We start from the raw sequence: 247,772 nt of genomic DNA, 5'->3' as shown, positions 1-247,772 counted from the left end.
GGAAGCAACTGATAAAATTGGATTCAAAAGTTGAATTTTAGTCAGGATGAAGCTTGTTTGTTCATAAATCATATTCATTAATTTGTTTCACTCTTTATTTCTCCTCTGGTCACCCCCCCAAACGGAGCTCTGAGATGGGGGAGGGGGGTTACTTTAGGATTTTACGGGATGAGAAAAGGTCATGAGGAAACAATTAGGTACACTAATGTGTTGATGACAAACTGCAAATCACATTCTGAGCAGCTCTGAACTGATTTCCCTCAGAGGAAGCTGAAGAGAACTGTTGAAAAACAGCTGTTAAACCTCTCTCTCCAGGATTTTCTGGAAATGAACACTGAGTGAAGAACGAGGTCCAACAACTCAGCAAAACAAACATTCCAGCAAGATGCGAGCTGTTCACACGCCTTTAGAGTAACTGAGCTGGAAACTGTAAAATACATGCATTTGCATTGACTTCTAAAGGAAGCTGTTCATCACAGTGCAATCAAAAGACTGAACAAAAGACCGTCCTGACACATGCTGCATTCCACACATGTTGGAAAGTCAGACATTCGAACTTTCCACTAGGAAAAATCCAGTGGAAAGGCCAAGGAGACACTCAGGTCAGATTTCAGTCCAGAATTTTCCAAGATGTAGTTATTGTATCAACATGTTGTCAACATGGTCACTGGAAATGGAAACAGTGTTTACAAAGAATAACATGCTGAAAACCCTCAAAATACACTTGAATTTTATTTTCAGCAACACATTTCTATAAAACTGTTACAGCAGTCATTGTTGTCTGGTGATCCAGTGTGTCTACAGCCACACAAAGGTACAGAAAGGCGGGTGTATAGGCTTTCCCACATTTGTGTAGTTTAAAGTTGTATTTCACTCTTTTTCTTAAACTTCTTTAACTTTTTATTGTTTTTTTATGTTAGTGAATTTGTGAAGCTCCTTTTTACATATGACATCTAGGGTCAGAAAAGCCTGCTGGACACTGCACAGGCTGTGCAGGCACCAGCACTGCACCACCATGCTTCACAAAGACAGACATATGTAGGACCTACACACACACAGACATAAAGGCATGTGCAAAACAGGCGTTGTGGAAATAAGTTTAAAATAGAAACCAGTTTAACCATAATGTAAAACCCAAGGAGTCAGGTGTTTTTATCACATCTCGTACAGTATACATCACTTTACACCAGTATCTGGACAAACAATGACAAAAAAAAAGTTTTTGTAGGTATTCTCAGGTATTCTTAATAGTATTTAAGAATTTGTCTTTTCCTTGAAAATGATTTAAAACTGTTAATGACTCATCACTAAATTTGTGTCCAAAAAATGTTTTCACGCATATGACAGGCTAGAGTATGGAGGGAGAAATCATCCTTTGACCAGAGTGGACTGGAGTGTAGATGAGGTGGAGCATGGGTGGAGCTGAGGTAGCTGAATGAAACAGTTACCTAGAGATTTGCCACCAACAAAATATTAATTTGTCAGACAGTGAGACAGACAGCCACTTAACTCATCGTCCAGAGTGTGTTATTTCAGAGCAGTGGGCTTTTTCATTTTTGCTCTTGGTGAGAATTGTTGGGTATTATAAAGAGTACTGTCTAGATCTGCATTATATGCTTAGTACATGAACTAATACATGAATTAATGTATTAATTTACATGAACTAATGTGTGAATAAATGCATTAGTTAACATGAATAATGCATGGACTAATGCATTAGTTAACATGAACTAATGCATGAATTAATGTAGCCATGTGCTTCACCTTCTCTTATGACTTAACCACCAGCGCAGGTTGTCACAAGGATTCTTTTAAAATTTTTTATGATTCCTCTAATTTATAGTTTCTCATTGAAATTTGTTCTCTCTGTACATTTTAGAAACTTCTGTCTGTTTTATCCTATAACTGATATGCACACTGACTGACAAATAAATGCATGCTCAGCTAGAAGAATCTGAATCAAATGAGGTGTCTCTGACTAATGATTCATATCTTTGTGTTTGTCATCAAATGACATGATGAGTGTTTGAAGAGCCATGAAGAGGTTGTTTATAGTGATGGTGTAGTGAGCAGTGACACCCTGTGTCCCTCTGGGTTAATTTAGTCATCTCTCAGTGTGATGAGTGGCTCAAACAAGCTTGTGTCTGTTCTGAGGCTTCAGTCAGTGATTTCAGAAAGCTGAAGACAAAGAGTGAGCAGCCAATGGGCTTCATGAGAATGTAATGGCATTCATTCAACCCCCCCCAACCCGTCCGCTGCTCAGGAATAATCACCGCTTTGTGCAGCACTGCGGAATCCAGGGTGAAAATGCAAGAGAGAGTCCAAAAAAGCATGGTAACCGCGGCAACCACAGAGGGCCCTTAAAGGGAAGGCATAAAAACACAACCAGTCCTGCAGGCCTGACTTGTTGCAAGCAGAAACCACCTCGGTGGTACCCTCCCACTCCACACATGCTGCTAGGGGCCAGAAACATGTTAGAAAAGTTTTGTGCCAAATACTTGAGATAAATGGTGTTCAGTATCATTTTCATTTCCCAGTGGACTTCTACAGACCGCTGTGCTGCTGCATCTGTGGTGAGATGTATGTTTGAGTTTGGAGATTTATGCTGATGGTGAGAATGACACAGCTGATCGATTTTCTTCAATGATCTAGTAATGGCCCACATTTCAACTTCTCCCATGTCACCATTCTCTTTGAGCTCATCAGCTGATTTTTATTTGGTCTTGGTGTTCAGTTGGATCCTGATCACTGTAGATTCCAGTCACACATGATGAATGCGACCTGTCCTGCAAGTACAGGAACAGTGCAGTCTGTGGAAACACTCTCAGCCCGGAAGGCCTGCCCTTTGTTATCACGAGAGCCCAGCTGCCCCCCTCCTCAAGCTCCACACAACTTGTGGTGAAACATGTCTGACTGGGACCATGAGACACCAGATGTAGACAAATGATTTGAACTGACAGGCTGCTGATCATTCAGAGCTCCGCCCATCTTGGCTGAGAAGCAGGCTGGGGCCCCAGAGCTGTGGTAGAGTAGTTCCACCTGACCCAAGTGCCACAGGGCTTGCAGGTGGCTGATAAATGGCTTTAAAAAAGAGCTAGAGAAGCTTGAGCAGGACAGAGAGAGAGAGAGAGAGAGAGAGAGAGAGAGAGAGAGAGAGAGAGAGAGAGAGAGCATTACAGCCATACAGACCCACAAGTATGACTGGAGACTCCTAGGGCTACATCTTACATGGCACATGGCACAGCTACTATTGTTTTGTTTTTCAACCGATGAAATCATTGTTTTCACTCTCATCGTCTACAGCGTGCAGTTTGCAAATGTAGTCTTCTTGCACCCATCTGTGCACTATGAGTGTGGATGTTTTTTCAGAATTAATGCATTTTGACAGTAAATTTTACCTAAAGGCTGCAGCTGTGAAATCATGAGACATATTAAACAGCAATGAGTAAAACCTAAAAACAGGTGATTATTTTAATGAATAAGTGTTCTTCTTCAACGTGTCCATGTGTTACTGAAGTGCTCATTTTGTATTCAAAATTTAAAGATTTGCTTTTGCAGTATAGACCATCCATCCATCCATTTTCTGTAACCGCTTATTCCCGAAGGGTCGCAGACTGCTGGAGCCTATCCCAGCTGACATTGGGTGAGAGGCGGGGTTCACCCTGGACAAGTCGCCAGTTCATCACAGGACTGACACATAGAGACAAACAACCACTCACACTCACATTCACACCTACAGGCACCAATTAACCTCGCATGCATGTCTTTGGACTGTGAGAGGAAGCTGGAGAACCCGCAGACACGGGGAGAACATGCAAACTTTACACAGAAAGGCCCGAGCTGGTCTGCCCCAACTAGCTGGGGGATTCGAATTCAGGACTTTGTTGCTGTGAGGCGGCAGTGCTAACCGCTGCACCACCGTGCCGCCCCAGTATAGACCAAACACTGCATAATTTGAATGCCCAAAAACTCACTACAGTGGTTTTATTTTTTAGCATTTATTTACAGATGAACTCTCGCTGAGGCAGTCGGAATCTGGCACCTTGCTGCCAGTACCTCCATTTGTGCACCTAGGTCCTGTTCATCATCTGATCTCAGATCTGTCCTGGATAACCACAGACACTGACACAGACAGCCTCAACACCTGACAATGTCTGAGAGACACTAGAATACACATAAAAAAAACAAAAAAAACAAAAAAAAAACACACAATGAACTGAAGCCTGTTTTTTTAGGTGATGTTGGGATTAATTGTGAACTATAAATCATCACATTGTAAAGTGTAAAGTCAATTATTTATTTATTTTTTTAAATAATTATTTGTGAAATACTGTCATATAAATTTAAATCCTATATTATACAGCTGTAGAATTGATGAAAACACAATAATGAGTCATTTTGCACAACAATGTCAAGTGTTCTCATGAGTGTAGATTCTATTATATACCTACGAAGAAGTCTCACATAAGAAAACATTAATGAATGTCAGAATCTTTATGAAGTCTCTTCTTAAGAACGGTTAATAAATGAGGTCCATATTAACCCAGAACTGTGGAGAGCCACCTCAGAAACATCAGAGATGATGCATGTAGAACAGGAAAACATCACTCACAGATGGACATGCACACATACAGTGAATTATTGTACATATTGCACAACTTCAATCTGACTGAACTGTTCTGCAGCAGCTTTTGTTCAGAGATGAACCAGAGTCAGTCTTCAGCTGAGCGCTCTGGTGGAGCTCACAGCCTGTTTGGTAATGCTTGGCTCAGACAACAACAGACCTCACACACACATGCACACACACACTCTATTATAATATTATTATGTCACCACAGACACCATGTCATGTTGTCATCATTTCTCCTTTAACCCTTTACATCAGGCCTGGGCAAAATGTGGCTCGTGGGCCAGATGCAGCCCTCTGAAAGGCTTCACCTGTCCCACAAAGCTAGCATCGAAATATCAAAAAATAAAAATCTAACAAAGACAGTCAATAGCATTTTCTTACCATTAAACAAAACAATATTTTTAAAGGGTTCAGCGCTGTGTTTATTGCTAATGATATTGATAACCATGATAATCATATCAAATTGTTTATTTACTCAGTGTTGTACATTCATGTTGTTTATGTTGTTCTTCTTCTGCTTTTGCTGCTACTGTCTTTGTAACCTGTACTCAGCCTGCATGGTACACTGTAAAACATCAAGTTTTGGACATTGCCAACAAAATATTAGCTCACAATTCATCACATGGTAATTCAGAAAGGGTGACCAACAGTAGTAGAAGAAGAAGTATATAGAACACTTCTGACCATTGCATTATTAGAGATCTGGCCATTATTGGGATCTTATATCATTTGTGTCTGGCCTGATCAGTTTCTCATGTGGCCCCACATGAAAAATAACTGCCCACCCCTGCTTTAAATCATGTGTATCTTTAAGTTTTATGTGTTGAATGTGAAATATTTCCTGATTACTTACAAACAATTTTATCTTTCATATTATGCTGTCACATATAATCATATAATATGTGCTCACAAGCCTTTCTCTCCCACATTTAGAGCAATAAAGTAGACACATTTCAAATTAATCTGCAACTATTTTGATAATTAATTACATCATATCATATTATCATAATGAAAGATGGACAATTAAATTAACCATTTACATTAATCAATGTAAGATTCTTGAACAGAAACTGTAATCATTCTTTTTTTTGTTTGCATCTTCTTCTGAGTGAAGATCTGCTGCTCTTCTCTGTTTTACTGTTCATCACTGTAAACTGGGTATCTTTGGATAACATAACATCTTCACGGGACATGTGAAGATGTTATGATTTAAATTTAACAGTCATTTGTCACTATTTCCAGACAAAACACATAATTGGTTAATTTATGTCCACACAGACAGAACAGTCAGTTTAATGTGAACAGCTCAGCTCAGCTCAGGTCAGAGTTGGTGGTGTGTTGAACCATTATTGTTCCCTGGCCACAAGTCAAAAAGCCTGTTTGGATGTCAGCTGACGCGTTAATTGAATACTATAGTCAGTAAATATCAGACATGCTGCAGTGAATCAAGCTCTGATCATCATTCACCCCCGACACACTGAATAGAATTATTTGTTCAGTCAAGTCAGTTTTATTTATATCACAAGTCACAAATTTACCTTCAGGGGCTTTAAAATGTGTACAATATACAACACCCTCTCTTCTTAGAGAGTTCTCAGATATTTCAGTGAAGTGAAGTTCACAAATACCAAACTGTCATTTATCATCATTTATTCTGCTAGAAATGTGTGTGTAATTTTGTCATTAGCATATGAAGTCTTGACTTTTGACCTTTGACGACCAAAATATTATCTGTTCATCTTTGAGTCCAAGGGAACTTTTGTGCAAAATTTTAAGAAATTCCCTGAAGGTGTTCTTGACATATTCTCTTCACAAGAATGGGATGACCTGAACCCATAATGCCTCTGTCCATAAGAACGTATAAACATAAATATCATAAAAAAGGTTTTTAAAGAATTTCGAATCGCGGAGGCCCAGTCATGAATCTGCATACACACACACGCACACGCACACACACACACACACACACACACACACACACACACACACACACACACACACACACACACACAAATATTAGGCTGATTGTTCCAGTAGTATCTGAGATTAGCTCTGGACAAGATGCAGGTCCATTCACACACACTCACACAGAAGCGATTACATGATCCCCTCCTGACTTACACCTGGCAGGGATAAAATGAAAGAAACCTCAGAAAGAGCAACAGAGGACTTAAACAGTGAGACCAACCCACAGGACAGATAATGGTAACATAGAAGGTAATCAAAAATACACAGCTAACTGTAAGTTAAAGGCAAACAAAAGAGTTTTAGTGCATCTGAGGTTCTCACAGAGCTATGAGTTGAGTGAGGATGTGGTTGAACATGCCTGAACTCTCCATAGTTTACAGAAATCTACTGACATGAGAACAATTTGCTGCAATAAAATTGAGTGATTTGTAGAGCAGTCCTCTGGCTCTTTGAAGACTCAGTGTCCACAGTGTGTGGACCCCGACCAGTGTGTGCTTGTGATGGAGAGTCTCATGATAGAATAATCAATCACATGCGGATTATTTTACATAAGTAAATCAAATCATTATTTAGGTGACAGCATGTTGAACTTGTTGTGATGGGGGTGGTGGGGGGGATCTGAAATACAGAGAAAATACAACTGCCAAACATGTTTTTGTTGTGCTCCTGTTTCCCTCCAGGTGTGCAGCTGTGCTTCCAACACCTGGGCCTCATTCATGACAGTACTTTAGTTTTGTGTGTCTAAAGCAGCAGAGTATTGAAGACATACAGGCTACTTTTAAAATCATATTTGAATTAATATCCAAACCTTTCATCTGCATTTTAGTAGCCAATCAACTCATCTGATCACAAACTGACCAGTGAAAACCAGGACAAACACAAGAAAACACTGTGGCAGCACACATATGGAGTAAGAATGTTAATGATTAATCATTAATCAATAAATTGCCATTAAGAATTTAGCCAGTTAAAAATCTCATCATGGATATTTAATCGATAGTGATTAATTCCTCCCCATCTGACTTTGTTTTGTCTGATGGAGCTTAAAATAAGAAAAAAAAAATAGACAGTGGAAATGAACATGTTTTCATTTGAATAAATTATTAATGATTAATTGATTATTAGCACTATCAACTATCGGTTCAGGAAAATGCACAAAACTTGCAACCTTAGTTTGGAGAGGTGATGGTGACATCAGTAGTTAAAAGTACCTAATATTCTGAGTAGTTTTTGTGATGAATACTTTGTACTTTTACTTATACATTTCTAACATCAGTACTTCTACTTGTACTGGAGCGATATATTAGTAATCACTCAGTACTTTTTTCAGCACTCTTTCCACCAGTGATTAAAGTATATTTACTGAAGTACTGTACTTAAATACAACAAAATTGTACTTTGTACTCCACTGCATTTATCTTACACTCACTAGTTACTATTTATGAATAAAAAACACATGTTGTCATGCACTACTATACTACTAATCTACCAGGTACAAATACAAAATGTCTATAAAAAGTTAAAAGATTGGTTTCACATAGACAAAATACATTAAAATACTTTTATGTGTACTTTGTGTATTTACTTATGTGTAAATTTTGCAATAGTATACCACTTAGATGGCCTATTTTTCATAATGAACACTTTTACTTTTGATACTTAAAGTACATTTTGCTGAGAATACTTCCTCTTTTACTTTAGTAACATTCTGAATTCGTGACTGTTACATGTAAGAGAGTATTTTTGGACTTTAACTTAAAAAGATCTTAAAAGATCTGGGTAGGCTATTGCTGTGACAAAGTATATGTAATAACAGCTGTAGAAAATAGGCTGAAATATTCTGACACTTTAATATTGAGTATATCCTTATGGAATGAACTATTAATATCTTCCATAAGGAACATGTTATCTTCCACTAAAGTGCCTCCTTGATTGGCAGAAGTCTCAGCCTATCACAGTGAGCCATGCTGGTGGAGAGCTTGTCCCACTTCAGCTCCACTCAGGTTTCCCTCTCTTTGTCCAAAGTCTCCAGAACTGACACAATGCCAGAGAGCAGGAAACCACGTTCAGTAGGTCTCTTGAAGAAGCTGCTTCAGCTGTCAGAACATGAATATGGTTATGAACATGGTCACAGTGGATGATGTAAGAGAAAAACCTAACTGATAGATCAACATCAGCAGACTTGCCTGAAGCCTGAAATGTACACATACACACATGTTGCTGTAAAAGTGAACAGTTCAGATTCCAGTTCAGGATAGCAGGAATCTCACAGACAGTGAAGGTAACATTGTTACATAAGTTATGGGACAACACAACTCTTTTTGAATGAATGATGTAAAGAGTATATTCAGAATGAAGTGAGGCCACCTGGTGTTCTCAGAGATGAGACTGACCTCATGTGGATGTACTGTAGAACTACCATTTGTCTTCAAGATGGAAGATGTCTTTCCTGGAGCAAAAAGCTTTTTAAATCAGGAGACTGGCACAAAACCAGTGACTACACACCCATAATTATACTGCCAATACATTAAAGTTACTGAGAAAGTTGGAAACTTATGCTTGCAGAAGCAATTTTGGTTTTCATCATATGCAGATCAAAGCTTGAGATCTGTGCCCAAACCTGACAGGACCCGACAGGTATTTCTCACATATTTCATTATTATTATTATTATTATTATTATTATTATTATTATTATTATTATTATTATTATCATGCCAGCTCCTACTGTTTTGTACATAGAAGGAAGGTTGGTAAACTGGCTTGATTAAAGTCGTAATGCAGCTATACCTACCAGGGAAAATACAGTCTGGGTTTGATAAGGGAGGAGTAGTTGCTGCTGTGTTTGTAGATTTAATAAAATGTTTTATAAAAGTTAATTAAATTACTTTTTTTTTCTTTTTACTAACTAATTAATTACTAACACACTAAAATTAAAAATATCACACAGTAGATGCAGTAAAACACACTTTAAAAATACCACAAATATAACCAGTTGGTCGAACATGGCTGAGAGTGTAAGGACACTCAGGTGCTCAATAGTAAACTTATCAATCAGGTGTGTGTACCTGTCCTTAACAACACACAACACTGATTGACTGTTGTAAACTTTGGGTTAACATTGAGAGGCGGGACAGAGAGTTCAGCCCAACCTCAGCAGATAATTTGGACAGTCTGACATGAGCACAGGTGAAAAAACAACTTTTCTCTAAAATTAGTACAGTGTAGTGTCAGGTTTCACTAACTCAGTGTTATTTTTAATTTTAAGTATACAAGCAATTTTTTCACAGACACACAAATATATCTCCCCTTTGACACTAAAGGGTGTAAGATAATAATTTTTTTATTATTATTTTTGCTGTTGTTTTATTGATTTAAGTTGAGTTTTATATCTATTGACTGCTCCTTTGCCCCTTTTTAGAATTGTACGTGAAATGCTTTGTAATTTTGTCTACATAAATAAAGGTATTATATTTATTATAGAAGATCATTTCATGAACTGTCTTCATGTTACAGGCATTTTGTTTAGAAATCAGGAGACTCACAGTGGATTTGCTCCATATGTGTGGTAACTATGCATAATCTTTAAAGTCTTAAGTTTTAGAAGTGAGAACATTTTGATAATCATTCCTGCAGCATCAGTGAATCACAGTTTTATTTGTGACCCTGCTAGTTTTCACATTAATTGATCCACATGGACACATAAAGTCAACCTGTGGAGCTTTTCCTCCACAGAAATCAGATGCTGTTGATGTCACCACCACCGCTCATGTTCTGTAGCTCCTGCTTTAGCTGCTTTCCTCCAGCAGATGTCACCTAGAGTGGTTGAACTGAACCAATGCACTGAACACTTACCTGCTGATGTAAATGCTCTTTCTGGCTGAGTTCATTTGTCAAAAAATAAGTTGAATCATAATTTAGTTAAACTTCACTTAAAATGTTCTACTGGATTGCGAAAATTTTTTATAACCACTGAAACATGAGCAGGTTTTCTGTTATGCTGTTTCTTACATGATTTACACACATTCAAAATCAGTTGAGCTAGCAGCTGATATGGAAAGAATCACACAGTGGTTTCGTAATCATGTCTTAGTGGCTATTATAAATAGAAAGGATGTGTTTTTTTTTTTTTCCAAAACCAAGGTACAGCCCCCTTTTGAAATTCCCATCAAGGGTGAAAAGATTAATACATAGGTCATGGATACAAATCGTAAGTTTAAGATATCTATCTAAAAGCCAAGCCAAGATACTGGCATCTGTGGTAAGATTCTTTCATGTGTGTCCTATAGTATGACATGATGGACAAAAGACAATTCAATATAATCAGTGGAAAAACAAGACCTTGCTGAAAATTGGTGGCTTTATAATAGAAAGAAAGTAATTTCTACATGGAACTGCTCACAACAAGGTCTGTGAATTATTTTGAGTAACCGGGTCATGATTTCTGGAAACAGACGCTGGTTTTGAATCTTTCGAACATATTCTTTTTTTATTGCTTTGAGCTCCAGAAGCCGAGTGCCTTTAGTTCCATTATATTAGAGAGAACACAGAAATCTCTACAGCCAGTTCTCCAAAACTCAGCAAATCAAATCAAAACTATCTAGATGGGTAAATAGCACAACAGGGCAGAGGAAAATATGAATTTTTGATTCTGGGGTGAACTGTACCTCTAAATGGGCTCCAAGGTTAGATTATTAAAGAAGAAAAGGTACTTTTGAATAAGTACTCCAATACTTTAACTTATGTAAAAGACTGACTGAACTTCCACTTGCATTCAAGTAATACTTGACTGGCAGTATCTATACTTTGACTCAGATAATGAAGTTGTGTACTCCCTCCACCTCTGTCCAGATGTCCAAAACTGTCATTTTAAATCTGACTTGTGTTGTTGACTCATCGGCTACAGCTGAACCACACACAGCTGACCAGTCCCACTGCAGGAGGAGAGCATGACAGTAGAACCTTTAATAAAGACAAAAGATCAGGCAAAAGGTTCATCAGTATTGTTTATCACATACAAGACATACAAATACAATGTTTAGTGAAGTGAGTTCTCTACATTTGACCTGCAACACTTAGAGAAATTAACATATATTTTTTTGATGGTGGCAGAAACCAGAGCACCCAAAGCAACACACACACAAATACGCTCCACACAGAAAGGCTGTGCCTGAACTGGGATTCAAACACACACCCTTCTTGATGTCAACTGACGGCCACCATGCTGTTTCTAGATTTCATTCATTGAGAAATCCAGATTGTGTTAACTTTATTCCAAAGTTTCCCGAAGATGGACTGTATCTTTGTATTGTTTCAAGCTTCTGTCTATCTGTCTGTGTATGTGTGTGTGTGTGTGTGTGTGTGTGTGTGTGCGTGTGCGTGTGCGTGTGCATAGCAAAATAGCCAGTGGGTTGTGGTCTATAATGAACAGAACACAAGACTGACTTTTAAAGAAAGGAAAAGACTAAAATAGAAATGTTGCACTGATTTATTTCTGTTTACTCAAGTAAACATGAAAGTTATATTTGCTCCACTAATATAAACCAGTTTTAAGAAGATTATAAACAGTATACAAAATCTATAATTCACATACACTTTGCCACTGATTCCATTTAAAGTTTGACTCTGAAGACTGATTGGTTTTTCCGTGAGCCCAACATTTGATCTCTAATGAGCCACATCCTGTTTGCATGTGTCCTCTCAGGCTCTTTTCCCAACCTCACTGTTTGGAATGTGACCATGGCTCATGAAGATGAATTTCTGACTTGGTACAATACTGGAATAAACTCTTAAACTCTTAGAAAATCATTTACAGAAGCTGGAACATTTTGACATTTTTCATTCATCAAAATAGTTTGAAAGTAATTTTTTGTCAGTCAGCTAATCGATTAAGAGTAAGTGTCACTTTGACATTTTATAGAAAAAAACAGTCATTCTCAAAGATGTGCGTCGTGACACACAGGTGGGTCACAGGAGATTTTATTTGGGTCCCCTAATAAAGAAAAGACTATGGAAGAAATTATGCAAAATTTAAGATTTCTGTAATCTGATATCTGTAATAGATCATAAAAGATATATTACAGATATCAGATTACAGAAGCATTTAAAATGTGTAGGTTGTTTTACTGATGAGAAGAAAAAACAAGAGCTTGTTAGTTCTGCCAGAATGCATTTTGACTCGTTTATGAAGTAGGCTAAAATGTTCCATACTGTAAAATTGAAAAAGCTGAGAAAATTAAAAATTTCAAGGCAACTTACTTCAATAGATTTTTAAGTTTTGAGTCTAACTGAAATTCTTAAACTTTAAAAAAAACTTTCACCAACTAATAATGTTTTGTTCTTTAGATAAATTTGAATCTTTTACTTTTAGAAACCCCCAAAAATTGCATTTCAAAAATCAAGTCAAGTGGTTGAGGTAAGCTGCATTAAAATTTTGAGTTATCTTAACTATTTTTTAACTTTTTGATGAGAGGAAATAAAAAGACTGAGATGACCCATTAACTCAGCTTACATGCATTTATTTTTTTATTCATTAAGTATTTAATGTGTATTTGCATGTGTCTGTGTTGATGTGGAAATGTCAGTAACAACAGTCAGGAAAGTTGATTAATGCACAAATGATCTCTTCCAACATTTGTTAATAAGGCCTGTTGTGAACTGGGTCATGATGGTTTGTCATTTCTAAAAAGCAGGTCCCCAGAAAAAAAAGTTTGGGAAACACTGGATATTACAACTAATTGTTTAATTGTGAAAATAATCTGCAGATTAATTGATAATGAAAGTAAATTGTTGGTTGCAGCCTTAACTTTACTCTCAAAAGGGCCAATTAAAATGAAAAGAGCTGCATGTGAGGCTCCAGAACCCTGAGTCAATGAAAGAGAACCAAAGTGTACAATGATAGAAACAAAACAAAACCTTCCAGTCTTTAGTCTTGGTGTGAGCCACTGAATCATGTCACCATGGTGAGGTAACATCAGAGATGCTACAAACACTTCATTATGAGAGCTACAACCTGTCCTGTTGGCCTCTGTGGATGTTACATTACAAAGGTTACTGTATTGTAACCTGAGTTCTGTAAGCACAGACTCTGCCATCTACTGGACTCTATTACCCACAGAGTCCACTAGAGGCACATTAAGATCATACTGTACATACAGGTTTAAAATACTTACCTTCAGTATTTCAGTATTCCCTTTATACTTCACATTACTACACATTTAGATCATACACAATATACAATATAATATGCAATAATAATATTTCTTTATGCAGTACAGAACAGTTATAAAGGGCTTCACAGAGAAAAAAATGTGCACAATACGAACAAGGAGAAAGGATTGATCCAAGAATATGATGCAAATCAAACAAGACTTAGAAGGGACAGACAACAGTAGGACCACTTCAGGCAGAAATGCAAGTTAAAAAATAGTTTTTATTAGAGAGATAAAACAAATTACTGAAGTTACAGCTTCCACAGGAATGCTGTTTCAGAGCAAAAGCTCTGTCTTCTTTAGTTTTAAATCTAGAGGGAATTCTGCTGCAGAAGTTGGGGTTGAATGTGGATATATACAGTATGGGAACAAAAGTTCACAATTAGGTGTGTAGTAAAACCTTAAAATCAGTTCTAAAATCAACTGAGGCCAATGCAAAGCTAAATCAAGAGTAAAGTGATCAAAGAATGAATTGATGGAAAATAAGACGACAAATGAAATTCACTCAATAAAAATAGTATAATATAATCAAAATTAAACATATAGGCCTTGAGTTCAATGACCCCTAATAAAACTTTTTCAGATTTTTATGTAATAAATTGAAGAAGTGTTTCCCAAACTTTTTTCAGCTTCTGAGGGGGGACATGGTCATTTTGGAACAACTGAGTTAAAGGATGTTAAAAGATATTAAACAGTAGAATTGTTGTGGGTTTAACTGTATTTACAATTACAGGAACTCAAAATCCATTAGCTAAAGCATTGAGAATAGAATAGAATATGGATAGAAATAGAATAGAATAGAATTAAACACTCTGCACAATGAGTAATTTTACTTTTGAAAATCTTTATGCTGATAATCATGCATGGTGAATAATCAATCATTGATAATATACATTAAAAAAAAACAAAAAACTTTTTTGCTATACTTTATACTAATAGTTTGAATGCAGGACTTTTACTCTGTAGTATTTCTACGTTTACTTAAGTATTGTAAATGACTTGAGAACTAGTTTAACAACTGAACATAACTGACATTGCAGCAAGCAAGAAGGGTGAATGATAAGAACAAAAGGTAAAGACAGACAGCTTAGGTAATGTATATATTCCTCTGTGGCATTTGTATGGCCAGATAACATTATCACAAATCAGACAGCCTATCAGCTGTTTGAAGGTGGATGTACAGCTTGGCTCTAACACTGGTCTGCAGAAATCAGTCATACACCAGCCTATATGGCGAGATGGAGAATAATTAACTGTCTCTATTCTGTGGTCAACTCAACCAGACCACTCCAGTAGACTATAGCATGAAACAAGGACCTCTACAGAAACAAAACATGGAAGTTCAAAGGAGTTAAGTGCTGAGGTTTTTACTTCTTAAGTAAGTTTCCCTGTAATTTCCCCTCATCTCATTTTCTATTTTTAGGCAGGATGCACCATGAGCTATTCTAGCAATTTCCCCTGCTTCCAATATTTGTGCTTGAAGACACACGGCTACATGAGTTTATGACATTTGCGTTTTTACTGTTTGAAAGGAGGTGTTCATGGTATTTTCCCATAGGATATGAATGCAGCATGAGAACCACAATACTGTTTATGCCTGCCAGGAGGCACCATCCCTCCTGCATGTGCCTGCCGTCCCTGACATCACTCTCTGTATATTCATTCCTATGACCATGAAAGGAGGTGGCAGCACAGCGATGGAGGAGGGAGGAGCCTTCCCACACTGAGGGCCACAGTGCAGGGCTCAAAGCAGACACTTTAAACACTCAACTCATACTGTTGACTCAGCACAGAGCAAAGTCCTGCAACTCACACAGCCGTGACACACTGATCAGACCAACTGCCAGACCTCTCACAGGATTTATGAGGGTTGTGAAGTGGGTCAAGGCTAATGTTGGAGTCATAATAACACAATAACTATATAAACATGACATTACATTACAGTGAGGCAGTGTTAAGTTCCCATACTTGCTTCAAATCTTTCTTTTCTTTCATCCCTTACACCCAGTGCCTTCTGGGAAGTCTGTCCAGAGCCCTGATTAAAGCAGCTTTACTGGTTCCAGCTCTCCTGTCAGCTGCTGCCAGCTGGTGATCCAGCCCTTTAGTTTGTGTGTTGCTTGGTGCCAGTCACCAGGTTTCTAAAGAATGCAGCTGTACTGTCAGCAGGTTAGGCTGCCAGCAGTGACTGTGGAGCTGCTTCATGTTTCCCTCCATCTGATGAAAACTGTATCTGCTCTGGACCTGCAGAGAGACGGGGATAATCATTCACAGAAGCATGCACACAAGATTTGTCATATTGAAGCATTTATGTCTTATGAGCCAAATGTAGATGTCAGTGTGAATATGGTGATCAGTGGTGACTACTTTTCAGAACAAGATGACACGTCACGTCACGTCACGTCACGTCACGTCATGTCATGTAAGAAAACATCATGTTTAGATTAGGTTACGTTAGGTTAGGTTACACTATGTTACACATCCAAACTACTTGGTAAGGTTTAGGTAAACGTCATGTTTACATTACATTATGCTACATAAGCCTATGTTAGGCTAGACTTTACTATGCTAAGCTATGTTTGACTATGCTAGGCTATACTACACTACGCTGACCTATGTAATAAACCAAGACTACTTCTTTAGGTTTTGGAAAATAGGTTAGGTTAGGTTAGGTTAGGTTAGGTTACAATACACAACAAAACTACTTGGTTAAGTTGAGGAATATCATATTTGCAACATAAGTATAAGTTACACTATGGTATGCTAGGGTACACTATGCTATGGTAGGCTAGGCTACGTTACTTCATGTTGCATTGGGTTGTGTTGCCTTGTGTTGTGTCACATCACATTATGTTAGGTGGGTTTAGAAGACCACAGTTTGGTTAGATTAGATTAAGTTACGTTATGCACCAAAACTAACTTTAGGAAAATATCAAGTTTGCGTTAAATTACACTACACTCAGCTAGGCTAGACAAGGTTAGGCTACACTAGGCTAGGCTAGACAACATCATGTTGCATCACATCATGTCACGTCATGTCATGTCATGTCATGTCATGTCATGTCATGGCATGGCATGTCATGACACATGTAGGTTAGGTTACAGTAGGTTATTGTTAGGTATTGTAGGGTATTGCCCATCTCTTTATGATCACAGTGTTCACATTTGATGTCTACTTTCAGCAGGATAACACACCATGTTACAAAGCTCAAATCATCTCAAACTGGTTTCTTGAACGTGATGAGTTCACTGTACTCCAGTGGCCTCCACATTCACCAGATCTCAATCCAATAGAGCATCTTTGAGATGTGGTGGAACAGGATATTCACATCATGGACAAATCTAACAAATCTGCAGCAACTGTGTGATGCTATCATGTCAATATGAACCAAAATCTCTGAGGAATGTTTCCAGAACCTTGTTGAATCTATGCCACAAACATTAAGGCAGCTCTAAAGGCTAAAGAGGTCCAACTTGGTATTAGGTGTACCTAATGAAGTGGTCGGTAAGGGTATTCAAACCAAGTTAGTGGAGAGCCACTGTCATGACACTGAAAACTCACTAACCCATTATCTCGCTTCAAAGTACAGTCCTCCAGTCCCACATAGGCCATCCTGTTTAAGGCTTTTATGTATGTGCATAAGCATATCAATTGTCATGAAACAGTACATGTCAAATACATGTATTAGGTTTTTGAGTATATATAATATAATTTTATGTTTGCTAGTGTAAGTAAATAAACAGAGCAGCAGTTTTTTGCTTTTGCCTATATGTTGACATTTTAAAATCATTTTAGAAAGTTTGGTCACCATCTGGATAATAATAATAATGACATGTTTTGCTCCTGCACACTTGAGTGTTCCAAACTTTACAAGCCTCTGCTGGTTGGAATGAGTTCACCATGAGTGTGCCTGCTCAATAATGTTGAACTGATTCTAAATCAGTAGCAACAGTCCAGTCACTTAAATAACAGTGAACTGACTGAGTTCCATTTGTACACTACAGTATGTACACGGAGAGATAAAGTGATGTTATCCACTTTAAGATACTTTAACTGTCAGCACTGCCACGCCTGTGAAGTGTGAAGGAGGTGTGAAGAGACTTATTGACATTGGGTACACCTTGTCACTTTTCACAGACTGGAGAAAATAAGCACGGCATGCTGAGCACAAATCAACCGGTATGACCACTTTCATATCCAAAGAACATTTGAAGCTTGCCAGTGTTGTTGTTGAGTAACATTTTTCCACTGCTCAAACTCAGTGAAACAAAAGGTAACATGTATCCATCAGGCTCTGGCAGTCTTAGCCTGCAACTAAATTTGGGATTTATTCCAGAGGTGATACTTAATGCAAGTCAAAGGCACTTGCAAGCAGTGTTTTACAACAATTATCCATCAAACAGATCCAACAACAAGGAGGGCAACAACAGAAACCACAGTTACTACTGACAACCAGCTCTTTATTAAAAAAAAAGAACAGTGGAGAATTCTTGTTGGATAATCCAACAAAAACCCAGTCCAGGCCCAGTATTTGTAGAGTGAACATTTAGAAGCAGATGGAGTCAGAAGAGGGAAACTCTTAAAGGGATAGTTCACCCCAAAAATGACAGTTCAGTTGTTATCTACTCACCCTCACACTGACTGAAGTTCTGGTTTAGTGTTTTAGTCCACAAAAGACTGCTGGAGTTTCACAGGAAAACAGCATTGTAGAATCTCCCAAGCAATGAAAGTGAATGGTGACCAGTTTTCAAATCTAAAAAACAACTGAGAAAAAACAGAAAATGGCTCCATACTGCCCGTCTGGTTTAATCCAAGTCTCCTGAAGCCCCAGCATATCAAGTTGACTTGAAAGATGTCATTTTACACCACCTTTTTAGCCTGAATCTTCACTCCTTAGTATATGGAGTACATTCACATGCACATACACACTATCTGAACTAGGCGTGTGTGGTGTGACAGTGTGCAGACAGCATGTTGGGGATTTAGGAGACTTGGATTACACCAGATGAGCAGTATGAAGGCATTTTATGTTTTTTTGTCATTTTTTTTATGTTTGAAAATTCACTAGCCATTCACTTCCATTGTTTGGGAGATTCTGCAACACTGTTTTTCTACCCTGACCTAAACCTAAACCTGAAACAAAATTAATATTAGCACCGCGTCTTCTGCTTCTTCTGTCCTGCAACAGCAAACTTCACTCTCTGACCAAACAACACGTAACATTTCATGTGTATCCAAACTGTCCCAGTTTATAAAACAATAGAAAGTCCTTACGAAGATGTTAAATGTTCTTTTTAGAGAAGCTCCAGGTTACAGTCTGTTCATCCTGCCAGTGGAAAAGTTCTAAATGTGGTGTTCAGAAGGTCAGTCAGTCCTCCACAGTTTGAGCATCCCTCCTTTAACTCATTCATGGTTCACAGACCTGGAATCTGTGATCTTGCAGTCACAAAGTGTTCATGTGAACAGACAGTGGTGAGACTTCTCTCCATCTGTTAATCATTGTTAAGCATCAGGCCTGAACTGAAGAGGCTTTCTTTATCAGTATCACTCTGGACATTGGATATCACACTACTGTGATTTGAACTTTAATTCTATTGATACCTGCAGTTTCTGGGACTGTACTTTTCATTGCTGCATCAAAGGTCATTTTTTTTGCTGTCGTATTTGGGAATTCATCCTCCTGCAGCACTAGGACTCTTTCATCTTTACAGCTGAGATGTTGACTCATGGTGTTACAGCTGGACCTTTCATTCCTTCACTGTAACTGTTTTGTGGATCATTTCTGGATGTTTGCTTACTGTTCCTATGCATTCATGAGAACCAACCACATTCACTTTCACATTCACAGCCAATTTCACATTCATCTTGGATGGGGGCTCTGGAGCCACATGCCAGAGAATTTGTTCTTAATGACTTGCCTGACAACAACAAAAAAATGACAACAACAACAAAAAAAGAAGGAAATTTATGACTTAAAAAAAAAAAAATCTTTGTTGTAGGTCCGTGCTGTTCAGAAAGTCAAAAAAGTTTTATTAAGTACTAATTTTTGGGAGATTTACTTTTCTTCTTTAGATAAACTTAAATCTTTCAGAAACCCCCGAATATTATATCTAAAAAATTACTAAGTAAGAGCATTGATGTGAAAGTGAATGATGTTTACAATTTTTATATTTTCAATTATTTTTCTTATTTTTATTTTCAGGCACCAAAAATAATGACAAATCAGGTTTGCAGCTCATTGTGACCAATTTTTGAAAAACATTTCTCTAGATTTCTCAAACTTAAAGACTATCTAAAGAAGAAAAGTAAATCATCCTTATCTAAACAAGTTTATTTCAAAACACCTCTGTTACATGTGGCCTTTTGCTACAGTTGAGTTTCAAATTTGAGAAAGATTTCTCATAAAGCATCAACTGAGCATGAAGGAAAGACAAAGGTCTTACACCGTGGTCCTACAAAAGTAACATGTTTCCAGATGTTTGTATGTGAAGTGGATGTTGTGTATATTTGTGTCCAAATAGAGGAAGCTTAGCTGAAGATGGTTCCTTGAGAAAGACACAGGAGGACTACAATGGCCTCTAGGTGAGCATGAGACAAGACGTTGTGTGTATTCCCAGGGGAAGAGTGTTGACTTTGCATCCTCTACTGGTTTGTTTACTTCCAGTTAGGGCAAGGGTGGGCTGAGAAGATCCAGGCCAAAAAAGATATCTAACTGGACTCATTCAATACCACCATTAATGTTTCCAAATCAAGAAATGGACGATTCTGAGAGAGAGAAAATCACAACTCGACATTAGACTTGAGCCTGAGACTGGACTCCATTACAGCTCTGGTTCAGGGCCTGACTGAATATTTTCAGTCAATGTGTTTACTGTGATAAAAGCATGATAATGGCAAAGTTCTAAATGTCTGAACCAGTTCTGCATCTGGTTCCTCTCAATCCGTCTCAGAACTATTTAAATGACCTCTGAACAACCCAGATAAGGTCTGACTCTGGATCTGCTCCACAGATCATAGCTCAGCTTCTATTGTCTCACAGCTCATTTAGTAATCAAACATCTGGAACATCAGAGCCCGCTATGAAAACTATGCAGATTACAGGAAATGTTGTGAGCAGCTCCCTAAGGGAGGAGTGTGCTGCTGTGAAGCTCAGAGTATCCTGCTGACTGGCTGCTGGGACTGTTTGCAAATATTTAACTAAGTTTAGTAAGTGGAGCCAGGGCCAGTCTGTGGATAATGGGCACTGAATGCTAATAAACAGCAAGAATGAAGGAGTCGTGTTATGCAACACAGCAGTGTTGCTGCCAGAGCCATGTTTGGATGTCTGGATGAAATGTTCCCACAGGATGGGGAGGGAAATTATCAAAATATCCTCCTTAACTCAAAGTGAAATTAGGTGAAATCACAAAGAAAATAACTTCAATTACACAATGAAGTGCAATAAATTTTATTGTTATCTTTGTGTATCTCGACTTATTGTGTTGTGTTCTACTGTTTACACCGATGAATAGACCTTTCTCACAGCAGCCATTTTGACATGAAATAGTAATGTAAACACAGCTGTTACCAATGATGCTCATGTACTTTTGTTTACCCCAATATTTAATGTCAATGTGGCTCCTGTGAAAAAGGTCTACAAACCTCAGTCAGTGAAACCATTTAAATCACTGTTTCCCAACCAGGGGTTCAGGGACCCCTTAAGAGGGTGCCAGAAATCACAGGGAGTCCCCAAGACTTTGTCTGCTCTGAGGTCATCAAAATCGAATTTGTAAATTAACTAAAGTCACAGTTCATACAAAAGTCTGGATACAAAACTATTTAAAAAGACACAGTTCACTTCTTTGTCCTAAATTATAGACTAGTTAGTCGGCCACAACTCTTTGACCTCTTAGGTTCTGTGATGATGAATCATTATTGTTCTTTTGGTAATGAAAAGTGTGTATAAGCTTCTCTGTTGGGTTGTTAAAAGAAAAAAAATGCTAAGCTTATATTGGAAAAGAGACATTTACCAAAGATAAAAGTTCTAAGAATGGACATGATTATAACTGAGGTTGATTTTGGACATTAAATTTAAGATAGGATAATCCTTTAGTATAAAAATAATAAATAATAAATAAATTAGTAATGTAATCAAGAGGAAAATATATGAACATCTGATGCAATTTGACATGTGATTAAGGCTGTGAAAGGGATGCAGTTTGTTTAGGTTTAGGCACAAAAAAATAGTTGGTTAGGTTTAGTATAAAGCCATGTTTGGGGTTATCATGACTACGAAAGTGACATGATGCATGTAATGATGTAGCTTGCAACTTTTAATACCATTTTTAATACAATTTTTTGTTTTGTTTCGGGTGAAAGTCCTGTGCTTGTTTGAGTCATCCATCCAGCCCACCTCCTGCATGTGTACACTTTGTCTCTCTTCATGCTACGTCAACACCTCCATGTGTCTTATATAACTGCATATGGGTTAACACTGAAGATACTTGAAAAGCCTGTTGCTCACAGGTATTGTTCACATTTGTATGAGACGCCAAGGAGTGGTGACATTTCCGTATTTGATGGAGTGATATCGGGCTGGTTGGATTTATTGGCATTTAGAGGTGAAGTTGCAGGCTGCAAACACCTCGCTTCACCCTCCCCTTCCAAACATGAACATGGAGGAGAATGTACATTGGAGTTGAAACTGTAGAAACAGTTCAACATTGTCACACCCCTAATTTACACCAGGCCATGGCAGGGTGCACCAGCTCCCCCTTGGCCTTGGAGGCTGGATGGCAATGGAGATCATCATCAGAGCCTTGAAATGGGTGGTGGGAGGAGCACGACTGCAGAGTGGACAAAAATTACCACCAATACGAGCCTATATGGATGACTTAACAACACTGACAACAACAGTCCCCTGCACCAAGAGATTCCTGGACAAACTTCATCAAAACATTACATGGGCGAGGATGAAGTTAAAGCCCAGCAAGTGCAGAAGCATCTCTATCGTTAAAGGCCAAGTCACAGACCAGAGGTTTTATATCGGTGGAACACCTGTAACAGTTTCAGAAATGCCAGTAAAGAGCTTGGGACGATGTTATGACGCAAAGCTCAAAGACACAGAATGGTTTGAACAGCTAAAAAAGGATACCATCACCTACATGGACTGCGTCAACAAGACCTTGTTGCCAGGAAGACTCAAGTTGTGGTATTTTCAGTTTGGCACACTCCCAAGACTCTTGTGGCCTTTAACTGTGTATGAGAAAAGCTAGAAAGGGTGATAAGCACACAGCTGAAACAGTGGCTTGGAGTTCCACGTTGCCTAAGCTCCATTGGACTGTATGGGAATGGCAAACTGGAATTACCCACCAATCTCAGGTCTTTTGGAAGAATTCAAATGCACCAAAGCAAGACTAGTCATGAACCTTTCTGAATCTGAGGACATAGTCATTCGAACAGCGGCTCCCCAGGTGACAACAGGAAGGAAGTGGACTCCATCAGAATCTATTCAGAGGGCAAAGTTTGCTCTTCACTTCAGAGATGTGGTTGGCCAAGTCCAGCAAGGGAGAGCGGGTCTTGGGCTCATCCCAAAAACTCCTCTGTGGTACAAAGTAACATCAGTGCAGAAAAGACGGCTTGTGGTAGAGGAAGTCAGGAGGCAGGAGGAGGCGGAGCGTCATTCCAAGGCTGTTTCAATGGCTAGGCAGGGGAGATGGACCAACTGGGAGAGCCTGCAGAAGAAAAAGTTCAGCTGGTGTGACATCTGGCAGATGGAGGGAGCGAAGCTGAGTTTTATCATCAGAGCCACGTATGACCTGCTACCTTCCCCCGAAAATCTGAAGCTGTGGTATGGAGAAGATGCTGCTTGTTCCCTATGTCATGCACCAGCAGCCTGAAGCACATTCTGTCAGGGTGCACTACAAGTCTCACCCAAGGATGCTATACTTGGCGGCATAACCAAGTACTCAGAGAGCTGGCATCAACACTGGAACAGAGGCGAACCACCACAAATAACCTCCCACAAACATCAGCAAGAAAGGTCCATTTCCTACGTTTCGTATCAGCAGGCCAACCTCAAGAACACCAGACAACACCAAAGGATGCAAGCATCCTATGGTCTGTTTGAGATTGGAAATTGGAAGTGGGTGTTGACAAAAAGCTTGTGTTTCCCCCAGAAATAGTGGCAACAACACTCCGGCCAGACATGGTCCTGTGTTCTCCAACAGCAAAGATGGTTTACATGGTGGAGCTGACAGTACCATGGGAAGATGGGGTTGAAGAGGCTTACAAGAGAAAAAAAAAACAAATATTCTGACCTGGCTGCTGAAGCATCCCAGAATGGCTGGAAGTCAACCATCTGCCCAGTAGAAGTGGGATGCAGGGGATTTGTTGCAGCATCAGCCATCAGTCTGTTGAGGAAAGTGGGGGTGAGGGGCTGCTCCTTCCAACAGGCTATCAAGACTTTGTCAAATGCTGCCGAAAAAAGCAGCAACTGGCTCTGGATTAAACGGAACAACAACAGCTGGGCAACAAGATAAAGACAGATGGTATGTGGCCAGGTGTTCACCTGGCTCAGGGAGAAGGCCGCCCCTGCCATGCAGAGTCCACCGGGGGACATGGAATGTATGGCGTAGAGGGGGGTGTATCTGGGATGCTGGACACACCATTGAGCCCTCTGGAGACGTTGTGGGCTTCAATCAATGAAACGTTGAGGAAGCAGGGTGCCCACCTGATGACCCCAATGATGTCTATACCCTCTCCTTCACCACTTCACTCTGAGGCTTCCAAGAGGTAACTACTTGCCAGGGATTGAAACACCAAGTCCTATTAGCTTTACTGCATGTGCATGTGAAAGTGGCTCCAAGAATTTACAGTGAAGATTCAGGCTAAAAACATGGTGTAAATAACATTTTTTTGGTCAACATGGCATGTTTGGGGCTATAGGAGACTTGGATTACACCAGACAAGTAGTATGGACACATTTTATGCTTTTTCTTGGTTGTTTTTTGGATCTGAAAACTGGTCACCATCCAGTTCCATTCTTTGGGAGATTCTTCTACACAGCTTTCCTCCAGCAGTGTTTTGCGGACCAAAAAATGAAACCTGACCTTCAATTGGGATCACAGGCATAATTGTGAGGGAGGAGAGATGAGCTGCAGAGAGGAGGGGGGGTCAGAGAGGGAGTATTTGTGTGAAGTACTGAGTGATATAAAACCTTTTTTGATGATGAATGCTGATGTATCTGTACAGTCCTGTGGTTTACACACTGCAGATTAAATACCTTTCTCAGTAACAGACAAACAGGCGCTCCTCTCCTCGATGAAACTGTCACTGCACTGCATCACTGTAAATCATGATGAAGAGTCCAGACACTGCTTCTCCCTCTTCATTTCCTCTGTGTGTGGGTGTGCAGTTTGCCGTCTGCTGTGATCTAAAACACCCTCACTGATGTAAACTGTTGGAGTGAAACTGATGTAAATTATCCAGGCTGCCTTAATACAAAAAATAAAGAATATTGCACAGCATTTAGTCATTATGTAGACTGAGCTGAAAAAAAGGTGAAGACAATATTTTATTAAGGAAATAAACTAATTAATAGTGACCTTTTACTAAAATACTGCTGGGTCTGTGGTGTTGGAATTTTAAATCTGAAGCCTGCAGTGTGCCATAGAAGCTTCAACTGATGTGTTTTAGTGTGCTTTGACCTTCATAGAGGTTGACTTTGTTTAATCCACACGCAGAGATGTGGAGCGCAACAAGGCTGTCTACATGGTACAGAAGTAATATAGTAATTTAAAGAGTAATATAATTACTTACTTTTTATACCAAGTAATATGTAAATAATGATGTAAAAAGCAATTTATTACAATTTCCAAATAACTTGCCCAACACTGATGCTAGGTGCCACTACATACTTCACACTGGTTCTTCGGAGAGGGGCGGGACTTATGACCTGTACAGCATTCAGCCACCAGGGGGCGATGTAGATGTCCATCTTTATATTTGTTGGTTAGTCCTGTGATTGTTGTGATCAAGAAGGAACCAATGTGGCTAAATGTTGAAGCTATAAGCTGCACTTCTGTTCCAAGAAAACTACTGAAGTGAATGGGGGAACCCCTAACAGCTCTCTTGAAATACGTCAATACAGTTGAATTTACAGAAACAGCAAGTGTCATATTTTCCAATGTGTGTCATCTTTTTTTTTTTTTTTTTTTTTAATTATGATTACTTTTCATTCTGAAGCATTCAGGACCAGGCCATTGGCCAAATCAACCTCTGCAAAAGAAAAACAACAACAAAAAAATCAGTCAAATCATTATTTTGACTTATAGTTTTTAAAGTGGATTAGTGATGCAAGAAGTGGTGAGAGCAGTGTCTCAATGTGCACTTATTAGCTTTTTCTGGAGCTTTTACCCATATTAAACAGTTTTCATTACCAGACTAAGCTGTCATGAACAGGGCTGCTGTGATTTCATTCACTGTGTGTTGGCTTAAAGTAAAACATTCTTTGTTGATCTTGGATAAAGTAGTCAGACAAAACACTCCCAGCTCAAGGTCCACTTATTAGCCCTTTGTAAACTTACAATCGATTTCATCAGTCAGCTCTATCTGCTGATGAAGACTGATGTGACAGTTTGATTGTTTATCAAACAATTTGTTGAGAAACTGCCTTTCTCCATTTAAGAAATTACATTACAATTACAATGAGTATTTTAATGCTTCAGTAACTGACTAACTAACATCGCAGTATATTAAAATCCAGGCACTTCAAACTTCAGAAACTCTTGTTTCGCAGTGGGTCAGAGGAGCGAGGATGTGAGGAGGAGATGAGGATTAGGTGGGAGAGGAGAAGAAAGAGGAGTGCGGACAGCCGCGTATCTGCTCCTCCACCTGGCTCAGGTGTGCCAGCGGAGCCCGGCAGCCTCGCAGCTAGACTGGATCTGTTCTCCTCCCCTCTCTACTGCACCATCTCTCTCCCCCGTTCCTCAGCCAGCAGAGTTAATAATGATGATGATGATGATGATGATGATGATGATAATTAATTATAAAATACACTACAATTTCAAGGTGCTTCAGGTTAAAACATAACCAGTTCCATATCTGCATGACATTTGCAGTTCATTTATTGTATTGGTTTTTGCAGGCGTTAATGTAAAATAAAATATTTACACATGAAGCTGTTTTGGAGACGTCCTGCTGTGTCCATATATCGTGTGCTTTCACTCTTCGAAACAGATCTGTGTCCTCACTTTAAAAACCTTTTCTCTTTGTTTCCTCCTGGTAAATCCACCGTCATGCTGCCTCTGCTTGTGCTGCTGGCGCACCTGCCTCTTAAAGGTGATGAGAGCTGACTTTCTGATTGGTTTATTGCATGTTCGGGCTAAACTCACCTGTGAATTAATGAGGGCACTTGGGCACACCTGGTAGCGCAAAGGGCGGGGCAGGGCAAAACACCATTTCCACCCCTGGCACAGGATGGCAAAGGTGGATTTGGACACACCTTGAATAAATTAAATCCATTGCGCCTTCCACTTGTACTTCTTGTACTAGATCTGTGTGAGATAGGGCCCTGTGTCTCAAAAACAAAACTCATGTTTTTTGAAACCCTTTAGGTCTTTTAGGTGTTGCTCATTTTCTGGGTGAAATGTGCTGCTGACTAGGTGCAGGTGTGTGTGTTGGTGACATGCTGTTGTTGGTGACGCCATGACACTGATGAGTCCCATCTCTCACTGCTACAGAGCGTCTGGTCTACAGAGCTTCCAATGAAATGATCGTTCAGATTGTGAGCAGAAGAAAACCATAAATAAAGTAAATAAAATAAAATAAAACAGGTTCAAGAGTATATCCCACGTAGATCTTCTTTTACATGGCTATTGTCATTTCTATCTTAAAATAATAACACATCTCTTTTTTCCAGTATAGTAGTGCAGTGTATGTGGATTTCCAATCTTTAAGTATAAGCTTCTTTAATACAACTGAACAATAAAACATAATCCAACTCTGTGGATACCTCACTGTGTCCTGTATCATATCTTAAATAGTCAAAATATACAGGTTGATGGATTAAACTCTACACCTAGATGTAATCATTTCCAAATTTCACAACATGTTATTAATCCAACAAAACATTCTCCTTATAAAAAAGATGATATTATGTAGGATAACTGCATTCTTTCAGCACTTCTGGAGCACTCCATTAAAACCAATGAATTATTCAAATTGAGGATTTTCTTTGAGGATTTTTTCAATATATTTTTTAGGGTGACAATGAAAACCTTCATTACATCGAGGCTTTGAATGTAAATATGACATGACAAAAATGACATTTAGTACAGCCTAGGATGAACGGTCAGAATGACTGCTATGGCTATTCTAATGGTTAGAACAGAGTAGAATTCCAGTAGTTCCAGTCAGGTTCATTTATGTTAATTGAACTTACTGACTTAAACATTTAGTGAACAACAAAAATAGACCATTTTCAAACTTGGAGTCTGCAACATCTATCCATTAAAACTATGTCTTTTTTGGCATACACATAGCCCCACATTATGTAAATCCCCATAGTGATTATTCAGAAGTTAGTAATGCCATGCAGTGTGCACATGATGTTTACTGATGGTATGAATTAGAGATGACTCATGGTCTGCTGATTAATGTAGTTTTCCAATGATTTTAGAGGTGATTTAATGGTTTTGAAAAGGTGAAACAAGTTGCACACCATGTATTGCACACCTGTGTTCTTTCCATGAATGTGATGGCATTCAGTTGATCATGTTGTAAAGGTTATGGAAATCTTTCAGAAGTCCCGATGAGTTTGTAGTCTGCTGTAGTGATTTTCAGAGAAGTAACAGGGTTTTAATTCAGAGCTGTTATGATAGCAGACTTTCAGTAGATGATTATCATAATGAAGAAATTAATTAATTATAAAACAAATTCATTATAGGGATATTGCAATATCTATAGCAAATTTAGGGGGAAAAATGTTATCAATCAAATTCATCTTAAACTTTGATTATTGTACGTTTTATGTCTTTTTATGGCAAAATACAAGTAGGGAGGTATCATTAACAGGGGTGCAAGTAACTGATTACAATTACTCAAATTACTGTAATTAAGTACTTTTTTGGGGGTACTTGTACTTTTTTTGAGTAGATTTTCAAGTCTGTACTTTTACTTGTACTTAACTATGCATTATACTATGTAATCTACTTACATTTAAAATCATAGTTGATTACTGAGTACAATTTGAATTAATATTTAGACCTTTCATCTGTATTTTAGTAGCCAATAAGATGATCTGATCACAAACAGACCAGTGAAAGCCAGGAGATACAAATGAAAAAGAAAACAAAATGCTGCGGCAGCACACATTTGGAGTTAGGATGTTAATGATTAATGGTTAATTGATTAATTGCAGTTAAGAAGCTGACCTTAAAAATGTGTTCATTGATATTTAATCAATAGTCCAGTCACTGATTTGTCTGGTGGAGCCACTTGTTGGATAAGGAAAATTAAATTTAGACTTAAAATTAGAAAAGAAAAAAAAAAAGAAAAAAGAAAAAGTTTTGTATCTTATAAATTATTAATGATTAATCAGTTATTATTGTTTTCGACTACTGGTTCAGGAAAATGCAATATTTGCAGCCTGAATTTAGAGGGATGACTGTGACATCATGGACATTAAGTAACTAATACTCTGAATACTTTTTGTAAACAAATACTTTGTACTTTTACTGAAGTATATTTCTAACACCAGTACTTTTACCTGTAATTGAGTAATATTTTAAAGTTATGTTTTTGGGCTTTTCTTGCCTTTATTAGATAGGATAGCTGATGAGTAGACAGGAAAGGGCAGTGAAGAGAGAGGGGACGAGCAAAGGGCCACAGGCCGGAGACAAACCAGTGGCCGCTGCAGAGGACCAACAGCCCCAGTACAAGGAGCAGACGCTCTACCAACTGAGCTAAACAGCTGCCCTGTAATCAGTACAGTACTTATACTTGAGTACAGATTTTCAGTACTCTTTCCACCACTGTTATTAACATGATATCAGTATCATTCATTCATTCATTCATTTTCTGTAACCGCTTATTCCGTAAGGGTCGCAGGCTGCTGGAGTCTATCCCAGCTGACATTGGGCGAGAGGTAGGGTACACCCGGGATAAGTCGCCAGTTCATCGCAGGGCTGACACATAGACAGACAACCACTCATTCACACCTACGGGCGATTTAGAGTCGCCAATTAACCTAGCATGCATGTCTTTGGACTGTGGGAGAGAGAACCCGGAGAGAACCCACACAGACACGAGAACATGCAGACTCCGAACAGAAAGGTCCTGCCCCAGCTGGGGATTGATCTCAGGACCTTCTTGCTGTGAGACGGCAGTGCTAACCACTGAACCACTGTGCCACCCTGATATCGATATTAACTTTTTAAAAATATTATCGTCATTGTCATTACATCATAACATCCCTACTTTGATTAAACATGAGCAGCATGTCAGATCGCCACGTTGAAGGAGTAAAGTGAACATCTGAAAGGGGCTTTCCAGCACTTACAGTAATGTGAGTGACTATACTGTGTTACTTCCATTTTTACCCAGAGGAGAGTTCAGGAGGAGTATGATGAATCATTCATGTTCATGACACATTCTTGCAGCTGTCTTGTGTTGACTGCTGTATATGTGGAAGCATACAGCAGTGATAGAGTGGGCATTGAATCAGTGAAGCTCTCAGCTGGGCTGAGATCTCTGCTGTCCTCGAGGAGCTAGAAATAACAAACACATCTTTATTTAAACTTGAGCAGCATTTTTGTTGTCCCAGCTGAGTCCACTGAGACACACAGATAGAGGGAGTTATCTGCTAAAATGATTGATTCATTCCTTCACACAGATTATGGTATTTTATGCCTTTAATGACAGGATAGCTGAATATGTGACAGGAAATAGGGAGAGAGAGTGGGGGAATGACACGTAGCAAAGGGCCATGGGTGAGAGTCAAACCTATGGCCGCTGCAGAGGACTCACAGCCTCGGTACCTGGGGCGCATGCTCTACCAAAAGAGCCATACTCTGACAACATCTTAACCACCATTTGCATCACATTTGATACATGAGTCCCTGAAATCTCTTCAACACCAGTATGACCAATACTTCCACAAAAATCTGTGCAGTCTGAGACATGTCTTCTGCCCTCTGGTGGAGTATCAGTGCGCTGCAGGCAGCAGTTGGCCTCTGAGTGCAAAATCCAACATGGCTGCCTTACATAGTGCAGTGGATCCAAAACTTATTCTGGTATGCCCCCCTTTTGGAAGCTGATAAATGTTCAAGCTCCCCTACCCCAAAATTAAAAAAGAATTGAAAAGGTGAATTTAAGTAAAATAAAGATCAGTGGGATAGAAACAGCAAATCCTTGTTTTTTTGATATTCTCCTACATAAATTATATTCATTCAACTCATTTCACTTTTCATTTCTCCCCTGGTCTTCCACCAACCACGTTGTCCCCCCCAGTGGTGGCTCTGCGCCCCCTTTTGAAAAAATTACTGTCAGAAAGATAACATTTTGTTACTAATACTTCAATAAAAATATTTACTTTAGTGAAACAATCCATAATTACTTGTTGTTTTATACCTTATTTTATAGGAAAATCATGTTAAAATGTATGAGACAGGCAGGTATTTGAGATAATTTATCTGTGAATCCCTGGATCATTATTCTAATCAATTTCATGATGCAATTTGCATTGTTCCACCACAATGACCAATACACTGTAAAACAAACTAATTTAAAACTGAAATGTCATCTTAAGATAAATTTAGAGTGGAAATTAAGATATTAATGTGTTTTCTACATATGCAACCTGCCCTCATTATAATCACTTGTATGTTGTATGTTGTAATGGCTTTTAAATTTCTATGTGCTGTCATAATTGTATGTTATATTGGCCAATTCAGTTTTCATTGTCCGAGTTGTTATGAAAAGGGGAAATAAAAAGGTTCAAACCAAGTGAAATGCGTCAAACTTTCCAAAAGTAATCAATAAGACTTGTTATTGTTTCAAAAATCAAAATTAATGTGATGAATTTTCATAAATCCTGGATGTATCAGATATGATACGAACAAAAGAATATATTTCATTATCATTATTACTTCATGTATAAGGCTTTACAGTGTTATGTCAGGTATCTCATGATTTCTGCTGTATGTATCAAACTGAGATCTGGGTATTTTCTGGGAGAGATACGTGAGGGAGCACAGAGACAATCATGTCCTGAAACAAAGACACTCTCTCCATACCTTATTAACACCACCACACAACCGTAGTAACTAAATATAAAATCTGGTGTTATAACTGGATTAAACTTTCATCTGCAGCTGTTTATTATACTACGTCTCACCCTAAAATAGCAGCTTACAGCTCAGCTGTGTGACAAAATATTTTTAGAATAAAAAGAGGAATCAACAAAGAAAATCAAATCAATCAACAATGTAATAATATAAATATCCCATTATACATTTTGTACAGAAAATCTAGTTTAGTTTTGCTGTTAATGTAATTTACTATTTAATGTATTGTATGGATTCAAGAGTTGTCTGCATTGTGTTGTGATGAAGAAGCCCAGACCATGGTTATCTTTAGGTGATCTCGGTTTATTTCTGACAGCAAGAGGTAAATAATAAAATCCTCTATCAGTTGTGACCATATAAATTGAGCCCCTCTCCCAACAGCAAAAGGGGAGAGGTAAGGTGGGAGACACACCTATATAGGAGGGGGACACCTGAAAGTGAACATAGGGTACAGAAACTGAGTCTCAAAGGTTCCACATATTGACTGTGGAGGCCTAAGCATGTCAAGTTTTAATAACTTAAACAAATTTTATTATACTACTAAATATTACAAATCTACATTTGACTTTGTTACACATGTAACTACTGTATAATTGACTCTGATACATTAATACAATGTACTAGTTCTGCATTTGTATTGATTTATATGTATAATGTATGATTATGGTACATGTGTATGCATACATGTATGCAAGCATATGTGAACATGCATTGACACCTTCAGGTCATTACTATTTATAATAATTGATAGTCAATATAATAATCAAGTTGCTCAGTTTGCAAAGATCAAGATCTTATTATTTTATCTTTTTTTTTACATGCTGGAATGCAGGAAAATCATTATGTTACATCCACACACTGTTTGTTTTTTACCACCAGCTACTTATCTGTCCCCATGATCTGCACAGACAAATCAGCCAGTAAGTGCTGCTTATTCACTAGCCAGTGCAGCTAACCTCTTAGTTTGACTGTGAGTCCATTCGCCACATCAACCTCTGCACATCCTCTCCTGACTACCATGGGATTAAAGGGATAGTTCACCCAAAAATGAAAATTCAGTCTTTACACCCTCATGTCGATTGAAGGTTGAGTTTAGTTATTTAGTCCACAAAACACTGCTGGAGTTTCACAGGAGAACAGTGCCACAGATTCTCCCAAACAATGGAAGTGAATGGTGACCAGTTTTCAAATGTAAAAAACAACAGAATAAAAACATAAAATGCCTCCATACTATACGTCTGGTGTAATCCAAGTGTCCTAAAGCTCCAACATGCGAAGTTGACCAAAATGTTATTACACCATGTTTTTAGCCTGAATCTTCACTGTAGATCCTTAGCCTGGAGCTACGTTCACAAGCACATGCACATTGTCTGAACTGGATGTGTGTGGTGTGACAGGACTTTAGGGGACTTGGATTATGTCAGACAAGCAGTATAGAGACATTTTAAATTTTGTTTCCAGTTGCTTTTTATATTATGCTTTTTATGAGTAGGTAATGACTGAAATAGTGTCGGTTACAGACTGATGGGTAAAAATAGAGAAACACCTGAAGTTGACAGTCAGGTGGGACAGTGTGTTGCTCTTAAGCAGAGAAAGTCAGAGGTCTCACTCTGCCACTATTTTCCAGCACCACAAATAATACCTGCACAGTGACTCCCTTCTTGTTTGGATTAGGCAGAGTGCAGTTTATTCTTATGTAATGTGTTCCTTTTGACAGTTATGTCTTTACAGTATATAGTTTAATACTGCACAGAGACAGAGATTCAGCACCAGGATTTTTGTCTCTGTCCTACTGTGGATGATCAGCATTGGAGCAGCGATGCCCTCCCTGCTCTACAGCTCCCTCGATGATATCCTCAACCAGGGTGAACAGTCCCTGCATAGTGAATTGTAGACTACCCTGTGGAGAAGCATTGGTATCTCTCAAGAGAATATTTTCCTCCTGCTTGCTGTTGCAGTGATGGCTTTCTGCTTCCTCGAATATGGAGGGGAATCACAAGAACAAGATCTCACAGCAAGAACAGAGCAGTTAAGTTAGTCTTCTGTATTGTGGCTGTGTTCTTCATCAGCTGGGTGCTGCACAACGTGGTCATCTTTCTGAGGAACAAAGGGGTTGCAATGTTTCATACCTGTGAAGCAAGTATCCAGCTTGACTATGCATTCTTTGTGTGCAGGCTCATTGCTTTGTCCAACCCTGTCTTGAACCCTGTCTTTTATGCAGTTGTCAATGTGGAGATTAGGAGTCATTTGACATCATTGATTCGTCAAATGTTCAGTCGCGAAAGTCCAGCTGTACAACAACAGATCAGTATGCAACCCCTGCCATGTGGATCAGTGTACTAGTCTTGTACCAAATTCCCCAGTCGGGCATAGTTAGGGCCACCTATAATGCTGTTGGGTCCTTAGGTGTGCTGCAGACACATTGGTCCACCATACTGAGTTGGGTCAAGTTGAGTGAAGGTGTGTGTGCATGAGAGAAGTAAGTTTTGTTAATTTTGTTCAGTTTTTCACTCAATTAATGAGGTGTAGTTCATATATATGCACACTTTATGTTCATATTTTGTGATATTAGTGCAGATAAATGTATGTTATGTTTGTGGACATTGTACCAATTTTTAGCACTAATTAAGCTACTAACAGGCTAGTTCACATGCTTAGCTAAGCCATGCAGCTCTTTATGAGGTCAGATGTTATTTTTGCTGTACCTTTCTTGTTTATATGGCTTCTCTAGAACCCTTTCTGTTTCTTGTGTCATTCACAACACAATTCACTTGCACTGTAGAGAGTGCTTAGTTTGTATTGGGGGAAACATATCTTGATAATAAATGTTCACAGACAGCATAAGTAATATGCACTGTAAAACTATTTCTGTGTACTGAATTTCTGTTCCTGTTCCTCTTGTGAGTCAAAGAAAAAATGATTGCAAGACACAGTATTTTCCTCTGGGATCTTACATTAGGATCAAACCAGCCATGACACCTGTCAACATGTGGACATTGCGACCCATCCACCCATGAATACTCAGGACTAATGGGTCAGACCAAACCCATCTTCTAACATGGTCTCCACTTTGATGTCAGCTATACACCTGTAAAGTTTCACGACTGCATCTTGCAGTCATGATGGTGTTGTGTTGACACTAAAGTGGGTGTCTCCAGGTCCACATTTTGCCATAATGTTGCACTCACACTCACAAGGTGAAAACAATGAGTGCTGTATTTAGAATAAAACTTGAATCCTGAGAAAAGAGTAATTTTAAAATTTCATCCTCACTGCCAGCCCCACATGGGTTAATGACAGGATGGCATTCATCAATAAGAATTTTTTAAACTGGCTTCATGTAGGTCCAAAGTGAACTATGAGCAGGAAAGTCTGTGGGCTGATTTTTCTATCATTTGACAATATGTGGGCTAATGATTGGGCCAGTGTTAGCCAGAGCCCTGCAGGGTTCCAGTTTTACAAACCAGCCCACGCTTGCACCTTTAAAGCTGAGAACCATAACTGATCAGTTACCCACAATTATTTCCAAGTCAAATCTGTACCTGCCCGAAAACATCAATGCCAGCCCTGCAACCCCACCCGCACACGCAATTAACACACACACAATCACTCACTCTTGTGTTATCAACTGTTGCAGTGCCTAGCTTGTGGCTATCAAAAACTAATACATTTTGAAACTTTTTAGATACAACAAAGCCACTGACAATGTTGTTCTCACAGTTTCTGGGGGCACTAAAATCCTCTCAAATGTCCAACTTGGTCTTTGATAAAGTATTGTCCACAATTTGGTGTCCTCTGTTGACTGTTGTTGCTGTTAAGTAGGGGTGGTGAAAAAAATCGATTATTAATCAATCACGATTATGTTATGGACAAGTATGCATTATTTTATTTTGCAAAAATGTTATCCCGCGGTCAACGGAAGTTGAACATCACATGAGCACGCCCAGTTCCAATTCGCAAGTGCGTGCAGCAGCCAGAGCGAGTGAGCCGTACGAGCAGGTGTTTAAAATGGACGAGAAACAACCAGCAACGAGCAACCAACCAACTAGGGCTGCAACGGATTGCAGTTGATCCGTGTCCCGTACGGATCGCCCTCTATGGTTCAGCATGCATGTGATCCACGGACCAGCTGATATACACATCATTTCTCTTTGGCTTTATAGAGCCATCAGAAACTGATCTCAAGTCTGAACTCTGAAGGTTATTTTTGGAGGTTTTTACTGCTATATTCTGCACTTCTGCTGGTGATCCCTCTGTTATGTGTCAGTTTCCACACAAAGACCGCTTTCTTAGTCACATCCGTTGTGTTGTCAGTTCACAGTGGGGCCAGGCTGAAGTGGTATCACAGAAACTCACAATGTTCCCAATGTGAATGTTCAATAAAGATAACACATTCAAAGAGTCACTAGAGTAAATATGACACACCCACTGTAAACTCTTTCTGTGTAGCTGCTATCTCTGTCTGCATCTGAGCCCTTATGGGCTGCCAACCATCTGCCAGCACACATGTGTCTGCTTTACCTCCACATCCTGATGCGTGCAGTGATACAGCCTCAGACAGTATGATGGCAGACAAGCCTCAGCTCAGCTTCTGGCAAAATGTTTCTACTCCTTTGAAAGAAAAGGGAACATGTGCTCACCTTTGACCTAAACTCCAAGAAGCTGTGAGTCACTGAGCTTGGTCAAAGTCCAAATATAATATCCTCTGTGTAAATCAGAATATGAGTTTAGAGTTAGTGTTGGTTGTTTGTTGTATTTGTGAATACTGAGACATTTACAACCTGTAAGTCAGATTTGGGAGGACAGACAGTAATGTCACTGATCAGCGGTGATTCATGTTCCGTGGGTTGCAGCCAGTTCCCATCATGATGTTGTGCATGTTTTGGCAGATGTTAGTGATATTTCTGCTTGGATGCTTCCCACCCTGATGAGTGTGCTGGCCTCAAATGAGGAGGCGGTCTAAACAATAGGCAAAAGGTGTTATTGCTTAAAGTTCCATGACTGAAGAAGGTCCCAAACACACAGGGTCAAAAATTTGTGTGTGTGCTATGTTTTGCTGTGTTATTATTTATTTGCATGTTTCTATTGGTGTGCTGTGCTTTTATTATACCTTGTGTGCTTTTATACGATTTTACCTTGGTTGCCATGGTTTTTTTTGTTTTTTTTAATCGCTTTGCTTGTTTTTTAGTCTGTTTTGAGGTGTGTTCAGTGGACTGAATTGTCATGACCCTGAAAAAGACACGCACATCCTGGGGCATGACCTAATTACTCAATAAGTGACAGACCTGATTATATGCACTTTTATAGAGGCAGAGTGAAGTGGGAAGTCAACATGCGGGTTGCAGCAGATGCTACGCCAAGCAGCCGAGGAAGAGTTGCTGCTTGGGATTGGACTGCTGAACAATCGTTCTTAGTACTTTAACCACCCTGAAGTGCATTTTATTGTTTTTAGTATTTTATTAAGTGTTGATTTTTATAATTTAACAGTAGTGATTGATGGTACCATCAATGTTTATTTTTAATTGTAATAAATAACATTTTAATTGACTTTTATCCTCCTGCTTGGTTTTTAACTCTGCCCCCCTGATCTTATGGTAGAACCTGTGAGCCTGTTCAGGGTCCTAGGCTCTGTAACTTCCTAGATGGCGTTGTCGGTTTTAACTCAATTAAATTTCTAAAATTTTTAAATTGATTTTCAAGCCCACAGCATTTAAGTTGCTGGGCCTGGCCACACATATATCCAAGAATATCTGCTTATTTTTTACTCATTTAAACAAACAACAATCAGCAGCACTTATTCATGTATAGCAATACTGCAAAAGATTCATTCCTGCATTATGTTTGTCTTCGCATAGGGCCTGCAAATCATTAAGTCCACCTCTGAGAAACACCAAGAAACTCAATATGTTCACTTTGACAGCTTATCAGTCATTAGAGAGTTTGTACTCTCTGCAAGTTGACTTTCAAAGCAGACTAAAATCAAACCAGTGGCAGTATGGGTCACATTACAGGTGGGCTTGGTTACAGTATTTATTGTTGGGTCTCAGGGATTTAATTAGTAGTAAGTCTTATGGCTGTTTCAGCTGCTAACAGGCCACAACATACAATGCCTTTAGTTGCTTTAAAAAAAACAAAAGGACGTAAGTCTTACCTAAACCCTTGTTCAGCAGCACCGCTCACTTGACTGGGTGGGTGAGCCAACCTGCTCAGGTCCTCTTCCTGTGTCACCAACCATGCAACCATGCAATGACCTTAATATTGGTTGCAAATAGACACAGACAGAAACTTAACAAAAATTTGGTTAGGGTTATCATTCTTTGTTGTCAACAAATAGAGTCATATTTGCAGTTAAAGCTGCAGTAGGTAGAAAAGCCTAAATAAACAGTTGAATGTTGAGTCTTACCTCCAGTACATGAGGTGGGTTTCATTTTCTCCTTCCTGAGCTGCTCCTGCCAGACGAGCAGCATGTGCATCATGCACGCATGCAACAGTCTATGGAGGTAATCATAAGTGAGCATAGACCGACAGGCATCAGTTGTGTGTGTGTGTTTGTGTCATATCCCTCATCTCTTTACTGTCAGTGTATTAATACATATTATAAGTGTATTTCAAATTCATTTCTCCTCCAGTCAGCAGTCAGCATTGACAGAGAGAACAATTATCTTACACTAAAAAGCACGGTTGGCTCTTGTGTGGTTGCCCCGGCACACAGGTTTTCAAGCAAATGTGAAGATGAATCCACTTTTTCATCCCAGAGTTCTGCTTTGGCTGGTCCGCAATGTCCTTGTGGGTCACTGCTGCAGAGGTTGAGAAGCAGAAGTGAAAATAAATCCGCTTCTTAATCCCAAAAGTTTGAAACAGTCAGCATCAGAGCGACTGCGGTGTTTCTTCCTCCAGAAACTCCACTCTACCACCAACCCTCTCCTGCAGAGCTCCCCGGCTCTGAGCAGCTGTCTGTCAGCTCTATATCTCAGTTCTGCTCGGTCCTCTCAGCCCTCTGCAAAAGCCCTTTGACAGACATGAATGAACACAACTGAAATTAAAGTTAAAAGTAATTGGATGAGTTGACAAACTCCTGGGTTAAGCATGGTGAACAACCAATAGGAACGCCCAGCCTCTGTATTACCTGTGATTGGTTAAGTCTACCGTCACAGGCCAGATTTCTTGAAGCCTAAAAACAGAGCCGAGAGGAGGTGCAGAAGTCTAGTTTTCTTTCAGACCACTTGATTTACAATATGCCGAAAGGTTACTCTATTATGATTAGGGGACCTTCGTCATCATGGATACAATAATAGCAACTGTATTGAGATGGTTATGGCAAGCAACCAATGTTGACTGTCAACAGGAATTGAGAAATAAACAGTGGTCTCCAGATCTCCAGTCTGCAGATTTTATGGCTCATCACTCTACTTCCTCCTTTGTGCCTAGCAAACAAGAGTCATAAATTCTATAGCAACTACAGGGCTCAGACACTAGAACTGTTGTGATGTTATACTGATTTTTTCAGATTGTCTGAAATGACTGATGCTATCAGTTTTTTGGGGGGCAATCCTGTCAAAGATTTAGATGGGTTTATTAACGGAAGTAGGTCTATAATCAGTAACAACAAACACTTTGCATCATAATTTTACTATTCACCTTTTTATGGCAGCCAACTTGGATTGAACACTGGTTGTGGGTGGGGGGTAATGTAATGTTAGATAATGTGATGTGGTGAGGATTGGGGATTAATATTTTTGCCAAATAATCTTATCAGTTTGGCTACTGTTGAAACTCATTGGTCATATTTCAGGCAACTCAATATGTAACAAGGAGAAATGCTGGTTCCAATCCTGACCGCTTTAGTGTATTATCTGTAGGATCAATACTTACTGAAGCAGAAGAATGCCCTTTATTAATCAACATTTTAATGAATATTAAATAAACTGTTCATGCTGCATGCAGCTTGAATTTTGCAACAGCTGCAAGGATGAAATGCCACGTTTATTACCTGTGATCTGTGGTCCTTTCAAATGTCAATGAAAGTCATTAGTCTATGGCAATTTTACAACAATGTTTTTCCTGCTTTGCGTCAGGACTGGAGGTGGAACTTTTGGAGCATAAAATCCAATGCCCCCCATAGATGTCACCTATGCACCTTTGTTATCTCTGTAATGCTTTAGAGCAGACATTCCCAGGGACTGGGCCGTGACACACAGGTGGGTCACAGGAACTTTTATTTGGGTCACCAAATAAATAAAATACTATGGAAGAAATTCAGCAAATTTGCAGTGCACCTTTCTTTTTATAAAGCATTTAAAATGTGTGCATTGTTTTACTGATGAGAGGAAAAAAACAGAGCCCGTTAATTCAGCTTAAATTAACTTTTTTTTTTTCTCATTTATGAAAATGTCCTAAATTGTTTTCCTGAGAAGAGGAAATACAATGCCTGTTAATGCCCTAAATACATTTATTTCTCATTTTAGTATTTAATATATGTGTTTGTTGTCAATATCATGCGTCAAGGCAAGAGAAGGTGATGTGGAAATGAAAATGGTCAGAAATGTTTATTTCTGCACAAATTAACTGTTGTAAAGGTTTATTGACAAACTTATTGTGAGTTTGGTTGTGCTGGTTCATCATTTTTAAAAAGTGGGTACCCCCCCAAAGATAAATACTGCTTTAGACAGTATGTCAGCACTTTACAGTTGATTTACTACATTATCAGTGTTTCTGCATGCATTGTAGTTTGTTTTATTTAGGACATTTGCACCCACACAGATTATTTCTTCCAAACTGACAGTATTATTGGGTTACAGTGTTATTTGTGTACCAGTACAGTACATACCAATACATGCATGCAGGAAAAAGGGAACAAGATGTGAAACACCTCTGTCCCTCTTGTGTTGGTAAGTAGTACATATCTTTTAATAAATCACAGCAAGTTTATAGAATGCTACAGAACTCATTATTCTATCTTTCCCAAAATGTCTAGCTCTGTAATGGTCATACTGTACCCTGTAATATTAGAATAGGCAGCTGGTAGTAAAAATATCTACTGCACAGATTCTTTTGATTCTTACCTCAGATTTTTATTGGTATATGATGTACAGGTAATTACACTGTAAATTGGGAAGAGTTACACTGTATGATTAGTTTAGTTTAGTCTAGTTTAGTTTATTAGATTTATAAAAGGACAATGCTCATTTCCAGCTGTAGTCCTACACATAACAAGTAGATGCAATAAATAAAAGTACAATACAGACTTGAGTAAATAATAAATAATAAACAGAGCAGGAACACACTGCACAGTCTAAAATACAATATGAAATACACAATAACTACCTTATAAAGTGACCAGGTTACCACTGCAGGTGCCTAACATAATAAAAAACAAATACACACAGCATGGTACAAAATATAATATGAAATATGAAATGAACAATTGCTACATTTTTTAAGCGACCAAGTTACCAATGTCTATGTCTTACACAAGCACAATACAAAGTAACACAAGAAAGACAGAATAACTACATTATAAATGTAACATCTCTGTACCCACTGGGCTAACCTCTAACATCTATCTAAGATCAGTGCTGACAAGACTGACTGCTTAAAATCCAGTTTTTAACATCACAGGGGAAACTGTGATAATTTATATTTTTTAGACAGACGGGGAGCTGGTTGATTTCTTTGATGACTTCACACAAAAAGGCTGATAAAGAAACGGAGGAGGAACGCTGCAGACCTTAAAGCTCTCTTCAATAGCTCAGACCGACACTGTACAAAGGTCTTCAGTGGGGGTGGGGGTGGGGCAGCAACATGGGTAATTGTCATGGGCTGCAATCCAAAGCAATACAGTCTTCTCTCTTTCAAATAAGTTTGTCTAATCTGTTAGTTTTTCTTGACAGGCCAGAATAGTGATGTGTTCCCCTGAAATTATGGAAAAAACAATGCAAATATAAAAAGGCTTAAGTTGTTAAACTAAACTTATCCTTCAACATATGTTGGCCTTGTAGTGGTTATTTTGGGGGGGGTTTAGTTATGTAGTTGTTGAACGTGTTGACATGAAATCCTTTTACTATTATTTTTATACATACACAGCAAATTTCTGGAAAGAAGACTCTGGTAGTTAGCAAAAAAGTGTGAAAGTGTTAAATTTGCAGAGTTTATTCAAGCTGAAACTGGACTTTGTAGTGAGGTAAGATTGAGCCTGTTTTTTGCTTTTGCCTTTAACTTAACTATTATAAAATATTTGGTAGGTATAGCGTACATAGCATTTTTCTTGAAGCTGGTAGACTAAGCTATGTGTGTTTGTTTTGAATTTGGTATTGAACGTAGCCAGCTCTGTATTCCCCATATTATTCAGAGTATGCTGCATTTGGACTTTGGCTTTTTGCTCGCTCTGCTGTAAAGAAGATAAAGTTTAGGCAGCCATTTTTTTGTGTTGAACCTTTTAGAACAATATGTTTTCCCTCTCCAAACAAACATGTGCACACTGTTGGTTTGGAAGAACTGGTAGATATTAAAAATGAATTTGAAAAAGTTGTATTAAAATATTAGGTTTACATTAGGTGGCTGAAATAGTTGTCCTTTCCTTTTTAATTAGGTTTTGCAAGACTTCTCACTGATGTTTGGAGAAGAGGTCACATCAAGGTTCCTGCAAAAATGGAACACCAGTTTTAAAGACAAAGTCATCCAGGAGTTTACATCATGTTACACATTGTTGCAGACACAGACACAGACACTGCTGTTATGTTTTTTGTCGCTCTTTTATTTAGTAGTATAGTATTTTATAGTTTTTATTGACTAAATCTAATGCAGTGTGTATGTTACTGACTGTTTTATGTTACTAACTAAAGCTGCACTGTTATGACCTTGAAGGTGGTTTAAATGTAAATGATTAGTTTTTCTAAATAAAAAATCTGTTCTAAATGGTATGTTGTGCAGCAGTCATTTTTACATAAAATATATGAATAATATAGAATTGTTAACTCTAAAAAAGGGTTGAATTAAATATATATCTAAGTGTTCCTCCTAACACTGGTAATGAGTTAATATTTAAATTAACTCAGTTTTAGTGTTACATATACTGTATATCAGATTAGAATTTCAATACCCGAGGAGTAAAGTTTTAACTCACACAAAGGGGTTCAAGATCAACTCAGGAAAATTGTTATTTTTATTCAGCTCTGGAGTCTATGCGATGGTCACGCATGTACACAAGAACTGAGCTTTTTTTTTGACTCACAGGGAGTTTATTCCAAAAGACAAAATTTGCTGTGTACATAGTTTGCTGAGAACAATATTAGCTGTTGTACTGCCCTGACTCCCCAGTGTTTCTCTTAAAAATGAATAATAAATGACTTACAGTCAATTCTTCCGTGTTATCTCTTACTATTTGCTGGTGAAACAAGCTTACTGTTTATCAGCTAAGGTCATCTAAACTCAGACTAGTGAGCTTTTCCCATTATTCTCCAGGTTTGATGGTACACCGTGTCCTCAGCTCATTGTGAATTCCTGTACATGCCTCACCACCATCCTATTCATTATCCCTCAGCAGGAACCAGGGTCTGCTCTGCAGATGCCATGGCACTGCACAGTCATCTCTTTATCAGATCCCATTCCAGCTCTCCTCCCTGTTTTTGGAAACAAGGTGCAAACAGTCGTGTTCCAACAGGTGAACAGCCCACCTCTGATCTCGCAACTACCTGCATACCGACGCACCAAACCAGCTTTTCCAACATTCCTGAGCAAGCTGAGGCATAACAGATGTGGCACTGTGGAGTCGTGGAAATTCACTGCTACAAACTTCAGGTGTTACAGTAACTTACACTGCAGTGTGTGTTTAACAGACGCATGAGTACTAGAGCAACAGTACAAGGCCATTCAGTTCACCTGAGCTATTGTGTTCTTGAGTATGTTCCCAGCACAGTGCTATTGACCTGCTTTTGAATGAATGCCGTACCAGCCTGAGCACAGGGCATACTGTACATACAGGTATTCACCCTGTAAGAACAGCCTGTTTGTAGCATTTCATGGGAACAAATGCTAGCTAATTAAATTGGCAGGAAAACAAGACAGGATGTTTCCAAGGTGTTATTACAGGAAGGCTGTCTACATAAAAATTCATTATTGGTGAGTGATTAATGCCACTCTACATGCTAATACTAGTGAAGCAGTGTTGGTGAAGGCAGATATAGTGGAAGTAGAAATAACAGCAGCAGTGTTTCACAAGTGGAAATTGTACAAAAGCTAACAGGAAAGGGACGTTTGACTAACACATTAGTGCAATAACATCCTGAGCCTGACCTGTCCACTGCTGTTTGGGGGACTATTAATAACCGACACAAACACATTGGATGTGATAAGAAGAAGAGCAACTGGAGGTCTTTAAAGGGACAGTTCACCCTAAAATTAATACTAACTGAGCTGGATGGCGCTCAGCTTGTAGTGCTCAAAGCCCGAAAAAATTAGAAAAACTCAACAGGAAAGTCTCTTTCCCAAAATCAAGATGATCAACTGATATCTACAGAATCTTGTAACTCACAACAAACCATGTATTTATGTAATACGTATTTTTGATTTTGGGGTAAATTGTACTTTAGTTCATTCTTGGCTATTCATATAGGTTTGTGGTTATTTTTAAATCTGGATAGACAAAAATAAACAAATAAGTAAATAAAATAAATAAATTACCTAAAGGTCTAGTTTTTACCACTTGACAGTAACTCTTACTTTAAATGTATACTGTAATGGGGTGGACATAACTAATTACAAACACTTAAGTTACTGTAATTAAGTAGTTTGTTCTGGGTACTTGTACTTCTATGAGTAGATGTTCAAGTCTGTACTTTTACTTGTACATAAGTATTCATTACTCCATGAAATCTACATAGTTACTTTCAAAGCCATACTTGAGTACTGAGTACAAGTTGAATTCATATCCAAAACTTTTATCTGCATTTTTGTAGCCAATCAGATGATCTGATCACAAACTGGCCAGTGAGAACTGGGAGATATGGACAAAAAACTAATCACTGCGGCAGCACAGGTTTAGAGTAAGGATGTTAATGATCAATCATTCGTCAATTAATTGGCATTGATAATTTAACCAATTAAAAGTGTATCCATGAGTATTTAATCTATAGTCTAGAAATGGCAGTAACTGCAGCTCATTTGACATTGTTTTGTTTGTTTGTTTGTTGAAAAATGAAATTAACACGAGGAAAAACTGACAAAATAAAATGAAAGAAAAAAGAAAGAAAATGAGAAAAAAGTGAAAAACATCCTTAATAATTAATCAGTTGTAAGCATTTTCAACTAACGGTTGAGGAAAACAGAGGAAGTTGGAGTAATTTGGACTGAAGATTTGGAGGAACAGAAACCTCTATTGATAATGTATTAAACAGTGACAGTTAAGAGTTACTTATAACCTGAGTAGATTGTGAAAAAAGTACTTTGTACTTTTACTTAAGTATTTTTCCAACAGCAATACTTTTACTCGTATTTTAGTATTGTAACAGTACTTATACTTGAGTCTAGATTTTCAGCATTCTTACCACCACTCTTCTATAATAGTATGAGGTATGGTAATTACTAAAAATATTTGGCAAAGACTGTGGTTGTTAAAAACAAATGGTATCATAGTTGGTACAAAACAGGACATAAATCATGGTCTGCATTGGCAAACTTTGTGTGGCCCACCATCCATTCTGACATCACTCTGTGTTTATACTGAGAGAGGACACTCAGTGTTCACACCACTTCAAGACATTACATGTCATTTAATGTGTTTGAACAAACAACCTGCAGCTGTTTTTTTCTGGTCAAAAACTAATTCAGCAATTAATTACTCTTTGAGGCCAAAATCAGCTGTCTCACATATCAGAAGCTTAAAATATTATATCATATTATATTAAACTTTTTTTTATTATTGCATCTTCCTTTATTCATTTTGTGTCATTATCTTACATACTGCAATATCAGTTTTCGCCAAGATGAATTGATGTAAACTAGATATCAGTGTTGCTGAATGTGTGGCCTGGTTCCTCATAGAGGATCACTTTCTTCCCGTCTGTGTTTAGGTGCTGGGTGGAGGCTGAAATCACACAAAGGAAGCCTGGTCTGTAAACACAGCAAAGAGCCCGACCAGCCCAACAGCCGCAGTGATGTGAAGAAGCCTTCAGTCTGACACCGGGCTTCATGAAATCCCTGCAAATGCCCGCAGATCCCTGGCTCCACTCTGTCACTGTGTGTGTGAGGCTGGGCAAAATGTGCATTAGAGATACTGTATGTGCTTTTCAGGCGTGGCGAGTAACAGATTACACATATTGTGATTATGAAATCTGGATACAGAGAATAGGAAATTGTATTCCATTACAGTTAGAGATTTAAAAAAAAGTTGTAATCAGATTATAGATACATTTAGTTAAAACAGGGATTGTTAGCAGGATTACAATTTTAAAATAAAGAATGATATACTGACATGCACAGTGTACACACAGCTCCCAACTCATTATCATGGCCTCTAAAACACCCAGTCACTCAAATAAATTGCACACAACAAAGGAAGAGACAGCTGGACAAACTAATAAACCTAACTATGAACAAAAAACATTCAGAGCAGCAATGATTAATTTATTATTAATCAATGGTTTAATTAATCTGCATCTACGCTGATAGTCAATTAATCATTTTGAGTCTTTTTTGAGAACAAAAATTATAAATTCTCTGATTTCAGCTTCTTCAGTGTGAAAATTTTCTGGTTTCTTCTCTCCTTTCTGACAGTAAACTGAATATTTTTGAGTTGTGGACAAAAAAAGACATTTGAGAACGTCATCTTCAACATTTTTCACCATTTTTGTCATTTTATGGACAACAAACTAATCGAGAAAATAATTAATTAAATTAATTCAAAGTTAACAAAAATTATTAGTAACTGTATCAGAATGCATTCTTAAAGTAACCGTCCCAACACTGGTGCTATTATAAAGTCTGAAAAACACTTTATAAGCAGGTTGTTGTATATGCTCATATTGATGGTCAGACTGGACTGCGTTATGTTGTGGTGTCCTGATTCTGTCCACCCTCTTCACGTACTCATGTATCTGCATCTAAATATGGGAAAATACAAGTGACAACAAGACAACTGGGTGAGCTGGCAATGTTCCCACAACACACACACAAAATGTCTATAAATGTCATGTAAATATGTGTAACAAAGCTGTGTGGAAACAGAAGTGAATTACCCAAACACTGGATACGTCAATTCCAGTGTAGGAGATATTTGAGTGTACATGTGGCCTCCCACATAGTTCCTCTGCTCAGTGACCTCTGTGGTCATAAACTCCAGCCTGTGTATGCTCTTCATTCACTCATTATCTGTATGCAGGGAATCTAACACCTCAGCACTTCAGCTTCACAGGAACACAGCTGTGATTTGTTTAGCACTGTTGTCTGCAGCCACTCCCTGTGGGCCACAGCCTGGAGAGTCCTGTTCACCGGCACCAGCAGACCTCTGTTCTCTGGAGGCTGATGAATGATAAGGGTGCAGGAAGGTGATTTATTGGTCACAGCTCTGTCAGCCTGTCAAGACAAGCTCCAGTCTTTGCTGCAGTGCTTTCCTTGTAGCATAATTAAAGGAGTATAAACACGGTTTCAGACCAACTACTGGCTTTAGGCATCACCTATCCACCTGGAAGCGGCTGTCACTGTCCCTGTATTGAGTCTCCATATATTACTCTACCATAGATAAGAGTAACAAGACAGAAATGACAGTTGAAAGTGACAGAGAGGAGAACAGATTTAAAGTTTTGATGACATGATTGGCTGATGGAGATTATGGCTAAATCTGGTTGGTTAATTGAAGAGTGAACACCCATGGAAAGCTGATTGAGAATAAGTGAGTAAAGAGAGAGGGGGAGAGAAAAACAGTCAGGGTGATTGAGACATATAGTCTTCCTGATTGATCTTACGCTGAGCTTCAGCAGCAGTGTTTGTCAAGTTTTTACTTATTACTCTAACTAACTCTATCACTAAGTACAAATACTTTGTTACTGTACTACTTAAGTAGAGTTTCAGGTATTTATACTTTACTTGATTATTTATTTTTCTGACAGCCTTTTATTTTCTCTGCTTACATTTTAACACAGATATTTGTGCTATCTACTCCTTACATTTTCAAAAAAAGCTGGTAACTTTAGTTTTACTGCAAGACAAAAACAACATTACAAAATGAAAATTGTGTAACAAGAAATAAGTGCTGTAACAAGACAAAAACAACAAAACAATACATAAGACAAAAATGGGGCAAAAGATATAACAGGATGAAAAGACAGCAATACATAATGATGAAAATGACTGAAAAGAAAGTTTTTACCATTACTACTTTAAAAACTTAGCATAATATTACTTTACTTATTACTTGTTATCAAAAGTAATTAGTGACATTGCATGTTGTACTATTATAGTTTTAGTTTTGTACTTTGTTGGCGGCCTTGTTGCACTCCAAAGTTGACGTGATCCAGTGAACTGTTAACAGCCAGAAAGCTTTTGTTGTCAGCTGTCCAGATGCGGGCTGTGGTAGAAACAAAGTCTCTGAATGTGGCCAAATTAGATTCCATGACTACATATTCTCCCTTGAGGAGCCAAACTGCTGCCTGCCTCTCTCCCTCGTCCTCTGTTGTTTAGCTTTTTGGCTAACAGCTATCATGACCTGCCCTGACCTGCTGCATGTACAAATCATCATAATATAGACTACCTAGGTTAAAAAGTAACTTAGATCAGTAAGTGTAGTATAATTACTGTTTTTGAAATTGTAATCCCTTACATTACTCCGTACTGGGTAAAGTAATAATATTCTAGTAGTATATTACTGAGTAATTCATTACTGCCCAACACTGTTCACTAGACAGAATATTGATACTGGGTAATTCTGCAAAATCATAGATTACGTTTGTTTCATTAATGTTTTAAGTCAGTATTTTTGGAATGATTTCTTTCTTTGTCTCAGTGTTGTTAACTGCATACACAGTTTGCTCTTGGTGCCTATGGTTAGTTTTAGGGTAAGATGGTTTTATACAGATTTATAGATGAGCATTGAATTTCACTCAGTGCCACTACCATCACAACACTACACAGAAGTATCTGATCAGGTCATATTGAGTTTTATGGAGGTGGAAAGTGTGCATGTGCACATGAATGTGGCTCCAAGCTAAGGATCTACAGTGAAGATTCAGGCTAAAAACATGGTGTAAATAACATTTTTTAGTCAACTTGGCAAGTCGGAGACGTTTGAAAACTGGTCAGTACTTCTGCAACAATGTTTTCCTGTGAAGCTCCAGTGTTTTGTGGACTAAAGAACTAAACCTGACCTTCAGTTGGCATGAGGATGATTGGACAATGATTGAATTTTCATTTTTGGTTGAACTATGCCTTTAAACCTAATCAAACTGCAATCGAAATAAATGTGTCTCAGCAAGCTCCGTTTTGAAAATCTGCAGGGGTCTGCAACCTTTACAATCAAAAGACCCATTTTTGGACAGAAAAGGGGGGGGGGGGGGGACTGTCTGGAGCTGCAACTATTAAATGCTCTCTTTTCCCTGAAGACTTTTTTTTGGCAGCCATAGCTTTTGGAGACTGAAGAAGACAAGTCACCATCACAAAAAAAAGACACCAAGCCATAGACACAGTCTTGGATATTTTAGTTGATGAAATATGAACACTTTTTTGAAATTTGGTGTACAACATACTGCAGTAGATTTTGAAGTTTTGTGTCCAACTCAAACTTTTATAAACTTTCTGCTGACCTTTAGTTGAGATAATTAACTATTCTTCCTCAGATAAATTTCTAGTAAAATTTAAAGTTAGAGAAATAAAAAAAAGATTTGGTCACAGTTAACTGTGAACCTGATTTGTTACTATTTTGTTGCTATAAAAATTAAATGGCTTACACTATCATTTTTTTAAATACAACATTTTGGGGTTTCTAAAATGCAAATATTTAAATTTATCTAAAGAAGAAAAGTAAATTATCCATATTATCTATTATCTATTATATCTCAGAACTGAATAATTTGACTTGGGCTCAAAACTGATGTAGTATGTATTTATGTAGTATGTTGTCTTGAAATGTTGAGCTGTCTCTTTTTTTTCATAGACCTACAATAATGAAACATGAAAATTTTAAAAAAAAAATATAATGTTATTCAATTCCACGTCATTTTTTGCCAAAGTCACAGGGAGCCACTGAAGAGGGACTAAAGAGCCACATGTGGGTCTGGAGCCTCAGGTTGCAGACCCCTGATCTAGATGTTATATAATTTTGCTAACTTGACTGCCTTTTTCACATCTAAGTGAGAAAAATGCAACACTGTTAGTCAGTTGACTGGTGGGTCTATCAAACACTTTGGTGTGATATTGGGTTGGCTGTGAATACGTGGTCTTATTTGTGTCCAGGCTGTGTTCTAGCTCAGGAATGTAAGCCCAGTGTTTAGCTCTTATCAGTCATCTGAGATGGCTGATAGCAGGCTCCTTGCAACTGCTGATTGACTCCCTGCACGCCTCAGCTCACACTGCCTCCCTCCACTGTGCAGCTCAAACAGACCATCAGCACAGCTGAAGGATCTTATGGTCCATTTCATACACAGTACACACTGTCTTGTGATGGAGCAAAATCAATAAAGAGATTTAAAGCTGCAGCACCTCTCAGCATGAACTGTTTTACTTGAAGCTGTGTTTCCATTGCAGAATGTTCCCCAGGGACAAGGAACCTTTGGATGAACCCAGTTTGTTCCCACCACAGGATCAGGGTCTAACTAAAGTTAGTGGACAATATTTTACCCCCTCAAAAAAGCACCTGTTTGAGGGGCAGTATTTTCTATAAGTACAGGAACACTGGGGATGGGGCTTGCAGCATTGAACATTTCTAATTAGCATTTTATTTCAGCCACAATTTTTAAAAGTATGCATTTGTAAACACCAGCTTACTTTATTATGCTTTGACATCAACATGGAGTTAAAGAAAAAACAAACAAAAAAACAAAAAAAAAACATATGGCAGACAGGTCAACAACAAAGCCCAGGGCTGTGGGGCATTTGTGCGCAAAAATGATGTGAAAAACAGCTGTTGTTTTTCTGTACACCAGCAGAATATTTGCCTAAAATTAGTGGAACTTTATATCCTGATGGAAACATAGACACAAGCATGCTGAAGGAATCTTTTAGTTCCTCGAAAAGTAGTTCCTGGGAATAAAAGATCCAGGTACTGTGAGGGGAAACATGGCTTAAGTAACTAAGGAACTTAACCCCTATTCTGTCTGCAGGAACCTTGTAGGAAGCTTGGACCACAGGTGGTATTTTATAAATTATTGGTTCTTAACCTGCGGTTCTTTTGTGTTTATAAAAATCAGAATTCTTCATTAATGAGGGAAAAAAGGTCCCTAAGAAGTTCCCTAAAAGACAAAAATTTTAAGAGATTAAAAAAACTGTTATTCATTTCATTATTCATTACTATATTGAGTTTTCTGAATATGAAATAATGAAGTAAATAATAATATACCTAGAATCTTTTCAGTTCTGTTGACTCATTGTAATGAGAGGGGCGAATGAAAATTCTGAGTTGCATTTACTGAAAATATTCAAGTTGGCTTAGTCAATCATTTTAATTTAATGGTAGTCAAAGTGCACATGTAACACTTACTCTAAATATTTCAGCTCTGATAACCTCCAACCTTTGAGTTTATAAACCCAAGAAACTTGTGGCAACTGATTGCTTTGATTGTTTTGAGTAGTGCTTATTTATTTGGATTTACCGTGTATTAAAACTATTTTAAAAAGGTAATTTTTTGTTCTCACTCAAAAATTGTAGGCTAGACCCCTGTGAGCTCTCAAACTGTGTGTAAGCCTACTGTGTCAAAAGAAAAAAAAATAAGCTTACAAGAAAAGAGACATTTACTAAAGACAAAGGTTCTTGGAATGGAAGCCATTGTAATATTATTAATAATATGTAAATGCAATCAGGGGAAGCTCTAAGGAAAAAAGGACTGGAGCCACTGCCCTAAATAGAACCTGATCCAGTTGGGGCTTTAGGAGACTTGGTTTACACCAGATGAGCAGTATGGAGGCATTTTATGTTTTTTTTCCAGTTGTTATTTACATATGAAAACTGGTCACCATTCACTTCCAGTGTTTGAGAGATTCTGCAACACTGTTTTCCTGTGAAACTCCAGCAGTGTTTTGTGGACTGACAAAATAAACCCAGCCCTCAATGAGGGTGAGTAGATAATGACTGAATTGTCATTTTTGGGTGAACTATACCTTTAAACAATGCATTTTTGTTTTTTGAGGTGGAAATCTGAATTAAATTCCTGTGGTTGTTGCAGGAGAATGCCAATCAGAGAAGTCTGATGTGGGCTGACTTGAGATGAACCATTAACTCAACCATAAACATTATAAATGTTTGTACATGTGTCAAACTCTTCCATGTACATATTACTTAACTCTAAAAGCAAATCTGGAATCACTTGCATGCAGTGCTCATCTGTCCACACTCTCTAAGTAAATATACTATAACTAACAGAGCAAGAAAAACAGGAAGCTTTGGATGACGCCCAGTTTCTCGCCTTTGTCTTTAAGACACCCCCCCCAAGACTCAAGGAAAAAACTTCCTTCTCCCTGAACTTGAAACAAACATGAGAAATGAAGATGATTCATGGTTTGAACTGTAAAGAGAACAACAATTCCTTGCTGCAATGGGAGACTTGCAGGAAAACAACATGCTATCAGCTACAGGACATTTTATCAGTGATTAATAATATTTAATCAATGAGTAATGACATACAGTATTGTTTTCCGACACAAAAGTAGTATGATTATCGCTGCCCATCTGACTCCTTAAAAATAAAGATGTCAAGCATTTCATCTTCTCATTTGGACCAATTGCTTTGTTACATTTTGGTTACTATATCAACAAATCACAAATCCCTGCACAATTATTCTTAAGAAGTCAAACTTCCTCCTAAAAGCCAAGAAGAGGAAGGAGAAGAATAAACATGAAAGTGATTATTTTTAAGAAGGGATGCAACAATAAAGACAATGGGAAGAGGGGACCCAAGAGACACCCATAACATCAGAAAAACTGAAACTGAACTGAAAAGAATTGAAACTGAAACTAATAACTAATCACTAATAAAATCACTAATCACTAATCACTAATAACTGGAAGTGAGACTGGAACTAAGTGGATTTAAATGTAACATACACTGATCAGGCATAATATTATGACCACTGACAGGTGAAGTGAATAACACTGATTATCTCTTCATCATGACACCTGTTAGTGGGTGGGATATATTAGGCAGCAAGCGAACATTTTATCCTCAAAGTTGATGTGTTAGAAGAAGGAAAGATGGGCAAGTGTAAGAATTTGAGCGAGTTTGACAAGGGACAAATTATGATGGCTAGAAGACTGCTGGGTCAGAGCATCTCCACAACTGCAGCTCTTGTGGGGTGTTCCTGGTCTGCAGTGGTCAGTATCTATCAAAAGTGGTCCAAGAAAGGACAGTGGTGGACCGGCAACAGGGTCATGCATGTGGGGGAGTGAGGGCTGGCCCATGTGGTCCGATCCAACAGATGAGCTACTGTTGCTGATGAAGTTAAAACGGGTTCTGATAGAAAGGTGTCAGAATACACAGTGCATCACAGTTTGGTGTGTATGGGGCTGCATAGCTGCAGACCAGTCAGGGGGCCCATGCTGAAAGGGGGACCAACACAATATAGGCAGATGGTCATAATGTTATGCCTGATCAATATAAACCCCAAAAAGTGTTTTCTTTGATTCCTAACTTCATACATGCCTCATAAGTCATTTTGTTCCCAGGAACAAGTGCTACGACCGGGTCATGGTCTGGCCTAGCAGGAGAGGCTGAAGGCTGAGATTATTGAGCAAACATATCTCCTGGACTCTTTGCCATAAATGACCTCAGTCTGAAGATCAGGTAACATCTGAATTCCAAACAGGCTTCTGAGAAGTTGTGTGTAAAAATGAATAAAGAGGAAAGAGGATCATTTGGAAATGGGACTTCAAAAAGAGAAAGACGAATGAGCTCCTGACCTCCCTGAACAGGAGTGACAGAGAGACATGAATTACTGAAAGGATCAAAACCAAAAAACTCATTCTTCTACATGTCTAGTCTGTTTGCAGCTAAAATATATAATTTCAAAGAATTGTATTACATAAGAACCAAAAAGCCCAGTTTCAGTTTCAGTTGTTCCTTCACCCACCCACACATCCCTCTCTGTTTTTGACTTCCTCTTATTTGACTTCCTCCTCACTGGGTGCCAAGACAATTTCATTTTTATTTGAACATAATATAATACAATTCAAAACTCTTTGTTAAATATGTTATTCACACTTGACCATCTACAGTTTCATAGTATTTTTTAGTAGTAGTTCTGACAGTCCTCACAGGTTGGTTCTGTGTAGATAACGTCACCTGTGAATGCTTATTTAAATTAAATGTTGAGTTCTTGAATGATGACAGTATTTTAACAGCTTGAAGGCAAAACTGTCACTACTCTGTGATGTGTTCACCTTTTCTGACTAAAAGACAAAATAATGGCAAAAATTCTACCCAGTTAAACTTTTTTTCACCAGAGGACAGGATAATAAATTAACTGTAAAATTAGCTACAGTTTCACTGAGATGTGAAGTGTTGTAATGTGTGCATGCTGTGCATTGTACTATATCATTCTCTGTTTAAAAATGAATTTTTAAAATGTAACCTTGCTTAAAAAATCCACATTTTTTTTACTTTTACTGTTATTTTTAAATGTATCTGTAATCAGATTACCTTTATCTTTTTTTTTTATCTTTTTTTTCTGTAATTGTAATAGAATACAGTTACCTTTTTTGTATCCTGATTATGTAATCCCATTACATGCAGGGGTGTCAAACATGGGTGTCACCGGTAAAGCGTACTCCTGGTTTGAATCCTACCTCACAGGGCGGTCGTTCAAAGTGTCCTGGCTAGGTCACACATCTGCACAACACCACCTTGTCACAGGGGTGCCCCAAGGATCTGTGCTGGGCCAGATCATCCACTCACATGGCTTCTCATATCACTGCTATGCTGATGACTCCCAGCTCTATCTATCATTTCCACCTGGTGACTCAACTGTCTCGGCACAAATTTCAGATGGTCTCTCTGACATATCTGCATGGATGAGAGCCCATCATCTCCAGCTTAACCTCTCAAAAACCAAATTGCTGGTTTTCCCTGCCAAGCCAACCATACATCATAACATCTGCATCAAAATTGACTCCCTATCCCTTACTCCTACCAAAGTAGCAAGAAATCTAGGTGTCATGATTGATGACCAGCTGACCTTTAAGGATCATGTTGCCTCTGTCACCCGGTCCTGCCGCTTTGCTTTATTCAATATCAGGAAGGTCAGACCATACCTAACCCAACAAGCTGCCCAACTGCTAATACAAACCATGGTTATCTCTCGCCTCGACTACTGCAATGCATTTCTAACAGGCCTCCCGGCCTGTGCTGTGAAACCGCTACAGATGATCCAGAATGTGGCGGCGCATCTGGTCTACAATCAGCCCAAAAGGGCACATGTCACCCCTCTGTTCATTGAGCTACATTGGCTACCCCTGGCTGCCCGCATCAAATTCAAATCACTAATGCTAGCCTACAAAGTACTCAAAGGTTCTGCACCTACCTACTTAAATGCTCTCATTAAAGCTCATGTTACCCCTCTGCAACTCCGGTCATCAAAGGAAAGCCGCCTGGCTGTCCCAGCACCTCGCACAAGACAATCCAGACTCTTTTCATGCGTTGTGCCATGCTGGTGGAATGACCTACCAAGCGCTACCAGAGCAGGGGCGTCCCTCTCTGCCTTCAAAAAGCTCCTGAAGACCCAGCTCTTCAGAGAGCATCTCCTGTCCTGATCTAGTGATACTCTTCTAGGGCCTCTTCTATGTAGCTTGATTGTTAATCCTCTTTTTGTAAGTCACTTTGGATAAAGGCGTCTGCTCAATGCATAAATATAAATGTAATGTAAATGTAAGTAACTAATTACAAATACTCAAATTACTGTAATTAAGTAGTTCTTGGGTACTTTTTTGAGTAGATTATCAAATCTGTGCTTTTACTCAGAGTTACAGCGATAGTTCACCCAAAAATGAAAATTCACTCAATATCTACTCACCCGCCCAAGCAGGGGTGACTAGATATTGAGTGAAATTTCATTTTTGGGTGAACTACCACTTTAAATGTGCATTACACTATGTAATCTACTTAGTTACTTTTTAAAATCATAGTTGAGTACTGAGTATAATTTGAATTAATATCCAAACCTTTCATCCTCATTTGAGGACCCAATAAGGTGATCTGATCACAAACAAGCCAATGAAAACCAGGACGTACAAAAAACAAAACAAAACAAAACAAAACAAAACAAGACAACAGCACTCATTAATCATTTAATAATTTTATTTGTTCAATTAAAATGTATTGATGGACATTGAATCAATAATCATGGCTGTAATTTCATCACATGTGACACTGTTTTGTCTGGCGGAGCCATTTGTGGTTTAGACTTAAAATGAAATGAAAATTAGACTTAAAATGAAATGAAAATTAGACTTAAAATGAGACAAAAAAGACTAAAAATAAACCCCAAATTTTGTACATTTTGGAAAATACACAAAATTTCAAAACTCCTATTGATAATAGATTAAACATCAGAAGTTAAAAAGTAACTAATACTCTGAGTAATTTTTGAGATGAATATGTTGTACTTTTATTTGAGTATTTTTCTAGTACTAGTATTTTTACTTGTAATTGAGTGATACTATATTCTAACAATGTAACAGTATTTGTATCTAGGAACAGATTTTCAGTACTCTTTCCACCACTGGTAATCTGTTACTCTCCCAGCCTTTTGCCAGGCGAGATGAAATGACCTTTTAACTCTAGAGACAATGAATCTGATGAGTACATCCAGTTTCTGCTTTTCAGATTTCTATAATTTTCCCTACAATGTAAAATGTTTAGCACAGCACAATGTGATGCACTGTAGCCTGGACACACCGCTGATGATTCTGTGCTGTTTGTGGAATTTAAAGAAAATAAAGCTCAGATGGAAATGGGATCTAACCATAACACAGAGACCTTTTGTTGTGTGTACTAGTGCTCACTTCGTGTCTGTTATTGGCCACTGATGCCTTGATGAACACAGGAAACAGTGAAGTATTAGCACCCGCTGTACCACTGCTCCTCTCCTCTCCAGGAATGGGCCTGGGAAAGTAATTAAGGCAGAAATCCAGCAGGCCGAGCCGATTAACCCTGACTGTCGCATGCTTTGATACAATAGACAGAGAGGCCCGATGATCTCATGCTATTGTATATTTCAATGTAATGCAATGGACCAGAGCGCCGAGTGAAGGCGGCTTAGTATAGTCGATTGTTTGGGTTGGAATACTACCACTAGGAATCACGCAGAGATGGATGTATGTTAGGGAATGTTTGTGAGAGGTGCCTTTGGAACTTGAAGCTTTATTCCTGGTAGTCTGGTTTAATCTACCAAGCATGTCTAGACCACTACGTGCATTAGCTCATCAGTAGAATTTATTGTGGAAAATGGGAAAAGCAGTCCAAGTCAAATTCTGAGGAGTTTTCCTTGAGTTTTTGCTCTCCTTTTTTGATTTTCCATGATCCTCACAGTCATTTTGGTTTAATTTACTGTCATTCTCTTCTGTATAGAAGAGGAGGTCATAAATAAATCATTCATGTCATAAAAAATCTTATCTAATTCCAAAAATGAATCAATGGAGTTGTTGACTATCCTCTGGACTATACTCTGTTCTGTGTGTGTGTGTGTGTACGCTCACAGTGGAAAGAGTTGGTGAAATGGCCGCATTTGCATTCAGTCCTTCCCGTCAGAGGCTTCCTTGGTATTCACACAGTGGCCCAAGCTTCTGCTGGGCCCCTCGCTGCCAGGGAGGGAGGGGGAGGGATAATGGCGGCAGGGGGACAAGGTCTGGCACGGCGCCAGACAGATACATCCCAGCCAGCTCCAAACTAGGAAAAACAAAAGCCACTTTAAAGGACTGTAGCACATAGCAACCAGTGGTTTTACTTGTTTCACTCCATTAACTACATGTGCAGCTTACTTTATGGCTCCTGACTGTTTTATTATACATGTTATAGTGTTTTATGTGTTTTTCACCACTGGTTTCAGTTCATTTTAATGTCAAAATCAACTCACAGAGACTTTTACTGTTGTTAGAGCGGTTGTGAATGTAGACTGTTTTAAAAACTCTGTCTTGTAACAATATCAGTAACATTTCACAATAAGGGTACATTAATTAACATTAGTTAATGCAGTAATAACCACCACTGGATTCATGATAACTATATCTTAGTTTATGTAGTTTAAATAGTTTATAGTAAACACACTAATAAGCATTAACTAACAGTTGTGTTGACTGATATGTCTAGTCATCATTTACTAATGGTATTCATGTTAACCAAGGTGCTAATGTATACATTATCTATAGTTAGTAACAATTAGATAGTAAATACACTAATAAGCATTAACTAATGTGTCTAATACTCATTTACTAATGTATTCATGTTAACTAAGGTATTAATTCATACAGTATTTAATAGTTTGCAGTAAATACAGTAATAAGCAGTATGTTACAGTTAATTAAGATAAGCAAATAACAGTTAATAAATGTCTCTTGATACACAGAGATACATGTTTTTAACTTTACAATAAGGGTCACAAAGAACAATAATAAATGCACAATTATGGTTAAGTAATACCTATAACATACTTTATAACATATAACATGCGCAACATTTTAATAGGTTAGACTATAAGCTAAAGAATGTCCATGAAGATAAAGAGCAGCAAACATCTACATGAAGACGGGTGAATCAGTTTATCTCAACCTTTAGCAAAAATAACCCCTTCAATAAACATTTATAAAAACAGCTTTCTCTGGGTGAAATGGCTCAGCTGTGAACTTCATGACATACATGTTAATTAACACCTTTGTCAACCATTTACTAATATTAGTTGGTACCTTGAAATAATAGATTAATAAAATGATTACTAGATAATTAGTCAACTGTTAAGTAACTATTTGTAAATGCCTATAACTACATTAAGTAATATTAGTTAATGTACTATTGTAAAATGTTACCACAGTGTCTTTGACAATAGTAAAAACAGACTGAAGCAAAGGTTTCCGTTGTTGGACCTCTCTATGATCTCTTCATACCATAGTATCAGCTCATAATCAGTGGAATTTCTGTGTGAGTGTCTGGTATCTCTAAACAAGAGAGTCTATAAATAGGCTTCCATGTTAGCCACTGGATCTGTGCGATGAGTGTCTGTCCTGACTCATGCACCGAGCTGCTGTCTCTGTCAGATCCATACCGATGCTGACACAGTAGTCACATTGAACCAGGCTTCTGTGGGCCACAAAGTACTTCTCTCCACTGTTACGTCATGCTGTAGGTTGTGTGGTCAGCATACTTCTGGAAAACATGTCATCACTCCGTAAAACTATGACTACACCACACACTACTATACAGGTCTGACTGCAGCATGCTAGATAGATAGTTTGACAAATTTTCCAAGCTTTAGAAATAAAATCAGAGGATGAGCTGAATTTGTCACAGAGTTCGCTCATGGGTTTGCTGAGCATTCACTGCTTTGTCATGAAAAACCACACTCATATATACCAAGTTTTAGGCAGTCCAACCATGTAAAGTCAAGTTACAGCAACTTCCTGTTTCATGGTGAAACCTAAAAATTCAGCATCACACCACAGACACGCGATTCAAAGAAAACACAACAACAACAACACAACGTTTCTTCACAAAGGTCTATAAATTGGGCTGATCCAATTTCAAGTTGATCCAATCAATTCTTTTGGAGGAGTTCTTTACAGTACATCGCCTGAAAATGGCAAAAAAAAGAGTCCTATTTTTCATAGTAATGACCGACTTTCTGTCGGGTTTAGGGTATGGCCCCAGGAGGCATTTTTCTAAGTCTGGTTATGATTCATATACCCACTGAATTTCATACATTTAGGTGAAACATACCATAAGGGATTCTTTGTTGAGATTTTGGGGCACTTTGAGCCATTTTGCCACACTTATGGCTAAAGGGCTGTATTAACAGTATGAACACCATCCAAATGTTAAATTTAAGAAGTGGTGACATTTGCACTGGATTGTGGGATGTGTAGTTTCTTCAGTCTTAAATAATTATGTTCACAGTGTTGTACCTTGTGCCTTTTTGCCCTTTTCCAATCTTTTTTTGGTCCATAATGAATGGTTTTAAGGTCATGATGTATCTCATAGCTGGCTGGTTTGGTTCCAGGCTTGAAACTCTTTATGTAACCATATTTTCTGAATCATCAGTGGAGTGAACAAATGGAAAAATCATCTCTACTTAATTATAGTAACCTGAGTATTTGTAATTAGTTACATACACCCCTACAAATGACTATAATTCTAACAATGAAAAATATAGTTCTAAAGTTGTTCTAACTCAAGTGGATGGAGGTGTCTAGATCACAGCTTTATAGTTGGTGTGGACTCCAACATTCACTTGAGTTAAAATGATTTTAGAACTGTATTTTTTTTGGTGTGGACTACCTTAAGACCCATATCAGATATACATTTTCATGCTCGTGCTGAGTTTAATAAGATTTCCAGCACCTTCAGCTCCTCAAAAATGCAAGAAAAAAATGTGAATAAAATTTTGCAGCTGTCGGAGCTCAGGTCCAGGATCTAAAATTTATATGTCTCAAGATAAGATCTAATTCCTCAGTGCCAAGGGCAGGTTTTGCAGCATGCCAGGCTGTTACTGTTGAAGATGCAGAAATGAAACTCTCCACGAAACACTGATTGAAAAAAAAATGTGCAAAGAAAAGAGTTCGCAAGACAACACTGTACATATGAACTTTAGAGGAGAGGTCAAGAAGCAGCAAGTTTGAAATCCAGCCTGGTAAAATCTGGCTGGTAAAGTTGGACTTTTGGACTATTTATATTTTGGATCAATGCAGGATTGTTTTTGCCCCCTATTGCATACACAAATATTTTGAACATGCATAAGAGCCTACGTCATAGCTGATTTCCTATGACACTGTTAGGAGTCATTTTAAAAAAGTGAGGGGAAAAACATGGTTTGCAAGAAAGGAAAGTGAACAATTTTCAACTTGCTTATTTACAATCTCAAACTATATCTCTATTCATATTAATCTTGCTGTACCTATTGCTGCATAATCACAAATGGAACCGAAAGTGATTTTTTTCTTTTAATTTTTAATTTAATTGATCAAACATTTATCTGCTTTTCTTTATTTTCCAGGGTTTAATGATTCAAGAACATTTATTATCATTAAACAACACAGGGTTACACAGCAAAATTATTATAGTTATAGTTATAGTTTTTGGCCAAAAAAGGGGTGAACAGCTTGTATAACAAAAGTTTATTTCAAAGCTCATAACTCATAAATCTATTGCAGTACCGTGCCTTGAAATGTTGGTTTGTCTCAACTATTTTTACAGTGTAAATTGATTCTTACATACTTTTACTGTAAAAATACAGAATCTCACAAAAGTGAGTACACCCCTCACATTTCTGCAAATATTTAATTATATATTTTCATGGGACAACACTGAAGAAATGACACTTTGATACAATGTAAAGTAGTCAATGTACAGTTTGTATAACAGTGTAAATTTACTGTCCCCTCAAAATAACTCAACACACAGCCATTAATGTCTAAACAGCTGGCAACAAAAGTGAGTAAACCCCTAGGTGAAAATGTCTCAAAGATTTAAGTTTATCCAAAAAAGAAAATTTAATTATCTATCTATCTAAAACTTCAGAATTTGAACTCAAAAATCTACTGCAACACATTGCCTTGAAAGTTTGACTTTTCTCAACTTTTTTTTATTTTTGAAATGTAGATCTACAAAAATGATACATGAAAATGAAACAGAAAAATGAAAAAAGAAATAACTTATTCATTTCCATATAACTTTTTTGCCAAAGCCACAGGGAGCCACTGGAAAGCTGCTAAAGAGCGGCATGTGGCCACAGGTTCTAGACCCCTGCAGGATAAAATACCAAAACTAGATGGATAAATATTACTACAACTGAAGAAAAATCTGTAGGATTCTGAGCAGAAATGTCCCTGTAAGAGACTTTAGTAACTTGTAATGGTTGATTATTATGATGTTTTGGTGAAAAAAAAAATCATCAATTCCATATGACAATTGTTGGATGAAATTATACCACAAATCTGAAACCTGAACACAATAAGTAGTCTGCATTTGCAAAGTTCATTAGAATTTGTGGTTCTGTGCAGTGGAACGTCACTGGTTCTTATGCCATATGGTGGAGTTTAGAGTGCAGTGGAAAGAGTTGTAATCCAGGAGAATACCGCGAGCGCTTACTGTATCCGCTCAGTGACCTCAGCAGGACTGGCACGCGCTCTGATTGCACGTATGATGGCTGTCCCAGTCGGGTAGCGTCACAGCCGGACGCTCCTTATTTGGTCATGCCTCGCGTCGTTCCACCACTATAACCATTGGATTGTAGTCAGAGAGGAGGTTCATAGCGCTTCACACGGTGGTCCGCGAACATCTCTGTATCTGTTTATCTGGACTACATCACCCGACATGGACACACTGAGACTCCCAGCTTCGCTGTTCACTGTCCTCTGTGTCTCCACACTGTCTGTCTCAGGTGAGTCCAGCATCTTCTCATGCGCATTTTCTGCCCATACAGCCTCAATAAAGACACGCTGGAATATTTGATCATATTTTGAGAATAAGAAAAAACAATTATAGCAAATCTAAAGGTATAATCTCATTCTGTAAGTGGGCACAGAGCGTCTACTCACACTGAGACTTTTATTTACATTACTTTTTTCTTTGCAACAAATTAGTATTCTTTAATTCAGGTGGGTCGCAAGAAATTGTATTTGGGTCTCTTAATAAAGAAAATACTTTGGGAGAAATTCTGCAAAGTTTAAGATTTATATCTGCAATACATCTTTTATAAAGCATTTAAAATGTTTAGGTCGTTTTATTGATGAGAGGAAAAACAAAATCCTGATAATTCTGCCAAAATGCACTTAATATTTTAACTCATTTATGAAGTAGACTAAAATGTTCTATAATTTAAAAATGAATAAGTTGAGAAAATTGAAAATTTCAAGCCAGTTTACTTCAATAGATTTGTGATTTTTGAGCCCAACTCAAACTCTTAAGCTTTAAAAAAGTTTTACAAACTACTAATGTTTTGTTGAGATAATTTACTTTTCTTCTTTAGATAAACTTGAGTCTTTGACTTTTAGAAACCCCCAAAAATTGTATTTCAAAAATCGAGTCAAGTCGTTGAGGTAAGTTGAAATTTTGAGTGTTCTTCAGGTTTGTCTTCTTGACGAGAGGAAATTAAAAAAAAAAGTGAGATTACTTGTTAACTCTGCTTAAATACATTTATTTTTGATTTACTAAGTATTTAACGTGTATTTGCATGTGTCAAGATAATATATGTTGATGTGGAAATGGCAGTAACAACGGACAGGAAAGTTCATTAATGCAACATTTATTTATAAGGCCTGTTGTGAAGTGGGTCATGATGGTTTGTCATCTTTAAAAAGTACGTCTCCGGAAAAAAGTTTGGGAAACACTGCTCTAATTAATTTAAACATACTTTATGCAGGTTTAAACGGTTATGGAGAAAATTTGCATGGTATGATCAGCACATCACTACATGTTCTGCAGGGTACATTTTCAAAAACAACTTTTAAATGTAAATGGAATTGCTTAAAAGCCTGTACTTCTACTCTTTGTTTGTGTATGTACACATACAGAATTTTTTTTTAAAAAAGAATAGGAATTTCAAAGGAATGTGAAGGAGAAAAAAGCGGTGGGGTGTAATGATAGACGTGCAACAATACATTGATCTGGATCGATATATATCAATTCAGTGTTCATGCAAAATCAATCACAGATGAAAAGTGAAAATATCAATCTATATAGTCATCTTTAAGACATGCCTTTATTTTGAAATTCCCATGGTTGTGTCACAAATGTCTGTAAGAGTTTAGTCATAAAATTGTTGAATTCTAACTTGGTTGCCTTTTGTGAGTTGACAAATGTAACTGATTGTGTGAAACGGATTTATGACTTGCCTGATATTGATTGCAGACCCCTGAATTAAAATCGAATCAGAATCATATCATGACAGACATTGTGATATCGGCAAATATCGTATTGTTGTCCAAAGAATACATATAGTATCATATTGTGATGAAACTTGTGATATACACCCTAGAATTCACAAGCTGTGTGTTTTATCACGAGATTTAACATTGCAAAAAAAAAAACCCTGATATAACAACAATGCATCCCATAAACACCATCCTTTACACAAATATAGTGATTCAGTCATAGTCATAAGACACACAGACACATATCACAAGAACGGTCAGTTCATAATACATGCAAGAAAACACTGAGCCTGCATACACTCATGTGATATGGCTTTTCATAAAAGCAGAGAATAAACACAAGCAACAACAAAAAAGAGAAAATAAACAACAATAATTACAGTAAGCCTTTAGACCTGTATGACACAGGAAACCCAGAGGACTTATCTGAAGCCCCCACCTAAAATGAAATTTCACAAAGTTATTTAGATCAGAAAATACAGAACAATGCAAAACTGTTTTAAAGTAACGCAAGTGATTGTAAATTAAAAGTAATAAAATATGTACAATAAGTAAAAACAACAGCACAATCAGTTTAAAAGGAGAAAATGTGAGTATGTGATGTGTGAGGCAGTGTGTAGCATGCATATTACATGGGGGAAGAAAGTTACAAAACAGCAAGTAAATGCTTTTTAGGCATCTTTTTTTGTAACATTTTATAGAAAAGTCATTCCATAATTTAGCACCCCTAAATCTTATTGAAAACTGAGAAGTTTGAGATGATGATCTGAAGATAAACAAGATGAATATGATGCAGCTGTGAATCAGCTTTAAAGTAAGTCATGAACCACTCAGGAACATTCCCTTCACTTGAGAAGACTTTCTAGATAAAACCACATATTTGAGAAATATTGATGTCATAAATAGTGCAAATCTGGAGTTTGTGAAATGAAAGACTCTGACTCTGATCATGTTGCAATCCTTTTCTACTCACTGTAGGACTGTGTTGGCCACTGAATCTGTCATCCATTCTGATTTTGAATTATCTTAATGTCCAGTTGCAAAATTGTGACAACCTTTGAGTTGAATTAAAGAACCTACAGCAGAATGTGTCCTGGGTGTTGTTCTGTTTGCCCACTCTGCCTAAATCCTGTGTGCAGGACAAGCTTGGGAACCAGGCCCAGCCTCAGCCTGTTGCTATCCAAACAGCTTTCCTCTCATGTGTTCTTTGGGTGGCACACACACTTGTAGTCAGAAACAATAAACCGCAAGTGTCTGAGGTAGTGACTGAACAGTCAGTCCACATAAACATACGAACAAAGATCTTTTATTAACACTTATGACAGCAAAACATTTCACTCAGCACTTCACTGAAGCAGATAAAGTGCTGAGTCTGAACACTTGACTTTTATTATTTCTGCTTCAGCATGACATAGTGTGCACAAAGTCAGTGTATCTGCAGATATAAAATAGCTTTGGTGCTGTTTTCTGCCTTAATGATTGGGCTCTCTATCCATGTATCATTCTAACTTTGATCATTTGACCTCGATATGGGCTTTTGAAAGGTGTTTCAACAGTATCTGACATGACCTCTCTCACTCTGCAGGCTCATATCCCCGAGCACAGAATGTCACATGGAAATCCACCAACTTTAAAACTGTTTTAACCTGGGAGCCCAAACCATCAGCTGATTACTCCTACACAGTGGAGTTCTCTGCGTAAGTACTGGACTGTACCTGTTGACCTTGTCAAGAATTTGCATTGAATTCTTGGCTAATTCATGCAGTCCACTGACTCTTGTCACAGACAGGCTCAGGTGTGTCTGTGAAGCTCACTCCCTCTGACATACCCGCTGAGCAACCTTGAAGGAAAGATTAATGGCAGCAGAGCTCAATAAGAATCCATTACTGATCCAATAAAAGCTTTTAGTGGAATGTTGAGTTTAGGCCAGAGATCTTTAAACAGAAAACACAAATAAAGGACGCACAGATATTAAAGGGATAGTTGCCATTATTTGAAGTGGGATTACATGAAGTCCTTATCTATTGTCAGTGTATTATCTACAGTAGATGGTGGCCTCCATTGTACAAAAAGTGTACACTGTATTTAGAATATTTTCACCACTTTACCTTACTGTCAGATATATGAGCCAAATATCAGACCAACCAAACTCCTTTAACAAAAAAAGTGTTTTTTTTTTGTATCACAGAACATGGGAGTTGCTGGTCGACCACTGCTTCAGCCGGTTAGTTTGACTGTGTTATTGTGTGACTGTGGTGAATCTGAACTAACCTTTTACACACAGAAGTTGCAAAATAACACAAACAAACCAACCGTTTGAGCCAGCAGTAGACTAGCAACTCCTGTGTTCTGTGACAAAAAATGCTGTTTTTGTCAAAGGAGTCTGGTTGGTTTGGAGAGAGTGATATTTGGCTCATATAACGTTGGTTTCATGTCAGAAATGGCTGTCTGACAGCAAGATCATTGAAATTTGAAAAAAACGACAAACAATCACTATTCAGACTGATTTTAAGGTTGTACACTGCAACATGTAATTTTATTAATTAAAAAAGCTTCTATAAAAAATCTATGAAAAATAAAATACAAAAACATAAGCAAACGGAAACTTTCGATTATAAACGATTTACACAAAGTAATAAAAATACAAATAAAAATAGGAACACTACATTTTAATTTGGAAAGGTGTATCCTGCTGTGATGAATGATTACATACATCTGTGCTTATCATCTGACTGTTAGCATTGTTAGCACTGTCTGTGTGTAATGAATAATGTGATCTGTCAAACTGTTGCAGGGTTGGTGGGAACAAACAGAGGAACCCTTACTGTATCCGCTCCACAGCGACAGTGTGTGACCTGTCCAACTCTCTGACTGACCTGAACGTCTACTACACGGCTGATGTCCTGTCTGAGCCGCCACGCGGGGCCACCTCTGACCTCATCGAGTTCCCCTACACCAGCTCGCCACGATTCTGCCCCTACAAAGACAGTAGGTTACTCTGCTGTGTTTTTTTTTATCAACATAATGTGTTTCAAATAACATCTCACTGGGGGAACACTGTGAAAATATCATACAAACTGTTCAGATGCATGTTAGAGCAAGTCAGCAGTGGAAAAGAGCTGGTACACACATTAACTGACACACTCACACACACACACACAGACAGTAGAGGAAGCATTATCTCCAGTTTAACATATTTCAAAGGATTATTCTAGTTTCTTACACCTTTGATCTTATCCTCAGAGATTTTGGCTTTCATCTCTATCATTCATAACTCACCAAGGTCACTGGTGAGCTTTGGGAACAATGTGACTTCACGAAAAAAACAAAGTCTAGAGGGTCAAGAAACAAAAGAAACAGAAATGAGTCAGACAAGAGAAAAGGAGGGTGAACACCAAAATGAATCTCAAAATCATTCATTGTAAACATCCACCACAGTTTACAGACCAGCTTCCTGCTTCAACTCTGGCCCACTGTCTTTAAGATGGATTTAGAGTTCTGCATGAAGAGGTTACGGCTCGGCTACAGAGATACCACGTGGAACTGTGATTGGTCAGCTGGGGTTGCTTGTATTTTTTGTCCTACAGGCTTCTCATGCAGGTCGAGATAACAGAAGACTCAGTAATCTGCTGCTTTCACCAACATAGACTTGCTTCTAATTATGTGTTGACATACACATCACTAAGCATCACGGCAACCTTGTCTGTCCTGTCCTTCTTGGTGGACATAATTAATTACATATACTCAAATGACTGTAATTAAGACATTTTTCTGGGTACTTGTACTTTCATGAGTAGATTTTCAAGTCTGTGCTTTTACTTGTACTTACACATCCAGTTCACCATGTAATCTACTGAGTTACTTTTTAAAATTGTACTTGAGTACTGAGTACAATTGTATTTTGTATTTTTGGAGCCACTCAGATGATCTGATCACAAACAGACAAATGAAAAACAAAACAAGGCATTTGAAGTAAGGATGTGAGTGATTAATCATTTATCAATAAATTGTCATTAACAATTTAACCAATTGAAAATGTATTGGCTGTAATTGCAGCTCATGTGACATTGTTTTGTCTGGCAGAACCATTTGTTAAATAAGAAAAATATTTTAAAATGAGAAAAAAAAGACAAAAAAAAAAAAACAAATTTAGAAAAAAAACCTTTTGTGTCATAAAATTGATTCGCAATTAATCAATTGTTAGCATTTACAGCTATCAATTAAGGAAAATACACAAAATCTCCAAACCCTTATTCATAATGCATTAAACATCAGCACTTAAAAAGTAACTAATACTCTGAGTGGTTTTTGAGACAAATACTTTGTAATTTTACTTGATCATTATTTGGGCCACCACCCTCATTTGAAAGAATAAATAGCAATAAAAAGGGTAATGCCTGCACACTTACTCAATGCCACAAAAAGTTTAATATCGATCACTCCTGGATATTCATCAGGTCAGAAGTCTGACCCTCTTCCTTTGAAACTTTTTCTGATAGCCCTGATAGAGCTACACCTACGTGATGTGTGTAAACCACAAGAATACATCCCATAATACAGAAACTGGAACTCTTTTTGATACAGGAACCTCCTGCTTCCAAATAACACCAACTGTTATCTTGATGTGTTTGTACTTCCTGTTGTTATTTGGTTATCTCGCCAGCCATCTGTCTCACAGGAGGGTTTTCTGGGAGCGCAGGCCTGGTCCACCCTCAGTGAGACAGTCACCTCCCTGTCCTGTGGGGTTCATACATAAAACATAACTTTCCTCCCTAGAGCCTGTCTGACTTTGTTATAGTGATCATCTTGTTCACAGACTACAATGCACAATACGTTGACAGAAGTGACAGGCCAAACTGAACATAAGACCCTAACATTATCAGAGTGGTCTTTTCCATGTCTTTATGTTCAGGGATTCATGCACAGTGAAATTCTTGTCTGCCAGTAAACAGCTCTAACCCCGCTGTCCCTCTCCCACAGCTGACATTGGCAAACCTGAGTTCAAGCTGGAAGTGAGCAAAGACAAAAGTAAGACCACCCTGTATGTGACCGACCCACTCACCGCCCTGTTTAAAGATGGCCACCAGCTGAACATCAGGGACATCTTCTCTGACCAGCTGCAGTACAGAGTCACCTACAGGAAAAATAAGAGCACGGGCAAGGTGAGTTACCACAGCCATCACAATCTCAGCCTCAAAGACATGAAGAAGACAAAATAATATCAATATCACACAATATGAACGAACATCATGTTCTCCTCCTGTGCTGTCTGTAGAAAGTGTACAACTCTAAGACCAGTGAGATAGAGCTGGAAGGCCTGGACCGAGGGGAGAGCTACTGCTTCAACGTGCAGGCCTACATCCCCAGCCGCAGCATCGACAAGCAGCTGGGAGAGCTGAGCCCCACCCAGTGCTCCGACGACAATGACAAGCCCTTCTTTGAAGGTGAGCAGTCCTGATTCATAGAGAAAGTGACTCAGTTACATCATCACTCTGTGCACAAAGGTCCTGACATAACACATGCAAGTAAGAACCTGCGTAGTGATCCCAGCACTGCTGTCCGCTTTAGTCTTTAGACTTCAAGAAGTCAGAGTTTACACAAGTTTATGTACAAGATATTTGCATGAAAGGCAAAAGGTAGTTAAATTCTTGTGATTCTATCACTTCTTTCACTGCTCTTTTACATGAATTTTTTGTCATAGTCTCCTGGACTGTAGTGTTATTTATCCATCTAGATAATTTTGGTGTGAGCTGGACCATTTTGAAAATATTGTCCACATAGGTCATAGGCTTTTCCTCCTCTCCACTTGGCTTGTGTTGTTCAAAGCACCAAAAAATGTATTTGAAAAATATAAAACCTGGGTCTGTCTCCAAAAACCACACAGTTTCATGTTGGAACTACTTTTTTGGTGCAGTTGAATCTACTGGAACTACTTTGAAATCTACTGGATATCTTGTAGAAAGTAGTTGCCAAATGACTGGATTTTCATTTTTGGGTGAACTAGCCCTTTAAGAGCTTGAGTTTGACTTAAAAGTAAAGAAAATTGTAAGTTTAGCCAGTTGCCTTGAAATTATTAGTTCTCACAATTCAAAAGAGTTTCTCTTTAACAAGCCAAACATTATAGATTTATGTCAAAGTTCTTTGGCTTTTGGACAGAAAGGCTGATTGTTAGAAAACGAACAGCGCCATCTGGTAGACATAATAAGTCATGATATATTTGTAGGTGGCATGTTCTTGTAAGTGCCTCCTGTGTGGTTATCATTGATGCAGTGGAAGAAAGGACTTGTAGACACACTCCCGATCACCTCAACCTTTACACAAATATGCAGAGTTACGTGGTGGCTGGTGGAGGTCAACACATCTTTCTCATGATGGGATGAAACTGTGACTCACGTCTCTTTGCTCGGATTATAAGAAAAGCAGCTCAGCAGCACTCCCTCTGAGTGGGATGAGTGTGTGTGCCAGTCACTCCTAAATACATTTACTGTAAATGGCAGACAGATCAGATTTTCTATTTGTTGGACACACAGTCAGCATTACGTCACCTACAGTAGGACAAACTTAGAAGGAGAGGTTGGTGTAGAAATACAGAGTAACAAACTAACGTGTTGCTTTCAGCCTTTACCTATATGACATAATGAAATTTCCTGATTTTCCATGATTTTATCTAAAATGAAAAATGATTGCAGAAATTACAGTTGTTGCCATGGTGAAGAAGGAGGCATGTTCATGTAGCGTTGTCTTGTTTTGTGTTGAACAGTGTATTCAGTGGGTGTGATTGCTGCTGCCATCTTCCTCATCCTGCTGCTCATTGGCCTCATCATCGCCGTCATAGTGATCTGCTGCAGGCGCAGGAACAAAGCTCCAAAGGATGAAAAAGAAGTTCCACTGCGGGACAGAGTATAGAGTGTGTGTTCTATCACACACACACATCACTGTGGGAATATGCGGTACAAGTGAACCGGTCTGCGGCCTGTGAGGAGAGCAGGAGGCCAGATCTGGTTCAGCATTCCACTGTCAAACACTGGAATCAAAGCGTCCTTTAGTTTCTATGAAACTGCCTCTCAGTATGTCAGACATACTGGATTCTTTCTTTATCACGTCGTGCTGCAGACAAAGAGACTTTAGGAAAACGCTGAACACTCCTAATGTACACACTGTCATTGTGCTGAAGCTGTATTCATTCCTTGTCCTTATATTTGGTGAGTGGTACCTCTGATCACTGAACACAAACACTACCAGCTGATCTTATTTATTTCATGTTATAGTGGACTCTAACTTGAACTGAGTGTCATGATGAGCATTTGTGGGAGACTGGTGGAAGCAATACTATGGGGAAATCATGACATAGAATATATTATTTTTGTATATGATGCTTAATTTATTGTTTAATTGAAATTAACATATTTGTATATGATGCTCTCTTTTTTTTAGCTATTTTATATTGTTGAAGAAATAAAAATAAATATTTTACAGAGCACAATCCATTTGCACATTTTTTAACAAAAATGTTTCCATGTCTTAACAGTCAATACTAGGTTTGTTTATGAGCAAGAATATGGCAATAGGATATGTATCATGATTCAAGGGTTGCAATACGATATAATGCAATACTCTAAGATAATACATTCCTATTTTATAAATCTAATTTGAGGAAAACTGTCACTGATTAAGAGAAACCCACCATATGTGTAAGATTTGAATTCAAAAAGTTAACTTTTTATGCAATCAGAACCAGGAAGACAGATAACAGCACTGCTATCTAACTGTCGAGGGTTTACTTTGCGCATATCACAATATCACAATACAGTGTTTGTGAGAACTGATACAGTATCAAAAATATATCACCATTCTCAATATTTTCAATATTGTCTTACAATTTTCTTCAATACTGTTAGATGATATATAAAATAGTTTGTTATAGTTATATAGTATGTTCAGAATCATATACTGTTATAGAAAAAATATTTTTTTTTTTCAGTTTTATTTTATCAGGGATGATAATATTACCTATAAACCAATATATATATTGGTTAATATCTGGACTAACTTATATTTGATTTGAAAATGCATTTACATAATGTAGTTTTCCCTGGTGTCAATGGAAAGCCTAGAGAGTCAAAACAAAAATTAAGAAAAGTCCTAGGTTCTAAACTTTAAGTTTTGAGTCCTAAACAAGTCAGAATTCACTCTTCAGCAAATGTAACGCCATTTTAACAACAGTAATTCTTATTTCCATGTGATAATACACTAATTGAAACATACTGAGGAATATTATATTCCATTTCTGCCATATTCTGACAATACATCCCCCCAAAATACACACTGGACTTTAAATGTAAAATACTTAAAGTAGTAGTATTATTAATAGTACTTTATTCTCTCTTTAGGAGAAGAAAGGTGTAAGATGTTAATCAAAAGTTAACAGCAGAGTTTGAACATGAGTTAATTAAGGATTTTGATGTGAGGAAAAAGGTTTGTCCATCCAGTACCTGATACTGGATCACTACATAGTCAAGAGCAGTGCAGCCAATCAGCATCCTAGAAGGGTCTGCTGGTAGCTACAGCCATGGTTTTAGGTGTGATGACAGTGAGAAGTGTCCATGGAAGTGACCCGTCTCGAAAAAACAATGGCCGCTCCTGAAGAGGTTAGTGTAGATACTGTGTAGCATCAGTTATATCAGAACTGGAGAATATTTCTTCACTGAAAGAAGAGCAATTAGTTGAAGTTAGCCCATGTTAGACGTGATAGACAGATGGTTCACCTGCCAAGTATTTTTTGAAAGTGCCTGCCCTTTTGCAAACAGTTTCCAAGGATGATGGTTCTGTGGAACAAACTGTCTGGCATGTCAGGTTAAAAAAACCCTTTGCACATGAATAATGAAAATAATCAAGAGCACCATCATATGTGGACCTTTTTTTTTATTTTAAATGCCTCTGAGGTTCCCCTGGTAACCCTGTGTTTAACATCACAGTACCATGAACTGCGGGTAATTTCCTCAGGCAAAATCTTCAGAAATGTGGATTTATGGAAAGTGTGTATAAAGGGCTCAAAAAGTCTGGTTTAAAGTGAACATTAATATGACAAATGAGTGACCATGTCGTTGTACTTCTGGTATCATGTATTTATTATGACAGTATATATGTATTATTTACATTAGTTTAATTACAAAATAAATGCACAGCAGGTAAAACATGATCAGAAAATTAGTCAGCAACCGTCTGTGTGCGTGTGTGCGTTTGTGTGTGTTTTCAGCTGCTCCAGGTGAGTCTGAACCCTGAAGGCAGGGTGGCGTACTGGGCTTGGAAAACGATGTAGACGTGATGGGAGGAGGCTGTGAATGGAGCGATGTTGGTTTCCTGAGCAAACAACACAGAGAGGAGAATCAAATTAAAACAAGAAACTACTTGTACATTCAAACTATCGAAGACAGTTTTTAATCTCCAGAGACATGTTCACTGTATATTAGTTTAGAAACACACAGAAACACACAGTATCTGTACATGTACACTTTAATGTCACTTTAATGTCTCTTCTGTTAACAGTCAAGAACTTACAAAGGAAACATAGAAACATGTAAACAAATTGTTTTTTAAACTACTATGTCTGCAGTGATTCCCTTCTTGGCTACATACCGCTCCACAGTAAGGTCCAACAGGCGCTGAGGAGGAGTCTGGACCATCATACAACTTCAAGAAGTTGTTCTGGCAGTCACCAGGGTCATCAATACTGATCTGAGCAAAGGTGATGGTCACCACACGACCTCTGGGTGCCACGATGCCCCATTCGCAGCTTGTACCATTGGGATAGGTGCCGGGGTAGTTGGGGCTCGCGAATGAGCCATGGTCTCCAAAAAGAGTGCCACCACAACCTACAACACAAACAGAGTACACAAAGGGCCTGATTTACTAAGATCCCAAATAAAGACTGCTAAATTCTGTGTGCAGTCTTATACATTGCATGTTTGCTTGGTGTGTGTTTTGCAGGTGATCAGCTAAGAATAACTACATAAATGACAACAGATGCAAACACAGTGGAGCCAACAGGATCTAAATGAGGGTGTGTATATGTTACACATTTCAACCACGGGGAGTTTGGACAGAAAGCAGAATGACTGCAAGTGCAAAATGAAATTCAATCCCATGGAGGTGTTAGTGGAAGAACATATTGTTGAACTATAAAAAGTAAAGAACAATAGGTTCAATTAAGAGAAGATGGCAAGATATAAAGTGAAGAACAAAGGAAAAATTGACTTATAATGAGAACTTATTCAACTATCTTCAGTAATAATAATAACGACGACGACGACGACGACGACAACGACAACAACAACAACAACAACAACAACAACTATTATTATTATTATTATTATTATTATTATTATTATTATTATTATTATTATTATTATTATTATTATTATTATTATTGTTATTATTATCCAGTGCACAAGAGGTGTGAGCTGTGTCCTCTGTAGCCCAAGCCCTCAGGTGAGATACTCGGGACAGTCTCACTCACACCAGGCAGCTGGTCAGCCTGCATCTGGTCTGACAGTGGACATAAATGCCCTTACAAGAGGGATCAAAGATGGGGTACAGGCAGTGAGGTCTCTGCGTGCTGTTGGAGAGGACTGCACTGGATGAGAGAAGCACAATGGGGTAAAGACATGCAACCTGTCAAAAACCCACTTAAAAATGTAATGTTGGCAAAAAGACCACAACAGGGTTTCAGGTACGCTTTTATAGTTCCTCGATGGTGGAACAACTTACCAAACTGCAGAGTCTCTCAGTCTTACAGAAAAAAGAACTAAAGACCCAGCTCTTTTGTGAACACCTCTGCACTTGATAGACTGCATAAAAAAAAAAAAAAAAAAATCTGATGTATCCTATGCACTGCCTCTTGCACTGCCTGTGTCTGCCTACATCCTATTAGACTTGAACTTTGCTTCATGGGACTTACTCATGTTGTTCTCTCCTGAGTAGATCATTGCTTGTGTTGTATCAGCTCTCAGATGTATGGCACTTTGGATAAAAATACCCAATAATTTAAATAGTAAAATTGTAAACTGTAAATTAAAAAGGTAGATTAAAAAGTTAGTTCAAATTAAAATAAATTTAAAATAGGTTTTGTCAGGACATTTTGGCTTCTACTTTGCTTTGATTTTGTAGCCTGGCATTGCCATGAATGTGTATTACTCTGGAACCTCTCAGTTCATTCCATTTCCAAGAGACATTCTCAGCATGTGCAGAACAAAGTGCCTCTGGATGCAACTGGATAGACCAGCAACCAATCAGAACAATAAGACAAACGTGTACATTAGAGCTGTGTGACACATGCAAGTTGGGCATTCCTGCAAAACATGTTCCAACACAATTCCAGCTATTTCCATTATTTTGAAGTAGGGATGACAGTGACAGTGACAGTGTTCATAACACTACTGCCTCTCTAAGCACCACAGTGGCAATCAACGAAAATAACAATGAGACAGCAGCTGTTTGAGTTCTGACCATGAGGGGAGGATGTCCACGTGGCCTCAAAGCCATCTCGAGAGAGGGAGAAGTCACTCTTGAAGCGAAGGTAGAGTTGGTTGGATTGTGGGAAGATGGGGCTGGGCAGGGTGTTGCCACAGAACCGACCAATCAGTGAGGAGGTGGCTGTGCTGCCGTTACGGACCTGGAAGACAACACAGAGAGGTCACAGCCACAGATATATGTGGACACTTTTTTCTTTACTTTTTTTCCCTGATATGGACCACTTCATGAATTGAAATTACAGACAATAGTGTACTTTTTAACATTAAGACAAGAGGTCCTGTCCTGTGACATGAAGGAGCTCAGTGATGACTGAGGTATGTGTGTCTCTGTATGTGTGCTGCTTGTTTCACCTCCAGGTAGTCAAATCCACAGTCGGTGTGACTCTCCAAGTCAAAGTTGTTGAAGAAGAAGGAGATGTAGCTGTTCTGTGGGGCCGACAGGATGATGGTGCAGTCTATGTTGTGGGGGTAGATGTCAGGCCAGCCAGGACTCTTCAGGTAGCCGTATTCCTGCTCATAAGTTCTGCTGCAGCCTGGAAACCACCACCACCACAGTCAGAGCATTCATCTGCAGCCAAGTTCCCTCAGCACCCATCATGCCCACTGTTACAGAACCTACTGTGCAGTTTTCATTGGGACTATTTCTTCAGGGAAAGGAGTCAACAAAAACTGTGTGTGTGTGTGTGTGTGTGTGTGTGTGTGTGTGTGTGTGTGTGTGTGTGTGCGTGTGTGTGTGTGTGTGTGTTCTGTGGATTATCCAGAGAAACAGATTGAACTCTGCTGTATAAAGGTGCAGGCAGAACTCTCAGATATTTGAAGCCTGTTTAACATCAGTTCAGTAATAGCAACTGTAGATATTAATAATTGCCTTTTGACTGGTTACAATTCAAAGTCAATATAACCATAATGTATTTCTGACTAGCAACAATTCTTACAGATATCTACAATTCATTTCTCATAATCAGATCAATTGGTGGAAGTGTGCAACTTTTACCACTGACTTCTATTCAAACATAGTTACAGATATGCATGATTCAGTCTGGACAAGGTATAAATCCAGGTGGAAATATTCATCATTTAATGTTGACCAGTTGCAGTTTTTACTTTATGATACTTAAAACTCAATTCTCACCAGGTTAAGTGTTAATTGTTATTATAAGCAGTTCAGTTCTCACTGGTAGAAATGTTCATTGTATCTTCAATAGCTTTTATCTTAAAGATCTCAAAAATGGAACTCTAAAATTCACTTCTGCCTGTTGTCAAAAATGAAATCACTGATACATCAGCATGGAATTGTAATATTAATTTAAATAAATATGGACTATGGATTATTGGTTCATGAATGGATCAAACAATAATCCCATATGGGGTGGCAATAAAATATTCATTCATTCTTTCATTCATTCATTGTAACTAGTAAGAAAGTAATGTCAGATATGTGAAATGCATTTGTAATATCATATAAACATATCTGAAATATTTTGTTGATCTGTCATGTATATGTATCAGAGGTGCAGTCATTTACATCTGAAATGGGAAGTTACATTCCTACCAGTTACAATCCTTTTTCAACATGTGGAAATCAAACTGTACTTGCAGATATCTGTCACTGTTATTCTTATAGTGAAAAAGGAATTACTGATTATTATAATTACATTAAAGATATCTTTAATTCAGTTTTGACTGGTGAAATATAATTTCTACATGTGAAAATAAATTTGTAACCTGAGTTAAACTGCTACTAGTCAGCCTTACTGGTTAAATGTTCAGAGGTTTGCCTCAGACAGATATCTCAAAATCTGAAAAATGAAACCCAAACTATCAGCAGTTTCACTATCAGTAATATCAGTACCTTGGGTGAGCCAACGTTCCATAAAAGGTAACAGTTTTCACAACATATACTAAATTGAAAATTAATTTCATTTTAATTGAATTTATGTAATTAACATACCCAAGTGCATTTGGTGTGTGTGTTCCTTTCTATTATAACTGTTTCACTATCTTTATATCAATTTAGTCATTAATTTATGTTTCTTGTTCCGTGTAGTTTTTTTTCAGTCATCTTATTTTATTATTATTATTAATGGTATTTAATTTATTATATTTGTTTTTGTCTATGAGAACTGTAAAGTATGGAAACCCATTTCTGCCACTGAAAGAAAACAAACTGACTTTTTAAAAAATCTAATAATTATGACTTACCATGGGGATATTTTTTCTTTCTGTGACAGAAATGGGCTTCCATACTATAGTATTGAGTATTATGTGTATAAAAACTTTAAGTCATAAAAAAAGAAAAGTAATTTCACACAAGTAAGAATCAGTGAGTGAAGCTGCTGATTGGTGGGATGGTGTAATCCCGCCCTCTATTGGCAGACAGCTGCTGGTACGTGTGTGCCAAAGTCTCAACAGATTGATGAAGCACGCTTGCTCACATGTATACACATTTAAAGCAATGAAATAAATAAAGGATGTAGAAACTCAGTTAAGTAATCATGTCTCTTCACTTGAGCAGGATACCTTGGTTGTGTTTGTCATCTTGCAACAGGTTTACTGCAGGTACCTACCAGCGATCTGATAGGTGAAACTCAGGCCATTTCCTGTCATGAAGGTGTCAGATTTGAAGTGCACGAGCATGGTTCTGCCGTAGCTGTAGAAGTCGACTGGATGATTATCTGATGCACAGAACTTATGTGACTGCCCGTAGTCTCCCTGGAGACACAAGAAGCACCTCGTTCAGAGTGGATGTTAGAAAACTGTAACTGTATAGGAGGTTTTTCCAAAAAAAATCTTCACCTTTCAGTGATGCTTTCACACCAAACATGTTCACATGAACTCTGGGACATTTTGCCTGTTTAGTTTGATTTGTTTCAGCTGGTGTGAGAGCAGTCAGTCAAACTCCATTACACTGTTTCCATTCACCTGCTTTAATTCCACTGTGTGAAAATACTCTAATACTCTACTCTGATACAGTCCATGTGGGCTCAGTCCCTGCATGAACTCACCACAGGCCAGTCCTTCATCTCCAGGTAGTTTTCGGAGCAGCTCTGGCTGGGCTGGAGGACAAAGGTCTGGACTGACAATTTGATGGTCTCCTGGGCTGGAGCATCCAGGATCCAGCGGCAGGTGGTGGGAGAGGGGTAGGGACTGGGGTAGTAGGGCGAGGTCAGGGTCTGAACGTCAGTAGTAGCATTTAGAGTCCCGCCACAAATCACTGAGGGAAGACAGACATTTAGAAAGGTTTAGAAAATGCACAAAATTAAAAATAATGTCACTGAGTGTAGAACATGATTTTTTTCAGCAGGGAAATCTATGCGATCAATAAAAATAAAATCTATTAAAAAGTTAGATGCCAACTTTCAGCAGATGAGGACACAAACAAAGAGGACATCAATACTGTAGCATCAACGTACCACAGCTCACTGAGGAACAAGTTAACACACACAATTCATCAATGAGACTGATGCCTGAGAACAGATAAGTAGGACCAGACAGCTTCCCTGCTCCATTCTGATGGGACTTTTGGACCATCAGATCATCACTTTTCATCACACTGACAACAAATGCAGCAACATTCCAGACTTCCAGCAAACATAATACTGCCACAGTTTCACTGCTGTTTAAAACCAGTGTTAGACAAGTTAATGAAATGTAGTGATTGGTTACAATTACTACAGTAGTTACTTGTCTTTTAATTGAATCGCTTTTCCAGTTAGTGTATAGAAAAGTAATTAGTTACTTGCTACTGACAACTAGTGTTCCTACCTGTAAGATACAGTTTTATTGCCTATGATTTAAAACCACTGGTTCCTAACCTTTTTTCTTTGAAGCCCCCACTACTTTAAAAAACGAGTAACAAAGTAAGTGTAATTCCACTCCACATTGATTATACTTCTACAAAAACCACCTTACCAGCCATTCACTGTCCTATTTCACGATAATACAGACATAAAAATCATTGTGCCAAAATGTATTTTATGTACTGTCTGTCCTTTTGACGTCTGTGCTCCTGCTTTGCATGATGAGATATTATAAGACATCAATCTCTTATAATGAGCACAAAGTTGTCTTAAGTCCATATTTCTGTTCACATTAATAATCCCCATGTCATTTTCTCTGCATGTCTTGTATCATGCTTCTTTGTGTTTTTTTAATAGTACCCTAAATGTAGCATAATTGGTATCCTGTATGTGTTTTTCTAACTATAATATTCTACAGTGACTTTTTTGTGTTTCTTTTATAGTTACATCTTTCCAAAGAGAACTATCTTTCTCACCATGTCAGAGTAACATGTGAGCTCTGACCAATGAGACAGCTGCAGATGGGTATTTCAGTTCAGTCATGTTGGTGTTAGGTGTTGGTTTTAAGTGAATTACAGTACCGGTCAGAAGTTTGGACACACTTCTTATTCAAGTTTTACTTTTATAAGCAAAGCGCTTCAGATTATACCAACAGTGTGCAAAGCAAACGGTGGCAGCTTTGAAGAATCAAAAATATTAAAGAGCAAAAAAAGGAAATAATTTAAAAGAAAACAAAGAAAGAAGTTTGAATGAGAAGATGTGTGTGGTACTGCAGTGTGTAGAGTGCAGTGCAGTAGAGAGTCTTACAGGGCATGGATCTGTAGGTCGCGTTGAAGCCTCGTCTCTGTACTGAGTTATCAGTGACAAAGTGGACAGTCAGCAAGTTTCCACTCGAGACAATGAAAGACGGGATGGAGCTGCCACAGAATTTACCAACCAGAGGGAAATGAATGTTGTCACCATCAAACACCTGAGACACACACACACACACACACACACACACACACACACACACACACACACACACACACACACACACACACATTAAAAACATTCACAGACAGCAAAGTTTGTCATAGTATTGTTATTAATGTAGTTGTAGAACAGATCTGACAAAGTGGAAGTGTCCGATTACTGCACTTGACATCATGAATTGCTGAAATGCATCAACTCAGTAGGAGACAGAGCTCAATCAGTACATTAGTCTATTACGTATATCTGTATCCACATATATGTTATTCCTAGGGGTGGAAGTAACTAATTACATATACTCAAATTACTGTAATTAAGTAGTTTTTTGGGTACTTGTATTTTAATGAATAGATTGCTAAGTCTGTACTTTTACCAGTACTTCAGTATGCATTACAAGATGCAATGCATACTGAAGTACTAGATGTCATGAAAGCATCATTACATCATTACATTTCTACATGTCACTGATGTTTGATCACTGCAGATTAATTAGATCAACAACTGCTCTTATGATTGATATATCTATGTACAATTGCTTTTGTGTTGCAGCAACAACATGACACAGCAAGTTAAGTTATGTGATGGTTCGTACTCAGTTAAATTCAATTAAAGTGGCTGTAGGTTCTTTTTACTTTGAGATAGTCGAAGCGGCAGGTAGATGAGCTCTCCAGTTCGAAGGATGTGAAGGTCAGGTTGATGGCCCTGTTCACTGGCATCTCAATGGTCCACAGGCAGTCCATGTTGGGCTCATAGCGCCCATCCAGATTTGGGTCTGGAGAACCAAACATGCCCATGGGCATGGACAGGTAGCCTCCACATCCCTGTGCTGGACCTGTCAGCAAGAAAACACAAACACTGAATAACCACTGCTTCAAACTCTATGAGGCAACTTCAGACTAGCTTCTCAAAGCACAACAATAACAACAACTGCGAGGATTAAAGTATTAATGTGCAAACACACAGTACCAGAAATATGCAGACAGGGGCAGACTGTGTGCTTTTGGTACTTGAATTTATGTTGGAGTGATGTATTACTGTGTGTGTAGAAGAACAGAAAACATTAATGAACATTAGATCCTGTCAAGAGATTTAAACAATCAATGTAGTGATGCTGCTGTATCTTGTGCATTAATGTACACAGTGTCTGTTAATGGGGAGACGCACACAGAGGCAGAGTGTGTTGTGAACCCTTCTGTATGTGTGCATCTTACTATCTGAATAATGAACTGTACTGTAACACTGACTTTAGACCAGGTTTTGTTGGTCAATGGTGCCTCAAGATAACAATACATCAACAATGTGCTTCATTTTAAAACCAACACACAGCGGTGGAAAGAGTACTGACGTTTAAGTACTGTTACATCACTAAAATATTACTCAATTACAAGTAAAAGTACTGGCATTTGAAATATACTGAAGTAAAAGTATTTGTCACAAAAAGTAAGTGTTTTAGTTACTTTTAATCATTAAACCAGTAGTTAAAAATGTTAATAATCAATTAATCATTAATAATTTCAACAGCAATGTATTTAAAGGTAGAATCATTAGGTTTTTTTGGTCTCATTCTCAGGATGTCATTACCTATGTTTCAGGTTGGTAAAGTGTCCTAAACAGCAAAATAATGTCAGTATATGAAGGTAAAGGTGGAGGGCAGCATCTGTGCGCCACAGACTTCTGGTGGATCATTAGTGAGAGTACAGTTGCCATGTACAGGGGGTGTAGGGGGTGGGAGGTTGTGGTGGGGTGCAGCAACTCCCCAATCTTGAGGCAAAGCAGGAAAAAAAATCAGTTGTAAAATAGCCATAAACTAATAAATTTAATTGGCATTTGATAGGAAAGGAAAATAAAGTCATAGCATATTGCTATTTTATTCTTAAGACTGAATTTTCGTGTAGAGAAGTGTGTGTTTTGCTGTTGAAATGATGTTCATCTGCTTCACTAATACTTATTAATACCAGCAGATAATGCACTAAAGTGGTCAGGTTTGGAACCCACATACATCAGGTTAGGGCCTCTTTTCCCAGGACATTTTTTTTTAAATCCCTCACCTCATTACACCTTAACATTTTATAGGCTGACATTTTTTGTGCCCCCAATGTTCAACTCAAGTTATGATTGAGAGGGATTATTTTTTATGAGTCTATTCATTATTCTGGGGGAAATCCTACATAGTGCACTTTTAACCAAACCACCACTAAAATTAGTCAGCTCATTTTTTCATCTTGATCTCATGAACTGCTACCTGCTGGAAACAGCTGCTCCATCTTCAACTGTAACACAGTACTGTGGACTTACCGAGTGTCTCACTGTAAACAGCTCTCCAGCCAATCCCACTCACTGAGGCATCTGTCCTGAAGACGATGAACAGCTGGTTGGTGGAGGAGCGCAGGTTGGGTGGGATGACTGCACCACAGAATTTACCCAGCAGAGGTGCCAAGGTGTCCGGTCCATCATACACAGCCACATAATCATAGCGACAGGAGGAAGACGCCTCCAGGTGGAAGGTGTTAAACCTGACAGGAAACATGACAGACAGCTTTAGAGCTTTTTAAAGCTCTTGTGAACTAACATGCTCATTTACAGTTACAGATTACTGAAGCTAAATACAACCAGCAGTTTGTAATGTGGTCACACACACAGAGAGCCTGTCAAGATCAACCTTATTCCTGACTGTCCACAAGGTCTAACAGGGAGCTGATATTGCCACAGTGTTTCTGTTCTTATTGTTTTGTGTGCAAAATTCACAATAAAGTGGGCCTCATGCAAGAACTTTTCATATTCTTGTCTTAAATTTTTGTTACTTTTTGCATACAAAGGACTTGTACGAACACACCACATCAGATTCAACAAACACTACTAACTTTAGAAAACCATGTAAATGATCCACCTGTACATATTTGGTAGCACGCGTGTGAGACTTGTATCTTGGCATAATTAACATAATACCATATAAGGCTGTGCTTCCTACCCCATATGTCAGGTAGTATTTATTCATGAAAATGGCATCAAAGAGTAAAAAGAGGAACTTTACAGGTTGGAGTTTGACGTCCTGCTTTCAGAGATCCATAAAGGAAAATCTGTCATTTTAACAGTGCCAGCAGTGAAATTAAAAGACCTGCTAAAGCAAAGAAAAAAAGAAAAGTGAGTGCCTTTAGTGCCATGTTACCGGAGGGTCACTGTCACTGAAATAAAGAAGAAATGTCTCGATATGAAAATGACTTCAGAGAAAAAACAGCCTGCCACAGTAAGGGTCGATCGATAACTGCAGCGAGAGGAGAGGGTTAAGGAGAAGTTTTCATCACAGAGACAGAGGACAGAATAAGTGAGGATGTTCGCCTGGACAAGCATTTCATAAACCTGCATGTGCAGATACAGTATACAGCCAATACACCTGACAGCAGGTAGTAACACATCATTGAATGAATGATGGCAGGCTTTATATGTAAATTTATAATTATGTTATAATTTGAAATATAGTTACACAGGATAATGTTGACATAATTGTGCAGTGTAATTTATTTTTCAAACTCAAAATGTCTTCAAAATAATGAAATATACAGTCAGTAGTGAACCAGCAGACTGACTGTGTGACTCTATGACAGGTCTGGACCTCGTAAATTGTGTTCATATCTGAAAGAAAATTCAAAATACGAGAAAAGGGGTGAATGCAGTTGTCTTAAATTGCTTGAACTTAAGAATAAATCTGTTTGTACGAAAGGTTCTTGCATGAGGCTCAGTGTTTTACATTATCTTCCTAGTTGCTTCACCTTTGTTTTCCTCAAGTGAAAAACAAGGTTGCATTCAGTTAGATGTGGTTAAGTTCACATAACAAGAAAATAGTTGAGGGGTTTTTGATTTTCACTCTTCAATTATGCCAGAAAATATATCAATTTACCATGAGTGTCATATCTTAAAATATCAAACTTAAAATTCCTTAAAATATCAAATTCTTGGCTATTAAACCTTGTAACAGGCCATCCTCCTAGTCAATAAATCTTCAACTTTTTCCATCTAACTGATTTAACAAAATGTTACATCTTTTCATTTCACTTAATTTATTTATTTTATTTTATTTATTTATTTTTTTATAAAAAATAAATATATTTAGATGTAAGTAGCCATTTTTGTCTATGAGAGCAACTTTTCACCAGAATGAAAGGAACTTTTATGACACAAAATATAAAAATGTCTTTCTTCTGTATAACTGAAAAGTCTCAAATGCACTTTGAGTTCCACACTCCAGTCTTACTTGAGATCCATGACTCTGTTTGCTCCCACCATGATGTGGTAGGTACAGTTGATGTTGTGGTGGTAGTTGGTTATGGAGAGGGCAGGGCTGCTCACAGAACCCATACTGCTGTTGAAGAAACCACCACATGCTGAAGACACACACACACGCACACACGCACACACACAGTATCATTACATGTACAGTTACCAATATACATATTATACATATATATTAACTATGGATGGTGGATATATGATGAGGAAAAAGAAACATTTACACCTGATCTCCACCTCACTATATAACAATGTTTCTCAAACTTTTAACATTGCATACTGCTGAAGAAAACATTGGTTTCTCCAGGTATTGCCTTTTCAACACAGTGATCGAAATATTCTTCTCCTGATTTACACTGCTTTTCATTACAGTTCCCATTTGGAGCAATATTTGCGGTGTTTAATTTTCAGTTTCTTCATTTTACCTCTTAGAAATGGTGTTCTGCCATAAATGTTCTATTAAAAAATCATAATTAAGCAATTCTATTTTCCATTTGAGTTTTTCGAGATATTGCCAAATTGTCATTCTTTGATATCCTTGTTATGCACCATTTCAAATTTTAACATTTAATCAGATTTAATTAGTTACATTTTGTATTTGCTGAAGATGTAGCAGTCAGTGAATTTAATTTCATTCGAGAGATGACTTTGTCCAAAGTCATCACATTCTAAGCTTGTTTTTGTTTACTACGACTGTTGATGTCTTACTTTTGCTCAGTAGAACACAGTAATCATTGCTCCTCTTGTTTACTTACGAATGGCTCTGTATTCTGCCATGAATCCTCCATCACTGACCACAGAGTCAGAGTAGAAGTTGAGTAACATGGGGCCAAAGGAGGAGAAGGGCCCTGGGATGCTGTTACCACACAGAGTAGCGACAGCAGGGCCACCAGTAGCCAGGTTATAAATCTTCACCCCATCATACAGACAGGTGGAGTGAGCTAGACAACAGATAGACAGACACATGCTCAACAAACAACTGACTGTTGGTTATCAAAAAAAAGATTCTTGTACTGCTAACTAGTGTTAAGACTTGCCTTCTACTTGGAATGTCTTGAAGGTGAGAACCACCACAGTCTGTTGTCCAGCGTCGATGGTGTAGTTGCAGTTGGAGTAGTCGGGGTAGTCAGCTGGATAATTTGGAGAAACCACACGACCGCTGGGAGCTGAGAAGTTTGCTCCACATCCTGATGGACACAAGACATCACACTCTGTCTGCTTTTTGTTTGGACTGGACACGTTTCCAAGGAAGGATTCATTTTTATTTATTTATCAATTTATTTATATTTTAGAACAGTCCTAGAAATTATAAGGGAGTCTTTGGCTTGTTCCTATAGGAAAAGGTTCTCTAGAGAACCTATCTATGGTGTAATGGTTCCACTCAGAACCCTCTCTGGAGGTTGTATCCAGAACCTTTCCACCTTTCTAAGGGTGCCAACAAGAACCCACCCAGGGGATTCTACTGAGAACCTTTTAAATTCCAAAGGTTTTATTTCAGACAGAACTCAGGAGTTCTACCAAGAACTTTTTCATATTCCAAAAATTTTATCTAGAACACATCTCAGGGGTTCAACCAGTAACATATTTATGTTCCAAAAGTTTTATCGAGAATACTGTCATGGGGCTTACCTTTTCATATTCCAGGGGTTTTATCTAGAACACACTGAGGGGGTTCTACCGAGAACCTTTTTATATTCCAAACGATTTATGTTTTCCAAAAAGGGTTTTTGGATGAAAAAAGTATCTTAATGGAACCTTTAGTCTTACAAAGAACCCATGACAAACCATTTCTTCAAAAAAAGTGTTCTTCAGAAGCAAATGGTTCAGGGTAGAACCTCTTTGGAACCCTTAATTATACAAACACAGGTAGGCTTCACATACAAGGCTTCAGAGTTTCAGGTTCAAATACTGTTATGGTCAGTCAGTGAGGTGTCATTAACACTGTGACATGAAGCTGTGTTGGCTGCCTGGTTCTTACTTGTGCTGAAGGAGGCAGAGAACCCTCTTCCCAGGGTTCCAGTAGCCTGGAATCGGGTTGTGATGATGTTGTATGGAGCGATGATGGGTTGTGGAGCCACTGAGCCACAGCCTGTTGACAGCAGAGCCTCAGTATTTTGGGTCTGACCTGACCACACCTGCAGGAAAAGGCACTCTGAGTCAGAAATTGGAGCACTGTTTTAAAATACACACTGTACACAACTGAAAGACAACTCTGGCTTGTTTCAAACTATGATCAGAGGCAAATGTGATGTGAATTTTTGGGACCAAAATATCCAGACATCATACACACATCACACAAAATCATTGAGGAAACTGCCCAGTCGGACAGTAACACTTTAAGCCAGATTATTAAAAAATGAAGAACTAATTTATGAATAACTAACTAACCAACAATTAATATTGACTTTTACCTATTTCCCTCAAAAATGACCTGAATTATGCTCTCATTCTCCAATTTTTGAGACTTTGTCTGTGGTTAACCTCAATTTTCTTCTTTACAGGCTGTTCATTAAACATTTATTTAAGCTATTTTGCATCACTGTGACTTGTCAGCAGCATGGATGCACAAACCTAGCATGGTTCCCCACATCTTTCTGCAATTTATTTCAGCAATTCAAACAGAAATTAACCATCAATAAGACAATGAAATGCACACATATATAGTTCTTATTTTTTCTGGCCGTCGGTTCCAATAACTGTGCTGTACTGACCACAGTAATTACAGTGCTGAGATCTCGTAATGCAGTGACATAACTTTAAAAAAGGTCAGAATGGGCAAACAAGTACATTGTCATTTTAAGCTAATGTTGGCTCAAGTGGCTTCAAGGGACAGTTCACCCCAAAATCAAAAATACAGATTTTCCCCTGGCCTGTAGAGCTATTTATTCAGCTAGATTTTATTGGTGAGAGTTGCAGAGTTATGAGGATATCGCTTGTAGAGATGTCTGCCATCTCTCTAAAATAAAGGGACTAAATAGCATTCAGCTTCTGGTGCTCACAACTCAACAGCAACAATGTCTCTTTCCAGAAATCATGATCCAGTTACTCAAGATAATCAACAGACTTTGTTGTGAGCAGTTACATGTAGGAACTATTTTCTTTCTAGTAGAAAGAAAGTAGTTCTGGTAGATTCTACTGCAGAAAGAAAGTAGTTCCTACATGAAACATCTCACAACAATGACTGTGGATTATCCTGTGTAACTGGGTCATGATTTCTGGAAAGAGACACTGCTGGAGAGTTTGTCAGGGAAAAGAAGATAAATCTTCTTCCTCTGTGCCATAGAGCTCCATTATTGTCCAAAAACTATTAAAACACATCAGTGAGACACACTGTTGCACCTTCATTACCATGAACACACACACATACTGCAGTTTATTTGGCCTTAATCTCCCACACACACCTGACAGAAATATTCACCAGAGCACCAAAAATATAAACTAAAAATAAACAGCATTCTTTCTCACAAAATAAGTATTTTAATTTAAATTTAAGGGTTATTACATTAGAAATTGCAACCCAAACTCCAAACTCATAGTAAAATAGTAGTAGTATGTAAAGCTATATGTTTGTGAGCCATTTTAAAGAGTTGCATATTGCATACATTACTTCATAATGGCTTGATAATTCATTTTCTGAGCAGTTTATATGAAATGTTACAACATTATTAAGGGAAACCAGGGAGTGTTGTAAGACCAGCCTAAGTTTAAAACTGTCAGTTTGACCAATCCGAAAAGAGCTGCAGTGATCAACATCATACACTCTCATTTCCTTTTTAGGGGGTTTAAATTGGATTTTGTCACTTTAAAGGGACAGTTCACCCCCAAATCAAAAACACATATTTTATCCCTGGCCTGGAGTGCCATATCCATGAAGATATCTTTGGTCTGAGTTTTGAGATATTGGCCATGTAGATGTCTGCCTTCTCTCTACTATATTGGGACTAAATGGCAAATACACAACATACCCAAAAATACAAATAATACCAAAACCAGTGCCTTTTCCTAAAAGACATGACCCAGTTACTCAAGATAATCCACAGACCTTGTTGTGAGCAGTTTCATGCAGGAACTACTTTTTTTCTGCAGTAGAATCTACTGGTACTACTTTTTGTATTTTTGCACCACAAGCTGAGTGCCATTTAGTCCATTTATATTGGAGAAGGCAGACATCTATATGGCCGATATCTCCAAAACTCTGCAACTCACACCAAGACTATCTAGACTGATAGATAACACAACGGGTAGGAGGAAAAATATGGATTTTTGATTCGGTGGGTGAACTGTTCCTTTAAGTTCTGTATGAACCAGCTGATGTGATCATCACATGGAAACTCCAGCCTTTGTTTCTTAAACTAACATAGCATTTGAACATTTGGTGCTATAGCTCTGTTCTGGTACCTTGACATAGCTGCTCTGGCAGGTTCCACTGCTGTCTGGAATCTGGAAGTCACTGTTGAAGCTCATCTCCAGGTGGTTGCCCTCATGGGCAATGATTTGCCAAGAACACTCCACATTGGCTGGGAAGTTCTGGGGATAGTTTGGAGACTTGATTGTTCCTGTATCAGCATGGATCACCCCTCCACAGCCTGGCCGAGAACAGAAATATGTGACTCCACAGTGCATGTATGAAACCATCACACAGGTAATATGAACAAAAGACTGGCAACACTATTACAAGCAAATTGAATGAGCTTCTTTCACAGGGCTGCTGGTCCTACTCTTGAAATTCTGTAGAATCAGGGTGTGGACTTTTTTCAGAACACAGTTTGCACAGGCCTACACCGAATTTGGAATTTAATGTATCTTCACAAAAAATGTATTGTAATCATCATGTGGGGTTATTATACTACTGTGGCGTGGCTGTTATGGGAAAATCAGGCATAATGTGTTGAAGGAAGTGAGACACCTGTACAAAGAGCCACTGGTCTGCCAAATGTCATCCAACAACAACAATCAAACACACACAAACTGCCTTCATACTTTCCTGAATGTACAGCAGGGATCAACAATAAGGACTGTCAGCTTGCTCAGTATAATGACATGCCTGTCTACTAAATCTAGTAACTGTAAAAACAGAATTAGTCTATTAAACTGTTTTGATCATTCATTCATCGCTAAAGTGATTTTTCATTCAAAATGTTTTAAGCCTTCACAAATACAAAATATTTCCCACTTTACTCTGTTTTGACCAGTAGTAAACTAAATATCTTTGGGTTTTGGACAGACAATCAATGTTGACTATTTTCTGACATTTTATGGATGATGCAGCCAGTGAATTAAACATGACAATCAAGTTTAGTCTTGTTGTCATTTGATTACCACTAATAATTAAACATTATGTACAGGGGCAAATAAAAACGTATTTTGTGGAAGTAAATCTGACCTATTTGTCTGAATAGGTAAGTGAGAAAAAAAACATTGAACCCTGTATCATGTTGCTAATTGTTCTGATTCCATTGCCAGCATTAATAAAGAGACGCAAATTATTGCTGCAATTCATACATCATCTATATGTCAAAAATATGTCATGTCCAAAACCTAATTGGAGTGGGCATGAAGCATGTTCTAAATTAGCACCTGCCACATTAACTCATACAGAATCTAGAGCAACATTTCCACCACAGGAACTTTGCCCAGGGGCTAGGAACCTTTGGAGGAACTCAGTGTATTCCCACCACAAGGACCAGAGTCTAAATTAAGTTCTGGGGACATTATTTTACCCCATTAAAAGTCATTGCTCAAAGGGTAGTATTTTCCATAAGCACAGGAGTGGGGCTTGCAGCACTCAACATTTCTCATTGGTTAAGTACTCACATTTTTGATGGTAAATGAACATGCATTATATAGTGCTTTCTAGTTCTAGCTTTTACAGCTACATGTCAAATTCACCCATTCACTCACACACACATTCATACGCAGATGGAATGGCCATCAAGGCAATTTGGGCTTCAGTATCTTGGCCAAGGACACTGTGGAATGCAGCCTGGATGAGCCAGGGATTGAACCACCAGTCTTCCAGCTAGTAGACAACCTGCTACCTCCTGGGCCACAGAAACCACTTTTAAAAATCTGCACCTGTAACCCGGTTTTCTATTTGTTTTATTGTAGATATTTGTTGTACATGACATATGGACGAATGATAAAATACAGGCTGAATTTAGCATTTATGCTGAAGATGAAATTCAGCACAAACTGGAAACGGCTGCAATCATTGTTATATAGTCGCCTGCAAAAATGACACAAATAATAGCCAATGTCAGCTGAGTAATTTGTATAACCCTAACAGGTCTTCAGACCGCAGTTGGACACATAGACAGCAACTGGCTGAAGGAACCTTTTAGTTCCTTAAGAAGTAGTTCCAAGGACTAAAGGTTCTTGGTGCTTTGGGTGGAAACATAGCTTAGGATAGTTCCAAACATCATGTGTACTCTGATACAGAATGTTATATTAATATATCGCCCACACTCAAAAACAGTTTTAGACACATGATGCAGTTCAGAAAATTTGATGAAATAATTAGAAGGCTTAAGTAAACATTTACAACTAATTTTGGCAGTTGATGGTAACCTATGTGGAGAGAACAGATCCTTGCCTTGATAAAAAAAAACAAAAACACATAGGACATACAACTGTAATGCTCTGTAGAATGTGTGTACTTATTATATGTACTTCTATCACAGTATATCAGTTCAGTAAAGATTATGTACATCATGTTCATTTAGCTAGTGTAAACTCACCTGAGGAATCAGCAGACCAGGAGGCCAGAAAGCCTCCTCTGGACACGCTGTGATCAGCAAGGAAGACTACAGCCAGCTTGTTGGATCCTGACTGGATGGTTCCTGGGGAGGAGGTCCCGCAGTACTGGCCAATGACAGGGGAGCCAGGAGATCCTCCATTGAATATAGTGACAGAGTCCCAGCCACATTGAGAGTGGGGTTCCAGGTTGAAGTAGCTGAAGGTCAGCTGCAGTAAAACAGGGGAATGCAACATATTTACAAGGTAGGTGGCTACTGAACAGTAATCAACCTCAGCAACATCTGAACATGCAAATAAGTGATTTTTGCCTCTACAACTACAAGCAACAGCAGCACATTAACTCACAACTTCACTTGGTCGTGAGACTTTTGACTTGAAAATATTTGATACTCTCCCCGCATCCCCAAGATTACAGTGTCTGTTATTTATTTTTTTTCTGACAAGATATCTCGTCAGTGGCAGAAGATAACTGAGCAGCAATTCTGCAGCCATTGAGCAGCAGAAGAAGATAATTGTAAATAACATGAAATACATCAGTGCTCAGGTTCAGATCGTAGGACAGACAGCTCTGTGACCCTGGCACAGAACAGCGCTACTCGCTCTGCAGCTCCTGGGAAACACACCACAGCTGGGGCAGAGAACTCCGGGACTCGTGCTGCAGGCGGGGCAGAGAATGCACCAGCCCCTGTGCCCTGAGTGTTTCTCTGCTATTTTATGTTACTGGTGACAGTGATGTCACACACATAATAGAGAATGATAAAAAGCCAAAAATAAAAATGTGAAGCCAATATTCTGCTTAAAAATGTCTCTATCACAAAAAGGCTGTTTGCTCAGGTTATTGTCTGAAAAGTGGATTTTTTTGAGGCAAACAACAATCAAGTGCTCAGAAAAAGAATGAATGTAGCTGGAACAAAACGGTTGCTTGGTTTGTTTGTTTTCATAAATGCAACTTTAAAAAAGCTGACAGGGAAAAAGTTAAAATCACTTCACTTCCATTTATTTCCTGAATCAACTATGATGAACACAATTCATTCTCAGAGCGCCAACATTTTATTCCTTTATCCACTTTGTTTGAACCAATCTGACAGCATATAACCATAAAGAGCTAACATTACACCACTGAGCACCAACTGAAAAAAAATGATACCAAAGATAATTTTGTTCATCTACAAAAATTTTGCAGTGGACAACAAAACATGGTACAGTTGTGTTATCTTCATTGGGTAAATTTGTAATTCATCACTTTGTCTTGCTTTACTACTTGAGTGAGTCTGCAACTGCCAGGAAATTTGGATTCAATTTGCACAGTTTTATTTTGTTTTGTCCCATCACATGTAACTGAAGCTAGTTCAGCCCTTCAGCTGTTATGCACTGGTGATAGGTTGCTGGTTCAGACTCACTGTAATGGTGTGACCTGCTGGAGCCTCTAGCAGCCAAGCACAGCGACTGGGACTGGGGTAGATGTTGGGGTAGTTAGGACTGGACAACACCCCTCCTTCCCCTGTCTGCCAGCCTCCACACTCTGCAAAGAGACAATCATCCATATAAAGACTGTGATGGTGACATTATAACTGCTGCATTAGAAATATGTTGATCGCATGTTTAATTATACCCTATGACACATGAAGTTAATGAAGTAGCCAGTGTGTGTCTTACCAGAGAACAAGTACTTGGCTTTGAAGCCCAGGTCACCCTGGGAAGTGTCAGTCTGGAAATGCACCCAGAGCTCTGGGGTAAAGACCACGATGGGAACTGGGGGGATTGTCTGCCCGCAAAATTTGGCTAACAGCTCCCCATCTGAGTCACCTGAGGGAGAGAGTGGAAAGTTTTAACAAAAGAAAAGGATAAAGTATAGAATCCATCCATCCACATCTTTCCTAGACATGCTTTGAGCCTGTCCAAGCTTGTCCAAGCCTGTCCCAGTCTGTCCCGGTTCTCAGTCCTCACCACATTGTCAGGATTATCTAAGAATGTTGTACAAATGTTTTTGTTCAACGTAACAGTCCAAAAACATTCTAACAGCCACATGAATTTTAATAATATGCTCGTGAAGTTCCCTGTTGGTAGTAGACTTTTAGGTAACCCTGTTAACCACATGAAGTATGTCTTTTGGGGTTAATTTTAAAACATGCTCCTGAGGTGCAGAGACCTCTGTGTGAACTCACCTAAGCGGAACTGAAGGTAGTCTGACTCGCAGGTCTGGTGGTTCTCCAGGTGTAGGTCTTCTATCAAAACCACAATAGAGGAGTTGATGTGTTGTGGGTTCGGGATCAGCCACTCACAGTTGAGGTTGTTGCTGTAGTTGGACATGAGGTACCCAGGAGAAGTGAAGTTCCCACCAGCTGGGTTGTTCAGGGTTCCACCACACACTATCGAAAGGGAACATGAAAATGTAGGAACACACTGAGGCACAGACATGCTCACCAAGAACATGAACACAAACACCACACTAATAACAACAGGGGATGAGTAAATGTTTGGAGCACACAAATAACACAATACGCTGCATCAGTCACACACAAAACGTATCCTCCATGCTGACCATTAATGCCATACGTATCATATTTAATATGCAAGTTTCTGAGACCTCTACAACATCAGTATGATCAATACCTTCCTGAAAAACATGTTGTATGTAATCTGAGACATGTCTTCTGCCTCCTGGTGGATTATCAGTGCACTGCAGGCAGCAGCCACCCTGTGACTGCAAAATCCAACATGGCTGCCTTCATGGGTAAAACAGTTTTGGCAGCAAAATCTATGTTAATTGTTAATTGCTAATTGAAAAAGTATTATAGTAAGAATAACAGATATATTGTTACTAATATTTTTTATTTACTGCATTGACAACCCACAATTACTAAATATTTTTTGACCTTATTTTATGGTAAAATCCTGTTGAAAAGTGTGTATTAAATACAGCATTGCAGCATTATTATTATTATTATTGTTGTTGTTGTTGTTGTTGTTGTTGTTATTATTATTATTATTACTACCATGTGAACACTTATTAATAACACTTACTAATAATACCTAATTTTTAATTGATTTTCAGAAAACAGTTCCTTTGCTATCATAACTTATCATGACCAATTCAGATTTATATTGATTGTATAGTTTTTGCTGACCACAAGGCAAAATAACAAGGTTCCTGTTTAAATAAAAAGAACCAAACCAAGTGAAATGTACCATTTTTTCTAAAAGCAATGAACAGACTTTGTTTTTATTTATAAAATCAAAATGTTTGTGATCAATTAATCTTTTCATTTGTTTCATAAATGCCTGACAAATCAAGATTTTATGTTATAGGGTCTAATAAACACTTAAATTTCTTTATTTTTTAACCATGTAATTGAGTGCATTTAGAGGTTTGCAGACCAATAAACTCAAACATTGTGATTTTCCTTTCATTTGGGATCAGAGGGCTTCATTTGAGTTGAAGAGGCCAAAGCCAAGGTAAGACTATGTACCTGTCAGTAATAAAGCAGAGACACTATCCTTACTAGTTACTCTACTCTAACCAATCCAGTTTGTTTAACAAATAGTAAGAGAATGAGAAGGCTTTAATTAATTAAACACTAATCCTAAATCCTAAAGACTTCTTAAATAATGACCAAAAGCAAATTTAGATGCCTAAATTTAAAAAAAAAAGTGTTTCAGAAGCTAATGGTCTTAGACTGGGCTAGGCCCACCTGATTTTCTTCAAGCACACCAACAAATGTATTTTCTGGCTATACCACTCTTTCCTATTGACTTTCAGAATATCGACATCCCAGGATTCCAGATGATAATCTACATCACATTCTTTGACTCCATCACTGTTCTCCATGTTGAACGGAGCACCACTCCTTGTGAAGTCACACAATACCTCATGGAACTTAAGATTTTTTTTTTATAATAGCTGCCACAAACCAGCTAATGTTTTGTCAGTAATAACCAGCAATTCTTACGTTATATTATAGTATAGTCATTTATAGTACAAAATCTTGTCTGAGTGCAAATATGATGGATAGATGTTATGTTTTTGATGATCTTGAAGCACTGTATGTTGTAGTTCAGTTTGGTCCAAAAGAGCATTTTACCTGCAGGCTCATCAGAGGAGTAAGTTGCTGTAAAGCCACCGTTTGACACAGAAGAGTCAGTGCTGAACACAACAGTCATAGTGTTGCCGGAGGAGTGCACCTGGGTGCCTGCTGGTATGGTACCACAGAATCGCTGCAGGCGAGGGGCATCACCTGCCAACCCATTAAGGACCTAGACGAGACAAGCGTTACCATGGAGACACAAGGTCTGCAGCAAGGCAGCAACACTCCCAGGATCAGCTTTTCTATTGGAGTTACACTGTTCTTGGTATGTTGGTATAACAGTGATATGTTCTGAGAATGGTCGTGATTCCTGATTCCTTTACCACCATTCCAATACATTTGAGGTGAATGGAATTCATTTGTGGTGTGAAAAGCATGAACAATTGAAATGAATCACTAATACAAATTAAATTCTTGTTGTTCATCTCCATCCTGGTTAAATATGAGGAAATAAATGAGGAGCAAGCTGCACTGGAAGAGATAAAGTAAAGAAATGTGAGGAAAAATTTACAGAAAAGGACTCACCTCAACGTAGTCATATACACAGGAGGTACCAGAATCTTCCAGACGCAGATCATTGATGGTGAGTGTTACCCGGCGGCCTGGTGTCACTATCAGCTCCCAGCGACACACCCGGCTGTGCGGGTACAAGTTGGGGTAATTTGGAGAGGAGATAGTTCCTGAGGGAGCGTTCAGCTCTCCTCCACAGGCTGTCGGAAGACCAAAGGAAAACTATAAGTCATTGTTTTATATTCAACTTGAGAAATAAAATTTTCTATAGTGAATAAATGTTATTTATCTCTGGGTGCCTAAACAAGAGTAGAGTAAACATTAGTACAACATAGTACAACAAAAAAGCCAAAAGCTGGCAGTTTGAAGGTTTGGCACAGTATCTTAGCTGTTCCCAGGACAGCACTCTCCTGGTGATGTTTCTGTCACCTGGACTGCCACATCTATCACAACTGCCCACTTCAATGGATGCTGTCCCAGCTTGCATCTTGCACCCCACTGCTATATGATGGACTGTCTCAGGGGCATCTTTGCACAACCTGCACTTTGGGTCCTGCCTACTAAGGCAGACCTCTGTCTCCATGGGTCTGATGCTTAGGGTCTGTTCTTGTGCAGCCTTGATTAGAGCCTCTGTGCTGTCTTTTCTAGCCACTTTTTCTGCTCCTTACATCAGAAGTGTTTGTGCAAGAAAATGGCATCAAAGAGTGGTTAATATGGATAACATGGTTAACATGGTTAAAAACTGTTACAATGGGGTGGCCTGGAGGCTCAATTGTTGGAACATTTGCTCACACACAGTGGCCATGGATTTAAGGAGTTCAACCTTTGAAATCTAAGAAATCAGTCACTGTTTAACTGTTGAAATTATGAAGGCTTCAAGTTCATACAACAAGTCTGGGTAGTAGATGATATTTTATTATAGAATATGAATAGTTTACCCTACACATTTTATTTTTGAACTAAAAACCCTCAGTGAGAGATTGTAATTAGTTTAAGCAGCTAGTGGCATAGCAAGACTTCAGATCTCCGTTAAAAAAGCTCACATGCATGTGAACTGCATATGTATAAGTAAATGTAATGTAGTTTGTGATCCCTAAGCAAACAACCCTGTAAAGATGAGTGTACCTTCAATACTGGCTTCAAATGAGAGGCTGAAGCCAGCTGCATTCACACTGTTGTCACTGACAAACTTGACGTAGGCAAAGCTGTCAGACGTGTCGATGGAAGCTGGAAGTGTACTGCCACAGTGTCGGCCCAGCAGGCGCCCTACACATAGTACAAAATAGGATCTTCATTTATTATCACGTCAGTGTCAAGGATCATATCACTGTTGCCTCAGTCCTTTCCTCCTTACATTTAATTCTTTTTCATTTCACTTTCATACAGGAACAGAAACTTATGTTGGGAAAATAAATGTACAATGTGTGACAACATATTGGTACTGAAACCACCAAACTACACTTGCCAACCATATCACAGTGCAGAAGGATATGTGCATTTACTCATGGACAACATTCATGAGTAGATTCATGCTTCCTTCTGTACGGTGATATGGTTGGCAGGTGTAGTTTGGTAGAAAGACAATAGTTCAGCGTGTTCAATGTGTGGATTAACTTGCATAACTGGGTCAAAAGTGTTAGGTACTTTGAGCACCACAAGCCGAGTGCCATCTAGTTCCATTATATTGGAAAGAAGGCAGACATCTCTCCAGCTGATATCTCAAAAACTCTGCAACTCTCGCCAAAACTATCAAGATGGATAAACAGCACTACAGGTAAGAAAAAAATATGTATTTTTAATACAAAGGGGATAGCACCTTTAAGACACAAAAACAGTAGCTGAAGCTGTCCTTTTGTATTCTCACCTGAGGCATTGTACTCTCTGATCTCCACATAGTCAGCAGAACATGATGGTGTGTTCTGCAGGTTGAAGTTGTCATAGCTGAGAGTGAGGTAGTGCCCTGTGGGCCCCTCCAGATACCACTCACAGCTGGAGCCGTCAGGATAATTGGACCCTGGGAAGCCGGGGCTGCGGATTGTACCCCCCTGACCTATGTATGTACCTCCACATGTTGCTGTGAGGAATTTGGGAAACAAAATGAGAGTAGAGCCATTAGTGTTCGGCTTTTTTCTTTTATAATCTTGATATAAATACTAGAAGTCATTTCTGCTGTTTCTTCATCACCATCAGTTTTTAGTTTCAAAGTTCTGATTTTAAACTCAGAATTCTGAAATGCAACTCAGATGTCTGACTTTAATCTCAGAATTCAAAGTTTAAAGTCAGAATTCTGGAAATAATGTCAGAATTCCTTAACTCAAATTAAGTAAAATACATTTATCATGTGGCTGTAATCCTCTGTCATAGTGTTTTAATTCATCCATCAAAAAAATCCATCACGCGCAGACTGTGATTTGTTTACCTATGGAGTACTTTGCCTTGAAGCCTTTGTGTGTGACACTGGTGTCAGTGCGGAACCTGAGCAGCATGGAGGAGCCTGTTGAATGCTGGGTAGATGGTCGGGTGTTACCACAGAGCCGGGAAATTAAGTCAGCATCAGAAGTTGAGCCGTCACGCAGCTCCAAGTAGTCGTACACACAGCTGAGGAATACATGAATAAACACCTCAAAACATCTCATGAACATCCTGATCCCCAAAGCATGGCTTCAAGATGACAGAAGGTGAATATTTCAAAAATAGAAATAAGGAATATTTTTAAACTTCCCAATGAAAGTTCAAGTTAGAGGGCAGGGTTCCTCCAACAATGTCTGCCCCATGACCCCAGTTTAGGTCTCCACACTCTCATGACCCCACCCCACCCCAGCCCACCCCAGTCAGCTGTCTCATAAATATAACAAGAGTGTATTTGTAATAACATCACATGAAAGGTATAGAGTTAGATCAGTCTCATAGAAAATAAATGCACACAGAAGGATACAAAAATGTATTTTGGGATATATATGTAACTGACTCTCTCCACAAATACATTTTTCATTTCACACAAAAATTCTACAAATCTACAAAATGTTTCATGTTATATCTTGAAAACTTATATTGTTACGATGTGACGACATATTTTTATATAATGTCAGATTATAACAATATGCTATCACGTTATAAAGTAACGTTTTATGCTCTAACAATAAGTTATCACATTATAACATGAAACAGCTCACATTATTAAAAGACAAACTGTATATTGTTATGACAGAAAAGGATCTTGTTATAAGATGATAAGTTTAACCTTAAAATATATTCTTATAAAAGCAGCTTTTCAAGTTATTATGTCATATTGATGGGGTTTTTTTGTTTGTTTGTTTTTTCATTTTTGGTGTGGCACCAGTATGCTGTAGATCTTATATCAGAATGATGATAGCTTTCTTATTGTAGGTCAAAGAGTATAAATGCATTTCACTGCATCTGTCAATAAATCATGAGATGAAACTTTCTGTAAATCTTGGCAGTATGAAGCAACAGCATGAAGAGAAAGCAGCAGGTGTACCTTGCATGGGACTCAATGTAGAATTCATCCTCAAAGTCAATCTGGACAGATTCTCCGTTGGGCACAGCTATGACCCAGGTACAGTCGCTGTTCTGAGGGTAGTTCTGTGGATAATTAGGTGAAGTGATGTACCCTGGAGGATCATTATCATTCAGCTCAATGAAGCCTCCACACGCTGTGGAAAAACAGAAAGAATAACTTTATATTGCACCACTTTGAAGCACCTAAATGAACTGACTTCTGCCTTCATCAGAATGTCTTCATTTCCACCAACATCTGAGCTGTTACATTTACTATAACTATCAATGGTTCCAGTTATAACATTGTTCTAATTCCTAGGTCTCTGATGAAGTCACTGATTACTTCATCATGTTATATGACACTGTGATGAACTCTATTGGTCATACCCCGACTGTGTGCTTCAAATGTCAGCTTGAAGCCACTGGCCTCATTGCTGGCATCAGACTTAAAGCGAATGAAAAGGTGGTTGTCAGTTGTCTGGAGGAGCGATGGTGGACTTGTACCACAGAGACGCCCCCCCAGTAGTGGAGATGAAGCATCAGGGCCATTCCTGACCTGTGGAAACAGCAGGGAATTAATAATAACCATGAGTCGTGAAATAAAGTTCCACCAAGAAAACGTTGTTGGTTCCCCTCAAAAGGAGCCTGACTCGCCTCGAAGTGGGCCATGTACCAATGGTGACGAACCTCCTTTCTGTCTTCCTCCAACAAGTGAGTGCTGTGATACTGAGCTCATGTGTGCAGGAGAGCAGAGAGACAGACGGTTTCAAAAGTCTCTTTATGTTCAGCTCTCACTACTTCTGTATCTTCACTCTGAATCTTTATGTATTTAAATGTAGCTGTCAGTGTTTTTTACTGTCAGGTGTCTGTTTTATTACACACAGCTAAACGACACACCCACTTCACCATATGACACATCCACATCACCACACAATGCTCAATTTAACACAGCACACGCCCATAGTGTCACACAATGCACCAAAATTGCTAAATGACATGCCCACTTTACCACAGCACAAGGCCACAGCGCCACACAACACAGCTAAGCTGTTAAATGACACACCCACTTCAGCACAGGACACGCCCGCAGCATCACACAATACACCAAAATAGCTTAATGACACACCCACTTCACCATGGGACACGCTCACAATGTCACACAACACATCCAAATTGTTAAATGCCACGCCCACTTCACACAGGACACATCCGCAAAGCATACAACGCTCTGAATTGTCACACGACACACCCACTTTACCACAAGGCACACCCACAGCATCACACTACACATCAAAATTGTTAAATACCACGCCCATTTCAACACAGGACATGCCCACAATGTTATACAACACATCAAAAACTGTCAAGCCCATTTAACCACAGGACACAGCTACAGCGTCATGCAACACAAAATGGTTAAATACCACACCCACTTCACCATTACGCCCACAATGTCACACAACACATCTAAATGGTTAAATACCACGCCCATTCACATAGGACATGCCCATAAATCATACAACACATCAAAATTGTTAAATGTCACACCCACTTCACAATAGGACAAACCCACAACATTGCACAACACACTCAGTTGCCAAATGACACGCCCACTTCACCACAGGGCACGCCCACAATGTCACTAAACACACTACAATTGTTAAACGTCATACAACACATAAAATGTTACATGCCACGCCCCCTTCACCACAGGCCACACCCACAATGTCACATAACACACTCAAATTGCCAAATGATACGCCCACTTCACCACAGGGCACACCCACAATGTTACACAACACATTAAAATTGTTAGACATCACACCCATTTCACCAAAGGACACGCCCCCAGCGCCAAACAACACATCACAATCTATAAATGACACGCCCACTTTATCACAGGGCACGCCCAAAACGGCACACAACACACCGCAATCTATATACGCCACGCCCACTTCACCTGAGGACACGCCCACAGCGCTACACAATAGCCAAACAGTAAATTACACACGCATGTCATCACAGGACACACCCACAGCGTTACACAATGCAGCTAAATCATTAAACACCACGCCCACTTTGCAAAAGGTCACGCCCACAGTGTTACAGAACACAACCAATTTGTTAAAGGACATGCCCACACCCACTTCTCTGTACTTATTGCATGGGTCTATCTGCATACTGTAAATATATTGTTTGCAAGCTCCCACAGGCCACATTAAATGCATACATACATGGGAGGAAAAAGCAAGATTGGGAGACTCCTCTCAGAATTAGGGCACTCCCCCACCACAAACAAAAAACACCCCTGAGCTGTTTATGGTGGTGGGTAAGCATAATTCCAGCATGAGAATATGTGTAAACAAGCAACAGGGTTCAGACTTGTTTCACGTCAATGGAGCAGTTTGAGGGTACATGCAGAAGAGCTTGGATGTCTTAATTTCCTAATTAGGTGGAATTATGTGTGTGTTTGGATCTAGTTTTGAAACTTAATTCATATTTTACTGATTTTGTGATCCATATGTTGTTTACCTCCAGGTAGTCTCCTGAGCTGCAGCCAGTTCCGTAGCCTTGAATCTGGAAGGGGCTCTGGAAGGTGACAGACACCCTGAAGCCAGGTGTCACCATCACATGCCAGCTGCAATCCAGACCAGGCAGGTAGTTCTGGGGGTAATGTGGACTGCTCAGCACGCCCCTGTCCACATGCAGGAGGCCACCACAACCTGAAAAGACAAGTATCATCTGATCAGTGTAGTGCAATATGTGGACAACGGGATATGACATGGGGAAAATGTTGCTGTTAAGCCAAACATCAAATGGATGTTAAATACTGGATGACCCAAAACTTTCTCCTGTTAAATTAGCGTAAATTTGTCTGTGATCACTCCCTATTTATTGCCTACACTGTATTTACTGCCATGGCACGTACACCTGCCTATCAACCTCACAGCCGGAATAAGACTGCAGGAGGCCACTGCACTGAGGGGCTTTATTATTACTATTATTATTATTATTATCATCCTAAGAATCCATCTTCTCTGACAGAAGGTGAGTTAAATGCTTGAACCAAAACAAAAGACTGTGTCAAAGTCCCTGCTGCACACTGTAGAGAGAAATTCCTGCCTGTAACTGACACTTCCAGGCAAGAGCAGAGCTGTTTGAAAATCCTGAGAGGAACAACGTCTGACCTCTGGAGTAGGAGGCGTTAAAGCCTCGGCCACTGACGCTGCTGTCTGTGGAGAAGTGAATGTACATAGAGTCTCCTGTGGAGTGGAGGGAGCCTGGAGGATCCCGACCACACACAGTGGCCAGTACAGGGGACAGACTGGTTGCACCTGGGAACACACACATACACACAGAGGGTCACATTTTTACTTGAAAAAATGAGTGATATGGATAATCAACTTTCAAAATAGTTGACAATTAAATTATCACCTGGCTCTACTTCTGTTACAACTAAGTGATTCCTCAAATGGTTGTTTTTATGTTTTTTCTTCTAACTTAGCCATTAAAAAAATGTTCCGATCAAGCAGCAAAACAGACAACAATACAAACACAAAAACAGCACTATACACTTTATACAAAGTGGTTATAATATTAGTCATACTCACGTAATACATGCTTACTGTAGATAAGCATATAAACTATTTTTTGACCTGACCCATGTATATACATTATATCTGGAGAATTTGATGGCTAGTATAAATGTTTTCAGGAGAGCATTTAAAAACTCTTAATACTGTTTTTGGGGTTAAAACTCTTACGGATTGGAATTCTAAGCACTGCTACAAAGACTGACTTTAAACCATTAAATGACATCATACTGCAGATTCTCTTCTCTCTAACATCCACACAAATACATATAGGCAGACATACCATAAATGATAATATCCTATTTACTAAAATGAAGTTTTTCCTCTTCACAGTCACCTCAGTGTTTGCTCATGGTGGGAACTGTTGGGTCTCTGTAAATATTATGTGTTCAGACTAGAGCTGCTCAATATGAAAAGTGCAGAGGTAGTTTCTGTTATGATTTGATGCTATATAAATAAAACAGACTTTACTTGACTTGATTGGTGTTGTGAAACAAGCGAGCAAATTATTCAGAGGCTGCAATATTCTAGTCCTTAGATAGGTCAATCTCCAAAAACACAGGATCCTACAGTCCCTGCAAGGCCCTGCCCAAACACAAAGCCCTCAGTTTTTAACACAGACCTTTAAAAAACAGTTTTATAATAAATATTTAAAACTTGAGCTCTCCAAACCCAGAATGAGATCATTCTGACGACATCATCAGGATTATTTTCTCAGAAATCACAAAGCTGCTCCAGAAGACAGGCAGGACACTATGAGCAGTTACCTAGTGCAAAAGTTTTTTTTTTTTTTCACCACTGTCTCATGCTGCTGGGTTTGGTGGCTTACCGTCTCTGATAACGAGGCTGTCAAATAAGCACATTGGATAGTCTTCTATGTCCAGAGACAGGATGTTAAACTCTACAGTCGAGTCTGGAGAGCGGATCAGCCAGGTGCACTCCTGGTTAAAGGGGTAGTTTTCAGGATAGTCAGGAGAAAAGAGGAAGCCAGGAGACTCCCCTGTCATCAGCACTCCCCCACAGGCACCTGACACACACACACACACACACACACACACACACACACACACACACACACACACACACACAAACAGAAAAAAGTTCATTCAGATGGTGCATATGTGAAACCAAAAACATAGTGATGCTTGTGAAAACATCCATTCACAATATAATAATTCAAATAGGCACATGTGATTAAGATTTAATTAACTGTACCTTTGTTTCAGAGTGACCTCATATACAGCGAGGATAAAGGGCATCAAGAAGACAAGGTGTCCCACATTTTGAAATATATTATTCTGTGTGCTCTAAATATTCAGCTCAGCTAAGCATCAGGAGCCACTTGGTGCCCAGATGAAGATCTAAAAAAATCATTTACCATTACAGGTTGCAAGACCTCATGTACATCAACATTGCCTTGAAATGATCCAGAGTTAAGTGTTGCCCAATCATTAGCAACAGTTCTACAATTACATAAGTTTAAGGTGGGCAGCGTCAATTACAAGTATCAGTTTTTTAAATAAACGTTTTCTCATTCATTTGGGGGAATTTTGTTCTGTATTTGTTTCACTTGCAAAATGCATATTTTGTCAAACCATGTGTCTGCAAACTGTGTACAAAAATTGTAAGTACACATGATCTATTGGGGAGGATGCATCATAAAGCATTTTTTAATTCTTTTGGGGGGGGGTGAAGAGAGGACAGGAAAGGGGGAGTGAGAGTCGGGAGATGACATGCTGTACAAACTAAAATTTCACATAAGAAAACATGGATCAACCTGACTGAATCTGCTGTATTAGTGCTGGATTTCATGGCTTGTTTCAGAATAGGTTAAAGACAGGTCAGATGTCTTTTGCAGATCTGAAATAATGTGCAATATGTAGCCTTTGTGCATGCAAAAATGAGTACAGCAGTTCAAATAGCGAGGGGGACACTGGGTGTAGTGTTCATGTCAAGTGAAGTAAGTATTTCAACGCAACATGTTTCCTTAAAGCTGCAGTAGGCAATTTGAACATATGGTGCATTCAAAGTCCACATGAACGCCCCCCTCATGTCATTTTCATTACATTGTGACCTAGAACTTCACAACATTACGTACACAACTTCTGTGTTGTAACTTCAAGTTCACAAGTTCAATTTGAATGCAGTTATAGATAATACAAAACCCTCTGTCTCTCTCTCTCTCTGTTGCCTCGTTTCACTCCACTAAGCCCCTCCTACCAAATGATGCACCAAACATGCACACACATTCTGCTGGGCTCAAAGCAGAACATCAGGCTGTCAGCCATTGTAACTAGCAAAATAACATCTTATATCTGATTCAGAGGTACAAAAAACATCAAGACATCTTGAACAGGGATGACTCTTGTTTGTACAGAGTTGCCATGATTGGCTAAATACATGCTAGCTAGACTGACTCCCTGGATGTAGACTGTGATCTAAGTTCCCCATTGCCACAGGAAACAACCTCTGAGCTGCAACCTACATGCTGAAAATGGCAAATTAGCACCTTGGGACACTAATGGTACGAATATGAACAAGTCAGCAGCTGTTACCTTTTCCTCTGCAGTGACATTTCAATGCATTCTGGGCTTTGCACCACCTAAAATGATTGTGATTGGTTTAGAGAATTTCAAACAAACCAGAGCATTTTTTTCCCATAAAGTGTGGAGCCAGGCCTGACACTATGTGCCAAGTAACCCAATTGACACTGACATTTTTTTTAAAGGAAACTTGAATTAAGATTGTTAAGGACAGACAATGGTCAAAATTAGTTACTTCAACCAAACTTATAATGAAATAATATTGCCTGCTGCAGCTTTAATCTCTGATGACACACCATGGTCATTTTATGATTTATTACATTAAATATATTCTAGAGTTCTCCTTTAATAAATGTATAGAAGTGTGGGTTTTAGACATTGAAAGGCTGCTGGCATTATGAAAATTCATGATATGTATAAGTTGACAAATTAAAGTCTTCAGCAATCATAGAAGGAGCTTTAACCCAACTCTGTACATACTATAGAAGTATCAGCAAGTTGAATATTCTTTATCTTAACACATGTACAGTAGCATGCAGTATGTATGGTTTATGTGCTGTATGATTTATGTAAAATGGCTCAGTGGGACTAACTGTTCTGTCTGACCTGGTGTGATGGTGGGTGGTGGTCCAGAGTCCTGGACAGCTGTCCATTCCACAAGGAAGCCTTTTCCTGTTACCACTGAGTCTGACTGGAACTGCAGAGTGACACTGCTTCCAGAGCTCCTGAGGGGAGGGGGCAGGTCCAGACCACAGAATGCGCCAAGAGGATAGAAATGCACAGTGGGGCCATCAAAGATCTGCAAGGACACAAGGATAGAGAGCAGAATTAATAATGATGATGATAATAATGAATGATATAATATAACATAATTTCAAAGTGTGTCAGTGTAAAACATAACCACTTATGTATCTGCATGACATTTATGGCTCATTTACTGTATTAGTTTTTATAGATGTTAATGTACCTTTCACGTTCACTTCTCAAACCAGGAGATCTGTCTCCTCACTTGAAAATCTTTTCTCTTTGTTTCCTCCTGGTAAATCCACCATCATGCTGCAGTCGCTGACACTCCTGCTCACACACCTGCTTCTCAAAGGTGATGAGAGCTGACTTTCTGATTGGTTTAATACGTTTGGCCTAAATTCACCCATGAATTAAACATAGCTGATAGGTGTATCCTGCTGTGCACTGTTGGCACAAGGGATGGGGCAGGACAGGATACCCCTGTGCCCCTGGTGCCAGCTGGCAAAGGTGGATTTGGACATAACTTGAATATATTAAGTCCACTGCATCTCACACTTTTAACTTACACTTTAGATCAATGTAAGATAGGGCCCTAACATCATCTGACATGAATAAAGCTGGGCAGAGATGTGAGAGGCTGTTCTGGTGCCCTACGCATGGTGTGTGATGTGTGTAGCACATGTAGCAGTGGTGCTTTTAGCATATCAAGCCACGACACACAGCTACATAAAAACAACACACAGGCCTATGCAATTGTTGAGGACATTTCTCATTATTATAAAATACTACATCAATATTTTGAGACGGTTTAGAAAAGTCTTTTACCAGTGTAATGAAATACTGTATGAAAAAAATGCATTCCATTACACTATCACACAATGGTCCAAACATTCAGTTGTTATATTGAACCAGCTGTAATAGTTAAATCAATGATACAATGTGATTGTGCACACAGTCTTACTTTGAGCTGGTCATAGTAGCAGTCATACAGGTCTTCTATGTCCATGTCCAAGAAACGGATCTGGACATAGCTGTCTGTCTCCACAGTGATGGTCCAGCGGTAGTTGGCATTATTGGGGTACGATCTGGGATAAAGAGGTGACGCTATCTGACCAAATTCCCCCGTCAAGTCATTACCATACACTGAGAAACAGAGAGCAAGTCAAATGTTAGGTTTTTCCCTCAATCAGAATTTGAGTTTTTATTTCAGACTTAACATAAGTCAACAAAAGAATGGACAGAGGTTCACACAACACAACTTACATACATGAGACAGTTACATCAGTAAGATATTTGTTGGACTAATGGCATTATATGGTTCTTCCTGACCACAACAGGTGCTGTATGATCCAACAGTCTCATGTGGTGACACTCACAGTGTGAGAAGGTGGCTCTGAATCCTGCTCCACTGATTGATGCATCTGAGACAAACTTCACCCACAGGATGTGACCCGTCACAGAGGTGTAGTTGGAGGGGAGCGAATTTCCGCAGAAACGACCAACCAGAGCCCCAGTGGAGTTTCCCTCTCTGATCTCCAGATAGTCATTTTGACAGCTATAGTCTCCCTGCAGCTGAAAGATACTGAACAAAACACAACAAAACACAAGGAACACGGATCAAGGATCATCTCATCTCGTATGTCTACATCTATCTATCTATCTCTCTCTATATATATGTATATATGTATATGTATATATATATATATATATATATATATATATATATATATATATATATATATATATATATATATATATATATATATATAAGTATATATATATATATATACGTATCTCTCCATGGGCGCTTCTTGCTGTCATCACACCTGAAAACATGACCATAGCTGCTAGAAATTCAATTTTTATCCTTCAGTTATCTTTTTCTTATTCTTATTTTTTATCATTCTCATGCAACACACCCTATGTTACCTGAACAACCTATGTCACAAAGCATTTCACTGCAAACACTGAATGAAATTCAAATGAGCACTTGTTAAGAGCATAGGTGAGGAACTTCATTCATGTTATGACACCTAGGCAAGTTTGCTGAAGAAGGTTGTGGGATACTGTCACCAGCACCAGAAAAACTATTAAGTGAACCTGGAGTTTTGAATATTTCATCACAGATTTGCAAAGTCAAGAATGAACCTGCACCCTCAAACTGACTCACATGAATGAGAGTTGGAGACGGTTCCCTGGTGAGCTCCTTATGGTCCACACACACTCCATGTTAGATGGGTAAGCATCTGGATAGTTGGGGCTGTTAAATGCTCCAGTCTCCATCACCAGATCACCTCCACAACCTGAACAGAAGAGGTGAGAAGGATGAGTCTGCAGTCATCATGTCTCAGTGTATCCAGACAGAGTTGAGAGCAGTGCACTCTGGGATGTCTTACTGGATGTGGAAGCTGAGTAGGTGGCTCTGAAGCCTTTTTTGGCGACGGAGGAGTCAGAGACGAAGTTGACCACCAGAGCGTTGCTGAAGGATGTCACTGGGTGAGGGACTTCATAGCCACAGTAACGCCCTGACAACATTTGACAGCATATTTTAATTAGAGTTTGAAATTGTATAGGATTGTATTCATTAAAAAAGCTGTTGACTTGTTACATGTCACGTTTAAACACACACTGAATATAGGTACCTATGGAAGGTGCCTGGTAATTGTCTCCATCCAGGATCTCTACAGCATCATGGGAGCAGTTGGAGTTGATGATCTCTAACTCAAAGTCAGTGAAGGACAGGGTCACATGGTTGACTGGGTGAAGAGAGCAAAGTCAGAGATTAAAAATACACAACATTTTGAGTATAACAACATGTGCAACTTATTCTTGAGTCTTAGGACAAAACTGTATTTTGAGGGGGTTTAGATTTTTACTCTTCAATTATGCTGGAAAATATATTTTAAAAGATCAAACTCTTGGGTATTAAACCTTGTAACCGAGTGATTTAATATTTTTATTAAATGTAGACTTCAAGTTGATGTCTTACAGAGTTGACAAAATGTTCATTTCACAGCAGAGACATAGTGAGAAGCCTTTTTATATCTTAAAGTGTCTCAAAGTTCTCTTAATATTAATCAAAATACACATTTTAAAACCATAATTCTTATTTAGCTTTGATTTAGAAGGACTACAGAGTTGACATGTTATGGTTGAGACACATCTGATAGCAATATTATTTCATGAATTTGTCTAAAAATAGAAAGTTTATCAGTGCTTGAGCAGTATTCCTACCATTTTTTAAAACAGGAAATGAGACAGGAGTCTTTAGGGTATAGCTGACCCTTTGTATACCTGATTAAATCATGTTTTTGTAAAAATCTGACAGAGTTGACAGGAATCCAGGACAGCTTTAAAGGGCCAATATTTTTGTTTGTTTGTTTGTTTTTCTTTACAAAAAACTATTTTAAAACAAATGATTATAATAGCACATTTTTACACCTATGTTATCAGTAGATATTGTTAGTTTTAGATTTTCATACATTTCATACATAGAAAAAATATAGAAATATAGAATATAGAATAGAAATCCTCAAAGAAAACATTTTCATTAAAAAACAGAGTTGGTGCAAGTTTTCATAAATTTTAAAAGTTTTTAGAGGACATAATTTGTCCCAGTTCTCATGAATGGCTGCTATACAACAATAAGGCTCTGTGGTCTGACTTGAAGCTGACTGAGACAACTCACATGGCTCCTGTGCTCTGATGATCCAGCTACAGTTCTGATTGGGTGGATATGGTGATGGGTACTGTGGTGATGCAATGGCCCCACCAACATTGTCTGTTGTGATGGTTGCACCACAAGCTGTTGAAAAGAGAGAGATGGAAGTCAACATGAGAGCATTAAGAGACAGATAGATGTGTTGTGAGAGCAGCACGGCCCAGTAGTCTGCATGTGGCGTAGAAAAGTGAGAACTCAGAGGATTGATGGACTTGATATTCAGCCAAGTTGCATTGAGTGAAAGAGAGATTTGAAAGGAAACCCACCCTGAGAGAAGCGAGCACTGAAGCCACGGTGGCTGTGGCTGGAGTCAGACCTAAAGCGAACATAGATGGTGCTCTGAGTGGAGGTGATGGAGGGAGGAAGACTGGTGCCACACACACGAGCAAGCAGAGGAGAAGACATGGACGGACCATCATAGATCTGCAGAGGGACAGATACGTGGTGCATGTAGCTTTACCTGTTAAAAACAAGCCCTGCTACCTGTGTGTCATCAGTTCACACTCAGTTCACACAGATTCTCACCACCCAGCAGAGACAATCAAACTAAATTCACAGTCCCAAAAAATGTACAAATTCACATTCAGTCTTCAAACTGTAACTGACCAACATGCAACCTACTTTTATTTTCTAAACTAACAAAATATAAAATATGAAATAAATAGGGCACGGACTCTTTAATAGGTCAGCTTTAGTACAATGCTCTTGAAGTACAAACTAACTGTTTCTGAAGTCACTCACAGCCACATAGTCCCAGCCACAGTTGCTGTGATATTCAATGTCCAGGTCAGAGAAGTTGAAGAAAACACGGTGGTTGGTATCCACGCTGATGACCCAGGAACAGTCCACATTGTTGGGGTAGCTGCTGGGATACTGAGGAGAGTGGATCTCCCCTGATAGAGCTGTGACTGGACCTCCGCAGCCTGCAGGAATGATGACACGTGATGAAAGGTTATTCAGAGTGGAAGACTGCACAGCTGGTATCTGATCTACATGAATGCATATGTGTCTCTGAACTATATGTGTATGGTGGTGGTGATGATGGTGGATCATATGCTTTTTGTCCTCTCCTCTCACATAACAGTTCATTCCATAGTGCTTCACTCTTGGTCCAGGAACATTGCTGACAGCCAGGTGCTACCTCTAACACACAGTTTGTAGCTGGTTCTTTTCCCTGAACAGTTTCACCAGGAGTTTTACCTTTGTTTCACTCAGTGTTTAATTATTTTGTTGAGCAATCAAGGTGTCACTTTCCAATTTTCAATTCTGACTTTTTAACTCGTATTTCTGACTTTTTAAATCAAATTTTAGAGTTATGGCTTTGAAGTCAGAATTGAGAGAATTGAGATTTTTAACTGATTCTGATTTTTTTTTAGCTTTCTCACATTTTTTCATTGCACATTTGTACATTTTTTCTAACATATTACAATTTCACACTCTTACACTGCATGATGTGCGCCTCCACAAGATGACTTTATCCATGGCATTTCAAACATAGAATTTAGACTTTTTAAACTCAGAATTTTGACATTTTAAACTCAGTATCTGGATGTTTTAAACTCAGTATTTGGATGTTTTAAAAAATTTGACCTTTTTTCTCTGTATGATGCATGTCTCCACAAGAAGACTTAATCTTTCTTATCAACATATGACTTATATAACCTGATATAAATGAAGTGATAACACCTGCACAGCCCCTCTATGTAAGGCATGTGAGCATGCACTCAGTAATGCCACCCACCTCCCTGAACCTCAGCCCAGCTTGCATTGAAACCTCTTCCACTGACGTAGGCATCAGATTTGAAGCGCACTGTGAGCAGGTTGCCGGTGGTGGAGACCTGCATTGGATTGGTTGTGGTGGTGCAGAGCTTGGCCAGCTGAGGGGCTGTCAGGTCTGGGCCTCCATACACCTGATGGGAAGACATTGATGTTTTGTGTTAGTTTACTCATGTCTCAGTTGAGTCATATGATCTTGTCTACATTAACAGGATGCGTAACCACCTCGGAAGTTCTCCTTGAAGAAGAGCTTCACTGTGCTGCTTGTAAATTTCTGGTCTAAAGATGATGAACTACAGAAATTAGCTGTTCAGTTTTTGTCACCTTGAGCAAAGTCGCAATACCACAGTTTTTATGACCTCTGCAGTCTACACTGGCACTAGAGATGATGAGAGTTGTAGAAGAGAGGTCAGTCCACATCTTACCTCCAGCACATCATAGTTGCAGTCTTGGTGGAATTCCACATCAAACTCGTGGATAGTGAGCGTGATGCTGCTGCCAGCTGATGTGCTGATGTACCAGATACACTCCCTGTTTTCTGGATATCTGTTGGGGTAGTCTGGGCTGTTGAATGAGCCACTGGGACCAGAAAGCTCCCCACCACAACCTGCAGGACAAACACCAGGTCAGAGGGGACATTGAGGGGACTATGTTTCAAACTGTTATAACCAAGTGTGCAAAAAACCCAAAAGATCAAATAACCACAGTCCCAAACAGCAGACAGTCGGTACATGTGTGTATGTAGTGTCTATGTACAACTTACCATTCTGGTACCACATCATCTGGAAGCCAGATAGTGACACAGAGGAGTCTGTTCTGAACACCAGGGTGAGAGCGGAGCTGGTGGTGCCGCTGGCTGGAGGGGGCATGTATCCACAGTATGTACCAATCAGAGGAGCTTGTTCGTTTGGCCCATTATAGAGCTAGGACAATAATATTATAACACATAGTCACCAAAATATACATCTGTACATTATCAGTTGACAAAATTAAACAATAGTTAATGTCTTATCTAATAATATGATGCTATCACATAGCAGCTTATGGAGACTCAAGAAGACAAGCCCCTGTCAAAATTTATAGGAAGAGGCCCGAAGCTATAGACACATGATGCACATTTTAGTTAACAAAATAGTTTTTGGTGTATAGACTATATATTTTTACAGTTAAAGAATGTAAGAATCAATGTACACAGTGAAAAAAATATATTTCACAAATTGGCCACATAGAGTTGTGAAGCTGATTTGTCAATATTTTGGTGCCTGAAAATGAATATTTTTAATTGAAAATATTTAAATTTTAACTATCATTCACTTTCACTTCATACAATGAATTTACTCAGTGGTTTCTTTAAATACAACTTTTTAGGGTTTCTAAAACTCAGAGATTTAAGTTTATCCAGAGCAAATTAAAAACTTAATTATCTAAACAAAAGATTTGTAGTTGGTAAAACTTTTTCAAAACTTAAGAATTGGAGTTGGGCTCAAAACTCCTTGAAGGTTTCATTTTTCTCAGCTTTTTAGTTTTTTATGGTGTACATCTGTGACAATGATAATTTCTAGATAACTTTTTTTTGCCACAGCCACAGTGAGCTGAAAAGATGTCAGCCTTCTCTCCAATGTAATGGAACTGAATGGCACTCAGCATGTGGTGCTCATACTTTTAAAAAATACAAAACCAGTGTCTCTTTCCAAAAAGTCATGACCTGTTTACTCAAAATAATCCACACACCTTGTTGTGAGCAGTTTCTAGTAGGCAAGGAACAAAATACTGTTTGTATTTTTCATTTGGGGATGAACTGTCCCTTTAAGGAAAGATGTATTTAATTGAACTGCATATTTGGCCGGTGTTCCTGTCAGTGTGTCTACCTCCTGTACATAAGAAACAAAACTCACAGCAAACATCAGAACATTATAATGTGCAGCACCAGCAACAGCATCAGTTTATTATTGAGGCCCACTTATCCCATGCTCATAATTGTAATGCAGCTGTGGGGGTGTGTGCTGAGGTTTTAGTTGATATGGCTGAGTCGTGTGTATCTGCATACCTTGACGTAGTCGAAGCCACAGCTGCTGGAGGTGGACTCCAGCTGGAAGGCAGTGAAGGTGTAGTTGACAGTGTTTCCACTGGTGGCCTGGATGGTCCACTTGCACATCGAGTTTTCTGGGTAGTTGTTGGGGAAGTTCAGTGACTCCACCACTCCTCTGTGTTTGCCTGAGATGACCACGCTACAGTCTGAAAACAACCAACCACACACCAATACATCATTCAATACAAGGCAAAACAAATTTAATTTGAATCAAATGTGTTTCTGCTGGATTCTGCTGAATTCAGCCAATATTACAATATTACGATAATCACAATATCATATATTATCAACAAGAGAAAAAAGGGACCATGGCTGAATAATTGCTTAGTGGTTTTGTTTTGTTGGGCTGAAGAACATTCTAATATGTCAAGTTTATTAGATATAACACATCAGACTTTGCCAAAGATTGGACAATAAGATCCTGGATTCCTTTCATGACTGTCCCTGTTATTTCCACAGTCAACTAACCTTCATCAAGATGGACACAGGCCTTCCGTTTCTGACTCTGAAAACTAAGACCTAAAACCTTCAAGACTGCATCTAAAAGCTAAGCTAAGCCATCTTTGACGCACATCTATTAAGATTTATGTTTAAAGAAATTGTTTGAGATACAACAGTATGATTATGTCCACAAAGCGGTTATGTTTTCAGTGCTGTTTGTTTGTCTGTTTGTCAGCAGGATAACCGAAAAACTACTGGCCTGATTTTAATGAAACTTGGTGCAAGAATGTAGCACAGGCCAAGGAAGAGCTCATTATTGTTTGGAGGGGATCTGAATCAAAGGACAGATGCACAAATTATTTTTTCACATTTGTTACCAGTGCGAGGTAGGGTATTTGGTCTTGGTGTAATACATGTCATACATACAATACAGTAGATGGTAGTCGACAGAGAAAAAACAGCAATACAATGACTCCATATCACAATGTACCTCCACAGGCCCCAGTAATCCTCTGGGGTAGCACTGACATGTAGCTGCTAAAAGTTCATACCAAATCAGTTGTTATGAAGATCCATCTGTCACCAAATGTCAGTCAGTCACATTTTTTTTATCCAGTTTTCCAGTTTTTCCAGTAGGTACTTGTAGTGACTGACCATTGTGTGTCTGTATCTATGACTGAATTGAGCATTTATTTTATTTTGAATGTGTATTTGTATTAATTGCATTAGTTGTATTAATGTCAGTCTGCCTGCCCCAGGACTGCAGATCGATTTCAGCCTCCAGCTAAATATGATAAAATACATCGCTCCTCCTTGTGATTCATGTTTTGGTAGTCCCTGATAAATATATGTAATAAACTAAACTAAACTAAACTACTGAAGCAGTTATTTTGATGACTACTTTTACCTTGGAGTGAGTGGTATTTTTCATTATCAGCAGCTCTATCCAGCTCTACACATCTGGTGAAATGAGATTTTAAAAAATGTATATGTTTTTATTTTTCTAAACATCCTGAATCAATATACTTACAATATACACACATAAGTTTATATTCTATCAAAGCTACTAAACTATAACACAACCTGACATCTTTAGACTGTGCAGAATGAAAAAGTGCTTTCATACTGGAGATGTATGATGCAAGGAAGCCTCCGGTGCTGACGCTGCTGTCAGTGCGCAGTTTGAGGTACAGTTGGTTGCTGGTGGAGCTGATGGGGCTGGGCAGCTGATTACCACACAACTGGGCCAGCTGTGGAGCACTGGTGCTGTTCCCATCATACACCTGAAAACAACATGAGGGAAACAAGATAAATTAAATTATTAAACACCACTTATTGGTCTATTGCATTAGCAAACATTAAAGAATAAAAATGTTACTAAAGGGCGGCATGGTGGTGCAGTGGTTAGCACTGCCGCCTCACAGCAAGAAGGTCCTGAGTTTGATCCCCCAGCTCCCCAGCTGGGTCAGGGCCTTTCTGTTTGGAGTTTGCATGTTCTCTCCGTGTCTGCGTGGGTTCTCTCCGGGTTCTCCGGCTTCCTCCCACCGTCCAAAGACATGCATTCTAGGTTAATTGGTGACTCTAAATTGCCCGTAGGTGTGAATGTGAGTGTGAGTGGTTGTCTGTCTATGTGTCAGCCCTGCGATGAACTGGCGACTTGTCCAGGGTGTACCCTGCCTCTCGCCCAATGTCAGCTGGGATAGGCTCCAGCAGCCCCGCGACCCTTACGGACTAAGCGGTTACAGAAAATGAATGAATGAATTAGATTGTAAACAATTTGCTTGCTAAATAGTGAGCCGACATTTATCTGTACTGCTGAGCCGCAAATCTTAACAGTCAAAAAGTTTCATTTAGCATCAAATCAACAGATCAAATGACCAGATTCATATACACATGCATGCACCATTTTAAATTTTACAATAAGGCTCCATTGCCAGTTATAAATGGTTGTAACCTATTAATTAGTGGTAGCAGTAACTGGATCTTACCAAATAGTGTGCCTGCATCAAGGTATGAAAACTCTATTATAACTTTTTATAATTGTTTATTAATGATTTATAACATGTTTACAATTAACTATAAAGCATTTATAAATCATTATAAGGCCAGTCTTATTGTAAATGCCAATGCCAGTGTTTCTTAAACCATAAAACTCACTGTGGTGAGGTTGAGCCTGTAAACTAAATCATTTTAAAGCTACATGCTGCAGATCCAGTACTCACAGCCAGGTAATCAAAAGAGCAGGTCGAGCTAGACTCCAGGTGGAAATCAGAGAAAGAGAGGAGGAGCTGGCTGCCCTGGCTCGTCCTGATGGTCCAGTAGCACTCAGCATTTGGGTGGTAGGGCAAAGGGTAGTTAGGGGAAGACAGTCCCCCAGTTGCAGTCGTCAGTGTCCCTCCACATCCTGGGTAGAAGGAATACAATGAAATGGGCAGTTTAGTCAGTTGGTCTTCAGTAAAACAAGTCTGATAAGAATATCATTTGGACTTTGTGGTTGCCCAGTGACCCTGCACAGGTTATAGAAAATGGATGGATGCCATTTCTCCAATTCAAATATTCTCACAAATTCCAGGTGGTGGTCATGATTGGCCGGTCTCTGCTCTGTTCTGTCTCTGGTTAACTTGGCCAAAAGAGGAAAATCTAACAGTCAACTTGTTAGACACTCACCAGTCTGTGTGCCATCCCAGTAGGCGGTGAATCCCTGACGTGTCACGGTGGAATCAGAGCGGAATCTCACCCAGAGACGGTTGCTGTGGGATACTAGGACTGGAGGCCTCTGATTGGAACAGAACTTACCAATCAAGGGAGATGTCTCATAGCCACCATCCCTGAAAAAGACAGTCAAAGTTCAAAATGTCAGAGGTCATGTTGAACAAAGAAAGAAAGACATGTCTCAGGTTTATGTCTCCTGTGTACAGGAAGCCACAACTTGGAAACGTGTTTATTTTTTTTGTTATATGCTAATCTAAAGACAGTCTGAGATAGGAAGACCACACATATCTAATCATCCTCCAAGTCTCATCTGCCAAGTTTCTGTTTGATTTTAAGTGACAGTACACAGGATAACTGAGACATGAACATTTTACCATCTCAACTTCACAGGCTGGTGCAACAAATGAAGCTGTATAACCATTCTCTGCTTAGCTGTCATTGCACACTCTGACAGTGACTGCATTTACATGTACAAAATGAATGTCCTTATTTCATAAAATACAATGTCCCTCATTCATGATTTTTTTGTATTAGCAGATTTGATCTTACATTTCTTCTTAGTTAAGAAGAAAATTTAAAACTGTTAGGGAATTTTCCAGATTTGGGTGTCATATATTTGCATACACTGGATCAAACTAAGGCCTTGAGGTCACCGGGAGACCTGCACTAAATCTTAACATTGAGACACACTGTCTCTCCCTGAGACAGTAGATGCAGTCTAGTGTCTGCTCCTTTAAGGGAAAACAGGGGCATCCTGATAGTGTTGCTATGGCAGCCAAGGTTAGAGATGTGTCTCTGTCTCTCTGAACGGAGCAGAGGTAACTGCATTCAGGGAATGGACATCACTGACCCTGAGGAATGGAAGGAAAAGGTGCTACACTGTGGTCACACACCTTGTACATTGATACTTCCCTTGTTTTGGATGTGAAGACCAATACACTAATTCCATGTTCTGTAGATGTGTTGGGTCTGACCATATCTGGGCGAAATTGTTTATTGCATTGTCTATGAGGGCTGAAAAACTATCCCCAGAGGACCAAAACTCCAGAATTGAAGGTAACATCAGGACAAAGCATGTACTGATTATTCTTTCATTCTCCTTGGCCAAGTTTCAATAAACCAGTTTCAGCGTAAGACACATTGGACTCCTGTGCATTTTCTCCACTGACATTGAGCTGCAGATAAAAGTTTATAACATCAACCTTTCTTAAGCCAGTATGATATATAATAAAGCCAACTTGTGCTTTGTGCAGTGAAATATTAATAATGATGAAAAAAAAGTAATTTATTTTCGTATTTTCCTCTACTGCTTTGTTAAAGAGCAAATATAAGAGAAGAGTAAGAAAACATTCATGTATGAGGCCCAGTATTCCTACAAAACAGTTTACATGGCTAATAAAAATGAATATTCTTCTAATATTCCTGTTTACATGCAGCCGTTCATACTCTGATTGTGAAAAAGGGGAACAGCTGGAGCTGTTTGAGCCATCTTGCTTCTTTGCGTCAAACTTTTTTGCTCTGGTGGCAGACTTGTTTGATTACGTGAACACAGCTTCCCTCTTTCATTCATTCAGTCACCTTTTTAAAAACGGTGGCGAAATGATATTTGTGCATATCCAAAAACCTGTTGATTGAAATTCGATCTTTTATTATATGTATTTCTCCCATGGATATGTGGCATAGCCTGCAATGTGACGAGCCTTTGGCATGAAATCTCACAGCGCAAGTGTGTTGGTCAGGTCACATTTGATAAAAGTACATGATTAATGTAACTACTTTGAGGTCAATTCTTGTATGTCAATTCTATGTAAACATATGTTTAGTAATTCACCAGGTTACAGGGTTCCTTCTACAATTTACAGCATTAGTTCTCTAAGAATTTCTTCCATCCAGGTAAAATTGTTATTGTAACTGAAATATTCCAAACCGAATTGGTATTGAATTGATTCAAATTGTGAATCGAAATAAATCGGGACCTTGTAAATCAAACCTCACTGTTGATGTCCAAATATTTTATAATATTTAAAAGCTGTTGTATTCTTTCTTCCAACCAGAAATGTGGACATTCTTTTGTGAAAGCATCTCCGCCTTGCAAACTGCTGGAAAAACCCAGACTATGGTTCGTATTCTGAATGCACTGTATACATGTCCAAAAATGCTCCTAAAACACAAACAATACTGCGGCTTATAATACATGTCTAAATTACAACATGCTAAATTCAGAACAAAGCCTTATTCAGAATATCCACACAGAAAATATGCTGTTTACATGACACATATTAAAATTCAGAATATTGTCATATTTTAAAAAATAGGGGAAAATTAGTGTGCATGTGTAAATATAGTCAGAATGAAAATGTTCCACTTCTCCAAAGACAGCCAGACTCATTCTGTCCTTACCTGATCTCCACAAAGTCAAACTGGCAGGATGGAGGACTGCCCTCCAGGTCGAAGTTGGTAAAGTTCAGCATAATCTGCATGTTGACCTGCACAATAATCTTGTAGATACAGTCTCTGTTGTTGGGATAGTAGTTTGGGTAGTTGGGTGAGCTGAAAGACCCTGTAGGGGTGGTGAAAGTCCCACCACAGTCTGACGACAGACAAATCAGATGACAGTCAGTCATTTAGGGATAATTAAGTATTAGTCTCAAACATATTCACTCAAAACTGAAAAGAGGCAACCTCTTCTGTACCTGTGGTGGCATTAAAGGAGATGTAGCTGGCAGAGAATCCCTCACTGACAAAACTTGAGTCAGTCACAAACAGCAGGGTCATCAGCCTGTCAGTGCTGGTGATAGATGGAGGCACTGTGCGACCACAATACCTGCACATACACACACACAAAATCTCAACAAATATAACAAATAGAAAGCAGTTATCTGTAATGTTGATCTTCAAGAGATTTTTTTTGTCAGTGTAGACACTACTGTTCACATTCTGAATCACCTGCCTCATGAGCAGGATGGCTGACAAGAATTATCTGTGTTTCTGAATGGTTGTAGGAAGACTTCTTTACAAATATATGCTATTTTGTATGAAGTGTTTGGTAAAAAAAATAAATAAATCTCATACACAGGAGCAGATTTAAATTTATTATTATTATCTATATCAGTGTCAAGTGCACAATAACACCCCTAACAAGAATGTCACTTTAGCAAAGCCATTAATAGAATTTCACAGTAGAATAGAAGGTGATGTATTAACGTTATTGTGTACCTGCCAATCTTGGTTCCAGTCTGCACGGTGCCGTTGTCATACACCTCCAGGTAGTCATAGTTACAGTTGACGTGGTACTCCAGGTTGAAGGAGTCAAATGTCAACCGGATCAGGTTGCCTGGGGGAACGCTGATAAACCACGTACAGTTGGCACCATGGGGGTAGTTGTTGGGGTGGCTGGGGCTGGTGATGGTGCCCGATGGACTAGTCAGGGTAGCACCACAACCTGGTGCAAGACAAAAATGACAACTGGTCAACCCCAGGGAGCAGAAGATTTTTGAGAAGTTTGAAAGTAGTTTCAGAAGACACTCATTTCAAAGAATAGTAGCACTGATATGGGCCACAAAGCTCTAAGCAACTTTTATATTTACATGTGTCAACATGTGTCGACACATATATTACAAATAATGTGTACTTGACATTACTGCTAATGTTTTCAAAGCATTGTGTGAAGGTTTCAAGTCTTTTTTTAGGAAATAACAAACAACAAATAATGACTGTAATGGCATGACAGTGAGGTTGGTTTAAAGGGACAGTTCACCCAAAAATGAAAATTCAGTCATTATTGACTCACTCTGATGCCAGTTGAGTAAACTTGGTATGCTGGGGCTTTATAAGACTTTTAGGGTAAACTATTCTTTAAGTACTACAGGGTTTCTGGTAAGATGTTTAAGAGGAGACAGAAAAAAAATACTGGATCCATTGTTGTTTATACTTGGAGAACCACCCCAATCTATAAGAGTAAAGGCCAAAGATATGTACTCATAAGCACCATCTATGGGGGGCATTGGGTTTTATGCCCCCCCCCCAAAGTAAAAGTTGAGACAAAGCAGGAAGAAAATAGTCAAATAGCCATAGTCGAATAAATTTAACTGGCATTTGACAGGAAAGGAAAATAAAGTCATAGCATGTTGCTATATTATTCTTAGTATTTGATTTTCATGCAGGCTGGTGTGTTTTTGTTGCTCTTATGTGTTCCTGGCCAAGCACATCGAACGCTTTAATTAATTAATTAGCAAGCACAAAGTACCATGAATTCCAGCACCTCTGATCATTAATGCATTTAATACAGTAACTTTTTGCTCTACTATCTGAATTAGACACACAACACAATGTCTGCCACCAACTTTGGAATTTAGGGGTGTGTCTCTCACTGACTGAGGCTGATTCGATACAAATCTTGATACATGTTCAACAATACAATATATCTTAAAATATTTAAATGGCCAACAATTCGGTTCGATACAATTCAGCTCTGTCATGATAAGATTGAATATGATGCAATACAAGACAATGCAATGTCTGAATCTTTACATTTGGATTCAATTAATACTATATTTGTAGAGTGCTTTAAGTTGCAAAAACTAATCCTGATAGTTTGACTAAATATAGTAACAGTAGAGACAGAGAGAGGGAGACATTACAGTGGTGTAAACATCTTATTATGAGTCTCATGTGTAAATGAGATCCTGTAGCATAAATGAGAATCTGTGAACAAACTTTAAAACTGTTTAAAATATTAGTATTTCTGCAGTAAGATGATCTGCTGCTGTGTTTCATATGAATATGTGAATATATGAGTGCTGTGGTTTTGATTAGTGTGGAGGAACAGTGAAGTGTTACCTGCTCTCACAGTGACATGACGTCTCTGTGGTTCAGACTCGTGTCTCTGTACTCTGCTGCCTGACATGTTTTGCGTAAATTATTTGCAGCAGTGTTTCTCATCTTTCTTATAAAACACAAACTTATTCTACACTTGTGCTTTATGAAAGTTTGGTGGTGCGACGCATATGCGCGTCCTAATGAGATGTATCGATACGCTAGTGCATGACTTTAAAAAAACAAAAATGACTTGATTCAACAAATTTAGTTTCAAATATAAAAAAATTTAAAATATCACTTCCATGAGGCTGTTCAGTCAGACAGCAACAGATTACTGGCTGAACTTGGCATTTCATCCTCCCATGCAGTCGCAGTGACGGTTGAGCTGTATGCAGTCTGCACAGTTTATATTATGTTCATAATAATGTTGAAATTATGTTCTTCTGCCTCAATAATACTACCAGATAATCGACTAAAGTGATCATGTGGTCAAAATGTGTAATTTTCGGGAAAATATTAATCCCTAGCCCTCACCCCATCACTCTTTAACACTATATAGGCCCCTCAGTGTTCAACTCAAGTTGGCGCCCATGTATATACTACATATACTTCTACTTATTGCCTGCAAAGTGATAACCATAAACTGGAGGAAAGCACTTTTATCAACACAAACTCAGTGGACTAAAACAAGTCTATATAATGGAACATGTGACAGCAAAGCTTCCAGATGAAGATGGACATTATTCTGCAGAGATGGACTGCTGTACTTGAATGTCTAAGCGCTCTGTCAAGGACTGTTCAAAATGGTTGTACACATTAAGGCTATAGGCAGTAAAGATTCACAGTAGCAAAGAGCATACAAGTCTGACTAGTAAAGGAAAAAAACAGTTTGAACAGTTTAAGGAGCAGCAGGCAGCTAGATTTCCTCTATAGTATGACCCAGGAAAGGGTTCCATAGTTTGTTAAATGAGAAAAACAAAATTTTCTTTGAGTAGTGCCACAAACAAATTTTACAAAGTATAGTAGGTAATGAACCCATTGTGTAAAGGTAAGTGAAAAGGTGTCCTTCCATTTTAAAAGGATCTGGCAAGAAACATAGCAAAGGCAAAGGTGGAGCGCAGGAGACGAGACCCCAAAAATGGCTAGCAGGTGGCATGGATGTACTGATTATACTCCTCTCACCCTCCAGGGCAGAGCCGTAGGCTGCTTCAAAGCCTTGGTTGGTGACAGAGGAGTCGGTCTTGAAGCGGATGTACATCGATCTCTGAGTGGACTGAAGTCTGGGAGGAATGTCAGCACCACAGAAAGTCCCCAGCAGAGGAGAGCTGGACGTGGAGCCATCCCTCACCTGGGAGACAGAGGAAACAAGCATCATAACTGATCCCGATCCCCCTCTTCATCCATCAGTCTGTCTACCCATAATATATGTATGTGTGCGTGTGTGTGTGTGTGTGTATATAAGGACTGTCAAAGTTGATGTGTTGATAATGCGTTACACAAATTCCTTTAAGACCTTTTTTTTTACACGCACAACTAACACACATTCTGTTATATTGGCCTGACCAATAGTTTGAATCAGAAGGGAACTTCCCTGTCACCCAATAATGTGAAGGCTTGTCTGTCCAGGCAACTGGCTCAATGCAAAGAAATAGAAATATAGGAGGAGGGAGATGAGAGAGTTCTGATCGAGCTGCAGCTCCACCTGAAATCAGGTAAAAATAAAATCACAACTGAGGGAGGAGAGACAAGAGAGGAGGGAGGAAGGGGGAGCGTGAAGTGCCAACCGATATAAAAACTTTATTGATGATGAGTCCTGATGTTACTGTACAGCTCTGTGGTTTAAACACTACAGATTAAAATATCTGTCTCTGTAAAGACCAAACTGACAGATGCTTGTCTCCTCCACAAAACGTTTGTCACTGTGCTGCATTATTGTAAGTCATGATAAAGAGTCCAGACTCTGTCTCTCCTCTTTATCTCCTCGGTGTGTGTCAGTGTGCAGTTTTCTGTCTGCTGTTGAATAAAGGTGAGGATTTTTCTCCTCAAAGGACAATACTTTATGAAAGAAATAAACTTTTATTAACAATAATAACACTAAAGAAATAAATAAATGCATATAAATAGTGACCTTTTCTTAGAATACAGCTGGTTCTGTGCAGTTGGAATTTTAAATTTAAGCTTGCAGTGCATCATAGAAGCATCAATTGACTTTTCCATTGAAGTTTTTAGTGCATTTTGGCCATAATGTTAAATTGAGCAGGTCAATATGCTCATCTGTGCCTGATGGACTGGTTTGTCATGTTATTTGACCATTTTTTAAATGCAGTGCCTTTGAGGGTTTCTGAACAATATTTGTCACTGTTTTTGGTTAATGTATTTCATTTAATAAAGTTATATTTGAATTACATTTTAAACACTTATCCCTTTAAGGTACATTTTGAACAATAAAAAATGTGTGATTAATTTGTGATTAATTGTGATTAAATATTTTAATCGATGGACAGCACTAAAATATTCATTTATATGTAAATACACACACAAACACATATATAGCAAAATAGTTGTAAAATAGTATAGTAAAGTAGTACTGGTCATGTGATTTGATGAACTGGTTGAACATCATTTACCTCAACAAAGTCATAACGACAGGAGCCTCCCTCCACATCAAATGAGAGGAAGTTGAGGGTGACCACGTAGCCCTCCGGCTGGTTAATGACCCACTCACACTCCTTGTTGTGAGGATAGGCGTTGGGGTGATAAGGAGAGCGTAACTGCCCTGTGCCAGACAGAATACCTCCACAAGCTGGGGAGAGGAGGGTTAAAGGTGGGTCAGTGGCTGATGAAACGGACTGCATGGATTCAAAATCTTTGCCTGCCTTCCTTATAAGATAATGGTGCTTCCATATTTCCCTGACGTGTGTAAATGTGTGGAATCTCACCAACAGTGTAGACAGCCCTGAAACCAGCCCGGCTGACTGAGCTGTCAGACCTGAAGCGAATCCACAGGTAGTTGGAAGAGGAGACAATGGGAGCAGGGAGAGAGGTCCCACAGTACCTTCCTATCAGAGCATCAGTCTCCTCTCTGCCGTCACGCACCTGCAAAGAGACAGGGTAGAAGAAGAGCAGGAGGGAGAAGTAGTGTTCATTTACTCAGTGAAAAGAATTACAAATATACAATGATAAGAGCCAAGGTGGCAAAAGTCCACACAATCTTTACTCAAGTAGAAGTACAGATACTTGAAGAAAGCTCATAAAAAAGACTGATAAAAGTAGTAGTATAGATTCAAAAAGTGTTGTTGTAAAAAGTAAAAAGTAGTGTTGCGTCTTTTGCCTCATTTTCACCCTTCTTTTTCTAATTATTGTCTTGTAAGTCATTCTTTCGTCTTGTTGCGTCTTTTCATCTTGTTATGTCTTTTACGTCATTTTTTTTTGTCCTGTTGTGTTATTGTGCATTCTATTTAGGTTGGAATCAGTCAATTAAGGAAATGAAGACACATTTGTGAGTTATAAACAAGTCTTACCTCCACATAGTCAAAGGAGCAGCTGCCGTGACTCTCCAGGTTCATGTGAGTGAAGTTGAGGGACACCTTCTCACCTGCTGGCAACCTGATCAAATACACACACTGGCGGTTGTGGGCATAGTCGTTGGGCCAGTTGGGGGAGATGATGATGCCCTCAGTGTCAGTGAAGGTGCCACCACAACCAGGGTCACCTAAGACACAAAACACAGCAGGATGAGGAGTTGATATATTGTAACATCCAAGCGTGGTTAATGCCCACCCCTAAGAGCTAAAGGATGAAATGTGAAGATTCGGAATTCAAACTGGAGACTTCTCATAACACAGTCAGCTGCAGAATCCATTGAGTTAAAGAACCAGGCTCATGCAGCTATGTGTTGCATCTAAAATAAATAATTATGCAATTAAATGCTTAAATAAATGAAATGATAAATAATTCAATTGATGTGAACTATATCTGCCAACACAGAAGAGAGCAGACATCTACACATGGGCCTGTGGTTGTGACAGGGCAGGGTGTCAACATTAATGTTGTCCTCCCTGGCTGAGCTCGCACACTGATATGGCTGGCAAGTGTAATTCAGCAGAAAACAGTTCCTGCTCACAACAAGGTCTGTGCATTATCTCGAGCAACAGTCATGATTTCTGTAAGGAGACATTGTTAGTGAGTTACTGAGTGCCATCTAAAGCTTAAGGCCAATTTTAATGTGATCATTAGGCATGTGTGGGATTAGTTGACTACATGATTAAACATTGTCACCCTCGCTAGTCAACACCAGAAATACTAGTCGATTAAACTATTTATTAATACTTTAATCATGTACAATGCCAGTTAACTGTTGGTTTAAGGTGTTATGCAACCGCCTAGTCAGGGCTGTGGTCCCATCAGACAGCAGCTGCTCTCATAGCCCATCCAACCCTGGATTAGGGTTGGGAGATTGGACAAATATATTGTCTATCGACGATGGGCTGATACCGTTGCCAATTGCTTGTTTTGGTAAATTTTTAGGGCGATATTTGTCATTTCATTTTGCTAATGTAATAGTCTGCAGAGTGACAGCCTCTGCTCTGCATGGCGCTCTCATCCAGCAGCGAAGTTCACACCTACTCAGCTGACCATGAGTGAGCTAAACTGGGTGAAGAGTGCGAGGAAAACAGCCTGCAGAGTCAGACTCTTTAAACTCTTTTCTTTTCCATGCAGTAAAGTGAGGATTTATTTTGGCCAAACCAGAGTTGGTGATTGTTGGAAGAGTAGACAGACTAACAAAGACGGTTTTGGTGAGTTTTACATGTTTTTCTTCTTTCGGGTTTGAATTAAGTATGTTTTTTGAGGAGATAATGAGCCAATTAAGGTCGTCTTAGTTCAGTAAAAGAGAGAAACTTGAATTCAAAAGGTGTATGGTTGCATTTCTCCATTTAAAATGGAAAATAAGTGCAAGAACATGTAAGTTCTAGACACCCTGAATTTATTTTGTCTATTGGATGTAGTGAATGTATGCAGCATGCGTAACATAGTGAATTTGCCGCTTGCGCACATCTCCCAGTTAAGACTGGAGAGGACGGGAGGAGGTGGGAGGAGGGACGAAGACATCGCCAATCACCCATGGATGGGCTGATGATGATCGCTTGGAAAGTTTTAACATATCGTCCAACTCTACCCCGGATGTTTTTATCAGCAAAGTTGGAGAGATGACAGCTCATAAAACCAGCACAGTTTGGCAGTGTTTTGTTATAAAAAATGGAAATAGGGTTGAATGCAGACTGTGACAGAATAAACTGATATATAATCACTCGACTGGAGCAACATGTGACCACATTCAGCACAGACACAGACATTAACCTGCAAGCAGAGCAGCTGCTGCTGCTAGCACTGCTAACATTAGCCAAACTGTGTGTCAGGCTGGCAGCTAATGTCAGCTCCAGGTAAACAATGTTGTTTACCTCCAGACTATGTGATCCTGTTCAGTCTGGAAAGTTGAAGCATGTAGTGACTTGTCATGTTTTGTTGGTTGGTGTGCAGTGTTTGTATTGCACAGTGCAAAGTAACACACATTTCAGCAGCATTTAACATATGATTTGGTGATTGTAAACTGTGATTAATGGCTTCAAATGGCTCTTAATACACAGTATTTTTTGGACAGTGTAACATTATCAATTAATAAATTTTTCTCCCATTTTAACCACTTTCCATGTGTGTTCTTATTGTTAAAACTAGTCAACTCAGATTCACTCTCTGCATTTAAACCATCCTAGTATTAGGAGCAGTGGGTAGTTGCTGTGCAGCACCTGAGGACCAATTCCAGTTCTAAGCTAGCACCTTGGTCAGTGGTACTGACTGGAGAATTGACCTAACACCTGGAGGAAGCTTATGCAGGCAGGAGGAGAACAGGCAAACTCCACACAGAAAGGCCAAAACTATCTGGGTGGATAAATAGGACTACAGGAAATATAAGTATCTTAGATTTTGGGATGAACTGTCTATCTTTAAAACCCAGTCCCCAAAACCCAAAATATAGTCAAACATAGTCAGGATGAACACAATATTGAGCCAATTAACACCACGTGACTGAGTTCTTTTTAGAGCCAACTGTAAGCTCACTGACACAATCAAAGCCTAAAGTTTTTTTGTCCTGTTTTACGGCTCCAAAGGTCAAGAATAATCTTCCAAAGGCTGTCATGTGAGACAGCTGCATATATATAAGGAGTTCGATTGTGACATGGTGTATACACCGTCTTACTCTATATGCAGCAGAGTTTCTTACTTGGTGATGTTGTGTATGTAATCTGGAAGCCTTGGTCAGAGATGGTGAAGTCAGAGTGGAAGTGAAGCCATGCAGCTGGGCCGGTGGTCTGCAGTGGGGCAGGTGTTGTAGTGCTACAGTACTTCCCCAGAACAGGATCTTCAGGTAAAAGACCATCCCGGATCTACAACATTTGACCACACAAGAAAATGAATAGAAGAAAAACTGCAAGATGTTGTACAGTGACCTAGATCTAATGCCATAATTCTGCCACTGTGACAGTAGTTTGGAATCAGCACTAAGCCAGCTGCTCTGTCACAATAGTTGGGTTTGAGCAATGGAAAGTTTTTAAAAAGCATTGTTCCAGTAGGTACAAAAACAATGTCTTTAACCTGATATTTGACATAGTTTACTATGTGAAGATTGCTGGAAGGAGCCTGAGATCTAAGAACTTCATTGCCAACAATTGCCTCACCATAATTGTTGACAATGAATAACTTGAACTTGAACTAAAATGATACCTTTGGTAGCTTTGCTTTAAAAAGCACTTTACAGATAAACCCTGTTTCTCAGTAGAAAGTCCAGGGGTGTGCAACCTGTGGCTCTGGAGCCACATGCTGTTCTTTAGCCACTTTACAGTGGTTCCATGTGGCTTTGGCAAAAAATATATGGAAATAAATAAGTTATTTCTCTTTTCATTTTCATTCATTATTGTTGTAGATTTAAAAGTTGAGAGAACTCAAACTTTCAAGGTAATGTTTTCCAATAGATTTTTGAGCTTTGACCCCAACTCCAAATCTACTAAAAAACTACAAATATTTTGTTGAGATAATTAAGATAACTTTTCTTCTTTTGGTAAACTTTTGGTAAATCCAAAAATGTTGTATAAAAAAAAAAGATTGAAGAGAAAGTGAACGATGGTTCAAATTTAAATATTTCCTGTTAAAACCATTTAATTTTCAGGCACCAAAATAATGACAAATCAGGTTCACAGCTCACTGTGACCAGTTTTTGAAATGCATTCTTTTGAGCTTCTAAAACTTAAAGATTTAAGTCTATCTAAAGAAGAAAAGTAAATTATCTCAACTAAAGATTACAGGTTGGTGAAACTTTCAAAAGTTTATTTCAAAGCTTAAAAGTTTAAGTTGGGCTCAAAGTTTACAGTCTTGAAATGTTGGGTTGTCTAAACTATTTTTACAGTGTAAATTGATTCTTATATTTTTTTCATTGTAAAAATATGTAGCCTACACACCAAAAAATATTTTGTCATCTAAAATGCACTTCATTGCCTATATCTACAGCTCTGTACCTTTTCCTCTAAATTTTGACAGTGGCTCATCTTCTTCAGTCTCCATAAGATGCTATGGATACCAAATTTAAAAAAAAAACCTCAGGGAAGAAGAGAATTTAATAGTTGCGGCTCTAGACAGATTTTGTTTTACCCCCTTTGGCCAAAAATGTCTCTTTCCATTGTAAAGGTTGCAGACTCTTGACCTGCACAATCTTTTGATTGATTGGTTTTGCCTGATATCATACTACATACTACAGCAGCGTTTCTTACCTCTAGGAAGTCAAAGCTGCAGTCAGGGTGCTCCTCAATATTGAGAGTTCCAAATGCAAATGTAATGAGCAAGCCAGGCGCCACTGTCAGCGTCCAGTAGCAGTCCCGGTCAGGTGGGTAGTTCCCAGGGTAACCAGGTGACATAATGGTGCCGTATGGAGCAGTTAGATCACCTCCACACACTAAGATAAGAGAGAGATTTCAGGGAAGGATGAACACTCATTTCATTTTGTCCTTTGTGAGCTTGACAAATAACACTGCTGACATCTGGAGTTTCTGGAGTTTCATTGTTACCATGATTATTTTGGGGGGCTCAGAGGTTAAAGAAAAAGAATCAATGTTCACAATAATGGTAATTACATTTGTCTTTCATTCTTTCCTATTAATTCAGGATGATTAAGGTCACAATGAACTGATGGCAATTATTAAATGATTGCAAATCACTAAAAATGTACATTTCATCCATCAAAGCTGTGCTAGTAAATGAGAGTTTCACAGGAAAACAGTGTTGCAGAATTTCTCAAATAATGGAAGTGAATGGTGACCAGTTTTGAACAAAACAAAAACAAAGGCACACGTTTATGTTCATTGTTCAGCAGTGACCTCTCATGGGTCAAACCCAGGCATCTCATTGAGGAGATCAGGGTTCTTGTGATGTATGACACAATATTGACTTATTTAAAGTTTTAAGTTAGTGATGTTAGATCACATGACTTATGTAATGTAACACAAATAATTTAACCATATTATGATGTTTTCCTAAACCTTACAAAGCAGTTTTGGTGCCTAAACTTTTCCTCGCTCGGACCACACCCATGTTCAAACTTCATTTTGATCTGAACTAAACACCTGTGTAGATTTGTGGCTGCATCGTACTTGATTGTGATGCTATCAGGATGACGATGCATTAACTGAGTTTGAGGTATGATCCAGGCTTTAACTTTGCTTGTGTGAACTAGTATGTTGCGTGAACGTTGCTTTCACCATAAACACCTCACCACACTCTGTTCAAAGATCTGGGCATTCAAAAAAGTGTTATTTGATAGTTCGTATGAAAAAAACAGGAACAAATCATTGAATATTCATTTCAGACAGCCAGAGCCTCGGTCTGAGCATAAAATTTACATTTTATGACTTTAAATTTTTAAAATCATCAACCTAACCAAAATAAATGAATCTGGCCTACCTGGGTCCTGAGACTGCCAAGCAACTGTGAAGCCACCAGCATTGACAGAGTGGTCAGAGCGAAACCAGAAATACAGTGCATTGTGGGAACTGAAGAGCTCCTGTGGGTTATTTTCACCACAGTATTTTCCGATCATGTATGCAGAGGCGCTGTCCCCATCATGAATCTGAAGGAAGTCGAAGTTGCAGTTGGTGCTGCTCTCCAGATGAAAGAAGGGAAAGGTGATGCGCAGAATCTAAAGAACACAAAACACAGAATTCAAAGGATCTCTGTCAGTGTGCTACATTCACAATTTAATCACATGTACTTATGCTTGCACTGCCCATTTCTCTCTTTTTCTTTTAACTAGGTGATTTGGTATCATAAACATTTACTCTCTGTGGTTCAGTTAGTCTCAGCAATCTCAGCATCACCTATCAATCAGCAGCAGCCATTTTCAGCAAATAAGATCTGGTTAATTGACAGAAATGACTAGCCACATTTTCACCACAGGACAGTTCTCCAGGGACCAGAAACCTTTGGAGAAAATCAGTGTGTTTCCACCACAGGGACGAGATTCTAAATTAAGTTCCAAGGACATTATTAAACCCCAAAAAGTGCCTGCTCGGAGGGTTATAGGCCTACATCCTAAAAGTACAGAAACTTGTTTGCAGCACTTAACATTTCTGATTGGTCAAATACTCAAAGTATTTATTTCAGTCACCATTTTTAAAAATGCATAGCTTTTTTTTCTTTTGTTTTGTTTTGTTTTTTGTTCATTGTACTTCAACAAATCAACATGGAGTTAAGCAGTTAATCACAATCAGGCTTAGTCCAGTTGGACCTTATTTTATGTTCCTATGACTGTACTGAATCAAGGAATCTTAAAATAATTTCAAATGAAAATAAAAAAAATCTTGAATATGAAACTACACAGTGACATTAAAGTAAACTAATGGCAGTACCTCAGTAAGACAGACTGTAACTGACCTTTCCTGCATCGATGCGGATCACCCAGGCACAGCTGACCTCGTGATCATAGTCCTCATGACCTGGAGTGTTGGGATAACTGAAGGAACCAGCAGGGCCACTCAGGTAACCTCCACATACTGGAACACAAACACACTCACTGTAGCACCTGATCACATTTGACTGCTTACATTCTCATTGTGTTTGCATTTTTGTCTAAAACATGCCATAGGCAATAACTAAAAACATGAAATTATGACCAAATAAAATGGAGCACTGGCAAAATAAAAGAATTATTATTTGACCTTTTTAAATTATTTAAAAAGGTTACAGCTGTCAGGTTCTTTAGAATGAACCAAAGGAAGCTGGTGGGCTGTCTGTTGTATAACACAGTCTCTCAAGTAGAGATTCACACACAAAATAAAGCATTATCCCACTATATACTCTATATTATTACAGTAGGTGAAGATAAAACATTTAATAATAATAACAAGGTGTGTTATGCTATTCCAGTGGTCTGCAACCTGTGGCTCTGAAGCTGCTTTCCAGTGGCTCCCTCTGGCTTTAGCAAAAAAATGTATTATTTTCTCAATTTCATTTTCATTTATCATTGTTGTAGATCTACAAGGTAAAAACAAAAAAAGTTGAGTTGAGTTTCATCTCTCCCCACTTCTGTCCTTCACCCTCTCCATCCCTCTGTGTCTTCTTGTCCTGCTGGTACCTTGTTGTGCATTCTGGCAGAGTGGGCCAGTCCACTGGGCAGTGCAGGTACAAGTGAATCCATTAACGCCGTCGGTGCAGGTTCCTCCGTTCTGACAGGGGTTGCTCAAGCATTCGTTGATGTTCTGGTCACAGTTGACACCTTGCCAGCCAGAGTCACAGTTGCAGATGTAGCCAGGAGCTGAGGTGGTGGCCTGTGATAGCAGCAGTGCACTTGTCACAAATTCATCAGTTTGATCTTGATTGATTCTGGAAAATCATTATTACAAAAGCAAGGCAGAATTTATCAATCACTCAGACTCATTCATGTCCATATTAGGGATTTAAGTGAAAACTGAAATGTGTTCAGGAGTGTTCAGTGTTCAGTGTTAACTTATTGAAGCACATTTCATTTCACCTCTAGGGAGTGCCACTAATGTGAAAAGTTGATATCTTATAATTGGCTGTCTGTATTCATATGAAAATTGTTTCACATGATCTTGGGTCATGACTCAATCGAGGCATGAGTTTTAGAAGTAATTGATTTAAGTGTGCAGGACCTATCACAAAAAATCTAAAGTCACAATCCAAACTTCAAAAATTCATTCATATGTCCTACAGAGCTAAAATTTCTTCATCACATCTGCTATTGTGACAAAAGTTTGTCTGTTTACACCCTGTGATCAATTCAAAAGTCCATCACTCTATATTTTTATAAATATGTAAAATCAATTAACTTCTATATCTCCACAAGACTTCATTCAAATGTGAGTAAAATCAACACAGATGTTCAGCAAATGGTCAACATCAGGAGTTTCAAATTGTGTTCAGATCAGTGAGTCCACAGTGATATTTAATATTTTACTGTATTTTGTACTGTATGCATATTTTCTTTTTTGCTCAATGAAACGTCACAAAAATATTTAACAAAACACCTGAAACCAGCAGATGATGTGTGATTTTTTTTCTCAGAATTTTATCACCAAGATTTTAACTTTTGAAAGTGTTTTAAGTTTCAAACAATAAAAATGTTCCAGTTTTGCACATCTGATGTGATTGGTCAACTTGAAAGTGGGCGTGTAGAAAAAAACCTCTCCCCAGTGGTTCAGTCTGTAAGTCACCTTCTCATGAGTCTGTGTTGTATGTCGTCTCAGTGCTTGTTTCTTCATCATCCAAATACTCACAATCTGCTTGGACCTGTTCATTTCTGCTTACAGTGCTATTTATTATTAGTATTACCATACAGCTTTATCCTTTGAAATGACACTCACCACACACTGCCCATGGACACATGGGTTGTTTGTCTGACAAATGTTGCTGGTCTGGGTGCAGCCACTCGGTCCATAACCATTACCTACATATCCTGGAGGGCAGGTACATATTGGGAGGCTTGTGCCTGGTGGATGTTGGAGGGAGCAGAAGAAGAATACATATTCATATCTCAGCAATGACTGTAAAATGTACATTTTGTAGAGATTTTGCAGATTTTGCAGCAATTCCTAATGAGAGACACTGATAAAATCATGAATGTGTTTTTACCTTGGCTGGAGGAGCAGGTAGCTAATGGGTGACAGCCTCCGTTGTTGGTATCACAGACATTGATCTGGGTGCATGCTCTGCCATCACCCTGATAGCCTGCAGGAACACAAGAGTTCTCTTCAAAATCACACTGATGATGAAAGTTTCTTGTGATTTCTGCTTATACTGGTCAGATTGTAGCCAGTCGTGGACAAAGTACTCAACCCCAGTACTTGAGTCAAAGTATCGATACTCCTGGTCAAATATTACTCAACTACAAGTGAAAGTTGATCAGTCAAAATTTTACTTGAGTTAAAGTACTAGAGGTCTTGCTTTTAGAAATACCTAAGTATTCAAAAGTACATGTTTTTAAAAATACTTAAGTATTCAAAAGTACAAATTACAAAGTACATTTTCTAACATCAATACATTGCTGTATTGTTTTCATGATGCATTTACAGAACCTTGTAACTCTCTGAAACCATCTAATGATGCACTGACCTGCTTGTAGAACCTCTCTGCTACACAAAGTCTATAGAAACACCTATAAAAACTTTAGCATAGAAATACAATCAAAAACAAAAAGGACAGCTATTGTCATTTTGTGATGTAACTGTATTAAAATCACATCATAAAATTATATTGAAGCCGACTGTAAGGAGTTCTTTAAGTCTGTTAAATAACTGAGATTTCTTTCTGTCTTCAGAGGCAGTATATACATGAATTACGTGGTATTTTTCACCCCGATAAAAACAATCCAACTTTAAAAGCTACCTGGAATAATGAATAATTATAATAACATCTTGAGATTTAATTTTGTCTTTCTCCTGCCGTCACCATTACCGCTTTTTGTTTGAATGACAGAGGGAGAATTTGCTTGTTCTTGTTACAGAGCGCCTGGATGATGTATTTCCACTTTTACATCCGTCCCATTTGAGAGGAGCTACTGTGATTGGTTTCCTTTTGTGAGGAACACAGCATGTGACCAATTGCATCAAAAACACCAACAGCTGACTTCAAAGCTGTGCTTAGTCAAAAAGTAACAGCAACCTTACTAGAATTGTAGTGGAGTTTCCAAAAACAAAAAAACAACACTCAAGTAAAGTACAGATACTCAAAAAATGTACTTAAGTACAGTACTCAAGTAAATGTACTTCACTACTGTCCACCACTGATTGTAGCTTTTTGTGGTGGCGCTCTGGAAAAACTAAATGTAACTATGGTTCTGTGAATTCTGAATGACTGGCAGAGTTCATTGTCATTCAAAACACTGATGAGAAGAAACAGAGAGGACTGCTGGGAGTCAGGCTCCTTCGTTATTTGTGTCACAAACATCACATGTGATTTTGATGATATAAGGCAGGGGTCTGCAACCTGTGGAGCTCTTTAGCTGCTTTCCAGTGGCTCCCTGTGGTCTTGGCAAAAAATTACCTGAAATTTTGAAATTTCTTTCTTTTATTTTTCAATTTCATTTTCAAATTTTTGAAATACATTTTTTTTTGAGTTTCTAAAACTCAAAGATTCAGGTTTATCTAAAGAAGAAAAATAAATAATTTCATCTAAAGACTATAGGTTGTGAAATGTTTTAAAGGTTATTCCAAAGCTCAAGAGTTTAAGTTGGACTCAAAACTCAAAAATCTATTGCAGTACCTTGGCTTGAAATGTTGTGTTTTTACAGTGTAAATTGATTCTTACTAACTGTAAAAATATCTAGCCTACACATTAAAAAATATTTTGTCAACTAAAATGTGAGTCATAGCCAAGATCTATGACCTTTTCCTCTAAGTTTTGACAGTGGCTCACCTTCTTGAGTCTCCATAAGCTGCTATAGACTCCAAATTGTTTTTCAAGAAAGAAATGTCCTCAGGGAAAAGAATTTAATAGTTGCAGCTCCAGACAGAATTTTTAAATCTTTTTTTTTCCCCAAAAATTGTCTTTTTTTATTCTAAAGGTTGCAGACTGGTATAAGGCCTGACCTCCTGTGCATGTGCATGATGGATATCCAGAATTTATGGAACTATAGTTATGTTTCTTGCTGGTTCTCTCTTCTCATACCTGGAGGGCAGGGGCCACAGTGGAAGGAGCCCATGGTGTTAAGGCATTGCACCATGGGAGCAGTGGAGCAGCCGCCATTGTTGGTCAAACATTCATCTACATCCTGACAGCTGTAGCCATTTCCTTGCCAACCTGTGACATATTAGAAGTGATTAGAACAACTTATTCTCCTCTTACTCAGGCTGTATGAGAAGCCACAGGTTGTGTCCACACAAACACAAACATACAAAGTCACTGTGACTGTCTCATTTTTTTCGGTATAATTTGTTATCCAGAGCAAGAATAGCAACCTGTCATTCCACCAGGAAAAGGGCTTAAGCAAAATCAATACAAAAAATATAAACTGAAGCAGGATAGGCAGAACTAGTTAACTGATCAATCTATCATGACCCATAAGATGGAGAGGACCGCTGACTTACTTAGTCTGCAAGACAACCTTTGGGATCACATAGGCAAGATGCAAGAGGGATTTATAATAACCATCAATAATAAATAGTAAATTACTAGTTAATTAAACTTTCATTAATAGTTATTTCACTGTTTGTAATGTTGTAATTTAGATTGTTTGACATGTTTTTATTTACTGTTGATGAGTGCTGGTCACCCTCAAAGGAAAAATAAAGTAAAAATTTGCTGGTGGGGGCCTTCCTCCTTTCATCCTCCTTTCCTTATTTTCAGCCTTGTGACTGACAATGCTGAGATTGGCTGTTGTTAAAAAAAAGGGATTGGATGTTGTAAGCCTCCCCTGTGAATAGAATTTATATTTTATATTACACAAACTTATGATAAAATAGCAGAAATGCTAGCATTACCAATAGTGAATATTGTTATTATATTGTCAGTGTTTGTTACAGTAAATAAAATACATATTCACTAGCAATCAATTTACCATTTATTATTTGGGGTTATTATGAAGTCAGTTCCTCTAGGATTTGTGGACTGTTTGATGATGATGATGATGATGATGATGATGATGATGACTGTTTGTTTGGCTGACTCTAATAAAAATCTGCTTTAATTGTAGATAAGGAAGTTCACCTGGAGCATAATCCACAAAGAGCTAAGAAAAAATTGTGAATGATAAATTACTGAGTTGCTTCACTGAGATGTACATGTGTGATGTTTGCATAAAGGACTACTGTGACTGGTAGGACTCACAGGAAGCAACAATCAGTGGTCAAATTTGCAGAAAAGTCGCAGAGATTGGAGAAATTTGCAAGATTGGACAGAATTCACAGGGATTGGTTGAATTTGTATTAATTGTTGTGATTGCAGCATCACAAAGAGTGTTATTAAATTTAACTTCCTTTTCTAACTGGACCTCCAGATGCAGCAGCAGCTGTGAGTTGATCTGTTGTGTTTGGCTGGACTCTCTGTGAGTGACTGTCCCCTGGCTGTGTGTGTTTGGCACAGTGTCTCACCTACAGTTTTCAGAGTGGCTCTTTTTTATTAATTATGTATTTCATCTCTATTTGTGGCTTATATCAGCACTCTAGGAGGCATAGGGGCATAGTGGTGGCCATAAATTACATGATTTTAGATTTTGGGGGTGAGGAAGGGGGGCAAACCCTAAAGTAAGGAGGCAGCCTCTTAATGTTCCAAAACTGTAAATTGTTAGCAATATTTATTCCTGCTCCAACCCTATTTTCTAGATTTTACTATACTGTGCTAAGATGCCTTGTGTGCTTCTGGTCCCAAAGAGCCAAAGTCAGTTAGCCAACCACAGAGCCGAGTGTGACTTGTGTTGTTGAGTGTTACCAGCAGGACAGGCTCCACAGTAGAAAGATCCCTGCGTGTTGTAGCAGGCCACAGGAGGGTTGGTGGAACATGGTTTGTTTGGGAGGTTGCACTCATTGACATCAGTCACACAGGCCGGATTCATGGCTGAAGCCTCCCAGCCGCTGTCACAGATACACTGGTATTTAGGCTGTTTATTGGGAAAAAAACATCCCAGTGTGAAAACTGTGTCAACCAAAATCATACCTACAGTCCACAGGAATCATGGAAATGAAATAATACTGGATTGTGATATAAGATGAGCTGTTTGAAAGTATATGCCATGACATGCTCAAATGGAAAAAGGTTAGTATTTTACTAGCATTTCCAATTCATATATGCAGGACTTCTTGTACTCTCTCTGATCTCTGCATCACAAATGAAGGAGGTGTCAGAATGTAACTGATTTCACTAATATCAACAGCCACTGTCAATACAAGATCTAAACACTTGTATTCACTTTGACATATTTTCCTGTCCTGTTCTCGACTGCTGGTTTTATACCTTACAAAAATTATATTCACTAATAGTGTAAAATGTTGAAATCAGATGGAATGAATGATTGAATTTGGGATATTTATTGTTGTATTTTTGCTTTATTCTACGTTTATACTCCATACCACACTGTTGTCTAGATCAAGGGTCTGCAACCTGTGGCTCTGGAGCCACATGTGGCTCTTTAGCTGCTTTCCAGTGGCTCCCTGTGGCTTTGGCAAAAAATATATGGAAATGAAGAAGTTATTTCTTTTTCTCCATTTTCACTTATCATTGTTGTAGAGCTACACTGTAGAAATTATAAAGTTGAGAGAACTCAAACTTTCTTAAGTTTAGAAAAAAAAATCTAACTACAAACCTTTTGCTGAGATCATTAACTTTTTTTCTTTGGATAAACTTAAATTTACTGAAGTAAACTGAATGATGAATGAATGAAAGTGAATGATGGTTAAAATTTTATTTTTTATTTTCAGTTAAAACCATTTAATTCTCAGCTCACTGTGACCAATTTTGAAATGTGTTGTTGTTGTTTCTAAAACTCCAAGTTACTCCAAGTTTATCTAAAGAAGAAAAGTTAATTATCTCAACTAAAAATTATAAGTCGAAACTCAACAATCTATGGCAGTACCTTGCCTTGAAATGTTGAGTTGTCTCAACTATTTTTTACAGTGTAAATTCATTCTTTCATACTTTAACTGTAAAAAATATATAGCCTATACACCAAAGAATACTAAAATGTGTGTCATAGCCTACATTTATGGCTGGGTACCTTTTCCTCTAAATTTGACAGTGGCTCGTCGTCTTGATTTTATGGATACCAATTTTTAAAAAGAAAAGTCCTCAGGGAAAAAGAGAATTTAACAGCTGCGGCTCTAGATTTTTTTTTTTTTTTTTTTTTTTTTTGTCCAAAAGTGTCTCTTTTGATTGTGAAGGTTGCAGACCCCTGATGAAGAGAAGCAAAATAAAACTGAAAAAAAAAAAAAAGAACGAAACTGAAAGCCTTTGGACCTCCATGGACTACTGGTACACAACCTTATGTTGTGCTGCTTCCAATCAAATGTACAGTGTGTCTTGTCTCTGTTGTCCTGTTGTGTCATGAATATCTTGTATTTTGTAAAGGTTTACCACACCTACCATCTTATTTAAATTCTTCTTCTTCTTCGTTGTTTCTGTCTGTCATTTTTTCTTCTAGAGCTTTTTTATTTGCTTCATATTTTTCTTCTTATCATTTCATATCATCCCCCTGTGTGAGACCTGTGCTGTAAAACTTAAGGTTCTGAATCTAAATATTTAGACCCAAAATCACAATCACTAATTGTAATTGCATTTTGATTTGCTTCAATTTATAACTGGGGGAGACCCAGTTATATATGTGCTATGTCAAATCAAATCAAAAATCTTCTCTATCTTTTGCCCCGTATTTTTAAATATATTAGGAAGGGTGGTAAAGTGAGTGGTTACCTGTCCAGGTGTGACTCGGTCTGCATCAATACATGTTCCATGTACACACAGGTCCTGTGCTGCATTCCTGCAGTCATCATAACGCACAGTGCAGAGAGTCCCAGACCATTCAGGAGAACACGTACAACTGCACACAAACACAAACTGTATTACTAACAAGGAGAAGGATCATTGGGACCTAAAACACAGAAATACACTGTGTGCTTTAAGCTTCTTTAGTAAATGCTGAAAAAATATAACCCTCAGATATTTTGTGCTGTCTTAACTAACATGAATTATTTTGACAGTATAAAGGACAGGTGAAATCAGCAGAGCTAAACAAGAAGAAGAAATTCCATTTTTCACTCTATTATTTTTCATACTTACAAAGGCCCAAAATACACACACATGCACAAACAGGACCTATGTACACAGACCGGAGAGAGTGAGGGGGCTATGCACACACCCACACACACACATATGTATAGCAGTTAGGGATTTGGCATCCCTCCAACTACGAGTCCACATTCTATACTTTAGTCTGTGTGGGACTTGAACCTGCGACCCTATGATTTCCATGTCAAGTCCTTACTGACTGAGCTACTGCCACCCTCAAAACTAAAACTAAACTTATTTGTTCTCACCTCTTTTTTTCCACAAAGCGCATATCTTTCTTTGTTTTGACATATGGTTACAAGTCCCAACAAACATCAAACAACATTAAGTTGGAATACCAGAGCATTATGGGAAGTTTAAGACATACGTGAATGATCCAGGGGTGTTGACACAGGTGGCTCCATTCTGACAACCCTGAGCTGCTCCAGAATACACCTGACATTCATTCACATCTGTGGCACAGTTAGGACCCTGACACACACAGACACAGACACACACACACACACACAGAGAGAGAGAGAGAGAGAGAGAGAGAGAGAGAGAGAGAACACAAACACCTGATTCAGAAAATAGATGGGACAAGACTTGAATTATTCTAGAATATGACATCACTGAACCAGAACAGAACACAGAATTCAGAAGAATTATGAGTCATTTTAATGTATATTTAAAGTTTTTATATCAGGCTCTATTATCTATGATTCATATTTTTGTCACTTTATTATTTATGCAAATATTTTTTAATAAATGTAAATATCACTCATTCTTGAGAATTTCCATCTGATGGAAAATCTGACGGACTTGATGAAATGCTTTTCATTTCCCAGCAGAGTCATAGTCAGCAGCCATTTTATTTTTTAAAGTATTCACACCTTTTTTAAACCAAGAAGTGAGACAGGGGTCCTTAGGGTATAGCTAACCCTTTCTATGCCTGATTAAATCAGGTTTTTCTTGACAGAAATCTTGGACACAACTTTTACAAGTCAACAAATTTTCATAAAAAAAGTCCACTTTAAAACAAAGATGATTATAAGAGCACATTTATATACCTGTGTTATCAAAAGCTATTTTTTTAGATTTTGAAGGCTTTCAACACATTTTTAAACAGCTTGAATTTGTTAATTCTTGTCTGGTACAAGGTTGTTTTCTGACACAGAGACACTTAAAAAATTAAAGCAAACCAAGATATTTCATAAATTACATATATTTCATATATATGAATCCTTAAAGATATATTTTTAGATCAGAGTCTTGGTATTAATAAGATTTTTTGGCAGGATGTGATTTCTCCCAACTCTAAATGAATGACATAAGCCTATATTATGTTATAGTATGATCATCTGAATGAAAGTGACTGTAAGGTTCCATGTAGAAGTCTGTAAGAAAATAATGTTGCCCTTTGGAAATGTACCTTTTACCACTGGCAAGTGTATTACTAATGTGTCAGCGGACTACCTTTAAATTAATCAAATAAAAAAACAAACAAAAAAAAACTGAGACACAGAAAACCTGAAGCCAAATAGCATTACAGGAGAAATATTATTTGGTCGTATTTAGGATTTTAAGCAGCATACCAGCATCACTAATACCAACTGGTATTGATTAATGCCTATAAATATAAGTAAATGCATAGCCATATTTAATAATAAGCAATAATAACGTAACAGACAGTGTGGAACTCACAGCCCAGTTGCTGGGACACACACAGTGATACGAGTTGAGTAAATTCAGACATGTTCCTCCATTCTGACAGGGATTACTGCTGCAGGACACCCTCTGGACTGTCTGCAGGAGGAAAGACGGGAGAGACAGGACATGTATGGTACAGTCTTCAGTTCAAGCCATTACACACAAATAAGTCTTAAATGTCTTACCAGCTCAAGTGTTGTCACTTTAGTCTCAAGTGTTGTCACCTGGAAAACAAAGAAAGAAGTGCAGAGAATATGTTTGATCTTGTAGAGGGCATTTACAATAAGAAAAAGTTTTTTGGGCAGATCAGTTCTAAGAGCTTTTATTCATTTTGACAGCATTAAGATGATTCACACAAAAATATGGAGGGAAAATGCAACCAATCTGAATGAACTAAATAAAGTAACAGGAGCAGCCTATAAAGTCCTACCCTGGTATCCAGCTGGCTTAGTTTGTTGGTGACATCAGGGGGAACTGCACCTCCATGAGCCTTAATGTCATCAATCTCATCTTTGTTGGATTTGATCTGAAATCAGACAGTTCATGCACAGACACTTCAGTTTCAAAGTGGACAAACATGTTATAAAGAGCAAGAAATGTGGGATCAAGTCATTGTTTTGCAAATCACAAGTCCCAAGTATTTGCACTCAAGACTTAAGTCAAGTCCAAAGTCAAGACTGACAAGTTCCAAATCCTAAACTTTGGAGTCCTCAACATGTCATAATGTGCTCTTCTCCAAATGTAATGTCATGTTAACAACAGAGCCTTGACTTTCTATCCTTTGTGCAACTTCAAATATTGAAAGAAGTTAGAAGTTGTTGCATCTCTGTCTGTAATTTTTGACCAGCATGTTTTGCATACTGCAAATAGTGTTTTGTGTCATTTTTTCCAACTGGATTTCAGTGACATAACGTTAGTTCTTCATGATTCTGTCCTGCATGAATGAATGAATGAATGAATGAATGAATGAATGAACATTCTATTTTCATGTCTGGTCATTCTAATGACACACCCCACATGGGTTTATTCAGACTCATTAACTACAAACAAAAACACTGTGACCTGTCAGTCCATCGTCATCAAACATCACAGTACACCAGCATCATCCAGGCATAAACATCATTCAAATATAAATTATAATCTCACTCAAATATCACACAAGGAGATATCCCACAATACAAACTCACTACAAACACACAAGCACAGCTTCACACACAAAACAACCAAACACTCATTATTTGATCCATTCCGCAGTCCATATATATATATATATATATATATATATATATGTATATATATATATATATATATATATATATAATTCTAACAAATTTATCTATCATATATTACTTTTCTCCTTTGTTCCCGTGCTTTAAAAAGAAACTCAGAAAATGCAAAAACATTATCAAAAATATATTTAATTAAAGCTCTATTCTCAAAATCTTTCAAATAAGAATCAACTTGCAACTTGACTGGATGCTGTCAGATCGGTTCAAACAAAGAGGATCTGGATAATTAAGTGTCAGCTTGCTGAGAATGAATAATATTAAAGTTACAGTTCACCACAAAATAAATTTCAGTCATTATCTACTCACCCTCATGCCGACTGAGGGTTGGATTTATTTTGTTAATCTGCAAAACTGTGCTGGAATTTCACAGAAAAACAGTGTTGCAGAATCTCCCAAACAATGGAAGTGAATGGTGACCAATTCTCAAACGTAAAAAATAACTAAAACATAAAATGCTTCTATACTGCTCATCTGGTGTAATCCAAGTCTCATAAAGTCACAACATGCCATTTGCTCAAAGTCACAACACACACACCCAGTTCAGACAGTGTGCATGTGCACATGAACGTGGCTCCAAGGATCTACAGTGAAGATTCAGGCTAAAAACATGGTGGAAATAACATTTTTAGTCAACTTGGCATGTTGGTGTTTTAAGAGACTTTGAATACACCAGATGATGTATGTATGATGGTGTTTTATGTTTTTATTCTGTTGTTTTGTTTTGTTTTTTTCATCTGAAAACTGGTGACCATTCACTTCCATTGTTTGGTAAATGCTGCAACACTGTTTTCCCATAATACTCCAGCAGTGTTTAATGGCCTAAAAAAAAATAAACCTAACCTTCAGTCGGCATGAGGGTGAGTTCATTTTTGGGTGAACTTTGCCCTTAATGTAAGTTGATACAGCAAATGAGGATAAGATTAATTGTGGATTCACACAGTTTAAATGACAGACTGTTCCATCTTTGGGCCTAGGGGGAAGGTATCAGGTATTTTCAAAAGGCTCAAGTCCAAATGAAGTCATTGGTGTTAGAGCCCAAGTTGAGTAGCAAGTGTTTTTTGATTCTGTAGAGCCAAATTTTCAGTCTTGAATTGTCAGATGTCTTTCCACACCGCTCAATGCTAGAGAAAGGTCTGGCTTCACACATGCACATTCTGCTATAGGGGAAAAACACCTTGCCTTGTTTGCATTTCTTTCAACCAATCACAATTGTCTTGGGCAGAGCTAAGTCCAAGATACAGTGATGGTGCTGCTGCAAAATAGTGTTGAGAGGGAGCTTGCTTTGGTGGAACATTTACATGTTGGTGCTAATTCGCCGTTTTCAGCATGTAGGCTGCAGCTCAGAGGTTTTTTGTTTTTTCCTGGGGACTTTGAAAACGTAGATGCAGAGGCCGCAATGCTGCTTGGAGTGAGCAACCAATGGCAGGACTCATACCAGCAGTGTGCATCCGGTGAGTCAGACTATCAAATTCTAGACTGAGTCCACACCTCTGCAAGAAAGTCTGCACAGGGAGGAGCACAGACTGGAAACAAACACAGGACCTTCACACAGGAGACTGGGGTTCAGGTTGTGTGTGGGGTAAATAATTCATTTTGATTGTTGTAAGAAGTAAAAAACCATGATTGTTACTTAACCCTAACCATGTTTTGTTGCCTGAATGTATCCAAACTGCAAAAAAAGAAAGACTATGTGCAGATTACAGTAGGGCAGCACAATTAACCACAATCACAGTAAAACTGAAGCATGGCCAAATGCAATATCCAAATCACTGAACCAGAATTGCAGTTTTTTGAAAAAGGAAAAATGTGGGAAAACAAGATTATGAGGTACTGTAGAGCTGCATAGATGACCTGGACTAAAAATCTTTTTTCCTGATAAAAGAAAACATGATTGTTTGGTTCAAACCTCAATAATATCACATCATCACAATTTTAATAGTGTTTGTTTTTTTTCCACGGAACATGGAAATTGTAACACAAAACTGATCATTTCCACTAATTTCATTGCATTTCGAAATCACAATTTCAGTCAAATTAATCGCAATATGACTTTTTTTTCTTTTTTTTTTTTTTTTAACCAAATTTTGCAGCCATAGATTGCAGAACTGAATGTTCTGCAACATGCAATCTATATCTGGCCAGTTCTGCTTCCATCATCTGCTGACAATAGTCCATCTCCATGGCAACCCTTCACTGACCTCAGCCACCCTAATGATGAACAGTGCGCAAGAGTAAAATGCTTTGAGAAGGCCTTGACAATGGTGATATCATATGCACACCCAGCCTGCACATGTCAATCATCTGCGTACAGAGAACTGACTCATCAGACAAATGAAGGAGTAAATACAGGAACTGTTGATGAAAGGCTGCACTGTTTAGACATATTCTTGTTTGCTGCCATGGTTGTCTCTGTCTGAGAGAAGGATGGCAGCCTGTGTCTGTTCACAGGCATTGACAATCGCTCCCTGAATAACAAAAGTGTTCCAGATAAACAGCTGAGGTCAGGTTACATTCATACATTCATTTTCTTGGACATTAAAACCAATCTATGAGCTGTTTCAAACCACACCTGCCTTCTACATCACATGTTAGACACCATCAGTAAACCATTAGTGCAGTCACATGCTACAGTTAACAGCTAGCAGGTTAAAACACACCTTACTCACCTGTCATCAGTGGTGGACAAAGTACTCAACCTCAGTACTTGAGTCAAAGTATAGATACTCCTGATCAAATATTACTCAACTACACATGAAAGTTGCTCAGTCAAAATTTTACTTGAGTTATAGAGTTCTTTAGGGATGTCCCGATACAACTTTTTCACTTCCGATGATACCGATATTGCAGCCTTGAGTATTGGCCGATACCGATATCAATCCGATACGATATCAGCGTGAATCATACATACTTTTATTACTTATTTTGTTGTGTGGTATGTTAGAAAAGGCTTGATCAAGTGATGTTACTCAAACAGAGAACAATAGTCAGCAACCAGAGTCACCTATGGATAGAAGTGCTGGAGCAGAAAATGGACTATTTATCAGAGCGCTTATATCTGAGATTTTAGATGCAGTCCGATAAAATCCGATACTCATTTTTTGGCTGATATCGGACTGATATCTGATATCAATATTGGATTGGGACACCCCTAGAGTTCTTGCTTTTAAAAATACCTAAGTATTCAAAAGTACATGTTTTTAAAAATACTTAAGTATTCAAAAGTACAAATTACAAAGTACATTTTCTAATATCACTACATGCTGTATTGTTTTCATGATGCATTTACAGAAGCTTGTAACTCTCTGAAACCATCTAATGATGCACTGACTTGCTTGTAGAACCACTCTGCTACACAAAGTCTATAGAAACACCTATAAAAACTTCAACATAGAAATACAATCAAAAACAAAAAGGACAGCTATTGTCATTTTGTGATGTAACTGTATTAAAATCACATCATAAAATTAGATTGAAGCCAACTGTAAGGAGTTCTTTAAGTCTGTTAAATAACTGAGATTTCTTTCTGTCTTCAGAGGCAGTATGTACATGAATTATGTGGTATTTTTCACCCCGATAAAAACAATCCAACTTTAAAAGCTACCTGGAATAATGAATAATTATAATAACATCTTGAGATTTAATTTTGTCTTTCTCCTGCCGTCACCATTACTGCTTTTTGTTTGAATGACAGAGGGAGAGCTTGCTTGTTCTTGTTACAGAGAGGACCTGGATGTCGTATTTTCTTCTTTTACATCAGTCCCATTTGAGAGGAGCTACTGTGATTGGTTTCCTTCTGTGAGGAACACAGCATGTGACCAATTGCATTTTAGAAAAGAAAAAACACCAAAAGCTGACTTCAAAGCTGTGCTTAGTCAAAAAGTAACAACAACCTTCCGAGAAATGTAGTAGAGTCAAAAGTACAATATTTGTCTTTGAAATATAGTGGAGTGAAAGTCATAAGTTTCCAAAAAAACAAATACTCAAGTAAAGTACAGATACTCAAAAAATGTACTTAAGTACAGTACTCAAGTAAATGTACTTCACTACTGTCCACCACTGCCTGTCATAGATCTACTTTGTCACACTGAGCACCCACTACTGTCAGTAAATTCCACAGACATCTACACTACGTATGTTAACACCCTCTGTTTTGCACCCCAACATTGTACATGCCATATATTTACCATCCAATCAAAATCTATTTACACAGCACATATACAAACAACAGCTGACCAAAGTGCTGCACAATCAAAATGTAGCAAAAACCATAAAAACAACACAATAAAAACATAAAACCATAAATAGCAAATCATATGAACAACACAGTGAAAACAAGGTCCAGTTTAAAACTCTGAACTCTTCCTGAGATAAATCACAGTCTTGTGTTGCTCTCTACTGTCAACAAAGTGCTGTAGCATGTAAAAGATGAAATGACTAATTTCAAGAGAAAAGAAACTGTTTTTTTTTCTAAACCACCACCAAACTGACCAAAACTAGATTAAAACAAACAACAACCACATTACTAACTAAAACTGATGTAACTTATTCAGTGGGGATAGTTTGATAAGTTACAGCAGCAGCAGTGCTTATTAATAATATTACATGTGTAACAATAAACACAGATGAGTTTACAAACTGATTCAGGTCACCTGATCAAACTCCACCAAAGGGCTTTAGTTTTTGAGACACCCATATCCCAGGTAAAACAACATGTTGAATAAGTTGAATATGTCTAGTTTGTGAAATGGGTGATTGTATAAAACTATTTTACTGGAAAATTATTTTTTGGTTATTTGGATCCTCCTTAAACCAAAAACAGTGAAAACTTAAACTTTTTCAAAAGGCACAATATCTGCCTTATCACATGTATCTCTACAAATGTTGGACAGAATGATACTAAATTTGACAGACAGTTATTGCATGCAATAAAGATTTCATCAAAATTGTTTTCTATCTTTGAAATGTATACATCTAAACAGACATGTATTGTAGGCAGAAATTGAATATGAAATTAAAAATAAAAAAGGTATGTAAGGTATGTCTGTCATTATTAAATGAAGGAGACCAATGATGAGAAATTGCAGTTTTACCCTTTTAATTTTGTATTTGGCTATAATCGATAAGAACAATCAGTCAAAGTGAAAGGACTTGCCCATAGTCATGAACTTACAGTCTGAATCTGCAGCTCCCTTCAGCTTTACAGAGCTTTTACTGAGTTTCAGCTCATTGTTTAGCTGTTGGGACACATTTTTGGTCCACCCTCTCAGGATTTTGTTGCATCATTTTGAGTGGAGCAGTGTTGTTTTCAGAGAAAACAGAGCTAAAAGAGAGTGGAATTAGCCCAAAAGCACCACTCCAAACTTTTGATAATGTTGCTCCATAACTGCTGGATTTGTAAATAAAAATTTGCCCGATAAACCCTAAAGTTGATGATGATTTGATTTTACTTCATGAATATTTTTCTGAAAGTTTTCTTGCGTCCCAAGATGGTTTCACATAAATGACAAAAGACAATATTTAAGCAAACAACAAAACAATATTGGTATAGTTACTGTAGGTTTTAGCTTGATAGAGGGCAACCAAACACTGCATCTGTGTCTCTGTTTTGTACAATCAATTTCCTTTTTATTTATATTAAACCTTTCAATTTTTGTTTCAGTTTATTTTGAGCTTTTTCAGTGCAGTCATCAACCCATCAAAAGTCCTTCCATTGTATTTCCTTTAAAAACAAGACAGAGGTTCGCCTGCAGCACACAGACCAATATTGCTCAATACTGATTATTTGCTCATAGTGTTTTTAACTGAGTGATGATTTTAAACAATAAAACTCAACCACTGTTCGTACATCTCATGATTTTAGAGTTCTGTATCTGTATACATTTTACAATCATACAGATAAAATAAATGCACACTCAGGACTCAATAAACATGAATTTAAGTTTGTGTGTGTGTGACTGTGTGTTTTACTGCTGTACAGTTTTGACCGTCATCATCATCCACTGAATCCACCTGCATGACCACTGATCTTTGGTCCTCTCCAAACTGCTGTGTTTGTTTCCTGACTTGTTAATTATTCATCATCTTGTGTGAGGAGCAGCAGGTTTCCAGTATGTGTAAAAGTTGATAAGAAGTCATAATGAGTCAGTTAAATTTACTGAAACAGGAGCAATTATTTTTGTGTGGATAAGGTAAATATTTTGCTGTTGGTGACGTGCTGGGAATACAGGCAGATCAAGTTTCAGCAAGCCAAACATCATAGATTAGACCAAAATAACTTAAGTACTAGAAATTAAAATAACTAAACATGACAATATAAGCAGAACATTTTAGAATTAGAATTAGCAGCTATAAGGGTTGGACACCAAACAATGGTCAGGAGCTGGAAAGTGACTCCTGCAACTCCTGTTCAGAAACATGTGACTCTACTAGTGGAGGGCTGTTTTATAGGAAGAAAGCTACATTCAAATCTCAGTAGATTTTTCAGAAGTTAAATACTCTGGGTCATATAGTTCAGCTAGTTAATTACAAACTACATATACATAGTGTTTTCATGACATTTTTGCCATTAGATATCTCACAATGTCACAGCTCACTGGCCCATTTGTAATTTGCTATTTCATTCATCAAATCACTTGTATTTTTAGACAAACATGTCTGCGACCGAATACTCAACAGCTGCTTCCTGTCCTGTCCTTAAAACACATCTTCAGGCTGTCTGAGTGAGGACTGGCCAGCCATAATCCCTACATGAAACACTGCTCAGTGTCAGTTCAGTTCACCTCTGTGGAACAATATGAGATTCCACACTCAGATTGTGATCATTCCCTCTGATGTAGTTTGGATGTAGTTGAACTACTTCTTGATAGTTTTACTTTCACAAGCTAATTTTTGTGGAGTAGTTTAGATGTAGTTTAACTACAAACACCTATTCAAAAAAGTTGGGACGCCAGGTAAAATATATATAAAAATAGCATGCAATCACTGGGAAATCCTTTTTGACCTATCTTCAATTTAATAGAGTATGAAGATATTTAATGTTTAAACTTATAAACTTTATTGGCTGTTGTAAATGTACATTTATTGTGAATTTGATGCCTCCAACATGTTTGTTAGAAGTTGCCTCAGGAGCATATTTACCACTGTGATACATCAGCTTTTCTCAGTCAGTGTTTGGAAACTGAGGACACTGGTTGTTGAAGTTTTGAAAGTGAAATTCTTTCTTATTCTTGCCTGATATACATCTTCAGTTGCTCAACTAGCTGAAGTGTCCGTTGTCCTGTTTTGCACTTCATAATGCACCACACATTTTCAATGGGAGACAGGTCTGGACTGCAGGCAGGTCAGTCTAGTACATGAACTCTTTTACCACAAAGCCACAATGTTGGACACGCCCACAATGTGTCCTGGCATTGTCTTACTGAAACAAGCCTTCCTTCCTTTATAGGGTACATGATTTTAATGTAGTGCTGCCTAAGGGGTCAAGGGTCACAAGTATTCAATCAGGGGTTGAAGTAACTGATTACAAAAACTCAAATTACTGTAATTAAATAGTTTTTTTGGGGGGGTTGTGTACTTTTATGAGCATATTTTCAAGTCTGTACTTTTACTTGTACTTGAGTACTTGGTTATTTTTAAAATCATAATTGCATACTGAGTATAATTTGAATTAATATCCAAACCTTTCATCTGCATTTTTGTGGCCAATCAGGTGATCTGATCACAAAAAGGCCAATGAAAACCAGGACATATGGACGAAAAACACCCCAAAATGCTGCAGCAGGTGCAGGTTTGGCAACACCTTCATATCCACAGTTTGTCCTCACCCCTCAGGGTCTGATACTGAAGCACAAGATATCATTTAGTCTGTGAAATAGTCATAATTTGGTTAAGTTCAGGTACAAAAAAATACTTGGCTAGAATTAGGACAAGACTATATTTGGGGTTTCAGTGACTTTATGTCACTGAATGACTCACAACACAAAAGTCAAGTGACACATGTTAAGTAACTTGCGACACAAATATGATATGACAAAAGTCACGTGGCTCACACAACAGTATGTGCTCTATAGCTTTTAAAGACATTTTGGTTTCACACAGGACATAAACTTGGGTCTCCAGGTGAAAGTCCTGTGTTTGTTTGAGACATCCATCCATGAGGTGTACAGCATTAAATATCAACAGTTAAAAAGTAACTAATACTCTGAGTAGTTTCTCAGGAGAATACTTGTGTATTAAGTATTTTTACTTATCTTTTTATTGAATTATTTTTGTAACACCAGTATTTTTTACATGTAATTGAGTAATACTTTAGCAACGTGACAGTACTTGTACTTGAGTACAGATTTTCAGTAGTCTTTCCATCACTGTATTAAATGTTGGTTTTACACTTTGCCCATTACATGCAGATATTTCTCCAGATTCTCTGAGTATTTCAAGGATATAATGGATAGATGGTGTGATACCTAAATTCTGTGTGAAAACGTTGTTGTTAAAGTGTTGGACTATTTGCCCTGGACGACTGAGTCTGTCGTGGATCTTTCATACCCAATCATGACACAATCACACAATGTGTTACCAAGTCACCTGCCAAAACTGTATCTACAATGAATTCTGTTCAGTTTTCTTGTTTTGCTTGAACTGTATTTGATCTTATTAACCTGTGGACTGTTTCTCCATCATATCAGGTTGTGCTTTGGTAATGAAAAAATGTCTCAAACTTACTTGACTCAAAAGTTGGGTGAGGTCTTCATTACCCACTTTAACCCGGCCTGATGCTGATGTCTGGAAGCGGATTTCTTTATTATCACCAGTGGAGAAGACGAGGTGACCGTTGTCCGACAGCATACGAGGTCTACAGGGTCAAATCATCAAAATTCCATCAACAGACTCTGTGCTCATATTTTCTGTACAGAACAATTGTATTTAGGTCAATTAAATGTCATGGTCATACGGAAATACAGAGGAGGATTAGGGCCACATAAAAAAAATTACCCTAATAAATTTTCTCACATGTAGCCCTTCTCTGAACGCTGACTTTATTCTCAGAATTCCGAGTTTAATCTTTAAACTCAAATAAATATTTCATGAGGCCTCAATCCTTAATAGGTTCAGGATAGATTTTTACAAAAACACAAATTCTATCAGGAGTCAGGAGTTTATTTTGTTAAACATTGAAAATTCATTCCAAAAACTTGTGTTGGATTTCTACATTGGTTCTGGCTTTAAACTCAGATACCAGAGATCTAGAGGTCTAGATATCAAGTCATAGTTCTGAGATTAAAATCTGATTTCTGTGATTAAGATTGATGATAGAATTCTAACTTTATTATCAGACTTTAAAGCCAGATGTTGGAATTCTCAGAATAAAGTTAGTCATATTCTGAGAATAAAGTTAGAATTCTGACTTTATTTTATTATTTTTTTTTTTTTTTTAGTTCTAAATTTAGAGTCAGAACTGTGAGATTAAAATCTGAATTCTGAGATTGACAGAATTTGACCTTTAATCTCAGAACATGACTGACTTGATGATAAAATTAGAATTCTAACATTAATCTTCATCTCAGAAATCAGATTTTACTCTCAGAATTCTGACTTTATATTGACAATTCTTGTACCTGAGTTTAAAGTCAGAATTCTGACACTAAAATCAGAACCAAGACAGAAATCCAAGATAAAACTGGGAATGAGTTTTCAATTGTTTAAGAAAATAAGATTTATATGGAACAAATATAAATGTTACCTATTTACTATTGAACAAATAAAAATATACCAAAACACTGCATATCATGAAATTTTACAGGTGAGATACTAATGCATTTAAAGACTAATGTAACATTATTTTTGGCTTTTGACAGATGTTACTCTCTGAATAACTGGAAGATGGAAAAAATCTAGTGAGTTGAGTCAAATATCAGTGTTAGTCATTCTACAGACCAGCTGCATATAAACTGGATGTGCTATTTCAAGTTTATATATATATAACAAAAGCAACATATAATACTGGTTGAGGCCATCACTATGGAAGACATCCCCCCATTTGATCTCCTAACCCCAACTCACTGGTCGTTACTAATGTCCCTCTGGTTTCGTCTCTGTCCTGTGTCCTTCGGCTCTCCTCGCAGCCCCACCAGAAGGAAAAAGAGTATGAAGAAGAGCCATGACAGCCGCAGTGTCTCAGCCATAGAAAAGAGATGTGTTACCTGGAAACTCAAAACAGCTCTACTGGGGTCTGATGAGCTGTCACACTCTAATGCTCACTGCCAAGACTTTGACCTGACATAAAGTACACCTCATTTTACCAAAGCTGCTTAACTTTACTATTGAATGAGGACGTTCCTCACATGACTGTAGGAGATGAGTAACCTGCCTTATGTGACCTTTCGTGTGAGTGCCTGGTAGATATCAGATGCGGGTTACCACTAAAGTTAAACTTAAAGCTGAAGTTATCCTCATAAACGATTCTAAGAAGATCTTTGAAAGATCTGAGAATATTTTCTGGGGATATTAAACACTACTGGCATGCATCTCTTCAACAGACTGCGTGTGACAGCCATGAAGCAGATGATGAGGACGTGGACAAACAGCAAAATCCATCTAAACTAAAATTATGGTTAACAACAATAGAAAAAATATTAGATTAGGATTTACAAAAAATGAATAAGATCCACCCTAAAGACAGATTTGGTAGAGTCTTTAATTATACTGATAGAACCCAAGATTTGCAGTAGATAGGAACATTTATCTAATTCATTTAGGGATGGAAGTAACTAATTACAAATACTCAAATTACTGTAATTAATTCATTTTTGAGGGGTAGATTTTCAATTCTGTACTTTTACTTGTACTTAAGTATTCATTATTATTATGGTATTCATGTAATCTGCTTGGTTGCTTTTAAAATCATCATCAAATCAATTCATCTGCATTTTTGTTGCTAATAATCTGATCACAAAACAGACCAATGAAAACCAGGACATACAGATGAAAAACACCCAAAATGCTGCAGCAGGTTTGGAATAGGGACGTTAACAGTTATTCATTAATTGATTAATTGCATGTAGGAATTCCACAATTAAAAATGTATTAATTGATTTTTCATCAATAGCTTAGAAACTGTGGTAATTGCACCTCATTTGTTGAATAAGTAAGTTTTTTAGTCTGCAAAAGACTGTTGGAGTTTCACTGGAAGTGTCTTTAACTTTTCTCCCAACTTTAGCCCCAACATGCCAAACTGACTTGAAAGACATCATGTACACCATGTCCTGAATCTTCACACCATCTGAACTGTGTGTGTGTGGTGTGATGAGTATGTATGGAGACATTTAATGTTTTCTGTTGTTTTCTTTTCACCATTCAATTCCATTGTATGGGAGATTCTGCAACACCGTATTCCTGTGAAAATAAACCCCACCTTCAATTGGCATGAGGATTAATAGACAACGCTGAATTTTCATTTTTGGATGAACTATCCCTTTATGCTAACAACAAATTGCTACAAACAAGCTGAAATGAAAAGTGTGGAGCCTTGCTTTAGTGGTGTGCTGACTGGACTGGACATTTGGCCTTAGTCTAAGATGCATTCTAGTTACTGTTATATTAATTATTTTATGATTAAAACCATTCTGTTGAGGACTGAAAATGTTCTTAATTTGCAACTTCTAGTGGATGTATCACTAATACCAGGCTTGACCTCTTGTCCAGGATAAAAATCCTCACCACTTCCACACAATGTACAAAGTACAATCTATATAACCATCTGCATATTATTTACTCCAATGACATCTTATAACACACACACACACACATACACACACATACACACACACACACACACACACACACACACACACGCACGCTCTCCTGAAATCATGTGAGACAGCCAGTAAAGTGAACAACTTTGCCGAGTTGGGATGTATTTTTTATGTTAAGATGCTGATCTGACCAGCCCTCACATTACAGCAGATATGATTCTGATTGTGTAATAAACTTTGTCTCAGATGTGAAAATGTGGAGAACCTGACACTGAATAGTTCTACTGTACACACAGTTACAGGAGGATGAAACCAAAGGTGGCAGAAAAAAATAGCCACAAACTCATACTGCTGACAATCTTGCACACAGGTAGACATGATGTAAAAAATAGATAAAATAACTCCCCCATGGCTCGGCATCTGAGCGGCTAAAGGCACCATCTCACTACCTCAGTCCTACACCAGAAAAGTAATCCAGGGGATCACCACTTAATTAAATTCTTGGTTGCAAGATAAATATTCTTATTCATTAATTGAGATAAATGTTTATGTTTCAAACATTATTTTGATGACTTGTGTTGACATAATGTTAATTACATCAACTTAATATTTATACACACACATATATGTGTGTGTGTGTGTGTGTGTGTGTGTGTGTGTGTGTATGTATGATTGTCCTCATAAAAAACGTGCATATTCAAGTTCAGCTGAATGCCTGCGCTGAACAAGTTTAACATGTAGCAAAGTCAGCAACTTACATTGTGAACATCTCAAACAAAAAGCTGTTTTCACAGCCATTGGGCGGAGATCAGTCTGTAATATCATCCACAATGGCAGATAAGATTGTCCTCCAGTGTGTGTCCAGTATTAGGACACCAGCAGCTGCAGCAGTCTGGCCACCACCACAACATTCAGACTGTTTCCTAGAACTTTGTACTGCTGCTTGGTGGGTACCTGCTTGGGAAAGGCTGCAAAAGACATGAAAATAAAACGAAGAGAGTATGTTAACACTTGGGTAGGTATTCCCTCCAATAGTATAACAAACTTAATGTCACATTTAAAGCAGAATATGGAAAAAAGATGTAGCAACAGTCATCTTACAGCTTATTTGTGTGTGATTTAGAAATGACTCTCCTTAATGTCTGTTTGTGCAGCTCATTTGTTCAGGACAAGTTAAGTCGGTATTTTACTCAAATTTACAGTCATTATCCTTCAGATAGAGCAATGGCTGCTAAAACAGGAACTGGACACTCAAAGACACGACTGATCAAATCATGGATAACCACAACATTTGGGAAAATAGTCACAGAAACCTCTTGCTCTGTGGCCCTCTGTACAGAACTTCTGCGAAAGGGTCTCCATTTGCAACCAAAATCCCATGAAAGGATTTCTATCAAATCGCCACTGCAGTGTCCACAATTTGACAAGTCGACAGGTAAAGAGGCAGAAAAATGCACAGAGAAAAACAAAAAAACCCAACAATATACGACCCAAAATAACCAGGATTCTGATTTGCATGGGACTAATAATGTCAAGACCTCTGTTTCTGGCCAAATATGGTGGGTAATTTGCAGTGGAATAATCACTTTATAAAAATTACCAAAAAAAATACAAATTTTGGACATGGCAGATTCACACAGGTTTTATATCACAGACGACCTCTGCAGTTATTACAAATTACTGGAGATAATACTAGTCCTGTATTAATACTGCTTTAGTATCAGTCGGATTAATAGACTTAGAAAGTATAGTAGTGAGGGATATTTTTAAAAATCCAATTCTACTTTTGGAAACACTGATGTCAATGAAGTTTTAAACTGTAAATCTCTACTATGTTCAGTTTATGAGCTTTGCTGAACATATTGCCTGTGTGATGCAGTCATATGCCTCCGCCAACTACTTACAGTTTGCATTTCTGTCTGAACAGATTCATATAATATGTGTAGTTAGTAGCGAAGACTTTGAAACAAAAAGTATGAAGTGTGTTTTTTGGCACAGTGGAAGTTAAGCTGCTGTAAAGTAATATGCTGTCATAGTGATGCACGGGTTATCCTGCAGGTTAGGTGGGTCAACTTATCTGAAAATACCACAGGTTTAGGTGGGCAGGTCAGGTAACAAAGCAGCAGCTGGAGTAAGTTTTTAATAACCAGAAATACTCAAACACACACACACACACACACACACACACACACACACACACACACATCAGCGGATCAGCTGTGTAGACAGTGATGGTGTCGACCTACACCTGGACTACTGTTCTGTTTCAGTTACATGACAGGAAGAGAGAATGAGAAGATAGAAAATGTGAGATCCAGAGTTCTTGTCTTTGATGACGGTTTACTTGTTTTGCTGCTAATCAACAATAATGAACACAATTGGAGCAATTTCTGTTTTTTTTTTTTGTAGGCTTGATCCTTCCACTGCTGTGTGTTGAGGAGAAACAGCACACTCTGACAGTTTCTCTGTTCCAGCAGCAGGATCAGCCAGTTGGAGAGCACAGCACAATCCTGCATATTGTGCTACTGTTGTGCTGCTATAATGCATGAAGTTGGTGATTTGTGGGTTTACAACACAAAACATTGAAATTTCATCAGCTCTAAAAGGGCAGCACTTTAACATGCTGTGCCAAGGCTAACTGAGGTAAGGGAGCGCCAGACAAGAGTGCCTCTTACGTTAACTGAAACTGAAATCCCTAGCCAGAATAACTCATATGTAACAGTTATTAACCATTTTACACACATTGAGGAGAATTTACACAACAACACAAACCAGAAAACAAAACACCCATAAAACTGCTCAAATATAGAAACTGCAAAAGAATGAAGCGAGTGAGAGTGTGATGGAGTCCAGGTCACATTTTAATCTGTGGTTCTTCCTGTCAGCACTCCACTCTACTGTGTTTGTTATATACTGTCACTGATAAACCACACAATTTTACAGAACGTCACTACATGATTATCATATTTGTACCAGTTTTTGTTTTATGTCTCTTCCTCCTGTGCATGTACTCACACTTCCTCTCCCTCACTCAACAACAGGTGTGCACTTTCTATTCTAGTGAGCAATCTGGATTTATTTTAGAAACAAGAGCAATTACCAGATCAATACATATTAATGACATGTGGCATATTGTACAAATGGCCTGTAAGTGATTACTGTACTGCAGCTGTAATAAGAAATACAGTAAAAGCATATTCATGTTATCTTATGTGGACAGTGACACTCAAGATAGATTCACACTCTATTATAGCTGGCTGACTGTTATAATGGCTGACAGTAGGGAGTGCTGCAGCCCCCTCAGCATGTGTAGCTGCAGGCGTTTGAAAAAACTACACAGTTAAAAAAACAAAGCTGTCTGTGATTGAAGAAGGTTTCTGACTTACAGAAGCTTGAAGGGAAACCCATGAGGTTGGCCACTTCTCTGGGAGTAAAGTAGCGGAGCTTCAGTTTTGATAGCCGCTGGAGTTTCTCCTCTTCAGAGCACTGATCCAGACCTCGAAACACACCCTCCATCTGCACAGCACACACAGCAGAAACACACACCGACGGGAAAAATGCTGTTCATGGGTTTTACATGACTGGTTTTCTTTCTGATAATGTATTAAAGCTGAACATGTAGAACAGGGGTGTCTAACTGCAAAATGGTTGTACATGTAAGACTAGCCTTTATAAATGTGTCAATGTGTTATCATATCACACTCTACTGCTACTGGTTTTAGTAATAACTTAATAATTAATAACTAGCTATGAAATCAGAAGTCTAGGAAAAATAATGACAGACATTCAAGTATATACTATTATACAACTGAAAAACAAAGGAAATATACAAAGTAATGTAAGTAATAAAGTCAAAACAACAATAAATCACTTTTAAATCAAACCCATTAAACCCCATTTTTACACTCTTGCTTTTATGTGATGTCATCCCATTTTAATCTTATTCTTTTATTTCATCTTATTTATACTGTCATGTGATGTTGTCTTATTTCATTCATTTTATATATTTATATTGACTAGAGCCATGTTTCCAGGACTTTTTTTCTGAGGACCCACTTTTTATAAATGACAAACTATTGCGACCCACTTTACAATAACCAATAAATCTCGGGAAGAGTTAATTTGTGCATAAATAAATATTTATGGCCCATTCTGCATCACTGTGTATTATCTGACATATTTTATTGAAATCATAGACCTAATAAATGCTTCAGGAATGAGAGATACATTTATTTAGGCTAAGTTAACAGGTCATCTTATTATTTCCTCTCATCAGTAAAAAAAAAAAAGTCTTATTTATTTGGTGATCCAGTTAAACCCTCCTGTGACCCACCTGTGGGTCCTGATCCAGTCTCTGGGACTGACTGAACTAGACTACATCACAACATCTCTTCCCTCTATTTTCATTTATTCTTATTGTCATGATTTTCTTGTTTTCCTGGTCTTTTCTTTTTTACTGTTTTGTCTTTTTTTACTATGTTTTTAGTGTCTTTTGCTTGTGTCTTAGTTTACTTCAATTTTAGTGATTTTTTTTTTTTTCTTGCCGCTGTTATTTTGCCTCTGGGGTATCCTGCCTTTTGCTTTGCCTGTAAAAACACTCTGTTTTTCAAGGTCCTGTATAGATAAATTTATCAGAATTATTATTGTTATTGTTATTATTGTTGTTGTTGTATTTATTATCACTATTATTATTAGCTTTCAGTTTATGTAGCCTACAAGCAAGATTTCAAATACAAAATGTTAATTTGCTGTATGATTTTGGGACACTATTTAGCATACTGACATCTAGTAGCAAGAGATCTTTAGTGTGAAGATCACAAAATCTAGATGCATTCTGGGACATGTAGTTTATAAATAATGTACCTCTGACTCAGAACAAAATTGTGTTACATTCTTTACAAGCTGTCGTGGGACAAAAAATAAGGTGCTGGGACGAATCTGACCTGCAGACCTCGAGTTTGACACATGCTTTAGAACATTGTGGTGTTATTATATTATCATCAGGGGTGGGATTAATTCATTACAATTAACCAAATTACTCTAATTAAGTAGTTTTTTGGGGTACTTGTACTTTTATGACCATATTTTTTTAGGTCTGTACTTTTACTTGTACTTAAGTATTCATTATGCCATGTAATCTTCTTAGTTACTTTTAAAATCATAGTTGAGTACTGAGTACAATTTGAATTAATATCTAGACCTTTTATCTTCATTTTTGTAGCCAATACCAAGAGTACCTGTCTGCAGGGAAGATGGCAGACAAGGGTGCCACCATAGCTCTACTCCATACCGGAAGTCACAACCGGAAGTTGGTCTTCTTTCGTGTATATTATTCGCCGCTCCATGCTGCATAATTTAATAGTTAATTGACTCTAAGTCTTTTCACGACTTTATACAGTATGTAAAACTGAGATGTTAGCACAGATCACATATATCATTCACGCTGGAACTAAAAAATAACAATCACCTTCACATTAGCATGGTTAATTGTAATTTAAGGAGGCCAGCACTGGTGGTAATACAGTGTAAGGACTATATTTCCCAGATATTATACAGGATCTTCTCTTTTTTTTTAACCTTTATTAGGAAATTTACAAAACAAATTGGCATAGTACAGTGTGGTATATAATTAATTAATTAATAATTAAAGTCACAGTAATAAGAAAATTAAAGTTGTATAAAATAAATACCAAAAAATGTCCATAAATAAATAAAGGAAATAAAAGAAATTCAGTAGGGAATAAGAGCACAGAGCTCGGGGTTCTCTGTAAGGTTAAGATCTGCTAACTTGCAAAGTTTCATTGCATTCTTTTTCTCCATATATTTCAGTGAAGAAAAGTAATGACACATTTCCTTGTGAAAAACAGAAATATTATGCTGGATCTTGTTTGCAGGAAGCTGGCATGCTCTCCCTGCCTTTCCCAGATATGGCCCAGCCTGCCCACCAGAAGATTCCTTCATTAAATACCTTACAGACTCCCCACACATTGTTTGCTAAAAAGCACAGGAGAAAAGCTTAGCGATCTACTGTCTGGACGTACCGTAAACGCTGAATAAGTAACAAGATCTACAAAGGAGACCAACTTCTGGTTTGGACTTCCGGTATGGAGTAGAAGTATGGCGGCGCCCTTGTCCGCAATCTTCCCTGCAGACGGGTCCCTCTCGCGAATAAAGTGATTTGATAGCAAAAAAGCCAATGAAAACCAGGACATATGAACAAAAAACAAAATTAAACAAAAGTATATTTAATGACTGATCTTTAATTGATTTTACATTAAGAATTTAACCAGTTAAAAATGTATTCATGGATATTTAATAGTTGTGGCAGTAACTGCACCTCATCTAGCTTTGTTTGGTCTGCTGGAGACATTTGCTGAATAAGGAAATAAAAACTTGAAATGAGAGAAAAAAAGAAAAAAAAAACCAAAAAAAAAACCACTTGTTTTGTATCAAATCAATTATTAATGATTAATTGATTGTTAGTGTTTTAACTATTGGTAAAGCAAAATACAGAAAATTTAGAGACCTAGTCTGGAGAGGTGATGGTGACATCATCGATTAAAAGTAACTAATACTCTGAGTAGTTTTTTTGACAAACACTTTGTACTTTTACTTAAGCATTTTTCTAACACTAGTACTTTTACTTGTAATTGAGTAATATTTTAGCATAGTATAGCGCTACTTGTACTTGAGTACAGATTTTCAGTACTCTTTCCACCACTTATTATCATTGACAGTGAAACAGTGATGAAGCAGTGACTGTGACCTGGAGAGCATCTGGATCACATCACAGCTGATCCTGAGAACATTTGTGGTGAAGGGCTTATCTCTGAATAAATGAAGACAATCACCTCAGACATCCTTCAGTCTTGTTGACGTTTTCACTGAAACTAAAACCTACCTCTGTGTCTATGCTGCACTGTAGTACTGAGCCAGTCCCCTCCACATATCGCCCATAGCTGTGGGTAAAACACATGAACACAATCAGCATTGACAGCATTACTCACCACTTTATCAAACACCACATTTACACTGTGGAGTCACTGAGATTTAAGATTAGAGATTCAACCAAGAGCCTAAAGTGCACCGGTCCAGATTTGTACTCTATACTCTGTGTCTAATCAGGTCAGGTAGGATCTTATGTCTGTGTGTCATTAGGCCCCATGTAAGAAACCATTTACAAACTAATTTCCTCTTATTTTTGTTTGTATCTACGATTTATTCTTATTTAGTTGTGGATCATGCAGTATCCATTGATTTCTGGGATTCACAAATGTTTTCTTATAGTTTCTCTTCTCTGAGGTAAGACAGATTTTATGAGTGGGCCAGATCACATCCAGTTTTCACTGTCCTCTAATTGTTTGTCAAAACACAAGAAAGCAAGTTTAAAGAATATTTTAGTATTTATAATAATCAATTCTAATAATAATAAATATTTTAACATGTAGTTATTAGTTATAATTATCATTCAAATCAATAGTTTTTTACAAATCTTAACACATCTCATTCCTGCTTCAAAATTTGCTGCTTTTATCTATTTTATATGTTCACTATTTTAGTATTTTTAGACTGTTGGTCACACAAAACAAGTCATCTGATGACATCTGTGGAGCCCATAAAATGATTTAAAATAATAAAAAAGATATCAGAAAAGTATAACTGAAACTATATTTTAAATACAATTGTTAAATATGACTGTTGGTGTGAGCTTGCCACTAGCCGCCTGTGTCAGGCGGTGAGGTGGCTGCAGGAAACAACAACAAACTCAGAGCTAGAAACCGACACACTAAAAATGACAAATCAGCTCCTCGCATGCAAATGCTCCCTCCTGATACTCAGAGTGTCCATCACTGCATCCTATCTTGGTACCCAAGATGATTGTGATTGGTTTAAAAAATACAAACAAGCCAAAGAGTTTTTCTCTCATAGCAAATAACAACTGGAGTCAGCTCTGAGCCCTGTGGAGACATCTGACTATAGCTAAGCTGTTGCTATAACATACTAATGTGACAAGTGAAGACAGTTAGTGGACCCACCCTTTGGTGAAGCAGACAGACCTCCTACATGTGGGCCGAACGATGTCCAGGATCAGAGCGTATCTCAGCAGAGTTTTAGGAGGAAGGAGGAAGTGTTCTATGTTTACTTCTGTCTGTGGTTCCAAGAAGTCCTGGATCTGCCTCACAGACAGATCACTGTTCTGATCCAACTTCCTCTGGATCTCCACTGTCGTCTCCAGTTTGTACAGGAAGTGACTCGCCTGTGTGTCCTCCTCTGGCTGGCAGCTAACTGGACAGGGAGGACTCAAGACTGTGGGCTCCTTAGTGAGATCACTCTCAGCAGGATGTAGAAACACATCTGAAATCTAAAACGACACTTTCTCAAAAGCCTAAAATACATAAACACACACAGACTAGTATTGTGGGGTCAAATAACCAACAAAAGCAGTTTGTTTTTCAAGGGTTAGTTCATGACACAGAGACAACTTCTTTGGTAGAAATAGTTTCCAGCAGAGGTGGGCAGATATTTTTCATGGGGGGGCACATGAGAAATTGATCAGGCTGCTGTGTGCCAGACACAAATAAGATAAGAGATTCTAATAATGGTTGAATCTTAAATAATGGAACAGTCCTAAGTGTTCTATATGGGGCACACCAGCATGCAGATGTCTATGTCTAATAACTAGCTAAGTCAGTATTGCACGTCTATTGTTGGTCATCTTTTCTAAATTTTCCACGTCTTGAATTGCTATTTTTGTGGGGAAGGTCCAACACTTTGTTTTACAGTATGCCATGCATGCAGGATACACTTCACAATGATAGAAGCAACTATGTAAGAAGAACAACATAAACAACAAGGGTGTGTTGCACTGAGTGAATAGAGTTGCAGTTAAATATTAAAGATACAGTTCCTTATCGTTACCAATGAACACAGCACTGAGCCCTTTCAAAATGTTTAAAGGTAAGAAAAAAGATATATGGACTGTCTGTTCGATTTTAATCGCAGTATATATATATATATATATATATATATTCTTTTAATTTATATTTTATTGAAAATTGTCCTCCTACAATTACATTGTCAGGGCGCAACATACATACATCATCAAGCAGTTATCCTTAAGTCAATGTCTTTATTGTCCAGCGGTGGTGGTGGTGGTGTCCTCTTCTTGTGTTCTATAATTAGTCCATTTTTCATTAAATTGTGCCTCTTGTAATCTCAGTTTATGTGTAAGTTTCTCCATTACAAATATCTCTTCCACAATGCACATCCACTGCTCTTCAGACGGTGGTTCCACTTTATACCATAATCTTGTAATTGCTTTTTTACTTGCCGTTAACAGTACTTTAACAAGGTACTCATCTGTATTGTATTGTGTTTTGTGTCAGATTTCCCAAGTAGAGTATCTTGCATGTTTTGGGTATCTCATATCCTATTATTTTTCTTAAACCCCACCATATCTTATCCCAGTATCCTTTTATCGTTTGGCAAGACCAAAATATGTGTGTATGACCGACATCCATGTGACCACATGGTTGTTGGTTAAACACCAGTTCCTTCCTAATCTTTGGAGTTATAAAAAATCTGATCATATTTTTCCAATTGAATTCTTACCCCGTTCGACCATTGTGCATATTGCAGTGATGCCTTTTTTCACCCATTCCTTGAACCCTTTATCGTTCCTACCAGGTACAAACCTAGACTCAAATGCAAACCAGCTCAGAATTTTGGTCACTTTCTCCAGTTTATACCTTTCAACAACTGTATTCCATATTTCAACTGTAGTTTTGGTTATTACATCCAATTGATTACCTAATTTGTTCAATAATCCTTTATATGCTACTAGATTTCGTACTTCAGTGTCTATTGTCCCTATTTCTATACTTTTCCACCTTGTCATAATCGCAGTATTTTTAAGGGCTGATGATGTCCTTGAGGGCCACATGGAAGCTTTCAGTTGACCAGATCCAGCCAGTCAAGCTTTGGTTGACACAGGAGACTAGCACTAAACTGTTTCTTTGTCCCTTTCATGACAGTAGGACGACTGTCAGCAGGACTTACCTTTTCTGTTGAAATCTTAGCAATCAGGTAATAACGAAGTCGTGAATTTGGGATCCCAACCTGTATTTATGAACAGAACAGTGATAATATCATTTACTACTGTGTGTATGACTTCCACAGTACAGATGTATTTAATGGAGAGTCACAGTGTGTCTTTCTTGCCTTTGTAGGAGAGACCATGATCTCCTGGTAGGTGTATCCACACTCCTTCAGTGTTTTCACCAACTGCTCTCTGGAGAACATAAAGATGAGGATAGATTAATTCTCCAATAAAATGTCTTCACCTATGTAGAACATCATTACAGTGGTTAAAAGGAAAGAAAATATAAATGATTCCAAAATCACTGTTGAGAAACAAAAGACCTCACAGAGTTAAAATTTGCAACAACAAGGTATTATTATATGTACCAACAAGGAAGAAGAAGACAAAGGAGACAACAAACGAGACAAGAAAGAAGGCGACGAAGAAGAAAACAACAATGAAGACAAAGAACACAAAAAATAATCAAAGATGAAGAAGAAAAGGACGGATATGACAAAGAAGATGAAGACTACAAAGAAAAAGAAGATGATGAAGATGAAGAACAGGATGAAGACTAAGCAGAGGACTATGAATACATCAAAGGAGATGAGAAAGAGGATGAAGAGTCAGTCTACTTTCCTTGTTGGCAAAATCAGGTGATCAAAACCTTCTCAATAGTTATAATGATAAAGATCTGAGCTCTTCTTATATCACTTTAATGGCTCTTGTTCAGACTGAAAGGACGGATCAATATCCCACAGACAGCTGTTGTATTTTGATAACTGATGATGAATTGGTTGTATTTTCAAGATTATTTTGGGTACACATGGTGCAGGTTTTGTTAGATATGTATAACTGTCATCAGTATATCACACTAACACTGTGTTGACAATCATACCATCTAAAGCAGGCTGAACAGCAGTGAAAAAGCTATGCTAGAAATGAATGTTCATAATGTTCTGATTTTTAACTGTATGCATACATGTGTTGACAGTACAAAGTGTGTCAAATAAAACTTTTCTCCATAGTTACCTGGCAGAGGAGGTGTCGAAGCCTTTCACGTTCTCCAGCAGGATGAAGCGGGGCCGCCTGCACAGCCTGGACACACATCAGCATGTGACAGTCAGGAAGAAAGGATGACAGGGTTAACTGACAGAAACCAAGGTAACACATCCATCCTCAGTCCACAACAGAGAGAACACGCCTGAGCTCTCATTTATAAAACTTCCACACCTCGCCTGCTTCACATCATCTCACTGTAGACAGCTGAGTGTGTTCATTTTACTGTTCACACTGTCAATACTGTTCATACTGTAAATATCAGATCATATGTATTATATACACACATCACCACTACACACGACTCTGTACTTCACTTCTTTTTAAATGCTTCACTGTAGCTGGTTGTCTTACGGGTAATTTACACCAGACATGGCTACGTAACGGCTGCGCCGCGACTCGGAGAGATACACTGCCATTCTAGTCAATGCTGCAATTTACACTAGAAGCGCCGCGGCACGTCTCAGCAGCGTCCCAGAAGCAGCTCGGCGCTCCGCTCTGCGGAGAATACACAGCCAGTCTATTTTTTGACAGATGGCGTGTCAATTGGCACAGAGCAGGTCGAACGGGTAAGAAGTCAGGCACGGAAAACGGGAGAATCCGGTCGATTTTCAAAATAAAAGACCCCGTGCAGACTTGCGATCATAAAGAGAGACCGAAAATAAACAATTTAACTACGTAGCCTACTTATCCATGGTAGAATCACAAAGAGCAAGGAAAGAGGACTTAATCAACAAAATCAGAGCAAGTAAACATAGTCAGACGGGCAAAACGCTGCGCTGCTGAAACGCTTCTGAAGCGTAAATTGAAGTCGCGTGCATGACGGAGCAAAACTGCGGCGCAGGCGCACCTGCTATGAATTACGGGTTAGTCTTGTACTCTGTGTGATGACAACAAGATTAAATCTTTTTTGTTGTTGTTGTTTTGATAATTATGTACTATATCTGGTATAACAGTGAACAGACATTGTTGCAGATATTTTGCCTCTCCCCGCTTTCCCGTCCACGCCCAAGTTAGAACCACTATGTGCCTCACAACATGACAGAGAGAAAAAACTAATAATAATGATAATGATAACAAATATCAATTCACCTATTTTTGACTGGGGTATATGGGAGGAAAAAACAAAACTATAACAACAAACAAACAAAACAAACAAACAAAAAATCCAACTGAATCTGATAAATGATGAATGTAAACCGAGGTATGAAACCATGTGTGAGGTAACAGCAGACCTCTGATCAGAGGATACACCAAACACAACATGAGGTCAGGGTTCAGCACTGGTACCAGCAGGGACTCCAGTCAAAAACTGGGAACCAGTTAGAATCCAATTTGGTGACATATGTATAGTATCAAAAGACAACAATATGTTGTGCTTACAAAGGGGACAACAAAGAACACAAAAATGACAATGATGAAGAAGACAACAATAACAAAGATTATGATGAAGATGACAAAGAAGAAGACAAATAAGGAGGCAAAGAATGATAAAAAGAAGATGAAAATGACAAAGAATAAGATGACAAAGAAAAAGAAGATGACAACAAGATAAAGTCAAGGAACAAGAAAATGACAAAGATGATGATGAAGGAGATAACAACAAAGACGAAGAAGAGACAATGAAGAACAAGAGGATGAAGCAGAAAGGGAGAAGAAGAAAAAAAAGAAAAGATGATGAAGAAAGCTGAAGAGAAGACAAAGGAGACGATGAAGGACACGAAGATGATGAAGAAGAACACAAAGAAGGTGACAACGATGACAAAGAAACAGTAAAGAGGATCATAATGACAAAAAGGAAGACAAATAAGATGAAAATAAGAAAAAGATGAGGAAGAAGAAAAAGAAGAACACAAAAGAGTAGGAGATGATGAAGTAGGAGACAAATAAGAAGACAGCAAAGTAGTCAACAAAGAAGAAGAACGAGTCCACTGTCTATCTGTCCAAACATCAAAATAATACAGAGTGGAGCTTCTGTCTCAAGGAAACCATCTTTGACACAGAGTCCTGACCATTTCACACTTTTCTTATTATTGTTGATGAAATATTCCCACAGCTGTCAGCTGAATGTTCACAAAGCTTTTTTATCGCTCATTAAAACATTGTTAATAATTAAAGTTAGAAAAGCAGCTCTTGTGCTTGAGAACTGCACTGCTTCAAACTGTAATTTCACTATTAAAATATCTTTTTACTGAGGCTGAGCAGCAAAACCAGAGAATACAGACCTTGGCAGAAGATCAAGGATGTAGAGGAAGCTCCTGGTTCTGGGATCAGCGATGTCACCCTGAAGTCCCAACCTGCACCAAGAAAAACAGCAAATAAACGCTTTTAAATTGATAGAACATTTAATATGCTGATTTGGAAAAAAGTTACCATGATGAACAAACAAAGAGACAGCAGGACTGGAGAGGTGTAGGATTTTGTTTTTATGTATTTTATGTATTTAAGAGTGATAAAAAGGCATTCACATAACTACATGCATGATAATAATAATGTGATTCATATAAAAGTTATTCAAAACAAAATTATAACTGTCTAACAACCTAATATCAACCTAACATCACTCAGGTGTGTTACAGTTTGAGTAATAAATTCCTTCATTCAGGCTGCTGTGTCCCTGTACTGCAGCTGAGAGCATAACAAATGTAACCCAGAGGAACACAGACAGTCAGTCAGTCAGTTTGCTGTGTGGATTCATTTCAGCAGTCAGAACTGACTGACTGAAACAGACCTGTTTTACAATCAGTGATTTCCCCTAATATAACACAACACAAAACAGGGTTTAATCAAGAAGTAAACAAAAAAAATGTTTTTTCAACCTACAATTTTTTGTTGACATTTACTTTTGTTCTTATATGAACACAAGTCTTTGAGTTTTGGAAACAAAACATTTTGTATTTCAAAAATTGTTAAGTAAAGTTTTCAATCAACCTAATAATAATACATAGAGTGAACAATGTTTGAAATACAGAATTCTTCAGGTTTATAAAAACTCAAAGTTTTCGGTGTATCTAAGGAGGAAAAGTAAATTATGAACTCAATAAAAGACAGTGTTTCCCTTGTCCTGGTCAAATTCAAATGATCAGGGCCCTGTTTTCCAGAGCCTTCGTAGTGCTACGTGCGTCGTAAGTTGTATTTTAAGGTCTCCCTTAAGGTTACGGGCTGTTTCCCAGAGTTGGGACAACCTTAAAGGAGACCTTAAAATACAACTTACGACGCACATAGCACTACGAAGGCTCTGGGAAACGGGGCCCAGTTCGTTATCAGGCTTCAGACGATCAGGCAGAGGCTTCATGACGAGCTGATCATGTGAATCAGGTGTGTTTGAGCAAGGAAACATCTAAAACATGCAGGGCAGTGAGCTCTGAGGACCAGGATAGGGGAAACACTGAAAGATTATAGGACGGCAAAACTTTTCTGAGCCTTTTTAACATGATACAAGCTTGAAATCTTGAGTTTTCTTTTTTTTAAATGTTGAATAACCATGTACCAAAAGAGAAAAACAAACTGCTTAGAAAATGACAGCAAAGTGATTGAGGAGGCTGAAGCCACACAACACGTGATATTCAGTGGACTAAAAAGTGGGGTGACTTTAAAAGCCAAACACAAATCTTGAGTGTGTCGCTATTTGTTTGTCCCATATTTATTGATGATTCCTGTCACACTGTTCATAAAACTGAGGCAAAGTTCACCACTCTTCTCAAGCTGGAGTACTCCGACATAACCAGCAAGAAAATCACTTCAGTCAAGTCTAGACTCTGCTTAGAGGTAAGATCATTTCCACACCAAAGTAAGGTTTTATAAATAACATTTCATACTTGGGTTTTTACTGAAGTCCACAGAGGGGTTTCTGGGAAATTGTGTCTGGAGAGTTGATTTGCTGTGGCAACAGGTATATAAGAAATAGATGAGTACACCATGTCTACAGACTTGAGTCTAGCTGCTAGAAGTATTTGCAGGCTCCTGGGCAGGTCAGCAGTCTATCGAACCTCTACTGAGGTTCTACTGTATGATCCAACATGACACAGTGCAGAGAAGACGTACCTGGTGAAAGGCTGGCAGGGAGGACTCATCACAATCATGTCAAAAGATAATTTATTGAAGTCATCTAGTGTAATGCACTGAAAAATAAAATAACATGAGAAAAGACTAGTCAGGTTTGAAAAAGTTAGAACGTCGAAATGATAGAAAAATAAATAGTAATGTAATACATGTAATTAGCCTCTCTGAGCATGAAGGCAGTGAAACATTGTGAGAAGGCTGTCACTCTGTCGCAGGACAACAGACAAACTAACCTGCAGAGGTTTGAATCACCGGCCACGTTTACATGCACACAATATTCAGGATTTTGCCTTTATTCTGTAAAAGACAATATTCATTCTACGCCATCCTCCATTTTTCATTCATTTAACCAGCATCTTGCAGCAATCTTTACCCAGCCCTGCAGACAAGGGCTGCACGATTAATCACAAGTGCAATAAAAGTGACCAAGTGCAATATCCAAATCACAGAACCAAATTCTTGACAAGTATTTGACAAAAGAAAAATCTGTTCCCACTCCCATTCCCAACTTGATCTCCAGATTAAAGAAAACATGTTTGTTTGGTTCAGACCTCAGTAAATATCACATCATCACCATTTGAATAGTGGTTTTTCAGTGAACATGAAATCTGTAATGCAAAACTGAACATTTCCACTGATCATATCACAGTTTCAGTCAAAATAATCACAACATGACTTTATGACTTTAATCATTTTGCAAACTGTTGTGTAGTTGTTTTTTTTTACAGCACAGAGCTGCCTGTAAACAAACAAGAGGCTGTATGTCACAGTCTGCAGAAAAACTCCAACTGAGACACATATTCTGAACTTGCTGTAAACATGTCCAAAGAATGCTCCAAAACCAGAACCATACCAATGTGTCCCTGATGTCTTAGTCAGAATATGATCCAATCAGAATAAGACTTCATTCAGAATATCCAATCAGAACATGCTGTTTACAGACTCGTATCAACTAGTGGCAAATGAATGTGCATGTAAACATGGTCACTGTTCAGTTCAGACACGAGCAGTCAGTCCAGACCTCCACTATGACCCACCTCTATGGTCTTGTTCCACAGAGGGGTTTCTGGGAAATTGTGCCTGTAGATCTGATTCGCTGTGGTGTTTATGTCAACGGCAGCCACCACCTGGAAAGAAACGCCACTCTCTGGAGGGAGAAAATAAAGATCTGTAATCAGCGAATGAAGATCTTCTAAACTTTCTAAAGCTGTTTACGTGGAGTCACAGGAGAACAGTGAGACTAGTGAATGGTTTTACATACACAGCTCCAGTGAAGGACAGCGTGTCCGAGAGAACATGTCTCACTGCTTGATTCAGAACGTCCAGTGAAATAAGGACGAGCTCCAATCAGCACATATAAACCATCGTCTCACCTTTAAGAGCATAATGCATCCCTCCAATCCCACTGTACAGCTCCAACACCCGCAGACTCTCCATGCTGCGTTACAGCTTCCGCTTCTTCATCTTCTTCTTCTCCTCCGTGTCTCATGTATGACACACAACCACATGGTGCACTACCGCCACCATGTGGTGTAGAGACTGGGACACTTCATGCAGTCTGATTCAGCTGGGTGATCTTTGTGGAGGATGGAGACTGAGGTGGTGTTCAGTTCTACTGTGATCCCCAGAGAGAGTGTTTGTTTTCAGCCTGGGGGTCTGCAACCTTTCACGATCAAAAGAAACATTTTTGGCCAAAAAAAAAAAAAAAATCTGTCTGCAGCCACGGCTTAAAATTTAGTATCCATAGCAGTTAGACTGAAGAAGAGGAGCCACTGACAAAATGTAGAGGAAAAGGCACCGAGCCACAGACATGAGCTATGACACACATTTTACTTGACATTTTTGGTATATAAGCTACATGCGTTTACAGTTAAATATAAGAATCAATTTACACTCTAGTTGTGCCCAACTTCAATTATAGAGTTTTGAAATAAACTTTAAATAGTTTAAATAAATTTAAATAAACTTTAAATAATTTCACTGCCCTATCTTTTGTTGAGATGACTTTCTTTTATTTTTAGATAAACTTTAGAGAAAGCTGTGAACCTGATTTGTCATAATTTTGGTGCCTAAAAATTAAGATTTGAGTTTTCAAAAGGTTTGCAGTTGTTAAAACTTTTTCTAAACTTAAGTATTTGGGTTTGGCTCAAAACTCAAAAATCTATTGCAGTACATATGTAGAAGAAAGCTGCATGAAAAGAAAAGACTCAAGTAAAAAGTAAAAGTTCCTCAAATTTGAACATAAGTACAGTCAGTACTTGAGTAATTGTAGCTATCTTTATTTCTTGTTCATTTAAGAAGAGAATGTACACATTCATTTACATGAATATTTGAGTCAATTATGTAAATGTGCCAGATTTAGCCACGCAGGCTAATTTTCATCTGCGGTCCCTGACAGGCTGATGGAATAATAAACATGTTAACATGTTAGAAGACCAGCTTCTACTTATTCTTTGACTTGTGTACAGTGAGTGTAGTAGTTCATACACACAATCCAGTTCTTTATAAATGAAAGTTTTTTACACCAAAAATCTCAAACTCTTGTCTATTAAACCTTGTAACAGGCCAACATTTTAGTGATTAATTTTTTTTATTATATGGAGATGTCAGCTCCGTCAGATGGAAAATCTGACAGACTTGAGGTCTTACAGAGTTGACAAAATGTTGTTTTTTTTTTTCATTTCACAGCAGAGTTGTAGTCAGCAGCCATTTTATTTTTTAAAGTTGCTCAGAATTCTTCTTCATGCTAACCAAAGTTAAACCATAATTGTGATAGCAATATTATTTAATGAATTTGTTGAAAAAGTTTACCGGTGCTTGAGCAGTATCCCTGCCTTTTTTAAACCATGAGTGAGACAGTGGTCCTTAGGGTATAGCTAACCCGTTTTATGCCTAATTAAATCACGTTTTTGTAAAAATCTGTCAGTTGATGGAAAGCTGGGACAGAGTTTTAAAGGGCCAACATTTTCATAAAAAATCCATTTTAAAACAAAGATGACTGTAATAGCACATTTTTACACCTCTGTTATCAGTAGGTTTTGGTAGTTTTAGATTCTGAAGGATTTTAAGTTGTTTGAAGCTGTGAATTCTTGTCTGGGACAAGACTGTTTTCTGACACAGAGAAAGAGTGTCCATGCTGACCCCTGTGAACCACCAAAAGCACCAACAATGGACACGTGAGCATCAGAACTGGACCACGGAGCAATGGAAGAAGGTGGCCTGGTCTGATGAATCATGTTTTCTTTTACATCACGTGGATGGCTGGGTGCGTGTGTGTCGCTTATCTGGGGAACACATGGCACCAGGATGCACTATGGGAAGAAGGCGAGCCCGTGGGCAGTGTGATGCTTTGGGCAATGTTCTGCTGGGAAACCTTGGGTCCTGCCATCCATGTGGACACGTACCACCTACCTAAGCATTGTTGCAGACCATGTACACCCTTTCATGGAAACGGTACTCCCTGATGGCTGTGGCCTCTTTCAGCAGGATAATGTGTCATGCCACAAAGAAAAACTTGTTCAGGAATTGTTTGAGGAGCACAATAACAAGTTTGACATGTTGACTTGGCCTCCAAATTCCCCAGATCTCAATCCAATTGAGTCTCTGTAGGATGTGCTGGACAAACAAGTCCGATCCATGGAGGCCCCACCTTGAAACTTCCAGGACTTAAAGAATCTGCTGCTAACATCTTGGTGCCAGATACCACAGCACACCTTCAGGGGTCTAGTGGAGTCCATGCCTCGACGGGTCAGGCAACCAACACAATATTAGGCAGGTGGTCAGAATGTTATGCCTGATCGGTGTATATTTCATCTATATGAATCCATTCATCCATCCATCCATTTTCTGTAACCGCTTATAAAGAATAATAATGTAATAATAATAATAATAATGATAATAATAATAATTGGATTTAGAATTAATAATAGAATTTTTAGCCCCCAAAATGGAATTAGAGTGTTGGTATTTTTCCAAATTAAAAAAAAAATCATATTTACTTAAAAACTTAATGAATGAATTTAACTTTTATCCAGTGTTTTCAGAGGCTGCTTTTAAGGTCTGTCTGCTGGTTGTCCTGTGGTCCTGTCTGTATGTCCAGCTGGTGGACAGCATGAGACTCATGGCAGTGATGGCCATCTCTGAGTCCTCTGTAGTTTGATTGTCCTCCTGTGTCTAAAACTTGTCTTTTTGAATGTGATAGATAATTCCTCCTCTGGCAGACAGCTGTGAGTGAGCAGCTGCTGCTTTACTGTCTACACTTTGGGGGCGTGGCTGACCGCAGATGTAGGAACAGGAAGTGTCCTATTATGGGATGGTGTCGCTCACATAAACTTCCGGTAGGGTGTGAGCTGGAAGCTGGGTCTCTGTCTGGAACAAAAAGACTCAAATATTTTAGTTTTTCAGTCGTCTTTTACAAACGGTAAGTGTCTTTACACTTCACCTCTGTGTCCTCATAACTCGTGTCTTTGTCTCCTGCTCCTAACGCGTCTGTTGTGTTGTTGTCGTTCCGTTGGAACGTTCTACTGTGTTCCTCTGACTGCAGACTGTTCTAACTACCGTTCCACGCTGTTTGTTTGTGGACCAGTGTTTTCAGAACCATGTCCAAGTCTCTGAAGAAGATCGTGGAGGAGAGTCGGGACAAGAACCTCCCGGAGGTGGAGATGTGCGACAGAGGAATCTCCAACATGCTGGACATCCCGGGACTCTGTAAGACTCACTGCACTGCACCGGCGCTTTTAAACTGCTCTTATAAGCGCTTATAAGTTTTATTAAGGCTTCTGGTAGACATGAAGAGTCTTCAGAGACGTGTCAGAACATACAGACATGTCTCACTGCTGATGACGTCATCGCAGCACGCCTCATCTGCGTGTAAAAAAAAAAAAGAAAGAAATTCCATGGTCTATAAATACTCCATTACAAGTAAAATATTCAAACTCAACAAATTCTGCAAATAATACTGAAGTTAAAGTACAGAAGGACAAGTAATGGTATTGTCACATCAGAGAATATTATATTACTCTGTTTTTATCACTAATGAGTGAAAGGAACAGTTCACCCCAAAATCAAAAATCTATATTTTTTCTCTGGCCTGCTGTGTTTATCCATCTATGCTGTTTTGGTCCGAGCTGCTGAGTGCTGGAGATTTGGGCTTCAGAGATGTCTGTCTTCTCTCAGATATAATGGAACTAGATGGCACTAGTCCTGTGATGGTCATAACACCCCCAAAATACATTTTAAGATTTAAGAGAGAAAGTAGTAGTACTTAGTTTATACTAGAAAGACAGTAGGTTCTGGTAGATTGTACTTGTTTGCTCGTAGAAAGAAAGTTGTTCTTGAAGATGATACTGTAGAAAGAAAGTGGTAGTACTTCCTTTTGTAGTAGAGAGAAAGTAGCTCCTACATGAAACTTCTTACAGTGAGGTCTGTGAATTACTTCAAGTAACCGGTTCATGATTTCTGGAAACAGACGCTGATGTTGAATTTTCCAAATGTATTTTTGGTGCTTTGAGCATCACAAACCAAGTGCCATTTAGTCTCATTATAATGGAAGGAACACAGACATCTAGACAGTCGATATCTCCAAAACTCAGCAACTCACACAAAAACTGTCTAGATGGATAAACAGCACTACAGTCCAGAGGAATAATATGTCTTTTTGATTTGGGGGTGAACTGTCCCTTTAAAAGAAATGCATCTTTGTACCTACAAAAGTAAGTTGATAGTGTGTTTGGAGCACAACAGCCCCCCAGGAGAGGTGAACTCCTGTGATCACGGGTGTGTTTGAATGTGCAGGGTGATCATGTCTTACAGAGGCTTTATTAAATCTGCATTCTGTTTTCCTGTAATCTCCTACAGTAGAGGTTTAAACATAGAAGAGGGCAGATATTCCTGTTTTGAAACAGCTCAGAATATTTTGGGAGAACAGTGCACTGTGTAATCTGCTTGTTATCTTTGAACAGCAGCTGCTCTGGAGGAACATATGTATTATGGACAGGAAAGCTTTTTCTTTGGCCTTTAAATGAAAGTCTTAAGCTGCCAGAATAAATGACAAGCAAACAAACAAAAAACTTGAGCAATGTAATTTTTGATAAATGAAACTGTGACCTGCATTAGTGCATTAGTCTTACTGTTTTTGTTGTGTTTTTTTAAATAATATTCTCTGTCTGATGATCTTATCTACATTATATAAATGTATTGTACCACATACATTTTTTTTCACTTGTTTGACAAGTGGGTCAGAAATCTTATATTGTGTCAATTATATTGTGTCACATTTGATTCTCTGGTTTGATTTAAGCCTCTGATAAACTGGCTAAAATAAAATAACTCTTCTATTTTTCTGTCTCTGAAAGGACTGCCATCTGCTCTTGTTTTTTTTCTACTTTTAGAACATGAAGAAAAGTTTGATTTCATTTCAGACTGGCTCTTTATCAGGCTTGTTTCTTTGAGGAAATATCTTTAGTCTCACCCACAGGGTAGTAAATGTAATGGATAATGTATAGTGAACAGATCATTCTTGTGAAATAAACCTTGATGGGGTGATGGCACCTAGCTTGACAAAACCTAAAACCCCAGTCAGAGATAACAAGTATCACAATGGTGATTATCAACTTTTACTGAGGCTTTCTTCTTCAGACTCTGTGTATGCTCAAATAAAAATGGGTGTTTGCTGCATCATGTGAGTCTTCTTTTCTAACATGACAGCTGCACATTAAAAAGTTAAATTTCACACAGCAGATTTAAATATGATGCTGTCGGCCTGACAGTGTACCATGACAACAGATGTGCAAATCACTTCAGTTTTTGGACAAATCAAAGTAAAATGCATGGAACTGATTGAAGATTTTCCCCGATAAATAGGATAGACTAATCAATTTTCTAGTCGGTGCTCTGAGCTGCAATATCAGCAATGGACTTTAAATCATAAATAGTATTCAAAGTGTCTGTAGTTGTTTCATTATTCTTTTAGTGTGTGGATGATGAACTGTGTTAAAGGGTTAATATGACCTGAAGCAAACAGGGAAAAAAAAAGATTCATAAAGACTTTGGTTAAAAAAAGAATTTGCTGAAGAGCAGTGCTTTTTTTTTTAAAATCTGAAACTCTGAACATAACATGCTCCTGACCAGCTTGTGAGTTTACCTTTGTGTCAATGAAAATTCTGACTTTAAACTCAACATGCTTTGCTAACACATTAATGTCACTTCGTAGTACAGCGCTCTGCATCAGTCTGAAAGAGTTTATTTCACAATAATGACCTGCTCACTGTACACTATCCTGCTTATAACAAGATTATTTACCAACATAAGTCAATAAATTGGCACAAATGTTGATTTTAAAAATGATTTTATTGTTCCTTCAGAGTCTGTGATTGGAACTGTGTCCATTGCAATGGCCTGTTCTTCATAACAACTGTCTGCTATAGAGAAATAACAGACCTCAGAATACTGCGATTGACCAATCAGAATTGAGTATTTAACAGAGTCATATATTAAATGCAGTATACTATTTTGCTGTTGTAATGGTTTTTGATAATGGGAATTCTGTTATTAATGTTAGTCATGATACACTTTTTATAACAGTTAAAAAAAGAATCACTTCTCTGGTAGTATATCATTGATTGTGGTCCTGTTGATATGTTGTGTGTCTGTCAGACACCTGAGTAAACAGACTGCTGTGTTGACTTGATGCTCTGTGTCATTTCAGTCACTCTGTCCAACATCACTCAGCTGGTCCTCAGCCACAACAAGCTCACAGGTAAGCTGCTCCCTCCCTCTGTCCTCTGCTGTCTGTCTCACACACCAGCTCAGAGTGTCAGACGGTGAAAGAGTCTGTGCAGCCAACATCACTCTCCACACTGAGCAGGCGCTGTGTCACGTGTAACAAGACTGATTTAAAGAAGACCAAAACATTTTATCATAATGAGTAAGCCTCAGTGGGGCACCAGAATTATGTAGCACTAACGCATGAATCTGTACATTAGATGAAGTCGAGTGATCAGAAAATGGACAACAGTACTTGCATAACTGAACTTCAATTCCCCTCAAGGCACCACTTTTATAAAGTGAATTCAGTCTCAGTTCTGGATGTAATGGATAGCAGAGGGGTGGACTGTGTTCACAGATTTTAAGACTTTAAACTCAACTTTACAAAATCAAAAAGACTCAGGAAGTGTCAGTCTGCTCTGTCCTCTCCTGTAAACAGGCTGGTTGTTCCATTTCCAGTCCAGTCCAACATATTTGTATACAACCACCAAGTCCACCTGCTCCCCCAGAATGTTAATGGCATCATTATCATCCTTGTTCTCCTGAAGTCTAACACCACCTCCTCTCTTCTGTCTGTGTTTCTTTAATATTTTGTTTAATATGTTTCTTGATCTTTTTCTTGTTTTTTTGTCCTTCTTCTTCTTGATCTTTTTCTTCTTGTTCTTTTTATTTTTGTTCTTTTTCTTGTTCTTTTTCATCTTGTTGTTCTCTTTGTTCTACTTGTTTTTGTTCTTCTTGTTCTTGTTCTTCTTCTTCATGTTTTTATTGGTAAATGACAAGCTAACTTTAAAGGTGCATACCACCTCTATCATAGTGTGTGGATGCTGCACTTGTGAAATCAATGAAAGCAAATAAACTTTTACAGTACAACAGTACAGTTTGGTGAGTGTGAGAATTCTCAGTCAGAAGAAAGATCAAGTGAGTTTTGATGTAAAACAACCCCAGTAAGCAACAGGTCAAAACTGTGTGGCTGACATGAGTTAAAATAGTTGGTGCAGTGAACTTTCAAGAGTTGTAAAAACCCTGTCTGTGAGCAACTACAAACTGCTGTTCTGTGCTTTGTGTCCATGGATCTGTCACTCAAACTGGCATTGAGTGTCCTGTTTACCTGAAGCAAGGAGTCCCAACACTGTATGGTTTTAACATGGAGCAGATTCTAAACTGTCTGAACACCAGCGTCTCTCACTGCTGTATGCAGGAATGCATCATATGGATTTTGTTCAGCCATTACCTGTAACTTCACATTTTTGTGTTTTAAAAAGAAGTGAATGTAACCTGTAGTGTAGAGAGGGTAAGAAAGGCTCAGATGTAGTGAGTAAAGATGGTTGAATTATTTAGAGCTGTAACAATTAATTCATTGTTAATTGACTATTAATTAGTTGTCAACTGTTTTGATAATGGATTAATTGTTTTGTGTCTTTTTTTTAAGAAATGTCAAAAAATGTCCAATTTCTCTGATTTCAGCTTCTTAAATATAAATATTTCCTGGTTTCTTTACTCGTCTCTGGCAGTAAATTGAATATCTTTGAGTTGTAGACAAAACAAGACATTTGAGGATGTCATCTTGGACTTTTTTTTTTTTACACCATTTTCTGACATTTTATGGACCAAACAACTAATCCATTAACTGAGAAAATAATCAACAGATTAATGAACATTATTCCACAACTCTGACCAAACCAAATCTAACTGACATCACTGTTACAAAACAGACAAAGAACAGTTCAGACTCTTCAAATGTTAGTTTTAGAAGTTCATTGCAACGTTTAAACTTCACAAATATACTTATAACTGATATTTATCTGCTATAATTAAACTATTGGAATAACAAGTAATGTTTATCGTGCATCCCTAGCTAAATGGTTCTAGTTTTATTTTATTTTAAATTAATTCTAAAATCATTTTAAAATCTTCTAAAATATATTCACATCAAACCTATGACAATGCAAAATTCAATGCAAATAATTGTTCATCTGATGAGGAGTTGTAAAGGGGTGGAGACCATAACTCTTCCTGTGGTGTTAGCTGTGTTGTTGGATGCTGTGTTCAGAGTGGAACAGCAGAGATCTTACAGTGCTGAATGTTTTTACTGAGTGCTGACTCCTGGTCAGATGTTGTGACAGTGCAGCCATGTGAGGATATCCTGCTGAGCTGCTTGAGGTGGGCCCCATGGATTTATCACTGTCCACCCTGGACTTGTTGGCTCTGTTCTGCACAACATTCACATGTACATGACTGATGATTTACACCTGAGTAAAACAACAGTTTGCTTCTGTTGTGAATATGGTAGGTCACGTGCTGTGAAACAGAACTTCTGTCCACATTGGGTGGACATCCTGAACAGCAGCTGATTGGAATGAAGTGATGTAATGTTATTTTTCCCCAGCAGAGGTCACCACAGACCCATCAACACATTCACTGTGTTTTAACTGTAAGAAACAACATTTAAATAATAGAATAACAACAGTACCAGTCAAAGGTTTGGACACATCATTTCATTCAATGCTATTGACTTATTTTTTATTATTTTTAGCTACATTGTAGATGAATACAGGTGACATCAAAACTATAAAATATTAAATTATATGGAATTATGAAGTAAGAAAAAATGTTAAATCAAGGCTTTTTAAGAATCTAAACTGTAAAATACTCACACATTTAATAACGTTGTTAACAGATCTTTTCTTGCAAGTGCAGAAGACAGTGTGAGAGTGTTATTGCTTTTTATTGTTGACCCATGCTCTTCTCCTACACACTTATCAACCTACAAGTGTGCAAAAGTTACTCCTTGATATTTTAGATTCTTCAAAGTCGCCACCTTTTGCTTTGATGACAGTTTTTCTCTCTGTAATCTGAAGCTTTTCAGAAATAAATAAAAACAAAGAAAAAACATTTAATGAGAAGTGTGTCCAAACTTTTGATTGGTACTGTAAATCAAGCTCTGGTTGTGTGTGAATATAATTTCTGGGCCATTTGAATGTTGAAAATGAAAATGACATATGCGATATAGTGGAGAACCCTATCACAATAGCAAAGTTTAATATCAAGAATTATTTATCATGTATGTTGTGACTGACTACATGTTGTGTACTTTCACAAAATATTAACCCAAAGAGATTTATTGACAAATAATCATCAGCAATGTGGATATAAGTGAATAACAGAACAGTTAGAACCGTGTAAGTTCAGAAAATTACATCACTTAACTGTCACGATATAATGATACCCAAAGTCTATCACAATATTTAGTCTCATGTCATGATGCAATATATTATTGATGTATTGGCCAGCCCGAGATGATTATAAGAAATACACTATTATAAATCTACAATATTAGGAATAGTCTAGTCGTTTTCTTTTATCTTAATTACTTACTTATGTTCTGGGAAAGCAGAGCTCATACAGTGAACTTAAGAAATTCAATTAAACCTAAAACTGAAAGTGTGCCAAGACAAACTATTTTACTAAAGATTCATAAACCAGTTTTCTGTCTTCTCTCCACTGTGACTCCAGTCTTTCATTTGTCAGTACTTTGTTACTTGTTCAGTTGTTGTAAACTTTGTCAGGACAGTAAAAATATTTTAATTATTATAAAATGATTGGAGCAGTTAGTGTTAGAAGCAAAAATCTCAGACATTGACATCTTTACACCAAATACAAACAAAGAACTGGTTAATGTGGATGTCTGATTTGTATTTAATTCAGGTTAAACATTTTTTGAGGCGCACATCTTCATCAGTGCTCACTGATTCAGTGACATGCTCACCTCCTGATATGTTTCCTAATCTGCTGCTAGAGATGAAAAGATTACACACACCTCACTCTGCCAGTTATTTATAGCTTAGATCAGACAGAAATGGGGATAACATAATTGGCATGTTCACCTGCAGGCACTCTCAAGGTATACTCAGTAACTCCAGCCTTGTAAAGGATGGCTCAGCTGTCCCACCCTGCTGACAGCCCATGAAAGTAGCAGGAAATATCACGGTGTGTTTTGTTGTATCTCTTCCGCTCCTCCAGCTTATCCAGAATCATTTGGCCATCCTACATATACAGCCAGGGGCAGCCAGGGGCTGTATATGTAGGATGTGATTTGTGATATGTGATTTGAAGGCCCCAGGCAAAAACCAATACAATGCCCTTCTCCATTAACACAATCACAGCTAGTGAACACAGACTATTTGCAGCTCTTTTCATTTAACAAAGCCACACAACTATAGAGCCCAAACTTTGAGCTGTTGTCTGATCTCATCTACTAAATTATTGAAGTCATCAGCTTTCAGCAGTGGTATAATGTAAATAAGTACATTTATTAAAGTACTGAACTGAATAACAGCAATGAGGTATTTGTACTTTACTTGACTATTTTAAGTTTTTGCTGCTTTATACTTTATTACCAATCCAAAATATAAACAACAAATAAATGATGGTGTGTCATTAAACTACCCAGAAATATGCTGTATAATGTAGTTTAAATCAGCTCCACATTTACAGCAGCAACATTAAACTAATGAACACATGTATGCATTAATAACTGTAATCCAATTATATATTATTCTCAAATGAGTAATACTAATAATAATTTTATATAGTAATTTTTATAGAATATACACAATGGGAGGGTGCTGAGAAAGTTGTCATCCTAAAAGGTGTGCAATATTCCTATTTTTGTATTAATTTAAATGGCCAGGTTAATCTATATCTCTCTATATTTATTAGCAACAATTTATCTCTAAATAAATATGTGATCAATACTGTCTTAAATAATGATTTAGTCTCTCAGTGTAATGAATTATTGCTTCTTGTAAGTCGTTATAATGTGAATCTTTCCCAAAATAAGTCACTATCTCAAAATAGCGATTTAAATTTTCAAAATTATGAGTTAGTATCTCAAAATAGTGACTTACAGTAATAAGCCATTATTTTGAGAAAATGTTTTCATTGTTTTGAGATACTAACTCAATATTTTGAAATGCTAAATAATAATTTTGAGATAATAACTCATTTTTTCAAGAAAAAATCACATTGCAGTGACTTACAGGATCTTTTTTTTCCCCATCATATTCTACCAATGTATACAGCTGCTCTGTGTGTGGATGGATGAGGAGGCAATGGGCCCCTGGAACATCGCTTTACATTTAGGATGTCCCCTTGTCCTGAGGACAGTAAAAAAAAACACCTGGACACAAAGATTTAGGAAATGGTTACTTTCTGACCTGAAAAATATTCTAGTGACATGTTAACAGTCCCCACAGTGAACGTAAACGACCGCCAGCTCATTCACTCATTAACAGTCAGTCAGTCATGTAGATGTATTGTTTTGACATTTGCCCGGGAACCTGAATTAAACATGTGAACTCACTCACTCCTCAAAACATCTAGTTAACATCATATGATGTAGTAATGTAATTGACAATACGAAAAATAGCTAGCTGCAGGAGACCTGAGGCCAGCCCACTCTCTATTTTATCATCTCTGACAAAGGGGTGTAAGAAAATATCGATACACTTGATTATTGCGACATCATGTTTTGTGACACTGTATTGGTTCTCCAAAACATTATTGTGATATTGTGATTCATGCAAAAATTAATGTCAGTGGTTCAGTTTGTGATTTGTTTAAACCCCTGATGGCGTTCGTTTAAACGTTTTAAACTTATTTGAAGTGTAATGGTGAGTTCATTTCACTTGTGAGGTGTGTCTGGTCACAAAAATTAATCTGCAGTGTTATCATGATGATCATAATTGCTTTGTGATATCTGCGCCATGAAAGTTGCACATGCTACACCAGTTGTCAATACATGTGTTTAAATGATTTGTCATCTAATATGCAGTGTATGAAAGTGTCTAAATAATAACTGCTGTTAAAACATATGTAATTGTGTCCAACCTATTGTCTTAAAGAAGTGGTACCCAAACCTTTTCTGACACCCCCCTTCAGAAACTTCTTACTCTAACTTTGGCTGGGAAAATCTAAACAGGCAAATTTGATTTCATTTCAAACAAAAACAGACACAAAATCAGCTTCTTTGTAGTTGTTTTGTAAGTTTTTGTAGTCGTCTTGAATTTATTTGTAATATTTTCTTTTCGCTTTGAAGTCACTCATGTCCTTGTGTAGTTTTTTTTTTTTTTTAAATCATTTTCCTTGTTATCTTTTTGTGTCTCATTGTGGTCATTTTTGTGTCTCTTTGTGGTCATTTTGCTTCTTTGATGTTGTTTCTGTGTCTCTTTGTAGTCATTTGTATCTCTTTGTGGTTGCGTAGTATTCATTTTTTGTGTCTTTGTGCTTGTTTTGTTCCCCTTTGTTGTCATTTTGTGTCTTGTAGTCATTTCCCATCAGATACCAACACTACATGCTGCCTGTCATGTCATTACCTCCATGCAGGGCTGTGGGGCTTTTCCTCCTCACACACACCAACATACAGACTGATAATCCAGCAACAATCTGACTCACACAAACACACAGCAGGGCTAAGCAGCCCATATGGAAATCAATATTATACATTGTATGGAGGACCTTATAAATACTGTAGGTTTGTCCACCTGGGTACGAGGTTGTGGTGTTCCATTGATTGAGCTCTGGTCAGTGGCCCACAGAGAGACAGAGGGCAGCTAAATGAAATTGATTTTTGACATCCTCTGTGAACCCGCGGGGCCTTTAAAACCAGCAGCTCTTTACTGACTCTCAGACACAACACCGACCATCTATCTGTAAGCACTGGCACTGTGACCTGGCCTTCAGGGCAGCTGTGTCCCTGTTTCATTCTGATACTGGAACATCTGAACAGGTTGGGTGTCTTCAGCCCACCTGCAACACTGCCACTTGTTAAATGTGACCCAGAAGTTTTTCCTCGCCCCTGCTGTCTCACTGCTTGCTCTTTGTGGGGTCTTTGTGAATAATATTATAGAGTACAGTCTACCCCTGTTCTATATGCACAGTGCCCTGAAATAACTTCTGTTATGACTTGGTGCTAAACAAATTGACCGTTCACTAACCCCCGAAAAAAACAGCAACTGTCCAATCATAGATTAGCAACCATAACTGGGACTGTTATGCTTTCAATTTCTACCCATGTTGAAGGTGTGCAGGAGGCTCTGTGCAGAGCAGTACTCTGTGTTTCATGAGTCTGGATGGTGGCATCTTTTTTGTCGTCTCTCAAAAACGTGACACACAAGAACACACACTTGTTGTGAATGAATTAAACTCTGTCTTCATCTGCTCTTACATGAGCTGCAAACTTTAACAATGGCTAACCAATGCCAGCTTACTAGCTGCAGTAACTTAATCTCTTGCCAAACTTGTTAGATCCCACTGCATCTACATTCGTTCTGTGGGGGTTTGAGGAGGAGGATGTGTGCTGATGCAGAATCATCAGTGACAATGCATCTCTCGCTGGCTCTGGCTCTTATGTTTTTAAATGACTGACTTTTACAGCTTTTAAACATACTGAAATTTGACTAGATTTGTTAATTGAATATATAGACAATATTGTTGATATTTAATTAATGGTATTTATCACCCCCAGTGTTTTGTGGACTAAAAAACTAAACCCGACTGTTAGTCAGCATGAGTGTCAGTTGACTGACACTGGCACCTTTGCTAAATAAAATAATGTTTAAAGGAAAAATGCAAATTGAATTCATTCTCAAAATTATACTGTCTATAGAAAAAGTGAAGAAATGATAAAAAATTATATACTATAAAGTCAACAATTACAAGAAGGTTAAAAAATGTGTTATGATGCTACACCTAAGCACATGCATGTGTACGTGTGCACGCGCACACACGCGCACACACACACACACACACACACACACACACACACACACACACACACACACACACACACACACACACACACACACAGACAGAGGTTCAGCTGATATAGTATCAGTATGCGCAGGCGTCACCTCTCCACCACTCATCTCCTGGCAGCATTCAGGTCAGGGCCTGGTCGGTTTACTCTTCCTTTCACTGCCTCTATCTCTCTTCTTCCATTGATTAGCCTGATAATCCAATAAACTGGCTGCTCTTTGTTATCAGCCCATTGATCTGTGTCCGCCTCTGAGTCTGCATACCAGGGGGAATAAAACTGTAACTGGAAGTGAAGAGACAAACTGCAATCTGTGCTGTTCAAATGTCAACATGTGGAGCAGCGGCCGATGCAGCAGCTTATGGAGTTATTAATTACATGAGGTTTGTCAGGACCCTGCGGCTAATGATGATGAGCTGCTTGTCAGGAATACAGGCTGCTAATGAGTGTTAACCACATTCTGTGAGATGTATTAGCTGGAGATATAACGCTATGAACACGTTGGAGAAGTTTGTGACTGTGTGTGTGTGTTTGTGTGTTCCAGCGGTGCCTGCTAACATCTCTGAGCTGAAGAACGTGGAGGTCCTCAACATGTTCAACAACCAGATTGAAGAGCTGCCAACTCAGATCAGCAGTCTTCAGAAGCTCAAACACCTCAACCTCGGGTATGTCCCGCACACACACACCCTACCTCTCTATGTTCTTGGTAGGTGTCAGGGTTCCTACACACACACACACACACACACACACACACACACACACACACACACACACACACACATATATATATATATATATATATGTATATATACATATATATATACATATATATATATGTATATATATATATATTTATTTATTTATATCTATATATATATATTTATATCTATATATATGTGTGTATATATTTACACACACACACACAGACACACACATATAAAATTCAGAATTTCTGAAAATAAATTAAACATACAAGCAGAGTGTCATTCATGACATTTGGAGCATGGCATGAGAGCATGGGCCACAGCAGGCCTAATGTCATTTAAAAGGAAGGCAAGAATTGCACTGAGCACACACTCCTACATCTGTATGTCACAGCTGCATCACAGCTCTGCTACAAGTTCCTTAGAACTGAAACAATGCAGACATCCAGCAACAAAGTGGTTCATTTAGTTAGTTCATTGGTTTATTTTGAAGGGACAAGTACAAACACTGACAGCTGGATAAGCAGTGTCCAGTGTATTGTACTTGTGAATATTGCTGAAGATCATTTCACAGCAGGACGTTGATGGAAATTGACAGTCCAAGCAATTGTTAAAATGACATGTTGCATTGTAAATTCATAAAAACAACAGTCCATATAATAATTGAGAGTAGGCCTGGGCGATACAGCTGAAAAACACATCATGATGAAATTTCATATTGTTTGATATTGATAATTATTGATCATGTAGGTTGTTACTGAGGATTGTTGTGTAAGGGTGGAAGCAGCTAAAGTGATCAGATGAGTTTGTTGTTTTATTGCAAACTGATATAAACAAAATAAAAAACCTCAGTATCGATATTGTGACAATATTGGCGGGGTGATATCGGTGCTTTCACAAAATATTAATCCAATTAGATTTTTTGTTAAATAACCATAAGTAATGATGAGTAATGATTAAGTGGATAAAAACAAACAGAACAGCTAGAACAGTCCAGTTCATAAAATACATCATTTTACTGTAATGCAGCTTTTAAAACCTGGAAGATACAACACTCATACCAAGTCACAGTATAATATCTATCATCATATCTAGTCTCAAATCATGATACGATATAATATCAATATATTGGTTAGCCCTAATCGAGAACAAGACCAATGACCATGATAACACACAAAGAAACATGCATACAAACAAGTAGAACAAACAAAAAGACAAAACATCAGGAGCTCAATAATTTGAATAAGTTAGTGTCATGGTTACAGTTCTGACCAAGTTTTAACCAGGATTTGACTTTAATAGAAAATGTTTTCAAATCCTGAATCTTCTTTAAACTGGCAGGTAGAGAATTCAGGAGTTGTAACTTTGATTGAGAATGCAGTTTGTGCAAAGGAAGGTTTACAGTGTCAAAATCTACAGCTTCCTTCTGACATATTTCGGCTGTTAGTGGCAGTATAGTTTAGTTAAGAGTTGGGGAAAAAATTGCTTAGATTAAATATTGTTATTCTTCCTGACTCAATTTTTTGGATTGCTGAATTGATTTTATACAAATATGAGTAACTAGCATTTAGTCCACTAGGTTGCTGCTAAAAACATAATGAGAATGCCCATTGACACGGAACAGAAGTTAGTATTGAGATTGTGGTAATATTATCTCAACAAATCGATCAATTTTACCTCAAATGATGAAAATAAAACATGTGCTCATACTTTCAGGCAGATGTTTCCTCTGATCTGACTCATAGCGGCTGACATCACATTTCTAATTCAATCTGCTATTCTGGTTCCAGCACTCCACACCCACCAGCTACAGCAACCTCAGAGGGTCAAAACTCAAACTCAAAAGTCACAAAGGGAAATACAGCTACCAACATTTTATAGACCAACTAATAATGGATTAATCGAGGAAATAATCAGCAGATTAATGAATGATGAAAATAATCGTTACTTGAAGCCTTGCTCTATTCTACTTCGCTGGAGAATTGTTTGCAAACATCACTCATGCTACTGGAGGGATGAAGGTATACACTTATTTAAAGGTACATGACATAAACTGAATAACATCACACTGTTTTAACATTGCAGCTTGCAGTTCTTTTCTACATAATAAACATGTAGCTGTTTGTACTCAGATGTCAAATATGGTCTGAAAAGTCTGCAGAGGAGTGTGGAAAAATCTGGACTTTTGAAATGTAAAATGTGCAAGAACTCTGTGATATGTGCTGCAGCAGTACAGTAGATAGTTAAGCTGCCTCTTGTTTATTTACTGCTGCCCCCAGGCCAGGCTTCTCTACTGTCTGATCACCCCCCTTCACTTCATAAACACACACACACACTGCCACACACACTCCAGTTCTACCTAGGTCACTAGATTCCCTTTTTTCCATCCCTGTGTGCTCCACAGTGAAACCCAAATCGCCCCCTCAGGCTCCTCCAGCTCAGATCTGGGTGCAGCAGTTATTCTGAACCTTTGAGCCTCTCTGCTTGATTTGGTTCATAAGGCTGTGAGACACAAACCAAATCAATGGCTCAGCGAAGGCAGCTCTAACTACAGGTTTAATCAGACTCTTCACTTTTCTTTACACTGATGTGTCTCCAGCTATGTGAACATTAGTCATATTCAAACATTCATAACAATCAATGTATGTTATACTGACACTAAAGAGTATCAGTCATTTTTTTCCGTTAAACACAAAAAACTAATTTATCAAACCTCAAACACAAGGAAGTTTGTTTGTGCATGTGTGTAACAGGGAGGTTCAGTTCCTCACCTGTTGGTTAGAGGTGTGTGTGTGTGTGTGTGTGTGTGTGTGTGTGTGTGTGTGTGTATGTGTGTGTGTGTGTGTGTGTGTGTGTGTGTGTGTGTGTTTAGTTGCGAGCACATCCTCACATAGGCAGGGTATCAGTGACAGCAGGATTAGGAGGGGAGCCTTGGTGTGTATTGATCCGCAGACAAACATCATCTGGACAGTGTAAGCCTCACACTGCTATTCAGGCTGTGTATTCACTTTCCATCATCTGTTTATTTTTCTGTTGGCCGTGTGTGTGTGTGTGTTTGTCACTGGACATGTGTCTGTGTGTGTGTGTGAACCTTGTAAGTGCTTAATCTCATTTGTCAAACACACATAATAGAATTGAAATAGGACAGTTGTCCCTATGACCTGTCACTGCTGGCATACACAAACACACACAGGCATATATGTGCATAAACTCAGCCAGTGTCTCTTACATCATCAAACCGTTGTGTCTGCTAATCTGTCTGTCCAGGCTTTAGTCCACAAGGGCAAGCAGTACAAACCTGTACACAAACCTGACCATGAGACTGAAACACCAGATCAAGGTTTAGGAGTATGGATGAACATTTTAGATGATTTCTGTATCTGATTACTATATTTAAGGCCTCAGCACCGAACAATAGGAGGACCCTACTGGATTTGCTCTGATTCTTATTATTTTTTTCCTTGTTCATTCTCTTTAATCGCATTTTGAGGAGCTAAACGTGCTTGATGGCGCATGAAATTTGGCACATGCATTAGTCGTGGTGAAAATTCCCTGTAAACTGCAGCCCCAGTGGCATGTTTCACCGACACACACGAAAATGGACCCATAGCCTTAACCCAACAGGAAGTTGGCCATTTTGAATCACATGGTCAATTTTGGCAATTTCCAGGCATTGTATTTTAACAAACTCCTACAGAATTCATCATAAAGACTTCAAAATCAGTGTGTGTTATCTAGACTAGTTTGGGATCAAAAGTTATTAAAAGCTGTTGTTGAAGGGTGTGGCCATGGTGTGGCATTGAGTTTTGATGTCTCATCATGAAAAACAAAATTGCTATGACTTTGGTCTACATGGTCCAGTCTGTACCAAACTTAATATGTTTGATGAGAGTCACGGTTTGAATACAGCTACATGGCAATATTCAGTCATTGTCATATTCGGTCATAGTCATATTGTCTCCTGCTGGCAACACATTGCTCCTCCTAGGCCTTAGAACCTTGGTTATGATGTAGTGTGAACATTCTGATGTTCCAACAAACAGTGTTGCCCTGGCAGCATGGCGACTCGTCCTGAAACTTCACATGTCTGATAACAGTCCATGGCTGCACATATTATATGGCTTTCGTCTCGTTTCATCTCAAAACAGTAGCGCCAGCGGCATGTTTCACTGACAGGCCTGGACATTGGTGTGAATGGTCCGATCTGCACCAAACTTCATGTGTTCAATAAGATTCCCTATCTAAACATATCTACATGCCAATCAGGAGTCATAGTCATAATACCACCTACTAGCAACAGGAAGTAAACCTCTTGTGACAAACATCATTTGATTTACATGAATTTTCAGTGTGATCTACACTTGATATACTTGAAGATGACAAACAATTTGTCAATGTTTTGTAGCACCATCTAGTGGAAACAGGAAGTGACATCAAACTCTTTCCTGTGATGTCTAAAACACATGAAAATTCAGATCTTCGTCAACTGTTGAACATCGCTAGTTGTTAATCCGCATTTTAAAAATATATCAAAATGTTGACCACAATATGCAAGATATAACATCATTGTGAAATTTTGACAAAAAGCCAACATGATTTTCCCCTAAATGTGAAACAATAAAGTGTGATCATATCTAATCAAATTATCAACATGGCTCTGAGATTTTAAGGTACAGTCCACCCTAAAATCAGGTCACTCCTGGCCTGTAGTGCTATTGATCCATCTAGATTTTTTTGGAGTGAGTTGTAGAGTTCTGGGGATATCAGGTGTAGAGATGTCTGCCTTCTCTCCAATATAATGGGGCTAAATGGCACTAGGCTTGTGCTCGAAGCACTAAAAAAACAGTATATTTGAATTCCAAAAATCAAGACCCAGGTACACAACAGACTTTAGTGAGCAGTTTCTCATAGGAACTACTTTCTTTCTACTAGAGTGTAGATTCAGTAGCTTCTACTGCAGAAAAAAAGTATTTATTACAAGAAACTGCTCACAACAAGGTCTGTGGATTATTTTGAGCTGCCAGGTCATGAATTCTGGAAAGACACTGCTGCTGAGTTTTTCAAATATATGTTTTTCTGGTTCTTTGAGTGTCATAGGACATCTTATTTCCTTATACTGGAGATAAGGCAGAGATCTCTACAGCCAATATGTTCAAAACTCTGCAACTCAACCCAAAGCAGTGTAGATGGATAAATAGCACTACAGGTAAGAGGAAAACTATGAATTTGTGATTTTGGAGTGAAGTGTCCCTTTACAATTCCTGTCCTTTGATCGTCTAGTGTTATGGAGGCAGTGTTGGTTTAAAGGATTAAACTGGTGTTACTCTTTATTTTTCTTATTGTTAACACATTGTTGGCTTTGGTATCTTCACTGGATTTGTTAACTGCTGTGAATGCCTGAAACAAACTAAATTAGTTCATGATTTGTGGTCCAACTGTGTCGAGAGACAAGTGTACACCTGTTCTGAATGTTCACACTCAGATTGATTTTGATTTTATTTATTATTCATTTCTCACAGACAGTGTTACATAAAGTTTTTCTTAATTCCACACAACTAAGGGAAACTTTTTCCATGGGCAACAAAGAAGTAGCCAATATTGGTAACTGTGTATTGTATTTATAAAATTTGACATGCTTACCATCAGTAAATGTTTTCTTTCATACATTAAAATTAAATGTTGAAATCAGTATAAACATGTTCATACTGCTGCTAAATGTTGGCAGGCAGATGCACTTCAGACATGGAGTAGCCACGAATATAGTGACGCTGCGACAAACTAACACATTAGGCCTCATGAGATTTGTTCTTAAAGGGTTATTTTAGTCATTGTCATAATTCAGTCCTTATCTACTCACCCTCATGCTTAATGAGGGTTGGGTTTACTTTTTTGGTCCACAAAACACTGCTGAAGTTTCACAGGAAAACAGTGTTGTAGAATCTCCCAAATAATGGAAGTCAATGGTGACCAGTTTTCAAATGTAAAAAATCAACAGAATAAAAACATCAGATCTCTCCATACTGCTCGTCTGGTGTAATCCAAGTCTTCTAACGCCCTGACATGCCAAGTTGACTAAAAGTGTTATTCACACCATGTTTTTTAGCCTGACTCTTCAAGGTAGATCCTTAGCTTGGAGTTATGGTCATGTGTACATGCACACTGTCTGAACTGGGTGTGTGTGGTGTCATGGTGTGCAAATGGCATGTAGGGACTTTAGGAGACTTGGATTACACCAGATGAGCACTGTTTTCCTGCGAGACTCCATCAGTGTTTTGTGGACTAACAAAATAAACCTGACCCTCAATCAGCATGAGGGTGAGTAGATAATGACTGAATTTTCATTTTTGGGTGAACTATCCCTTTAAGCGGTCGTGGTCATAGTTGTGTGTGATTTTGTTGAACTTGCCGTATTCACCAATTTTTCTCAGATTGTGAATCTTCTTTCAGAGACAAACACGATTTGCAACTTTTCTAACTTTTCTCTACCTGCTGTCGAGTCATGTGCAGTCAGTCTGCTACTGTTAGCTTATCCAAACAAAGTTTGTCACTAATGATTGCATATTTCATCACTTTGATTGAACTTAAAAATTCATAAATTACACTTCATTATCCTATTTGACTCTGCATAATTGAATTATAATATTATTTTCAAACGTATCGATATAGCCAATGATGTCCTCATTGATTTCAGTTGGTGATTACCTGCTGTCAGGCAGTATATTCACATGCAAGTTCATGATGTTCCTGTCCAGGTGAACATCCTCCATTGCAACATCATCTATAACTGTTATGGCAGGTGTTTTTCATCCATCTCTGTGAATGAGACTCACCTTTCATCCAATCATCATTGGCCTTGCTGCAGTGAGGCATTTTTTAAAGCCATTTTCACATGGAATCATTTCTTCTTTATTTCAATGACAGTATGACCTTCAGGTAACACAGCATTAACAACACTCGTTTTTCTCATTTCCTGACTTTAGCAGTTCCACTTCTGATGCTGTTAAAATGACCAACTTTCCGTTATGGATCTCTGAAAGCCAGACTTAAAACTCTGAGCTCTTCTTTTCACTCTTCAATACCATTTTCATGAATGAGCACTTCCATACATATGGGGCAGGAAGTCTAGCCTTACACTGTATTTTTGGGGGCATCAATTATGCTAATTAACAAGTGTCATGCACGTGAACTCAAGTACACAGACAGATCATTTACACAGTAACCTGAGGCATATGCTGAATCTGAGGCGGTATGTTCGTATGAACTCTTTGTATGAAAATAGTGAGAAAAATTTAAGATAAGAATACGAAGGTGTTATTGAATGAGGCCCAATTTTTTTTATAACAAAAGAAACAACCTGAGTTGAATTTCATGATGAATTTATAAGAAGGCATGAATGATTAAGAAATTGCTTCAGCCGTTTCACAAAGTTTACTTCTTTTATCCTCATTGACAAACTCTCAAAATTGCACATTTTTAAGGGAGAGGTGGCAATATTGCAGTTACTACTTCAACAGTCATAGAGAGTTCACACACATCTGCTGCTTATCTTGGTAGGTAAGAGAGACTAAACACGTAATTTGCATTACAGTGAACCAACAACAGTTGAGTAGGTGGTCCTTTAATGTGGACCAGCATAGGCTGCATACATGCTGTTGGAATAATGTCGTCATATGTGGTCCAGACCACCTCTGAATGTGGTCTGGGCAATCAGATCTCAATGCATCCTATTTAGGGATGCAACTAACAATTCATTTTCTTGTTGATTAATCTGTCAATATTTTCTTCATTAATTAATCCTGTCACAATCTTGATTATTTTCATTATCAATCAATCTGCTGATCGTCTTCTCCACTAATTCATTAGTTGTTTGGTCCATAAAAGCCAAAGATGTTCAGTTAACTATGAGGGAGGATCAAAGAAACCAGAAAATCAATTATCAGAATAGTTGGCAATTAAATAAATGAGTCATCAATCGTTGCAGCTTTAATCCTAAGTGTGTTTTTATAAGTAGGTTATACATGTGCCTGACAAAAGACAAGCAAAGTAATGGTGGAGCCAGGGATGACAGAGATCATGACAGGGAGTGATGCAGTGTTGTATTTAATTCCATCTGACTAAAACTGAAACTAACACAAAGTCTCCCATAGAAGGTTAAATATGTTAGTTTCCGTTGCTGCACATCTGATTATTTGTTAAATTCACACAGTTGCACAATGTGAGGAAAAATTCTGTCTGGCCTTGCACACACACACACACACACACACACACACACACACACACACATACACACACACACACACACACACACACACACACACACACACACACACACACACACACACAGTTGAGTGGCAGCATCTTCTATCATTAATATAGTTAAAATTAGCCTCTAGAAATAATAAGTCTGTTTCCACCATATGACAATTTGTTAAATTCAATCTGTCTGTCTGTTTGTTTGCCTGTCCTCCTCTCACTGTGCTGTCAGTCTGCTCCAACACACACTCACACACCAACAGAGCATCTTCTATCACTGAAACAGTTAAAAAGAGTGAGTCATGCTTGTAAAAGTCAGGTCAGTGGTGAGAAGAAGTCTGATTCTTGAACTGCTGCATTTATATACAGATTTACACTAACCAGGTTACTACAGTGCACATGAACACATTCTCTCCTGAAACCAGGTAAAAGAAAAATAAGCTGACCTGCAGCAGAGAGGGAGAGAGAGAGTGTGTATAAATATATGATTGATATTAATATAAAACATTTGATTGTCATGAATCATAATGAATAACAGCAGCTGCAACTATTAATTACCTTCATGATTGAGTACTCAGATGATTTTATTTAACATGAAATACTTTCCCTCTAGACCTTTAAAAATACTCTGCTGTGGACAATATGTTTTAAAACGAATTTTTCCACAAAGCATTATGACCTGTTTGTCTTTGTCAGATCTAAACCATCAGGAAAGATATTCTGAAATAACTCTTATGCATTGTCGTTAATAAATTGGAATGTTATTTCATTTAACTGGTTATTATTATTATTATTATTATTATTATTATTATTATTATTATTATTATTATTATTATTGTTATCATTATGTTGTTGTTGTTATCATTATTTTTATTAGGTCCCTGTGTCCAAACACATTCCCTGAATGTGAAGTGGAAGCAGCAGAGGTTTTTTCATGAAGTGCAGGTTTACAGTGATGGTTTTGTGTGTGTACTATATGTTTTGTGTGTGTGTTTGTGAACACAGTATGAACCGTCTGAGCAGTTTGCCCAGAGGATTTGGTTCATTGCCAGCCCTGGAGGTGCTGGACCTCACTTACAACAACCTGAACCAGAACTCCCTGCCTGGAAACTTCTTCTACCTCAGTAAGTGTACACACACACACACACACACACACACACACACACACACGCACACACACACACGTACACACACACACACACACACACACGTACACACACGTACACACTCACTCAGATCTCTGAAGTTGTGTTTGTCATGGGGAAAAGGACAAATAATTACCGTTAACAGTGTTGTTATGTTCTCAACTAATCGCTTTATTGATCTGACTCAGATGGAGGAAAAAGATTCTGCCTTCCAGGTTTTTCACTGACTGGCTGATTAGTTGAGTACTGTGGCCACTAGTCGGCCCTGTAGGCAGCAACTAACTTGTCACTGGGTATTATTTAAACCATCATAATTGAATTCTAGTGGTGTAAAGAGTACTGGAAATCTGAACTCAGGTACTGTTACATCACTATAATATTACTCAATTACAAGTAAAGGTATTGGTGTTAGAAAAATACTAAAGTAAAAGTACAAGAAGGTAGAAAGTAGAAGTTACTTTCAAACTTTTAATGTTTAATCAGTCCTTCCAGAAAGTTGCAGTGTTGATCATTCATGCAGATTCTGCCAGTCTGCATGGTCTTGCAATTTTTGTCCAATCACTGCAACTTTCCTGCAAATTTGATGCAGGAAAGTGATTGATTTGCTTGCTGGGGCAGGGCCTTTCTGTGTGGAGTTTGCATGTTCTCCCCATGTCTGCATGGGTTCTCTCCGGGTTCTCCGGCTTCCTCCCACAGTCCAAAGACATGCATGCTAGGTTAATTGGTGACTCTGTAGGTGTGAATGTGAGTGTGAGTGGTTGTCTGTCTCTATGCATCAGCCCTGTGATGAACTGGTGACTTGTTCAGGGTGAACCCTGCCTCTCGCCCAATGTCAGCTGGGATAGGCTCCAGCAGCCTGCGACCCTGACAGAATAAGCGGTTACAGAAAATTAATGAATGAATGAATGTATTTCTGTTTCTTTATTTTGTCACAGGTCCTCAATAGAACACAAGGTTTGTCGTTATTATTGACATCAATGCTCTGTGCACTTTTATGTTTTATGATTTTGTTCTTACTGTTTTGACTTAGTTTAATTTCCAAAAAGATTTTACCTTAAGTGCACAAATAAAGCATATGTTGTCAGAGTCTTTCTTATCCTGAACTTTTTGGTTACTTAGAATGCTCAGAACTGAATTTGGTTTTATTCCCCCTGAAACGAGGTGATTTTTGAATTTTACAAAAAAGGCAATTTTCACTTTCTCTCACAAAACAAATTATCAATAGCAGTCATTCGATCAAAGAGGCTGTCTGTGGTCACTGCTTCAGCACTTTGCTTTTTTTTTTTTTTGTCTGTATGTCCTGGTTTTCATCAGCCCACTTGTGATCAAAGAGTCTTATTGGCTACAAAAATGCAGATGAAAGGTTTGGATATTACCTCATCTTGTACTCAGTACTCAGTTATGATTTTAAAAGTAACTAAGTAGATTACAGAGTGAAATGAATAATTAAGTATGAGTAAAAGTGCAGACTTGAAAATCTACCCATAAAAGTACAAGTGCCCCAAAAAACTACTTAATTACAGTAACTTAAGTATTTGTAATTAGTTACTTCCATCCCTGCCAAATTCATATTATTTCATACTGTACTGGTATATGTTGCTATGTATACCATACCGTAATCTGAGTACTGAAACATAGCACCTCACTTAATACCTACTGCTGTCAGTTAAAAAGACAGATATAACTCCCCAAAAATAACGGGCTGCTCCACTATGTTGATATTGATTAGAGCTTTTCATTTGTGTGAGGTTCTCTGCAGTACCTTTATGACTGGACTGATAACTAACTGGGATGTTGTGAAAACATACAGTAAATAAAAACAGGATTCAGTGATTTGCAAAAACTCTGATCTTTTCATTGAATACAGTACAAAGACAAGACATGTAATGTTCAAACTGAGAAATGTTATTGTTTTTTGTAAAAAATTAGGGGTGGGACTTTTACATGTTAATTATGATTCATTAATTGCCAAAAAAAAAAAAAAAACGCGTAAAAAAATTAATGCATTTCAGACAACACGGAACATTTGTCAGTGCACGAGTTCCTGGTCCGCCAATCACTCTGAGCCCTAATTTACACCAGGCGCAGCTGCACTCAGAGAAATACATTGCCAGTCTAGTCAATGCTGTAATTTACACTAGAAGCTCTGCGGCGGATGGCGCATCAATTGCCATAGAGCAGGTTGAACCTGTAGGAAGTCAGGCACGAAAAACAGGGGAGAATCCGGTTGATTTTCAAAATATAAGATCCCGTGCAGACTCGCAATCATAAAGACAGACATTAATTTTTAAAGTTCTATGAAAGCTTGAATATATCCACCATTATGATTTATAGTGCCATTGTCAGACTGATGCAAAATAAACAATATTTTGTTTAAATGTATGCATGTGTCTATCATTTGATTCAGTCATATACCAAAATCCATTTAAATTTAAAAATGTTGCTACTTGTGGCAAATACTGTTATGCCATTAAATGCGATTAATTTAGATTAATTAATCACAAAAGCCTCTAATTAATTAGATTATTTTTTTTAATCAAGTCCCACCCCTGGTAAAAATACACTCTGCAACAAGTTCCTCAAAACTTGGGACAGTTTACCACTGTGTTACATCACCTTTCTTTTCAACAACATTCAGTCAGTGTTTGGGAACTGAGGACAGTGAAATTCTGTCTCATTCCACCTTGATATAAGACTTCAGGTCCTCAACAGTCCAGGGTCTCTGTTGTCATAGTACCTGCACTTTTGTACTACAAAGCCAAACTGTTGTAACATATGAAGAATGTGTCTTGGCATTGTCTTTGCTAAGTAGGGATGTCCCTGAAAGAGATGTTTTCTGGATTGCGTCATATGTTGCTCCAAAACCTGTATGTACCTTTCAGCATTAATGGGGCCTTCACAGATGTGATGGTTACCCATGATGCCATGCTCACTAACCACCATACCATCACAGATGCTGTCTTTTTAAGTTAGTACTGGATGGTCCTGTTCCAAGCTCAAAGGACACAGCGTCCATGATTTCCATAAATAATCTGAAATGTGGACTTTGCATAAGTCTATCTTAGATGAGCTCGGACCTAGAGAAGTCTGCAGTGTTTCTGGATATTGTTGATGCAGTTTTCCACAAAGTGGTGAACCTCACTCCATCAATGCTTGTGAACTACTGAGTACTTTGAGGACGTCCCTTTAATACCCAATCATGATACTGTCACCTGTTACCATCTCACCTGTTTGCCTGTCAAATGTTCCAAACAGATGTTTTTTTCAGCACTCTACAACTCTGCCAGTCTTTTGTTGCCCCTGTGCCAGCTTCTTTGAAACAAGTTTCAGGCATCAAACTCAGAATGAGTGTATTTTTTTTTTACAAATAACAATAAAGTTTAGCAGTTTGAACATTAAATATTTTGTCTTTGTACTAGGGCTGAACGATTTATCGTTTTCTGATCGAAATTGCAATTTCAGACAACACGATCACGTGATCGCCAAAGCTGCGTTTTTTTGCAGTGCTCCTGAGGGCTGTACTATGAAGCAAGCTCAACACAGCCAGGCTTTCTTTGTATGATCTGGATCGACAAAGCCAAAAACCGCAATCAGAGATAACGGGTATCACGACGGTGGTTATCAACTCACTTTCTTAATCCAGGCTTTCGTCTTCAGACTCTGTGCGCGCTCACATAAAAGGAGCGTTTGTTGTGTCATTTCACTCTTCTTCCACATGAAGTGAAGTGATCGCGAGCCACTTACTTAAGTCAAAATGATCAAGTTGTTATAATTACGAGCTGTGGAAAATATACTAAATATATTACGGCAAAAAACAACATTGTTGCTGCAAATAAAGCAGGAGAAGAATAATGATGTCAGAAAATTACTGATCGACTTAATGCGGTCTTAATGCTGCAGTTTATTCTAACATGAAAACTGCACATTAAACAATAAAACTCCATACAGCAGATTTAAACATGATAAAGTCTGTCTGACACTGTCCTATGATGACAGAGACGTGGAGATCACAGAAGCTTTTGACCAAACCAACGTAAAATGAGTGTAACTGATTTAAGACTGTCTGTGATAAATGATGATGAATTTTCTAATCAGTGATCTGAGCTGCAAAATCACGGAGACAAAACAGATAACAGTAAAAAGTATTCAAAGTGTCTGTAGTTGCTTCATCATTATTTTACTGTGTGGATTATATACCATGTAAATTTAAAGTGTTAATATAATCTGGAGCAAACGGGAAAAATGACTCTACATCACCAAATGGAGGTTACCATCATGACAGCACGATGCAGACAGTTTGTGCCGCTGTTTCATTTTTACATTATATGGATTCGTTCGGTGATATAACGAACATACAGCTCAGCAGCTTTTCATTTTTAATGTCTTCCCTCAGTTTAAAAGCTATATCGCTCATAAACAACCTTATTAGGACAATTATAAGTTAAAGAACGGCGCGTTTTACAGACGATTTAATCTGAAACTCTTAACATAACCTGCTGCCGACCAGGTTATGAGTTTAGCATAAATTACCACGGTGATCTAGCAGGTTAAAAGAGGGCCACTTGCGTGACACTGAAAACCCTGGATTTAGACTCAACATAGCTCGCTAACACATTAATCTCGCTTCGTAGTTACACTCCTCTGACGTGCATCATAACCAACAATGCAGCGAACGTCATATGGAACTTAATGAATGGACCAGACCTGTGTGTGTGTGTGTTTGTGTGTGTGTGTGTGTGTGTGTGTGTGTGTGTGTGTGTGTGTGTGTGTTAATTTATTTATTTATACAGATTTAATGTGATGATGTGTGTGAATTGTCTTCAGTATAGTTAGTAGTTTTTCTCTTAATGTTATTTTTCTTTGAAGCCCTCACAAATACCTAGTTTGAAGAATTAATAATGATTGTAAATGTTACTATACATTGTGAATATTGCACTGAAGCTTGATTTGAAGAAAAAATCGTGAATCGAATTGAAATCGCAATATCTGCCAGAAAAATCGCAATTAGATATTTTCCTAAAATCGTTCAGCCCTACTTTGAACTGTATTCAACTGAATACAAGTAAAAAAAAAAAGGGTTGAAAAACATAGCAGTCTGTTTTTATTAATGTTTTACAAATTGTTTGGAATTTTGGTTATAAAAGGAAGTGAGAACAACTTACTGGAATTTATTAAATACTATGTATGGGAACTCCCCTTTAAACCAGATATTGTACAGATTAAATGAAAATGGGTAGAAGTCGACGCTAAAGCGTCGATTCTGAAGCCTCCGCCTGCAACAGTTTCATACAACTTTGACTTTTTGTGTTCCCTACACCTGATTGAAACCACTGATTCATTATAAATCCTATTTGCAAGTGTCCCAGGAGTTTGAGAATTATGGCTCTATTGATTCAGTATACAGTTAATGAGAAATGATTGAAAGGAAAGAGCTATTACCTTTATTACCTAATAGTATCCAACAGTTATTCAAAAATATATCAAGGTCAAATACAAAAAAGCTTTAAAATTGACCAAGTTATTGGCATAAGTGTGTTTTTAGAGACAGGTCTGTCAGGCGGCCATTTTGCAGCCATCTCAAAAGCGTTGGTCTCCAAAATTCAATCAGTTCATGTACCTATTATAGAGTGTTAGCACACAAGATTTGGCGCAAATCTGTCCACCTGTTCAAAAGTTATCGCGTAAACAAAAAGTCGGCCATCTTGAAAGTCGGCCATCTTGAAAGCGTTGGCCTCCAAAATTCAATCAGTTCATGTACCTATTATAGAGTCTTAGCACACAAGATTTGGTGCAAATCCGTCCACCCGTTCAAAAGTTATCACGCAAACAAAAATCTGTGACGGACGGAAGGACGCACGGACTCACGTACGAACAGTATGCCTCCGGCCCGGCACCTTCGGCGGGTGGAGGCATAATAAATAAGATAAAACATGCGAATTAGTGAGCTTTAGATGTGTTTAACCTTTGGACAGAGCCAGGCAAGTGTTTTCTGCCATATTTTCAGTCTTTATGCTAACTGGGCAAAGCTTAATATTTATGAGGTATTTTATTTCATGCTGACTGAAAGTTTGGTGTAGTTTTTAGTCCACAATAAACTGCTGGAGTTGTAGAAAATCTACTCAGAAAAGTATAAGTACCCACCAAAAAACTACTTAATTAAAGTAATTTGAGTATTTGCTACTTTTACTGTTTAACTTTTACTTGTAGTTACTTCCACCCCTGGGTACAACCATCGCAGTGCAACCAGACACTAAATGGTAAGACTAAAAAAGCTATAGTGCAAATTGAATGAGTGAAAAAGACCATATAAAATCCACAGATGACAGTACATTTTCCTCCAGCTTCCTTGGATTGGAGTACTTTTTTCTTGTTTTTTGTGTTTTAAACTGTATCATAACAGCAATGCTTGGTGACTCTCTCTGAGATAAGATGTGTGCAGTGTTTTTACTCTGGTGGTAACAGAGGTGAAGGGGTCAAGGTGCTGGAAGCAGGAGCCAGAGGAACCAGGCCTCAGGCTGCATTAGTCATGTACAGTGTAATATGGATTTCACATTAAAAGATGAATAGGACTCTACAGCAGCTTTTAGGCAGCGTGTTGTAACAGTTAGGGGACGACACCGTCAGCTCCTCTTTGTGAATTACTTTTGTTCCACAAAGAGGAAGCTGAGCATCTTTGTTCACTGCATGTTGACAAAGCTGTCTCACTGTGTCTGTTGTCTCACCAGAGAAGCAGAAGCTCTGTGTAGATTGATTCTGGCCAGTTTGTGAGGCAGTATTATTAATCACACTTGACTGGTAGTATTGACCAGATTCTAGTCTGGTTACACACACGCAGACTAACAGAGATGTTTGTTTTGCAGCCACTCTCCGCGCTCTCTATCTGAGTGACAATGACTTCGAGGTCCTGCCTGCTGACATCGGGAAGCTGACCAAGCTGCAAATAGTAAGTTAGTGTCAACGCAACTGATACAATGAGCATAGTTGGCCAGTAATCCAGTGCATACATCATGAGTTACCAGATGCAAAGAATGCTGGCTTTTCATTTACCATATCCTACCAGCAGTCTATCATTGACCACATCAGACACTGGCTTCAACACTGTACGCTCTGTACGTAGTTTGTGTTTGGTACTTTTTTGGTATTTTATTTTGTCTTTCAAGTTTGGATTTTTGTTCTGTATGTGCTGTAAAGCAGTTGCCCCCACTAATTATGTCTAAGAAAAGCTGAGAAAAGCTTGGATTACACGAGATGAACAGTATAGAGACATTTTAGTTTTTTTTTTTTTCATTTGTTATTTTTCCCGTTTTAAAACTGGACTTCATTATTAATATTTTAGGAACAGCTGAATTAAAATAATTGTTATCTGTCTGAACTCTTTGTGCTTTAAACAAATGAATATAGCTGTTGTTTCAGATGCTGTGTCTTCTAATAGTGTTTCCTTTTTTCCCCTGTCTCTTCCTCCTGTCCAGTTGAGTCTGAGGGATAATGATCTGATCTCCTTGCCTAAGGAGATAGGAGAGTTGGCTCATCTGAAAGAGCTTCACATCCAGGGCAACAGACTGACCGTCCTGCCCCCTGAACTTGGTACTGACCACACATGCACAGGCGCACACACACACACACACACACACACACACACACAGACAAGTCCAGTCCAAAATATCTACCTAATATCTATTCAAACACACAACACACTGGCTGTTGGTGTTTCAGTATCTCCATAACAGAAGCTACTGTCTGTGCTAGTTAAAGTAAGTAAATGTTTAAATTTCAGAGGTTAAGATATTTATTTGACATACTTATTTTAATATGTGCAGTGAAAAGTAGGGGTGGCATACTTATTTAAACTTAAATTTAAATTAGTTAAATTAAACTTAAATAAAAAGGAAAGGCTCTCTGTCAGTCTGGTTGTAATTTGCATGTCTCAACAACCGTTCATTCGATCTACTTCACACAGGTGATGTTTCTGGGATCCCAAGGAAGTACATTGTCAAATTTGGTGCAATTTGGAGATGTGATATATTCAATATTAATTACTAATATATAATTAATATATAATATACTCAATAAACAGGTGAACTGTGCTGCAGCGGGGGCTGAGATTCATCAACATAATGAACATCATTGATTATGACAACAGCACATTTGAAAGATGGTTGCACCCGGTCAAAGCACGATTCCCCCGGAGAACAAGCTGGAGCTAAAAATCTTCACCCACGATCTTCTGAAGTGTGGGAGTGTTTTAGACAGAGACCTGACAGTATGGTGCTCTGTGAGTTCTGCAAACAGGAAGTGGCTCATCACAGCAGAACTACTGTGATATATGAACACTTGAAATGAAAACACCAGAGCACTTTGTCAAGACAGCAGCAAGAGCAAAACTGATGCAAAAATCAATGCAAAATTATCTTAACTTGATATGACTCCAGTGATTAAATAAATCTGTCATCTGTTAACCATGTTAAGTTTTAAGTCAAGTACTACTAAGTGACTTGCTACTAAAATACTTATAAAATACGTATACAAGTACAATCATGAAAAACTTGCTGGGAAGCTCCAGCGTAATTTTAAAAACTAGGTACGTTAAGTAATAAAAAACAGAACGATAATAATAACAAGATAAATATAAGTAATAGTATCAAATAAAGTAAAATGTGTATTTACAAATTCTATTCAATAGTAAAGTAAAATACTCAGTATGTAAGTAGGACTCAATAAAAAGACATAAAATAGAGCAGATAAATATAGAAGCAGCAAAGGTTGCACTATGAACATTATTGCACAGATTGTATGGCACTTTTATGTCTCTGTGTGACACAGTTGTGTGTGTATGTGTGTATGTAATGTACTGAATATTGTATACAGTTTTTTGATTAAATAAATCTGTCTCTGTCTCCCTCCTTACCTGTCTACCTTTGGCTTTACTATCAGATAAGGCCCCAAAACATCCAAAAATCTGATAATAATGATCACGAAAATGAAAATAATATTGATAATAATAATGATGATAATAACACTGCTTTGACATGGAAATTGGATTATGATGATTAAACAATTAAATAAAATATTGAAATTTTGATAAGACAAGTTTTTGTTCTTTATTTTGGGTTGATTAATGATTAGACTATATTAATCAAGTAATAAAAGTCTCTCTTTTCTTCTCTAGAAAAATCAGTAAATGAATCAATTAATCAATAAAAATTTGTGAGATTGCTATTAACAATATATTAACAATATTAACAATTATAAACACATATTCCTGTCCCCAGCATACTGACTTCTCTACTGACAGCTATCAACACATGAGTCTTTTTACCAATTAACACAGTTCTTCCATGGCTTAAATCCACCACTGTGATCCGTTAATGTAGGGACCAGGCAGACTGGCTGTACTGAGCAGCTTCAGGTGTGACTCTGTGTGACTGTGTGAAGGTGATGATGATGATGTGATCAGTTCAACTGTCTCCCTGTCTGCAGGTAATCTGGACCTGACCGGTCCCAAGCAGGTGTTCAAAGCAGAGAATAACCCCTGGGTCACTCCCATCGCAGACCAGTTCCAGCTGGGTGTCTCCCATGTTTTTGAATATGTTCGCTCAGAGACCTACAAGTAGTAAGTAATAACACACACACACGCACACACACACGCACGCACGCACGTACGCGCGCTCACACACACACACACACAAAAGACAGGACAAGGTGAAACCTAGTATATGGCTGGACCCACCTCAAAATCAAAGAGTTACTGTGACATATAGGTGATTTTTTTATATATATATATTTTATAATACTTTGTTGTGCCTTTATGTTGTACAGTCTCTCATACATGGTCTTTAAAGTAAAAACCTGACTAAACTAACTCATTATTTTGTGTAGGTTGGAAGATATCCAGCATCTTTAGTTTAGGTCATTATGTTTAGATACTGAGTCATTGTTATGAGATACTCATTATTTTGAGATGTAAGACATTATGCTGAGATACAAACACATTATTTTGAGAAAGTTTCTCATTATAATGACTTACAGGAGCTATTTTTTTCCATTACATTGGCAGAAATGGTTTTCCATAGAGAGGGATGGGGCATGAACATGCATGGAAATCCAGATGTTTCACAGAGGTGTATTTAACACAAACTACCTGTTTGTCACTGTTAACAGACTCCAGTCTGCAGCCACAGAATTGTAGAGTAACATCAGGATTCATGATCAAATAAAGTTTATATTTGACATTTTTGTTCATATTCATTCGCTTCCTCTGTCGTGCTCTCTGCTGGGAGTCATCACAGGGGGGCATGAAGCTGAACTGAACAGACACAGCCACTGTGAAATTCCTGCCCTGTAAAGCCATGTCCAATGTGAGAAGCTTATAAAGAGTCACATTGTGTCTAAAACACATTTAAAACACTTAAGGAGATCATGCACAAGTTGTTTTAGCTGCAGATTGTTTTCCCAAGTGAAGTGTGCTGACCGGGCACAGCTGTGTGTTGGCGATGTGCTGTTGTTGATGACCTTTTGATGTGCACTCGACTGACTAATGGTGTGGCCCAGCCAACAAGCAAAAATGAAATGCAAAATTCTTATTTAAGGCTTTTTCATAAGTTAAGTGTTTTGTAAAATGAAAATGCCAATATTTTGGATCATTTAGGTTACAACACAAAGCAGTGTCTACCTGCAGTGACTGTGTGTCCGTGGTCATCACAAACTGAACAAGCACAGACCTTCCTCTGAATCTGTGATGGTGGTGTTTTAGACAAATGAAATCCACAAATTAAGTACACCTCTTTGTTGTGTGTTTTAGTGAAGCAAGAATAATTGATTGAATTGTGATGATTCTGATAGTCTGATTTTGGTAAGTGTGTTTGTTGTAATAGGCCCACTGTATGTTTGAGCACAGAACTGTAAGTGTAAGCAGTCTTGTCTCCGATGGAGAAGAAAGTGCTGGAGGTAGCACTGTGAAGCAGAAGGCTGCTATTAATTCTTTGTTCCAGGCAAAAGGAGATGCTGCAAATCCTCTGTGTGAATGCTTCAAACTGCTGCTCTGGCCATGCTCTGGAACTGATCCCTGCACTGTATGACTGTGTGTGAGGGAGGCAAAGAGACCATGGCTCAACTATTGTTGCTTCCGTATTATGTTTGCATACTTGTATGAGCAGGCATTGTGTGGCAGTGAGTGTTCTCTCCAAACAGTGTTGTTGAGCCAGTAGGAGTTACTCACAATGTGGTATAATGTAAGTGGTACACTGGGCCTATTTTGAACTAAGATTTCATAATACCCTGTTGCAACAAGGCACTAACAGATTTTTGGATGAATATCTTTTCAAAAATGCTGGTTAAAGTGTCATAGATGCTTGCTACATTTATATACATTCATAGCTTTTGAACTCAAGGGCAGGGACCTCCAGCCTGATTGTGGAATAAAAGGCTATACATTATATTTAGTGACAGGCAGATCAAATTGACCAGTCACCTGTGTGTGTCAGACTGGATGATGGAGAGCGTAGTCACTCTGTATCATGGACTGCCATTCTATCTTTGTGATCAGTCACTGTCAGCACTCATAAAAGCAACACATGCATAATTTATCCATCATCAATGCACTTGCAAACAAACAGCTGACACTCTCCTCTGGTGTCGTCTTCTTCAAAAGAGATAAAATGAGGGGCGGCGTGATGACTTTGGATCTTTGTTGCGTGTCATGACCCTATCTCTCCCTGTATTCTCTCAAATAAGCCCAAAAAATAATCATTAAAGAAGAGATGAAATGAATCAAATATGAGATGACTGAGATACTGAAATGCTGTCACACGGCTGGTGAGGTGGGAAAACAAAAATGATTAAATAATAAAAATAAATTAAACACACTATATGAAAATTATGCCGCTAAGTGTCTGTCACATTTAAACAACAACTAACATAATTTGATGATTTTGTGAAGTAGCATGGGATCATGGGAGTTATTTTCTTCATTTTTAAACAAACACCAATGCAGATGAAACTCTATTTGACATGTTCATGGATTAGTATTTAACTTTTATTCATGTCATATTCAGTCATGTTCCCTGACTTCCTTCCTCACTCTCTGATGTGTAGACGAACCTGGTGACTTCTTTGTGTGTTCCAACATCTAGCAGTGCCACCATTACTACAGTGGCACATTGTGGACCCTATCTAATACTGATCTATAGCACAAGTTAAAAGTGTGAGGTGCAGTAGAATTGATTTATTCAAGGTGTATCCTTCGCGACCTTTGCCAGTTTGCGCCAGGGGCACAGAGGCATCCTGCCCTGTCCCGCCCCTTGCACCAGCAGCCCACAGCACCATGTTTTTATCAAGTACCTTAACACCCCCCCTACTGTTGTACCAGAGTATTATTCAGCCCATCCTACTGCACTGTTCAACTGCTTCTTTAACATGTTATACTCTGAAACTATTGTAGTTTCTCCTGTGATGTTAAAAACTGGATTTTAAACAGTGAGTCTTGTCTATCTTAGATAGATGTGAGAGGTTACCCCAGCAGGTATGTAGATGTTATATGTTACCCTTGTGGGTACGTGCTGCTAACTTTGCCACTTGTAATGTAGTAACTGTATATTTATTACTGTAAATTGTAGGGGTGGGAATCTTTGGGCACCTGCCGATTCGATTACGATTACGATTCAGGGGCTACGATTCGATTATAAAACGATTATTGATGCATCTTTATGTATATTGATGCACTTTTTCACAAACACATTTCTTTTTGTCTCACTGAATAAGCATTCGTCACTTACAATTTTTAAAAACAGCGCATTTGTAATAAGAATTCATTTCGATTATATTTTATTAAACTATTGGAAATATGTGCAAACTGGAAAGTACCAACAGTAGCCACTAGTAGCCGCAGCAACAGCAGCCTGCCGTCTCCCCGACTCCTCCGTCGGGTGGAATCGAGTTACGGCTTCTCATGTTTGTTGTGTTGCCAAAGTATTTTATTTTAGCTCGACACAGCTTACATATAACGTGGCTCTTGTCCAGTTCGCTTCCGCCGTCGACGTTGTAGAAGCCGAAGTGTTTCCACACGGCTGCTTTTAAATTAGAAGGAGCTGTTCGGACCTCATGGCGAGGTGGCTGCCGGTCGGCCATGTTTGTTTTCCGCTGTGCGCGTGTCGCTCCAGGTGCGCGTCCCAAAGTGTCCCGGCGATGACGCGTACCGCGCTTCTTAGTTCCACATTATTTAGAAGCTTCTGTATCACTTTAATTAACAGATTTAAATAATCGAAATTTGGACGTTTGTGAATCGATTCAGATTCGTCCACGTCCGAATCGCGATGCATCTAAGAATCGGAAATTTCCCCCACCCCTAGTAAATTGTATTGTGCAGCCTGTACTAACCATTTTCATTGTGTAAGGCAGAGGCTTTGGTAACTTGGTCACTTAAAAATATAGTAATTGTATTTTGACTGTGCAATGTGCACTAACTGTTTTTTGTTTTATGTAAGGCATCTGCACTGGCATCCGGTCACTTTTTAAGATCGTTTTGGTGTATTTCATATTATATTTTGTACCATGCAGTGTGTACTTACTGTTTTTTTTATTATGTAAGGCACCTGCAGTGGTAACCTGATCACTTTATAAGGTAGTTATTGTGTATTTCATACTGTATTTTGTTCTATGCAGTGTTCTTACTACTTCTGTTATGGTAGGCGCCTGGATTGACTGTAGTCTATATTGTACCTTGAATTCTTATTCATTGTGTCCTCTTGTTATGTCTTATGTGTATTTATTGAATCTACTTGTTATGTGTAGGACTACAGATGGAAATTAGTGTCTGGCTAAATCTGGTGAAACCATGTTTTCATTTCCTGTAAATGATCAGTGTCATTACACAAATTAACTGACCTCACAGAACTGAAGAATAAGGCCATAACATGCATTGCAACCACAATAGCACAGGACATCACACACCCACTCAACCACCGTCTGACCCTGCTACCCTCTAGGTGCAGGTACAGAGCTCTGACGTGCAGAAGGGCTTGCTTTGGGAAAAGCTTGATCCCAGCTGCCATTGATGCCTTAAATAAGAGACCTCATGAGTGCATTCTGTTGTTATTAGGTGCTGTGTTTGTTTTTCTGTTTGTTTGTTGACCAATGTGAACAGTGCTGTGGAAATGAATTTCCTCTTGGGGAACAATAAAGTCTAAGTCTAATAAGTCTAAGAAACATTATATAAAAAGTTAAGGCAAAGGTTGAAGAGGAGTTATAGTATTAAATTGCATTTATACTGTAGGGAGACACTGCTGCAGCTATGGCAGCTTGTTAACTTCCGGAACTTCAACATACTGTTACCTTCAGTAAATTACACATTTCACTGAGTTTGACCATTGATTGAAACATTTCACAACTCAGTAAGATATATATGTCTAGCATTTTGGACTTTTAAAATCATCCTTTGGAAGAAGAAAATAAAATAGTGGCAGTCAGTTTGGTTGTTTTTTTTTTTTTAAATATCTTTTAGGGCATGATCACACATACATGAATGTAGGCAGGTGACCATTGCCTGCTGAGGTAAAATATGTGCAGTACAGGATCTGCCACACATAGACATCAGTTTGCTGGGTTGTGTTCTGTTTTAGGGGTCAACCTTCGACACGTACCTGCGTTTGGTTGAGGCTGTGATTTTGATGGTCAGAGTTCACCAAAGTTGAACTCCATGTGAAAGCAAAGGGTTTTTTTTCTACTTCACTCATATAGAATGGAAGTAAATGGATGAACCAGAGGCAAATATTCAACAGTGTTGATTTTGCATGTGTGTGAGTAGTTGTGGTCAGAGTTATGTTAAACCTGTGATCTCTAAGTGATATCAGGGGTCTGTGACAACACTGCAGCCAAGTGTGCAGTTAAACCACTGGTTCCGCAAAAATTAGGCCTGCCCCCAACCAAAGATTGTGTTAGTTGAAGAGTAATCACACATTTATGTTATTAATTTGATTATCTGAATATGTATTTTTGGGGAATGAAGCAAGCTGCATGTTAAATGCAAACAGCAAAAGCTGCGATGATCCTAAATGTGTTGGAACAACCAGCAGGAGACTGAACATTTTGTGAATTTTAACACAATGTTACTCACTCAAGTCTTGTTGGGGATAAATAACTTCCAACTTCACAAAAATGCTCACAGACTTATCAACACAATGGATGTTGTATCCTTACAAATTAAGTTGCTAGAAACTGGCTCCTCAACCTTTTCACACCTCCTGTCATGCCTGAAAGCACAGTGTCTTCATTGTGCCCGGAGTCAGAGAGCAGCTCAGAGATGTTCTAAATCACCTCAGCATTGCTGGTCGTCAAACTGGCCACTGTTGGTTGGCTGACCACTTCCTGAACTTACTAGCTAATGACAGCTCCAGCATGGTTAGCCACAGTGTTCCAGTGACTTCAGGGGCTGCTGAGCCCGGTTCATCGTGCACTTACCTGACTCAGGCTCATTCCAGTGATGCTCCCAAGCCTGCCCTAGGCCTGAAAACTCCTCCCGGTGGTCCAAAGCTCCTGTGTTAGTTGTGTAAACAAACATCAACGCTCCCACGATTCCAGTTAAGTACAAGTGCCTCATTTTGCAAGCAACTTCCATGTTATAAGAGAAAAGGTCTGTGTTGCAACAATACTATACTTGGATGGGGAAGTGCAGCTTCCTAATGGAGTATTTTTTAGATCTGTGACAAATGCATAAATGAAAACTTGGTTGACTAATGTCTTGATTCCACCAGGCATGGCTGCATCCTGTTATGGCTGCACCATGTCTGATCTCACAGTGCTTGTGATTCCACTGGCAGGGCTGCAACTAGAGCTTGAAATCTGTGCCTGAACCAGACGGGACATAACAGGTTTGGGTTGAGTCGGGCATTATTTCTCACACATTTCACATATTTCACAGGTTCACATTGGGTTCAGGTTATTTATTTATTTTCATTTTTCTCCCCAATTTAATCATTGCCAATTACAATCTTCTGCATGAATTGTCCCTGTCACTGAAAACTCCTACTGTTTGGTACAGAGGGAAGCTTATTAAGAACAATGTCAGGCTGTAATCGGGTTTGGGCTGAAATATGCTAATGATGGTCAGGTTCAAATTGGTTTCTAGCAGAATCTTTTTGGCGTCGGGCCTCAACAAGCTCAGTTTTTCAGGCACAGTTAAGCACTAGCCACAACATGTCCCAGAGGTGGCTCCTCGCTGTACTTTGCGGAGAATACAAGCCGAGTCCATTTTTGATGGATGCAGCGTCAATGCAGAGAGACTGAGTGGGCAGGAAGTCAAGACACATGAACACCATAGAGGGTCTAGTCAGTTTTCAAAATAAAAAAACAGAAATATGATTTAACTATGTAGCCTACTTACCTGTGGTAGTGGCTTAAGAATCGAGGAAAGGGGACCAGATCAACAAAATCTGAGGAAGAAAATGTCACGAAGCAGGCAGAACGCTGCATTGCTGGTGGGACATGCAGCCGTGTGGAGGACAGATCACAACCGTGGAACAGGTGCAATGTGTGCAATGTGACTGTTCTCACTGACTAATAAATTAGTTGACTATAAGGGGGGCAGTCCAAGCAAAAATGTTAAGGTTCTCTTTATATGATGAACAATAAGGAGCAGCCTGGCAGAACTCACTATGGGCATTTTCCACTTGGCTATTTTCAGTTTAATGGCCATCATACTGCAGATACCCCCTCAGTCTGTGAGAGACACTGTAGGAACAGACTGTGAGGACGTGTGAGAGCAAGGATGTATGAGTGCATGTGAAGAAGTGCAACAATGAACACACACACACACACACACACACACACACACACACACACACACACACACACACACACACACACACACACACACACCTAGCAGCAGGCTGACTTTAGACAGGTGTTAAACAATTTCCCAAAGAGATCTTCTTTCAGTCTTCACAGCTTCATTCACACCTGACTAAATGTCCTTCATCTTCCGACTCTGTCAACACTCACACACACACACACACACACACACACACACACACACACACACACACACACACACACACACACACACACACCTATCTGCCTGCACCTCCAGTTGGTCTAATTTAGTGGGCTGAATCTTAAATGTGGAAGTAGTCATTATACTGTGCTCTTCTTTTCTTGGTGGAAGAACAGAAAGGAAGGAAGGAAGGAAGAAAAAAGAAAGAGGCATTAATTGTAACAGAGCAACATAGGTTTTCAAAGTGTGTCTGCTTGATTCCACTGGTTGTGTTCCAGCCGCGTCATGGCTGATTGTAGACAGCACTTGTGTTTCCACCAGAAGCACTACAGCACATCCTAGGAGCAGCTCTCTGCTCTGCTCTGCTCTGCTCTGCTCTGCTCTGCTCTGCTCTGCGTAGAATACACACAATATTTTTTACTGATCCTGCATCAAATTGCACAGAGCGGATCGAGCCAGGCAGGAAGTCAGACACAGAAACAGCATAGAGCATCTTGTCAATTTTCAAAATTAAATACCACAATCATAAAACCCAACAAAAAAGAATCTAAACTATGTACCTTACTTACTCATAACCTGACACACCAGACGTTTTGTTACACAGAACCATCTGGGATGCCGTCCATAAAAACTGTTTGGAAAAGGGCAGGTGTGTTCAAGAAAACCCCTGGTAGGTGATTGGATGAACGATATGTCAATTCTAACATAGGCTAACTTCAACCAATCAGATCAACTCATTGAACTGAAGCCGATTGGAAGAAGAGCGAAAACATCACAATATTATTGTCTCTACTTTTGAGGACAAGTGTTCTGTATCTTTGTGTATGGTTTATGGTCAAGACACGAAAAAAGTTTTCAGCTTTTGGAGAGAGATCAGTGAGCCAGTGGGATGCAGTGCAGAATACAGGCCATATAGCTGAAAAGTCTATTATGTTAGTTAAGTTTCATATCAGTACATATCAATAATTATCGTAGTTTGTGATTAACAGATAAGTTTGTTGTATTACCAGTCTTGTTTGGGAAGCTACTCTTGCAGTTTACACACAACCCTGTTCTGATAGATGTCCATCCATCCATATCTGGGGGGTCAGTTGTGGTGACAGCTGTCTGAGCATGAAGTCCCTCTCTACACAACATGTCCAAGCCCCTCAACGTATTGTAGTTGTTGTCTGACTTTCAAAAAACTCCTTAAGATTGCCACACTGGTGAGCTGACCTGTTCTGTTTCATCTTCACTCATTTTGCATGCTGCTGTCACATGTGTTCCTCACACTGTTTGTTGTCTCATATGTAACTCCACGCTGTTTCTCACATGTTGATGGAGCAACTAAACAACACAGATTGGCTGTTTGCTTGTCACTCGTAGCACCTTGAGATGCGATTGGCTGTTTATATGTCAGGATGGGAGCACATGTGAGTTTTTGCTTTTCTATGAATGGCAGTTGGCGTGTCACTGGTAGCTCTCTCCATTAGCACAGGATATGACAGGCTGTTTATGGTGCATTGCATTTAATACATTTGAGTGAAACTGTCATTTTATCGAACTACTTTCTCGAGTCAGTTACTGATAGATATCATCATCGTTTTATTGCCCTGGCCTAATTTGACTGGAGGCTTTTCAACCAACCTTCAAGTATTGACATTCTAATCAAGATACTTAGCCTTTACAAGTAGTCTGACAACATATCTCACAAACGACTATCTGGATGGATATATTGATTCAATGTTCAACGATACAGTATTATTAATGAAGTGAAAATGCTGATTTATAGCTTCATATTTAAGATACTTTATTTTGAAAATGACATGGCATGTCTATGTCATAAATGTCTGGAAGATTTCAGTCATGAAATTGTTAAATCATTGTTCAGGTTTTTTTTTTTTGAGTTGACATAAGCAGTTGACATCTGTTAAATAGACACATGATATTGTCTCATATCGTACCATGTCAGATTTAGTGTGATATAGGCAAATATCATATTTTTGTCCAAATAATCAATACAATATTAATGTATCATGATGAAAACTGTGATTTACACCCTTGCAAATAACTGTTTCAAGCATCTTTGACTTTGGTTTATAGATACACTTGTGCACTGTTGATAATTGATGGTAGCATCACTATGAAACACTTATTGGCACATTCTCTGTAAGGTTGGAGTGCTTCACCTATCTGCTGGTGGCAGCTTCCAGTGACTGTTTGACTCTCAAGTCTGTATTGTGTAGGGAATCTTCCTGATTAAGAAAGACTTGGACAGACTGTTCTAAACAGCTGTTACTGTATAGTTTGATTATCCCTTTAATTTTAGCACTGCTGTAGTGTTGGGATTTGCACGTATTTATCTAAATACTAAAACACTAGCAGCCTTCTCGATAGTTGAGTGTGCGCATAAGAGAAAGAGGGAGAGAAAGAGTAGGGGTATGTTACCTGTCTATCACGTTTCATCAGCAATCCTGTTATCCTGACAGAGAGAGCTGCCAGACTATGTATCTCATGACACATTAACATACTGTAGAGAGAAAGCCCTCTCTTCCCACAATACACTATCTTTTATTCATTTCCTGCCGCTTCCCTCTCTCTTTCCATATCGCTCCCATCTTTGCATTTTATAGCATTTCAGTGTTGTTGGGAAAGATGCTGACTTTTTGCCCTTCTCTGTTTCAAGAATACTATGTGTTCTTGAAATGACTTGAATGCTTTTATTGTATGTAAAACAATAAAAAAAACAGCTGTCTACAAGGCTGTGTAATCACATTTTAAGCTTCTCCAAAGATAAATGTGAACATTTCTGTGAACCTGAGTCAGGATTCACCGATGGACCAGCCAGAGACTGGAACTGCCCGGTTTTCTGCGTTACTGGCCTTGACCGGTGACTAGTCAGTCAGCATCACATGTCTGATTCTGTGGGTCATATTCACACGTGTTCTGCACAATGGTCACATCATGCACGCAGCAGATACACTGACCATAATGTCACACCCACAACAGTGCTGATCACAGCAGCACACAATCAGACACATGCTTGCATGAAGTTGGTGTTAGTGCGGTGTTTATTGACTGATTCCAATAAAAGGATAAAGAAAAGACAGACAGTCAACAATGAGACAGAGCAGCTGACAGTGTCACTGTACAACGGTAAACTTTCTAGCTCTTCAGGCTAATGTTAGCTAGCAGCAGACTGCTGTTCACAGACTTGACAGTTCAAGTCTCACCTCCTGTTCTGGCCGAAGAATAAACAACCTGTGTTGATGCGTCTCCTCAAACATTTTCTTTTCAAAGTCATTTAACTTCTTCTTCTGTTTTTCTTAAAGCAAACTTTTAATACAGCAAACTGTTGCACTGCATCAGTCTCTGGTTTGTTTACATCTGCTTCCACATGAGATCACATCGAATCACGTCCCGTGAGATCCCAGAAGGTTCTGTAAAATCATAATTTTCCCTCTAGTACATAATCTCAATAAAATAATATAATAAGGCCTGGCTATAATCTGGAACATTTTTGGAGAAAATGTATAAGTTATTTAATAGTCAATGTTTTATTATGAACATCCAATTTATTTTTACAAGAAAAGTTGCAAAAATGTTTGTGAATGCTGTCAATTAAAGGTCTTAGAGAGACTGAATACTGGAATCAGCCAAAATTGGAATTAGTGTATCTCTGGTTCAGAGAGGGGTGATGCTGGTAATCAGAGGTTGCTGAGGCTCCCAAAGGAGCCAGTGTACGTCTCACATATCTCAACTATGAGTTGTGTTGACATCTGTGTTGCAAGTTGATTGGTTGATTCAATTCCTGTCGGTATGCAGATTCGAAACAAAGACAGAAACAAACTTAAACATACTAAATAAAAAAAAGAACAGAGGCCTTGTCTGAGCAGCCCCTATCTACACTATTTTCTTTATATAGAAACCCAACAATTGCCGCCATGAGCAAGCACTACTAAACACTTCTAGCTTTATTTGTCCTTGTTTCATTCAGGAGATCTAGTATCTCATTTAGATACTGTGTGGGCTGTGTAAGAAACTAAACACTGAAACTCTAAAACACTGATGCTTTTAAGTGCCTCCTCCTGAAACACGCTGGAAAAAAATGACAGGATGAAAAATTGCACAAATTGTCAATACTTACTGCACACAATCTATGAGAAGGAAAAAATGACTGACTTTTTCTTAAGTAAAGGTCCAGTATTTTATTATAAAATAAACTACTCATGAAACATCAACTTTTTTGTCTTTCTCAACTAAGAGCCCATTACAACCTGGTCTTACTTGTTCTTTGTATTTGGACATCTCATCTGGATCAAGAAAACCTCCTGTTACTTGAGGTGTAAATATATACAGAACACATTGCAATGGGATTGCAAATGGACTTGCCAGACCACATGTGAAGGTGCAATCATTGAGTCAGATCTCAGCCAGATTAACACCAGGCCTTGGTAAAGTGTGAATACAGCTGAACATGTGGAAAGGTCACCTAACACCTCTTCCTGCTATCTGCCAGTCAAAACGTAATTTAAGATCTCTCGCTGCCTACCAATTGTCTGGTCATTTGTAAATGAAAAATAGTTGCAAGAACAGCGGTGGTGAGAACTAAAAAATGTATGCTCCTTGTATTACCTTACCAGATGCACAACGTCTGCAGATATATTATATATAAGTATGTTATTTATTATTATCAATCAACGTAAACTCATAATCTATATGTTCCCGTTACTTTAGAAATAGCCATTTATAGTTACATACTGTCGGGTCGACTTACGGAGATCATCATCCTGCGCCGTCTATGGCAGCGCAGAGCGGACAAACTGCACTAACAGTGAGTCTTGGGAAGCCCATGACGACCTTACGTAGACGCCGCATCAAAAACACGGAAGTAGACGGGGAGGATAGACGCGGGTGATTGCTGGCAGACCATTTAGCATTGTGAACCTTGACTGGCACAGTTTTGACAAATGGAGGATCATACATACACTGTACCAGAACAAAAAGCAGCGGACAGTGAATCCCTGTCATCCAAGAAGCGGAGACGCGAAGAAAGTAAACGCAAGCATGACAGGAAATGGCAAAAACAAGAATCAACATCGACATAGCTTTTACACGATGGAAATCGCTGATGGAGGACAAACGTTTTCACAGTGACGCAGAGGTTGCCTGTTTTCTGCTGGACACTAATTCATCCTACACACATAATTGTAGTTTGTTGTGAGATAGCTTTCCCTCGCCATATTGTCTGCTGACGGCCACCGTACTCTTGGTGAGAGAGGGACGGTGTCGGGGTAAATCCTCTTAGTTGCAGTCTAAGGTTTGAACGCTAGATGCCACTGGAAATCACACACTTCTCCTTTAAGCTCATATCAGCTGATATTTTGGCCTGGTTGATGTATCAGTCAGGCTGAGAGTGACCAGATCAGAGTGGGTGAGTTCACACCTCTGGCCATCAATGGCTTTAGCAGCTATTTATATGAATGTTACTTTTTTTTGCTTCCATCTTTTGCTCTCACACACAGAAACTGTATTTTACTAGCTCCAGCTCTCAGTGGCCATACAGGAGATATGGGCAAAAAAAAAATAGAGTTTCAAAGCTTATTTCACAGTGTACTGAAATGAACTCAACCCAATGGCCACATTAACTCTAGAAACTTCTGGCATGGTTTTGAAAAGGTTGCAATCTCTCTACAGTTTACATCATCCCCACAGCAACATGCTAACATATTTTGACTCTTTCTTCTCAGTTCATGTCATTCTCAGCCATTTCTGCTCGACTAGGTCTGATTAATTCTGCTGGATGCGGGGTGCAGTCCCTCCCTCTCAGTTGCTGTCTAATTATATTCACGCATTAATGCCTAACAGAGACTGCGGCACCAGAGCCCTGCAGTGAGAAGGTCTTACAGTTGGAGGGCTGATATTGCAACCTCTATCTCATGTGCCGCCCCCCCTCCTTCTCCCACCTGTCTGTACTGGCTGCTCTGCTCAGCTGTGGAACACAGAGAGGAGCAGCGGCTGCTGAGGAACTGGCTTCACTGATTAAGCCCTCTGGATTTTACTACAGAAACACACTGAGATATGATGAGCCCGCATATCTGTTTTATGCCTGATGATGATGATGATGTCTATAATCAGACAATGAGCCTTCACTTTTTTACTTTCTGATATTTGAAAATTCATTTTCTTAAAACAAATGTTCAACCAGAGTTTTGCATTAGCACTGTAAGATTAAAACTGAGTTTTTCCTTATTATTAATTAGCCATGTGTTTACAGTCATTTAACAGTGTTCCAAGATTCTGAGCATTATTTTCTGAAAAAATTAGACATTTCTTGTTCTAAGAAAATTACTGTTTACTTTAGTTAGTGTAGTTAGTAGACAGTAAACAACATTACATTTTGAAATAAAAAGTTTCAAAGAAAATAAATATTAATACACCTGCTACCCACCAACAGAAACAGAGACAAAACACTTACTTTACCATCCATTCTTTTGTATGTCCATCTGTCCCGTTCTTACAAATGTGACATCTCTCACCCAGGATGGACCTACTCTGGAGTGGGGCCCAAGTGAGCCCAGCCTGCCTCCAAGCAGGCTGCAGTGATATCTTGCTGGCTGCAGCCAACCTGAGTGTTGATATATTCAGCTCATGTGTGAGCAATAGATGACAGAGACAAACACTTTTCTTAAAGTATCTTTATATTCAGTTCTCAGTACTTCTACAGATTCTAACAGAATCTTTATGTATTTAGATGTAGTTTCTCTCTGTCACTGTTTGTACTTTCAGGTATCTGCTTTATTTTACTGTTTAATATTTGCCTTCAGCTGTGTATCTGTGTCATCCGTTACTGCTGATGGAATCCCCTGAATTAAATAATTTCCTGTTTGTGCTGCTTCATAATAAAAGCATTTAAATAACGCGTATGAACAGTTTATCCACCTCTGCACAGCTGGTTGACTAGAGCCTCCACAAACTCGTCCTCAGTAAAAGACACCCTCAAGCAGGTAGCCCTGTTGTAATGTAAATGCAAACCCCTGCCATGCCAGGCTGACGGGCCAAGTCAAACTGTCAAGTCAACTGAGACGAGCCAGGCCAGTCCTACTCTGAAAAAATAGTCTCTAAGCGATGACATCAATTTTTTTTTACTTGGAAGTTATTCACTGAAATCACACGTCAATACAATGTTACACTCAATAAGTCTTTAAGTTTATTCTTAAGTCTGAATATATTATATAAGTATGGACAGACATGGATGGAAACTGCAACTTGACTGCTGTCATTACATATCAGCTGTGGCTATTTATATCTCCTGTTCCTCTAATTCCTCAAATCTACATTAAAACAGACTGTACACAGTGATGATGATGATTAACAGAGTTGATGGCTCAAATGTGAATGAAAAGATGATAAAATTCTCACAATTTGTAAATAATGTTTTAAACATTTTACAGAATGCTGTTCAGACTGCAAAATAACAGTCAGTGAGCTTGACCCAGATTAACAATGTTTTATTTTAAGGAAAATTATTGAAGTACAATATTTGAAATATGCAGGCAGTCCCTGCAGGAAGCTGCAGTGTTTTGATCGTAACAATTAACACAAATTCAGCCATTACTCGTGAGTTCTGCTTGACCTTACAATTTTGTTCAATCACCTTTCCACAAATTTGACTAATCATTGTAGTTTCCCATGACTTCCAGCAATCATAGCAGTCCCCCATGCTAAAATCATGCATGTACGTTTCAGTGAATTGACTCAATGTTTTAGTATTTACCAATTTGTTTTATTTTTATTTATTTATTTATTAATGTATTCTTTCACAGATACTGAATGTTATCTAAAGTTTGTCATTGTTACTTACATTTATCAATGCTTTGTGCACTTTTTTGCTGGGCCAAGTTTGAACTCCACAAAGATTTTGCTTCTTTTTGGAATACCCCCCAAGTAAACTTCTTCATATACATTTAAAGTATATTTTCTGAGAATTTTTTCGAAAAACTGCTGTGAAATTAAGCCTTCAAAATCCTGGAGAGATTGTGCAGACGTGTGTTTGCATCTATTTGTGTGTCTGTGCATGAAGTCAGACACTAAGGAGTCCAGCCTCCTCTGAACTTCTCATGCCTTAAAAGCTGTCCCTCATACTGCTCATTAAAGAACACTGGTTCTTTACTTCCTCTCCTCCCAATCAACGCCTCTGCTTCTGTTTGACAGCTTTATTTCCCTGTACCTTCTGTTAGCAGTCGTCGCCTCTGACCTCTGTCTCTCTCATGCAGTCGTAATCAGTAGCAACTGGAGGTTAAGCGAGCCTCCAGTACACAGAACTTTTGTGCATTATAGTCATCAGAACAGTTAGTGTGTGTGTGTCTGAAGGTAGAACATCTGGTGGGTCACAGGAGATTTTTTTGAGGGGTTACCAAATAAACAAAATACTATGGTAGAAATTCTGCAAAACCGAAGATCTAAGCGATTAAAATGTATGTATTATTTTTCTGATAAGGGGAAAAAAACCAAGAGCCTGTTGATACCTCCTAAATGTGCTTATTTTGTCATTTATGAAGCAGTGAAAATGTCCTCCACTATAGAAATAAAAAAGTTTAAAGTTTGCGACTTTGAGTTTGAGCCAAGATCAAATTCTTGAAGTTTTAAAATATGTTTTGTTGAGATAACTTTCTTTTCTTGTTTAGATAAACTTGAATCTCTGCGTTTTAGAACCCCCTTGGAAATTGTTTTTAAAAATGGCTGAGTAAACTTGATGAAGTTAAGTGAGTAATGGATTATATTTTTGGTATTTTTAATTAAAACCATTAAATTTTCAAATACAATAACAATTAAATCAGGTTCACAGCACGTTAGCAATTTTTGAAGTACATTTTTTTGAGTTTCTAAACATCAAAGATTCAAGTTTACTTAAAGAAGAAAAGTAATGACCAATTAGGTCAGCAAAATATTTTTTCGTTCATTTCAAAACTTAAGAGTTTGAGTTTGAATCAAAACTGTAACATTAAATTATATTATTACAGGAAGCTGCGTTGAAATGTTGATATTTTTTACCTTTACTTTCTTGATGAGAGGAAATAAAAATAATTAGATGAGTGGTTTATGCAGCCTAAATGCATTTATTTCTCATTTATTAAGTATTTAATGTGTTTATGCATGCATCAAGGTTATGTGGAGATGGCAGTAAAAATGGTCAGAAATGTTTACTTCTTCACCAATTAACTCTAACTTACAAACTAATTGTGAATTGAATTGCGATGGTTGGTCATTTTAAAGAAGTGGGTCCCCAGAAAAAAAAGTTTGGGAAACTCTGTTCTGTTGTTCTGTTTAGGACTTTTTTTTTTATTTTTGCTGTAGCATAGAAAGAAGTACAGAGTATCTTTTTTTTTACTAGTATTGTATCAAAGTTTGAAATTCTGTTATTATGAGAAGTCAAATAGAGCATGTGCTCTTTTAGCTAACTGTAATCCCTCGATGAATCACCTGATAAACTGCTATAGTGTAAATAATCTTTATAATAATCTTAATAATCTAAATCAATATTAAAGAATAATGAGCTGACCATATTCTGTCACTGGCACAAAAGCATGACTAATGATCAGCCAGTCATCAAAAACGTATCTGAAACATCAGCAAATAATGATCTCTCGTTGATTGATTATTCATCCATAACTGCCTCTTGGTTGGAAATGCATATGTCCAGTGTAGGTCTGTGGTCTTCTGCTGTCTCAGCTTGGACTCAAGTTTCCCCTGGTGTGTAACTTACTGATCTCCTCCAAGTCGGTTGCAATAGATGTTTCATTATCAACCGTATCGCTACTATTAATATGTACTGTGCATTGTTTTGTATGCCCTTTTGTGGTTGATCCAACCACTGAGAGTTTCCGAGGTCTGAAACGTTTATATTCTACATGTAATAGTGGCTTTAATGTGTGTTAACAGTCCATCTTCACCATAAGAATAAGGGGTAGAGGTTGCCTGTGCAATAAGCTTATTATGACCCACATTTACATTTATTGTTAATAATTATGACAGAACAAATATAAAGAGCAAGAAGGTCTCCACATGGAGGACAACGTGATTCAAACAAGCACAGGACTTTCACCCAGGAGACCAGGGTTTGTGCCGCGTGAGAAACCAAATATCAGTGTTGGCTTGTTAAAAAAAATTTATTTCACATGACTTATGTCCTTTGACCTATGTCACGTAAGTTATGTCACTTAATTTAGTCACATAGCATACTTATTTTAACAAGACCTGTGCCTGAATCGGACCTGACACAACCCGACAGTACCTGATGGGTTCAGGTCAGGTCAGGCCTTATTTCTCACATATTTCATGGGCACATGTTAGGTTTGGGCTGTACTATATTTACTTGTTTATTTATTTATTTATTTTTAATTTTCTCCCCAATTTAGTCATTGCCAATTCCAATTCCCTGCATATATTATCCCTGTCGCTGTGAACCACTTCTGTTTGGTGCACAGAGGAAACCTTGCAAAGAAAAATGTCGGGTTGTAATCAGGTTTGGGCTGAAATATGACAATGAGGGTCAAGTTTGGCTTGGTTTCAGACAGGGCATCGGGCCTCTGTGGGCTCAACTTTTCAGGCACTGGCTACAACACATCCCAGAAATGGCTCGCGCTGTCCTCTGCAGAGAATACATGCTGAGTCTATTTTTGATTGATGCCACATCAGTCAGCACAGAGTAGATCGAGCTTGCAGGAAATCAGATACAGGGACACTATAGAGAATTTGGTCAGTTTTTTCAAAATAAAAGACCTGTGTAGACTCACAATCGTGAAAACAGACCAGAAAAACTGTTAAACTTCGTAGCTTACATATTCATGATAGTGGCTTAAAAGTCAAGACAAAATCTGAGCAAGAAAATGTAATCAGACAGGCAAAACGCTGCACTGCTGGTGGGATATGCAGCCATATGGAGTATATGTAGCAGTGCTAGATCACACCATTGAAACAGGAACAGGGAGTTATCTGCCCTTTTGTGATAAGCCAGTCCCCTTTTTAGTCAGTTGGCATAAACACAAATGCACACACGCTCACCCATTTCACCTCCATGCCAAATTTCAGCTTTCTGGGGTGAAAACTGTGGCCATCAAAGACTGTGGCAAGTTTTGTAGATGAACCAACAGAGTAATCTATGGAGCTGCTAATATGTGGCTGCACTATGTGTGTGTGTATGTGTCTGTTAACAAAAGTAGAGGATGCTTTTGTTTTTATTTTGGGATAAAATAGCACTGATAATACATGCACACAAAGTACTGTTGGGTCAGCAGGAAATGTAACTAAGTAATGATGAGCGCACAGAGCTTTGCCACCAATGGCTAAAAGCTCCAGTTGTTTGTCATGAATCTTAATTAGGATTGTTTCTACTCCTCTTCCTCCCTCTCTTCCCGTGCCTCTCCTCCGCCTTTACCTCCTCACCCCCACTCCTCCTTCCTTATCTCATTCTTTTGCTTCCCACTAATGTTTCTGTTCGTGTGAAAGAAGCTACTAAATTGCTTGGCAGCACTGGTGAAGATGAGGTGGCTGCGAGAGGAAGGCCCCCATCAGATCAATGGCCTTTGGCCTCCCTGCGCATTTATCACACAAGCACTCACACATACATATTTTTTACACACACACACACGGGTAAAGGAAAGCAAATACTAACTTTCAATCTCCTTACACACACACACACACACACGCACACACACAGAAAGAACTTTGCCATGATTAATTAAGCCGTGTGGAATAGCAGAGCTCCATAAAGACATCATCAGGAATCTGAATCCATTCGCCTCTCTTCTTCTGCATTTAATTGGCTCTAACAGTTCATCACCAGAGCCACACACACACACATACGCACACACATGAACACGCACACACACACACACACACACACTTAAAAGAAATGGGAAATCTTTACGTTGATCTGTAGCTAGAACTGTTAGTGCTGTATAAAAGCATAATGAATCCGGTTTTGTTATTGGGGTGTGTGTGTGTGTGTGTGTGTGTGTGTGTGTGTGTGCGCGCGCGCGTGCGTGTGTGTGTGTGTGTGCGTGCACTTGCGCGCGCGCCTATGTGTTGGATTGGATATCCCATGTTCTCCTGGGTTCTGGCCTCTTCAGCACACAAAGAAAAGCGAGTGGGCAACGAGTGGGACTAAATGTCTGCTGTTTGTCTTTACACGCTCATAGATTTTCAGCAGGATTAAGACGAAGAGGAAGAAGCTTTGGCTTATTCCAGATCTCAGACTGTGTGCATGGTAATGATACTGGGATAGTAATGCAGCACAGGACAAAACATGTGCTACAACATACTCTCATACTCTATATGAATAGTTTGCACTGCTGGGAATAGTCTATAGTAAACGATGCTCATTAAAATGTATTTTAGACACAACAAATTAAGGTTGCACAATTAATTGCAATATTATATTGAAATCACAATATGGCTAAGTGCAATATCCAATCACAGAACCAGAAATAAAAAAGGAAAAAACTGTGTGAGAAAACTATAAGCATTATAATGAAGTACCGCAGTGCTGCAGAGATGAGATGGAGATAGAGGTAGAGATAAAGGCCTAAAGGTGTTGTTCTTCAGCTGTAACAAAACATGTCTGGGAAACATAGCACATACCGCTTCTCTACAATGTTTACATATATCAAAATATACTTCTTGCAGTGTATTCTATGCACTGAGAACAATAATTTCCACCTCAGGCACAGAAATAAACAATAAACCACAAACAAATTACAAACACAAACAGAAAGTAACAACTGTGCATTAAAAATACAAACAAAATTTAAACTGTAATGTGACATGGTGGCATGCAACATAATATTATTATTATTATTGTTGTTGTTGTTGTTGTTGTTGTTGTTATCATATTATAAAAAACAACAACAATACTAATAATGGAATAATGAGATAATAAAGAAATATTTTTTTCCACACAGATAACCCACAGTAATTGGATCAATAAGCAGAGTTGATAAGGCATTTGTAGTGGAAATTCTGAAGATTGGTTCACTCAGACACTGAAGAAGAGTTCGGGAGTCCCAGATGACTTACACAGGAGTATTTAATGAAGCTTGATCCAGGAGAATTCAGATTAGCAATAAACAGAGAATATTGTGACTGCCAACCCAATTCTGAAGGTTACTTCTCGAGTGAAGGTATTTAACTGTCCCCTGACAGGCACCTTGTATGGGTCTGATGTGTCTATCTATGTGTACACACATTCTATTGGGTATAAGTGAAAAACAAGAAGCTGTGCACCTCTTTGCTCTAAATCACTGTATCTGTCGGCCTTGCTCATGTATTGTGTTCTGCTAGAGAATGTCAGGAGACAGTCTGTCTGCCCGATAAGCCATAACCTTGGGACCTCAGGAGAAAGGATCTGGGGGATGCACTACTCTCCTACTCGTGGACTGTAGTTGTGCAGAGTGATCAACTACTAGTGTGCCTGTTAGATGCCAGGTTAGATGACCTGTGACTGGACCCTTCACGACTACGTTGATACCCATGTAAAGAGAGACTCAGGGAACATTCTAGTGAGGCAAGTCAGGCAAATTCCACAACAGCATTGGTATCAATAAAATCTTATCAATTCCCACCCTATGACAGACCACTGCCTGCACCACTGTGTTGTGTAGACAGGACCTTTCAAAAGAGAGACGGTCATTGACGTGCTGGGTTATGATGGTTGAAATGATGGCGTTTGAGACAGAGCAACGCACATCTCCTCCTTTTTTCATCTTCCTCCCTCTTCTTCTTCTTCCTCAAAATGCCTGGCCCAGACTCATTTAAATCATCCAACACAACAGTAAGGGTTTGACTGTAAAAAAATGTAATTTGTTTACAGACTGTTTCTCTTCTCTGTTGGATCAGTAAGGACTGATATTATGCATATGAACTTGTTTGTGTTTATTGTTTTTTTTATAGACATAATTGAGGCATATCAGATAGATGAGGGGCAGAACCACAGAGTTTACATATATTACAGTAATTAGCCCATATTAATTGCGTGCACTATAGCAGCAGCAGCTGTGGCACCAACATACATTAGCTGTCTGTTGTGTTCTAACACTGACAGCAGTCAGTTCAGTGTTGAAACGCATCATTGTGGACCTACAGTACATGCCAGTTGTGATCGCTGCAGTAAGCCTCTTAGATCATGTCTTAGAGACAAGTGGTGATTAGTGTATCTGTGTAGCTGTCACAGAGCAGACTGCCTCCATGTAGAGCAGCTTCTCTGAGGTGAAACCAGTCCAGACCAGTTAACTGTCTGGCTTCTTTGGTTGAGTCTCTTCTGTGCTATAAGACACAGCGGTCCTCGTCTTTCTCTTATCGTCCTCACTATTCTGTTCATGCTCGCCTCCATGTCAGTCCTTAGCTGACAGATGGACAGATGTATGTCTGTGTGATTTAACATCACAGCAACACATATTTTACACAGCGGTGAAAAGAAATGATTAAAAGCCATTAATAAACATCAACTCCCTGATTTTTTTTTTTTTTTTTGAGTGAACACTCCATCACCAATTAGGCAGCATTATTCTCCCCTCTTCACATTGATTTATTTTTTCCTTTATGACACACTGACTGATCATTCCCCTCCTCCACTCCTCCTCTTCCCTTCACATCCTTCTTTCCTCCACTCATCCATCAATGCTGGGAACCCACAATTATGCTAACACTGCCGTATTATGACAGCACCAAGTGTGCTGCATTGGCCACTTATTGACTAAATGGATAATCTTACTTTTCTTAAAAGGAACGCACACAATCAGTCAGCACAGTCCTGATCTCCTGTAGTAGCTCTGCTGTCTGTTCATTACACCATCTGCTCCCGTTCTGTCTGTCTCCTGATGCCTGTAAGGGCCTGACATAAGCCCATATTGACAAAATGTACACATCTTAATGATGTTATTATGTCTTCCTTGCAGAAATTAAATGAAGCACACCAATATTGTTATTTGAGGATACAGCAAAATATAAACCTAGTAAGAAAATTACCATTTAAAAATTAAAGATTGATAGGATGAGGAAAGAAAAATTAATAATTTTCACTTTTTCCTTTTCCCTTCCCTTTTCACACCACCATGCAGTAAGTCACCTCCTCCAAGTCATTTCAATGAGGGGATGATGATAGAGGTGAAGCGGTCTCCACAGCAGTGGTAGAGATGAGAAGTGGGTGCACCCACATGAACATATATAGTTTGCTCTGCCGCTCAGTTCACTGTGCTGCACATCTGGCAGTTGCAGCCTGGCTTTGGCCAATCAAATAGAAGAAGAACAAAGACAACTGGAGGGAGAAGTTCAAAGCCTGCTCTGCTGACCAACCAGTTTAAAGTGGATCTGAGTAACTGCCACAATCCTGACATGCTTATGTTTAGCAGGTTATGTTTACCATCTTCTACAGCATAATTTAATGTGTTTAAGATGATCTGATTATCACTACAAAGTATAAGTGAGGTTAATTTAAATGTCATTAGCTAGAAGTTAAAGGGTCATCAGGTTGGTTAGAGTTCATCCTGAGGGGACATCAGTGTGTGTATACCAGATCCCATGGCAATCTGTTTTTTAAAGAAAATCACAGGAAACTAATACAATAATCATCTCATTGTGGACCTACAGAAACTGTCAGGGGATCAGCAAAGTCAGCAGGATACATGGTCTGTAAACTGTCAGTATAAAAGTACAAAATTTCATGCTAGTCCATCCTGTAGATGTTGAGATATTTCAGTCCAGACCTACCAGTGGTGGATAGACCAGCTGACAGACAGACATTGCCATCCCTAGAGGCATCCGGCTAGCATGGCTTAAAAACTGTCAACTGTCCCAAGGCTGGCTGTTTCCAGACACTCTGCTGCTCTGAGGAGCTGCCTTGCACCCTGTGCCTGTCCCACCCTCTTCTCTGGGACTCAGCTGCCCAGCTGACTGGGAGAAACACTCTGCAGAGTGATCCCACTTTGTCTCAGTGTCTCTCTTTCTCTGTCAAATATGTATCCCTGCAGACTGGGGACTTCCACATGGGGCCAGGGGTGAGGAAGGGGTTGGGTAAGTCTTAAACTGCAAATAGCCAGACTACCCCAAGTAGGAGGAAAGTGGGAAATAAACCAAGATGGCTGACAGTAATGTAACACACAGAGCTGCTGTGGTGAACAGCCACCTATAAAATGAACACTCATGTTAAAATGGAGAGTAGTTGCCTCCTGTAAGAGACAGGTTGTATCTCTGTCTGTTCCGTCCTCTCACTGTCAGTCTGTCTGTGCTGTCGGACTGCTGTGGGTTTGATGGGCAGCAGATATTAGGGGGTTTGGCAGTGTTTAATTCCCAGTTGAAAGTGTTGACATGGTGTTGAGGCAGAAAGAAGAGGGGAGAATACAAGACGCTTCAATCATAGACAGAGAGTGTGTGTGTGTGTGTGTGTGTGCTCATGTATTGACTAGAGGAGCATGGCCATAGTGTCACTTAGAGGTTCTGAAAGGGATGTTTTCAAGTTTTTTTTGTTAGTTTTCATCTTTTCCATACACGTGCTGGTTCGACTTGGCTCAGTATATCAGCCCAGCACAACAGGAATTTAAATCTCTGTGACAACAGGCCTACTTGCTTGAAGGTGCGTCTTTAACTGGTGATGCACATGTCACGAAGTCGAGTGGCTGTAAACTGGTGGATAAACACATTTAATTTCCTATAATCAACAGCAACTTAATACAACATGTATCCAGCTAAAAGTGATCATGAAACAGTAAATTAAAGCAGATGCCTGAAATAAACTTTACATGTCAGAGATTCAATTAGAAGCTCCAAAAGTCCTGAGAGCTGAACACAGACACTATTAAAAAGCTCCCCCTCTCTGTGCTCCTGTGAATTGAGTCTCGCAACATGTTTGTTTGAGGGGTAGAAGAGGGGTTATGACGGGATTTCCATGGTCAATGAGATGTCACCACAACCTGTTTGGGTTGGCGCTGTGGCTCCACTCTGTAGTGCTCCATCTCGGGCAAGAGTGACAAGCAAGTATTAACCACCATAACAGCCACCTGTGGTACACTGAGACACCTGCCTGAAAGAAGCTTGCCCTAGGTCTCTATGAAAACAACATACTCAATCATTAATAGTTGGCATCCATTAGAACCACCATCATTCCAAGCTGACTGCAGTCCCCTCTTGAGTGTTGGGATGATACCCACATTGAGACTGTGGATGGACACTACTTGAATGGCAATCTGATATTTTTCCTCTGTCAAGTTTGAGAACGTGAGAGACTGAGTTAAAAAGTAATGGTCAAAATTAAATCGGCAATGAGATAACCTGACTTTTAGCCACTAGTCTGGTTCAAACTCTATAAACTTCCCATAATGCAACTTAATAGCATCTTATAGTTTAGTCCCTAAACTACTCTAGGATGTGTTTTCTAAATTTGTACATTTATTATTTTAACAGTTCCTTCCTAGCCACTGAAGACAGTCAGAAGTTGCATGATGTTTGCACACACACATTTATTATTTCAAATCAAGATGTGTGACAAGTGCACTTGAAACTAAGAGCAATGCTAAAGCTAATGGCTTTTTTTTTGAGTACATCTGCATCAGAAAGATGGAAAAATCTCAACTTTTTCTGATGCAGGAAGCACACTGCAGGTCATGTAACAAGAATTAACCAACCAGCTCCACAGGATTTGTCTGACCCTTTTCATTCAAAGGGGTCACAAAATCTGGTTTCAATGTCAGTCAAACTCAGTGGTTCCCGCTGAATTTGAGTAAAACGAAGGTCAGAATGACAACATCAGCAAACTCTTGTTTAGGGCTTCAACTAACTAGTATTTTAATCAGTAATTAATTTGTCATTATTTCTCAATCATTTTCTTGATTAATCAATTAGTTGTGTTGTGTGTAGTATGTCAGAGAATGGTGAAAAATGTTAATCAGTGTTTCCCAAACCCAATGATGATGTCCTCAAATGTCTTGTTTATATTCAAATATCTTTCAAATATTCACATGTAAGAAGCTGAAATCAAAGAATTTTAATATTTTTTCTGATAAAATAACTTACAACTGTTTTCACTTATCAAAATAGTTGGTGATTAATTTAATAGTCCATAAATAATCAATAAATTGTTTCATGTCTACTCTTGTTTGTATATTTTCCTACATAAATCCAGTGTTGGGCAGGCTACTTGGAAAATGTAGTGAGCTAAGCTAAGCAAGTTATTCTACGTTAAATGAAACTTCACTACACTGAAGCTGCCCACCAGAGAAATGTAGCAAGCTAAGCTACAATAAAATTACAAAAGTAGCTTAACTACATCAAAGCTATTTTTTAAAGTAAAAATAAAGTATCTATGTCTATCTGTGTTTAGTAGTATATTTATTACCCCCCCTTTTGCAAAAATCTACTTATTTATTTATTTAAATTGACCACAACAATTTGGTTTTGTAGAGAAGTTTGTAAAAAAAAAAAAAAAAACCTGCACAAGTAATATTTCTGAGTAACAACCCAAAGTTATACTTTTCAGCTTCTCCTGTCTTCTCATTTTTAACTTTGGGAAATACCTGAATGTGTGTCCTTAAATTTGTGTTGGACATCTTGGATGTTGACAGGAGCTTCCTTTTGGGAAGGCACATGCCGGGCACATGCCGGGTTATGCCCATATAAGTAAGTCTGGCACGCATTAACATCAATGTTACTACACCGTTAAAAAAAAGACAGTAAAACACAGTGTGCAGAGCCATCCAAAACAGCCTGCAGGGCTCACTTCCAAATGCATGAACCTCAATATTTGACGCTTTGGAATCGTTTAACATGAGTATCCGACATTGTGACAACATTTATAGGTCAGAAAAGCGGAAAAGCATAATCGTTCCCCTTTAAATAGTTGCTGTTTTGTGCAGAAAAGTGGACGACATATTTAAAAGCAGGTTTTTACATAAACCTGTCAAAGACATTTAACAACAGTCACTGAGAAACTGACTCTCAGGGAGAATTTATGGACAAAAAGTTAATTGAATGCCATAAGTTGGTAATTTTTAAGTTTCAAATGTAATACCATATTTTTATTTATTTATTCTTAAATGTTGTTATTTTCTAACAGGTTTTAGTGTGTTTAGATTTCCCTTCCATTTAGTCTTTCAGATAAGAAATTGTAGCATAAAATATAATTATTATTAAGGATTTGCACTAACTAAAGTACCTTAACTTACCTTAACTAAGCAAGTTCCATGAGGCTAAAAATGCTAAGCTTATTCATCCTAGCAAATATAAAATAAAGGCCTTTTCCTATATTAAAATATACTAGTGCAATTCATTAACATTTTCAATATAGTCCCCTGAAGAAAGATTCAGCAGCCGCCACTGCTCCTCATAACTAGTACACTGATATTCATGTGTGTAGTTAGTTAAATATTGTAGTACTGTGTTTACATACAGAACATACATTCACATTCATTCTGTTCAATGAGCAGACTGACAGCTCATCCAGTCATACATGCTGTAACTGTTAAGGTTTGGGTCATTATTGTACGACGCAGTTGTTGAATCCTTCACCAGGTCCTGGTTCATTCGCAGCACTGACACCCTCCAACATTTGTCTGTTTTAAGTAAGCATGTTTTAAACCCAGGCTGAGTGTGAATACAGTAAGAGGAGGAAAAACCAAGACACAATTATGTGTGAAACAGGCTGCAGGGAGGAGGACAGAGACACCGAGCTCAAGGAAGTCTTTTCCACTCCACTGAGCTCTCTCGCTTCTGTGCGAGCAAGAGACACCCATGGGAGAGAAAAAGTGACAGACAGAGGTGGTGTGTGAGCTTGTGTGTGTCTGTGTGTGTGTGTGTCTGTGGATGGGGGTTGTGGGCTTGCTGCTTAATCATTTACTAATAAGTGAACCACAGTGAATTTTGGCAATCATTACTGACCAAGTCTCTACAGCTGTGTGTGTGTGTGTGTGTGTGTGTGTGTGTGTGTGTGTGTGTGTATGTGTGTGTCTCTATCCACTGTTAATGACCATATGGATGCTTAATTGTTGACCACTTTATGCTGCTGAGGATCACAGTTGTTTGTTCAGTTGTAGTTAAATCTCTGGCTGAACATGGCAGTGCCAGAGTGACAGGAGAATCAGTACAAATAGGAAGCAGCCTCAGCCTGATCACATCTGAGCACATAAGCAGTCATTCAGTGTTATTTCAGTATTATTTCTATGCCTATATTTGTCAGGTGTTACATCAATGCATGCATAAATACATGAGACAGACGGATTGACCGATGGATGGGTATTCAAGTGAAAACTGCTTCCTTTAGTGGTCCATCAAGCTCACCAGCAAAAATGCTGTGGTTTGATGGTTTGGTTTGTTTTCTTTGTCTGCTTCCTGAATCAAACCAATGTGAGGATGATACTGTTTCAGTTTTCCAAAGAAAACAGTCCAGAAATTGTCAACCCTTGTCATGTGGTGGAAGTATAGTTTGATTCTTGGTCATACAATCGGTGGGTAAAAAGACAACAAACACCCAATTTCTACCTGGTCATTATTCATCCTGTAGCACCGTTCTGTTCATGTTGGAGTTGATCTGGAGCACTTATCAGAGGACTTTAGAGCAGTGTTTCCCAAACGTTTCTTTTTCTGTGGACTTGCTTTTTACAAATGACAAGCCATCACGACCCAATTTAGGTCCTAACAATAAATCTTGGCAAAAGTTAATTTGTGCATAAAGAAGCATTTACGGCCATTCCTGCTTCACCTTGTATTATCCTCTCATCAGGAAATAAAATCTAGGACTAGGATTTTAGCCTGTTTCATAAATGAGACAAAATAAGTGCGTTTGGCAGAATTGACAGACTCTCATTTTTACCTCTCATCACTAAAACAATATACACATTTTAAATCTTAAATTTGCTGTATTTCTTCCATAGTATTTTGTTTGCCGACCCAGTCTTTGGGACTGACTGCTGTAGAGAACCGCACATGTGAATATCTCGTAAGACAGCAGCTATTAAATAAAAGTAAAAATAATTTAATAATACAGGCTTTTCTTACTTTGTCTTGAGTCCAGGTTTATCTCCTGCCTGTCAACATTTTAGTAGCAAACCTGTTCATAGTTCAGCAGTCACCCAAAGAGGAAGACTAAACTTTGTTTTTTCAACCAGTGAAATGGCACATGCAGTGGTATGGTCCCTGTTATTGGTGCACTTCACAGCAGTCCGTGAGCAGTTGTTTGGTCCGGACCAAGTTCAAGTGAGCTCTTCAAACCACACCAAGGTCGTAAACGCTCCAGGGTTTGGTTCAACAGAACTGAACAAAGCTGGTGTGAAGCCGCCCTAAAGAGCCAGGGCCTCCTGCCTTCTCTTGGTCATTGATCAGACCTGCTCTAATGCCCTTGAGAGAGTTGACCATAAAAATTCAAGCAGAAGCAGCATCTTTAGCATTTAGAGTGTTTGGAACATACTGAGTGTACAGATGGATAGTAGAGTAGAGGATACTGTATGATTGTTGTGTGACGTGAGTGGAGGGAGGGAGTTCAAGTACCTCGCGCCTTGTTCTCAAGTGAGAGGACAATGGACTGCGAGATTGGAGAATCAGAGCAGCAGGAGCGATTTGCGCTCATTTTACTTTACTGTTGTGATGAAAAAGAAGCTGAGCCAGAAGGTAAAGCATCTTGATCTACCAGTCAGTCTTTGTTCTTACTCTCACCCATGGTCATGATGGGTGGATCATGACCAAAAGAACATGCCAGAAGGGTGGCTGGCATCTCCCTTAGAGATAGGGTGAGAAGCTCAGTCATCTGTGAGGAACTCGGAGCAGAGCCACTGCTCCTTTGCATAGAAAGGAGCCAGTTGAGGTTATTCGGGCATCTTTTAAGGATGTCACCTGGTCACCTCCATAGGGAGGTGTTCCAGGCACATCCAACTGGGAGGAGGCCACGGGGCAAACCGAGGACCATGTGGAGGGATTATATCTCCACCCTGGCCTGGGAACACCTGGGGACCCCCCAGTCAGAGCTGGTTAATGTAGCTGGGAAGAGGGACGTCTGGGGTCCCCTGCTGTAACTGCTACCTCCACGACCCAACTTTGGACAAGTGATTGAAGATAGATGGATAGATGGATGGATGGATGGTGTGAGAATTTTCTATGGATGGTTTGATTTCCACTGAGGTTGGTTTTTGCCCTGCTAGCAGCATGGTCTAGTGGCTGCACATCAGTGACAGAAGATCTGCCTTCTTGGAACTAGATTGTCTACAAGCCTACTGACCAGATTCCATATTACATTCTCAGTCCTGCTATCTGTATATTACTTATCCAAACATTGTATTGTGGTTTGTCATGAACACTGCAGGTTCAGGGGCTATTTGAGTCTTTTCTGTGTTCCTCTGATATATATACAGACACCCAGACTTCAATAGTTATCTGTGCATACTGAAATAATTCTCTCTTTTCCTCCTCAAGTCTCTATGGCAGACACATGCAGGCCAACCCAGAGCCTCCAAAGAAGAGCAACGACAAGAGTAAGAAGATCAGCCGCAAACCTCTGGCTGCCAAGAACAAATAAAGAGAAGATGGAGGATGGAGATGAACACTCGCTCAGCCAGCCAAACTCACTGCATGTGCCTTTTTTTCTTCTTTCTTTTTTGTTAATAAAAAAATGTATTACATGGAAATATATTAATTATATTTCTACACATGTAGTGTTAAACATGGATTGGACTGTATTCCACTGTGCCTGAGTCCATATGGTTGTTTGTTTCTTTTTTAACTCTTCTTAACTGTTTGAGTCTTGGTGCTACTCACTTGCAGTGCTTGGAAATCAAGGTGATAATTGGTAACATTGCATAACCACCAGATTAGATGTTATTTAGAAGCAAAGTTAAAGGACTGGTGTGTGGGATTTAGTGGCATCTAGTGGTGAGGTTTGTGGCTTGCAACCAACTGAATACCTCTCGCCGCACCCTACCTTTCCAAGCATGTAGGAAAAACTATGTTGGCCACAAAACTTAAAAAAACATGAAAGGTTGTATCTAGAGCAGCTGTTTGGTTTGTCTGTTCTACACTACTGTAGAAACATGGTGATTCAACATTGTGGAGCTGCTGCCTTTGTAGATATAAAGGACTCATTCTAGGGTAGCAAAAACACAACATTACTTATTTTCAGGTGATCATACACCAACCAAAACATATTATATTCAATTTGTTTGACACTCTGCCAATAGATCCCCCTAAGTCTGACACACTGGACTGGAATTTATTTAACTGTCATCCTAGAAAAAAAAAAGTCATACATGCTGATGGACCTGTTACTTCAGACTTTGAGGATATTAGCAAGGCAACACTGTTAAACTGCTACGATACCAAAGGCAAACATTGAACACAGGTGAGTCCAGTTTTTTCCAGAAGTAGCTCATACTCACAGATGTTTACGAGACAACAGCGTCTCAGTGCTCTGTTGCAGTTTTCCCACATATAATGATAGTCCAACCTCTGAAAGTATTCAACACCCTAATGCCTAACCCCGGATGTCCTCTTGAAGCAGCTGTGTCACATTCTGGTCTGCCCTCAGCTCAGACAAATCATCATGGTTCCAGTGTCCACTGGAAGCCATATTTATAATATGATTTAATTAGTTTAGAGTTATCTTCCTGTTTTACAAGTGTATTGAAAACACCACAGCAGCTTATTTGAATGTGGCAACACATACATTACCACAGCCGTACTGCTCTCAGTTTAAATACCATACCACCCAACCTTGTTGTGTATCTGCATTTCCAGAATACTGAATATTACACTCCCTGTCCATTTGTCCTCCTCTCTGTCTCTTTCTGTCTTTTGCTACTTATTTACAAACAAGGAAAAACTAGTTTTGCTATATATGTGTGTGTGTGTATGTATATATATATATATATATATATATATATATATATATATATATATATATATATATGTATATATATATGTATATATAATTATATATATATATGTATATATATATATATATATATATATATATATATGTATATGGTGTGGTATATGGTGTATGTAACAATAACACAGTTGAGAAAAGAGCAAATTATCTGTAAACACGCCCGCTGGACATTGACACACCAGCTAGAATGGCAGCATACTGTCTTGTCTGTAGCAGGCATAACTGAGCTGGTGGACACTGGGGACAGTCTGACAGCACAGTGTTGTTATTCACTGTCAGATGAAACAGGGTGCGTTCAGAATCACACACTAATGTACTGTTCATACCAAGTATGACGTCACATTGTTCAGATTGCATAGTATGAGGATTTTGGACAATAGAAATGCCCACATGTTGACAGATTTAGATTAGCAAGGATCCCAGAGTGAGCTGAACACACTCAACCACCCATCTCTTCAGTTTGCCCATTGACAAACTGTGAGGCAGCCAGTTCTAGCACATATCATTTACTGTAGAAAACATATTTAATACTAAAATTTTCAACAATAGCTCACACGTCCTGGCGATGTGACAGAAAGAGGACCTATTGCTTGAGTACACTTCAGTGTAACCAGTTGCTGCCATCAAATATTTATGGCATAGGAAGTCACATACAGGAAATGTTTTGTGTTCAACTGGTTAAATCATGACAACACTGACAGGCGGTGTCAACATTGATGCCAAAACTGTTGCCATCTAGAAGCCACCAAGGCTAATGATTTACCAAGTCAGTGAACAAGTGACACAATGCAGGAAATGCAAAGGCATAATGAAAAGATGAGGGCATTCAGAATATCAGCATTTTCCTCAGGAACATGGACCACGCCAGGATATTAAGGAAGTTTTCAATTTTTCAATGAAAGCAGATATGGAACACAGAACATTTGATATAAATATAAGTATACTTTTTCACTGAATTTGGACAATATTCATATTCATCAAAATAGCTATAAACCTAATACAGTTGACCACAAGGCAATGACAAAAACAACTTTCACGTGCAAAGGTGACAGAATTCAGCACTGGACAGCACCAATGCAAGCACAGTGCATAAACTTTGCATTGATAATAATATTTCAGATTAAATGGCGATCACAATGTCAGAAATGAACTTAATAATATCCAAAGTTTAAGGCTGGGAAGAGAGGGACGTCTGTTGGTAATGGCATACTTCACTGTTCATTTAGTAGGCACTATGCAGTATGTACTGATGGAGTATGTAGTAGGCTGTACGTTAGTGTGTGATGTTGAACACAGCCTTAGTCTTAAGTGAGTCAGAGTGAGGGAGCAGCTCAGTGACAGCTGACGTTAACTGTCTTTATTCCACTGATCTCTGAGAGACAACCTGACGTCTGAGACTGTTGTGTTTGAACCTCACTTTACCTCCAACTCCACATTCTCCTTAAGTTATTTTTCAAAGCTTTACCAAGCGTCCATCACATTTCAGCCTGTTACAAAAATTTATGAATGTAATCCGTTTTTTAAATTCATGCTTAAATGCTTTTATCACAGGCTCTCTGTATTGAACATTTCAAATAAAACAATCACAATGTCTCTGTTGTATTGATTGTTTCACATAAATATCCTGTAAGCATAAGTCATTAAAATTGTAAGTTGTGGCTCTGCAGTCATGTTTGATTTTTTCAGTTTGAACTTTTGAGTGTTATTCTTATTAGTACAAGAGAAAAAGATGCCTACACCAGCCAGCCAGCTGTTCGTCTTACAAAAACTGATTTAGTCTCATTATTAAATAGGCTCTCAGTTTTATCTAAATTAACAGCAGGTGTCGAACGTCAGCAGCACATAAGTGTTACTTAAGTGTCCATCGAATAAATCCACGCCCACTCTGACCTTTGTTAGGGCTGTCAGTGTCCTCAGAAGCAGCTGTCCCATCAGGAGCACTCACAGATTCATGGACAAAATAGTTCCAGGTGGAGTAAACTGCAGTCCTCCACCCACTGAAGCTTTAAATACCCAAAGTGAATTCAGATGGCTCAGTCACACTGAGGCCCTTAATCTGTATGTGTGATTTGAAAAGCTACCAGAGTAAAAAAGACCATGAACATCAAGAACTATGAAAATATCATTTGAAAAATTGTTAGAATTTTCACTTCTAACTTTATGGCAAAGTCCAAGTTGTGGTCTGGACACAGCCATCCGCTTGAGGTACTGTTCTTGGTGTGGACAGCCCTCAACAGTGATATTGTGATAAAAAATTCAAAGATGAAAAAAAAAGAGCAAAAATAGAAGCACTTAAAGGAGCAATATGCAACATCTAAAATGTAACATCTAAAACAGTACAGAATCCAGATAGCATGATGGAGTGTAGACTGTATATTAAATGGGTTGTAATCCTGTTAAGTCTATCTATAAAGCAAGTTATCTCCACCTGCCCCCTCCTACCCAGACACACCAGAGACAGGCGGGCTGCAGAAGCTCCATGGGAGCGCAAGATGCACGCAGTATTGTAATTTGACAATAACAAGCGACAGGTCCTCCACTGTAAGCTGTTGATTAGCTGTTTATAACCATCAATTGTCTGTCAATGTAATGTTCCTGAAAACAAAAGCTCTGAAATAACACACTCTGGACGATGAGTTAAGTGGCTGCCTGTCTCACTGCTCCATTAACATTTTTCTTAGTTTATATTATATTATATTATAAATATCTACGCCTTCTACAAGATCATTAATTAATTCTTATGACTCATAAACAGACACTTAGTCATTTGGTGAAAATTCATTATGAATTCCTGCTCTCATTAATGTGAAATTGACATAAAGAACAGGTATTCTGGTCTGGACCAGAAATTTCAGATGTAGCCCCCGCAGCTGCAGGGTTCATCTCAAGGGAGTATTTCAGCTTAACATGTTTCCTTGAGGTCTGATGACACGTTGTGGTCATTTTATGATTTATTACAGTAAATGTATTGCAGATTTCTCCTTTTTAAATGTGTAGTTTGTAGATCCTCTTACAGCTTTTCTGGATTATTTTCCTTAACCCAATCAACTTTTATAACTTCAGCTCAGCAGTCAACAAAATATCCCCCATGAAGCTGTTCTATATAGCAATCAAGACTTGAGTACCACACTCTGGAACTGGACACTGGAAGTCTCACCTCTGCCACTCTATTGCTCCACACCGGAGCCCCCAGGGCTGTTTGCTCAGTCCCCTCCTGTTCACACTGAACACCCATGACTGTAACCCCTGACATGGGGAGAAGTTTATTGTGAGGCTTGTGGAGTCAGTGGAGCTGAGGTGGTGCAGATGAACAGTTCTAGGTTCCTGGGAATCAACATCACAGAGAACCTGTCATGGATGTCACACAGCTCCACCCAGATGAAAAAGGCTCAGAAACAGCTGTATTTCTGAAGAAAACGTAAGAATTCAAAACTCCCATGCCAGGTACTTATTGATTTCTACAGAGGAGCAACTAAAGCTTCCTGACTGGAAGCATCACAAACCAGGACGGCAGGACTCTGCAGCAGATTAAGGCCCAGAACATCACTGGTACCTTCTACGAAGCATCTGTGTTACCAGAGAGGTGAGGTGCCTGCACAGCCCAGAGGAAACTAAAAGACAACACCCACCCAGCTGCAGCCTTTTCACCCTGCTGCCGTCAGACAGGAGATACACAAGTATCCACGACTGTACTAGCTGACTGAAGAGCAGCATCTTCCATCAAACTGTGAGACTGAAAACTTCATCCGAGGTACTTCTCCATCCATTAGTTTGTTTTATTTTTATATATATGACTCATTATTTATTGAACCAACTACTGTATATAATATTTGTATATCCAATTTGGACCTTCAACTTAATCTGGTTATACAGCCATCTTTAATTAAGATAGAATTGAGAGCACCATGTAGATAGGTAGCTTAATTTTTGAAGATGGGGTGTGAGGGTGCTTCTTCTGGTTTAATCATCAGATAGTTGTGCAGACTCAGAGGGCAGGCTTTCCAAAGTTTCCTGAAAGAAAAGAATATTCAATATGGTGGCCTTAGTTTAAGACCTCCATCTATCTCCGAGAGAATCTAAAGTAATGGCAACCTGACTCACTCTCTGTTGCCTTCTGTGAGAAAGTTGGGCTGAAAAATTAACAGCCTCATGGATTATTTCTTTTACGCAAAATGAATATTTGTCAGCTTTGACCTGCTCTCAACTCCACCCTGAAACTCAGCCTAACTATAATCACTACTCCACTCTTCTGTTTTTCTCCTCTTTGGGTGGATGTTGTTCCTGTTTTGTTCTCACTTCATCTCAATTCATCTCACACCTTTCCAAGGACACAATGAGTCCCAGGCTAACTAAAGCCCATTGATTTTCACGGGGTGATTTATAGGTGGCGTGTGTGTTAGGGCAGGCTTGATTGTCTAAGGGGGGCCGCACTGTGCCACTTTAATGAGGGTGGTGACACAGGGAAGAGGGGCAAGCACCCCGCCCACCATACGATGAGCAGCTAATATACAGCTTTACTTAATGACCATTGCTTTTAGACAGAGCATGGATTCTCTTCAATATTCAGTGCACACTTTTGATTTTTTTAAATTATTTTCTATGCAGTGGGAGGGTGGGGGTTAAATATTTAGAAAATTATTTGAAAAAATATGAACCTCTTTGCTGCGCTGGTGTCACACATGTCACATGATATTAAATGTTTTCAAATATGTTTGAGAAAAGTGCCCTCTTGGATGCCCCTATGGTAAATAAAATGTGATAAATGCCCTGTAGAGTGGCCCTTTTTGTCCCTGCCCCTCAGAGAGTGAGTCTGCCACTGACTGTACTCACCAAGTTAACTGCTGAGGTTAAAGCGATAGTTGACCCAAAAATGAAATTTCACTCAGTATCTACTCCCCCCTGTGCTGATGTGAGGATGCATGAAGATCTCTAGTTCACAAAACACTCCCAGAGCTTCAGTGGAAAACAGCGTTGCAGCCAAATATGGTACAAGTGAAGTGAATGGTGGCCAGTTTTAAAATGTAAAAAAAGAACACAAAATCCCCTCCCACAAAATGTCTCAATACTGCTTGTGTGGTGTAATCCAAGTGTCCGTAAGCGGGAACATTAAAATTTGACCCAAAAAGACACCATTTACACCATGTTTTTAGTCTAAATGTCAACTGTTGCCTCTCAGACCTGATCCTCGTGCACATGCCTGAAGAGAATACACAAGCTCTCGTCCAAGCAGCGCGACACAAGATATACGAGATCTCGCGATACCTTCACATCTGTGTTTACATGCTAACTGGAAGCAACACAGACAACAGAGACAAGATCTGCTCATAAATAGTGACTTGTTACACACACACAAGTTGACTTTGCAAACTTTCAACAAAGAAGAAAATGTCAGAGGACTTTAACACAGGTGTGTGCATGAGGATCAGGTCTGAGAGGCTACAGTTGACATTTAGGCTATATATATATATATATGTAGCTGGGGAGCTACAGTTCATTGAGGGAACCATGAAAGCCAACATGTACTGTGACATACTGAAGCGATGATCCCCTCCCTTCGGAAACTGGACCACAGGACAGTATTCCAACATGTTAATGACCCCAAGTACACCTCCAAGATGACCTAAAGAAGCTGAGGGTAAAGGTGATGGACTGGCCAAGCATGACTTCAGACCTACACCCTATTGAGCATCTGTGGGACATCCTCCAATGGAAGGTGAAGGAGCGCAAGGTCTCTAACATCCACCAGCTCTGTGATGTCATCATGGATGAGTGGAAGAAGATTTCAGTAACAGCCTGTGAACTCTATGCCCAAGAGGGTTAAGGCAGTGCTGGAAAAAAATGGTGGCCACACAAAATATTTACACTTTGGGCCCAATTTGGGCATTTTCACCTAGGGGTGTACTCACTTTTGTTGCCAGCGGTTTAGACATTAATAGCTGTGTGTTGAATTATTTTGAGGGGACAGTAAATTTACACAGTTATACAAGCTGTACACTGACTACTTTACATTGTATCAAAGTGTCATTTCTTCAGTGTTGTCCCATGAAAAGATATAATTAAATATTTGCAGAAATGTGAGGGGTGTACTCACTTTTGTGAGATACTGTAAATGAGCCTTGAAACAAATTAATTATGAAGTCTATCCAGAACAGAATAAAATGAAAATGGCTGGCTAAAAGAAATCATAGTCACAGCTTATTTTAAGAATGTACCAACTGATAGTGAGATGTGTGAGTTCAGTGTGCGTCCAGACTTCATGTCACACAACCTCTTTTGAGAAAACAGGGACATAAATACATTTGACAGTTACGTGTCCTTTGACAGTACAGCTTATCTATGATACGACTTCATCTGCAAAGGGTCAGAGGTCACATGGTTTGACAGGTGAGGTCGTCTGACTGCAGACTGATGAGAGCTGCCTTCATTTCCCAGGGTGCTGAGCTCCTGCTGCTCTTTCTCACATCACTCCAGTGTGATGGAGTCTCATTCAGGTGGGAGAAAGCCTCCACCTGCAGATGTAACATACTGTATTGTAAGTCTTTTATGAACTTTTATAATAAACAAATCATTAAAAAATCATTTAGTCGCATTAATAAATGAAAGATAAAATAAAAACATGTTTGGAATTACTCTTAATATCTGCAAATTATTTTAGAATGTGTTGTTATCTGTTGCAACACTAAAATTTCTCATCAACAATTTGTCAACATATCTTTTGTATTTAAATAAATTTTATTTTTATTTTTTATGACAGATGTAATTATGAAAATCTGGTGCACATTAGGAGAACACAGAACCTGCAGGATCACAACAACAGACTGTGGGATGAAGAACAACTACAACTAAACAACTAGAGACATATGTACATATATATATACACACACACATATATATACACACACATATATACCAAATGATCTCTTAGATTTCTTCACAGTTTGTATAGTTCAGGGTCCAACCTTAATATATGCCAGTGTTTCACCTGATAAGATGACCTCTGATCTCTGAGGAGATTAGATGGTTATACATGTAACTGAAAACTGTTTGTTTTTTTTCTGGCTCTTAACAGAGCAGGATTTCTCCAGAGCTAAGTTATATACTTGTTCTACCCAGTCCAGCAGATATCCTCGTGACAGGAATTTAGATTTCATATCCACTGAATTTTCAACAAAATCTTCTGTGATCTGGCTTCTTGGGTTGAACAAATAAAATCTGATTTGACTTGAATTCAAATTTCTTTCTTAGTAAAGCATGGCCAGTGGCACAAACCACTGCATTTTTAGACTGAACTAGGTTGTGCTACTTATCCCCGCATGGGGCTTTAGAAAAAGACAGGAAATCCTAATTTTTTATTTTATAAATGACAGCAGCACTGATTTTATTGCTGTGACCCTTTTCAGTATTGGATTGCTGCTGCTGTCATGGGAAATGAAAGGCTACACAAGAAAACAACACCTTGTGGAAGTCAGGTGATTTAATATTGCACCATTTAAAAACAGAACAATGAGAATCTGTGCAGCAGAGCCTGACATATCCTGGCTTTTTGTTTCTAGTATGGGCTGAGCTCCAAAAACAATGCACCCTACAGTTCTCATGATGCAACTAATAGCATATTTTCATTAGACCCTGCCTCCCTCATAAATGCCCATGTCATCAAACTTTATCTCCAGATTGAAGCACGGGCTGTCTCCTGCATCTCTACTCAAAAAATACTACAAAGTACTTGCCTCAAAAACTACTCAGAGTATTAGTTACTTTGGTCCCATAATTTCATGGTACATAGGTGGGAATTACCAAGTAATATATATGAAATTTCTTAGAAATTACCCCAAAATTTCATGGTAAATTATGTGATAATTAGCAAGTACTGTTTTCATGTAGTGGATGGTAATCACCAAGTAGCATATAGTATAGTAAAATAGTAATTACCACCTACTTGCAAAACAACACTTGTAAATTATCACATACTTTCTGTGAAATCTGGTGGTAATGTGTGAGGAATGAGAAATTTCAAGTATATCACTTTGCAGTTACTTTCTTAAAAAATTCAAATATATTACTTGGTAATTACCACCTATCTACCATGAAAGTATGGGACCTGGAAACTGAAGCATTACCTTACTTTTTAGCCATTCATGTTTAATACATTATCAATAGAAGATTCTTTTGTCGTTTTTTTTTTTTTTTTTTAAGTTTTGACTTCCCTACTCATCAAATGGTTCTGCCAGACAAAACAATGTTGAATGAGATGTAATTACTGCCATTTCTAGACTGTAGATTAAATATTCATTAGTCGTTCATTAGTTTTCGACCACATGTCCTGGTTTTCATTCGCCTGTTTGTGATCAGATCACCTTAGTGGCTACTAAAATACAAGTACAAGTAAAAGTACAGACTCAAAAATCTACTCATAAAAGTACAACTACCCCTCAAAAAACTTAATTACATTAATTACAGTAACTTGAGTATTTGTTACTTCCACTCTTTAAAAGTGGCACAAAGACAGGACCAGACTATCTCACTTATCTTCTATTCACAAACAAATCTCTGCATGGTTGATATAGACAGAGGAATGAACAAAATCTGAATATATCCTTGAAAAAAAACCACTGACATGAAGAAATACAGTAAAATATATTGATCAACATGTTTATTTCATAACGTCACTCTTCCTCAGAGGTGTTATCAACGTTCGCTGCCTCATCACTGTTCAACCAATCGCATGCCCCCAGCCCCAGCCCCAGCTAAGTCATGTTAGTGAGAGCTATCACAGAGACAGACACGTTGTTCTCTGTCTGCTCTGTCTGCTCTGTCTGCTCACTGGGGAACATCGTCAGAATCAATGCTGCTGAGTGAAGCTGCACACTGCTCTCACAAGCTTTGTCATGACATGAAAAGTGACATTGTGTCACGGGGAAAAATGCTAATATGAAATAAGAGCACACTTTGTAAAAAGTATATGTCAAAAAAAAGAGAAAAGACTTTTCAAAAGACAAAACAAATTCGTATAGCAACTCCATAGCAACTGCTGCAATGAAACTCTGTTCTTGGTTTCTGATCACTGGTTTCTTACAGATTGTGTCAGGCTGTCACACACTGTACACACATTGACCTGCTGTTACTGGTGTGACCAGTCTAAACACAGGCACAGTCTCATTTCCCAGCAAAATGGACTAATTTATTGACTTTCCTTAATCAATCATTGGCAACATTAATGACTGATTAATCAATTAATTGTTATGAAAAAAAAAACTAAAAAAAGTTTCTTATAAGAAACAATAACAAATCTGTTTTCCCCCACAAAGCTTTATTTCCACAGCAACATATTGCATATGCTCTGATTCTCTGAGAGCATCATATACTCTATGGAATATACACTGCCTAGCCAAAAAGAGAAGTCACACACTCTAATATTCCTTTGGACCATCTTGAGCTTTGACTACAGCACGCATTCGCCATGGCATCGTTCCGATAACCTTATGCAATGTCTCAACATTCATTTTTCGCCAAGATCTTGTTTTCATGATGGGAGAGTCAGACTGCTGTGCAAAGTCTTCTATAGAACATCCCAAAGTTTCTCAGTGGGACTCTCACTCACTCTTTCATTATTTGAGCCGCATGAATCCTGACATTATCATCTTGGAATATGTCCGTGTCATCAGAGAAGAAAAAAATCCATTCATTCAGTATATTCAGGTAGTGAACTGAACTCAGTTTTTGGACACATAATGTTTCTAAACCTCAACCTGATCAACTGAAGCAACCCCAGATCATAACACTGCCCCTACAGGCTTGTACAGTAGGCACTAGGCATGATGGGAGCATCAATTCATCCTCCTCTCTTCTTACCCTGATGCCCCCATCACTCTGGAACAGGGTAAATCTAGACTCATCAGACCACATGACCTTCTTCCATTGTTCCACAGTCCAATCTTTATGCTCCCCAGCAAACTGACGCCTTTTATTCTGATTATCCTCACTGATAAGTGGTTTTCTTCAGGCTACACAGCTGTTTAGTCCCAATCAATGACTTCTCTTCACATTGTGTGTGGAAATGCTCTTACTTTCACTTTTAAACATAGCTTTGAGTTCTACTGTTGATTTTTTCCTTCCAGGTTTTAATAATGTGTTGGACAGTTCTTAACCCAGTTTTAGTATTTTCATCAGTCTCATTAGTTGTTTTCTTTGTTTGATGCAGGTCAATAATTTGACTCTTCTGAAAGAGAGGAACATCTTTTCCTCGACCACAGGATATGTCTTCTGACATGGTTGTTTAAGAAATGAGAAGCTCCTCACTGCATCATTTAGAGTTCAATAACTTTTTACCAGCTGAAACATATTAATCACTGCAGTAATTATCCAATGGAAGGATCTGAACTATCTTCTTAGTTAAATCCAGTTGCAGGCTTTTTTTTTTCAGGCCAGGCAGTGTATACAGATGTAAAAAAAAGATGTAAAGGCCTACATTAAACACATACACTTGAATATCAGATAATATGCAGAACATGCTCATAAATCTCTGTTATATTTCATGTTTTTATTTTATAGCAGACTGGTGTAATTCTGTTCAATATATCTTATACACACACACACACACACATATGTGGTTTGAAACGAGTAACTCAAATAACCACTCATTACAACCAAGGTATGCAGAAG

At 38.4% G+C, this 247,772-nt stretch overlaps 4 protein-coding genes and 1 pseudogene across 5 annotated transcripts; 3 read left to right on the top strand and 2 right to left on the bottom strand.

Annotated features, from left to right (window-relative positions):
• The first annotated feature begins 24,336 nt into the window (after positions 1-24,336).
• On the top strand, positions 24,337-34,474 carry LOC146307178 (chemokine XC receptor 1-like; annotated as a pseudogene).
• A 28,285-nt stretch (positions 34,475-62,759) lies between these two features.
• f3a (coagulation factor III, tissue factor a) lies at positions 62,760-71,880 on the top strand. The gene is made up of 6 exons (XM_084747167.1): positions 62,760-62,905; positions 65,983-66,094; positions 67,192-67,385; positions 69,378-69,559; positions 69,673-69,841; positions 71,158-71,880. The coding sequence occupies exons 1-6, from the start codon at positions 62,839-62,841 to the stop codon at positions 71,301-71,303; spliced, it is 870 nt and encodes a 289-aa protein (XP_084603293.1). The 5' UTR covers positions 62,760-62,838; the 3' UTR covers positions 71,304-71,880.
• A 1,621-nt stretch (positions 71,881-73,501) lies between these two features.
• cubn (cubilin (intrinsic factor-cobalamin receptor)) lies at positions 73,502-155,399 on the bottom strand. The gene is made up of 67 exons (XM_084747165.1): positions 153,665-155,399; positions 152,327-152,456; positions 142,747-142,842; positions 142,502-142,540; positions 142,311-142,412; positions 140,995-141,098; positions 140,253-140,379; positions 138,279-138,447; positions 136,521-136,652; positions 134,487-134,582; positions 134,219-134,343; positions 132,970-133,162; positions 132,270-132,388; positions 131,301-131,535; positions 130,115-130,296; positions 128,575-128,737; positions 125,816-126,006; positions 125,234-125,390; positions 124,922-125,097; positions 123,477-123,642; positions 120,693-120,918; positions 120,170-120,300; positions 119,877-120,066; positions 117,432-117,592; positions 116,987-117,168; positions 115,891-116,047; positions 114,282-114,469; positions 112,998-113,157; positions 112,660-112,841; positions 112,200-112,368; positions 111,200-111,381; positions 110,725-110,881; positions 110,426-110,542; positions 109,380-109,493; positions 109,134-109,262; positions 108,908-109,040; positions 108,114-108,319; positions 107,699-107,880; positions 106,597-106,789; positions 104,277-104,474; positions 103,043-103,189; positions 102,387-102,577; positions 100,242-100,410; positions 99,835-100,009; positions 98,755-98,933; positions 98,200-98,409; positions 97,461-97,601; positions 96,351-96,535; positions 95,823-95,994; positions 93,906-94,109; positions 93,397-93,546; positions 93,141-93,262; positions 91,722-91,947; positions 89,383-89,570; positions 86,963-87,119; positions 86,022-86,171; positions 85,740-85,925; positions 84,950-85,079; positions 82,996-83,213; positions 81,333-81,532; positions 80,536-80,698; positions 78,934-79,142; positions 78,496-78,640; positions 76,280-76,461; positions 75,903-76,068; positions 74,034-74,269; positions 73,502-73,757 (listed from the first exon to the last, which is right to left on the bottom strand). Exons 1-67 carry the CDS (start codon positions 153,784-153,786, stop codon positions 73,650-73,652), a joined length of 10,890 nt encoding a protein of 3,629 aa, XP_084603291.1. The 5' UTR covers positions 153,787-155,399; the 3' UTR covers positions 73,502-73,649.
• Positions 155,400-155,487: 88 nt separating this feature from the next.
• trdmt1 (tRNA aspartic acid methyltransferase 1) lies at positions 155,488-172,072 on the bottom strand. The gene is given in 11 exon segments (XM_084747166.1): positions 155,488-156,323; positions 158,742-158,871; positions 162,257-162,314; positions 163,392-163,732; positions 165,406-165,474; positions 165,577-165,646; positions 166,469-166,534; positions 168,721-168,792; positions 170,540-170,616; positions 171,595-171,704; positions 171,931-172,072. Coding segments are annotated over 11 exon segments (1,158 nt in total). The 5' UTR covers positions 171,995-172,072; the 3' UTR covers positions 155,488-156,222.
• Positions 172,073-174,849: 2,777 nt separating this feature from the next.
• Positions 174,850-236,994, top strand: rsu1 (Ras suppressor protein 1). Of its 2 annotated transcripts, none has more exons than XM_084747659.1 (9): positions 174,850-174,977; positions 175,143-175,264; positions 178,263-178,313; positions 186,679-186,799; positions 196,097-196,215; positions 203,097-203,179; positions 203,706-203,820; positions 205,714-205,846; positions 235,643-236,994. In XM_084747659.1, the coding sequence occupies exons 1-9, from the start codon at positions 174,865-174,867 to the stop codon at positions 235,743-235,745; spliced, it is 960 nt and encodes a 319-aa protein (XP_084603785.1). In that variant the 5' UTR covers positions 174,850-174,864; the 3' UTR covers positions 235,746-236,994. The 2 variants fall into 2 exon arrangements, with proteins under 2 accessions (XP_084603785.1, XP_084603786.1); XM_084747660.1 differs by having other exon boundaries at positions 174,883-174,977; positions 175,101-175,264.
• The last annotated feature ends 10,778 nt before the right edge of the window (positions 236,995-247,772 follow it).

Source organism: Lutjanus erythropterus, chromosome 21, assembly GCF_056507025.1.
Source record: "Lutjanus erythropterus isolate fLutEry1 chromosome 21, fLutEry1.hap2, whole genome shotgun sequence".
In the NCBI taxonomy this organism is placed as follows: Eukaryota; Metazoa; Chordata; class Actinopteri; order Lutjaniformes; family Lutjanidae; genus Lutjanus; species Lutjanus erythropterus.
Note: the sequence above shows the minus strand (reverse complement) of the source record. Positions and strands in the feature narration are given on the sequence as shown.

Coding starts and splice junctions, on each gene's coding strand:
- cubn (XM_084747165.1), bottom strand. CDS start 153,786: ATGGCTGAGACACTGCGGCTGTCATGGCTCTTCTTCATACTCTTTTTC. Junction 134,583..136,520: donor CTGTGGCCCCTGCCCTCCAG/GTATGAGAAGAG, acceptor GTGTTCCTGCAG/GCTATCAGGGTGATGGCAGA. Junction 81,533..82,995: donor TGTTTACAGTGAGACACTCG/GTAAGTCCACAG, acceptor TCTTGCTGACAG/GTCCAGCACAGGGATGTGGA.
- rsu1 (XM_084747659.1), top strand. CDS start 174,865: ATGGGATGGTGTCGCTCACATAAACTTCCGGTAGGGTGTGAGCTGGAA. Junction 203,821..205,713: donor CGTCCTGCCCCCTGAACTTG/GTACTGACCACA, acceptor CCCTGTCTGCAG/GTAATCTGGACCTGACCGGT. Junction 205,847..235,642: donor CGCTCAGAGACCTACAAGTA/GTAAGTAATAAC, acceptor TTCCTCCTCAAG/TCTCTATGGCAGACACATGC.
- f3a (XM_084747167.1), top strand. CDS start 62,839: ATGGACACACTGAGACTCCCAGCTTCGCTGTTCACTGTCCTCTGTGTC. Junction 69,560..69,672: donor AAAATAAGAGCACGGGCAAG/GTGAGTTACCAC, acceptor TGCTGTCTGTAG/AAAGTGTACAACTCTAAGAC. Junction 69,842..71,157: donor TGACAAGCCCTTCTTTGAAG/GTGAGCAGTCCT, acceptor TGTGTTGAACAG/TGTATTCAGTGGGTGTGATT.